Below are 227,042 nucleotides of genomic sequence, written 5' to 3'. Positions count from 1 at the left end.
TGTTGGTGGGAACGCAAGCTGGTGCAGCCACTCTAGAAAACAGTATGGAGGTTCCTTAAAAGTTGAAAATAGAGCTACCCTATGACCCAGCAACTGCACTGCTGGGTATTTACCCTAAAGATACAAATGTAGGGATCCAAAGGGGCACGTGCACTCCAATGTTTATAGCAGCAATGTCCACAATAGCCAAACTATGGAAGGAGCCCAAATGTCCATCAACAGATGAGTGGATAAAGAAGCTGTCATGTACAATGGAATACTATGTAGCCATCAAAACCTGAAATCTTGCCATTTCCAGCCATGTGGATAGAACTAGAGGGTACAATGCTAAGCAAAATAAGTCAATCAGAGAAAGACAATTATCATATGATCTCACTGATATGAGGAATTTGAGAAACAAGACAGAGGATCATAGAGCATGGGAAGGAAAAATGAAACAGATGAAATAAGAGAGGGGGACAGATAATAAGAAGGTTAATCTCAAGAAACAAACTGAGGGTTACTGGAGAGGTGCTGGAGAGGTTGCTGGCTGGGTGATGATGGACATTGGGAAGGGTGTGTGCTATGGTTAGCGCTGTGAATTGTGTAATACTGATGATTCACAGACCTGTACCCCTGAAACAAATAATATATTATATGTTAATAAAAAGAAAACTTTTTTCCTTAATTATAGAAAGAAAAAGTGACTAAAATGACTGTCTTCTTATCACAAATGTGATGGACCAACATTGTGGAAATTTTAGGAAATGTAGATAAGAAGAAAAAAAAAAAACAAAGTAAAAATCACTTACAATTATATTCTAAGAGTTAGGACTGCAAAAGTATATCCTTCCAATCCTATATCTTTTATTTTTAATTAAACAAGAGATACATAAATCCATGCACCTTTTAAAGAAAATCAGCACATCATATATAAAACCAAACTATCCATTGACCACTTCCCATAATCCCATGCCTTTCTCTCTACCCAAGTGACCAACCGCTCTTGGGAGTTTGGTGTGTTCCCTTTCAGAGTTTTATAATTATATATGACATATTTTGCGGTTTGTGTTTTACATAAGAGACATACTACAGATGTGGTTTTGCAATTAGCAATGTTTTAGAAATCTAATCACATTAATATATAGACCAACTAATTTCTTTCAACTGCTGAATAGTATTCCATTGTATGAATATACCACATTGTTTTTGTCCTCTCCACTTTTACAGGACACTTAGGATCGTTAACAATCATTCTACCTCAAACAATGTTGTAGTAAATAGCTTACATAATTTTTTCCATGTCTCTCTATTTTAAATTCCTCCAAGAAGAAACTGTGGGTGCCAGGCTCTGTCCCAGGTTCCCCTCAAGTTGCTATGCAGAGTCTGAACATTCTTGTTTCCCTGCAGTCTCCATGACCCTTTAACTTCCAGACCTTTCACTGTGGCCAGTGTAATAGGTATAAGCTGCTATCCCCTCATTCTTTTAATTAGTATTTGCCTAATAAAAACTATTTGAGTGTCTTCTTACAGGTTTGTGGCCATTCGTATTTTTCCTTCTATAAATTGTGTATTCATATCCTTTGCTCATTTTTGTAAAGGGTGGCCTTTTTTTCCCCTTGTATATCTGTTACACTCATTCTTTGTTACATGTGTTGCAAAATTTGCTCAGTCTCTGGTTTACCTTTAATATTGTTTGGGATATCTTTCACCATGTAGTTGACCTTTGAATGATTCAGGGCTTAGGAGTGTGACCTTCTCCCATCCTCAGTAGGAAATCTGCATATAATCTGAATTCCCCAAAACCTAACTACTAATAGCCTGTGGTTGACCAGAAGTCTTACTGATGACATAAACAGTAGATCAACATGCATTTTATATGCTTTTTATATTTTTATATTGTTACATACTATATTCTTAAACTACAGAAAAGAAAAGTTTAAGAAAATCAGAAGAAAAAGAAAATACACTTACAGCTGTACCATAAGACATCCACATATAAGCAGAACCATGCAGTTCACAGGACCAACTGTACAGCTCTTTTTCTTATTTACAGTTAAGATAACATTCATTCATGAACTTAATTTAAATAAACTTAAATTTAATTGGACTTTTACTATTTGAGTTTTGCATTCCTGACTTACTCACGGTCTCCTTTTCTCTTTGATCATACTGATATTTTTCCATACTTGTTCCCCTAATACTTTGAAATTTTTGTTTTGAGGGTTTAGGTTTTTAATTCATTTAGAGTATAATTTTGTGTATCGTGTAGGATAGAGACTTGCTTTCATTTATTTTGTCTGCATATAAATACTGATTCTCTCCAGGTGCCTACGTGGATCAGTTAGTTAAGCATCCTACTTGATTTTGGCTTAGGTCATGATCTTGGGTCATGAGAACAAGCCCCCCGAGGGGCTCCATGCTCAGCACGGAGCCTACTTGTCCCTCTCCCTCTGCTCAGGCTTGATCTCTCTTTTTCCATCTCAAATAAATAAATAAAATCTGAAAAAAAAAGATAAAATATTGGTATTCTCTTAATACCATTAATTAAATAACCCTTTTCCCCCTACTGATTTGAAATGTGCATATATTAGTTTCCTTAGTATTGTTTCTGGATTCTTCTTGAAATCATGTTTTATTGACCTCATTCTATTCTAGTCTTACAAAAAAAAAAAAAATGACACCAATTTACGTACTCTGCAGTGTGTGTTTATTTTGTTTTACGCCCTGCTTTTTTCCCCCCACAACCTACTTTTGTTTTACAACCTACTATTTTGCTGAAAAAATTGCAACAGGAGAATGGATAAGTTCTGATAATCACTGTAGAACAATTAATAGAAACTAAAGCCATATATGTCAACATGGATACATTTCCCCAATATGATGTTGAATTAAAAAAATAAAATAAGCAAAACAAATTTCCATACAGGGACGCCGGGGTGGCTCAGTCAGTTAAGCATCTGCCTTCAGCTCAGGTTGTGATCCCAGGTCCTGGGATTAAGTCTGGCATGGGGCTCCTGGCTAAGCAAGGAGCCTGCTTCTCCCTCTGCCTATCGATCCCCCTGCTTGTGCTCTCTCTCTCTCTCTCTCTCTTTCTCTGACAAAGAAATTTTTTTTTTTTAAGTTTCCAGGGGCGCCTGGGTGGCTCAGTGGGTTAAAGCCTCTGCCTTCAGCTCAGGTCATGATCCCAGGGTCCTGAGATCGAGCCCCACATCGGGCTCCCTGTTCAGCGGGAAGCCTGCTTCTCTTCCTCTCTCTCTCTCTGCCTGCCTCTCTGCCTACTTAGGATCTCTGTCTGTCAAATAATTAAAAAAAAAAAAAAATCTTAAAAAAAAATTTCCATACAAATATCACAGAGAATCTCATTTACAGAAAGCTTAAAAATACATAAAACAACACAATATCATTTAGGAATACATATATAAAAAAAGAAAAAGGAAATTCATGAGGACAATGGCAACCAAAATGTAGATTAAAGGTGGATCTACCATGAAGCTTATGGAACTTTATGGAACTTACGCTTCTCACTCACATGAACCCTTTATGAGGTCCTATACTGAAATTTTATTTCCTTATTTTGTACTTTTTTTTTTTTTCCTTAAAGAGGCTGTTTTTTCCCAGATTGTATTAGCTTTAAGCTTATCCATGGAGTAGGGTAGGGAAGAAAGAGGGGGAGAAAAGGGGAGGGGAGGGAAGAGGAAACCAAGGGTCTCTCCCAAAATACTGCTGGCCCCTCAGGGCCTGCCCTGCCACCACTAGGCTGACTTTGGGGCACTCGGGCCTGGCTAGGCAGCATCTGCATAGGATGCTGCGGTTCAACCCCTTGCAGGACTCCGGGCAGGGAGGAGACCTCGCAGAAGCCGACACGGCGAGGAGTTCCTGGGAGCACTGCCCACAGCTCACAGAGGGGATCAGTTCATTTTTCCAGGGACAAGTTCTCCAGGCCAGTGGCTGAGTGCCTTGGGGTTGTGTCCAGGAGGACGGTTTGAGACACCAAAGCCCTCTAGAGTGGCAATTTTGCTCTAATTCTTTAAGCTTCTTTTGGCAAGACTAAATCTGGCTTCCTTCACTCCAAGTCTATACCATTTTAGAAAACAAACCAACTGGAACAGAATAAATGGCAGTTCTTACACCAACGGAAATCCACCCTATGAACAACTTTCCATGTGGTGAAATATCCTTCTGTAACATCTTTCGTGGCTATGGAGGAAATGTCAAAATTGACTTAACCAATCACCTATTGTTAGATGTTTAGATTGCTTCCAGGCTCTGCTCCATGCCAGAACAAACATTCCTACTGCTCACCCCCGGCCTATGGCCTTATTATGTAATTATGTCTTTAGAAAAAAAATTCCCAGAAGTCAACTCCCTGGACCAAAGAGTCTGATTATTTTCAAGGCTTTTGAGATGGATTGCCAAATAGACCTCCAAAAAGCTTGTATCGATTCACCCAAACATCAGTATAGGAGAGATTCCCACTGGCAACTGAAATAAACACTAAATATTTATGTTAAAAAATCGTTGTTCAGGGGCACCTGGGTGGCTCAGTGGGTTAAGCCTCTGCCTTCAGCTCAGGTCATGGTCTCAGGGTCCTGGGGTCGAGCCCCGCATCGGGCTCTCTGCTCTGCAGGGAGTCTTCTTCCCCCTCTCCCTCTGCCTGCCTCTCTGCCTACTTGTGATCTCTGTCTCTCTCTCTCTCTCTCTCTGTGTCAAATAAATAAATAAATAATCTTTTTAAAAAAATCATTGTTCATTGGACTGACAAAAAATGAAATCTCATAGCTTTAATTTGCCATCAGTCACAAGACTCAACTGCCTTATGGCTACCACTGTTTCTTCTGAGTCGATTTAGTATTCATGTGCCTTGTTCTGTCCTCTGTTAAGATGTTCCCCTTTTCCTTACTGATGACTCAGAACTTCTTATTTATTATGACATTAACTTCTTTTCATGTATGTTATTAACACTTTTCTTTTTGTTCTCTCACTTGCCTTTACGTTTTATTTTTTGTGTCTTTTGACAGATATTTGTTAAATATATTAATGTTTTACTTCTGATTCTTTGCTTTTTTTTTTTAAATATACCCCCCCGTTATGTAAATATTCACCTATATTTCCCCCAATCCTTCCCTGACTTTATTTTTGGAATTATTTTTCTAGGCTGAGATGGAACTCCCTTTTTACCCCAAAGAGTTAATCATTTCATTAATAAGTCATCTTTCTCTTCCCGATTTTAAATGAGATTTTAATTATATAGTGAATTGAGTCTGTTTCTGGACCTTCTTCTGTTTCCATGGATGTGTATGCTTTTGCCAGCATTATTTTAATTATTGTAATTATGGTATATGTCATTTCTAGTATTATGGAAACTCCTCATTTCTTTCTTTGTTTCAACATGAGTTTCTTTATACTTGCATGTATATTCTTCTAGAATCATTCTGGCAATTCTGCTTTTTTCCCCTTTACTTGTAATACAAAGAGTGTTAATGATTTTTCTTAAACTCAGTCAAGGTCACAACTAGATGTAGTTGGAAAAGAGAAGGAACATTGAAAGAGACACTTACAAATCTACGTGAGACATGAAAGACTTTTTTTGCTCTGATCATTTCACAAAGAACCAGACCTTAAACTCCTCCAGCATGTCCCAGAGCCCTACCACTCATGGCATAAATGAAAACCTTCTGTTGTAAAAGGGAACGAAAGAGAACCTATGATGACATAGGGGTAGAAGTAAAAGAAAGGAAAAAAGATCTGAAATTAAGATGAACTCAAAGGCCCATGAAACCAAAATGCTGAAAGTAACCTTAAAGAAATGATGCATGGTTTCTTTGTTCCCCTTCGTTCATTTTCCGTTTTGGGAAAAGAATAAAATAAAATAAAGTAAAAGTCTAGATGTTTCTAGGAAGCTACAGAAAGTGTTTCCTATATCCCCTCATTGAATTTATGAAGTACAGAACTTGCATTTTAAACAGCTAAGCAATAGCAGCATCTTTGAGTGAAAGTCCTGCCCAAGCCAGCATTCCCCTCCAGTGCCTGCCAGGCATGGCCGTCCAGCCTCCACTTGGCTACCGCCTGACTAGGCCCTGACTCACTGCCTCCATGAGCTCCTTCCATGTTTAAAAAACCTATTATTAGAAGGTTCTTGCTGCTATGAAGTCAAAGCCTGCCTTCCAGTATTCCCTCCCCCTTGGCCCCTGGTTCTGCCTTTTCGAGTCAACAGAGGCCTTGCTTCTTTGAAGGTGATTCTCATGTCTCCTTCTGTTTTCTCTTTCCTGCTCTGGTCATTCCTGATTCCTCAAACTAGTGCTTTTAGGACATGGTTCTAGATCTCTCAACATCTCTGTCTCTCCTCTGGCCATGTTGTAAAACAGCCAGCATTTCTTTTAAAGATGAAGCGTAGAACTTAACTTCATCCTGTAGATTCCATCTGACCATGCAGTAAACTGGGAGAAACTCATTCCTTACTTAGCTTTTAATTTTAAAAGGAATGCACCTGTGCTTACATTCATGCCTAAGCTAAGAGACACAGGCTTTAGCCCTTTGATTGTGTCATCAAGAAAATAGCTTAGGCCCTTTTCACATCAGCAAGTGAGCCAATTTCACAGGGCAAGATGACCAAGAATTTAGACTTTGGTAAAATGTGGGAAAACCAAGAAGAAGCCAAGGAAAGGCCTTGCCATGGAAAAACCGGAAAGTCCAGGTGGTGGAATTAGGGGTGCTGTGAACGCTTCTGAGCCCAGGAAGAGATGGAAGCCTGGCGACCAATGAAGACACCCCAGGAGGAGTCCGGTAGAGTGCCTTGTTCAGGCGCCAGCCTCTGCACCAGCAGATAGAGGATTAAAGGAGCAAGGCTTTGCCACATCTCAGTCTTGCTCCCTGTTTCTTGGGATCCCTTGGGAGCAGGGTGGGCTTACATTTACATCTTGTCCTTACCAGGGTGTGTGCCCAACCATGCGATATGGAAATGAATACTCAGGACCCCAGTTACTGTATCTAGTCCCCTTGGGGAACTTCTGCCGAGTCTCCTGGCAGCTTCTCACTAATCTACCTCGGGCTGGCCCTTCGGGGCCATGCCATCAGCCCTCCCTCCCTGAGGGTGAGCTTGAGGGCCTAGGCAGGCAGGCAGGCAGGCGGCAGCAGCGGGTGACTCTGCCACGAGCCTGTGCCCTGGAACTGGGGGAGGGGGGTGGTAACACACCACACGGCAGAGGCAGATCAAGAAACCCGGGGACCGCTCTCTGCTGTTGCCACCAGATGGGAAAATCAAATATTCACAAACGGGCCCTGCCTGAAATCCAGGAGGAGGTCTAATTACAGAGCTACGGATCTATGTTTTCTGTTACCCTAAATCCTGGCACAGACCATAGTGAGTAAGTCAGGAACTGAACACTGGCTTTCAAGGGGGGGAGGAGGCCGGACGGGGAGGGTGGGGGAGGGAGAAGTTCACTGCGCTTCCATTGGTAGGAGAGGAGCACGTGATCCCAGGAGCACTAGGCTCTTGCCGAGCACCAGCCCCGGAGATTTCTTCAGCTAGTTCATGGTCAGTGGGCCTGGCCTACCTCACCTTTTTGGGGCTTTGTTTGCTTATTAATCTGTCTCTTATAATGTAAAATCCATTCTGGAGTCCCTTAGGATTACATATATCCTCTTACACTGCTATTCTTCCCGGCAAATTAAGTCATTGAGGAAATACAAAGCAGCCTGGTGAGTCTTAGCTTTTGCCACCATATAAGGCAGAGAGAAGGTGTTGAAGGAGAGGTGTTTCCTCTCTCTTGGGTTCAGCCAGCTGGAAAGCAGGTCTCTCCTTGCAAAGTGTCCAGCGGAGCCCGGGGCCAGCGGTTATAAAATAGAGGGGGAAGAGAAAAGGTGGCAGTATCGTGCGTGTCCCCTCTGTCCCAGACTCCACCCTGAGCCCCGGTCATCTTAGATGTGAAGAGAGTGACCAGGGGACCAGGAACAAAGAGCCCCCTCCACGGTCCCCACTCCCTGCACCCCCTCCCTTCCTCCCTGGGGAACTCTAAGCCCTAGGCAGAGGGATCCCACTCATGTCCTCCCGTACCCACTGAGCTTCCTATAAAGTTTTTGGGGGGTATTTGCTGAACCGTTCGTTTGTGTTGTTAACTTTCATTTGTACATCATGTCTCCCAAACTCAACCGTGCCCCTCACAGCTCATCGCTGGGCGCAAGATGAAAAATAACACCTCTTGAATGAATGAAGAGACCTGTACAGCTTGCTGCCCTGGCCCACAAGAGGGAGGGGGGACCCTTCCGGAATGTTTCCACATACTGGGCAACACTGGGGAAGCTTTTCAGAAAGCTACAATACAGAGCTGAGTTTATCTTTATGTACTACTCTGAATCTTTACACTCTGGATTGGAATATCCCTGCAGATGTCATTTGTGAATGGTCCAATGATTGGAGATTTAAAAAAAAAAAAAAAATGTTATCTCATGGCAAACTCCCAGCAAATACAGGAGAGTTCCCCTAGCCTACCGGTCGACCTTAATGAACTCAACTCATGACTGATTTCATATCACTTCTATTCTGTCCATTCTTCCCGCACCCTCCCCAATCAGGATTATAAACAAAAGACATCAAACAAACAACACACATCATGCCTTTTTGTTTCTAAGTATACAGTGCATATCTCTGAAAGATAACTTTCATTTTAAATAATCACTTCTGTGCTATCATCAAAGCACTCTGGTCTTTGAGGCAGAGACTGAAGGCTGATGAACCCCTTATGATAAGCCTCTGTTCGGGCCTCTATTATTATCACATGTCATGGGCATTATTATCGGGACGCCATGGGCGCACTAAAGTCTTCCTTTATGTCCACCCTGCCACTCCCCCTCCTTCTCTAGTCACCTGCCCTCAGGACTGGCTTCTTAAGGTTTACGCGTATATCCTTGGAAGCAACTATGGCTTAGAATCCCAGCTCCACCATTTCCCAGCTCCGTGACCTTTGACAAAATACTTAACCTTTCTGTGCCTCAACTTCCTCATCTAAAAGCTGAGTCAATTCATAGTACCTACCTCATAGAACTGTAAAAGTTAAATATATTAAAAATACTATGAAGCTGGGGTGCCTGGGTGGCTCAGTCGGTTAAGCATCTGCCTTCAGCTCAGGGCATGATCTCAGGGTCCTGGGATCCAATCCTCCATCAGGCTACCTGCTCAGTGGGGAGTCTGCTTCTCCCTCTGCCTTTGCTCCTCCCCCACTCATGCTCACATACACGCGAGTGCACTCTCTTTCTCTCTTTCTCAAACAAATAAAATCTTTAAGAAATTAAAAAAAAAAATTCAGGGTGCCTGGGTGGCTCAGTGGATTAAGCCTCAGCCATCAGCTCAGGTCATGATCTCGGGGTCTTGGGATCAAGTCCCGCATCAGGGTCTCTGCTCAGCATGGACCCTGCTTTCTCCTACCCCACTCTGCCTGCCTCTCTGCCTACCTGTGATCTCTGCTTGTCAAATAAATAAATAAAATCTTAAAAAAAAAAAAAGAAATAAAAAAATTCCAAGAAGCTCTTGGAACAGTACCTGGCACATAGAAAGTATCATGTGTTTGCTCTTACCATTTATTCTTTGCTTGGGACACACACCATTTCCACCAGCGCCACCGCCTCCCTGAATTCACCGACGACAGCAATAACCCCATCACATCTGCGCAGCGACACGCGTATTTCTTTTTTTTTTTTTTTAAGATTTTATTTATTTAAAAAAAAAGATTTTATTTATTTATTTGACAGGCAGAGATCACAAGTAGGCAGAGAGGCAGGCAGAGAGAGAGGAGGAAGTAGGATCCCTGCTGAGCAGAGAGCCCAATGTGGGGCTCAATCCCAGGACATTGAGCTGAAGGCAGAGGCTTAATCCACTGAGCCACCCAGGTGCCTCACAACACGCGTATTTCTCAAAGCATTTTCGTACCATTTATCAGGTACAATCTTGCCATAATCTGTGATGGCGCTGGGAATTTGGAGGTGTTAACACAGAACAGGGGAGTGCAAAAATTCAGCTACAAATAGTCCCATTCATGATGAGGAGAAATTAGAACCAAAACAAAGGGCTAACAGTAGAAAATTGGTTAAATAAAATTTGGCATACTTGTTATGTTCTATCATCATAAATGAAAAAGAGAATTTAATGACATAAAAATGATTCATGCTGAATGAAGTGGAAAAAGAAAGTTACAAAAAAGCATGTAAAGTATGAATCTACTATGCTTTTTTTTTTTTTCTTAACCTTTTGGTATGTTAGGCTTGTTAAAGAATGAAAAGACTGGGTGTTATACGTAACTAATTGAATACTATGTCAAAAACTAACAATGTACTATACAGTGGCTAACTGAACACAAAGGAAAGAGTGAAAAGATACACATCAACATATTAACATTATTTCTCAATGGAACAACAAAAAGCCACTTTTCTTGTGATTTGAATTGCCTTTTTTTTAAATAAGCAGATTTTTAAAAAAATTATTTATTATTTGGGGGAAGAGAGAGAGAGGATGAGCAGGGGAGAGGAGCAGAGGCAGAGGGAGCCTGACACGGGGCTCGAACCCAGGACCACCGGATCTTGACCTGAGCCACCCAGGCACCCCTAATAAACAAATTAACATTGTTTTATTATATTGGTAGTACTCACATGGCTTCATGGCATAGATTAATAATAATAGGTTGTGTCTGAAATTTCTGAGCGCAACATAATGAACACCTATTACATTTACAATAAGGAAAGGTTACTGTTTAAAAACAAGATGCAAAATTGTATTTGGTTACATAAAAGATAAATGAAAACAGCAAGATGTTAATGGGAAACTTGTAGCTGATTTTGTCTTTATATTTTTCAGACCTTTCCAAAGCTTTTATTCTGAGAGCACAATGTTGTTTTTAGGTAGATGATTCAGATAGGGAAACTGAGGCACATAGGTGGGCAGGAAGGCTCTCTGGCTCCAAACCAGAGCAGGTGTGTTCATTCCTTCCCACAGATGCCCCCTTTTGGGTCCATTTCTGACATGTGACTTAAAGTCCAGGCTATGATGGTCACAGACGGCTGACTTTAAGCCTCTCATCTCAGCAGAAATGGGCTGCAGGGCCGTGTGTATTTGGGGTGAGGCTGGGGATGCTCGGCACCCCAGAGGCAACAGCAAGCCAGCCCTTGGCTGTGCCACCCCACAGCTGTGCGTGTCCAGATTCTGAAGCAGCAGCCATCTCCCCGCTCCAGACGCCAGGTGTGAGGGAGGAGTAAGCTCAGCCTGCAGATGTGTTCGTCCGTGATAGCAGTCCACCCAGGCCAACCACTGTGGGTGTATTTCTAGGACAAAATAAAATAGGAGTAAAAGCCAGTTGAGGTGGGGAAAGAAGAAGAAATGGGAGAAGAGAAAAGCAGTTAGATCTGTTAGCAACCCGGGAAGCAGGGAGAAGGAGGGTCGGGTGGCCCAGTGGACAAAGCCGTGGGTTAGAAGTCAAGGACCAAGGGGCTCTCTTGCACCCACTGCCCACAACTGTGTGATCCAAAGCATGTCTCCTTCCTGGGCCAGGGCCTCTTCTGCAAGACGCAAATGTCACTAAAGGGGAAGACGGGTTCCTGGCTTCTAGAAGAGAAGATGAAAATGCACATGTGCCCCGATACTCACAGGAAGAGTGCTTGGTTCACAGCCTTCCCGCACACACCTGTTTGGATCGGATAGGCAGGACAGCTTGCTGACATTGTCAGACTTAGGCTTCTTGATCTGTGGGTGAGGAAATGGCTCCATCTTGGCAATACCACACTGAGAGGCTCGGGCTTGGGCTGGCCACCCCCTGCCTGGCCCAGACTGGTGTAGGAGAGAGTGGCAGGCCTGGACTATCTTCAGGGCTGTCAGCTCTCAGTGGCTCGGTAGCTTACGGTGACCCTCCAGCAGGCCCATGCTGCCCAGGAGGACCTTCACCCCTCTGTCCATTGGCCCCAGAGTAAAGTAGTTTTGCGGGATCCCCCACCCCCGCCAGGTGGAATAGAAGCAAAAAAAAAGTAGCAGTGGTCTATCACCATTAAAATGTCATGTATGGCCCTGGAAATTCTAGAGATGCTCCCCAGTTACCTGTCTTTGGACAAGGGGAGACTCCAGCAGTGATCTCAAGGCAAGAATATATGGGAAGGAGCAACACTGGAAATTGGCACAATGGGAAAGAATCATTCTTCCTTACTCCCTCGCTTCCTAAACTTTTATTTAAAATCCCACCAAACCATCCCACTGGCATCTGTCTGGCTTTGCAGCTTGGTTCAAGTTCTGGCCCTGGATAAGAAGTGGAGGGGGCTACAACAGAAGAACGAGACTTGGTCCTGGTGACTTCATTCCAGAGGGGGTGACAGAAGCCACACCAGAAGCTCTTGACTAGCACGGGTCAGACAGCAGGTTCTGAACCAAATTACACAGATACGGTCCCTGATCACACACTCATTCTGAACTAACACCAACCCCAAACAAAACCTACAGACAGAATCATGAAATTCACCCCTGTTGGTACCAGCCTGTGCTGTCAGTGAAGATGCTATGTGGGTGGTCCTCTGCCTTAGGAGGCAGGGGCTATAGGATGGTGACTCAGTATCATGGCTGGATATTCTGAGTGTACATGAACGTCCATCTCCAAGCCACGGCAGCTAGGCTGTTAAGAAATTTATCTGGCGGCTAAAATTAACAAGTCAGGAAATGACAGATGCTGGCGAGGATGCGGAGAAAGGGGAACCCTCCTACACTGTTGGTGGGAATGCAAGCTGGTGCAACCACTCCGGAAAACAGCATGGAGGTTCCTCAAAATGTTGAAAATAGAACTACCCTATGACCCAGCAATAGCACTACTGGGTATTTACCCTAAAGACACAAACATAGTGATCCGAAGGGGCACGTGCACCCGAATGTTTATAGCAGCAATGTCCACAATAGCCAAACTATAGAAAGAACCTAGATGTCCATCAACAGATGAATGGATCAAGAAGATGTGGTATATATACACAATGGAATACTATGCAGCCATCAAAAGAAATGAAATCTTGCCATTTGCAACAACATGGATGGAACTAGAGCGTATCATGCTTAGCGAAATAAATCATTCGGAGAAAGACAACTATCATATGATCTCCCTGATATGAGGAAGTGGTGATGCAGCATGGGGGCTTAAGGGGGTAGGAGAAGAATAAATGAAACAAGATGGGATTGGGAGGGAGACAAACCATAAGAGACTCTTAACCTCACAAAACAAACTGAGGGTTGCTGGGGGGAGGGGGGTTGGGATAAGGGGGGTGGGGTTATGGACATTGGGGAGGGTATGTGCTTTGGTGACTGTTGTGAAGTGTGTAAACCGGGCGATTCACAGACCTGTACCCCTGGGGATAAAAATATATTATATGTTTATAAAAAATAAAAAAATTAAAAAAAAAAAAAGAAATTTATCTGGCAGTGCTTATGCACGTCCTACCCCAAGGATAACACAGAGGAGAGAAGATCTTTACTGGGACACAAAATTCACTTCCATAGCAAGCAAGCCACTGACGTGCACTTGCAGGTTTCAGATAAACCCCACTGTCCACTTCTCCCTGGCTGGGTGTATCCTTTCAATTGACTACTATTTCTCTTGTGCACTTAAAGGTACAGTTTGAGCCTCACATCCTCTCAGCCTCAGTGACCTCTCCTGCTGCCCGTGCAATTCCAAGTCAGTATTATTAAAATAAAACTAGTTCATGAGTGATTCCTATTCTGTGTTTCATATTCATGTTTCTGTTGAACTTCCAGAGTGGGTAGCAGATGAGCCCCACCCTGGTTTATCCAAAGCCGGCAATTCTGTCACCAGGAAAATCATGGCAGACACCATGCCAAATACCTAGTGTTTGTCCCTGTTCTGCTGCTTAACCCGCCAGAAGTGAACCCCAGCATACATCTGCCTAGCTGCTCCAGAAAGCAGGTGGGTTAATACCTACGGATAACCATGACTCACACCGTAGCCATGCCAAATAGATTGTTGAATTATATTGTTCAGACCCAAGCTCATCAGCCAAAGGGTTACAATTAAAACGGTCATTATTACAAATAGTCATCTGTCTCGTCGGTGGTAATTCCACAAGATATGTGTGATTAACATCATCTTTGTGAATAACAATTACACAAAAATACAAGCACATCCACAAATGTAAGGCTGAGATCCACAGGCTAGCTCCTTCTAGGAGGAGAGTAAAAAGCAAACTGTGCATTTTCTTTATATTTACACACTGGTTCTAAAGCTAATGGTTAATACATTTACCTTGTTAAAAGGTTTAGAATTATAAGCTCTTCATATCATGCAGACGATGTTGATAAATTACATCGTCCAGCAAGACGATGCATCTTTCTATGTAGATACCTCTCTTTCAGACAGAAATTTATAACTGAACAAAAACTTCTTCACCAGCATGGAAGTGAGCACAAAGGCAAGGGCAATTAAGTTGCTAATTCTTTCCTCCTGGCGAAGTGTATTAGTCTCTGTGTCCTGTGTACTTAGTATATTTCCTTCCTGGATACAGAGGGGAGGTCTGTCCGAATTGGAAGTCTGATACAAAGATTTTAAAACTTACTTTCAAATACATAAACGGAAGTTCCATACCACCACTATAAAACTAGGCCTTGTCAAGTCTGGCCCAGCACAGTTTTGGCTTTAACCACTGATTTAGAATGATGCTTGATTCAAATATCCAAGAGCCAACCAAGAGACCAATCAGGGCTTCTGCTTACAATGAACTGCTGTAGATCATTTACATATAAAAGGACACTTTTTAAAGGCTTTAGTTTATTTCTCTAACTAGGTAAATAGTACTTGTGTCCGTTTCCTCTGGCAGCTCTAACAAATGACCACAAATTGGCAGCTTAAAATAACAAATACATATTGTCTTCCTGGAATTCTGGAGACCAGAAGTCTGAAATCGATTTCACTGGACAAGATGTCACCCTGGAGGGGTCCTTCTGGAAGTTTTTTGGTGGGGGGGGAGGGCATCCTTGTTTCTTCTAGCTTCTGCAGCTGACCCGCGTTCCTTGGTCTCCTGACCCCTTCCTCCCACTCCACTCCCTTGCCTCCATCCTCCCCTCGCCTCCTTCCTCCCCTACCTTCTTGCCTCCTCCTTTAAAGTCCTTGTGATTACAAGGGCCCATCTGGAGAACCCAGGCGAATCTCCCCACCCCAGGGTCCTTCATTCAATACACCTACCAGTCCTTGTCACCCTATCAAATCCCAGAGATTAGGACCTCGATAGCTTTGGCGGTGGGGGGGGGGGGGGTTGGGAACGACTTGTTTACACCTCATTTTCAGTGAGAAGGACCAAGGATAAAGTTCAGATGGTGGAGTCATAATGACATCTGAGTCCCATGCCCTGGGATGGAAGTTGGAGCTGGATGGTCAGTGAGGAGACCTGAGTTTCTGTGGCCCTCTGCCGCCTCCACGGAAGGACGGCTGGAGCAGACAGTCCGCTCTGAAATCCAGAATCTGACTTATTAACCGAGCGACCCTGGGTAAGTTGTGTAACCATCTGGGGAGGAACCATGACTCCCAGGCAGGGCTGTCTCCGAGAAGAAATGAGAAATTTATGTAAGGTACCTGGCAGAGCAGGTGTTTAGGAAATAGTTTCAAACCCATTTGCCCTTCCTACCCGCACCACTGCTGGCATGAAATGATGCCTGTGATTTCTTTTTTAGTTTCTAAAAATTAAAGCATCTCACATATACAGATGCATATGGCTATAATGGACAAAGGGAGTTCGGCTTACCCTCTGGTCATTTTTCTCCTAAACTGAGAGCACAGATGAGGGTATAGAAAGTGGTGGCTCTCCGCGGCATTCATCAGAGGGTTACATGAAGTCCAGGTATATAAGAGCTTTGGGTAGAAAGGGAGCAAAGATGGGGTGCTAGGGTGGCCGAGTCAGTTAAGCGTCTGACTCTTGATTTCAGTTCAGGTCATGATCTCAGGGTTGTAGAATCGAGCCCCACATCAGGGTTCAACACTCAACACAGAGTCAACTGCAGATTTTCTCTCCCTCTCTAGTTTGTACTCTCTCTCTCTCTCTCGTGTGCACAAGCGCTCAGAGAAATAAATAAAATCTTTAAAAAATAATAAAAATAAGTAAAAGGATGAACAAGAAGGTAAGAAAAGAAATATGAGAGAATGTGGGCTTTTAGAAGATCAGATGGAGCATTTGAGCTCACCTCACCTTGGCTATCATGCTAGATGATTTAAACTAATCAGCTCCTTGAATTTCTGTGACCCTACTTGTAAAATGGACTTTATGAAGACTACCCACCTCACTCTAATTATATACAAGTGATAATTTACATACAAATCAAGAGAATGTGTGTGCAGTGTAGTGTAAATGGTATTTTGCTCCACAAATCTAAGGCGACATCATAACCCATGGTTACAAGACAGCGTCTGGAGGGGTAATGACTGTCACCCAACTTCAAAACATGCCTTCTGTGTCCGCATGGGTAAAACAGGCACACCATTAAGAAAAAATTTGCAAAAAAATACATTAACAAGACACTCATTTCCTTCCTCCAGAACCAATGCCAACACTTCCTTCTTTTTTTTTTTTTTTAATTATGTTCAGTTAGCCACCAAATAGTGCATCATTAGTTTCTGATGTTGTGTTCAACAATTCATTAGTTGCATATAACACCCAGTGCTCATCACAACACATGCCCTCCTTAAGGCCCGTCACCCGGCTACCCCATCTTCCCACCCCTTCCCTTCTGTAATCCTCAGTCTTCTCTAGGACATGCCGTGAGCTGTGAGCATTTGTACCCAGATGCCTTGCAGGGAAGGCAGCCTGGCGGCTGGGACCGTCCTCATCTCTAGACCTCCAGGTACCTCACTGTACTCACTCCTCCAAACTCAAACCCCATGTCTTGTTTCTAAGGAAAACAGCTTCCAAATGACACCTCTGGGTGCTTACTGCTCTCGGGGCACCCTGCTTTACTGCGGAAGGGAAAAGATCAGAAGCAAGCAGCTGACTTTTCCCTTGAGAGCACCCAAGAACTCGGGGAAGCCCACACCCAGATGCTCTCTGGGCTTTGTGGGCTACAGGATTGGGAGGCAGTGAGCCTTCTCCCCACTCAACTGGGGGCCTCCATGGCATTCATTCTTGGGAGTTAGTCCTCTTCTTGGTAACAAGCTTTCTTCCAAGGGTCCGAATCTCATGGTTTTCTTTTCTGATTTGGCTCCAGCTATGCCCTAGGACAGTCCTAATCCCCGGGCCCCAGGATCCCCAACTTCTCGTTAGGTGGGTCGTGCTCAGTTGATCACAGATAAGCAGGAGTCTGTACTAGCCATCTCCCAGTATGGCCTGCTCACTCGGCAGATCAGGAAACTGAGGCCCAGAGAGGGGAAATGACTAGGCAGAGGTGGGAAAGAATTTGGGTGTCAATTTCTGTCTTTGCCTTGTCTCCTTAGCCAACTCCTCAGTAACTCAGGGGCAGCGGCTATGACTTCCTGCCTTTTGAGTCCTGCCCATGGGTGTTGGGGTGGGAGGGCGTGTAGACGTGTATCGACTGGAGGGACCTTGTTAATGGAACACAGGATTGGTGGATTCGGGTTGTCAAGAGTGATCCAGATTGTAGCAGGCCCACAGGGGCAAGTGCAGGGTGGGGGCAGCCCCTTACTGTCTGGGTGACCTTGGTCAAGTTTCTTGACTTCTCTAAGTCTGCATTTCTTCAACTGTAAAATGGGGGTTTGCAAGTATCTACTCCACATCGTTTGAAGATTTACTCAGATTCACTAAGCCGAATAGGCTCTGTAGTTACCGGCTTATTTTTGTCGTAGTTCCCATTATGATGTAATTCCACAGAAGCGAGTGCTGGGTCCCTAGGGGAGGTGGAGAAACAGTGAAAATATCAGGGAAAGATGTACCTCACTGCACTCACTCCTCCAAACTCAAACCCCTCCTTGCACGGAGGCGGGGCTGCAGGAAGTTCTGCCGAGTCTGCTGGAGGTGAGGGGAGTGGGAGGAAATGAAGCTATTCTCCTTCCTTGAGCAGAAGACCGGGGGCTCCTGTGGGCAGCCCAGAGCCAGCAGCACCAGGTCCCCACAATGGGTGGGGCCGCCCCTCCCTGTTTGCGCTCACAGCCTCGAGGGTAGGGGACCCTTTGAGACAATTCAAATACAGTGCTCCATGTTGTTGAGGACCTGGCTTCCCCTGGGAACAGAGGAGCCTAATCCAGGGCAGAACCCCCCCTTGGTGTGACCTCCTCCTGGACGTGCATTCTCCCCCAGAGAGCTTGGGACCCGCAGCCACCTCCTGCAAAGTGCTCGGGACAATGCCAGGCCCTGGAGACAAAATGGGCCAAGCTCCAGCTGGGTGGGCCACTCAGCTAAAGGATGCAGACACAGCTGTGAGGGCAGAATTGCCCTGTTGCCCTGGAAGAAATGGTGGCAGAGAGACAGACGGCTTGCTAAGGAACTGGAGCGATCTCACTTGGTGGGGTGGTGGGGGGAGGCCAAACATAGATATTCATGCCCAGGTTGGCTCATTTCTGGAAGTGGGCCCTGGCCGACAGGTGGGGCTTGGCGTGGGTTCAGGGGGGTTCTTCCAACTCCTCAGGCACAGCTGTCTCCCATTTGTCACAATGTGATCATGTCCTCAATGAACACCTGCTTATCACTGCAAAAGTGTCAGCTAATAATTCAGCAGTGAGATAATTGCCAAACCAGAGGAAGGGATCTGACATCTTAAAGAGGGCAGAGTGAAAGGGAAACCCAATTAAGACCAAAGAGATTGGCTCTGGAATCTGAAGACGGGTTTGAGTTCCAGCTGTACCATCGCCTTGTACAAGCCGCACTTCTTGGTTAGACCTCGGTTTTCTCATCTGTGAAACGGGAATGACTATCTTTCTTGGCCCCGATGGTCATGGTGAGGCTCAAGTGGGATATCTGTCTGCAAAGGTTCTTGGGAAAGTCTAAATGCTTGGTACTTGTAGTGGAATGCGATAGCCAACTGTCCCTCTCACACTTCGTTCCAAGGAGCTTTAAAGTTGGGAAGGGAATTCTCAGCTGTACCTCAGATGGCAGAGCTTGGGACACCCCCATACCCGCCATACTGCTTTTGGAGAGGAGCTGTGTCCTCCAGTCTCCAGACAGAGCCGCCCTTCTTAACCTAGCAGTCCTATGCTTGGTTGAATCCTTTCCTCCAACCTGATGGGAATGAAGCTTTTCCACTGAGGCAGAGCAGGCCTGCTAAAAATGGCCCCTTTAAGAAGGCAGGGATGGGGATGCCTGGGTGGCTCAGTAGGTTAAGCAGCTGCCTTCGGCTTAGGTCGTGGTCCAGCGTCCTAGGATCGAGTCCCACGTCGGGCTCCTTGCTCAGCAGGGAGCCTGCTTCTCCCTCTGCCTCTGCCTGCCATTCTGTCTGCCTGTGCTCGTTCTCTCCCCCGCACTCTCTCTGATAAATAAATAAAATCTTAAAAAAAAAAAAAAAAAAAAAGAAGGCAGGGATGGTTGGGTCCTGTGCTGGCCACCAGGTGACTGAGTCTTTCCCAGGATTTGGAGGGCTTTGCCCACCTGGGTGATCCTGAGCCTTCAAGATTCCCTGAGTGTGGGAGCAAAATAAGATAAAGACTCTACTAGCTCTCCAGGCGGGCTGTGTTGGCAGTGAGCATGGCTGAAGCGGAATGTGTGTGTGTGTGTGTGTGTGTGTGTGTGCGTGTGTGTGTGCACGCGCGTGTGCGCACAGGGGACATGAGAGAGGGGAAGCAAGCGAAGGGGAGGGGGTGGATGAGTCTCATTCACTCTTCCACACCAAAATGCTGTTTGAGAGTTGACTGTATGTAGGTCCTGGTGCATAAGGAAGATGGGAAAAGAGTCAGGAACATGAGAAGTGGGGAAAGGCAAATGAACGCAAAGGAGACTGTTTGCTAGAATATATTCCCGGGCAGGTGGTTGGACAGGAGAGACTTCCCCCAGAGAAAACCTGTCAGGGGCTGCATGGGAAACCTCTTCTGCAGGGTCATCTTAACCTCCTGGGTTTCCTTAACTCCTGACATGCATTCAAAGCAATGAAAAGGGCTCTTGCCTGAAAAGCAGCTGCAGCCCTGACCCTCAGCAAACAGTGATGGAAGGCCAGCGTGGTTCCAGGCCTCAGTTCTCCAAAGGAAGCTGCAAGTTTTAAAATCTTAAAGCCTGATGCAGAGCCCTGGGGCCAGCTCTCAGTGGGAACCTCTCTTGGAGATTCAGGAATACATTTTGTATGTGGCCTCGGCATGAAGGAGGCCGACAGCACAATCCACTTCAGGAGCTTAACAGCAGAATGTCCTTCCCTGAGACCTGAGCAGGGCATACACCGGGACCTACTTCGCCCATTCTCAGACCCCTACCAGGAGGCCGGGGGAATTCACTCAAGCCTGCTGATGGTTATTGACAGTACATCCTGTCTATGGACAACGCAGTGAGGGCTTGAGACACACCATGAATGCAGTCCGTTCCCTGCCCTCCAGCAGCTCCCAACTCAAAAGAGAGAGAGAACATCAGATCTATTTTACAGATGAAGAAACTGAAACCATATGTGATAGCATTGAGACACTCATGCGTTCTTCCTCTCATTCATTCATTCAGAAAACTTTCCTTGAATCTACATGGGGTGTCGGCCCCGTGCTAAGTGCCGACAGTACTTTCTATCAGTAGGCTGATAGAAAAGTCAGGCTGATAGAAAAGACCCAGCGATGGGACACCAACACAGACGGAGACAAATAAATGGAACACTCTGGAATTTATATTTTGGTTGCACATTGGGGCCTTGTGATTTTATCTGTGTAGATTCAGTTTGATTATATAAACGCCATTTAGAGGGGTAAATGAGAAAATGCCATGGGGGCTGTAAGTGTGTGTGTGTTTGTCTGGGGACACAAAAAGGCCACTGAAATTGCTGCCTCACATCTCAGGGAGTTGAAGAGAGAGGGATGACTGGAGAATGATGTGGGAAAAGATAGCCCTAGCCAGTTTAAGTGGTGTGGTGGTACCTGCGAGAGGAGGGGGAGACAGTATAGCTCAGAGCCTGGCCTGGGGGTTCAACATGCACCAAGATGGTCTAGAGCACAGACCAGGGATGGTCAAGTAGATCTGCCACTTACTAGCCATGGGATCTTGAGGAAATGGTCTAATCTCTCTAAATCTCAGCTTCCTGATCTGCAAAATGAGGAGAAATCTGCGTATCTTTCAAGGGTGTATAGGCTTCACTGTGACGATTCACGTAAATATAGTTGGCATGTTCTAGGAGCTCAGTTAGCTACTGTCATTCATCAGCATCAGCATCAATATCAAAAGTGTCCCATGGGGAAGGAGTTAGGAGAAAGTGACAATGGATGAACAAGGGGATTTTTCTGGTCAGGGCAGGCCTGAGCGGACAGAAGTCCCCTCCCTATCTCCCTGGGGGTTTCCAACACCTAGGGGAGAGACCCGCATCATGGACCGAACCTTGGGGGCCCAGGCTGCATGGGGCTGGGACGGAGAAGGCTGCATCTGACAATGAGTGAGTGGCAGGGGCCCCAGAGGCCCCCCATCTGGGGTGGGGTCCTGGGGCCCTTGAATAGTCAAGGACAGCAGTTATCAGTCCTGTCTCCCCACAACCCCACAAGGAGGCTCCTCAGAAGGAGATAAGCTCAACCCACCCATCTCCCTCCCAAAGAGCAGGTACTTTTTAGTTTTAAATAATTGTATGTTTCTTTTCTATTTACACAAATGGTTGTCTTTGGAAAGTGTAGAAAAGTAAAAGTAACATTTTACAACAATCCTGAGTCTAACTACTGACACAGTCCCTCTTCTGCAGTCCAGATTACTTTCAGTGCTTTATTTTTTGCCTTTAAAAAAAAAACAATAGAGTTGCAATCAGCATGCAATGCTATTCTGTTTTCCCACTTAACATTACTTTGGAAGCTTTTGTTACTACAGACTTTATACACATAATTTCAAAAGTCTGCCTTTGGTTTTAAGTAGATGATGTGTTTTTATCTAATCATGCCTGCATTGTTAGACTGTTTCCAATGTCATACTTTTATAAATAACATTCACATCTTTGCAATTATCATATGATCTCCCTGATATGAGGAAGTTGAGATGCAACGTGGGGGGTTTGAGGGGTAGGAAAAGAATAAATAAAACAAGATGGGATCGGGAGGGAGACAAACCATGAGAGACTCTTAATCTCACAAAACAAAGTGAGGGTTGTGGGGGTGGGGGCTGGCAGGTAAGGAGAGGGTGGTTGGGTTATGGACATTGGGGAAGGTATGTGCTATGGTGAGTGCTGTGAAGTGTGTAAACCTGGCGATTCACAGACCTATACCCCTGGAGCTAATAATACATTATTAATAAAATTAATTAATTAATAACCATTAATAATTGTTATTAATAATTAATAACATTGTTAATTAAAATTTTAAAAATCACATCTTTGTACACAGCATATTCTGTAACTTGAATTACTTTCTCAGATTAAGTCCTCCAAGTACCACTCATTTAGTTAAAGGGCATAAACATTTCAAAAGCCTTTAATGTTTTAGGTATCTCCCAATGTTTTCCATTTTTTAAAAACAGTATAAGTAATACATACTTGCATAAAGTATGTTAAAACCTAGAGCTAAATAAAATGAGTGGAAAAAATCATAAATAATCTTACCGCCCCAAAATAACCACTTCTGACACTTTTGTATACTTCCTTCCACGTTGCTCAGGGATCATTTTTTAAAATAAAATCATTATTTTCATGTATTTCTCCACATCATTAGGAATCTGTCTACCACATGAATTGTAATTACTGCAAAATGGCCCTTTAGGTAACTATATCATAGTTTCTTTTTTTTTTTTAAGATTTTATTTATTTATTTGACAGAGAGATCACAAGTAGGCAGAGAGGCAGGCAGAGAGAGAAAGGGAAGCAGGCTCCCCACTGAGCATAGAGCCCGACGTGGGGCTCAATCCCAGGACCCTGAGATCATGACCTGAGCCAAAGGCAGAGGCTTAACCCACTGAGCCACCCAGCCGCCCCACTATGTCATAATTTCTATCTTATTGGTGGTTAACAGGATTTCCCCCTGATGTCTATTATAAATAACACTCAAGTGGATGATAAAAGACCACTGCCTTCCTGAGGACACTACCCTGTGGGAGCTCAAGCACTTTTGTATTTCAAGAGATTCACTCATCCAACGCCCTGCATCTAGACTCAAGACCATGATACCCTTGCCTTACAGATCAAAGATACTGCACACAGAGCACTGGAGTGGCCTTTCGCAAGTTCATAGATCTAGGAAGCAGCAGAGATGAGAATGGAAACCTAATGTGTTGTGTCCAATGCTCCTTCTGCACATGGATCTATTTGCTTATTTTCATTATTCTGAAACCTTCTTGTTTTTTGAGCAACTTGAGAGCAAGGTGTGCGTCAGATGATCATGTGCTAAGGGAAGTCTAATGAGGATTGACTTTTGTTCCTGGGAGCCTGAGGGACGGTCTCTACTGGTGTGTCACAGATGTCTATCCTTGACTTTATCCTATTCAGCACTTTCTAACAATTTTATTTATTACTAGAGAGAAAGAGAGTACAAGCAGGCAGAGGGGCAGAGGAAGAGGGAGAAGCAGACTCCCCGCTGAACAGGGAGACCAACGTGGGGCTTGATCCCAGGACTTTGGGATCATGACCTGAGCCGAAGGCAGACGTCCAATCGACTGAGCCACCCTGGTGCCCTATCCTATTCAGCATTTTAACAAAAATGGAGAAAGCAGGCTTATCCAAATTTCAGGTAACCTATAACTAAGATGCTGAGTGACAAGAGCAAGATTCTAAACTCAGTGGACCTGAAGGATGGACCCAAACTCTTCCTATGAGGAAGAAGTATAAAGATTCTTTTTCTCTATCAAGAAAGGGAGGGGCAGGTTGGAGAAGAGGAAACTACACAGAGAAAGGAGGAAAACTGCCTTAATAGCATGTCTATTGAGAATGTTTGAAAATGCATTTAACTCCCCCAGCTTAGCGCTGACCAACGAGCAACTGTGGGAGCTGCCATGTTACACAACTCCAGGGGGCCCCATTTTCATATCCAAGGTGGCCTTGGATATGATTCCCAAAAAGGAGCAATGGATTTAGCCTGTCCTAACAGAACTATAGGGTCATTAAAGAAATTTTCATGATACTTGTTAAAGACTAGGTCAGACTTTCTTTAGCGGGGACTTCTACAATGGAGTGTTGTAGTAACGTTGAGAGCTTGGGCTCAACTCCAAATACAACAAGGACAAGTGAAGATTTATAGCCAAGGAGCAGAGGCAGTGGATGGAAAGTTACTAAGATGAAGTATGAGGGGTAGAGGGTATTCAGGCTAAACCAACTTGACAGGATTATCACAGAAGCCAGGCCAGAATGGTAAGATATTGGGGTGAGAGGGGGCCAAGGGGGTAAGGAATTTGCCCAGAAATCAAGGGTGGGAGTTTTTGCTCAACTGACCCAGAATTCTTGCTAAAACTTGACTAAGCACAAACAAACACAGGAGCCCAAGATTCACGGCCTCGTTGAGAAGGGAGTTCAGAGTTGGTGATAAAAGGTCTGAGAAACATGTCATGCTTATCTTTCAAAAGACGTTGATTGAGTACCTACTATGTGCCAGTTGAACAGTACAGACCACAAACTAAATTGCTGTCCCAAAGAATTTTACATTCTGGTGTGAAAATAGGGAGAGACTAAAAATAAGCTAGTATATGAAAACAAGAAGCAAGATAATTATAGTATGACAAATACTGTGAAAGAAATAAAGAAGGGGAAATGGTAGAGTTGGATATCATTTCTAGAGCAATTAGTGAGGCAGAAGACAATGGAGTATGGGGTGTCAGAGAGACAGAGGAATCTCAGAAAATGGGGGAAGGGTTGATTGTGTTAAGTGCTGTGGGGATCACATAAGAGAAGAACAGAGAAGTAGCCACAGAATTTGGCAACGTGGAAGTCATTTGTGGCCGTAATCCCAGAGCAGCTCTGGCTGGGATATTGAGAGTGGAAGCCCAATGGGAGTGAGCTGGTGAGAGAATGGGAAGTGAGAAAGCAGACACAACCTTTCGTAGACGTTTTGCTGTGATGGGGAGCAGAGAATGGGATGTAGCCAGTGGAGGATGTAGAGTGAAGGAAGGATGTATTTGAGAAGATGGAAGGTATGAGAACATAACTGTGTGCAGATGGGAAGGATCCAGTAGAGGAAGGGCAAGTGACAGTCAGGAGAGAGGGAGGACATCCACATAATCTTTGAGATGGCAAGTGGAGATGGGTCCAGGATGCGGGCAGAGGAGTCTGCCTTTGATAGGAGCAGGGAGACAGAATGCTTACAAGGCAAGCACTGTAACTGGAAATAAAATTTCCATATTTTCCATATTTTGGAAAATGGAAAATATGAGGTCAGCTGCCAGTAGGTTTGTAGGCTTTGTGGTAGGAAGATGTTCAGCACTTCCATTTTCTTAATGAAGAATGAGCCTGAAGTTGGGTGGAGCAGAACGCAGGTATAAGTAGGGAAAATTATGAAATAAGTGCCTTGCAACTGATGGGTAGGCACAGCAGGGTGCTGGACAGAACAGAGTGCCCATGTGAGGTTCGTGCAAGTCTCAGATACTGACTCTGGCTAAATTAGGCAACAAATCTATTGGAAGAATGGAGAGAATTCACGTGATCATAGGAAAAGTCGAAGGACCAGAGTACCAGGGACTCCATAGCAAAAACTCATGGACAGCAGCTGTTGGGATGAGTGGGTTCCATCCCCCCACATTCAGATTCCAAGGAGAGAGCATGTAATTGGCCAGACTGAGGCAAAGGACAATGACTTTATCACAAGTATCACCAAGACTGTGCTCGGTGGGAGAGGAATACTTCATCCAGCAAAACTGTGGTGTTATTACCTGAAGAAGAGGGAATTCTGGACAGACAAAATGAGATGACTGCTATGCAGTCATGAATCAAAGGAAAACTAGTTAGTAGGATTGTGTGCTTTCTTCAGCAATATTTTTCTCTGGGGCAATCTCAAAGAAAGTGTGTCATTGGGACTGAACTAAGTAAGCTTTCTGGAATAAGGAACTTATTATAGTAATTAGAGCTTACACAACCGTGGGAAGAGCTGGGGAAGTAAAAATCCAAATTTGGAGCTGAAGAATCAGAGAAAAGCCATGAACCAGGTCTGGCATTGGGATATGAGTGGGCCTCTGTGGAAATTCTGGAAGCTAGCCACCTCTAGCTGCTGTAGTGGGACCACAAAGGGGGCTGGGGTAGAAGACCAAGGATGATTGTTGGTTCTCCTCAGCTACTGTGTCTGTGAGTTCACACCAAAGTTCCTGGAGTCGGACTGGTGTTCCCTGGTCAACAACTCCAGTAGGTGGGAAAAGAGAGCCAGACAGAGGAAGAGTAAGTACAAACTGGAAACCATGGTCCTTCTGTGTCTGCCTCTTACCAACAACAAGCTTCAGTGCATGGTGGCTGCTGTCTGACTTTGCCTCCCAAATCTTGTACAACCTCACTTTTGACCAACTCTAACCCTGAACCATTCAACAAAAGGGATTCTGGGAAACATCTCCCAGAAGCAAGTTCTTAATTAAAAAATACAACATACAACATGGTGAGTGTGCTCGAAGGAAAGACAGACAAGGAATTTGGGATTTTTTCAGGGGAGTGATTATCATGACGGACAGTAGGATCCAGAATGTGGGGGTCTTGGGAACTGGCAGCCTTAAGGTCAAAGAATTTTGTACTGGGGTCTGCTGGTTGGGTGAGTTGTAAGGATGAAAGATGATAGGAAGTGGGATGGAATTTGAGATTTTGAACGAGATTTTGGACGTGTTGTGATTATGGTGATAAGAAGGCCTAAGGTGGGCCAAGGTGATGAAGGCCCACATATTGGAGGACTCATTCCTGTGGCTGATGAAGTTGCTGGGAATGGCTGGGAGAGGGCCAGAGGGAAGGCCACTGAGACAAGAGGTGAAGTCATCACTGAGCAGTAAGGACAGGTGGACCCTGGGCTTGAACGAAGCTGGAGAGTATGGAGTAGAAGGAAAAGAAGTGGTTTTTAAACAGCGCCATAGAGAGAGCAAGAAGAGCTCCTACCCACTCCCTGGCCCTGAGGTACCTACCTGAAGGCGTAGGGAACAAAATCCATCCAACTTCTGAGAGTGCTGCAGGGGAAGGAGTGTCCTGAAGGGGGGGGGGGGGCAGATCTCACCTACTGAAGGGAGGTGACTGGGGCATTCAGCAAAGAAGTGAGAATATACAGGGGAACCAGGCAAGCTCTCCACCCGTCTTCAAGAGGGCACAGTGAAATGGCCTCCCAGAGCAGAGGGGTGGGAGGGTAGGTCAGGTTAGGAATTATATTAAGGCTTTGCAGTTTCAAGTGTCAGAGAACCAACTCAAATATAATTAAGCAGAAGAAAAGAGAAGTTAATTGCTCACCTACCCAAAGTCTTGCGGGACTGCTGGCTTTAGTCGCCAATGCCTCAGGGACCCCAAACGTGCGCTCAGGGTGCTTCCTCTGCGTTGGCTACATTCTCAGGCAGCTTCTCCCCACAGAGCAGTGAATGGCTGCCCTACAGGTAGACATGGTCTTTAGCCACTGCCTCTCCCCTTAGCGCACCAGTGAAATCCCAACCGCAGCCATCCGCTAGGGTTAGAGGGGAGGCGTCTCTGATTGGCCAGGCCCACATCCCCTGCCGGCTTAATGGTGCACAGCACTCACCAGAACCACATGTTGGCAAGTAAGGAAATGGTTCTTCAAAGGCCAGCTGCAATGTTGTCACCAAGAAGAGGAGGGCCCCGCACCGGACTGGCAGAACAGGTGATGTCCATGTCGGGTGCACGTGGAGCAGGATGGGGATGAGAGGGTGATACTGATCGGTGCAGAGGCTGGGATTTGGACGTCTGGTTCACTGAGGAAAGCGGGTGTGATGCAAGATGGCCTTGGCAGTGACGACTTGTTAGGGGCAGAGGGCCATCTTCAGAGCAGTCCGAGAGCACCAGAGTGGGGCGTTGGCCATCGCGCCATCTAGCGGCGCGCCGTGGCATAACCGGGAGGCCCAAGAGCAAGATGGCCGTCCGGCGGTGGTTCCCTCGCTCTGCGCCAGGTAGTGCGTGGTGTAGGAGAGCCCGCAGCCCTCTGAAAAAGTCGGAAAGCAGAGCGGAAGCTGGGGGAGAAAAAGCTGAGAAAGATGTGACTGACAGCACCTCTTTTCAATCTGAAGAACTGCGCTCTGGAAGAGGGAGGAGACTTAATTTAAGGGGTCCCAGAGCCGAATCAGCACCAAGGTGTACTGATGAGGGAGAAGTTTTGATCTAATAATCACAATTAGAACTGTCGAATGAAGACAGGGCTTTCTTCTGAGGGGGTGAATTCCCTGCCCCTAGACGTGTTTAAGCAATGATTTGAATGCCTCTAGCCAGATATTATGTAAAGGCTTCTATTTTGGGTATGAGATGAAACCAGAACACTTTAAAAGTAGTTTCCAGATTTAAATTCTGTGACTTGATTCACACGAAGGAAAAGGAAGAAATCATCAACCAAATGGTGTGTTGGCTAAATGTTGTCTTCAATATCCTCTCACTTCCTTTTTTCTTTTTTTTTTTTTAATTCCTTTTTTCTGTCTACGGCACCTCCATCCCATCAGTAGAAGCTTGATGCTCTCCTGCTGTTTGTTGGATTCCCATCCAGCCTGGCCTTGTAGACACAATGTCCCTGCTGTAAAATTAGGCCTAACACTGTAAAGGTCAGACTATGAAAAGCTGAGCCTGTTGGGGGAACTATAAACTTAATTATAAAGTCTGCACCATGAATTGTTAATCATTTTTTATATATTGGCTTCTGTGCTCACTCTTTTTTTTTTTTTTTTTAAGGTAGGCTCCATGCCCAGTGAGGAGCCCAACACAGGGCTTGAACTCCCAACCCTGACATCAAGACCTGAGCTGAGATCAAGAGTCAGATGCTTCACCAACTGAGCCACCCAGGTGCCCCTGTGCTTACTCTCAGCTGTGCCATGATTAATCTTGTCTGGTCCAATCAGTTTGCTAGAAACTTCAGGCAGGAGATACAATCTTCTGAATCCTCCACAAAACTTGGCATTTCAGTAATAGCAGATTAGTCTATTAAGATGAGTGAGTTCTGGGGAGCCTGGGTGACTCAGTTGGTTAAGTGACTGCCTTTGGCTCAGATCATGATCCTAGAGTGCTGGGATGTAGCCTTGCATTGGGCTCCCTGCTCCTCCGGGAGCCTGCTACTCCTTCTCCCTCTGCCTGCCACTCGTCCTGCTTGTGCTCTTTCCCTATGATTGGATCCAGAGAATGAAGCAAAAACTGCTTCATGTGGACAGGAGTGGCTTTGTCTTACTAAATAGAACTCGGTGAGCGATCCTGTCCAGTCCTGTGATGAGCCCGGCTCTACCGAGGTGCCTCCGAACACAAGTTTCTGAAAGGCCTCCTTGCTGCACAGGGCGAGCAGTGGCGCGGCTGCCATCTAGTGGTAAGTCTGCAACCTCGTTGCAGGGCTTTGAGAAAGGATCTGGCGCCGATATTGCTTTCACAAGGCAAGGAGCTAAGGCGCAGTCTGTTGTTTTGGCTGAGTCTTGAATCTCAGGCCTAGAGCCCATCATAGCATCGCCAAAGAAATTCACCGGCTGCCCACGTTGTCATCAGATCTATATCCTTGAACTCAGTGGAGTCTCACAGCCCACACCTTCACCCTCTTGGCTTTCCAGAAAGAAATTTGAATGCCCTTCTATACTCTCCTTTGTACTTCCATTGATGTGACAGGTGAAAACAACAGGACTGTTAATCTCTCCTTGCCGCTCCAAACCAACCCCCCCCCACCCCACCCCCGGCCACACACACACACTCTGGGTCATTCACCAGGAAGCCTCTCTAAGGGAATTTTCCTAAACACGAGATTCAGGTGGAAAAAAATCAAAAGCACGAGAAAGCTAAGCGATGAAGACCACCAAGGAGGAAAATTCTATTCTTGCAAAAGGAACCCCCCTAAACAGGACCTAACAAACAGGAGACTCCTCAGCTCTCTGTCGAGGTCCGGGCTACCTTTGGGTTCTCCCTCCAATTCTCCCGTCCTCTCTCTTTGCCTGGATGGCGCATTCCAGCTCTGTCCCCACCTTCCATAGGACAGACAGTTGCGCGGAGCCCGGACCTGGACCGGTGGTGAGACTGGCGGTTTCAATGATCCAGAGCTGTGGATTTGGCCTTGGTGTAAGAGATGCTGGAAGAATCTACACGGCCTCCTAGAGGATTTTCTTGACTACACCTGGGTGAGGAAGAGTTCTCAGCGTTCATTCTGACTTTTGTCCTGATTCACCCAATGTAATCATTCATGAGTAATGTGATATGTTCTGTGAATACATATACTTTAATTTAAAAATATATTTCTATTTGAAGTCTTCTGGTAGGCAGAATAACCCTCCCTCCAAAAATGTTCATCATCTTCATTCCCAGGACATATGAATACATTACTTTGCATGGCTAAGGAGACTTTGCATATGTAATTAAGGTTAAGGATGTTGAGATGGGGAGATTATCTTGGATTACCGAGGTGGGCCCAATCTAATCACATCAGCCCTTTAAAAGCGGAAAACCTTTCTAGGCTACGGTCAGAGAGAGAAAGAGAGAGAGAACAACATGAGGTAAGTTTGAGAGATTTGACACACAAGCTTTGAAGGCAGATAAAAAGGGCCACTATGAACCAAAGAGTGTGGGTGGCCTCTAGAACCTGGAGAAGGCAAGGAAATGGATCCTTCCCTAGAGCCTCCTCCAGAAAAGAATGCAGCCCTGTAGACATCTCGCTCTTAGCGCTGAGAGACCATGTCAGACAGCCTTCCAGACTTCTGCGAAGCTGGAAGGTAGTTTGCATTGTTGTCAGGCGCTACATTTGTGGTAACTTGTTAGAGGAGACGTACAAGCTAACACAGGTCTCCTTGGGATTTGAGATCTCACAGTCTCATTCAGCATCAAAGCAAGAGCCTCCTGGAGCCAGCTGCCTCTCAGAGACTGTGCTCTGATACAGGCCAGGGTTTTGGGATTTTTCAGGACCTGGGGAAAGGCTTCATTTCTGTTAATAACCGATTCTGCTATTCAGAAACCAAAAGATCTACTCAGCTGCACCTAGTGGGCCTCCAACAAACATTTTCAGACTCTTCAAAGAGTTTTGGATCAGGGAGTTCTTGCGGATAGCTTCTGTGCCCCTCATCATTGACTTGGACACACTCAAGAAATAGATACGTGAATATATACTGGAGAGCAGGCATAAATGGATTGTCTCTCCCAGAAGCACTGGCTGCTTAAGAAGTCTTTATTGAGGGATGCCTATGTGGCTCAGTCGGTTAAGCATCTGCCTTCAGCTCAGGTCATGATCCCAGGGTCCCGGGATAGAGCCTCACTTCAGGCTCCTTGCTCAGCAGGAAGCCCGTTCTCCTTCTCCTACTGCCCCTGGTTGTGTTCCTGCTCTCGTTGTCTGTCTGTCAAATAAATAAATAAATTCTTTTAAAAAAGGATACCTTTATTGAACCATAAAGTTGTCCAAAGCTCCTAAACACACAGTAATTCCATTCTTGGGAATTTTTTTTATTTGAAACTGATTCCAAAAAAGCTAAATAAAATGTGCATTAAAAATTTTACGATAAGGGGCGCCTGGGTGGCTCAGTGGGTTAAGCCTCTGCCTTTGGCTCAAGTCATGATCTCAAGGTCCTGGAATCGAGGCCTCTGCTCAGCAGGGAGCCTGCTTCTCCCCTCTCTCTCTCTCTGCCCGCCTCTCTGCCTACTTGTGATCTCTCTCTGTCAAATAAATAAATAAAATCTTTTTAAAAAATTTATGATAAGATTATCTATAAGAGTAAAAACATTGACAAGTGAGGAAACATCAAAATTCCAACATAAGGAAAGCTTTTATGAATTACTATCCCATGCTATTGTGGAAGCATTAAAGATTGCCATTAGTCATGCTATGGAAATACAGGAGAACGTTCTTATGACACTAAATGGAAGGAGCATATTATGAAATAGTATTCATTCAGTAACCTCTTATTGGCCCCAGGCTATATATCAGGGATTGTGCTAAGCAATTAAGTGGATCCAAAGTAGATAATACTCATGGCCCTTGTGGACTGAGGTATGCCAATATTGCAAAAATGTAAAATGATCGATACACATGGAAGGAGATATGTCAAAAAAATGAAGCAAGGTGTTACGCTAGGGCATGGTAAATATATATGTTTATTAACCTTCTCAAATTATCTTTCCAGCTATAATCATTATATTAAAGGATAGGACAGGACGAAATGTATGCCACTGGACCTAAGTCCCAATGCAGAACAAGAATGACAGCAGGCTCCTCAAGGAGAAAGTAAGGTCTGGATCTACTGTTTAAAAATACAATGAACGGGGGCACCTGAGTGGCTCAGTGGGTTAAGCATCTGCCTTCAGCTCAGTTCACGATCCCAGGGTCCTAGGATCGAGCCCCACATTGGGCTCCCAGCTAAGCTGAGTCTGCTTCTCCCTCTGCCTCGTCCCCTCCCCCTGTTGGTACTCTCTTCATTTCTCTCTCAAATAAATAAATAAAAATCTTAAAAGAAAAAAAATACAGCAAACAACAAACTGGCAGTTCAGGAGGACAGGCTTTTTCCCACCAGGGGAGCAGGAATCCAGCTGTACACACATGTCCCTCCCAAAGGGGTCATCTGAGCCTGACCTGACCCCTCAGTTCTGTGTATTTGGGAAACTTTCACTATACCAGGCGCAGCTCCGAGGGACACCACCTGTCTCTACCTGTCTCCCCGGTGGCTGAGATATTAACTGTGAAAGCAGATGCTGCATTACCCATCATTTTATGCCATTGTCTGTATCTGGCAGGGCACCTACACTGGGCTGAACGAGGAAAGTCAGGGCTGTTCATTTCTAAAGTGCCTTCTAAAGGCTGGGGCGTTGGGAGCTGTTCTGGGCTCTGGCCAAGCGAGATGGATCCTACGTAAGCACGGCTCTGACCATGACTATAATCTAAAGATGCTTTTCTGATGGCACAGGTCAGAAGCCCACTTAGATGACTGAACAAGCGCAGAGCTCATGACAAAAGTGAAAGAGAGACTTGTTAGCAATGAACGTTAATTGCACAACGTGGATATGTAGGGTAGGGTGTGGTTAGGAAAGGCATTTATAGAGGTCTCTTCTTCTCTTTGGACTTACCTTCTCCTAGCAAGCCCGAAGTTGCTTTTAAGTCAGATGAAAATGACAAGTGTTGGTAAGGATGTGGAGAAAATAGGACACTTGTGCACTGTTGGTGGGAATGTAAGCTGGTGCAGCCCTTATGGAAAACAGTAGGGAGGGTCCTCAAAAAATTAACAATAGAATTACTGTATGATCTAGCAATCCCACTTCTGAGTATCTATCTAAAAGAACTGAAAGCAGTCTCAAAGCGGTGTCTGTACACTTGTTTTCGTAGCAGAATTATTCACAATAGCTAAAACGTGGTACCATCCCAAGTGTCCATCAGCAGGTGAGTGGGTAAACAAAATATGGTCCATCCATACAAAGGATATTACTCAGCCTGAAAAAGGAAGGACATTCTGACACAGGCTACAAAGTGGATAAACTCTGAGGACCTTATGCTAAGTGAAATAGACGACCCGCCAAAGTGACTCCTCTTATGTGAAGTATCTAGTGTAGTCAGATTCACAGAAACAGGAAGTAAGGTGGTGGTTGCCAAGGGTTGGGGGAGGTGGGACTAGGCAGTTGTTACTTAATGGGTATAGAGTTTCAGTTTTGCAAACCAAAAATGTTCTGGCTATTGGTTACACAACAATGTGAAGATGTTTAACACCACTGAACTGTACACTAAAAAATGGTTAAGGTGGTAAATCTTACGTTGTATGTATTTTACCACAATTTTAAAAAAGGGGGAATGAAAGTCTTTCCTGTTCCTCACTTTGATTGCTCCCTTTGTATCCTCCATCCTGTTTCATGCCACTTTTTTTTAGGAAACGATTCCTTCTGTGTTTGCCCTTCCAGAATGGACACAAGCATCTGTAGGCCGGGCAGTCAGAGTTCACGTACCTATTCAGAGATGCGGAAGATTACAAATCCAGATACCACAGGAGTAAACAGCATGCTTGATCGCCCTAACTTGAAAGATAGATCTTTGTAACAACAAAATGGGAAAGTACATAAAGCTATGGTTTCTAGAACACTGGAAGTGGGCCAACTATCGAGACTCTGGCTCTGTCAGGCTCTCCCCCACTCCTCCAGCAATTTCCTTGCAGTGGGGCAGCCCAGGCCAGCACACAGCAGGGCCAGACGGCACCTTCTGGCAGTTTCTTTGCCACCAACAGGCTATGGGTTCCTGCAAGTGGCCACAGAGCTACACAGACTTAATGGAGTCAGGCCCATGGGCCCACATCGGAAAACCCTTGTACTTGCTTTCATACTCTGCCCTCACTGACATAAAATTCTTGATAATTCATGAATTTTGAAATTCCTGCACTTTCACTTTGTCCTGAATGACAAACCCTCCTGGGAGAGCGCTAAGCCTCAGCCTTGGGGTGGGGACACAAGGGGGTTAGGGACACTCCCCCGGTCCTCATTTCCTTCCTGTCCACTCTTCCACTGCCCAAAGCCTAGAGGTAGTAGATGTTTTGCTGCATTTGCTTCTTCTGGACCATTCTATGAAATCTCTCTCTCTCTCTTTTTAACTGTCTTTTAGTAGTTAAGCATGTTCTATTAAGTAGCAGTTCTTTATATTAAAATTTTCCTTTGGCATAGCATGTATGGTTTCTGCCTTATGTCTGATATAGGGAGACAAACCATAAACTGACAAAATAAGAAAATGGATGGTATTTCAGATAGTGATACGGGCGACAGAGAGAGGAAATTGGGGATGAGCAAAAAGTGCAGGGTCGAAGGGTGACCCTGCTAGAGGGCGGAAAAGGCTTCACAGAGAAAGATGCTGTAAATTTGGCCCCAATTCCAGCTGAAATGATGAGACAGTGTAAAAATAGGGTTCAATCTGCATCAATCAGGTGGAAAATTTTCTACCAAGTCCAAAAACTCTAATGAATTCTCTGCTAGGCACACAGGCGAGTAGGAATCAAATGTTGTGAGAAAAGATATCCACCTTATCTCTAGGTCACCCAATGCTTTCTCTCCCTTTTCTGTCCCCTCACTTCAGGGACTTTGAAGGGTGGTAAGCAGAGAAGTGACCTGTTTTGCCAAACTCTGCATATAAGGAAAGTAATATCATTCATTCATTCTTCCATTCATTCATTCATTCATTCATTCATCACTTAGCAAACATGTTTTGAGCACCTTCTATCTGCCTAGCACTCTGGAGGGCATAAAGTAGAAGATGTGGTACTGTCTTCAAAGGGATTACAGTCTACTGGGAGAGGATATGAGTACTAAGACATGTATGCAAATAAGAATGATTCCACGCCAAGAAGGATAAGGAGCAAGTTGGATAACAAAATATGAATTCCAGAGACTCTGACAGATAGAACTGTTGGTTTGACTTGAATAAGATGAAATATCCACTTCAGTTCAAGTAGACACTATTGGGCAACTACCCTAAAAAATAACGTGTGGATCTGAGGCAGGGATGAACTTGGAGATCAGGCAAAAGCAGGACCATGGTAACAGGAGATGGGTGGAATCTATTTCTTCTGTGGAAGGCAAGGTAGCTAGAACCTTAGTTCTGCAGGGCATGGGAGGAATGCATCACAGACAACAAAATGTATTTGTTGAATTGATCTCATATTTGCTCCAGGCTAGAAATACACAGAGGGGTAAGATAGTAGCAAAGACCAAAACAGTTATACCAAATGATGGTGCTGAACAATAAAGGAGAGAGACTTTCTTGCCTGCAAGGTTAAGAACAACTTGGTAATAACACAGCTGCAGAGGGGCAAGCTGAAGGATGAACAGAATTCTTCTCTAGGCAATCAAGAAAGAGGAAATTATTCCAGTCTTGGAAATGTGTGTAAGACACAGAGGCATGAAAATAAGGAAGACTGGGAGCAATCAAGCAGTTAAGCATGTTAGAACCAGGGGTTATGGAGAGAAGTTTTCAGACTTGAGGCTTAAAAGCTGGAGAGAACTCAGTCATGACCTTGGGGAGTCATGCTCAGGAGGTAGGCATAAGGCCAACCTGCCAATAACATCCAATCACCCACTGATTCCCAGAGCGGATGGGCTCCGAATTTCAACTCTAACCTCAAGGTGATAAGGAATGAATGAAGGATGCTAAGAAAAGTGGTAGGTTAGCTGGAATAAGGAAGGAACACAGAAGTGGCAAGATTCAAGGGGCCCAATGAAAAACCTGCTACTTCCTGGCCAAGTCTGAATGGTTTGTGAAATGGAACAAAAACCCTATTAAAACCCAAATCTCATCCTTTCAGCAGATGAAGCTGACATCGAAGAAGGTGGCTTACATTGATCAGAGTAGAATGATGCATGTGCCAGTCACTGTGATCAGGGGATGAAATTACTCTACTCCACCAGGCCAGGGGCAGTCTTTGAACCCAAATGGACCAAGTGTGAGACAGGTATATTCTTTCAGAAATTTGAGGTACTCCTACCAGAAACAGAAGGGTGGGTCCTGAGCAGCAACCAAGTCCATTCCCCACGTGCATGTATGTGTGTGTGTGTGTGTAATGACCCACATCCCACAAGATCCCTTTACATACAGTTGATCATGTTGTTGTGATGAGACAAAGTAAAAGCAAACCCCGAATTATGATGTTGCTTTAAACAAGTCCCTTGCTCCTTCTGGATCACAAACACTTTCTCTCCAGAACAAAACACCATAAAAATAAGAATTTTCTTGGCCCATTCCGTGCCTTAGGATTGCTGAGCTTATAAATGAGGTCATGTCTGTCAAGTGCTATGATCTCCTCGAAGACAAATTCTGTGCAAGTATATAGGATTATTAGCCAAGTTGCTCAAAACTAGTCTGTGCATGAACGCAGTAGAAGACAAACAGGACCAGAGGAGAACAATATGACTCAGCATTTCCAAGGCCACTTGATTCTTTTGTTTCTGTGACATCCAAAGCCACATATCCACACAACCAGGAGGGACAGCTCAGCCAACTTAGGCTCCCTGGGATGGTGGGTTAAACCATTTGAAGAACAAAACCAGCAGGATGCCAAATAGTTGTCGTGTTAGAGGGTTTTTTTTTTTTTTCAAGAAGATAATTTAAAGGAAATCCTGTTTGCATTTGAAAGATTGATGGTTAAATACTGAGCCATTCATCAAGGTTCCCATAGGCATAAACTGAGAGCAATCCAGAGTTCAATGAAAAAAGGAAAGAGCTCTTTTATGTTTGATTACATAAGGAGGAGGAAGAAGAGGACCTTTTCCAGTCTTCCCTAGTGCCTCTTAGAAATTACGGGTTTGAGAACTGAAAAGGACCTTAGAGGTCAGCCTAGCCACCTCCCCTCTCCCTTTTTAAAATACCATATTGATGGTGAGGTAAACTAAATTTTCTGAGCTTACACAATAGATGGGCAACACAGCAGGGACTAGGACTCAAGTGTCCACCTTCCAGTTTGATATTCTTCATGTTCAATTATCCTGTCTCCCACTCTTAGAAACTTGCACAAGCCGATCTGCCTCTGAGAGCCGACCTGTATCATCTATAAAATGTAAATAAATCCTACACTAACAAAACAAAACAAAACAAAAAGGCAGCTAGGAAATAAGACCCTTGAGGAAACTTCTAGTTTTCAATCAACCAGTCCAAAGACCTGACAGCAATTAATGGAATATCCAGCGAAACTAATTTATACAAACAAAGGCTTTATTTTTCCTCCCATTATGGGAAGTAAAGAAGTAGACCCAGTAACTGGCAGTGTTCAGTGGTGTCTTGATGCCACGATGGATCCAAGCAACTCTTTGTTTCTATTTCATCATATTTAGTATTGCCTTCTTATTCACATTACTATTGCCTCATGGTTGCAAGATGGCTTCTGCAGATCAGATGTCACGTTCTTTTTCAAACTATCATTTAATACTTTTAAAATACCAAACAGGTATTGAGATATTTTGTTCTTGCAGCCACATTAGCTATAGTTCTGTAGATGTATAATTCTATAGATCTTGTATCAAACTGAGGAAGATAATTCCCTTTATAGTAGATAAGACCTTTTTGGCTTAAATCATGAATGACTGTTGAGTGTTGTCAAATGTTTTTTCTACATTGACTGAGATCATGTGAATCATATGAATTTTCTCCTTTACACGGTTTATGTAATGAATGACATTGACTGATTTTAAAGGGTTGAACCAGCCTTGCATTTCTTGAGGAAATTCCACTTGGTTAAGCTATCTTACTCTTTCTAGATATTGCTGAATTTGATTGGCCAATATTTTATTAGAATTTTCGCATCTATGTTGCTAAAGGAACACAATATCCTAAAGGATATTGAGGTGTAATTTTCTTTCCTTTTTCTTCTTGGTATCAGGATCATTTTGACCTTATATTATGAGTTAGGAATTGTCCCCTCCTCTTCTATTTCTCTGAGTTTATATAAGATTGGCATAACTCCTTTCTTAAAAGGTTGATAAAATTTACTTTTCTTATTCTAACTTCTCTCTTTTTTGAAGATTTTATTTATTTACTTGAGAGAGAAAGCACATGAGCTGGGGGAGAAGCAGACAGGATTGGGGGGAAGAATCTTAAGCAGACTCCTCACTGAGCATGGAGCCCTTTACAGGGACTGATTCCATGGCCCTGAGATCATGATCTGAGCTGAAACTAGGCGTCGGACACTTAACTGACTGAGCCACCCCAGCACTCCTCTTATCTTAACTTCTTAAGATGGAAACTTAGATAATTGATTTCAAAATTTATTTTCATTGCCAAAATAAGCTTTTCAAACTATACATTTCTCCCAGGCTCCTACTCCAGCTGCATTCCATAAACGTTGATGTATTTTCATTGTCATTCGATCTGAAATGTTTTGTAATGCTCTAGAACTGTGCCTAAAAAAAAGTACTCAGTAAACGTTATCTCCAGCTAGCTTAGTTTTTTATTTCTTTTGTTAACAAGTGAGAATAAATTGTTGAATCATTCTGACCATTGTGTTCCTTCCCCCTTCAAAGCATCTTCATTGTTTCTATTGCACTGCACTGCTTCCTCATATGTAGGCCCAGAATTCATCCTTCTTCTAGTTAATTCTAGCTCACCTGGCAGGTGTAACCTCAAACACCACTTCCTCAGAGAGGTCCTCTCTGACAGCTTAGACTGGGATGGTCCTCTCATGTACTGGTTGAACAGTGTCCCCCAAAAGTTTACATCCACCTGTGAACCTGTGAATTTGACCTTATTTCAGAATAGAGTCTCTGTAGACATAATTACATGAAGAAGACATCAAATTGCATTATGTTGGGCCCTAAATCCATTATGACTGGTGTCCTCATAAGAAGAGGGAAATCTGAACATGGAGAGACACACAGGAGAACAGCACACAAAAACAGAGACGAAGACTGGAGAGACGCATTTACTAACTGAGAAATGCCAAAGAGAGCTGGGAACTACTAGGAACTAAGAAGAGGCAAGGAAAGATCCTCCCCTAGAGTCTTCAGAGAGAGCATGGCCCTGCCAATACCTTGATTTCAGACCTCCAGCCTCTTGAATGTGAAAGGAGAAATTGCTGTCATTTTAAGCACGTTTGGAGTAATTTGTTAGGGCAGTTCTAGGAAATGAGTATACCATATTACATGTTTTCATACTTCCTTTATACTTTTCTTTCCTAGCTTTGGTCAGATAATTACTATATATGTATTATAAGAAATGCTGATGGACTAATAACACTAGTCTGTCATTTTAGTGGGGGCCTCCTTAAGAGAGACCACCATAATCCAAACCAATATCTCAAATGGTAAGGGCTTTGAAGGGCACATCATTTTGAGGGAGAATGACCCTTAAATCACAACATGTTGGTAGCTAACTACTTCAGCTTCTAAAAACTAGACTTAAGTATCATAGAGGTGCTTAATGTGTAAGCTATCCAAACTGGGCATTTAAAAAAAATAGAATCAGATTGCCACCAAAGGGCACTGACACAGGAATCAGAACCATTGGTACAGCTTCTCCCCACTGTGTCCAGGGATCCTGGGCAAGTCACTCTATGCCTCTGGGTCCATGTTCCTCAACAGCAAAGGGGGGTTAAAAAAAAAAAAAAACCAGACCAGAAAGTCTATTCATTCCCTCTGGCTTGAACATTCTGTGGCTTTATGATTTTAATGTGAAGCAGTAGTAAAAAGATAGTATATGTTTTCTTTTTTTAAAAGATTTACTTATTGGGGCGCCTGGGTGGCTCAGTGGGTTAAGCTGCTGCCTTCAGCTCGGGTCATGATCGCAGGGTCCTGGGATCGAGCCCCGCATCGGGCTCTCTGCTCAGCCGGGAGCCTGCTTCCTTCTCTCTCTCTGCCTGCCTCTCTGCCTGCTTCTGATCTCTCTTCTGTCAAATAAATAAATAAAATCTTAAAAAAAAAAGAAAAGAAAAGAAAAGAAAAGAAAAGATTTACTTATTTATTTGAAAGAGAGAAAGCAGGAGAAGGGGCAGAAGTAGAGGAAGAGAGAATCCCAAGCAGACTCCCTGTTGAGCACAGAGCCCTGTTGAGCACAGGGCTCAATCCCAAGACCTTAGATCATGACCTAAGCTGAAATAAAGAGTCAGATGCTCAACTGACTGAGCCACCCAGGTGCCCCAAGACAGTATTTACCAGGCTTCTTGGTCACTACTAATTTGCTTCCATGAACAGTATCAGAGTCTGGGGATGAGTAGATGACTCAGGCTGGTGCTGGACCAAGAAGGATTCTGCTTGAAATATGTAACTATTAGTTCTGTCCAAGTTTATTTAACTTGATGGAAGTAATGATGTAAAAATTTTCAGAGCTCTCATTTAGAAAAAAAATTAAGTGGCTAAGCTAGCGGGTCACTTCCTATATTTGGACACCAACGTATTCACCTGTAGAAAAAGGGAAAGGGGATGAAAGCTGTGGTTCTCAATGTCTCTTCCAGCGCTGTAATTTCAAGGCAGGTTTTTGTCAAGCTAGAGAGAGAGTGTGTCCTTGAACCAAGTACCAGGTCATCAGGTCAATCTCAGAAACTGGTGTTCACCCTACTATTTCTTCTCAGAACCATTATGTGTATGTTGGGGGTTGGGGGGAGGCAGTCTGTCTCCTCCAGAGGATGCTTTTGGCAAGGATGAAATCCTAGCTCTTACTAATTATGTGGACCTGACAGAGTCACTGGATGGTTTGAGCCTAAGCCTCCCCACATGTAAAACAGGAATAGCTACTTATTTTGCTTACCATAATACTCTACTCTCTAGTTCCATCCAACTCATTGCAAGGGGCAAGATTTTATTCTTTTTTATGGTTGAGTAATATTCCATTATATATATATATTATACACACACACACACACACACACACACACACCCCCCACATCTTCTTTATCCATTTATTTGGGCTGTTTCCATAGTTCAGCTATTGTAAACATTGTTCCTATAAACATCGGGGTAGGTGTATCCCCTGGAATTCAATTTTTTTATTCTTTGAGTAAATACCTTCTAGTGTGATTGCTGGATCAGGACAGTTCTATTTTTAAGGTTTTAAGAAACCTCCACACTGTTTTCCAGAGTGGCTGCCCCACTTTTCATTCCCACCAACAGTGCATGAAGGTTTCCCCACATCCTTGCCAACACCTGTTGTTTCTTGTGCTGTTGATTTTAGTCATCCTGACAGGTGTGAGGTGGTATCTCATTGTAGTTTTGACTTCTATTTCCCAGATGATGAGTGAAATGTTGAGCATCTTTTCATGTGTCTGTTAGCTAGACGTATGTCTTCTTCTTCAAAAAAAAAATGTCTATTCATTTCTTCTGCCTTTTAAAAACTGGATTATTCGTTTTTTGGGTGTCGAGCTTTATAAGTTCTTCATATATTTCGGATACTGACCCTTTATCAGATACGTCATTTGCAAATATCTTCTCTCATTCTGTAGGTTGCCTTTTAGTTTTGTTGATTGTTTCCATCACTGTGCACTGCATGTTAACTAGAACTTAAATAAAAACTTTAAAAAACCAACACGGATAGCTAGTGGTCAAGTTGTAAACACGCCCATAGTTTAGCAAAAATGCGTAGGTTTTCAAGCATTATTTTCCATAATCCTTGAGGGCACAAGGAAAGATAACCGCGGTATCGCAATACATTGCGACAGACCAGCGGCGACTGGCGGTAACCTAGCCACACAACCCGTTACTTTTGTAATACCACTGTCACTTTCCGCGCTCACCCACCGCTCCGCACTACACGCCACTCAGCCCGGCTCAGGCCCCGCCCCCAGCGCCGCTCTCCACCCGCCCCCTCCGGGCGTGCGCGCTCCCTGCGCCGGCGGTGACGCGCACGGGCCGGCGCAGGGGCGGCGGGGCGGCAGCGCGGCTCCCGGAAAGGAGCGCAGCCTCCAGGAAGCCGGTACCGTGTCGCCGCTGCCACCACCGCGCTGCGGTGGCCGGGATGCCCTCCGCTCACAGTTTCCCTCTGCCGGGAGCGCCAGACGCCGAAGGGGTGCTGCCGAGCAGGTGAGGCAGCCTTACAGGCACGGACGAGAGGAGGGCGGGGAAGCGGCCGGCAGAGCTGGGACGGTTGAAGTGTGGGGCCCGGCGGGGCGGCGAGGGCCGCGGACGAACCCCTGTGTCCCGGGGAGCCCTCCCCGCGCCTGCTGGCGGTCACCCCGGTGTCCGCGCCGTCCCTCGCCGCCCGAGCTGCGCGGCCACATCCGGGCGCCCGGGCGGTCAGCCTCCGTGACCCCGGGTGGCAGGTGCTCTCCCCCAGCCCCTGGCAAGAGAAACTGGCCTGGTGCTGTCGCGCGTGCTCCAGTGACCACGCTGGATTTTCCCTCTCTCACACGCAGTGTGGGCGGATCTGGCCCCCACTGGGGAGGACCTGGCCTCGGAGAGGGGATGCTGCACCGACTGCTTCTTGACTGCCGCCTTGTCCCTGACATTGGTACTTTCAGCCTTGGTTTTGCTTTGCTTTGCTTTTACTAAGTTTTATGCTTTAGACTGCTCCTTGGAAGAACGGGCAATAAAGTGATAGAGCAGTTTCTCAAACTTGAATAATGCGTGGAGACCCTAGTTAGATGAACACTGGTGCAGAGCATTTTCAGAGAGCATTTATCACGATTAGGGAAGAAAAGAGGTGATTTACAGTTCTGGAACTTCAATGCTAGAAGATAAACTAAGATAATTTAGAATTACTAAAGAATTCTAAGTTAGAGATCCCTAGTTTGATTTCACAGGACAGCATTTCACAGGACAGCATACACAAACCTGTCAAGCTTTGTGTAATGAAATTTTTCCAACCTTGGAGGCTTAAAAGAATTACATTCTTTGTGTTATTTTGTAGTTGATGTTATCTTGTCTTTGTGTTAGGTTTATTCCGTTTGACACATTAGCACAATTTTAGAATGGAGTACATAAGTGGTTTACTGTTTACCTTAACATTGATCACTTGTGTCTGTTACATATTGTAATCTGTGATTTACATTCTTTCAGGAATAGGAAGGCCTGACCTCAAGTCCTGTGTCTATAATCTAGAAAGAAGGGGGGAAAAGGTGATCTAAGGATTTATATTCTGTACATATTTATTCAGCATGTTTATTTAAAATAAACTACACTTGGGGCACCTGGCTGACTCAGTCAGTAGAGCATGTGACTCTTGATCTCGGGGTCAGCAGTTTAAGCCCCATGCTGGGCACAAAACCTACTAAAATAAATAAAATAAAACAAACTACACTTGAATAAAGAGAAGATTCAGAATGTGGGAAAACATTAGAAAGTAAAACAGGTTAAATCTTGTCAAAGAAAAATATTGGACCAGTTCTTTGAAAGAAGTGTAATATTGAGAGTAGGACATGCTGGGAGAAGTAAGATTAGTAAAGGCCAGAGGCAAGAATTAGAAGAGTATATGTGGGCAAAAAGAGACCCACCTCACTACAGCAGAGAGATGTTATTTGGGGCTAAGGAGAGAAGTTGATAAAATTAGATGGGACCAGTAGTTGGATGTTAAGATTTCAGATGCCACACAGGAAAGTTAGTGTTGACCCATGGGCTCCAGAAGTTTCTTAAGCTGATGATATTTTGAAGGCAGCATTTTACGCAGGTGTTTCTGAAGTGTGGCCTTCAGAGTAAAGGCAAAAGCTAGATGATCTGCCTAGAGTCTGTCTTGAGGTAGTGATGTCTGCTGTGGTGATTTTAGATGTGTGAACTAACTGATACAGATGTGTGTTTGAAAAAGACTTGACAGGACCTAATGAATGATATAATATGTAGACACACAGATAATTAGGATTCAAGGTTAAGAACCAGGTGACCCTGGTCAGTAGTAATATCCCTCTTAGGCCTAGAAAATTTGGAAGGTGGTCTTAGTTTCTGCCAAAAGATTGTGACCCCAGATTTGGACTAAAGAAGTTGTAGTAACAGGATGTCAGTAAGCTAGGATGTGGAATAGGAACTTGAGGAAATTCCAGATATCAGAAATTGCAGAGGTGATTTAAAATAGGGACCAGAATTTTGCAAATGAGTAGTGAGAGGTAGGAAAAGGATAATTAGGACTTGTTATTGAAAAATAGAATTTTTTAAAATAAATATTGGAGAAAATGTAGATCATAAATGCAACTATGTGCATTCTTCTCGAAACAAAGAATGAATTAGTTATTTTGATGTCTTTCCCCACAACCTAGTGAGACACGACATCCTGGACTCACTCTTCCAAGGCATTTTTTTCTTTTTCTTTTTCTTTTTAAGATTTATTTATGAGTGAGAGAGAGGGAGAGAAACACATGTGCTCGTGAATAGGGGAGGGGCAGAGTGAGAGAATCTCCAGCAGACCCCACCAAACATGAAGCCCGCTGCAGGGCTCCATCCCGCCACTCATGAGATCATGACCTTAGCCCGAACCAAGACTTGGATACTCAAACTACTGAGCCACCCAGGTACCCTGACAGGGTTCAGAAAAATAACCCTGTTCTTTTTCTTGTTTTTTAAGATTTTGTTTTATTTATTTGACAGAGAACAGAAGCAGGGGGAGCAGCAGGGAGAGGGAGAAGCAGGCTCCCCGCTGAGCAGGGATCCTGGGATCATAACTTAAACCAAAGGTAGACGCTTAACCAACTGAACCATCTGGGTTCCCCCCACCCCACAGTTGTTTCTTTATAAAGTTCTGCCTAAGTATTTGTGGGCTCCTTTGATTGTTCAAGGTCCTCTTGTAATCCTGTGGTATTTATATCATTCTTTTCTTCGTGTCATCTTACCTTTTCTTACTCAGAGGTCTAGCTCTCCCAGAGTCTGGTTTGTCTTTGATTGTGTTTTCTTGTGATTTGAGAATATGCTAATGTCTGTCTCATTGTATGCTGCATTTTTCACCAGAAGAGCCCTTTCACTTTGCAATTGATTGATACTGTTTTCACTGTTTTCTGTAGGACTAACAGTGAGAAACTGACACATTTAACCATGACCCTATGGACTTCCCTCTACTAGAGAATGTTCAGCGAAGGAGGGCCTCCCCACTAGCAGAAATCATGAGTCTGTCCATCTCGCTGGTGGTAGGTCTAACACAGTTTAGGCCTTTTAAAAAGATGGCAGTTTTATGTAATATTATAGTTTGCCTTCCTAAACTCTGGTGCCAAGATTCTTAGCCACAAATACAATTGGAGTTTACATTTTGAGATCAAATTACCATATTGCTGACTGCTGGGTAATACTCAGTCATACTTTTTGTCCTAAATAAAAGTAATTACTTCAGCAGTTTATAAGCTGTCCTATTTTCTTCTCTCTTTAAACACAGATTGTGTCACAAAAATATCTATTTATCCTTTTTGTTAAAATCCTCACGTATCTCAAAAAAAGTTCTAAGACAAACACTAGATTAAATAACGTTTACCAAGTTTGCTATGATCATTCTAAACAGTGCAACTTGCCTGAAATGTGTTCTCTTTTCCCTTCTCCCACTGAAAGTGGAGCTTGCACCCCCAAGAATCTTTTCCTGTTCCTCAGCCTTCATTGTGCTCTTCTCTGAACTGTTACAATAGGAGTCCGGATAATTTAACATTGCCTTCTGTTATCTTCTTGATTATTTTATGGATATTACAATTTTCTCTGTAACCAGTCTGCACAGTCCTTGAAATCTGGAGTCAGGTTTGTTAATCCTCTGTGCCCTCCGTATTCCCTCCAAGTTCGCATCATTGAATCATTAAAGGTCTTTCCCCCTCTAGTAACTTGACTTTAAGCTGTTAACTAAAACGTTCTTTTCTTTTGTTCTTAGTTCAGCTATCACATAATTATCAATTTTTTAAAATGTTCAGATTCGAATTCCCATGTCATGGTTTTTAAGATAGACTTTCTTGATACATCCAGAAGAGGATTTGATGTTGGAAACTGGAGCGATCGGTTGAAGGTTATTTGCTTATTTGGTTAATTTCCAATTATCCTTGTGCATTTTTCTATTTCAGTGTTTCTCTTATTTATTTACAAGAACATTTTATATGTCAGGGATGTTTACCTTTTGTTATGTATTTCAAGTAATTTTCCCAAGCCTTTGGGAAGGGATTTGCTTAAAAACATGCAGAAGTCTTAAACTCATATGGTCTGTTTTCTTGCATTTATGGATTGAGACATTGATGTCAATTGTAGAAAAAACTTACTCATTCTGAGTTGGGTACATTTTCATCTTACATTTTTATGTGTATTTTTAACATTTAAAATTTTGAACCATTGGAATTCTCACAAAAATTGTGATGTAGTAATCTCACCAAATTCAAATGCTAAAAGATAGCTGCTTTATAAAAACACATTAAAATTCATTTAAACAGCTCAGGAATTGACATTTTTTTTTTCTTTTTTGTGTAAACTTTTAAATCACAAATATTGTTTGTCCCAAGTTTTGGGTACATGGTATGATATGGTTACCATATTGAAACCTGAATGAATTAAAGTGATTTTTCCTGTTTTGTCAAGTGCGCATTATTAATACTTTTTACTCTAATATCTATGTGTGTGTATGTGTGTGTGTTTTATCCCCTCTACTGCGTTATAAATTATTTCAGGGCTGGGTCCATACCTGGTTCATCTTTACTTATCCCATTCCCAGCCATCCAGGAAGCAGACAACACTTGTGTGACAGGTACTGGTCCCTGGGAAAACAGAAGAATAAGAGGCTGCCGCTGCCAATGAGAGGCTTGCCATGTAATGAGAAAGTCAACCTCAAGTATATTACAATAACAAATGCTCTGGGGATATGAGGACTGGGGATGCCTTCACAGAGGACTCAGGCCTGACTTGTGTCGCGAATTGTACATGGGAACACCAACAGACGGACCTGAGAGAGGCATTCTAAAAAGGCGGAGGAATGTGGGGCATTTCAGTAACTCGCTGCTTGTGTTTAGTATGGCTAAAGCAGAGGGTACATACCTGTCTAGTCTGTCAGGATAGGACTAGAAAGACAGGGGCAAGATCAGTGCTATCTAATGCAGAAGCTGCATGTGCCTCTTGAGCACTTGAAATGTGGCAGTTGCAGCTCAGTAACCGCATTTTTTGTCTTAATTACTGTAAATAGCCACACATGGCAATGGCTACCCTATTGAAAGGCACAAGACTAGACTGGGAGAGCTCTCCTTTACCATCCTAAGGAGTTAGGACTTCTTCCTGAGGGGGAGAGAAAAGAACTGGGGAAGAAAATGGAGCACTTGGGTGGCTCAGTTAAGCATCTGACTTGATTACAGCCCAAGTTATGATCTCAGAGTTGTGAGATTGAGCCCCACGTCAGTGCAGTCTGCTAGTCCCTCTCCCTCTGCACCTCCCCTTGTTCATGCATGCTTTCTCTTTCTCTCTCTCCCTTCCAAATAAATAAATAAAGTCTTTTTAAAAAAAGGAAGGAAGGATGGGAGAAAAAAAGTTTGGGAGGTGTCAGGATTCCCAGTTGTTTTGGAAAGATCACTCTAGTGTGTAAGTTCTTAACCTTCTTTGGGTCCCAGCCAACTTTTTGACAGGCACTTTCCTGGGGTTTTTTGGTACTGGGAATGCAGCAGTCAGTCAAGCCAACAAAAATCTGGCCCGTTGTGGAAGTTGACCCATGAGCAAGAGAAATGCAAACAAACGTGCACACGCTATGTTAGAGACAAGGATGAGAGTGGGGTTCTCATGCTGGAATCTCAGCTTTTTAGTATATAATCATCTTCTGTTAGCTGCATGACCTTGGGCAAGTTACTTAGCCTCTCTGCCTCTCCTATAAAGTGTTATACAAATAGTGCCTACCTTGTGGGTCATTAAGAGGAATAAATTAAGATTTGTAAGTAAGCAGGGCCCGGCATTTAATAAACTCTATATAACTATTTAATAAGTAAAAGCTTAGGGAAAAAATAAAAGAGGTGGGTGGAGAAGACAACTTGATAGATGGGTTGGGTGATCAGGAAAGGCCTCACTGAGAAAGTGACACTGAGTGAAGACCTGGGGGCAGTGAGAAAGTGAGTCAGATGATTTCTAAGCAGAGGAAGCAGCATGTTCAGAGGCCAGGACACCAGAATGGCTGGTGTGGAATGAAAAGGGAGAGCAGACGATGAGATCAGAGGAGTGACAGGTGGCGAAGTCATGTGGAGTCAGAGTAGAACCTTCAGCACCTACTCTAAGAGCAGTGAGAGCCACTAGAGGTTCAAGCATGAGAGTAACGGGATCATAGGCCTGAGCAGGGACGCGGTGAGTGTCAACTTCTGCTGAAGAATCTGTGCCTAGAGGTCTTGGATGAAGGATTAGAGAGCCACTGGGTTGACACTACAGGGAGGAGACCACCTTGTTAGTCTGGGCAAGAGGTGAGAAAAGGAACAGATTTTAGATGAAGTGAGGTTTAAAAAAATGGAAGGAGGATAAATAAATAAATAAAATAAAATAAAATAAAAGGTGGAATCTGCTAGAAACTGGCTGTGGAAGGTGAAGGAGAACAAGGGGTCAGGCCTGACTCCCTTGTTTCTGGTTTAAGCAGCTTGGAGGAATTGAGACCGACTGCAGGGCGGGGCAGGTTAAGGGAGAAGGGAGTGAGGATTGCGGCACGAGCGTGGGTTTTAGAACTGTTTTTCATGGGCAGTTGCCATGTGCAGCTGGAGGTATCAGTAAGTGCTTGAAGATCTCTGTAGCTGTAGCTTGGAAGAGAAGCCGGGGATGGTAAAAGAAGTTTTTGAGCGATCTGCAGACTGAAGCCGTCAATGAGGTTGAGCAGGAGCAGAGCTCAGAGTTGGGGGAGAAGGGAGCCAAGCCAGGAAGAAATCCAGGACACAGCGAAGCAGACAGGCCTTTAGGAAGGAGACCTGGGAAGTGTCCTGAGAAGTTGCTGCTCAAGGGCTAGGAAGTGGGAAAGGGGAGATGGCTGTCTTGAGAGGCCTGGAAGAGATAAAGCCACAAAACCAAGGAATGGATCCAGTAGGTCAGAAGGAGGACCTGGCTGCCAGCCCCTGCTAGCCCTTGTTTTCTCTGCGAGCTGGAGCCTGGGGGCTGGAGGAGTATAAGGCGGGGGGGAAGCACCAGAGCGGATTAGGAGCATGGGACCTTGTGTGGTACCTTGTGCGTAAGCTGATCTCTCTTCTAGGAGTCCCTATTTCAGATTCCCTTTCAGTGAAGCATTCTACCTACCACCTACTGCCTGGCGCCACCCTGAGTCTTCCTTAATTCAGTACCTATTTGATGAGCTGGTATTTTGGGGTCACTGATTGGCTTTTAGGTAGAGAGCACTAACTAGTGCCAGACTGTTGCCATCTCTTGATTTAGGCCTACATCCCTGACAGCATGAAATTGACTTACAAGTAGGGTGCTCAGAATAGGCCCTTCCAACAGCTTCAGTGCAAGATTCGTGTACCAGATTATGTGTGGTTGGATTTAAACCCATACTTGGTAAAAGAACATAGATGTCTTCTTGGATAGTGCCATCTTTGTGACTTTTCTCACTTTCTGGAACAGGAGGTCTCTAAGTCCGGGAGGACCCCATTATTTCTGTAATGGTGTATGAGGACTGACTCCTAGAACATCACCTGGCCTCGGACCCATCAGCATGGGGAGGTAAGTGATGGCATCTCATCACTAGTACTTGTAAAACCCGAGCCTCTGGTGTCACAGAGACAGATCTTGAAAGGAAAAAAAAAAAAAAAAACCAAAAACAAAAAACTAAATTGCAAGTGAGAAGTGTTCAAAGTTATGCTACACTTCTGTTTCACAGCTCTGATCTTCCAGGCTGCCCTGGGGCACCTGTTATATAGAGAGTGGTCATGCCAGGTGGATTCTGCAGGGGTTGGGGTAGCTTACTGTGAAGGGCAGGTGTGTTGGAATCTGTGAGGGGTTGTACTAAGCACGGGTTAACTGTCCAGAAGCCTCGGAGGAGTGGGCAGGGGATGGCGCACTCTGTGGAATTGCCCAAGGACCCACATGGAGACTGGACACTGCAGGTGGAGTACCATTGGGTTAGCAGGATGGCTTCCCCTTCTGCGACTTATTTTAGTCTAGGAAGCACTCTTTAAAGGAAAGAGTATAGAAATTAACCACAAAACATTTATCCTAAAAGTAGCAAGCTTTTCTTCAGCCTAATAATCATCACTTATTCCTGACATACACAGAGAAGAAAAGTGTTTATTTGCAAAAATGGCTCAGAAATAATTTAAAAACACAGGACATACAAAACTCATTTATTGACTGTATTATGCAGATATTGTTAAAGATATTGTTTTTTCTCCCATTTTGTCACTCAGTCATCAGGGAGAAATTTGCCTTGGGATTCAGTGTTAAGAAAATCTTCCTCTTCCTGATCTATTTATATGTTTCTAATCTAATGCACAAGGTTTTGGCCCCTAGGCCACCTTTATAGGTCTGTCTTATTACATGCATTTCCTTGTTCTGAGTTGTTTTTTGGTTTCATTATCCTTAAACCTGCGTTCATTGTAGATTTATATATTTATGGTATTGAACTTCTACTTGTCTCTGATTTTTATGTTTGTTTGTTTTTGAAACAAAGCAGGGAACAAATAATCTACACAATATTGTCAAGAAAGGTGGAAAAACACAGAAATGTGATTACCATCAGGGTGTAATTTTCATTCATATAGTTTTATAATAATGAGTAAAATAGCAAAATAGCAACAGGGAAGGTGCTGGTGTACAGATACCTCCCAGCGGGAAAACGGGTGGCTTGACCCAAATGTTAACCTTGAGATAAGTTTCGGTAAGGTGAGACCTCTTTGGAGCAGATTGCTTTAAAATCTGGTTGTTGGTTGTTATTTTTGTTTGTTTTTTGTTTTTTTTGAATTTTAGGATCGGCATCTCCTGTCTTTTTCCTGCCTCCTGGCATTTTAGCATCTCTCCAGTGGGGTGCCCTCGAATTCTGAATACCAATTTACGCCAGATTATTGTTATTAGCGTCCTAGCTGCCGCTGTTTCACTTTTATACTTTTCTGTTGTTATAATCCGAAATAAGTATGGGCGACTATCCAGAGACAAGAAGTTTCACAGGTAAGAGAAGAAAACATTTCTAGATGGGATGCTTCATGTTACAGCTTCAGGACTTTGGGGATTAGGTTGGAATTGAAGGAGCATGTGGCTGCAGGAAACAGAATCTGTAGAGAATACAGTGTGGCAGGAAAAATTAAACTGTCGGAAGCTGTTTAATCATTAACCACCAAATCCACATAGTAAGAGGATTTAAACATAAGCTTCTCCTGTGATATCTTCTAAGCTGATTTTTCAGTTAATGTCAATAGTTTGGGAATAGTTTTGGTTCTCAGAACTTGTTTGAACTTCCTAAAAGGAGTAATGACTGTGTATCTGGTTTAGATTATCTTTATCACTATCACTGGGTTCTGTTTTGACTCTTTAATCGTTTGGCCCCGTTGTAAAAATGTGATGATGGATCAGCTCAGAATTCATGGACTTGGTGTTTGTTTATTGCATTTGTTGCGTTCGGATTCAGGATGATAGTCTCTGTTTCAGTAAAAGCATATGTTCATTTTTCTGAACAAGGTACTTGGCACGAGTTACTGACATTGAAGCTACAGACACCAATAACCCCAATGTGAACTACGGTATCGTGGTGGACTGTGGTAGCAGTGGGTCTCGAATATTCGTCTATTGCTGGCCAAGGCACAATGGCAATCCTCATGATCTTTTGGATATCAGACAAATGAGGGATAAAAACCGAAAGCCAGTGGTTATGAAAATAAAACCCGGTATGTAAAAGATAAATATCTGATTGGTAACCAGGTTCTGTCCTTTATTCTCTGTGAGGTCTTTCATGTCCTTCTCTCCTCTCCCCATAAGTCATCACTCTGGTTCAGAACTCACGCCAGGACCTGATTGTTTCACTTTCTTTCCCCTCTTCTGTCTATCCCACATGAGGTGACTACTCCTTGATAAAATATACAAAACCATGTCTTTCTTGTGTCTCCCACAGCATTTATCACAGTGCCTTACTCATGTGTCTACTCAGGTGTTTGCTAGTTGACATTAATTATGGAGGGATTTTTTTTTTCTATTTGGTGGCCATCGGTTGCTATCCCTGAAAACAGGGTAATTTCAGATAACTCATGGATATCTGTAGTCTAATACATTGGTACATATTTCTCTTTTTTCCCCCTCATTTTTAAAAAGTGCCCCAATGTGGGGGCACCTGGGTGGCTCAGTGGGTTAAAGCCTCTGCCTTCAGCTCAGGTCATGATCCCAGGGTGCTGGGATCTGAGCCCCGCCTCAGACTCTCTGCTCAGCGGGGAGCCTGCTTCCTCCTCTCTCTCTGCCTGCCTCTCTGTCTACCTGTGATCTCTGTCAAATAAATAAATAAAAATCTTTAAAAAAAAAAAAAGTGCCCCAAGGTATTTCCTTTTTTTTTTTTTTAAAGATTTTATTTATTTATTTGACAGAGAGAGATCACAAGTAGGCAGAGAGGCAAGCAGAGAGAGAGAGAGGAGGAAGTAGGCTCCCTGCTGAGCAGAGAGCCCGATGCCGGACTTGATCCCAGGACCCTGAGATTATGACCTGAGCTGAAGGCAGCGGCTTAACCCACTGAGCCACCCAGGCGCCCTTTTTTTTTTTTTTTTTTTAAGGTTATATTTTACTTATTTATTTATTAGAAAGAGGAGAGCTCGTGCTAGTGCAGGTGGGGGTAGGGGCAAAGGGCGAGAGAGAATCTCAAGCAGACTGTGCTGAGTGCAGAGGAGCCCTGAGAGCATGACCTGAGCCCAAACCAAGAGTCATACACTTAACCAACTGACCCATGTGCCCCAGTGCCCCCCCAATGTATTTCTGATCATCTAGATTATTTAGTAAGAGTGACTGTAGAACTTAGAAGAGCCAATGTTGTTATGTCCAGTTTTTAAAGATATCACAGTTTCTAAGTCAGTGTGTTGTGTAAAAATTGGGATTTGCCTTTTCCATTAAATAATTAAAATCTGTCATTCTCAACTTCTTTCTGTATGTATAGTTTCTGTATGTATAGTTTCCATTGCCCTTCTATCAGAAGTATTAGGAATGAAAGGTGTCCAGGAGTACCTTGCAATAGGCATTTTATGTCTTGATAGTTGATAATCACTGATTTAAACAGTGCACCACAGGGGTTTTTGGCTGGCTTATTTGGAAGAGCATGTGACTCTTGATCTCAGTTTACCCCACGTTGGATGTGGAGATTACTGAAACAATAAAATAAACTTAAAAAAGTAAAACACTGGACCACAGATCTTAATAGAGATTCAGCACTTTTATTTCATCTTGCTAGTGTGTTAAATAGTAAAATATTAAACCCAAACAATCCCAGGAATTTGTCTTATAAAATATTAGAGAATGTTGATAAAAAATAATCATCTTAGCTTATTCTCTCCTATTTCAAATACGTAAATGTAAAGGAAGTTCAGTTTTAACGATAAAATACCCTTCCTCATAAATGACATTGACTCATAAGTTGACTCAAATGACATTCCTCGTAATGGCATTGACCGTGGGTTCTTTGAGAGCCCCCCCCCCATTCTTCACTGAATAATTTAGGCCCCACTTCCTTCTTCAGGCAACCCTTAATAAGGTGATTGTTCTTTGATATTTTGGCATCTGGGCACCAGCATATTGTCCCAAAATCCAAAACCTCTACCTTGTTTCTTAGGTTAAAGGGAGAGGATTTAATCAGAGTCTCTCATGTAAGCATTATTTTAATATCAAAGTAAATTTCCATGAACAATGATCATTTTTTTCTCTACCTCTTAATGAGTGATTGTGAATTTTAACTTTTCTGTTATTCCATTCCTTGAATTTTGATGTATTCCTAATCTGAAACATTTTCAGGGTTAAAGTAATGTTGATCAAATAAAAAATTCACCAGAAGATTGAAAAATAAAGCTCTATAAAGAACATTGCATTTCATCTAGTTTCACATATCAGGTTCCATCAGCGGCCAAACTGCTCACCTGAAATAAGATAAAACCTGTCATGCCTTGCAGTTGTCCTTTGGGACATCATAGGCTTAACATGGTTCTTTCTGATGCTACAGAAAGTATTTGAAGTAGAAATTCAAGTACCTTTTTATAGCTCTTCTTGGTCCTGAAGCAGGGACTCTCATGTATAGCATTTCAGCAGAGCTCTAGAAGTTTCCTTACTGAATAGATTCTGAATCAGTTGGGGCTTGGTGTCTGTTGAAACAGCATTGTAGGTGGAGTTAAAAAAAAAATCTGTCTTTTAGTCTGTTTTCTGCTGACTGCTCTGACAAATCACTTAAACCTTTTTCTGGATCCAGAGTTTCCTAATCTGTGAGATGAGAAATTTGGGGACTTTTGAAATTTGAAGTCAGGAAGATACTCTTTGCATAGGGAATGATCAAGAGATCATGAAGACTGGAGCAGAGCCTGTGTTGCATCAGGCTGCCAGAAGAGATGAGGAGAAATGAAATAATGTGAGAGGAACCAGGGAGATGTGATCAGGGACACCCAGAACACATATTGGGAGAGGGAGAGGGATTTATCCAGAATCCTGGCTTGGGCTGCTGGCTGGCTAGTGATGGTGGTCACTGGGGTAGGTAACAAGCAATAAGAGCAGATTTGTAGTGGAAGTTCGATTCAGGTTTGTATATGTGTGTGTGTTGAGTTTGGGGTCTGTAAGGGCCAGCGTTTGGCCATGTCTAGGGTACAGTTCCCACATGCTGATCTGGAGGTTGGGAACATGATCTGGTGGTTACTGGTGAGATTTGGAGAACTGAGACACAAAGGGGATGGTGGCAGCCAAAGGAGTGAGTGAGCTTGCCTGAACAATGTGGAAACATGTTCTGGAGGGCAGGCTCGTGAGCTCATGTGCTGTCGATCCCAGTGTCTGGCACATAGTAGTTGCGCAATCAGGTCTCAGTTTCTTGGAGACTGAGAAGAGAGGGTAAGACTGAACATTTAGTACCACCACCACATAAGGAAGAGAGGCTGTGAAGGTTGTTGCTAGAGGGATAGGGAAAAACTAGGGGAGTGTGGTGTAGAGCCAGAATTTCTCTCAAATATGCCCTGTTGAAGAAACACAACATATTAATTATCTGCTTGTTAACAGAAGTGCTCTCTTTTCTGTAGGCATTTCAGAATTTGCTACCTCTCCAGAGAAAGTCAGTGATTACATTTCTCCACTCTTGAACTTTGCTGCAGAGCATGTACCACGGGCAAAACACAAAGAGACGCCTCTCTACATCCTCTGCACAGCTGGAATGAGAATTCTTCCTGAAAGGTGATCCTCCACATGGGGCCAGGGCAGGCCAGGCCCTGAGGGTGGGGGAGGTGGGGGATGGGGGAGAGAGTGGGGTGGGCCATGGTGGTGGTGTATTCCCCACCTCCCCTCCTGTCCCTTTTCCTTCCCTTCCTCCTCGTTCATTATCATCACCAAAAGGAAGACAGTAAAAATTCTTTGTTCAAATTTGGAATAGAGCCTGAACTATTCCCTTAGCCAGAATGCACCAAAAAGCTTCTCATGTATTTGATTATAAATAGTGAGCTATAAAGTAAACAGTAAACCATAACCTATAAAGTGGTCATATAAAAAAACCCTGATTTTCTATGTTATTAGTTGTAGTTTCATATCTGGGAATCACAGAATTCACACAACTCATGAGATTTCTTCCTAAAATAGTTTTAGCCAGTGAATTACTTTGGCTTTAAAATTTACTGTTTTTGTACAGGACATACCAGAGCCATAGTTTTTGTTTTGTTGTGTTTTTTTTTTTTTTCTCTTTTTAAAACAGAGAAATGTAGGCTCCATTTGATGTGTCAATTTTGGGGTTGTCTTCCAGCCAGCAGAAAGCCATCCTGGAGGACCTCCTGACTGATATCCCCGTGCACTTTGACTTCTTGTTTTCTGACTCTCACGCAGAAGTGATTTCAGGGAAACAAGAAGGTTGGTATATTGGTTTTCAACTTGAAATTTGGGAAGTTATTCCTTTAAATCCTCCCCTTTGTTTTTTCCAGTGTACGCATTATTAAATTACTTTTACTATCTTAAAATTTAGGAAATCATAGCTTGAAATATTATTTTTAAATGGCAAAGTTAGTTTGTTATATGAGTGACCTTTATTCTCCAAACCTTAAGCCATTAAAAAAATAACTTAGCTTGTCTTTACCACATTTAGGAAACATACATTGGATTCATTTGGATAGGGAAGGTTTGTGTTCCTTGCCTAAGGTATACACCTTTTAGTAATTATGATAATTACTGAGTTATTGGTGCCTTCCGTCAACTTATTTGCTACAAAGGGGAAATTCTTGACTTTGATACACTGAGAAAATATTAGTTCTGCTTTCAAGTAAATGATTCTACTTGAGAATGAAGTGAAAAATCAGTGAGATATTATTTGGGGACTAGTTTGCTAGAAATGAAGACCAAAAGCACCTATTTCAAAATCATGGTTCATTTGGGCAAATGCCTCCTCTGGGAAGGACATTGTAGAAAATAAAACTGGGTGAAACTCAAATACTGCCATTGAGCTGTTCACAGACGAGTGAGGTATGCAGTTAGCTGCCACATGAGATAGTGTTAGGTGCCGTAAGGAAGATAAGAAGTATGTGGGAGTTTGCAAAAGGGAGTTTTGCTTCGTTTTTTCCTTGCTAGGGACATCGTAGAGCAAGTGACAGTTTAAACTGTGGGATAACTAGCAATAAGTGTGCCAGAGCCTGGTAAGGGTTGGGCTCTGAGAGAAGGATAGGAAGTACATTCCAAGCAGAAGAAATGATCTGAGTCTGCATAGGTTAGAAAAGTTGCACTGTGGACAGAGGAACAAAAATAGTTTGAGTGGCATATGGCCCTTTTGAAAAGTGGTAGTAAGAAGAAAAGTTGGACAGGTCTTGGTGATGTCCGTGTTGTGGCAGCATGAGTTGTTCCTTTTTTCCCTTCCTTTTGATTTAAAACTAATCAGACATCTATAACCCAGAGAAAGCAGCTCTGCATAGGACACTCAGCACATACACCCATCTGAAAATGGGTGGCTTGAACCTCAGAGTAGGCCATGGAGCCAGGCAAGTGGTGGCAGGGGCAGCAGGGGACCCACACGATTTTTCTAGCAGAGGAGGCAGAGGGTGAAGGTGGTGAGTTAGGGGTTTACCCGACAGTTCGTGCCAGCTGATCTCTCTGAGCAGAGATTGCACTGACTGAGAGAAGGGAAAGGAAAAGGGAAGAAGGCTCAGAGAACTGAAGGAATGTGTGTCCTGCTCTCTGCCCCAGGGTTCTGGCAAGAGGATCACCCATGGACCCCTGGATCCCCCACCCCCACTTAAGGATCACCTATCAGGCTGTGGTTGCCCCAAGTACTAAACACAGTTCCACAAACTCTGTGGTCATCCTTTTTTTTTTTTATTTAAATCACCGACCTTGTTAGAACCAAAGTAAAAAAAAGCCTTCCCTAATAAGAAAGCCTTCCCTTTGTCCATGATTTGAAATGCAGCAGAAAGAGCACTTTTTATCATACACTGAAAAATCATGTTAATATGGTATCACAAAAAGAACATGGCAGTTTTCCAGTAATTGAGCCTAAAGACATGGAATATTTAAATCTAACTGATAAAGAATTTAAAATACTATTATAAAGAAATTCAGTGAGCTAATACACTGATCTCCAGAATAAAATTAATGAAAAGAAGGAGTACTTTACCAAAGAGATTAAACTTCTAAAAAACCAAACATTCTGGCGCTGAGGAAGTCAATACATGAGATGAGGAATCACTAGAATGCATTGGAAATAGAGCAGATGGAGGAGAGAATAAGCAGGCTTGAGGATAGGAATATAAAAATGGTTCCTGTAAAAGAGGAGCAAAAACTAAGGTTTTTAAAAAGTGAAGAAACCCTGTGAAAACTATCAGACTCCTTTAGCAGAACCAACATAAGATTAGAGGGTATCCCAAAAGGAGAAGAGAGCATATTTAAAGAGGTAATAGAGAACTTCCCAAACCCAGGGAAGGAACTGGGTTCTTTGTGGTCTATGAAGCTAACAGACCACTTTATTTATCTCAGTGCAAAAAGACCTTCTCTGAGATACATTACATTAAAACTGTCAAAAGACAATAATAAATTATTTTGAAGGAAACTAGGGGGAAAAAAACAGTAACCTACAAAAGAAGTTCTGTCAATATCAGCATATTTTTCAGTGGAAGCTCTACAGGCCAGGAGAGAGTGGAATGACACTTTAAAGTATTGAAAAATACAGGCATGCGCCGACTTCCTCTTTTTCCGGCTGGAACCATGGAGGGTGCAGAGGAGAAGAAAAAGAAGGTTCCTGCCATGCCAGAAACCCTTAAAAAGAAGCGAAGGAATTTCGCAGAGCTGAAGATCAAGCGTCTGAGGAAGAAGTTTGCTCAAAAGATGCTTCGAAAGGCAAGGAGGAAGCTTATCTATGAGAAAGCCAAGCATTACCACAAGGAGTACAGACAGATGTACCGGACCAAGATTCGGATGGCGAGGATGGCGAGAAAAGCTGGCAACTTCTACGTACCTGCAGAACCCAAGTTGGCGTTTGTCATCAGGATCAGAGGCATCAATGGTGTGAGCCCGAAGGTTCAAAAGGTGTTGCAGCTCCTTCGCCTTCGTCAAATCTTTAATGGCACCTTTAAGCTCAACAAGGCTTCAGTTAACATGTTAAGGATTGTGGAACCATATATAGCATGGGGGTACCCTAACCTGAAGTCAGTGAATGAATTAATCTACAAGCGTGGTTATGGCAAAATCAACAAGAAGCGAATTGCCCTGACAGATAACACATTGATTGCCCGATCTCTTGGTAAATATGGCATCATCTGCATGGAGGATCTGATTCACGAGATCTATACTGTTGGAAAATGTTTCAAAGAGGCAAACAACTTTTCATGGCCCTTCAGATTATCCTCTCCACGAGGGGGATGAAGAAAAAGACCACCCATTTTGTGGAAGGTGGAGATGCTGGCAACAGGGAAGACCAGATCAATAGGCTTATTCGAAGAATGAACTAAGGTATCTACCATGATTATTTTTGTAATCAGGCCAGTTAATAAAGGACTACTCTCAAGTGGGGAAAAAAAATAAATAAATAAAGTATTGAAAAATACAAATTGCCAGCTGAGAATACTCTGTTTGACAAAGTTATCCTTTGGATATAAAGGTGAAATAAAGGCTTTCCCAGACAAACAGAAGCTAAGGGAGTTTACCACCCCCAAACAACTTACAAGAAATGTTGAAAGGAGCTTTTCAAGCTGGAATGAAAAGAGGAAGGCACACAAAATCTGAGTAAGGTCATAAGTAGAAAAACTAACGTTTCTGGAATAGTATATTAAACAAGTACAAAGGTTAAAGGAAAAAGAGCATTACAAGTAAACGTAGCTGCTATAACTTGGTCACAACATCACAACATAAAAAAGATAGCTTGTGACATCAAAAATATAAAAAGGGAAGAGTAAAAGGGATAGAAACTTTATAGGTGAACAAAGATAAATTGCTATCAGTAGAAAAACGACTTCTACCTATGAGATGTTTTTTGTAAACCACAAAGCAGAGAGACACAAAACATTAAAAAAAGGGGGGACACTAAGCAAACTGTGGAAACCTTGGAGGACCACAAACTTACAAGGGTAAAGGAAGGAAGGGTAAAGAAGGAAGAAGACAAGGGAGAGACAAAATAACCAGAAGGCAAAACATAAAATGGCAGTAGTAAATCCTTACAGATCAGTAATCACTCTAAATGTAAACAGATCGAATTTACCAATCAAAAGTCACAGAATGGCTGGATAGATTTAAAAAAACAAGATCCAACTATATGCCACCTATAGGAGACTCGTTTCTGCTCTAAGACACAGATAGACTTTTCCAAGCAAATGGAAACCAAAAGAAGGCAGGCATAGCCATATATATATATATATATCAGACAAAATAGACTGGAAAGCTAGAAGGGTGATGAGATAAAGCAGGTCATTTTATGATGATAAACAGGCCAGTACTTCAAGAAGAACATAAGTATATATGCTCCCAATACCGAAACATTGAGATATATTAAGCAAATACTAACAGGTCTTAAAGGAAAAATAGAGAACAATACAATAATAGCTGGGAACTTTGGAATCCCGCTATCACCAATGGATGAATCACCCAAACAGAAAATCAGCAAGGCAAAATATTGGAATTGAACCACATGTTAGCGCAAATGGACTTAACAGGTATATACAGAACATCCCATCCAATAGCAGCAGAATATACATCTTTTCAAGTCTACATGGAACATTTTCCAGGTTAGATCATATGACAGTTACAGAGGAAGTCTTAACAAGTTTAGGAAGATTGAAGTCATGGCAGCCATCATCTCTGAACACAATGGTACGAAACTAGAAATCAACAAGAGGAAGGTGAGAAAATCTACAAATATGTGGAAATGAAACAGCATACTTCTAAACCAGTAGGTCAAAGAAGAATTCAAAAGGAAATAAAAAATGATCTCAAAACATGGGGCGTCTGGGTGGCTCAGTGGGTTAAGCCGCTGCCTTCGGCTCAGGTCATGATCTCAGGGTCCTGGGATCGAGTCCCGCATCGGGCTCTCTGCTCAGCAGGGAGCCTGTTTCCCTCTCTCTCTCTCTATCTGCCTCTCCATCTACTTGTGATTCCTCTCTGTCAAATAAAAAAAAACAAAGCAAAACAAAAAAAAACCTTTAAAAAAATTATCTCAAAACAAATGAAAATGGAAATAGAACATAGCAAATATTACAGAATGTAGCAAGAGCAGTTCTGAGAAAAAAATTTACAGCAATAGAAGCATATATTGAGAAATTAGTTCTCAAATAAACAGTACAACATTACACCTCACGTAACTAGAAGAACAAATGAAGCCCAAAGTTAGCAGAAGGAAGGAAATAATAAAGAACAGCGTGGAAATAAAATAATCATGTGATCATCTCAAAAAAGTATTGTAAAAAATGCACTTGACAAAATATAACATCTTTTCATGATAAAAATTCTTAATAGTGGGTAAAGAAGAAACAACATAATAAAAACCACATTTAACAAACTCACAGCTAACATTAGACTCAATGGAGAGAAATTGAAAGCATTTCCTTTAAGATTGGGGATAAGACAAGGATACCTGCTCTCATCACTCCTGTTCAGTATGGTACTGGAAGTCTTAGCTAGAGTAACTAGGCAAGACAAAGAAAAGACATCCAGATCAGAAAGGAAAAAATAAAACTCTCATTATCTACTGATAATATGATCTTAATTATAGAAAATCCTAAAGAGTCCATCAAAAAGCTGTCAGTCATTGAATTAATCAACAGTTTCTGTAAAGAGGCAAGATTGAAAACCAACATACAGAAATCAGTTGCATTCCTTTACCCTAAGGATGAAGAATCTGAAAAAGAAATAAAACTATCTCATTCACAATGGTATCAAGTTTTAGATAAGAATAAAATAAGAATAAACTTAAGCGAGGAGGTGGAAGATCTTTACAATAAAAACTGTTTAAGACTTGACTGAAAGAAATGGAAGAAGACAAATTGAAAGACAACCTATGTTCCTGGACCGGAAGAATTAATTTTGATAAAATTGCCATACTAGTCAAGGCCATCTACATATTTTTTTAAAAGACTTTATTCATTTATTTGACAGAGATCACAAGCAGGCAGAGAGGCAGGCAGAGAGAGAGGAGGAAACAGGCTCCCTGCTGAGCAGAGAGCCCGACTCGGGGCTTGATCCCAGGACCCTGGGATCATGACCCGAGCCAAACGCAGAGGCTTTAACCCACTGAGCCACCCAGGTGCCCCGCCATCTATAGATTTAATGCAGCCCCCATCGAAATACCAAAAGCATTTTTCACAGAAACACAAGAAACAATCCTAAAATTTGTGTGGATCACAAAAGACCCCTAATAGCCAAAACAATCCTGAGAAAAAAGAGCAAAGCTGGAGGTATCATGCTTCAATTTCAAACCATTCTACAAAGCAATGTTAATAGAAACAATATGGTACTAGCATAAAAAAAATAGGACACATCAATCAGTGGAACAGAATAGAAAACCCAGGATTAGGGGCGCCCAGGTGGCTCAGTTGGTTAAGCAGCTGCCTTCAGCTTGGGTCATGATTCTAGGGTCCTGGGATCGAGCCCCACATCAGGCTCCCTGCTCAGCAGAGAGCCTGCTTCTCTCTCTCCCCCTCTCCCTGACACTCTGCTTACTTGTGCTCTCTCTCTAACTCTCTGTCAAATAAATAAAATTTAAAAAAAAAAAAAAAAGAAAGAAAGAAAACCCAGGATTAAATCCCAGCATATATTGCCAACTAATACCCAGTAAGGGAGCCAAGAATACCCAGTGGGGGAAGGATAGTCTCTTCAACAAATGGTGCTGGGAAAACTGAGGAAACACTTGCTAAACAATGAAATTAGACCCTGTCTCATACCACTTGCAAAACCTAATTCAAAAAGGATCAGAGTTAAACCTGAAACCTGATATCATAAGCTCTTAGAAGAAAATGTAGGGAGGAAGCTCATCAGTATTAGTCATGGCAATGATTTTTTGGACACAACACCCAAATAACAAATAACAAAATAACAAAATAACAAAATAACAAAAGCAAAAACCAACAAATAGGACTATATCAAACTCAGAAGCATCTACACAGTAAAACAAACAATTAACAAAATGAAAAAACAACTTACAGAATAGGAGAAAATTTTTGTAAGCCGTATATTGGCCAAGGGGTTAGTATCCAAAATATATAAAGATCTCATATGACTTATTAAATTAAGACACAATTTGATTAAAAACTAAACACACATGGGGCACCTGGGTAGCTCAGTCAGTTGAGCATCAGACTCTTGGTTTCAGCTCAGGTCATGATCTCAGGTCGTGATCTCGGAATGTGAGATGGAGCCCCACATTGGGCTCTGTGCTCAGCAGGGAGTCTGCTTGAGATTCTCCCTCTCCTCTGCTCCTCCCCCCATCCTTGCTCACTCGCTCTCAAATAAATAAATCTTTAAGACAAACAAAAAAACCCGAAATAGACATTTTCCAAAAAGGACAGCAAAATGGCCAACGGCACACAAAAAGATGCTCAGCATCACTAATGTCAAGGAAATGCAAAGCAAAACCATAGTGAGATTTTATCTCATACCTGTTAGAATGGCTGTCATTGAGAAGACAAGGTAGCAGGCAAGAATGTGGTGAAAAGGCCTTATACGTTGTAAGTGGGAGTGTAAATTGGCCCAGGCACTACAGAGAACAATGTGGAGGTTCCTCAAAAAATTGGTTAGGTGTACCATACAATCCAGTAATTACATTTCCAGGTATATACCCAAAGAAAATGAAAACTGGATTTCAATAGGATGTCTGCATTCCCATGTTTATCACAGTGTTAGTTACAAGAACCAAGTTAGAGAAACAACCCAAGGGTCCATCAATGCATGAATGGTTAAAAACGATGTAGTACATATACACAATGTAATATTCAGCCATGAGAAAGGAGGATATCCTGCCATTGGTGACAGGATGGATGGACCTTGAGCACATGATCCTAAGTGAGATAAGTCCAACGGAGAAAGACAGTACTGTTTGATGTCGCTTACTTGTAGAATCTGAAAAAGTCAAACCTATGAGAAAAATGGAATAAAATGGTGGTTAACAGGGAATGGGGGTTGATAAGATCCATGGTGTTTAAAGGTGCAAACTTGGAATGAGTAACAAGCCATAGAGTTCTAGTGGACAGTATAATGAGTATAGGCAGTAATACTGTATGTAACTTGGCAAGGGCAATCGTACCACAGTGTATAGACCTATCAAAGTAATACAATGTACACCTTAAAGTGACACAATGTTACATGTCTGATTTATTCAAGAAAAACAAAAAGGTTTTATCCAAGAGGTCTTGGATTGTCAGGCTGTGGGGCGTTTGCCCTTTGTTCTAGAGGTCAGGCCAATAGCAGAGAATAGCATGGGTTGGAGGGGGGGAGGACGGACAGGGAGATTGACTAGGTCTCTGTAACAGCTTAAATCAAGGTGGAAATGAAGTGGGTAAAGACTGGATAGAGGGAATGTAGAAGGGGAACGAGGCTTGGCAACTGAGTGAAAGCAAGGGATGAAGGAACTGGAAGAGACAGAGTTAATGTGTTTTTTTCAAGCTTGCTGTTGATAGGCTTAACTTCATGAAGTAAAAACTCCATTATTTCAAAAAAGTTCCAAATGAAAGCTGGCATTGAGGGAATTCTATTTTTACCCATGTAAATGATAAGAATTATACATTTTAAAGTTGAGAGTTCTTGGAAAGCCACTAGGAGAATACAAAATACATTATCAGGGATGCTTTATTTCAGATAATGTGTTCGTAGGTTGTCAGGGAGTAAAGTAGATGAGTTGTTTGTGCTAACTGCATGGATAAAAGTTATAAAAAGTATCTTAGAACTTTATCCTTCTTATCTTCCCCCTGTGAAATGTCTGTAGGTGTGTATGCTTGGATTGGCATTAATTTTGTCCTTGGACGATTCGAGCATATTGAGGATGGTAAGTATCATGTTTCCAACCAACTTGTCTGACTGGAAATGAGGCTGTTCTGTCTAATCCCAAAGGATAAAAAGGGGGCTAAGTTTTGTTTTTTAAAGATTTTATTTACTTGAGGGCGCCTGGGTGGCTCAGTGGGTTAAAGCCTCTGCCTTTGGCTCAGGTCATGATCCCAGGGTCCTGGGATCGAGTCCTGCATCGGGCTCTCTGCTCAGTGGGGAGTCTAGGGCTTCCTCCTCTCTCTCTCTCTCTCTCTGCCTGCCTCTCTGCCTACTTGTGATCTCTCTCTCTCTCTCTGTCAAATAAATAAATAATCTTTAAAAAAAAAAAAGATTTTATTTATTTGAGACAGCATGAGTCGGGAACAGAGGGAGTGGAAGGAGCAGACTTCCCACTGAGCAGATAGCCTGATGTGGGACTTGATCCCAGGACCCTGGGATCATGACTTGATCTGAAGGCAGACACACTTAACTGACTGAGCCACCCAGGCACCCCCAGGAGCCAAGTTTTGTGACACAGCTAAGTGGGTAGGAGTAGAGAGAGGGCTGCTCTTTCCCACTATGAATTTGACTATAGGTGGGAGGAGTAGGCTGAGTTTGCCCAGATGGGCTTAAGATAAGCACCATGGAAACAAGGGGACTCACAAGAAGATCCCCATTTTCCAGGTTGGTTCTGTTCCAACAGATATTTCTTGTTATTTGCAGATGAGGAGGCAGTTGTGGAGGTTAACATTCCTGGTAGTGAAAGCAGGGAAGCTATTCTCCGTAAAAGGACAGCCGGTATTCTGGACATGGGCGGCGTGTCGACTCAGATAGCGTACGAAGTTCCCAAAACTGTAAGCTTTGCCTCCTCACAGCAGGTTACTATCCGTACAAATTTTCTTCTGTTTGGTTTGGTTTTCCTTTAACATGTCTCCATCCATTTTTGTCTTGTTTTCTGAGTCTGAACACATCTTTACTATGCTTGCTGAGGCCCTACCTTCCCAACCCAGGAGAACGGAGTCAGGAGAAAGCCACGCAAACCTCTGCTAAGCCGTTTATGTTTGTTCATTGAAGTCAGCTGGTTTGTTTTCTGAACTGGGCGTTTTTGTTTGGTATAAATTTTAGTCACATGCTTGAATTTTTTTTTTGTATTTTCTCTTCAGTCACTTCTTTTCTCAACAGATACTGTAAAACATAATGTAATAGCATCACATTTCTTAAGTTAATGTTGGGGAATGTACTGGGGTTTCTTTCAAGGCTCAGACAGCTTTTGACTTTTCTAGAAAAAATTGAGGTTTGTATGCACTGTTTGCACATTTCTGAACTTAGGGTTTCCACTGTTTTCTCCCGTGCCCTCAGGGCCCGTAGTCACTACCAATAGTTTCCCAATAGGCTGGGCAGCCTTGTCTAGAGAGCACCAGGAAAGTTTCCAGATGTGTTCCTGAACTGCTACACATCTTTAAGACTCTCTTTCCACTCAGATGTAAATTCCTACTAAAACCTGGTTTCCTGCACTTCCCCCTAGTGTGGTGTAGTGGTTAAAAAAGCCTGGCCTCCATCGTCACGTGAGCCTCGCTAAACGCGACCTTAAGCACATCGTTTAACTCCTGGGAGGCAGGTTCTTCATCTGTAGAGGTCCATGCAGGCAGCTCTCACACGGGGCTTTTATAAGGCTGAGATGAGATAGTGCATATAACATAGCTGATGTACTGCCAGCTGCCTAGTGTTCACTGTTACTGGCGTATTTATTAAGCTCTTTACAGAAATGCTTTGTAAATTCAAATACAACGATATCTGTGTCCTGCTTCTCATCCCCGCATGCCTCTAGAAACTATTATACCTTTTGTTAAAAGTCGTGTTTTCCCCCTCAAGACAAAGTAAAAAATACACAGAAAGCAAGTTTCGAAAAAAATACTGAAAAGTCAGGGTTAAAACTTTTCTATGGGTGTGTCATCCAAAAACAATCATTGTTAGCATTTTGGTGTATTTCTTTTCATTCATTTTTCTGTATTTATAGTTTTTTTTTCAAATATGGTTGTTGTAATCTTACTGTTTATATAATTTTGTGTCCCTCGTTTAATAGTGCATAAGCATGTTCCTCCACATACTATTGATTACCATAATTAACTAAGCCCTCCTTGGAGTTGTAGATTTTTTTTATCTTAAAAATAATTTTTTTTTTAAAGATTTTATTATTTATTTGAGAAAGAGAGCAAGAGAGAGAGCGCAGGAGCAGGGGCATAGGGGCGGAGGGACAGGGAGAAGCAGACCCCGCGCTGAACAGGGAGCCTGATGCAGGCTCGATCCCAAGATCCCAAAGTCAGGATCTGAGTCAAAGGTAGACACTTAACCGAGCCACCCAGGTGCCCCAGAGTTGTAGATTTAGATGACACTTGTTTTTTTCTCTCACAGAACACAGAGGTCATCTTTGTATGTAGAGACTTTAAAATGTTTAGAATTATTTCTAAAACATAGGCTTCCATAAGTACATATACTACATTGGAGGGTATGAACTATGTCTTTCCATCGGAGGGTATGAACTTCCCTTTCCAAAAAGCAACAGTATCACAGATGTGCAGCACATCTGGAATTTCTTAAGTCAGAATTGTCATATTGAATTCAGAAGGATGCTTGGAAGGGTCCTTGGGAAAGGTAGAAGCAGACATTTTTGCTGCTTTTAGATGGGAATCTTTTTAGATCCTTTTTCACAGGAGGTTATTGTTTTTGTATTGCTTTAAATAGTGAAGTCTTTTATCCTTGCACCTGCAGGAAGAAGTAGCTAAGAACTTGTTAGCTGAATTTAACTTGGGATGTGATGTTCACCAAACTGAGCATGTATACCGAGTCTATGTGGCCACATTTCTTGGGTTTGGTGGCAATGCTGCTCGACAGAGGTACGAAGACCGAATATTTGCCAGCACAGTTCAAAAGAACAGGTAAAGCACCTTCCACTTCGTAGCATTAACTTTCAAACCTTGGTATCTCCTCATAGAAAACATACCCAGGCAAAGCAGGGAGACCTCAAGCAACAGAAGTATATCAGCACTGTCAGCTTTGGACTCCCCTGGCTGCTGAGAAATGAAGGGACAGCATATGTCTTTGGCTCTGAACCCTTCCAGCTTCCGAAAGAAGATCTCTCCCTCAGACCCACACCTCCGTAGATTAGAGATTTCACTGTTAATGTATTGAGGCAGTTTTGAGCCCTGGGTAGTGTATTTCACATTGCAGAGCCCTTGGGAAACTCAGCACCTGGGCCTCTGCAGATGTCCCAGAGGCCTCCAGTAAGTGATGATCAGATTGTCATTGAGGATGGAAGGGGATTACCTGATGTTCTGGTGGTGTTCTGGAAAACCAGCCTGTGCAGTCAGTTAGTGGATAAGACCAGAGAGAAAGAAGTGATCTACAAGTCCAAGTTAGTGATTTTAAACATTTTTAGCAGTGAAACTTTTAAAAAATGTGTTTATGAGGGGCCCAAAATTGTGACCAGCTGCTATGAGCATTTCCCTAAGCTCTGTGAGGATTGGCCAGTGGATGAGAGCAAATAGGGCTGGGACTTGGGCACTTAACTGCGGCACAGGGTAAGACAGGCCTTTAAGGATGGAGAGCACACCCATATTCCAGAACCTAAGGCCTGTGGTCAGATGTATGAGAGCTTAGCAGAACTCCATTTGAACTATTACAAACACAAGTACCCTCGTCCCAGAGACACAAGCTTCAGCAGCCTGTTCATGGAGGAGTACAAGCTGATCCTGTCCACAGACAACTTGAGAGAGTTTAAGGAAATGAATAAAGACATATGGAAGACACTGCAAGAGAAGTTTGCCCCCAGGAATCCCAAGGAGAAGCAGAAGGCCTGGGCTCGGTCCTTATCTCACCCATGCATCCAAACGTGGAGTCTTGGGTATTTATGTCACCCTAAATTTACATCATCATAAATAAAATTGCCCTGATTTTCACCGAAAAAAAACCAAAAAACTGAGTTTATAAAAAATTCTGCTATAGAAAATATATAAAACAAATAAAAGCAGCACTATTGTATTGTATTGTATTTATTTGTCAGAGAGAGAGTAAAGGCAGGGGGAGCAGCAGGCAGAGGGAGAAGGAGAAGCAGCCTCCCCACCAAGCAAGGAGCCCGAGGCAGGACTCAATCCCAGCATCCTGGGATCATGACCTGAGCTGAAGGCAGACGCTTCACTGACTGAGCCACTCAGGTGTCCCTAAATCAGCACTTTAATTAGTTTAAATTTATAAGTTTAAGTATATAGCAATTATTTATTTGAAATTGGGGCATAAGAAAAGCAAAGCTGTTTGGATGAATAAAAATACCTGAAATGTGGAGTTATATAAGATATCCTGTTAATTACTGTGTTTAGTTTTCCTTGTTTTGATGATTGGTTTTGAAGGGGAAAAAAATCCCAATTTGTAGAGATAAATGGTAGTATATAGTTCCTTGATCAGTTTAATCTTAACAAAATTGTGGAGGCCTGAACTTTAAGAAAGACCAAGACACAGCCATTCAGTACCACATCTTCCAGAAATTCACATATGTGAATAGGAAGAGCCGTAAAAACTTGTTCTTCTTCTGCTCCAGACATTAATTGAATGGTGTTAGTTAAGAGATTGGTAGTCCCATAGTTTCTTTTAAATGTAGTATATAATATACTACATTTTGGTATAATTATTTTTTATAATAGTCTTATATAGGAATACTTCTTTAGTGATGTTTGAGTTAGAACTTCAGAGAAACACCTGCAATGCTAATTTTTAGTAATTGGCTTTAATGTCAAACTTGTATGACAGTGCAGTGGCCCTTCTTAATGTAGTTGTAGGGCAGCTAAAAACAGTAATGTTGAAGTACATTTGACTAGTCTCAGACTTATTTTTTTAAGATTTTATTTATGTATTTAGAGCGAGTGTGTGTGAGCAGGGGGAGGGACAGAGGGAGAGAGAATCTCAAGCAGACTCTGGACAGAGTGTGCAGGCTGATGAGGGGCTCGATCACACAACCCCAAGATCATGACCTGAGCTGAAATCAGGAGTTGGACACTTTGCTGACTAAGCGATCTTGGACTTTTATAATGATTATAAACATTAGTCATCATTTTTTATATATGTGAGGAATTGAGCCTTGAAATACATAGTTATCTCTTCGCCATCAATAGCAACTGAGTTTTTAAAATAAGACATTTTTAATTAATGGCAAAGACCTTAATTTATTACATTCAAGTGCATTTTGAGTTGCCTTGATCTTAGGAATAAAAAACTTGTCATTCGAGTGACGGATAATAAAATTTAAACACCTTTTTAGGCCCATGTGATGTCACAGTATCAAACACTAAAGTAAACCCAGTAGTTGTGAGCTCTTTCCGGTTCCTCAGTGGCTTAGCAGTGAGTATGTACAGGGGACGACAGATCTTAGTGCAGGGAAATCACATCGGGAAGTGATTTCAGAGGACAGTTAAGATATCTTGTCCATGGAATGTCTCAGAACCTTGAATTAACAGTAGAAACTCTTATCTGTAGCAATTGGGACCAATAGTTGATTAATTTTTAAAAATCAGTTAAAGTAGAATCCAAAATGGAATGTAACTGTAAGCACTTTGTTTTAGCTTAGGTATTCATGGGCCAGTCTTTGTTCCAGACTGAGGTCTTTTCTTAGGCTACCGCCGTCATAGCTCTTTTTTCTTAGGCTACCACCATCATAGCTCTGGCCTGCCCTGCATCTGCTCATCTCAGTGTCATTTGGCTTCTTTAAAGACTACCAAGGGCTTAGCAAACATTTGTGAAGCAACTTGATACCAGTTCTTCTAGATTTTCCCAGTTTTTTTCAACTTTGCTAGTACTGAGTTTGACAGTAGTTTTTAAGTAAGCACCTTGCCTCCAAGGCATGGAGCCTGGGGCCAATGACCTTTTTCCACAGTCACATTTCATCTCTATACACTGAAACCCACAGGCTCTAGTGGCAGAACAGGATTGGGAATGACACAGTTGGTAGGCATTCAGCTGCAGTGAACTTGAAACCAAGAGGAGCATAGGCACCCAAACAGGCCACATTCCTGGGTACTGAAAGCACTGGTCATCTCACCAGGTAGCTGTTTCACTGGACCCTGTTACAGTGTCTGCCCTACACGCATGTGCATGGATGGTGAATCTCCAAGAGGGGTTCAAGAACCTGTTTCCCTAACCTTATGACCCCAGAATCCATTTTCATTCCCACAGAACACCTTGCTGAGCTCACGGTCCATAGAATGTCTTGAGAAACACTGACCTGCAGCTGCTTCTTCAAAAAATGGTTTTCTGTCAGTCTCAAATCAAGTTTCTCTTTGTCCTGTAGGCTCCTGGGGAAACAGACGGGTCTGGCTCCTGATACTCCATACCTGGACCCCTGCTTACCCCTAGACATTAAAGATGAAATCCAGCAAAATGGACAGACCATGTACCTCCGGGGAACAGGAGACTTTGACCTATGTCGAGAGACCATCCAGCCTTTCATGAATAAAACGAATGAGACACAGACTTCCCTCAACGGTGTCTACCAGCCCCCAATTCACTTCCAAAACAGTGAATTCTATGGCTTTTCGGAGTTCTACTATTGCACTGAAGATGTGTTACGAATGGGGGGGGATTACAATGCTGCTACGTTTACTAAAGCTGCAAAGGTAACCTTCAAAGACATCCTCTTCCTCCGCATGCTTTTGAGAGACTCATGTGGACAGTGGCAGCTTATGTCCCTCCTGCACTTTGAGAGGCCTGAGTCAAGAGAAGGGGAGGGTGGGATGGAAGGATGTAAGGCAGCCTGCTGGGGACCCTGTTCCCTTGGTTGAACAAGAGATGCAGTCCCAGTAGGAGTGAGAAGTCCACTGACTTCTGCCCACCACTCCATGAGCCGCTCTGAGCATCAGTGGCTTCCAGGTGACAGACTTGTGTACTTCGAGGAGATAATGTAGCCATGATCTGGCCACTCCCAGCAGCCTTTCTGTCGCTTAGCTGTCAGGACCCCTGTTCTCTTGCTGGCTCCTCCCTTTCTGATGGTGGCTTAGGCTCTTTCAAGGGTTCCCCACCTTTATACCCCTTAACCCTGGGTGATCCCTAACAGCCACCTTTGGCCCTTGGACCTTCAGGCTCTTTGATGGTCTCATCCATGCTCATGAGTTGCTGCCACTGCCTGTCAAGAAGAGGCTCCAGGCCTGACCCCTGCCTAGATTTCATGACCCAAAACAGACCCACCATTTTCTCTCTGTTCCCTCATTCTGTGATGCTGTCTGGGTTAATGGCATCCCTGACCATCTAGTCCACCTCCCAGAACTCGAGTTCTAGGCTTCTCCCTGCCATCCATTCCAGCCTCGCCACACACGCCCCACAATCAGTCAACAAGCACATTACTTCATGCATATCCTTCCCTGCTTTGCATCCTGCTCTCACTGCCCTAGTGAGGCCTGTGGCTGTCACCTGCAGGAACCTCCCAGTCGATCTTCTTGCCTCTGGTGTCCCTCCACCGTTCATGCCTCATGCCGCTCCCAGAGAGTTCTGTCCAAGACGCAAGTGCTGGCTCCTCTCCTTTTTACAGTCTTTAGTAGCTTCCTTCATACCAGGATAAATTGCAGATGCTTTTGGATGTCTGCCCCTCTCGGGGGCCTCCTCTCTCCACCCGGCATGCCCTTACTCTCATCACTGCAGACAGCTCTTAGTTTCCCGGGCAGCTAAGCTACTTGCCCTCTTGTCTTCATTCACGGTGTTTGCTCTGCCCTAAATGCCTGTCCTTGCCTCTCACCCCAGACCGAGTGTTGTTCTGTGTCCCCTTTCGCACGCTTCACCATGTCTCAGAGCCTCCGTTTCTTCATCCTTGAAATAGAGGTTGGAGTCCTAGCCATGCCAAGGAATGGCTTTAAGTATTGTGTTCAGAAAAGGCACTTAGTGCTCCATAACTGTTAGCTATCAATATTATTACAAATAACCTCAGGAAAAGATGGCATGTCTTTCCCTTCTAAATGCGGGCCTTTTGGAATCCTGTTGGTGTTCCCAGAGCCTTGCACTGTGGTGCCACAGAAACAGGTACCCACTCTGCCCTAGCTAAAGTACCACTTCACTGTTCCAAAAGTTTGCCTGGCACAGGCAATCACACAGGGGGAAATGTAAGCAGTGTTGAAGAGGTTGGTTATGGGCAGTGAAATTCTCTGTCACAAAAACTTCAGCGGCATTTTAAGACGGAACATGCACTCATCAGTGTCTGCTGGAAGCTTGTGCATCTTGTCTTCCCGTTATATATAGAAATTAAGTTTGTATTGCCTGATTGGAAGTATCTGTTGGTTAGAAATATGAATCTGGTAAACCCTTTTGAAAATGAAGAAACTGTTTCACCTTACCGATGATTTATTTGGGGTGAAATTTCTTCCAGGATTATTGTGCAACAAAGTGGTCGATCTTGCGGGAACGCTTTGACCGCGGACTCTACGCTTCCCATGCCGACCTCCACCGGCTGAAGTAAGCAGTGGGTGGCTGAACCACACGCTTTCCAGAAACCATGCTTCAGTGTTGGCCCCTGTCTTGCCACACCCTGACTCCAACCTACTTTTGCATCCTCATTGATCCCGGTTTCTCCTCTTGTACCCTGGGCTCCTTTCAAATGGGACAGCAGATACTTGTGTGCAAACGTATCTGACAGTTTTATTCAGTTTTGCTATTCCTTCCATCTAGAGTTCCCCTGTTCACCCCCTGCTTTGTTGAAGTCCTGGCCAGACCTGAGAGTCAGGTCAGATGCTGACCTTGTCGAGTCTCCCTCTGCCCATTCAAGCAGACTCCATCCCTCTCTCAGTGTCCAGAGGACACAATATGTCTCCCTAGTGGCATTTATCAGGTTCTGCCTTATTTCATAATTATTTGTTGCTTTTTAAGATCCTGTCCTCATAAGTCATTAAAGTGATATGTGGTATCTTATTACTTGCTATTATATCTCATTACTGACTTAGCCCAGCACTTTGCAATAAGTAAGCCTCTGATATTTAGAATCCTACACTATCAGAGCTGAAAAGGACCCTTCTGCCTTCTCATTTTATAATAAAGAAACTGAGGTCCAAAGAAGTTGGAACTTGCTCAGTATTTATCAGAAAGTAAATGAGGGAATGCCTGAGGAGAAAAAATCTGTCATGGCAAGGTGTGAAATCCTACTGAGACCAAGTTCCATGCACTTAGTGATTCTGGTAGGTGAACTCTTTGGGTTGTGGGACAAGGGGTACAAACCAAGTCCGTCAACTAGAAGTGCACACAGTTGGTTTGTCTGCTCGGAGCGCCAGCCTAGTGAGGCCTCAGCACCCACCGTGGTGGCGGGGGAAGGCCGTCCCAGCGAACGGGTTGTGGTGACAAGTAAGTGAATCCCACTTAGGTTTGTGCTTGGTGTTTCTAGGTATCAGTGCTTCAAGTCGGCTTGGATGTTTGAAGTGTTTCACAGGGGCTTTTCGTTTCCTGTCAACTATAAAAATTTAAAGACAGCCTTACAAGTTTATGACAAGGAGGTTCAGTGGACGCTCGGAGCAATCCTTTACAGGACCCGTTTTTTACCATTAAGGTATGGCTGCGAATCTGGTAACAAGAATCAAACAAAACAGGCTTTTCTGCATTATGATAGCGCATGGCAGCTGGGGCTGGCGGGTGTTTGGGGAGCATGCTGGCTGCGGGCAGGACCGCAGACTGGAGTTTGACTTTGGTCTGCCACACCTGTGCTTCCTTCCCACCCACCGTCCCATCACATGCAGCACAGAAGTGTTTGGTTATATCAAGCATCTTTCCCCAACCCCTGCACAGAAGGGATAATGCTGGGGCTCTTCATCTTTATGGTTTCAGACTCCTCAAAATACTGCTCCTAAGATATGTAAATAAATAACAGGGTATAGAGGAAACTGCCGTATTGAAATATATTTATCAAAATATTACAGAAGACATATCTGTGGTACAGTAATATGTGTTCTGGCAGCAGAGCTAGTACTTCCCGTAATTCCCGTACAGTGACGTGTATCGACATTTTGAGGTGTTTGCAAACTACCACAGTGTGGTCTAAGAGCTCTCCGAGTGTCGCCACGATCCAAGTTCAAGTTCTACAGACACTGCCGTAGTTTGTTATCTGCATTCATGGCCAATGGAAATGCCAGTCAGAGACCGGCAAGTGAAGACAGACATTTTCCCGCTCCCCTTCACAGATCTGGTGCCCGCTGACCCCGGGGCACTGATAAACAAGAAATGCACTTCTTGGGGGATCCCCCTGCTTCTTCCAGTGGAGCATGTGCCAGCAGTCCGTTCTCTGGGCTGCCTGCAGACATTGTGGGTGGTGGGTATTACTGCTCACAGACGGGGGCCCTCATTCCACAGTGGCTCCTGTATGTCAGGGAAACTGTCACCGTTTAAAATTCTGGGTTTTATTTCCCAAATGACAGTGACGGTAACTGCTGCGGATGTACAAATGCGCTCTCACGCGTTCTCTTGTTACTGCTTACAATCACCCTCTTTTAGGCCACGTTGGCCTACCTTTCGGAGGTGAGGAAACCGAGTCCCAGAGACCCCGCACCTGTTCCATCACGTGGCTTGGCCTGGTCAGTCCCAGTCTCGCTTACGTGTGGTGTTTGCTTTTGTTTCCACGCGGGCAGGGACATCCAGCAGGAGACCTTCCGGGCCAGTCACGCTCACTGGCGGGGCTTCTCCTTCGTCTACAATCACTACCTGTTCTCAGGCTGCTTCCTGGTGGTCGTGCTCTCCATCCTCCTGTACCTGCTGCGGCTGCGGCGCATTCACCGGCGGACGCCCCGCAGCGCCTCGACCGCTGCCCTCTGGCTGGAGGAAGGCCTCCCGTCCCAGAAGATTGCTGGCGCCCTGTGAAGGTGGTTCGAGAGCCCTGGAAGACTTTCTGAAGGAAAAGCCATTTTTGCCTCAGGGTTTCTCCTCTTTATTCTCACTTGGTTTTGTTTCTCCTTTGCCCTTTTGTTCCTTGAAACAGAAACTGAAATCCATTGTTTGTAAGCTCCACTGTTTTGTCTACAGCTTTAAATTGAGGAGCAGGGAAAAGGGAAAATCACTTCATTCTTGCTGCACAGGATAGCAACCTGAGATTTTCTGTTTTTCTTTGAGGTGTGTTACATTTGAAACATGCACTTGGATAGTGAAGGGAATGGCAAAGCTGTTCTCCATCAGAGAAGGTAGTGCTGACGGTTGATGCTTTCTCCAAACAGAACCCAATGGGCTGAATCATAGTCCTCTTTTTGTCTATCTCAAAAGCTCTGACCTACACAGGGTGATGCATTGTATTTATTGTTCAGGTCTGTCCCTGTATAGTTTCTTCATAGTCTTAAAAAATCAAAACCATTTACATCCAAGATATAGGCACCAGGAGGTACTATTTTTAAAACCAATAGTCCTGGAAGATGTGAAATAATGCCTAGAGCAGTGTGTTTGTGTGTGTGTGTGTGTGTGTGTGTGCGTGCGTGTGTGTGTGTGTAAGAGAGAAAGAATGTGTGTGAGAGAATATGTGTGAATGTGTGTGAGAGAAACCATGTGAGATAATATGTGTGTGAGACAATGTGTGCGAGTGTGTGAGAGAGAAATGATAGAGGATGAGAGAATGCAGTAGTCTTTCTTTTAAAAAACACACACTTTAGAATTTATTGTTTCAATTATTTTTATGTAGAAAAATCCCCATTACCATGGTCTTTCCTGACACAGATAATGACTTTCTTAGTCCCACCTTTCAGCAGCCCTAGAATAGTATGTCTTTGAGTGAGTTGGAAAATCCATCAAGTTTCACCAGTGTTGAGGTCATTAGAACTGGAGCTAGTGTCTACCCACAGGCAGACACATCACTGTTTCTTAGTGGTACACTTTTGCTGATTTAATGGCACTCCAGTTTCTTCCGATTCAAGTTGGTGTCCCCCCTCCTTCATGAAAAATGATCTCAGCGGTTTTATCTTGGAGACCCCATACTTAGCTTGACCGGTTGTCTTTATTACTGTCATAGTTGACGCTATGGCGGTAGTTCCACTGTAAATCCAGACTAAGAGAAGGCTCTGGCTTTAATACAAGAAATAAACTCCCAATTTGAGAAAACAGGTTCAATATCTTAAACAAAAACTGAAAGAGAGCAACTAGATTGGCTTACGTGAGATTAGTTGTTTTTCACCTGTTCGTTTAGTTTAGAGGCTTTGGGAATTCTCATACCTAGATTTTTCAGACAAAGTTCTTTTTGTGAGTGTGTATGTATATACGTATGCTATTTCTTAATCCCAGAACAGTTAAACTGGCCTGGTTGGTAGCAAATGTGTATTTTGAGAACCAAGAGCTTCTTCTCCTGACATCATTTGTTAGAGAAAGGTTTCAGATCCTGAAGACTTTATTTAACTTAAAAAACAAAAAAAATTGGACTTTTATTTTGTTTATTAACTATTTAAAATGGCATATATCATAAGTATATTGATGACTTGAAAAGATCACAAATACAGAAAAGAGAGCAAATTCTCTTACTGTGCTCTTCAAAATGAATATTCTAACAGTGAGAAAGTTATTGTTAGACTCTTTGTCTCACGGATACCCAGAAGGTTGGAGGAGCTCCGTGGTGGCACAGCCTGTCGTGTCAGAGAGGAGGGAGGTCAATGTCCCTGTGGGAGATCTGGCTTCCGAAACCTGCAGCTCTTGAAGTGCTTGGTCCCTGGTAAATACTGTTCCTTATCAAGACCCAGCCTCAGACAAGCTGTTTTAGGTATCCCTAGAAGTAGAGTGAGCTGGTGTGTTTCCTCTTGACTTGCCAGATGGGGTTTGTTCTGTAGACTCTGGGTGGCATCAGTGGTGAAGAGGAAGTGTGTTCACACTTGAGCTTTTCTACCACCAACCATTGGCGGTAGTAAGTAACCTGGAAATGAAACTCCTCAGACACCTGGAGTATGTGATCTTGCCTTTAAAACAAGGCAAGGATTAGCCAGCCCAGGCCCAGATTTAAATGGACCTTAATTAAGGCTTCCCACCATAAGTTGCCACCTTGTAAATAAAGGGTGCCATTTGGGCCCTGTCAGTACCATTCGGGGAGCAGAATCAAGACAAATGGGAGTTTTGCTTTATGCATGCTCTAAGGATCCCTCAGCAAGGACCTACCTACCTCACTGTCTAAAAGAAATCCCCAAATCAGGGTTCTGAGGCCCAAACAGCCTTATGCTTTACACAGTGAAGTGCCCGTGTTCCCCTGCCAAAGAACTCCCTGGAGCCAGGACTTGGCAAACTTATGGGCCACAGGGAAAATCTAGAAGAGCCTTGAGCTGCAAATGGTTTTTCAGTTTTGAAAGGGTGGTTAAAGGAAAAAAGTGGGGGTAGAGGGGGATAGAATAATGCAGCAGAGACTGTATGTGACCTGTAGAGCCTAAATATTTACTAAATGTCCCTTTATGGACAGATGTCCCTTTAAAATGTTCACTGACCCCTGCACGAACAACCCCATTCAAGAAAGGATGTGCATTGGCATTCTCTCTTAATTCAGGAGGCTAGTTGCCATTTGTGGAAATGGAAAGATGGACAAGAGAAGAGAACAGACTTAAATGTTAAGATATTTGAGTGTGCACCAGAATTCCACTTCTTCATCTTTCCCTCTAGATTGTTTTCAAGATCCGTTTTCTCATAAGCCAGCAAACAGGCCCTTCCCCCACAGACTGAAAAAGTGCTATTCCAGCGGGCTCACTGCACGGTGCTGAGAAGCCTGCGGTCTCGAGAGGACTGCACAGGGGTCTTTCTGATGCCAGGCAGGGCCAGGCTGCGAGGCAGGCCCGGGAGGAGCTTAATTCAGGAGAGTAATTCACATCAGTTAAGGGCTGGCCAAGAAGGCAGGGAACTCGGAATACTTGGAATAGGAAGCAAAAGAAGTTGGACTGGTAGAAACTTGCTAAGAGCCTTGTGGAAGAAAACTACTCTGTGTTGAGCTTTGTTGGAAGCACTATGGGAAATGCCGTTGTCCCCTCCTCATACCGTGCAATGCTTCTTTCTAAACCTTCCGAGGATGCTAGTAAAGATTTTATAGTCCATTGAAGGACATCACAGCAAAAGTACAAGCATACCCATTTATACCAATGCTTTTTGCATATTTTCACCCTAAACTGCTGGCCATAGGCCTGGGGGTAAGCTGGAGAGGCTGCAGGCTGCTAGGCCTGGGCCCCCAGGAGGCTGGGAAGGCCGCTTGTTCACCACTCATTGTCCACACCTGCGTGTCCAGGTAGGCAAATTCTAGACTGACAGGTATTTAAATTTTAAATATCAGGCCTGCATAGTTTTCCTTAGAAGACGCATGTATCACTTACAACTTGGAAAGGCAAATGTGTTTTCTGAGCTTTAAAAAAAAAAAAATCAGCTTTAGGATTTTGTGTGGTTATGTGCAATGCAGCAAAACTACCTACATGTAAATTATTTTATTTATTTCTACTTCCGTGTTTCATTTTTTATGATACTGATTTTCCTGTTCAGTAATGAATGATGTGACCAACCCAGGAGAATTCTTTGTTTGGTTACTGAGATGATACTTTACAGTTAGGAATTACAAACACTGAGGGAGAACTTTTAAACATTTTGTTTGTTTGTTTTTTAATTTAAGTGATGTTTTCTGTTCAAGGTAAGAATACATCTTTGGGGTGTTGTGGTGTCGTATCATTTTCCGTGTTCGGCCACCTCACGTTGCCACACTTAACACACAGATGGGTGTTGAGAACCAATGAGATGAAAGCTCAGCCACTGGCCCATAGGGTCTTGGTTTCTTATGACTGACATGGATTTTTCTCCAATGTTCGAATCTTGTTACCTGTTAGAAAGCTTAGTTGAACTTGAATCTAAATTCAGTAAAATAAATCGCCCGAGTCTGACTGAACACTTCGCATTTGCCGTATTTATGTGCGTGTAACAAAGCCCTGCTGTCTGGATTCTGGAGGGAGGGTTCTGTGCGTCCTGCAGCCCCAAAGCCCAGCAGTTCCCAAGGACAAGCATTTCCTGCCATGTCATATCCACCCAGGCGTCAACAATAAAAGCCATTCTGAGGCAACTCTTCACAGGATTATCATTTTAAGATACCTGTGAACGATGAACATAGCCCAAAAAACTGGAATTAACCAATTTTTTGTGCATGTTTTCTCACAAATAGTTTAAATTAAAATACTAACTTGATATTACATGATTCTGCAGTTAGATCTAGGCTTAAAGTCATCGGCTCATTTCCAGAGAAATGTGAATCTCACTATTGTTACTAGTAGCTATTAAAAACTACAGCTTTTTTTCAGCAACTTGAGAATATATAAAATAGAGATTTCCCCTGGGATGGGGGCGAGGTGGGCCTGAGACATAAGCCAAAAAACGGATGATAGAGACAGATGGAGAAGGAAGGCACCCGCTGTTAGCAACAAAAAGAAGAGCCTAGGAAAGACGTCCCGGGAGGGCTGAAGGACTAACAGAGCAAAACGGGAGTGCGGGGTGAGCACAGAGGCCCGGGGCTTGGAGGGCAGGAGGAATGGGATGACCGTGTTGAGAGAGAACTGACTTCAGTGATTTCTGAGGTAATATGGTGAATGCAGGTCTTTGAGCCTGAGGGTAAATACACGAAATACTGAAGGCATCTAACCATGTCCAAATTTTACTCCACTTGATTGAAGAGAAGTAAATACATTTCCGACGGCTGCCCATGTTACCGGGGCCGAAAGGCAGTGGCTTGGGATTTTTGTTCCTTATCTGTTTTGCATTTGTCCCACGAGTCTGGAATGCACTGGTGGCTCTTCTTCTTCTTTTTTTTCAAGATCCTGAAATGCTAATGGTTTGCACAGGTTTTGGCGCTCACACTGGTCTGGAAGCAGAGACACAAACGTCATCTCTATCAGAGTCAGGCTGAGGGTCACCAGAGGACAAAGGAGTGTCCTTTTCTCCCAGAGGCCTACATGGCAGATGGGGCTGTTTGCCTGCAGCACCAGTGCCTGCATGAAACCAAATACCTTGAGGTGTCCCCCCAGCCCCACCTTGTCTGGGAGCCCGATGGCTCCGGTAACAAAAGGAGAGTTGACCTGTCAAGGCATTTTCCTTTGTTCTTAACAAGCCATTCGTTCCTCCTGCCTGGTGCAGGGTTGCCTCTATCTCTGAATGCGTCCATTAAGCGGGACTAAGCCATGCCACAGCCCAGACGGGGCCCGCTTCGGCCTCCTACCTTTGCCCTTCGAGCTTGATCCTGGTTGGCAGGTGAATTACCTCTGGGCTCCAGACTTCACGGCCACTTGACTGTTTCTGTCAACAGCCTGCTGCATGTGAGAGACCCAAAGAAGCAGCCTAAACAAGAAAACCCAGCCTTCAGAGGGATCTCTGCCCTGAGAAAAATACCAAAGTCTCCTCACAGAACATAATGGTGACGGCCACAAAAGACAGGCATCTTGTCTAAATACGTATAAACAACTAAATGGAGGAGAAAGGGGGCTTTTTTTTTTTTCCTCCTGAAAAAAAAGGGAAGGGGGAAGAGTTGGTCTGTGGCCAGGTCATCGGAAGACAAAGAGCGCCCTCCTCCTTCCAGGTGTGGAACTAACTCTTTCCCCGTATTTTTTCTGGAAAGTACCCAGGCCAGCCCTTCTCACCGTTCTCACAGGCTTTTAATTGGTAGTTTTGATTCCACCTCTCACCTTTTTTTGGCCTCCATGGTAATCAGGGTTTGGCGTGGGCAATTTCGGAAAGAGGAATCATGCCTTTTTTTGCCAGTGATTTCACAGCTTCCAATCCAGGAACTACGCCCGCACTTTGTCCTAAAATTCCAGCTTTTCCACCCGGCACAAGCTTTATTACCTAGATCTGAGATTCAAAAAGACAGACACGTAAATATTTAATGGGCTCTACTTAGCCTTGTGAAGTTTTTTATTCTGGTCATGGCAGCATAAGAGGACTTTCTGGAATTTCCTGGCCTTTCTCCATTCTGTTCCAATTACATGCTTAAATCACTTTCAGCCTTCGGGGACCCTGTGTCTGTCCACCCTGAAGCCCCTTGCACGTGGGTTATGATGTGCTCACTTCCTGAGTTTGTATATTTATAACTAAGCTGGTGAAGGAATACTTTGTAGCATATAGTTCTTCCTAAATATTTGTCCTAATCAAAATCTGGTTTCTTTGTCACACCACCACTTTAGGTTCCTAGGGTTTCCGAAGCGGATCTTTTTACACATCTCTCATTCTCCATCATCGGCTTTCTTCTTTTGGGATTGCCAAGCTTTGTGCCCTTTTAGCGTGATGAGCGGGGGACACAGCCTCCAGGCCCCTCAGCAGCAGCCCCCCAGCCCCGCTTCCTCCTCTCACTGAGTGAAGTTCACTCAGGCAGGGAGCAGTGCATTTTAGAGCTCTGTTTAGAAAAACTTGGGAAAATCAAGTGGCTTCCTTTCTTCTTAACGCACTCAGTCCTGAGAAAAGGAGAAGGAAACCCGGAATAAGGTAGAAACGAGAGCGGCAAAGTAAGATGGATGTTTCCCAAAGGCAGCTTAGAGGAAATGATTTCTGTGTATTGGTTTTATTCTAAACATAACTTCAGAATTTTTTTTTACTCTAAATTATCCTTAAAAGCCAGTCACTTTTTAACAGCCTCCCCGCCCACACACACACATCCTATAGCACCAAATGTAAGGGAGAAAGGATGAATAAGGCAATACCAGAAGAGGGTGCCTGGGTGGTTCAGCCGGTTAAGCTATAAGTCATGATCTCAGGATCCTGGGGTTGAGCTTGCTCAGCGGGGAGTCTGCTGCTCCCTCTGCCTGCTGCTCCCCTGCCCATGGTCTCCCTCTCAGGCTCTCCCTCTCAGGCTCTTGCTCTCTCTCAAATAAAAATCTTTAAAGAAAAGAAAGAAAGAAACAGCAGAAGTAAGGATTTCTGTTCAACAGCTACCATAGTCAAAGTGAATAGACAGACCGAGCAGGTATTTGCAGTGACTACAATGGACAAGGGACTAATACATATTTACAAGGTTTCTTGCAAATCAACAAGGAAAAAGAAGTCAGAAGAAAAATGGGCTATGCTCCAGCCCCCCTGACCTTAGGACCATCAGTAACTTGCTGCCCCAAGAAAGCCCACCAGCTACCTACTTAAAACTGACCTTTCTTCCTCTCCCCAGCACTTTCCAGCCTCCTTACCCTGCTTTCCCCGCCCCCCACTGCCCCTAGTACCACCTTCCAGCATATTCTACATCATGTTCATTGTGAAGCTCTCTACTAGAATGTAATCCATGGGGACAGAGGGCTTCTGTGTTCATCTCTGTGTTCTATCCTAGCGCCTGGCCCAGGATCTGATACACCGTAAAGGCTCAATAAATATTTGTGGAAAGAAAGAAAAAAAGATCCTTGTGGGAGGGGGGAACTGTGGGCTGAGAACTGAGGAATATACTTACCTCCACCTTCTGCCACTGGGACGTGAGGCAGGAAGCAGGGCTCAGTCTCCTTCCTTTATTAGGAAGAAACTCCTTGCTGTACAGAATCATTCCAATGGCATAAGAGTGGTCTACGATGTGCCCAACAGGATGTTTAGACACTTTATTAATTTACGTGATCCTGAAGACAACATCATGAGAAGGGGCATTTACGATGCTCATTGTACGGCGGAGAAACTCACGTGGGGAAGTTAGGTAACTTGACTGTAGCTACACAGCTAGTAACACGGGATTGGCCACCAGGCAGCCTGGCTACCCCAGAGCTACACTGGCCAGTATGGCACATGAAATGTGGCCAGTCCTAGTTGAGTCCTAATTGAGATGGGCTATACATGCAAAATATACACCAGATTTCAAAGACTTAGCACACAGAATTCCATAAAATATCTCAATTTTTTTTTATTGGTTACCTAAGACATGATAGTATTTTTGCTGTATCAAGTTAAATAAGAGATTACTGCCACCTATTTTTACTTTTTCATGGGGACAACTAGAAACTTAAGTGACTTGTGTACTTGTGTTTCTATTGGACCGCACTGGTCTAGGCACTTCTCAAAGCACGGTCCCAGGACCAGTGGCATCAAAATCACAGAAGCCTGATAGATGGGCTGGTCTCAGATCTCCTGAACCAGTTTCTCTATTTGCAAGGTCCCCAGGTCGTTCGTAATGCACAGTGAAGGTGGAGAAATGCTGTTCTAGACAAGGAGTCAGCAAAAATTTTCACCAAAGGGCCAGGTAGTAAATACTTTAGCTTTGCAGACCACCTGATTTCGGGCCAAAAATTACTTCACTGCTTTTGTAGTGTGAAATGTTTCATAGACCATACCTAAATGAGTGGGTGTGACTTTCTGCCAATAAAATTTTTTTCCTTCACAAAAAGCAGGAGTGGGCCAATTCTTCCCACCGGCTGTAGATTTCCAGCTCCTACTCTAGACCCTACACTATGGTGGGGCTAATTTTAAGAAAACATATCCTGCCTCCAAGATCCCATTCTCTGCCTTTCATTTCCTTCCAGACTTCTCTCGGAAGTTAGAGACCCTGATTTCTGTTTCCTACTGGACGTTACTTAGGTGTCTCAAGGGATCTTGAAACTCACGTTCAGATAGGCACCCCTCCTCCCGTCACACCTCCTCTCTATGCACCAGCTGGTAACTCAGACCAGAAACCTGGAAACATTCTAGATGATTTCTTACCATGTTCTCTCCATCAAATCAGTAACAAGTATCAAGTATCTCTACCAATCAAGTATCAGATCCACCATTTTCCTTGGATATGTTTCAAGGTGCAGCTTCAGCCAGCCTATCTGGAGAGTTTTCCCTGAGAACCGGACCAGGACCCTGAGTGGTGGGGCAGCACTTGGTCAGGGACCGACTCTGGCCACAGACCAACTACGGAAAGAAATGTCGCCACCTAGTGGCTGCTCTAACTCCCATGCTCTCTTGCTCCGTGCGAGAACCTGAACCGCCCTACTGATGAAACAATGTGTCCTTTGCAAAATAATCCCAACCTAGGAGTTACTCACGTTATCCGTGGAAACCCAGAAATGCTGTGTAAATTGTACGAGGTGATAGAGACAGTGAATATGACAGTGTCCAGGCCCCCATCTTCACATGGCCTTCTTTTCTGGATTTCTTCTGTGTCTTTCTATCTCTTTTTACAAGGACAATCATCATTTAGGACCTGTCCTAATCCAGTACAATCTCATTTTTAGTCCGTTCCATCAGCCGATCCTGATTTCCCAACAAGATCAGATTCACAGGTCCTGGTGTTAGGACGTCATCCAATCTTTTTGGGGAACAGAACTTAACCCACAACAACGGTGGTGGGGGGTCATTTACTAAGCATCTTCTAGAAAGAAATGGTTCTTGAGATGACATGGTTAATAGGACAAATGTAGGGAATCCAGTGAGAGAAATGAGCAAATTCACTATGGCAGAAGGTTTTAACATTTTTCCTTGTTATTAATAGATCAAGCAGCAAAAATCAGTTTACCGCCCTTGAATAACATGCCAAGCAAACCTAAAACATGAACGTTTATAGAACACACACTTTTCAAGCCTATATGGAACACTTATAGAATTTAAGCTTAGCAAATTTTGTGCAATTCATTTCACACTGGCCATGTTTTCTGACCACGATATCTTTGTGTCAGAAATTACTAACAAAAGATAATTTTTAAACTCTTAATAGTTGAAAAATTAAAACATTTCTAGGCAATCTGTATACCAAAGAAGAAACCATATCCAGAATTAGAGAATAATTAGAACTGACCATTAATGAAATACATCTGAAAACTTGCTGGGTGTGGCTAATGTTCTCTTAGTAAGAACATTTGTAGCCTTAAAATGTATACAATTAGAAAGACACACATAATAAAATTTAAGAAAATTAAGTAGAAAAAGGGATAACAATGAGAAAATAAGGTAAAACAAACAATAAGCGTGCAAATAGATCAGGAAAGCCAGAAGTTCATGCTTTGAAAAGACTGATACAATGAACAAATTTATGGCAAAATTGTTCAAGAAAAAAAGAGAAGGCACAAATAAACAGTTTTATGATAAACGAGAGCTATAACTACAAATAAAACATTAAAACGAAAAGAGAAGATTATGACTATATTAATGCCACTATGTTTAAAACTTGGATGAAACGAACAAAATCCCATAAAATTATGACTTTTCCAAAACTGATTTAAGAAGAAATAAAGAATCTAGATAGACCTACATTCATAAAAGAATGGATTAGTAATTTGAAATCTTCTCACTGGGTCCAGTACTTTCATAGGAAAATTCTACCAATATTCAAAGAACAGATAATTCCTGTCTTTTGCAAACTTTTCCAGATAATATGAAATAGAGGAAACACTCCCCAGTTCCTTCCGTGAAGCTAGCCTAATGCTAAAACTAGAAGAGGACAGGAGGAAAAGGAAAAACCAAGAAACGTGGTTCTGTAATTCCAATACCTTAATTAAAGTCAAAGATCATATCAATATGTGATAAAATTCAATGTATCTGTAATAAAAAAAAATCTTCAGACAAACAGGAAACAGAAGGGAGCTCCCTGACCCTGTTAAAAGTTATGCGCCCCAGCCTGCAGGCAGCCTGATTTGTAATGGTAAAAAGTTACACTGTTCTCTCTACAATCAGAAACAAAACTGTGATTCCCACTATAGCCACCTCTATTCAGCCTCTTACTGAATGACCAGGTCTGTTCATGAGGCCAAAGAAAACAAACAAAATTTTAAGAACAGAAAAGGAAGAAACAAAAGCATCGTTTTTCACAAATAATATGCTTGCCTACATGGATCCTAATAAAAGAGTATTTATTGGAATTAGTAAGAGAGCTAGCAAGGTTTTAATATCCAAAGAGCAATTGTATTTCTATACATTGGCGACAGAATTGGGAAATATAATTTAGAGGCGCCTGGGTGGCTCAGTTGGGTAAGTGTCTGCCTTTGGCTCAGGTCATGATCTTGGGGTCCCGGGACTGAGTCCCACATGGGGCTCCTTGGTCCATGGGGAGCCTACTTCTCCCTCTGCACTCTCCCTCTCCCTCCTTCAAATAAATAAATAAAATACTTTTTAAAAAAGACTGTCCCTTTGCTCCTCCCCTCTGTGCGCTCACATGTGTGTAAGAATGCGTTCCCTCTCACTTGCTCGCTCTCTCTCTCTTAAATAAATAAACCTTTTAAAAACTGGGTGTACATTGCAGGATATATAGCTGACATTCCTGAGCTTTTGTGATGTAACCAGACATAGTTCTATACTCCTCTTTATGTGCATAACCTCGTTTAATCCCTACAACAATCCCACAAAGCGAGAGTTCTTACTCTCTCCCCTTATTTCACATAAGGAATGAAAGTCAAGTCCAGCAGTTTGGTAAAGCACACAGCTCAGGTGAAACTAGGATTCCAGCCTACGCAATGTCTCCCTAGCAAACAACCCTAAACACAGAATTGCTTGTGATCACAAAAATGGAGTCATCTGAATGTCCTTCCCCAGTGCAATGAGTGGTCGAAAAAATCACGAAACCTCCGTGCTACAAAATATTACAGTTCTTAAAAGGAGTGAGTGGGGTCTAAATGTATTATTTAGACCTTAGAAGGTTGCCTTTGATACACCTTTTAAGTAGATGAGCAATTTTCTGGTAATTCATATGTTATTAAATGATTTCAAAAATATATTTTCTATTTTTATGTATTTGAATAACAGATTAAACAGTGAAGTTATTAATATCAATATTTGGAGCTATATTTGTTACAAGTATCTTCTGGTTTGTGACTTATATTCTCACTTTCTTAAAGTTGTGTTTTGATGGACAGGAGTTCTTAATTTTAACACAATGAAATGTATCAATTATTTTTATGGTTTCTGCTTGCGGTTTCCAGTTTAAGAAATTCTTTCTCACCCCAAGGTTAGAAGGGTACTCCCCTTTACTGTCTTCTAAATTTTTTAACCTTTGACTTTGACATTTATGTTATTAATACCCTAGGATTGCTCTTGTGCATGGTGATAACTGGGAATCTGATTCCGTTCCTTTCCTGTATCTTAGATAACTACATTTTCCAGCCACACTCGTTCAATAGTTCCCTTTCCCTCAGTCATCTGCCTTGACTCTTGTCGCAAATCAAAAACCTATACATGCGTGGGATTGTTTGCAGCCTCTCCATTCTGTTTCCTTGCCAACTGGCCTACTCCATGCCAATACCGCCAATTCCTTAATAAATGTCCTTTACATTACGGTACATTTTTAAACCTGGTGGGTCATTCTTCCCACTTCATTTGTTTTGTTTAACGGTATCTGCGCTATGCTTGATCTGTTGCTTTTCCATATCATCTTGTAAAATTCCTGGCAGAATTTTTTACTCAAGTTGAAATAAACTTCCAGAGCAACTTGGGGGGAGAATTGGCATCTTTATGAGATTATCCTCTTAATTCATGAACATGGATGTCTCAGAAATGACATACAGCTCAGAGAAAATATGGGCCCAGCAGCCCGAAGGGAAAAATGAATAGGCACAGGAGAAAAACCCGTTCGGCCAATAAGCACACGGAGAAACACTCAGCCTCACTAGCAGTCAGGGAAATGCAAATCAAGGTCACAATGAGATACCATTCTACTCTCGTTCAAATGACATTTAAGACGCCTGATAGATTTTGGTCAAGAAGTGATTATGTCTAACTTGCTGGTAGGAGGGAAGTTGGTAAACATCCTGATATTATTATAGAAAGTTGTTATTCTCACAATCTAGAATCCAGAAAGGGCAGTCTAGGTCTCCACACACACTAGAGATAGGCACAAGAATGTTCCCGATAGCACTGTTTTTTCATTGTATTAAACTAGAAATAATGCAGACCCATTGAAAGTCTAGAAAAACAAATTGTGATGTAGTCACATAATTGAATATTATACTACAGTGAGAATAAATATACTTCAACTACGCTCAACAGGATGAATGTCAGTAACATAAAACCGAATGAATAAAGAAAGTTCCAGAAGATTGCATACAGTAGTGTACACTATGGAGAAACACAAAAATCAACCAAAACGAAAGAGAGACGGATAGATATTGAACAAGCAGAACAAAAGTTAGAAGCTGACAAATACAGACTTCAGGAGAGAGGTTGCTTCTGTGGAGTTCTAGAGCATGACATATGAGAGGGGTGTGTACGTAAATGTAAGTTATCAATAATGCTCCAGTTTTTTGGACAGATGTTGTACTCATGAGTGTTCCTTTTATTAATAAATAAGCAAATGAAACAAAATCCATCTGGCCATGCACAATGGATCAAGGATGTATGTCATAGTATGACATGGGATGTATGTCATAGTATGTCATGAACCAGGGCTGAGGAAGAGTTTGACTCCAGGCCCCTGGATTCCAAATTAAAGTACACACATGGAAGGATGCACACCTTTTACACTGTGTACTTCAGGGAAGGATTTTGGGGGAAGAGGACTAATCTCGTTATCCACCTTCATAAAGTTCAGACTGTTAAAATGAGCTCCATGTGCCAATAAAATGCAGCACAAGGGTCCATTTGGGTTCCTCCTGTCCCTTTGGGGGAAACTCAGCCACTGTGGTGAGGATGTCTCACATCTGTCCTTTCTGGAGTGCCTTCCTATGGTCTTTTGCAGAGCTTCCAATCCATCCCACACCGTATCCAGACGCCAAGGCATGACCTGTGAACTTTTTATCAAGAAATCCGCATCCCCTAGCATTTTCATGGATCAGAGCTTCTCCCAGAAACATTGGGTTACCCCCAGGGAGAGAGCCTACAGCTCTGTGCCCTCGCCACAAAACCACCCTCTCACACTGTACGGGCTCCAGATCCTGCACCGGAAGCACGCCCCTCCCCCCTCAGAGAGCCTCTGGGGAACTGCCATCCCAGCGCCTCCCCCCCCCAACCCCCGCCGCTCCTCTGATATGGGGGAGCCCACCAAGCAGTTTGGGTATTTCCAAACTACTCCTCCCTCCACCTGAAACTTGGTTGAAGAGAAATTTCTCCATCTTATTACATTTTATTTGTAAGACGGGAATAACGAGACCTGTTCTATGAACCTCATGGGCTTATTATGAGGATCTAATGGACCTCATGAGTTAATTGCCTGTATGTCTCCAAGAAGAAGCAAGAATAGATCTGAGATTCCCTCCTTTCCAGTCAAGATCTGAGTGAGTTTATGTCTTCAGTTAACAGCCGCCAATTAAGAAATAAATAAATAAATAGAGGCACCTGGGTGGCTTGGTCGGATAGGTCTTGGGATTGAACTCCTGCATTGGGCTTCCTGCTCGGTGGGAAGTCTGCCTCTCCCTCTCCATCTGCCTTTCCCCCAGCTTGTGTTCTGTCTTGCTCTCTCTCTCTCTCTCAAATAAATAAGTAAAATCTGTAAAAATAAATAAGTAAATTAAAGGGCACCTAGGTGGCTCAATCAGTTAAGTGTCTGCCTTCAGCTCAGGTCACGATCCCAGGATTCTGGGATTGAGCCCCACATTCAGGCTCCTTGCTCAGCGGGGAGCCTGCTTCTCCCTCTGCCTGCCGCTCTGCCTGCTTGTGCCCTCTCTCTGTCAAATAAATAAATAAAAGCCTTAAAATTAAAAAAATAAATAAATAAAATACAGTGTATTCCTGAGCAAAACTGGGAAGTGACCCTATGGGCCTAGGGAAAGGGCCCACTCAGAACCTGAGAAGACCTTCAGTTTATACCTCAGGAGGATCAGTGCCACAGAGGCAGCCTACAACAATAAAAAAACCAGTAAACAATAACAATAATAAAAATCCCCAGCAAACACAAGGGAAAGGTGAAGACCTGGTTCCCAGAGTTTCCTGAGTTCCAGACTGATAGGATTGAACTGTCTAGTTTTCAACAAAAAATCAGAAGGAATACAAAGAAACAGGAAAGTATGACCCATTCAAAGGGAAATTTTTCCTAAAAAGGATCTGATGTCAGACCTACTAGACAAATACTTTAAAACAACTGTCTTAAAGATGTTCAAAGAACTAAAGGAAGCTATGGAAAAGGTCTTGAAAACAATGTATGAACAAAGTAGAAATATTAAGAAAGAGAAAAACTAAAAACAAACACAAAAGAAAAGAAAATTCTAGAGCCAAAAATTACAGTAACAGAAATAAAAAATTCACTGTCTTCCCTAGACTGACAAAGAATTTTTTGCCATGGAAGAAATGAAACCAACACAGGGGGAGAAGGGCTGTTCGAGAGTAAGCCTTTGGGATTTCCTCCAGGTGCCACGGATCCAGGGGTGCTCCAAAGTTGTTGGAGCCTTACTCCCCAGAACCAAGGACAAAGACCAGACAAATTCTTTCTTATACAACAACTCCCAACCCAACACACACACACATATACACACACACATGTGCGCGCGCACGCACACTCTGAAGAAACCTGCAGCTACTGTAACACAGCCAAACGCTGAACAGCATGCTCACTCTCTTGTACCTCAGTTTTCCCTCAGCCAAATGGACATAACTTTCTCCAGCTTTGTAGGGAGTTGTGAATATGTCTGTAAAATCATCATGAAAACCTAGAGAGGTGCGAACTTCTGATTTTCTGAGAGATATCAGGAGGTGATTGTGACTGAGCACGCTGAGATGAGGTGCTAAGCAGGAAACATGACGCGCTTGGCATCTGCTCCTCCGGCTCCCCTGGTCTCAGAGAAACCCGTTCATTCATTCCACAAGTACTGTTTTAGGTACTCGAAATAGCAGTGAGAAGAGAAAACCAATAAAAAAAAAAAAAGCAAGGTCTGCCCCTGTGGAGCTCACACACTAGTGGAAAAGGAAATGAATGAATAATGTATATGGTATGCCTAGAAATTTTGAGGGCTACATGGAAAAAATACAAAGCTGAGATGGTAACCAGGAAATGCCAAAGTTGGGAGGAGGGGTTGGAAGTTAAACTATTACGTCAAGAATGTTCTTCCAGGGGGGCCTGGGTGGCTCAGTGGGTTAAAGCCTCTGCCTTCGGCTCAGGTCATGATCCCAGGGTCCTGGGCAGGGAGCCTGCTTCCTCCTCTCTCTCTCTGCCTGCCTCTCTGCCTACTTGTGATCTCTGTCTGTCAAATAGGTAAATAAAAATCTTTAAAAAGAACATTCTTCCAGAGAACATGGCACAAGAGCAAAATCTTGAAGGAGGCAAGAGAAGAAGTCCAAGGAGACCCTGGGAAAGAGAGTTTCAGTGTGACAGGAACCTGTGCAAATGCCCTGGAGCAGGAACAGATGTGGGGCATTTGAAGAACAGCAAAGAGGGCAGCTGGAGCAGAGATAGCAAAAGGAAGATAAGGTCGGAGAGGCATGCAGTTGGGGGCAGAGCATCTAGGAGTTCATGGACTAGTTGTAAGAACTTTGGCTTTCACTCTCGGTGTGATGGGAGATTATCACAAGGTGACGTCAGAGCAGAGACAGAATTTGACTGATGGGTTTGAAACCAGCTCTTGAGGCAAAGATAGAAGTGAAGGGATCAGTTGAGCTGTGTTAGTTATCTAAATGAGAGATGATGAGTACCGGAAGTGAGGAGTCGGGATTCTGGGGATCCAGTGATTTGGAGTGAATCTGGGGGGTTAGAAGTGAATGAGTCAGCAGGAAGGATGGCTTTACCTTTTCTGATATGGGCAGATGTGGGGGAGAGGACCAGAAGTGGAGTTTGAGGTATCACTCAGATACCCAGGGGAGACATGAAGCACAGAGTCGGACACCAGGAATCTGAAGGGCTTTGGAGAGGAGCAGGCTAGAGGTCCGTGTCTGGGAATTGGACGCTTCTAGAAGCAGTTAAACCCAGGGGCCTAGAGGGTAAAACCCGCCCTGGTCCCGGGAGCCTCCAACAATAAGACACCTGGGAGAGACTACAGGAAAGTCATCACCATTAAAAAAGAGAGAGCCTTGGGGGAAGGGGCTTGTGTTGTGGGGATGTTTCTGGGACGCCAGTAATATTCTAATTACCCAGCTGGACCATAATTAGATGTTTATTTATATTAGCTCATTAAGCTCATATTTATATATTATACGTTTGTGCGTGTGTAGGTTATATTCCATCATTTTAAAAGTTTTGAGGTGATCAACAGACAGATAATGAGACTGAGGGCCAGAAGTGATATACACCGAACCGCGGAGAACGGGGTTTTGTTTTGTTTTGTTTCTTACTACAGCTCCACAGCTCCAGGGATCCTTTAAGGAAAAATGATTCCAATTCCTAAAGTAGAAGCTGTTGGAGAGACGGCTGCTTTGGCTTGAGTCTCCTGGATGCGGTCTCCTAGCAACCAAGGAGGCTGGTAGTTGGGGACCCGCCTCGGACTTCCCTGATGTTTATTGGGTTGTCCCACTCACCATAATCACACTTGATAACTGGGGAGCTACTTTCCCCATCTAAACCACATGCATGTTTAATCTATTTTGTCTTCTCAAGAGCTCTACCACGTAGGTGGGGGAAGACACAATTAGATCCTAATCTACAGGAAAAACACCAAGATTCCCCCCCTCCCAAAAATAGAGTGATGTCACTTTTATAGATAGAAGGATCCTTCATTATCTAATTCAACCTATTGTTTCCTGAAGAGAAAACCTGAAACCAAAATCCAAGTTGCCTGACATTCCTGGAACGTTCCAGAACACCTGTTTATCAGTCTGGAGGAAGGGGTGCCCATGGCTCCTGGCCTATGGCCAGCTCCAGAAAAATGAGAATAAAAAGGAAAATAAGGTCTTAGTTTTATAAAAATCGTTTGACCTCATGGACTCCTTGCAAGGGTCTTAGTAACCCCCAGGAGTCCCCAGAGCACACTTTGAGAAGCCCTGCTGGCCTAGAGCATCAGGGGCCAAGTCAGCGACTAGCAGTCACCTGGAGGAGAGTTAGGGCAGTAGCCGGGGGAAGGGGCAGATAGGCTCACATATTTGGGGCATCTTAATTTATGCTGCGCTTGAGCATTGGAGGGGAGGCGATGGGGGTCAGGGAGTGATCCTGTGCACAGGAGGGGAGTAACTGTGAAGTCAGAGGACAAAGAAGCCAAAGCCACAGGCTGACCATGCTGCCAGCTGTCCGCGGTGGCAGAGGTCTGGGAAGAAGAGCAACAGGCGTGTTTGTGCAAGTCGGCTCGGGCTACTGCAACAAAAACCACACCTGGGCGGCTACAACAGCAGGCATTTACCTCGCACATTTCTGGAGCCTGCAAGCCAAGATCAAGGTGCCCACCTTTCCTGGCAGGAGCCTGCTTCCTGCCCACCTGCAGCCAGCTGAGTCCTTACCTGATGGGAGGAGAGAGAGAGCGCACATGCTTTGATCTCTCTCCCTCTTTTTACAAAGCCACAAACCCCATCATGAGGGCCCCACCCTCATGACCTCATCTAACCTCATGACCTCCCAAAGCCCTGTCCAAATGCCATCACACTGGGGTGGGGGTTGGGAGGGCTTCAGCATGTGAATTCAAGGGGACACAGTTCGATCCACAGCCCTGTTCCTGCCATTTTGGTCACTGGCCCTGTTGGAGCTTGGAGACCTTCTCCTGAACTGTGCCTTCCTCGGAACCTCCCAGCCTCTCGAGATATTTAAGACAGCTGCCAGGAAAGGCTGGTCCTGGGGCCTCTCCCCCGGGAGCAAGGGGCTGGTGGGCAGAGTAGAATTCATACCTCTTCTCCCTACCCTAGGGTGCCGAGCTGGGTCTGGGCACGCAGGAGCCTTGTAAATGCCAGCGGCTAGAATGGAATGGAGTCAGGCTGTGTCCTCAGCCAACCCCGAGTGACCTGGCCGGACTGCTCAAATGCTTTCTGGGAGGTGGCAAGGCTTTGCTGGGCTGCGGGCGCGAGCGAGGGCCCTGCCAGGTGCCAACCCATCGCTCTGCAGAAAAGCTCCCATTTTTCTCTGGTGCTCCCCCTCCCTGTTTTAGCAGCAACTTTGAGACAAGGTGGTCAGACTAGCAGAAGCCAGGTGTCTGGGAATAAGATTTGGAATTTTTTTCTTTTTTTCCCTCCAAATGACTGTGCTAGGGAAGAGTCTCCCTCTTCTCCCAGCTGGAGACTTTCCTGGAGAAGGGGTCAAGTGGGAAGTGAGGAGAGCAGAAATATCATAATGGGGGTGAAGCCTGTCTTCAGAACCCATCACCCCATGTTCTGGGCCTTTGCCAAATCTCCGGGGTCCACTCTGTGCCCAGCCACATCCAACCTGCTCCAAGATGTCCCAGAGCTCTTCCTGAGCAAGGATTAAGCTGCTTTCCCAGGGGTGTGTCTTCCTCCTGCCACCCCCACCCGGCCCAGCCTGGCAGGCATTGCCTCTTCTTCCTGAATGTCTAGTCCCTACCCTCGTCTTATCCCCCACTCCCACCTATCACGCTCCCCAGACACCACGAAGCCCCTGGGACTCTCTGGTCCCTCTGATTCTTGTTATTTAATTTCTATGTGATCTTCTCTCCTAAATCACAATATAAGCCTCCTGAAGACTGCATCAAGTTTTGTTTAATCCTAGTCCCCACCCCCTTCCAATCCTATCTGCTATACACAACCCCCACCCCCACCTCCAACACACAGAGGAAGTATGATGAAACTCCAGGTGCTTGGTGAAAACTCCCAACCACAGACTGGGAGAGAATCTTTGCAAAACACATGAAGGACTATATAAAATATACAAAGAATTCAAAATTCAACAATAAGGAAATGAATAACCCCATCAAAACATGGAGAAAGTATCTGAAAAGACAGCTCACCAAAAAAAACGTGAGCAGATGCAAATAAGCCTAAGAAAAGATCCTCCACATCACATGTCATCAGGCAAATGCAAATTAAAACAACAGTGAGACACCACTACAGACCTACTGGAGCAGACAAGGTCAAGTGCTGGTGAGGATGCAAGCCCTGGGGACTCATTCATCACTGGCGGAAATGCACTGTGGAACAGCCACTTCAAAAGACAGTTTGACAGTTTCTTAGAAAACAAAGTATACTCTCCCCCCCCCCCCAATTTCTCTGCTTTATATGGCCTTTTTTCCCTATAGTTTTTATTATGGTAAAATACACATAAAATTTTCCATCTTAACCATTTTTAAGTGTAAAACCGATGGGTGGTATTAAATACATTCATAATGTTGTGCAACCATAAGCACCAACCATCTCCAGAACTCTCTATACCATCTCATAACTCCGTCTCCTTCATCCTGTGGAACTGAAACTCTGTCTCCATCGAACAACACCTTCCCACTCCCCTTCTCCCCAGTTCCTGGCAACCAGCCTTCTACATTCTGTCTCTAGGATTTCGACTACTCTAAATCACCTCATATAAGTGGAATCACGCAGTATTTGTCCTTTTGTGTCTGGCTTATTTCAGTTAGTGTCATGTCCTCAGGGTTCACCTACATTTTAGCACGTGTCAGAATTTCCTTCTTTTTAGACAACTATCATATGATCTCCCTGATATGAGGAAGTGGTGATGCAACATGGGGGCTTAAGTGGGTAGGAGAAGAATCAATGAAACAAGATGGGATTGGGAGGGAGACAAACCATAAGTGACTCTTAATCTCACAAAACAAACTGAGGGTTGCTGGGGGGAGGGGGCTTGGGAGAAGGGGGGTGGGGTTATGGACATTGGGGAGAGTATGTGCTTTGGTGAGTGCTGTGAAGTGTGTAAACCTGGCGATTCACAGACCTGTACCCCTGGGGATAAAAATATATGTTTATAAAAAATAAAAAATAAAAATAAAAAAGAATTTCCTTCTTTTTAAAGCTGCATAATATTCCATTGTAGGGCTCTACCATTTAAACTAAACAGAGTCTCACCATATGACCCAGCAGTGGTGCCCCTTGGCACTTGCCCAGATGAGCTGAAAACTTATGACCGTACACAAATGTTTATAGCAGCTTTATGCATAACTGCCGAAACTTGGCAGCAACCAAGATGTTCTTCAGGAGGTGAATGGATTAGAAAAACTGTGCTACAGCCAGACAACGGAATACGATTCAGCAATAAAAAGAATTGGGCTATCAAGCCATGAAAAGACACGGGAGAAACATAAACACAGATCACCACGTGAAAGAGACCAATCTGAAAAGTTGACACTCTATAGGATTCCAACTATATGACATTCTGAAGAAGACAAAACTATGTGGGGAGAGTGTAAGGATCAGCGGTTGCTGGGGGTTGAGCAGCGGGGAGGAAGAACGGGCAGAGCAGGGAGGATTTTTAGGGCAATGAAACTTGTCTGTATATTATAATGGTTAATACATGTCATTACAATTTGTCAGAATCCACAGGATGTACAACCAAAGACCCTAATGTAAACTATGGACCTTAGTTAATAATATGGTGTCATATGGTTCATCAATTGTAACAAATGTGCCACCCTAATCAAGATGTTGGTAAGAGGGGAAATTCGCTGTGTGAAGGCTGGATATGTGGGCGCTCTCGTATTGGCTGCTCAATTCTTCTGTAAACCTCACACTACACTCAAAAACACAGTAATTAGAAAAAAGAAGACAACTTGAAGTGACATTTACACCTCCGTGTGAATTGCTTTAAAACTGGCTGGTGGTGCCCATGCACCAGACACTTTATTCCAGGTACTTCACGCTCATGAACTCATTCCGGCCGGACGAGGATTCTGCGCAGGAAAATGCGGAGGCATTTGACATGTGAAGAAACCGAGGCCCAGAGAGGTTAAATGACATGCTCAGCTCACAGGACTCCGCAAGCAGGGGAGATAGGATTCAAACCCCTTCTGGAGAAGGGGTTTGCTGCTTGCATTTTAAAAGAGAACATCAGAATGGGGAGGAGCCCCAGAAGAGAGGTCAAGGTTTCAAACAACACTCGTTCTGGAATAATTTCTCTAAAATAAAATTCAACCATTTTAACTGTTTAGTTTCACGACTTAGGGAAGAAGACGTATACCCATGTAAACACCACCACAATCGAGAAGTAGATAATTTCTATCACCCCAAAAAGTTTGTCCTCTCTTGCTCCTTTCCAGGCAAATGCCATGCCCACCTCCATGCCTCAGGCCACCACCGATCTGCTTTCTGTCACAGCAGTTAAGTGCTGACTGTCCCAGAGTTTTCTATGAATGGGATCATATGGTATCCTACTCTTTGGTGGCTGGCTTGTTTAGGAAGGGGCTCGACAGGAAAAAAAAAGATTTTTTTTAAGATTTTATTTATTCGACAGAGACACAGTGTTGAGAGGGAACACAAGCAGGGGGAAGTGGGAAAGGGAGAAGAAGGTTTCCCGCCAAGCAGGGAGTCTGATGCAGGGCTTGATCCCAGGATCTTGGGATCACGACCTGAGCCGAAGGCAGATGCCCAACGACTGAGCCTCCCAGGTACCCCTCAATGGGAAAATTTTGAGAATCAACCATACTGTTGCATGTATCAGGACTTTATTCATAAGAGACTAATTTCTAATGACAGAATTTCAGACACAGCAACCCCCAGAAGAGGAATGCATGACCAGCTACCCTGGTCAGTCTGCAAGGGAGGGGAGGACTGGGCCACATCAGGCCAAACAGGACCCCAAATGGGCTACAAGCACCAGAGGTTATCCAAGGAACCAAGCAGCTGCCCACTCAAATTCTGGACAGAAATGGCCAGGTAGTCGTGGAAAAATGGAACTTCCCTTTTCTAGACTTAATTTTCCTCTTTGAAGAATGTAAAGAATTGCCTTGCTCTGTTTTCGTCATTGGAGAAGGCTCCGAAAAACTTTGGGGTCCCAAATAAATTGTTTTGCACCTTCAAACATGTTGTTATAATGATTAATAATAAAGAAAAGGAAAAGGGGAGAGAGGGAGGAGGCTTGGCTCTAGGTGTGTGACAAAGAATGATTACACATCCTAGAAAATAGGTTATACAGGTGAAATTATACTTTTACCATATGAAAACACGCGTTCTCTGGAAAAAAGGCGGAGGCAGCCTAAGGGCTCTTAACTTTCACACAGTTTGTGCCGAGGAGATTTGTGGTTCTCCTCGGGCGTAGAAGACCTCGATCTGGATCAGCTCGCGGCTCTGCGGCTAAGCTGCTCCCGCACTGCGGTCGGATGCAGGTTTCAGACAGCGCAGCTATAACAGAGATAGACGTCAGGTCCTCTCCAAATCCCCCCCGCTTCGCAACTCGGCCTGAAGAGTGCCGGCGCTCAACGCCGTGCGAGACACGGACACGAGGGGGCGCTGCCGGCCAGGAGGAAGAGAATTTCCCCAAGCTCGTCCTACGAAGCACCCACACCAGTTCAAGGTGATTGTGGTAACACTACAGATCGCGGAATCTGAGAAAGCCAGCCAGTGGGGTCTGATATCTGGCCAACATGGTCAGATAGATGAACTATCTGACCAGCCTGACTTCTTTAAACTGCAATCCCTGTGCGAGCACAAGAGCAGACCACCACCCTGGCCGTGAGCGTGCATTTCCAAATCACTTTCCCAAAGGAACCAATGTTTGTTTGGTTGCTAGGTTCCCCTTTTAACTTAACAAGCAGGCGAGCTGGAGCCTCTTCTTGGATGGCATAGATTGAAACTACTAGTTTTTTTTTTTTTTCATTCTTCTTACTGCAATCATGAACAATGTGGACTACAATGATGTGTCAGACATACAGGCTTTCATATGTTTCAGTTCAGTCTATTCACTTCAACAAACACGGATGCTGGTGACATGTGAAGGGTCCACTGCTAGCTCCCCAGGTGGCTACAGAGGCAAAGTCGCTCTAGACCCATGGTTTCTGCACAAGGGAGCCTGTGATAGTCCTATAAGAAAGAGAAATTGGATACATAACCACCATGAGGGGGGCGCGGTGGAACCCAAAGGAAGGGGAGTCTTTCCAGCCCAAAATGCCACCTTGCCAGACAAGGTCTTCCCAGCCACGCTGGTGAAATAATACCCTATACCTCCCTCCGCTTTGGTCTTCTCCGTAGTACTTGTCACCGGCTTCTCCCCCATTGCGTTGTTCTTCCGTGTCCGTTTGGGTCTTGTCTGTCTCCCCACACAGGTGTGTCCACCCCCTGAGGGCAAAGATTGGTAAGGAGATCAGCTGGGCCTCCACTGAGAGCCCAGTTGTCCTTCCTGGGACATACCCAGACTTAGGAAGGTATTTGACCACCGAGCTCAAGAGCCAAGGAAAAAGAGAGAGAATAGTCCATACCTTTGGACTCAGCCATCACATCGCAGGGGTGTGTCCTGGGGATGCCATCGCCGTGGCTCCTGCAAGGTGGCAGGCAGCTACCGGCTTCCTTCCCTCTCACTGCTGGGGGTCTGCAGGTCCAGCTCCCACAGAGTCCACGGCAGCACCCTGCCCTCCTCCCTGCAGCCCTCCTCCCCGCAGCCCTGCAGGATCAGAGGCCAAACAGCAACTTGGGTGCCATCCCACGTGGTAAGGACTGTTCTACGCCCCCACGGGTATGGCCCCTTTCACTCCTCTAGAAGTGGTTTGAGTGAGATGCTTTTTACAGAAGAGGTCAGCCAGGCAAAGAGTTCAGGCAGAAAGTGATGGAGTCGGCATGTAATCCCAGGTACTCTGACTGCAGATGTGGACTCTGAATCCATTGCGTGGCTCTGCCTCTGCCTGGGAGATGGGGAGGGGGTCGTCACAAGTGGACTGTATGAATGACATATGGACATAAAGCATTTTGTTTCATCTAGAACACAGGTCTACTGCCTTCCTGAAAGTGCATTCATGCTCTCTGCATCCACTCCATGCAAGCTTCAAATACTCGTTTTCTCCTGGAAGTCGGGGCATGGCGAGGCACAGGTAGGCTTGTAGAGACCTTGCGTGTGAGGCTGCTGAGTATTTGTAGAAGGAGCTAAGTATGCTTCAATGGTCACAGGTTGGCCACTTATCAATACTTCAAGTCTGCAGAAATTACACAGTCTCTCCGAGCCTCCACTTTCTCATCTGTAGCAATTAGCAAGAACCACATAGTAGCTGCCCAATAAATATTCCTTTCCCAAGGATGACTGTCCTGGTATAATTTAATCTAGTAAAAAGTTATAAATAACTTGGTGTCTAACAATGGAGAAATAATGCCACCAAACATGGTAGTTTTAGATGCTGGCAGAGCCTGAAACCATTAAAAAGTATATTGAGAAGTGCACACACACACACACACACACACACACAGTAAAAAAAAAAAAAAATGCTGAGTACAGAAACTTTATCTAGGTTTGATTTTTAAAGTATCCTGAAGGAAATACTCCCCAGTGTTAGGTGTTTATCTATGGGTAATAGCACATGAGGGTGACAAGTTTCTTTTTTATACTTTTTCATATTTTTTTCTACTTTTTCATATTTTCTAATGGTCCACAAGGAGTTTGCCTTTTTTCACAACCAGACAACACATTGTTTACAAAGCTAGCTTCCTTTCATTTTATACCATATGGGCTAATGCTTTAGCACGAAGAGTATGATCAGAAGTGGAGGGATCAGAGAAGGAGCTGAGGGGAGAGGAGAGACCTCCGTTTCACTGGCATTTACTGAACATCCACTATGTGCAGGCACTGTGTAGGGTGTCAACTCTGCAGACTGAGTGAGATCTCAAAGAACTAGTCATTGCTGGGCAGACAAGGCCAGGGAACGGCATGTGCAAAGGCCCAGGGGCGTGAAACAGCAGGCACGCTGAACAGCAAATAGGGCCCCTGGGGGAGAGGAAAGAATGTGGCTGAGAGATGGGCAGGCCGGAAATGCCTTTGAGGGGGGCTCCTCAGCAGCTGTAAAGGGGATCAGAGTGGATCCCTGTGGGTGGATTTTTTTTTGTTTTTGTCAATTAAAAATTTTATTGAGATAACTGTAGATTCACATGCAGTTGTAAGAAATAATACAGAGAGATGCCTGGTACACTTTGCCAGTTTTCCCCAACAGTGACTTTTTGTAAAACCATAGGGCAATATCCCAACCAGGATATTGACCTTTATAAAATCCACTGATCTTATTCAGATTCTCCCGGTTTTGCTTGTACCTGCTTATTACATTCTACGCAATTTTTATTCCCAGTGTAAGTTCTTGTATCCACCACCACAGTCCAGATACTGAACAATTCTGGCCCAGCAGGCTCCAGCTGCTGTTTGATAGCCACACCCATCTCCCTCCTGCCCCTCTCCCTCCTGCCTACCAGACCAGAGGACTGATTCAAGGGGAGGGTAAGGAGGAGGAGCGGGAGGAGCCCCTTTTTCTGCCTGGCAGAGCTCACAGGGGTTGGGATGGGCTGTGAGTTAGGGACCAAGTTTGGTGTAGCATGCTAAGCCAGCTATGGCCACAGGAGACATCAGGGCCGAGGGAAGATGTGCCGGAGGCCAGTGGGTTTACGAATCCACAATGAAGAGAGAGGTCTGAGCTGAAGGTGAGTCTGGGAGTCACCACCTGTCGCTGCTGGTGCTGTGGGTTTGCTAGGGAAGGAGTGGTTGGGTGGAGGGGACTAAGGAAGGAGCGGGAGGAGGGTCGCCCCCTTTCGTGTAGCAGACATCTGTTGACAGTCTGCTTCTGGATACTGCCCACCCAGAGGCTCTCAGACTGGGGCCTTGTTTTCCAGCTGGCTGCCTCCTGCCTTGCTCTTGCGTAAGGAACCCTGGGAAACGGCACAGAGGGCTCCTCCAACTCCAAAGGCGCCCTTTACTTTGCCCCCTGTGTGAGCTTCTGAGCCGGTAATGAAGTGTCCCTCTTCCCAAATGCACCCGTTAGCTGCATCTTGTTCTGTTCCCTGAGCACAAGGCGTGTGAATCCTGGCCCTGCCAAGCAGGGAAGGACCATAGAGGTCACTGAATTACAAAGAAGAAAACGAATCCTTGGAGAGGGAGGCTTGTCAAAGGCGGTAGACCTGACCTGCTGGAAGAAAAGGGGGCTATTTGTTTTCAAGTTCAGAATCTGCTTTCCTCATAGAGGAGAAAGCCAGGCGAGATGGATGAAAGTTTCTGATCTCCTTCACTGATCAGTTTTTACTGAGCATCTATTATGCGCGGGGCAGCATCGAGTTCTCTGGAGACCAAGACCCATCGGGCGTGGACCCTAATGCTGGTGTATAAGAGCATCCAAGAGTTAAATTCCGGGAGCTATTGAGAGTAGGGGTGGGTAGAGGAATCTCCCCAGAGGAAAGGTCCCCTCCCTAGCATCTCGGGCTCCGGAAACCTGGGCGAGAGGAGCCTGGGAAGGGCTGCCCCTCCCGCGCGCAGCCTCCCCCGCGCCGCCCTCTCCGGCCCGGAGAAGGGCCGCTCTCGAATTACAACAAAAGGGGCTGGAGGCCGGGCCTGCAGTGGCGGCCGCCCCCCGGGAAGGGGGTGGGCCCGGGGAGGGGTTTGCCTTCCGACTCGCGTTAAAAGTACCGGGAAAAGCGTAAAGGAGCGACTCCAGTCCGCGGCGTCCGCAGCTTGCAGCCCGCTTTCTCCAGCGGCCTGAGAAGTCGGCTCGCCCCCTCTGCTCGGGAAAGGGGGTCGGCGGCGAACTGCACGGAGAGGGGCTACCGTGGGAAGTGTCGGCCCCGGCTGCCAAGTAAGAGCGCTCGTCGCCCCTGCCCTCCCCAACGCGGTAGGCAAGGAAGCGGGAGCGTCCGGGTGGAATCTCTGGGCTCCACTCGCTGCGGAGCTGCCCCTTGGCGGTGGTCCGGATTCCCCGGAACCTGCGCGGCGGGCTCTCCGAGCGAAGGCTCTTGCTCGAAGAGATGCTAGGACCTGCAGGCTAACGCGGTGCCCTTTCGGACCCGGGCGGACCCGGGCGGACCCGCCCAGCCCCACCTCTCCTGAGCCGGACAGGGCGATGCAGCGGGCGCGCCCGGGCTCGGTTCCTTGCTTGCTGCGGGACGCCTGTAACCTGGCAGGACGGAGCTAGTCGAGGCTCTTGCGCTCTAGGTGCCCAGGAGTGTGCGGCGTGTGGACAGGGATACTCGGAGTTAATGACTTTTGAGGAGGTGGAGCGCGCGCGCTGGGAGCAGGGGGCGCCCTTGGGGTGTCCCCGGTGCAGCGGCTTTGGAGATACGGAGCGCACTGGGCTGGCTAGGGCAGAGTGGGTGAGGGCCATTGGGACTGCGCCTGGGTGCTCTGGTGCCCACTGCCTAGGAATTGGGCTTTCTCCCCAGCCTGCTGGAGAGGCTGGGCTGAGCGCCCGAGCGTCCTGAGTCCTGTGCGAGAACAGGCGCGATCGCACGCAAGGGATGCCCTCCCACGTCGCCTTGGCTTGGCCGGGGACCGGAGAACCTTTCCCGCCGTTATCACAGAAAGGTCCTGGAGTAGGAAAGAACCGACACAGGCTACCCGGCGAATCGTGCAAGCAGGGTCGTCCCAGGGGGTAGAGCAAATCTTAGTCTAGTACGTAGACTAGGCTAGTACGCAGACCTCCGTATCCGGCGGTCTTCAGTGCCTGCAGATTTTACGCAGGCGCTTTGGCCACTACGCTCTGCACACCCTCCCCCCAAGCCCAAATTTGGGAGCCTTCTAACGTAGCAGCCCGCTGGAGGTGTCGCCATAAATCAGCGCCGGAATAGAAATGATTGGAGGAAGAAGCAAAGACCACCCAAAAAACAGCACGGGTGGGGTGAGAGGACGCGGCGGAACTGGCCGGGTGGGGGCGGAGGGGGCACTGAACTATTCAGTTTGCTTGGAAACCTCAGCTCCAGGTGAGAAGAACGATGTGCATAAAGTCAGAAACGTGCTCCCAATCAATTTCGCCCCCTAAAATCTTTGAACTGCGGGGTTCTTAAAATCAGTCTAATTGCTCATTTTCGAAGAGGAGGAAAAGCACGAAGCCCCAACTCAGGGCCCCTGAGTTGGTCAGTGTGGGGCCTCCAGCCCCCTTCCCTTAACCCAGATCCTCCCTTATGCCACCGCGAGCTTGTCTGTCCAGGAATCCCCAAAGCCCATTTGTTACCCTTCCTGGAATTATTTAGTTATTTATGGTGTATTCTCTACTTAAAATGGTCAGGGATGGGGCTTAAGAGGAGGGCGAAGCCTTCATTTCCCTGGTCACTGCCCAGATGAATGAGGGACTCATTGGACCCTGCCTCACCTAAATCATTCATTTCCCTCTCCCTTTTGTCCTGTTCTCCTTCCTGTCCCTAGTATCTGCCTGGGGAAGGACCATCAAATCCATGGCGAAGTGCATGCCCTCATGGACCCCTGGGGCTTTGGGGGCCCCAAAAGCTTCAGTCTCAATGGTGTGCATATGCACAAATCTGTTTGTCTCCCTGTGACTTTGTGTTAAAAAGTGACTTGGTCTAAAGAGAGTATGAAACTTAGGTCTGAAGACAAAGTATGCACTTGACATTACAGGTTGGCTGACATTTTGATGCATGGCAGACAGGAAAATTCTGCAAAGAGGCTTCTGTCTGTCTCCTCTCCAGCTGGGTTCCTGGCCTGGCTTCTCCCGGCCTATTGCCATGTCCTTGTTCTCTCTGACCTCTGGATGACCAGTGTGGAAGGGCCTTTCTTGGGCGGGAAACAGATTTTCTGTGCTCTGGGGGTGACCATCGGTGAAGCTTTGTGATGTCCCCCCCGCCAGGTTCTGCAATGTGTATTTTAACATTATATTATGAAAAATTTCAAATATGCACACAAATAGAGAGAAGGCCCCCATAGCTTCTCACCCAGCTTCATGTTCTCAATATTTTTGCCACAGTTGCTTCTAACTATTCCTTTGCTTTTTCTTTTCTCGTTGAAGTATTTTAAAGCAAGTGCCAGATTTCAGATTTGATAGTCATTCCATTCCTATGTATTTATTTCAGCATGATCTTGAAAAATATTAAATAACCATGATGCCGTTATTACACCTAAGAAAATTAGCCATGATTCCTTACTCTCATCTCATACCCAATCCATATGCAGAAATTTCCCAGTTTTCCCCCAAATGTCTTTGTAAAGTTGATCTGAGTTCTGTTGGTTTTTATAGTCTATGTTCATGTCATATTTTATTCCTTCTAAACTGCACTTCTATCCGCTATGTCATTTGATTATGATGATGCCCCACTAAAGAGTGAGATGTGTCCTGAATCCATTTTAAGGCTGAGTAAACTGGCAAAGAGATAAGCTGTCCAGATGGCACAGCCCGTGACTGGCGGAACCAGGACCTGACCCAGCCTCCTCCTTCCTGGGCCACGGTGGCTCTGTTTCTCAGTGCTGCTCCTGGACTATCAACTGTTCTCCTAAGCGTTCATCTTGGCTCTGGCTTCATCCCGCGCTTATCACTTTTATACACCTGCTATCAGAAATCTCTGTGTAAATATTTAGTAATTAGCCATTTGGCGCTTGAGGTAAATCAGCTACAAAGTCAGGAAGCCTGGGTTTATTTCCCAGCTTATTATGAAATTGTAGGAAAGCAGTGTCCCTCTTGAGGGCTGGGGTGGCCCTCTCTGAACTAGGAAGCAGCATTTCCCCCCCATTCTAAGGCTCCTGGGCCTGGGAGTGGGATGAGTAAAACCAGTGGGACAAGACCAAGGCCCCAGAAAGAAATCTCACTGAGAACAGTTGCCCCATCGGCTGAGCATTCTGGCAGCTGGTATCTTTCGTGGGAGATTCCTAAATCCGATGACAGAGAAGAGGCTTCCCTCTGAAGTCCTTCATTCACGAACAACTTTGTTTATTCTGCTGCTGTCCGATGAGGTTGCAGAACACCAGAATTTTGTACTTGTAGCCCTTTCATTACTTGTGTTTATTTGCTTTGAAGTGGGGTGATACATCATTTTTACTTCTTATTAGTGAGACTCGTGAATTGGAAATCTCCTTCCTTGGCTGGCTGTGTGGGAAAATGGAATCTCTTATGTCTTTGTTCCTAAATTTTCTGCTGCTGTGTCCATTGCCCTGAAATAGACATTGGGTGAGCAGACCTTCTGTAGGACAGCCAATCAGGGACAGAGCTTCATAGCCAGTATTCAACTGTAGGGACTCCTCAGGGCACAGGGCACTCCACAGAACATCAGTTCTCTTCCCCCATAGCTGATAGACGGGCTCCGTGGGTATAGAATTTCTCGGTGATCTTATGTCAGCGGTGGCAAGTGGCTAACTTCCTTTCACAGTTGCGGGAGCATTGGGAGGTGTAGTTGTCTGCTCCCAGGGCTGCCTGGATGCCGAACAGCTTGTGATGACTATTGTTCATTTCCCTCTGGGGAGGGGTCTTCTCGGTCAGTCTGCGTGGCCTCGTCACACAGACATCCACCTGCGTTGCTTCTCCTGGCTGGGCCAGGAGGTCTCAGATGAAGTGGCCGCAGCCTGCCCTGCTCCAGGCCCACAAAAGCAGCGGAACTAGCCTCTGTGGGCCAGAGAAGGAAGGGCCAAGCGGATTCCACAGATGCACAACCGCAGCGATGCGCTGGTTTCTGTCCTACGGCTGAGTCCAGATCTGAAGTGAGCCTTCAGACCTTCTTCTGTTAGTCATGCCAGCTGTGCTCCTGCCGTCAGGCATGGCACGTGCTTGGTGGGGAGCACAAACTGACCAGGTGTGCTGGTCTTCCCCTTGCCGCCTGTGTCTGAGACCAGGAACATCCTTTCGAGGGGCATAAAGCACGAGGGTGACCGTTTTGATAAGATTTCCGTCCAGAGTTCAGAAACTTTCGCACTTCTCTTGGCAAAAACAGCATACCCAGGCAAGTTTCGCGTGGCAAGTGTGGGTGTAGAGCGAGAATGAACTTAGCAGAGAATGAAGATGTAATTAGGGTCATGGTTAATTTCTTCTTGACCAGGGCTTTTGGTCCCTTTATTTGGAATTTCTTGAACTTCGTACTGTAGTATCATGGGCGAATTTTGACACATTTTTTTAGTTTTTTAATTGTCAGACTCTATTACACAAGCAGACACAACTGGCCCCATGGAGGTTTTGTGCAAACTACCATATGTCCTCCTCAATGTGTCCCCAACACAGGCTTTAACTATCCTATGGGAAAGTAATGCTGCTTGCCTATAAAGAACACGATTTATGAGAACAGAACTTAACGTCGATGACTTCTGAACAACGTACTTTGCTCAGTTTTTTTTTACAGTCCTTGAACTTGGATCCATGAACTCCTCCACCCCCAGCCTTTGTCCTGGGGTACTACCCTGCCGCGGTGGGATAGATATCTTCCCAGAGTGCCAGCATGTAGTAAAAGATGTAGTAAAATCTTTGCCTAAATATCTTTCTAAATCAAATACAAATATAAAATGGAGTATATTTTCAAAGTCAACTCTCCCTTCCCCGAGAATAGCATATATAGGTAGAATGGCACCCATCCTAAGCATACACATGTGTAAACTTTTGTTTTTGTCTTCATTGTGGTAAAACAGACATAACTAAAAACTCACCATTTTAACCATTTTTAAGTGGACAATTCAGTGGCAGTAAGTACATTCGACTTTTTCATCTTCCCAAACTGAAACTCTGTCCCTATTGAACACTCACTCCCTATTCCCACACCTCCCAGCCTCTGAAAACCATCATTCTACTTTCTGTCTTTCTAAATTTGGCATATAGGTACCTCATATAAGTGGAATCATATGGTACTTTGTCTTCTGGTGACTAGCTTATTTCACTTAACAAGTGTATCCTCAAGATTCATCCACGTTGTAACACGGGTCAGAATTTCTTTCCTTTATTAGAGAATAGTATTCCATTGTGTGGACAGACCACATTTTCTTTCTCCGTTCATCCATCAATGGACACTTGAGTTGCTTCTACCTTTTGATTATTGGGAATAAGGCTGCTCTGAACCTGGGTATGCAAATACCTGTTCTGGATGAATTTTTACAAAATGAACACGCCCTTGTAACTACCTCCTAGATCAAGAGTAGACGGTTACCCAGAGTGCAGGGATTCCCAGGGAGGCAGGAGATGTCAGTGACATGTCAATAACAAGTCAGTTCTGTGTCCCTGGTGCTGGCTTCATCCACACCCCGGGGGCTGGGGACCGGATGCTCATTTACTCTACCATGAAGCAGTTTGGAAGAGATGTTTGAAAAATGCAGTTTATAATGTGAAAGGCCCCAAGATGAGTTGTGAGATTTAAGCAACTTCTTTCCTTAGGGGAAGACAGTACCGCATACTTGGGGTTTGCAGCTACAGCTGTGTGAACACATGACCACGAAGGATAGCCCGCCCAGGCTCTCCCTGGAAGAAGGGGCTCACCCACTTGGAGAATGGCCCTTTTATTGGCTGCGGCTGGAGCCTGCGTTTTAAGCCTCGAGGGAAAATTGTGCGGCTAGCCTAGCCGTGTTCTGCCTTCCTTTCTTCCTTTCCTTCCTCCTTCCCTCCCCGCCCGGTGCTCTGTCTCTTCTTAACTAAAGTGATTTATTAGTGGCCTTCTGCGTACCAGACACTCTGCCAGTCACTGTAGGAGACACCAAGATGAATAAGGCATGACAGTTGACATGTGTGTTTAAAATGAACTCGCCGGTCAGGAAGAATATTCTGATGGCCGGCAGCCAACCGCTTGGTGCCCACCAAGTGCCAATGGCAGCCTTAGAGCACAGCCAAAGAATTTGTGGAGTTTGGGCTTGGTGCAATACATGAAAAGAGGAAGACTATCCATCCAGTTACCTAGAATTGCTCTGGCATATTTATAACCAAACGGTAAGAATAGTTTTTAAAAGACTTTTAAGCTGGGGGTACCCGGCTGGCTCAGTTAATAGAGCATTGACTCTTGATAGCGGGGTCATGAGTTTGAGCCCCACATTGGGTGTAGAGATTACTTTTTTAAAAATTAAATAAAATACTTTTAAGCTGTGTTGAAGTCAGGTGCTCTGTTCGAGAGCATTCTGCTAAAAATGATGTTTAGAGACCATCTTAATGATGAAGAAGAAAAAAACCCTAAAATTTGCACATTGGTCTCTAATCCTTTTCAGAAAATCAGGCACTCTTGGTTTTCTTGAATTGATAATCTCCAGGTGTTTTTCCTTCCCCACAAAGCCATGGCCATCTCTCTACCCCGCACCCAACCCCCTGTGCCATCTGTTACACTGTCATAACGTTACCCAGACCAGGGGCTGGTCTCCTCACTGGCCTCCTTTCCCTTGGTCTTAACCCATGCAAAACTACCTTGCATGCAATAGCCCCAGGAACCTTTCCAGAGCAGGGGGTGGTAAACTTTCTCTCTAGGGATGGATAGCAAATATTTTAGACTTTACAGTCCTTATGTGCTATGTTGCTGTTGGTCAACCCTACTGTTTTAGTGGGAAAGCAGCCACAGATAACAAGTAAAGAAATCATTATGGCTGTGTGCCAATAACATTTTATTTCCAAAAGCTGTATTTATAGATTTGGCCCATGGGCTACAATTTGCTCACTCCTGCTCTAGGTCACAAATCTGCCCCCATCACCCTCCCGCTTACCGCTCATTGGCTCCTCATCCCCAAAAGGAAAACTCAGCATTCCTTAGTGTGACATTCAAGTTCCCTCTCCTCTGGCCCACAGCCTCCTTCTCCTCCCTTACCTCTTCCACTTCTCACCACACCCAGCGCTTCTACTTTTCATCTGGCAATTGGAACCACACGCGGCGCCCAAAATACCTTGCATTATTTCAGACCTGCCCTGCCTGCTGCCTAGAATGATCTCTCCGGCCCCAGTCCTGTCAAACAAACTTTCCTCCAAAACCTGCTCAGTGTCAGCTGTCTGCGGCTTTCCCTGCTCCTCGTCCCAGTGTGTGATCGCCGCCCCCCTGTTTCATTTCTGCACTATTATTGCTTCTCTAAGTATAGTGTGAACTCCTTGAGAGCAAAATCCACGGCAGATAACATCTTTGAATTCCCAGCACCTAACAGTGTTTGTCATGTAACAGATGCTTCATAAATATATACCACTAACATGAAGTGCCATTTAAGTTGATTTTTTTAACGACGTAATTGAGTTGTAATTCACATACCATACCCTGCACCCATTTGAAGTATTCAAGTCAGCAGATGTTAGTGTTTTTCACAGATACGCGTACCCATCACCATGGTCAATTTGAGAGCATCTCATTGCCAGAAAGAAGACCTGTGCCTTTCACCTGTCACCTGCTTCTCCTCCCACTCCCCTTCTCTACTCCCCTCCCCCACTCCTGCTAGTCTACTTCCTGCCTGTATGTGCCAATCCTGGATATTTCATGTAAATGGAATCATATATATGGCTTCTTTTACTTCGCCCAATGTTTTCAAGCCTTGTTTATGTTGTGGCACGTGTGCATACTTCATACCTTTTTACTGACCCTTGTATGGATAGACCCCATCCTGTTTCTCTGTTCACTGATGTTGGACATTTGGGTTGTTTCCACCTTTTGGCTCTTCTGAATAGCGCTGCTATGAACATTTGCATGCAGGTTTTTGTTTGCACATCTGTTTCCAGTTCTCTTGGCTGTATAAATAGGAGCGGAATTGCTGGGTCTTGTGGCAATTCTATGTTTATCTTTTTGAGGAATTGCCAAACTGTTTTCCGTAACAGCTGCACCATTTTATGTTCCCACCAGCAACATATGGAGGTTCCCGTTTCTCCACATTTTCACCAACACCTACCTTTTCCCCCATTTAAAAAAAAAATCCTAGCCATCCTAATGTGTGCCAAGTGGTATTTGGTTAAAGTTTTGATTTATGTTTTTCCTGGTGACTAATGATGCTGAACATCTTTTCAGGTGCCATTGGACATTTGCGTATCTTCTTTAGGGAAATGTCTGTTCAAGTCCTGTGCCCATTTTTAAATTGAGCTGCTTATCTTATTCTTACTGAATTACAGGAATTTTTACATGTTCTGAATATTAGAGCCCTTTCAGATACATGATTTACAAATGTTTTCTCCCAACTGTGCATTGTCTTTTCACCTTCTTGATAGTGTCTCTGTGTTTCTCAGTTCACATCACATTTACTCAGCATCTATTCTAGAATGGACCCAGGAGATCGAGATTATGTGCCCTCTAGGGGGTTCACAATCTTGAAAGGAAGACAGACAAGCAAACAGTACAACACATGCTTAATCAATATGCCTTTCTCTACCCCTACCACTACTGCCCTGGTTCATGAAACATCTTAATAGTGCTTTCTGATGCACAAAAGTTTTACATTTTGATGAAGTACAATATATATATATATATATTTTAATTTGTTGCCTGTGCTTTTGAGGTCATTTTTTTTTTAAGATTTTATTTATTTATTTGACAGAGAGAAAGATCACAAATAGGCAGAGAGACAGACAGAGAGAGATGAGGAGAAGCAGGCTCCCTGCTGAGCAGAGATCCCAATGCGGGACTCGATCCCAGGCCCCTGGGATCATGACCTGAGCCGAAGGCAGAGGCTTAACCCACTGAGCCACCCAGGCGCCCCTTGAGGTCATATTTAAGAAACCATTGCCAAGTCCAAAGTCATGAAGATTTGGTCCTATGTTTTCTTCTACTAGGTTTATAGTTCAGCTTATACATACAGGTGTTTGACCCATTTTAAATTAATTTGTGAATAGTGTGAAGAAGGACTCCAACTTCTTTCTCTCTTTCTTTTTTTTTAAGATTTTATTTTTTATTTAGTTGACAGAAAGAGGGAGAGAGAGAGTGTGTATGTGTGTGTGCACGAGCAGGGGGAGGTGCAGAGGGAGAAGCAGGCTCCCTGATGAGCAGGGAGCCTGATGCTGGACCCAATCCCAGGATCTTGGGATCATGACCTGAGCCTGAGGCACATGCTTAATGACTGAGCCACCCAGGCACTCCCCAACTTCTTTCTCTTACATATGGCTATCCAGTTATTCCAGCATCATTTTTTTTTATAAAGACTATTCTTTTCACATTGAATGGTCTTTGTACCCTTTTCCAAATGAAGTAATCATAAATATATGAGTTTATTACTAGACTCTCAGTTCTATTCCATCGATCTATAGGTCTGTCCTTGTGCTAGAACCACACTGCCTTGATAACTTTTACTTTGTGTTACCTTTTGAAATTGGGAAGTGTGAGACTTCTTGCTTTGTTCTCCTTTCTCAGAATTGTCTTGGTTATTCCGGATCCCTTAAAAACCCACATAAATTTTATTTTTTTAAAAGATTTTATTTATTTATTTGACAGAGAGAGGCAAGAGCAAGAGAGGGATTACAAACAGGGGAAGTGGGAGAGGGAGAAGCAGGTTTCCCGCCTAGTGGGGAACCTGATGAGGGGCTCCATCCCAGGACTCTGGGATCATGACCTGAGCCCAAGGCAGATGCTTAATGACTAAGCCGAACAGGTGCCCCTGAAATTCCACGTAAGTTTTAGAATCACCTTTTCAATTTCCATGAAAAAGTCATTTGGGATACTAATAGGGATTTTGATGAATCTGTAGATCAATTTGTATTCTCATCTTAATGACTGACATTAAGTTTTCCAGTCCATGAACATGGGATATTTTTCCATTTATTTAGATCTTTAATTTCTTTCAACAATGTTTGGTAGTCTTCCAAGGATATTGCATGTCTTTTGTTAAGTTTATTTCTAGATATTTTATTCTTTTTGATGCTAGTGTAAATGGGATTAGTTTTATGATTACATGTTTGGATTGTTCTTTGAATGCGAATAGAAACAGTTAACTTTTGTAAATTGATCTTGTATCCTGTAACCTTGTTGAACTCTAAGCAGTTCCAATAGTCTTTTAGTAGGTTCCTTTATATATATATATATATATATATATATATGTGTGTGTGTGTGTGTATATATATATATATGTGTGTGTATATATATATATATACACATAAACATATGTATATACACATATATACATACACATGTGGATAGATTCCTAAACAAAGAGGAATAGGTGTTCAGGAGGTAGATATGTGGAATTCTAGAACAGGGAATAGCAAGTGGCAGGGAAGTGTGGAACCAAGTGTCTTCTGGGAACCCCGTGCCCTCAGTCGGTGTGGCTAGAGCTCAGGGTTGTGGGTGCACGTCCTGCTAAAGAGAGTGGAGGCATCCTGTCACTGCCAGTGGGAGCCATGCCAAGCTTGGAAATGCAGTGAGAATATTAGAATCATTTCAGACGGAGGCCCAGAAAAGACTTACGATCAGCACCACTGACACTGTTCCAGTCCAAAGGTAGCAGAGAAAGTCTGCCTTCGTCAGTAAGGGCAAGAACCTGTAGGCCTGTGTGGTTATGCCACGACTCTGCGAATGCCATTCTCTCCAGGAATGATCATCAGTGACACAGGACCAGCTGGCAGGGTGCAGCTGGGCCCCGCCAGCTTTGATGATGTGGCGGCCGGTGCCTGCTGCTCTTATTCCCTGGGCTTCTGGAAGGGAGCCAGTGCTTCTGTGGACGCAGAATCCCAAATCACAGGCCCTTAACAGACTTGAGAACAGTGCTCCTATCCCCTCCTCGGTGTAGCCAGACATTTCCAGACATGCCAAAGATGTGGCCGTGGTCTCTGTGCCAGTTGCTCCTTCCTTTGCCAGCCCCTCGGGGTCTAAGTCTCATCTGAGGGGCACAGGCCTGAACAGTTGACTGTTGGCTGAGGGTGTATCACATGGATGAGAGCTTGGTCTGGCAGCCAGGGGAGACCACAGAAAGTGGACAGAGCCAAGAATGAATTCTGCTGCGACTTGCCCTACCTGAGGCATGAGGGAAGCTAAGTAGGGGTGCCTCCTTGGCCACTTTCAAGGGGCCATCTCTTTGAAAAACTGGTTTGTATATGGCCGCTAGCCCACAACTCCCTCCACCTCCAGCCCGGTAGACTCTTCTCACGGGCCCTGCAGAGCCCCTCCCTGCCAATCTGGGCCTGGACCAACCCTCCAGGAATTTGCCTGTAGTGGGTCGTATCCCCAGTGACACTTTCTGCCCTAAACACACAATGATTAAATTTTCAAGTTTGCTGGAAAAAAAAAAAAAAAGAAGAAGAAGAAGAATTAAAACTATCTTGGTTTGCAAACATGATCTTATATGTAGAAAATTCTGAAGTGTCTACAAAAATATGTTAGAACTAATAAATTTAGTAAAACAAAACAACGCAAAAGCACAATGTGTTTGTAGTGATGGGATTGCTGACCAAGTCTGCACACCATTCCGGCCCTGGTGTCTGTTCTCCCCTTCTAGAGGGTGCAGACACTCAGACCAGTTTGGCTACTGATCGTTAGCTCTGGGAAACAGTGTGTGTGTAGAGTGGGGGAGGGGGAAGGATGGTTAAAAGCTGTTCTCCAAGTGGTGTGTTAAGAGTGGTTGATGGGTGACGTGACCTCCCTCCTGGGATTTTTTTCCAGGTTCTTGGTGATTTTATGTGATTATAATAGTTACCACATACGGAGCATTGCCATGAGCCTGTCACTGTACTGGGCCCTCATTACCTCCTGGGCCCTTTCCTATTCGCAGAAGCCAGATCTGAATCTGAGACCACACTCAGAGGCCAACACCCTGTTCTTTCAACTATTGTATGTTCTCCCATATCGAACTAGGTCTTCCCTTTTTTAGGGGCTAGGGATGGGTTCCTTTGGACCTGAGGGGCCTCTTGGCCTCACACGGTTCCCGCCGCCATTGTAACAATACTGCCTTCAAGTTTGGATGGTTTTGGCCTCTCACTATGGGCTATGTGCTGTAAAGATAGAATGACGTCTCTTACAGACGCTATGTATACTTGGCTTTCCATTTCTGGTCCGGTCCGAGAGCCTCCATTAGGAACTAGAAATTGAAGCTTCAGCCTCCCCAGGAAAGAACCTGGTTAAAATGAGAGTCCACCCAGAGCCAGAGGTGGGCTGTGGGGAACCCCAGTTGATCACAACACATCCTGCCCGACAGAGGCCTCTTTCTGGGGGATGAAAAGAAAAATTCAGCTTTATATGCTTCCCTTCTCACCATTTCCCTGTGCCCTGAACATTCCAGCTCCGTGGCCAGAAATAGACAGGACGGAGGTGGAATCATTGGCCCAGAGCCAAACGGAGACCAGCCCTGGTCTAGCCTGGTGGCAAAGTCTGCATTCTTGTCTGAGGTGGTTCAGAAAGGCCCCACCGTCCCCCACCGCTTCCCTTATTCTCGGAGCACACCCCATTCACCAAAGGCAGCCTCCTTCCACAAAGGAATGTGTTCCGTGTGGGGCCAGAAGCAGCGCCGGACCACAGCTGGGGTCGCCTCCCTGCGGTGCGCCCTGGGCCGTGAATGGGGACCATTCATCACTCCTGCTGATCCAGCAGGAATCCCAAGCGGTGAGGGTCTGATGAAGGAGACAGCCCCCACCCAACCCCTTGACCCCCTATCTGAATGCGGACATCTGGCAGCGATGTTCAGCGGAGCATTCTGTCTGGGCGAAAGAATTCTGCTGAGTTCTGTGCTCCCCTGTGCCCTCTGCATCGTGGGCCACTGCTCCTGGCTGGGGACTGGTACCCTTGTTTATGGGACGCTTTCCGTATGGAGGGGGAAGGCCTCTTCCTGAGAGCTGCGGAGGACAAGATGAGAAGCCAGGTAATGATTCATTTCCTTTGCCTACTCAGGAAGGGCCTAGAAACCCCAGGCCCATCATGCGAGCCCCAGAAAGTCCTGTTGGTGGGCAGGCGGAGGGGGCACCGTTGAGAGGATCAGCTTGTGTAAGAGCGGTGCTTTCTGCTAAATGTACTCCATACACATGGTGAATGGTGTTTACAGTGTGCGCCCCTACCCCCAGTCTGTGCGTGCCTTTGTTCCTGACTGGGACTCAGTTGGTCCCATGGGGCATTTCTTCACCAGGTGCCACAAAGCGAGGCACCCTTGGTAAGCAGCCATGGTTTGTCACATTGTTTAAGGCTGCCCTGAGGAAGTCGATAGCCACTTGACTTTCTAGAAAATATTTTTTAGGCAGGCAAGTTCTGTAGCACAGAATACCCTTGTCAGGTAGGTGACGGTGTGATTCCGATGGGATTGCTCCTAGGGGAAGGAAAACACTGGAGAGGCCCCAAGGCTCGTTGAGACTCAGAGAGTTCTTTGGAGTAGGCCTTTCATCTAGTCTTTGCCAGGCAGAATGATTGAGCTGTCAAAATAGTAGCCTAAGAAATGCACCCTGGAACTTCCAGTTGTATGTTTTCTCCTTTGTCTTTTGGAGCCTTGCTTGGTTAAAATTAAGTAAAATATTTTCAAATATTTATCCATTACAAGAATAATGCCACTCTTGGAATCCTAGAAATCACTGTCTCTAGAATGTACTGGAAAGTTCCTCAGGTGACATATGCTTTGAAGCTAAAGATATCCTCAAAGAATGATGTTTATCAGACCACTGAAGAAGTTCTGTTCATGATCAGATGAGAAACTTAACAAGATCCAGTTTTAGAAACCCTTTCTCTCCCCCTGACCATGCCCTAGGCCCCAACAAGACCAAGAAGCATTGGATGACTTAGACCCCACTTAAAAGTCTTCTGTGCAGACACGGCAGACTCCCTAGAGCCCATCTTCTCATTGAACTTCACACAAGGTAGCACCTCCCTAGCTTATACAGCACGTGTGAAGACCCCTACAGATTTTTGGTAATTAAGCTTTTCTCCGGTATCATAGATTCTTTGGAGCAAATCTACATTTCTGGTTTTCAGCTGAGTTGTTCCAAGAGCTGGATCCAGGAGGAACTACCTAAGCTCATCCTTGGGAGTTACCAGGTCCCCCAAATTTGAAGATCAAAATTAAATACAACCATTTCCAAAATGCAGCTTAGCTGTGGTTGGTCCTTAACACTGCCTGGCCCGAATCTAACACGTGGCACCTGTTTGCACCAAAATACTCTACCTGGTATTTTTGTCTACCTACTGTGGATCAGGAACTTAAGAAATATGATCTTTGCATTTATAACAATCCTGAAAAGTAGGTGTTTCCTGTTTTCCCTTTAAAAAGTTGCTTTTAGGTACACGTCACTTCCGTTTTATGGATGAAATGCAGAGACTTGGAAAATCTCAGTGTGCCTGAGGTCACAGTGCTAGGAGGGGGAAGTGAGATTTGAAGCCTGTTCTGCATGCCTCTAACCTCTTACTTCATGCTGTGTCCTGACCACAGAGAGGTGGGAATTCATCCAGCCTGTTCTTCACGGGGAAAGAACGAGCAGCCTGTTTGAGTGGCCCTCTGCGTGCAGGGACTGCCCAAGGCGAGCAGAGTCTGACCATGTCCATGGCCATGGACAAATGTCCATTTGTCGGGGATGCCTGGGACCTCAATCCCAGGGATGTGAAGGAATTCTTTCCCTAACAGTCCCAGATAACCCCTGGGGGCCTAGAGTCTCTTTTTGGCCAAGTTTATGCTAGTAATACCCATTGTGTGAAAGTTGTATCCTCCAGCGGATTGAATTCAACGTAAGACTGTCCTCAACTGCTTTGCCGAGAGCCAAGTGAGAACATATTAGGAGAGATAATTTACCACTTTCTGATAAGCCATGGCCACCGCCAACTTTTTTTCTGGCATGCGCTGGCTCTCGTTCCTGTTAGTCACAGACTGCCGTCCATGGGCATCTTGCCTTGAACCCTCTGCAGATGGCCCACTCCCGAGCTAAACTGTGTGAGTAATGAAGACCATCTGCTACATTAGCTTCTGGACGTCAGTCAGATGAGGTTTTAACAGAATACTCTCCAAGGTGAGCTTTCCCCTTGTGAACTTTCCTCGGCTTGCCTGGAGAGGGTTGCTGAAACCTGCTTGAGCTCCCTTTTTGGTATGCGTGAGCAAGCTGCAGAAAAGTTCCACAGACCCAGCTGGCCTGTGTTCTGGGTCAAGGATGCTTCTGGAATTTCCATACTGGGTGATGATGCGTCCTCGCTGGTGTAGACCCTTATTGGGCCGCCGATGACCTGGGAGATCTTCAAAGGTGAATGCTGAAAATAGTTCTTCCTGTTGCCAAAAACTCCCCCAGCTGGGATAGCAGATACCACATTTGATCAGGGGTCTCCACCATTTTTTTTTTGACGTCTTTAGCAGAATAAAATTTCTGACCAGGACTGATAGAGCAGGTGTGAGGAGTAAGAACGTGTCTTCCATCCATCCAGATGTCATCAAATGTCCAGAGAGGCAGGGATGCCTGGGTGGCTCAGCGGCTTACGTGTCTGCCTTCCACTCAGGTCTTGATCCTAGGGTCCTGGGATCGATCCCTGTGTCCGGCTCCCCTTCTGCTCTGCGGGAAGTGTGCTTCTCCTTCTCCCTCTCCCTGCCACTCCCCCTGCTTGTGCGTTCTCTCTCTCTCTGTGTCAAATAAATAAGTAAAATACTTTAAAAAAAAAAAAAAAGAAGAAGAAGAAGAAGAAGTGCAGAAAGGTAAAAGAATTTACCATATTTGTTTATGATTAGGCACCAGTAAAGGTAAGACACATAGTGCTCTTCTCTTTGTTTTACTGAAATTAAAATTCAAGATTTCCTTTGCTTTTGTTTGTCATCATTTGGAGCCTACAACATTTCTGGGTGAAGCTCAAATCCTTTAGACTAAAAGCAGTCTTGTCAAGCAAATTTGTCCCTGGGCAAGGCCGGGTATGCCAGTATACCCTAGGTATACTGGGCCGCGCCTGTCTTAGCCACAGAGATAAGAACGATTAGTGACTAAACTTATCAGCTCTGGTATCTGGATGTTTGGATGCAAATACCAGCTTGATCACCTCTTAGCTTTGTGAACCTTAGGAAAATCATGTAGCCTTTCTGACTTGAAGTGGGGATACTGATCATACTCTCTCAGAGGGCTTCCTGGAGCTGAGCCATCCAATATGGCGGCCACCACCAAGTGGGGTCACCAAGCACCTGAAATGTGCTTGACCCAACTGAGATGTGCTGTGAATGTAAAGTACTCACCAGATTTCCAACACTTAGTACAGAAAAAGAATGTAAAGTATCTTACTAACAATTTACATTGGTTCCATACTGGAATGATGATATTTGGGGTATATTTGGGTTAAATAGAATATATCATTAACATTAGTTTCACCTATTTAATTGTACTTTAATGTGACTACCAAAAAATTTTTAACCGCATATGTGCCTCACATTATGTTTTTACTGGGAAGCTCTGGTCCAGAGAATTAAATTGGTCTATACCTGTAAGGCACTTTTCACACGGTAACTGATACAGAATGAGTGATCAATAAACACAGGGTTTGTTTATTATTATTATTTTTTAATCCAGCTTTTTCTGTAACAGGATCCCGCCTTCAACGCCAGCCCGTGTAGTGTCTAGGTTTCCGTATAAAAGCAGAGGTCATGCTTTTAGAAGAAGGTGGGGAGGAGGGTAAATAGGTACATAAAACAGGCAGAGAATGAGAAAATTTTACATGTCCCTGGGTGGGGGGACGAGTGTGGAATTACCACAATTTTTGCACAGCAAAATGACCAGACCCCCAAAGGTGAAGCACGTGTACCTCTTGGCATCTTCTAGTGTTATATTCTGCCGAAAGATGGAGCTTGTTAAGCTTTCCCGCAAGCTTTCGTTCTGCCTTCCTTCCTGAGGTTGCCACCTATTTGGAAATGGCCTCAGAAAGGGACTGGCATATGCTTGGCTTGAGATGATGCCCACCCCCTGCTGGCTTCCCGAGCGTAGCTCACCGTGTCGTTGGAGGTTAGCCGGGAAAGCAGACGTAGCTGGAGCTGGCTACTTCGAGGAAGTGGGTTTTGAAGAGTCACCACTGCCTGTGGGGCTGACATGGGTACCCTGTTCTCCCCTCTGAGTGTCGGCAAGGTTCACTGCCTCAGTCAGACTTTCATGGGCCCTTAGGGTGTCGAGTTCAGCAGATGCTTGGGGCTCCTGCTTTGGGGGCTAACACATGTGGACAGTGAGTCAGCACATGGCTCTGGAAATCAGCTGTGATGTGTTGGGACTGTGCCTTCCTCTGCCTCACCTAGATCCCACCTTACAGCCTGTGACTCTCCTCTAGATATCAGCACTGATGATCTGGGATGGTGAGATTTTAGGATCCCTGGGAGTCTTCGTCTCCCATAAATCACCCCAACGCCTACCTACCACCTTTGCTACATGTGAATTTCAGACGTAAGCGGGCATCTCTGGTGGCTGTTCTGAAGGGCATGAGGAAGGTCCACCCACTCGGGAAACACCCTGTTGCCCTTCCTTCCAACATTGTACAATATGTAAAATTCGACTATTGGAATTCATCTAGGAGTTCCTGTTACAAGTGCCCTGTTTTCAGAAGAGTCATTAACTTATTCTTTAACGTGTTGCATTCCTAAAGACGATAATTTCATAAGGTATGAATTTATCATCTTGCTTTCCAGTGCAATTAGATCAGAATAAAAAGGCAATGTGGGTAGGGTGTGAAGATACGAATAGGAATTTTACCTACTCACTCAATGAATATTTGCTGAGTACCCACAATCGGGGATTCTGAGTTGGCAGGAAGGAAAGAAGAAAACTAATGTGAATGAGTCTGTGTTGTATGCTGGGAATTTTTACATTGTTTCATTTACTCTACACACACACACACACACACACACACACACACACACACACAGGAAAGTTATTTTCATAATCCAAAGAGGAAATTCAGGCTCTAAAAGTAAATTGTCCCCCAATTAAGGGCGTGGTGAAGTCAGAATTCAGACATTTGTGATCTTATTCCAAGATGCCCAACAGACCTCTCCAGGGTACGAGTGCTGCCAACAGATAGCAGAGGAAGGGTTGCCGAGAGGCAAGACGACCCACACACTGCAAGATGAGGGAGTATCCACTTTACTTGAATAGCTCTTTGACCTATGATCATAGAAGAGAGCTTGTGAAACCACCGTGGAGAGGCGTATCAAGTGTCCGACAGCAATCTGATCCCACCAGTGGATGTGGATAGAGCAGCTGTGGAACAGAGTAGATGTGCACACGGAGGGGTGGTGGGGCATGTGTTTGGGGTGTGCCCAGCAGCAGAGCACTGGCTGGACCAGTGAGAAATCCAGGGAGGAAGCAACACCGAGGTCTAGCAGCGGAATCAGGACCAGGGCTCTGAGAAGGAGGGGATCAGCTCTAGAAAGACTGACCAGAGCAAGGCCGGGAACCCAATTCAACCCATAACAACAGCAGTCTCACCTAAGACATTTAGGACCTCGGGGGGTTCATAAAATCTGAGAACCAGGAAGTTCTTAAGATCGTTTGTTCCATGCCTGGGATGGCAAAGCCCAGCAGGCAGGCTGCCGCCCTCCCGCCCCGCTCTGTGTTAGTCCTCACGAACCCATGCCGGCCCTCCTGCGTCTTACTCGGTCATGATGCCAGTACAGGAAGACAGAAGTGGAAGCCAAGATACCCAAGGTCAAGAAAAGGCTTTGCCAATTACTAACCACTGGCCGTGGGCCAATCCTGTAAACCCTTGGTCCTCGTTTCTTTCATCTCCAAGTGAAGCGAGACGGACTTGCTGACCTGACGGACCGGCTCTGAATTCCCCTCCTGCTCTGAAATCCTGCCCATCCATCCTTTTTTTCCAGCACCTTCTAAACACTACGTTCCAAATGCCACCTCCTTCCGTCCCTGCAGGGATTGCTGATTTCCACACCTATTGCTTGAATTATGTAGTTTGCTCTAGTCCAGACTACCCCAGGTTTTCTTTCCCTAATTCTTCTTCCCAGCCCTGCTCAAGGCTGCCCTCCTCCCAGAACCTCTCCTGACCTCTGTACTCAAGTGGGAGGAGTCCTGGATTAAGGAAACAGGAGCTGTAAATTATTCCCTGCTCTTGCTCTCTTAGCCAAGTGACCCCGGACCAGGCCTTTCCTTTTCAAATGGCCCTGCATGGTCTCCTCTGGCAAAAACCTTCTCTGGTTTTGTTCTAACTCACACAGACTTCTTACACCCATAACTCTTAACACTCCCCTAATCTGGGCCCACTTATTTAAAACTTGAGTAAACTCTCATCTTATAGTTCTCCCATTCCAGAGAGATAGGACTGGCCCAAGAGACAATGGGAGGAAAAGGAGGGCAGATTTGACAGTCCAGATGGGGAGGTAGGACCCACCCCACAAGAATGTGAGCACCTCCCATTTCTTAGGTTTCTCCCACTGCAGCTTGCCCCACACTGAGTGCATAATAGGTGCTCAGTTAAATATTCATCAAGTGTAGTGATACTACTTTTCATTAACATAGCACAGTTTATAAAGACTCCCTGTGCTAAAAGGAGCTGAGTAAGGAGATGGAGCGCAGGACCCAGGAAGCCATCAGGCTGTCCCTCCATTCTTTTTTTTTAAAGATTATTTATTTATTTATTTATTTGACACAGAGAGAGAGAGAGAGAGATCACAAGTAGGCAGAGAGGCAGGCAGAAGGTCGGTGGGGAAGCAGGGTCCCTGCTGAGCAGAGAGCCCGATGTAGGGCTTGATCCCAGGACCCTGAGATCATGACCTGAGTTGAAGGTAGAGGCTTAACCCACTGAGCCACCCAGGCGTCCCCTGTCCCTCCGTTCTTTTCTTTTCTCTTCCATTTCATTCTTACAGGAAAAGAAGGGAGGGCTCATTTTCTGTACCTGAACTCTTATCTGTCACCTACTCTGAGAGGAAGAAGCCACAGAGGGAACCATACTGCAGACACTACCAAAATTCAGTCCCAAACCCTGCCATTGTTCAATAAGAAAATGACATTTTGCACCCTGCTCTAATGATCCGTTCTGGACAAAGTATGTGTGCCCTATGAGACATTATTTACATCAATGGCCGAAAGCAGAGGGAGCCTTTCCTGTCTGAGGTTTGACTGCCGTCTGTCACCCCGTCCTCTGATCTCTCACAACTGGGAATTCACACAAGGCACTTAGAGCAGAGGCTTTGTAGGAGAGAGCTGGGTTTGGGGAAGACAGCTCTGGCCGTGATGGGGCTCCTGCCTCCTAGAGAAAAGTGAGGATAAGATAATCAGGATTTTCCTCTGCTTTTACCATTCTTCTCATTGGCTGAATACATTTCTCTCACAGGTCCCGATGATGTACCTATTTTACAGAGAAAAAACACTCAAGAAGGGGAAATGGTGTTCTAGGCATAACAGAGCTCTGCCAACCTAACTATAATCTCAGAACTTCTGGCAGCTGCGCTGTTCCAGCCCCTCTGTGAGGTCTGCTGTTTATATAAGTAAAACTGTGACTCTCACCCACCATCTGGAAGGCCTGTGGTCGGCTGGGTTTCTGCCCTCCCCCTCCCCTCTTCCAGGAATGAGGACAGGTCTACTCTGAGCCAGCTGTACCCTGTCATTATGCAAATCTTCTAAAATAAGGATTTGTAACATGCGCCAGGCACCGTGCTAAGCCTGGGGTCCGTGTCCAGTGCCCGATCACCAACGGCGCCACCCCCCCACCCCGACACACACGTGGGCAATGCGAGCAGAGAGGGGACACCCGCTCCCACGGAGCCCAGCACTGCCCAGCCCACCCGGGCCTCACCCGGCCCTGGTGCCCGGAGAGGCCCTCAGGAGGCAGAGGGGCCCCAGAGAGTCCAGGCCGCAGGGTCAGCGCAAAGTGCCCACCCTTCCCTGCCCTCCAGGGACTCTGGTCACCAGAACGCCGCGCCCCGCACCCCCACGGGCTCACGTGTGCGCCCCTAGCCGGGACTTAGGTGGCCCCCAAGGACTTAGGTGGCCCAGGCCCCTGATGGGCCGGGAGGGTGGCCAGACCGAGTGCCCCGCCAGCACCGGGCAAGAGCGCTGAGTGACCCGGAGACAGAGCCCGCAGGCCCTGCCCTCTGTCCCCAGCTGGGACCCGAACTTCCCGGAGGTGTCCGGCCCCTCGGTGCCCTCCCTGCACGCTGCTTCTTTCCACCCAGGGCATCAGGGGCACGGGGCGCCGCAGGCTGACGGTGGTGGCCAGAAACAGGGGGACCGCCCTGGACGGATTCCCCGCCGCCTTGCGCCAGGCTGCTGGGTTCTCAGGCCGAGGAGGGGCTGAACCCAAGCTCAAGTGCAGGGCGCTTGGGAGGAGCAGGCCAGGGGCCTCAAAGAGGGACAGCGTGAGGGAAGACCGCAGGGCATTTTGCTCTGCGCCCACCCAGGCTTTGCTTTGGGGCTGTTCAGATGCCAATGAGAAAAAGGGATTTTACAAAGCTGTAAGGGAAGGATGAGCATTCAGAGAAAAGGGGATAAAAAGCATGGAGTGATAATTTAAAAAAAAAAAAAGGAAAGAAAGGAGGGAGGAAAGAAGAAAGGAAGAGAAAAGAAAAAGAAAAAAAGAAAGAAAAGCAGGTGGCCAAAAAGAATAGGGACAGGGGAACTCAACCTCCCCAGTAACAAAAGAAAATGCTAGTTAAAAGGAGATACCCAGGGTGCCTGGCTGGCTCAGTGGGTTAAAGCCTCTGCCTTCAGCTCAGGTGGTGATCCCAGGTCCTGGGATTGAGCCCTACATCGGGATCAGGCTCTCTGCTCAGCAGGGAGCCTGCTTCCCGCCCCCCCCCTCTGCCTACTTGTGATCTCTCTCTCTCTCTCTCTCTGTCAATAAATAAAGAAATAAAATCTTAAAAAAAAAAAGAGATACCCTTTTTCTGCTTATCAGATGCTTATCAGAAGGTTTGAAAACATGGTTATAGCTAGAATTTTGAATTTGTGAGGAAATCTCCATACCACTGGCTGATATCAGCTGACAGGCAGGGAGGGCGGTTAGTAGAGTTTTGCTAAAGTGTTGACTTTTTGCCAGCTCTTTGACGCAGCAATTTTATTCTTGGAATTTATCTCGAGACTCTGCAAAGTTTTAGCTATAAGGATATTCATTTCATCAATGTTTATAGCAGTAAAAAAATTTGTGATAAGATTAGCTAATTTTATGGTATATGGATAAAAATCTTGTAAAAGAATACTCGAAGTGGCGTAGTATTTGGAATATACTGATAAACGTGAAAGTCAGTTTTACACAGCAAGTATGTAGAAAATTATTCCAGTGTTTTAAAGGATATACATATGTCCAAAAAAAGGCCAGAGGGGTACATAACACAGTGTTAGTAATCATTCCCTCCAGTAGTGATACTGCGAATTATTTTCTTCCTTTTACTTGCTTGCATTATCCAGATTTTTATCACCAGTTTGCATAAGTTTTGCAGAGGAAAAAAAGCATAAAAGTTATTTTTGAAAGCAGAGGGAAGCATCTGGGTCTAATACTTTACAATCCCCCAGAGTAGGAAGCAGGAGGCCCCACAATAGAAGCAAAAAATTCAGGAGCATTTTTCTAGGAAAGATTTAGGAGTTGAACTCTGGCCATTCCCACAGATGGGAGAATCCAAGAAGATGGGTAGAACAGTGCGGAGATAGGCACATCCAGAGTAAGATTTCTTTTAAAGAATAAACCGTTCAGGGGCGCCTGAGTGGCTCAGAGGTTTAAGCCTCTGCCTTTGGCTCAGATCATGATCTCAGGGTCCTGGGATCGAGCCCCGCATCCGTATTGGGCTCTCTGCTTGGCAGGGAGCCTCCTTCCCCTCTCTCTCTGCCTGCCTCTCTGCCTACTTGTGATCTCTCTCTCTCTCTCTGTGTCAAATAAATAAATAAAATATTTTTTTAGAAAAGAATAAACTGTTCAGAAGGAAAAAGTTTATACTCACTGATTCCTAGAAATGGGAGGCAAGGCACACGGTGAGGGGAAGCGCCAGTGTTGGTCACAGGTAGAGGGAGCAAGGGGAAATCCGTGAGCAGGATCTTTCTTGTGACTGTCACAGGAAAGAATGGGTGAAGCCTAAGAAGCAGGCTAAGCAGGTTTAAGATACCCTGCTCGAATAATTTTGGCTCACTGTGGGTCTGAGGGGCTGTCTCCAGTTGTCTGGTCCTTGGCCCTAAGGTGATCAGGGCAGAGGGCTAGTGGCCCAGAGTATGAGATTTTGGTCAGGAGGTAGTTAAGAGGACAGGGTTCTGGGTTGGTTAGTTCCCATATGAAAAGTACAATTGTGAGTTCTTTATCATCTCCAGGAATTAGCTAGGCCTGGGAAGGCTCATTGTGTACAGCACAGACAAAATTCTATTTTAAAGGAAATCAGAGAAGACACTCATTCTGATTTAAGAAGAATTTCCTCTGCCCTACAGGGCCCTTCTAGCTGGGCTAAGAGTCCTCTTGACACAAGACAGATTAACAGGAGGAAAATGAAATTTCATTTCATACACACAGGGACATGGAAATTCCAAAGACGGGCAAAATGCGGTACCAGCAAGTCTTCCTGAACTAAAGAAAGGGGGTGGGTGTCTGGGACTTCAGAAGAAGGAATGCAATTCACAGGGAGATGAGAAAGAGTAAATGTTTGATAAACAAATGCTAGGGGGCCACTCAGACCCCTTAGAAACAATGGGACACACAGGACTTTGCTCAGACAGGCCTTGCTAGGGTTCTTCTCTGACCGCACAACCGGTTCATGGCCTAGTGTCGTTCTCTACGGTGACAGCTCTCTTCCTGGAGCAGGTCTCTCGATCTGAATTCTTTCGGGGCAGTTGAGGGGGAAGCGAAGAGCTTTTCCGAATTCTACGGGGTTTTGATTGCTTTTCATTCAAAATTCTTCATGCTAAAGCGGCCCATCTTGGAGTGTCCCATCTATTTAGCCCCTCCAGGTCCATCGGCGAATGAGAATTTCCAAAGAATGGGAGGGCTTGTGACATAATACTATTTGGAGGGAAGCTGGGCTTGGTGGAGGTGGGGAGGGTTGGCATAGGGACACGTTGATCTAGGTGTAAAGCTTCAGCCGAGTAGAGGCTCGCATGACTAGAGAGGTGACATGTGAAGGTCTAGAGTGAGAGTGGGGAGAGAAGGGTGGCTGGAACTGAAGCCAAGAGAGTAGGTATGGGCTGAAGTGTAGAGGCTTCTATGCTCCGGGCAGAATTTGGGCCTTTCTTACATGTGCTGGTGGATTGTTGATGCCCTGGTAGCTTGGGATTTCTAGTTCTGGCTTTGCCTGCACAAATGAGCAATTTCAGTGGAGTCCTTAGTCCTCTCGGGTTCTTGAGTTTCTCCCTTGTGGAAGAATCATGATCCCTGCCTTCTTCACCATACCTCGAGGTTTTAGTGAGCATAGTTGAGCCTGTGGGTGCCAAGGGGCTCTGATGGGAGAGACGTGAGGGCCGGGGAGACGAGCCACCCTGCTCATTCGCCAGGCTGTGTCTGATGGGGGCTATTGCAGGAACCCCCGTGACTTTCTGACCTCGCTTGTGAGTCACAGGATGACGATGTGTGGATCTCCAGTGGAACTGGGGGGCCTTCCACAGTCCTCGGGCCTCTTCACCCAGCACCCACGAGGGGGAACTGGGCACTGTCCGGCCATCCTGACAGCTTGGGGCAGTTTTCTGGTCCTTCCTCAGTGGAGAGGTGCCTTGAACTGAATATGCTTAGCCTAACCCTTTATACATGGTTCAGATAGAAAGTAGTATACTTTTAGCTTCCCCCTGCTGGTCCCGGTTTTGCTTCTGGGGCCTCACATCCCAAGGCTGCTTCCTCTGCTGGGGAACACCTGCAATCCTTTGAAACTAGTAGTCCCTCTCTCTGGACTGTGGAAGGACCGGGACCATGACCTAAGTATTTATCTCTTGCTATAATCCTCACTGTGGAATTCTTAGAGGTAGTCTCCACCTGGGAAAGGAGACTACGATCTTGAGAATTTAAATTTTTCATTAGCAAATGTTCCTATAGTGCTTGCGATGTGCCTTTCATTCGATCTTCATGACACTTCTGTGAGCTCGGTAGTATTATCCCCATGTTACAGATGGGAAACACGGAGAGAGAGACACAGAGAAGCTAGGTATTTGCCCGAGGTTGCACAGTGAATAAGTATCTGAACGCGGATTCGAACTCACGCTGTCTGGCTCTAGAGTCTAGAGTAGCCCCCCCTGCTCTGCTGACCGGTCCTCCCTTCCCCGATGATGGGCCACTCAGACTCTCTCTTGTTTGCCACCAAGAGCTTTATGCCTCCCCTCTGTGCTAAGAGCATGCTGGTCTCGGCCCCCTGCATCCTTCAGGGACAGAAGCTGTGAAAAGGGACAGAACCGTCCCTGGGACATCACTGGCATCAGAACCATCCGAGGCAGCTGCTTGCAGAAACCACCACTCAGCTAAGGACAGGCCCTGCACGAGGGCTGTTTAAGGAGACTTTGCTGCTGACCTTCATTCAGCAGTCTCGCCGGGCTGGTGGTCCCAAGTGCACGGTGTAATGAGATCAGGGGTGTGGGCTGGCAGCCTGCTGGTGTGTCTGAGAGCCTGGAGCCTGAGAGCAGAGCCTGGGGAGGGTTCACAGGTGTGTGCAGCAGGCCATGTTTTTCTGGTGTTTTTCCTGGTGTTCTTCTCTGAATCCGGAAGAGACCATTTCTGTCTGGGTCAGCTAATGTCCTAAAGGAAGGAGGCCATCTCACAGAGGAAAGCCCAGACAGTGCACACGGGACTCCTTCCATGTATTATCACGTTAAGCTCCATTCCTCACCAGTGGCTCAGTCCCTGGAGCCAGACCGCCTTCTCGTTCAGTACATATGTCCATGAACCTGCAGGGTTTACTCAGGGAAGCCAAAGAAGAATGAGCTACAAGCCCTACCCTTGAGAAGTTTGTAACCTACATGGGGACAAAGAAGTGTCTGGAAAGGTTGAGAAGTGGGTCTAGATGATGAGCCCAGCTCAGAAGGAGAGAATCCTGGAGGCTGCTTCAATAGGGATCTGGCATGAAGGAGACGGGAAGCCCTGGGGAACCAGCTGTACAGAGCTGGGGAAGAAGGGAATGTGCTGGTGCCCTCTGCTTGCCCTTTCTACCTGCTGCCCTCCTTCCCCACCAGCCCCTGTGGTGGGGGGGGGGGGGAGTACAGACTGCACCAATGCACTTGACTTCGGGTAGGACGGTGGGCTTGCCCAGTAGGAGACCCCAGAAAGAGAGCAGGAGACCAGAAGAGAGAGAGGTCCGGTGTTTATCCCTCCTGCTCCTGTGGCTGTGGTTTGGCTTTAAGACCCTTCCCTTGAGCCACAGTTCGGAACACGTGACCCTCTCAGCTTGGCCATTCTCTCTGGTGCTGGCAAGCACTCCCTCCCGGACCTCTCAGGCTGGAGTGGGAACAGCTCACCTCTCTTGCCAGCCCGGGGTATCATGCTCTTTGCTTCATTCCCCTGAACCTTGCTCACATCGCTATAGATCATCTTTTTAAAAATTCTGCTCAAGGGGAACCTGGGTGGTCCAGTCGGTTGGGCATCTGCCTTCGGCTCAGGTCATGATCCCAGGGTCCTGGGATCAAGCCCTGCATCAAGCTCCCCGCTCAGCTGGGAGCCTGCTTCTCCCTCTCCCACTCCCCCTGCTTGTGCTCACTGTCTCTCTCTATGTGTCAAATCAGTAAATAAAATCTTAAAAAAGAAAAAAAAAAAAGAACTCTGCTCAAATGAAGTGTGGATGGGCAGCTGTGCCTGCCAGGAGCCCCAGTGAAAAAGACATTTCAGAGACAGGGAAAGGTGCATAGAATGAAGAGGTAGAAATCCACACATCTGTCGGCTGGAGTCTTAGGCGGGAGAAGGGAGGAAGTTGGGGTCCAGAAGGTGAAGAGCTTTCAGCACCAAGCGGGACGTTTTGCAGACCCCTGTAATGTGCTTCCGTCCCTGTCTTCCAGGACGCGCCTGCCTGTCGCCCCTCACCGCCCAGCACCCCCTCGGGCAGGTCCTCTGTTCAGAAGACGGGGATGGAGAGGCGTGGAGGCTGGGGCCTCGGCGGGTGTCTGGCCTTGCTGTCGCTGCTCCCGTCCCTGAGCCTGGCGCAGTACGAGGGCTGGCCCTACCCTGAGTACTTCCAGCAGCCGGCCCCCGAGTACCACCGGCCCCAGGCGCCCTCGGACACAGTGAAGATCCAGCTGCGCCTGGCCGGCCAGAAGAGGAAGCACAGCGAGGGCCGGGTGGAGGTGTACTACAACGGTCAGTGGGGCACCGTGTGCGACGACGACTTCTCCATCCACGCGGCCCACGTCGTCTGCCGGGAGCTGGGATACGTGGAGGCCAAGGCCTGGACCGCCAGCTCCTCCTACGGCAAGGGGGAAGGTAAAGGAATTGGAGTTGAGTGCTCGTGTTGCTGGAAACCCCAGGAACAGTGCTGTGTGAGATTGTGAGCCTGGTAAAGGAAGGTGCAGTTGCTGTCCAGTGTGAATTCCCCAGAATCCTGCATCTGGCCAGCCTCCTGGGTCTGGGCTAGAGGTGGGAACAGATGGGTGCCCGGTGAGGGCACGGGATCCAACCGTCCCGCTTCACCTGGGACTTTCCGTGTGTTAGGGCAGGAAGTCCTGCGTCCTGGAAATGCCTCCTGGCTCGAGCGGACCGGTTGGTGACCCTCACTAAAGGCTGAAGTTCGTCTGTACCCGTGGCCCCCTGTGCCTTACCTGGGGGCCAAGTGAGCCAAGGGACGGGGTGCCCTTCTTCCAGTCCCCCCTTCCTTGAAGGGGTGCCTTTAACTCTTTCTCACAAAGGCTCCCCATAGGCCAATGTTCCCTGACTCTCCCGACCGCGCTGTTCATGTAACCTTCACACTGTTAACAGCAAGACGCTCTTCTAGGCTCTTCCGTGACAGGAACAGAATTGATCTGGGTTTTTCACTTTGGTTGGGCTACTCTTTCTTCCCTTGTCAAGTTCAAGTCAATATATTTGCGAGGGGGAAGGTGTTTTGGTAAAAGCTTTGAGGGAGGGCTGGTGTTGGTGCTCTGAACCAGTTCTTGTCAGGGGGTATGGGGGGGCTAACCCATAGTATTTTGGGTTAAGGTCTGGGCTAGAGTCTAGGACTCTAACCTTTGGAAGCCTCCCAAGTGATCGTGTATGTAGCCAGGTTTGGGAGTCATTGAAATAGATTGTTATTAAAGTCCTTTCTAACTCTTGCTTTCTGTTATTCTAGAAATTATAGGAAAAAATCTGTATGTAGATTTCTATATGTAGATTTCTATATGTAGATTTTTATATGTAGAAGTCTATTTCTATATGTAGAAATCTACATCGCCTATATGTCTTACCTCCGTGCAGTTGAATGTGCTCTGGGGAGTAACCAAACCAAGAGACCACACTTACAGTGAAATGTTCTCTGAAGCTGACTTGAGGTTCCCTAGCAGTGGCGAGATTAAAGCAGCAAAAATGAGTTAGCAAATGCTGGGCTTTTTTTTTTTTTAGAGAGAGAGGGGGACGCAGGAAGAGGGAGAAGCCCAAGCAGGTTCTACACCCAAGGTGGAGCCCAACACCAGACTCTATCCCACAACCCCGAGATCACGACCTGAACTGAAATCAAGAGTCAGACCTCAGCTGATGGAGCCACCCAGGCACCCTGCCAATGATGGGCTTTTAAAGCCCACTTCCTGTGTTCTTTACAAAACTCTGGGCATGCCGAAGGCCTGGGTGGCTTAATCCATTGAGCATCTGACTGAACTCAGCTCAGGTCTTGATCGCAGGTCATGAGTTCAAACCCTGCATTGAGCTCCACGCCCAGCATGGAGCCTACTTTAAAATGAAATGAAATGAAAATGAAAAACAAAAACCTCCAGACATGTCTCCACATTTCTACATCTTCATGTATTCTGCTAGCTGAGTGACCCAAGGGTAATGTCAGGTTTGTGTTTTCAATCCCAGGCTCTCAAGCCTCGGTATCTTATAATACTTGCAAATGACTATGAGGTTTTTCCAGGGACCACTTTATTTTATTTCTACTATTTTATGTATTTTATTTCTACTCAGACTTAAAGTTTACCTGTCATTAGATTAGATGGGTGTGGTTTTTTCCCCATTCCAGTTCAACTGCCCAAGCGTGGGCGTGGGGTGGCCAGGGAAGTGGGTTAACCTGGCTCAGACTTTGCCCCCCGGGGAGGATGGCGGGAGAAGAGCTCAAGGGAGTAGAGGGAGTGTGTGAGGGAGCAACTGAAACCCTGGACCCTGCAGTCTGGGCTGGATTGAGTAGGACAGCACTACATGGGGAACTTGTGGGGAAGGCTGTTGGGGTCACGGGTCAGGGTGGAAATTGCAGTACAAGAAGGAGTGTGCTAGAAACATTTTGGGGGGTTGGGTGGAGATGCAGATACACAGCAGAAGGGTTGAAATGGACACTGGGGAGGGGTGCCATTGTTGGTAATGATAAGGTCTAAGCTACGACCGTGGGATAGTGGCTGATGTAGGGCCAGGGAAAGACACTGCAGAGAGAAGCTAACAAGAGGCCAGAGAATCCTAGAATGGTCATCTCGGTGGATACTGAAACCAGCAGGACTTAGGAAGGAGAAATATCAAAGATGAAGGGAGAAACAGAGGTAAAAAAAAAAATGTGAACTGTCCTGTCTCCTGAACTTTGAGGATTATGTTGTCCGTAAAAAGTGATACTTGGTTTTTGCATCAGGAGAGGTCTGTTAGATACAAAGGTATTTGAATTCTTTAGCATCAGGTTAGGATTCTTAGCACTGGGTACATGTTGCGCACTTGGTAAATATTAGCTGATTAATTCATTCCGATTGAGGACAGTACTGAAAACAGTCAGCAAGCAGTTGTTGGCATAGGGAGCAGAGAATGTGACCGGTGCCCTGGGCTGTGCTCCTGGGAAAGGAGTTTAACCTGCAGGCTGGCTCCATGCATGCACTGGGACCACCGGAGCCAAGCTCTTACTATCTCTTTCTCCTCTGACATACAGGGAGTAATAAGGAAGCCCCAGGAGATCACCCAGGCCCTCCCAGGCTTTCCAGCCTGGACTGTCAAGAGTTCTTCTCCCATAAAGTGCCTCTAAGCTCAGGGAACTCATGGACCCTTCCAGAGGGTTCTAGAAGGGACAGCTGTTCTGTTTCTCACCCTGGGTCTCCCAGCAGCCAGAACTAGAGATGATTGCTCTCCTTGACTTGTCTTCAGACCTAAACTCAGATCTGATCTCTCCCCAGCCCCACCACCCCGTGCTGCCCCTCACTCCCCATTGTTCAGATCAGAGTGGCCAAGCCAACAGATGACCACAGTGGGGCCCCAGAGCTTCCAACTTGAACAACTGTTTTGACAACACAGGGAACACTTGGGCTTTCAGAGTTCCCTTTGTGATCTCTGTCTTCCAAATGGTTTGTGGATTGGTTGATACATCTCTTCTCTTGTCAGGGGAAGCATTTCTTAGAGTGAATGAATGGACAGTATAGAATGAGGTTTGGTTTCTGATTGGGTGGCTCTTTGTGTCCAAAGTTAGAGTCGCGCCTACAATCCAAGTGCCACTTTCCTAGCAGCTCTGAAATGACGTCTCCTGAGCTGTGCCTGGCCCACTGTGCATCCCAGCAGGAGAGAGCCAGAGCAAAGTCAGGACAGTGTCCGTGATAGGCAGGAAGCATACACGGAAATATACTGTCATGGAATCAAGCCAAATTAGTGTATCATGCCTGGTGATGCCCTCTCGGGCTGTATCGAAATTTACACTTCCACCATCTACAAAAAATTACCTGGTGAGGGACATCTGAGTGACTCGGTCAGTTAAGCATCTGCCTTCAGCTCGGGTCATGATTCCAGGGTCCTGGGTTCAAGTCCCACTTCGGGCTCCCTGCGCAGGAAGGGCGTCTGCTTCTCCCTCTCCCTCTTCCACTGCTTGTGTGCGACCTCACTCACTGTCTCCCTCAAATAAATAAATACAATCTTTAAAAAAAAAAAAAAAAAACACCTAGTGAGAATACGTCCCGAGTGGGATCATTGGCAGTGAGTTAACGCTACTTAAGAAAGCAGGTCTCTGGGGGAAGTTCATTCCCTTAGGACCCCAGGGAGCTCCTTTCAAATGTTCCTGTCAAAGAATAAAGCAGGCCGGAGAGCGTCTGCTTTGCTGCTCGTGGTTCCTTCAGCTGCACGCTGTCCCGCTTCCCCTCCCCTCAGCCAGGGTGGTTTCTCTCATTGCAGATGGAATAAGGGCCCTGCTTCTTTTCACCATCTCTGTCCCTTCAGCAGCTTTGCCACAGAATGTTCCAAAGAGGCCTCCCTGCAAATGTGGAGGGTCTTTTCCGTTGCTAGTACTTAGTAAGACAAACATTTTGTTGTCCAAGCAGCAACTGATGAGGGAACATATGTTTCCGAGGAGCTTGATGGCTGGGAAGCGAGGCCAAATTGAGAAACCGGTTGGAAACCCTTAGCCCAGATGTTTTCAATCAGCTTGTTGTTCCCCATAACGTGTCTGAGGCACTCCGGTTGGAGCCCTAACTGGCCATCAGTGACAGCAGACGCGTCTCAGCAGGGCCCCAGAGTCAGGGACTAGCCCCACGTCCACCCTGACCTCGAAGAACCTCAGATCCTCCTCGGTTTTCTCATCTCTGTGATGGGAGTGTTGGTATCTGCTTTCCTGTATCTGTTTTCCTTGCATTTGGAAACAACGGGATTCCCTGTTTTTCTGATTAGTGGAAAGGAGGAAGGGAAAGGGGCTTGAACATGTACTAAGCACATACATTATCTCATCCAATCTCCATGGTGACCTGTTTGTTGGGGATCCTTGTTTTCACTTCAGAAATGGGAAACACGCTTGGGTAAGTAGCTGGCCAAGTTGGTGGTGCCCAGGCCCGAGGCAGAGAGTCTGAGCCCTGAGTATCCGGCTCCATCATCCTGTTGAGGCCTGCCTGGAGCTTTGAGAAAAAGGAGACATTTGAGTTTGTTTCTCATTTTGTAGGGGCACTTACAAAAATCACCCTTTGGAAACCCTTTAGCACATTAAAAAATTGTGGTGAAATACACCTAAACGTAAAATACTCTGTCTTCACCATTTTTTCAATGCGCAATTCAGTAGTGTTCGTACATTCCTGTTTACACAACCAGTCTCCAGAACACCTCTTGTCTTGAGGAACTGGAGCTCAATCCCCGTTAAACAACCACTCCTCGTGCTCCCCTCTCCCGGCCCCTGACCACCTCCATTTGACTTTCCGTCTTTATGAACTCAACTATTCCAAGTACCTCATCTACGTAGAATTATACGGTTTTGTCATTTTGTGACTGGCTTATTTCACTGAGCGTGATGCCCTGAAGGTCCCCTGATGTTGCAGCCTGTGTTAGAATTTCCTTCCTTAGTGGAGATGCAACATGGGGGGGTTAAGGGGGTAGGAGAGGAATCAATGAAACAAGATGGGATTGGGAGGGAGACAAACCATAAGTGACTCTTGATCTCACAAAACAAACTGAGGGTTGCTGGGGGGAGGGGGGTTGGGAGAAGGGGGGTGGGTTTACGGACATTGGGAGGGTATGTGCTATGGTGAGTGCTGTGAAGTGTGTAAACCTGGTGAGGCACAAACCTGTACCCCTGGGGATAAAAGTATATGTTTATAAAAAATTAAAAATTAAAAATTAAAAAAAAAGAATTTCCTTCCTTTTTAAGGCTGAGCACTAGGCTCAGGGTATGCATATGCCAGAGTTTGTCCAACTTTTATCTATCGTGAAGAATGCCGTAGCGCCCGTGGGTGTGCCGATAGCTCTCAGACACCCTGCTTTCAGATCTTCTGGGTAAATACACAGAAGCAGGGATCACTGCATGGTATGGGAATCCCATTTTTGTTTTTTAAATATTTATTTATTTATTGACATACAGCCATCACACGTCACATTAGTTTCTATTCGAAACGAATGTGATTCAAAAAGTCCGTGCGTTATGCTGCGCTCAGCACGAGCAGGGCTACCATCTGTCTCCACACAACACTGTTACAAGGCCACTGACTGTGTTCCCTGTGCTGTGCCTCTCATGCCAGTGACTTCTTCACTCTATAACCGGAAGCCTATGTCCACAGTTTTTGTTTCTTGAGGAACCGCCATACTGTTTTCTGGAGTGGCTGCACAGTCTTGCATTCCTGCTGTCAGCGCACAAGGGTTCCAGTTTCTTTCAACTTTGTCAACACTTGGTATTTTCTGCCCTTTTGAAGGTAACATTCTAATGGTATGAGGCACTTGGCATGCTGAATTTTCTACAGAGTGCAAATCAGATGGACACACAGGAGGCAAGCAGAGTTGCACAGGGCCTCCCAGCCCTGCCTTCACCAGACTTTTAGAACGTGAGGGGGTGACTCTGTGTGTTAGTGTAGCAGAGCCAAATCAGTGGCTGGGAAGCATCAGGCAGAGAGAAGAGCACTGAATGGCCCAACCTCTAGGCTCAGGCTGTGATCTTGAGGATGAACCGTCCCCCTGAGCCAGAGTTCTGTGTCTGGAAGGTGGGAATGACCATCCCTGAGGCGCAGGGAAGGTACCTATGATACCTATGAAAATGCCTGAAAAACTCCAAACCCTCAGTTGCAGGTGGTTTACATTTTCGCTGAGGGGTCAGAGTTCAGCCTCTGCTGCAGATGGAAGGTGAGTCTAACCTGCATCATGGTCAGTCTAATGACAATTGCCATCGTCATCCTTGTCACCTTATTTGAGCAACGTTGGGCCAATAACAAACTAGATACAGGCCACATATTCTCTCTAACCTCTACGTACCCTGCAGTTGACGTGTCTGATGAGAAAGAAGGGTTTTGACCAAGGTGCCAAGGCTAAGTGGCTCTCTCAGAATGAATCCCAGCTTGGCATCCAAAATCTCTGCCCGTTCTACTAACCACACGACATCTGGGCTCAAGTCTGGTTTCTGTCCAAATCACATTCAGTCTAGCACATCCCCAAATCACGTCAGCTGCCTACTCTGGAAAGGGGACCCAGATACCCTGGAATGATATCCAGTATCTCAAACATACCAACAATCAATTCATGACCACAATAACTGCCAAAATTAGAGAAAAATTCTCTCTGGATGATGTTGGTGCCCCCAAAGATGCAAACCAACTTTGATGCAGCCCTTGGTCTCTCTCTTCTCTGCTTCCTTCAGGGCCCATCTGGTTGGACAATGTCTACTGCACGGGGAGGGAGGCCACCCTCGCGGCCTGCTCCTCCAACGGCTGGGGTGTCACCGACTGCAAGCACACAGAAGATGTGGGTGTGGTGTGCAGTGACAAAAGGATTCCTGGTTTCAAATTCGACAATTCGTTGGTCAACCACATAGAGGCAAGTCTTGTGTTCTTGATGACGCCCACACGTCAGTATTTTCTTTCTTCCATGTAACTTGATTCACATCTAGTGATTCCAAGGAGAGTGCGTGAGTGCTAAGGAGGGAACCCAAGCCAACATGATTTGGTGTTCGGGGCTGCTGCAGGAGAAGGGGAGACCACCAGTGGGTGGAGAAAGGGTACTCATTCCAGACACAAAGAATGGCTTGCGTGAGGCACAGAGGCCCCGAGGCATGAATGGGGGTAAATGGGTCAAACAGGCCAAGAGACAAGGTGAATGTAGGAGTGGTGTGAGAGGAAGCTACAGAGGGTACACAGGAAAGCCCCTCTGGGCTCTGTCCAGAGCTTGCCTTTTCAGCTGGGAAAATGTACTAGCTATCAAATGCCGTGTAACAAATTAGCAAAAAAACAAATTTTGCAGCTTCAAACAGTAGCCTTTATGATCTCACTTAGTTTCCAAGGGAATCCGGGAGCGGCTTAGCTGGTTGACTTTGATCACATTCAGGCAGGGGGCCCTGTCCCAAAGTGACTCATGTGGCTGTTGGCCAGCATTCCTTGCTGGCCATCAGCTGGATCTTTCTGGTTCTCTGCCTCTCTATAGCCTGCCTGGGTATTCTTACGACATGACCATTGTCCTTCTCCAGAGTGAGTGATTCAAAAGAGAGAGAACGGGAGCAAAACACGGAGGCCACAGCCTTTCATAACTCAATCTTGGAAGCGATAGACCATCATTTCTGCTATATTCTGTTGGTCACACAGACCAACTGTATAAGTGTGGGAAGAGATTGCCCAAGGGTGTGAATGCAGAAGGAGGAGACCATTGGGGGCCATCTCGGAGGCTACCTACCAAAGGACCATTGTTTCCAAATCTAGCTGGGGATCAGAATCACTTTTTTTTTTTTTTAAGATTTTATTTATTTATTTGACAGAGACACACAGAGGAGAAGGAACACAAGCAGGGGGAGTGGGAGAGGGAGAACCAGGCTTCCCGCCGAGCAGGGAGCCCAAAGCGGGGCTCGATCCCAGGACCCTGGGATCATGACCTGAGCCGAAGGCAGATGCTTAACGACCAAGCTACCCAGGCGCCCCCAGAATCACTTTTAAAAAGCACATACTGAGGCCTCACCCCAGAACCCCTGAAGCAGAATTCCCACTAGGGAACCAGACTAGTTTTGAAAGTTCTCTCAGATGATTCTGATGTTGCCAGCCTGCCCCAAGTCAGCATTTGGAAATGGCCACAGGGCTTGTGACTCTTCTACATTAATGGCTACGTTTCAGAGTTAGCTCGTCAATGAGTTCTCCATGCAAACAACAAAACCAACAAACATTTATGGCACTGCTCTTATGGACAAGGTACCTGAGGCTTAGGACAGCCTCCTCAAGGACGGTTGGATGTCACCCCCGAGGCGCTGTGGGATCTGCCATGAAGCCAAGCCAAAGGGCCTTCACTGTGCTTTATCCCCCAGCTGACCTTAGAACCAACTTGAAATTGCCCTATTTGGGCTTCAGAGGAAGTTCTCCCCAGTCTGTGGTCTTTACATTTTCCTCCCATGACTCACACTGTCCCACTCTTTTCTCATATGTTCCTAGAGCACACTGAGTACGCTGGGAACGGGTCCAAGCCTGCCTTAAAGCAGGGAAGAGGATTTCTAGCTTTCTCTCCACTGCCAGGATCAGACAGCTTCTAGCTGACACTCTTCACATGCTGCTGTTTAATCTGGGAGGAGTAGAAGGGATTCACAAAGATCTGATGTGCGTTGGTGCTCAGATATCAACGACAACTTGGCTTTACCATAAAGTCTGTGATTTGGAGGATGGGCATGTCCAGTCCAGTTTCACATGTTCTATCTCTGCTCCTTATCACCTCATATGGGATCGTTAGCACCCAATTTCCAAAGAGATTGGAAGCTTCTTGTGGGGAGGGGTCTGTCTAATTCACTATTGTATCCAGTACAAATAGCATTGGGTACCTGATAGGAACAGTGTCTCCAACCCCTAAATTTTCTTCTTAGGAATGCGTATTCGAGATCGTCTTCCCCACAGGTGAACAATCTCCCTGGGTCAAATATCAAATTAAACAGTGGTAAGAAGCACATAGGAGCAAGTCACTCTTTCGTAGCATCACCCTGCTTACTCAAAAAATGAGCTTATTTATAACATCTTTAATGGGCCTCTCTTTAGCCTAGAACCTCGGGATAATATAGTTGCATTGTCATGTGAAGATCCAGGCTTCCAGGCACAAGAAAGTCACTGATGGTTGAATAGAAAGAAGAGGGGCCAACATGTCCGTGGGTTTGGGGGCCGGGGGAGAATGAAAGGACTCATCCGCCGTTAGAAAAAAATGATTCTGGTAAAAGGACTCTGGGCATGGCACATCAACAGAGAAGTGTCTGTTGAATCTGGTCCTAGAAAAAGCAGACCCTAGACTGGGTAGAATAGGCAGAGAAATGGCCCCCCCAAATATAGGAAAAAGTACTTCTTTTTATTCTGGAAATGCTAAGAGTCCACCACAAAAGCTTAGTACCTGTCTTTATTTTTTTTTTTTTAAGATTTTATTTATTTATTTGACAGAGAGAGAGAGAGAGAGAGACCACAAGTAGGGGGAGCAGCAGGCAGAGGGAGAAGAAGAAGCAGGCTCCCCACGGAGCAGGGAGCCCGATGCAGGGCTCCATCCTAGGACCCCGGGATCGCGACCTGAGCCAAAGGGCAGATGCGTAACTGATGGAGCCCCCCAGGCACTCCAGTACCTGTCTTTTTTCTGGACATTTGTTGGGTGCATGCTGTACACACAGCATGGTCGGGGGCCCCATTGGGGAAAAAAAAAGACATGACCCTGTGACCTGACATGCCTTTGGAAAGCTGGGGGATCATTCCAAGGCGAGGAGCCTAGACCCTAAATGAACTTACGGTAACCCAGAGAGTACTACCAGGGTGGGATGGGGATGACTGGTTGGAAGGGTGGCATGACTCCCACCGCCCTCCACCCTTTGCAGGCTCCTGGAAGTCCTCCCTCTTCTTCATACAGTTACTGTGAGCCACACTAGGAGCTTTCTTGCCCAGCCACAGACTCTGAGGAAACTTTCAGCTGATAAGCCGTCCTCTGGAATCTTCTTCCCTTTGGTGTCAGCTGAATGGAGGTCATGAAAGGGCCCACATCTCCAGATGTCTGAGGAGAAACTTAGAGAGTTGCCAGTCCATCTAGGACTTTGTGGCTAAAGCCCCCGCTTCCTGTCAGAGCCAGCCTGATGGGTAGGGAGCCGCCCAGACCACTTACAGGGATATTTGTGGGATGTTGAGAAGTTTCTCCAAAATACCTCATGTAATAGCCTGTGTCATGGAATCTTTCCTCTTGGCTACAGAAACGTTCCCTTTTAGACGTTTGTGGGTGAGAGCAAGAGATGTACGCCGGTGGACATGCAGTTCAATGGGTGACTGTGGGATAACAAACGGTGCCGGGAAAGGCTGCAGGTGAATCCGTGAACACAGCGGATGATCTCGAACCATCGTTCCTGGGGCCCGGCTGCTGCCTCTCTAACAACAGACGTTTATGTGGAGATTAAAATGTGCCCCGGAAACAGTTACAGGGGACACAAAACTAGAAGGGATTGCTGGAATATAACATTATTAAATGAGATTCAGAAAAACCTCAGGATGTTGGGAGAATAGGCCCAAACTATAATAAAGTGAGATGAATAGAAGGTCCTATATCAAGGTCCTATATTGGAAGAAAAAAATCAGCCATAGAGTGAAAGCCCAGGACAGTGACTGACAATGAAGAGCACTGACTGTATCTTTAAAATCCCTGCAAGGGATTGGCCGACTAAAAGCTCTGTATAAGCCAAAGCTATGATATGATGGTAAAAACAAAACAAACAAACAAACAAAATCCCAAAATGTGAACATGCACTGACGCACTGATGGAAAGATTCTTCCCCTAAACTGTTTGTTTTTTAGATCGAGGGCAGGATTCAGATCTGGGGCCATCTCTTAGCTAGGTCCCCCCGAGAATGGACCAGCAGGATGGAGACAGGTCTGGAAAGCATATCAAAGGAGGAGAGGAAGATTTGGTGACGAGAAGAGAGAGAGGAGGGGCGTCGTGTGGGTTCTCTAAGTTTCAGCAGTGCTGTCATGGAGAAGATGGGTGATTGATTCTAACCCAGAACCAAGATGGGTAAGAAGGTAATGGGACGTAGATTTCGGTTCCGCCTGGAAACTGTTAATACTTAGAGCCGCCCCACAGCGTATGCGGCTACCCTGTAAGTAGCAAGCTCCCGTCACAAGAGTCCTTCCAGCAGGAGCGGGATGACCTCCTGCCAGGAACGTGCAGCCAGATTCCTACACTGGGAAGGAAGCCGGGTGAGGTGATTGCCAAATTCTAAGATCCCTCATTACTCTGTATTTACAAAAGTACACCAAGCCCGCGCAGAAGGTGCCCATAGCTGGCAGTCGGCAGTGCACACCATTGTGGGAATCGGCATCTTTCTGTCTCTCTCATGCACACGGAAGGGCTGCCGGCTGGTGTGTGTGCTGTGTGCTCTGGCTCTCTCCCTGCCTCTTCTCTGGTCCCGCCCAACCTTGGCCTTGAAAGCAGGAGCAGACTTTTGGCCCTTATTCTTCCACATCAAAGTGTGAGCACCAAGGCCCTCCCACGACTTCCCCAGTTTGGGGTCCATAAATTCAAAAGTGGCCAAGAGTGGAGTGTGGTCAAAAAGAGATGTCAGTTAATGCTTTCTCTGTGGCTTATGCCTCCAGGTGCAAATGACTGGCCCAATGAACGAGATGAGGGCACTTCCCCCAACCCGCCCCCGCCCCATCTCTTCCCACTCTGAAGGGTACAGCCAGGATTTCTAACTCTTCTCTAACGTCCATCCTCATTGACTCCTAGAGATTGGGGGCAGATCACAGACCATTAGAGGTGACCCTCACAGGCTTGTGCCTTCTCCGGAGTGCACTGGAATTCCCCCAGCAGAGAGTGGAAGAAAACTGAGCATCAGTCTAGACCAAGTTCATCCCACTTTGGAATGCCAGAGACGTGAGTCACTAAGCCCTGGGGCCCAGCTGATGAATCTCACTCAATGAGCTAACTGTGTTTCCAGTGGACTCCTCCGTCTGCTTGGGGCATCCCCGGGGGCTCTTTGACACTTCATGGATTCAGTTCCAAAGAAGGGAGGAAGCCCATCTCCTTCATAGGAATGACCCCACCAAGGGAGAGTTCACAGGTTTGGCCCCGAGCTACCTGTTGGCGGGCAGCCAGAGCCCTGGGCAGGTCCATTCTCTTTACAAAAATGAGCTGCTTGAATTCCGTCCCTTCCGGCTATGACCTTCCGTAATCCGGAGTGGCGATGGTTTCTCCATCAAAACGACACAGCATGCACTCATCATTTACAAGGGAGTTTTAAGTATTCTGGAGAGGAAGAAACTCAGATGATTTCTGTCAAAGTGCTTAGCAGGCTATAAAGTGCTTCGTTAGGTTAGCGACCACCCCCGCCCCCCCCCCGCCTCCTCCCCCTCCCCGGTCCACCACCTCGGGTCACAGCATCCAGAAAATTCGCCAGGGGGAGTTGCAGTTCTCTGGTCTTCAGACACAGACTGTATGCAGTCACATCTTGCTAGGGAGCCTGTCTTAGACTCCAGAGTGGAAGGCAGGACGCCTGAGTTCTGGTCTGGTGGAGCCTGAGATTTGCAGCTCTGCGTCTGGAGTGCCTGACCCTTCATGGGTCTCTGGGCTGCAAAAGCGGTGTTTTCATAAGGCAAACGAGTCGGAGGCCAGCCCTCAAAACCTTCTCAAAAAGAGGCAAGCAGGACCAAGGTCTGCCATGCAGAATACTATTGCTTCTGAGCAAACGGATCCTTTTTAAACCTAGGAAACAGAGCCCCAGCTAAACCTCCCAGGGTTTCAGAGGCTCTTAACTCGAGAGGCTTTGTTTCCTGTCTGTGGCAGTGGATAAGCTGGAAAAAGCATTAGATAAGAAGAGATTGCAAATCCAGATGCCCTCCTGAGTCAACCTCTCCACACTGGCTATTGTGCACATTGCTAACTCATGTGTCCTAGAAGGGCTCAGGGCTGAAGCCATGTGTTGTGAGATCAGGGAACATACAGATCTTTTCCTTTTCTTCACCCCCTCATGCCGCCTTCTTCTGTACCCATTTTTTAAAGGCTCTCTTGCAAAGGCAGTTAGGTTACCGGGACTGATTGGAAACCCCCGGGCTGTGAGATTTAGGGGGGCCCATCCCTCGAGTGGCCCCCAAGCCTCAGTTTCTCCTTGTGACAGCAGGGATCCCCGAGGTCTGGAGAGGCCCCTGGAGGGACATGGAGGCCAGAGCTGGGAGAATCTGGTACCCCTACCCTCCACCCTCTCACATTCTTCTGGAAGGGCAAGGAGACCTGAAAAAGCTCTTTCTTCTCTTAACCACGGGAACTGAGGCTGGTGTGAATTCTTAAAATTCCAGGAGCCCAGGTTTGTTATTAGTCACCCTCAGCTGCCGGAATGCTTCCAGGTCTCCCTGCAGCAGCAGCAGCCTTATCTCACCAGCATCTGGGGCCTCTAGGAAGGTCTGAGAACTTCCCAGCTGAAAGTTGCCCCCTGTCCCCGCTTCCCCCCCTTCCACCAGAGCGTGGGTGCAATGGGTTACACTGGGTGGTTTAGGAAAGAAAGGGGGTCTGTCCTCATCTCTGTCCAATTTCGAGGGCAGGAGCCCCTCCAAGCTTCAGTATAGTCCTGTTTCCCCTGATGGCTGCAGGATAGCTGGATGGCCTCCCTCTGCGGCGGGAGGAGAAGTGGGAGCAAGCGGGCAGTTTGTGTCAGACACTCCCAACGAGGGACTGAAAAGCTACGGTGGAAGCCCATGGCCTCTGAATCCCTAGTCTCGCTGCCCCATTGAGCAGGACCGTTCAGATATAGCTGGGTTGGGTTTTGTAGGGCAAAAGGATGTACATATAAGATCCTGTCTGGTGCCAACTTCCATGATTCTATTTACTGCGTCTCTATGTGATCGTGGCTTGCCAGCCACCACAAGGAACACAAGAGAAGTAGTTCCAGGGTGACCTATTTTCCCAACTGAAAAATAGGTCAGAGCCTCTGAAAAGCAAAAGGGCATGTGTGCGGATAACAAAACAAAATACTTGAAATTGCTCCCATCCCGACAGACGTGGAACCTGATCCCTGGCGAGGGCGTTGTCCGCACAACTCTTCGAAGAGGATAAATATGATTATAATTTGTGTGTGAAGCAAAATACGCGACATTGTGGTTACCTGTTAGATGAAAGAAACAAGCCGTGTGATAACTTATCTGAGATGAAATCAATGAGTGGACAGCAGGGACTCGAAGTTCGAACGTGTGACTGGGATGGGGAGTTTGTGGCCGTTTGGAAAGGGAGACAAGAGAGGATATGGAAGGGTACATACAGAAGGGATGCAAAATAGGAGAGGTGGGCAGGAGACTCTCACCCCCCAGGCGGAAGATCCATTGTGTGGGGCGATCCCACTCATGTGGCTCGGATGGGGCTGCCCTGGACCAGAGCCATTCAAATTAGTCACTTCAACCATGCCAGAGGGGTCAGTGCCAAGGAATCCCGCCCCTCGCCCCGCTCCACCCCCCTGAGGCTGGTGCTAAGTTAGCTGGATGCTGGATCTGGTCCTGCATTCATTTGATATGTTTTAACCAAGCACCAGACAGATACCAGGCACTGGGAATAAAGAGATTGATGAAGTGGACAGCCTTGCCTTCCTGGAGATTACTGTCTAATCATGAAGGACAGTTCCACAGATCGTGACTTAGTTACCATGGTGATAATTACACACACACACCCCCCCCCCCCGCCCGAGAGGCAGTAGTACCCCCAGCTGGAAGTCTGGTCCAGGACCTGGCTGGGCTGTGGCCTCAGCCCCCCTGCTGGCTCAGAGAGACTGGCTGCTGGAGCAGGTGTCCCGCCAGCTTCCTGCAGACTGGAGGGCTTGCTTGTTCCCCGAAGAAGCAGTCTCTGTTACCTACCCCAGTGCTTTCTGGTTGGAAAATGAAATACAGAGCATTCGGTTTTCCAGCAACCCTGTAAGGCTCTTGATTTATAGGAGGAGGGCCTGGACAGAGTGCTGGTTTTTTCCTCTGGTGGCTCAGAATGACCTCAGCTCTCCACACCACCCCTACCCGACTGGTGGCCATCCCGCAGAGCTGAGCCATCACTGCAATGCCTTCTCTCTTCCCCTTCATCATCTGACCCGGTGGAAGTCCCTGGATAGAGAATGTGTCTTCTTACTTGGCTCCTTACTCTGTGAATTCCTGATTCGATCATCAAAAGGAGATAATTACAGGGGCGCCTGGGTGGCTCAGTCCATTAAGCGTCTGCCTTCGGCTGAGGTCATGACCTCGGGGTTCTGGGATTAAGCCCCGCATCGGGCTCCCTGCCCATCGGGAAGCCTGCTTCTCGCTCTTCCTCTGCCTGCTACTCCCCCTGCTTTGTGCTCTTTCTCTCTGTCAAATAAATAGTAAGATCTTTAAGGAAAAAAAAAAAGGTATCTACAGTGTGGCCAGATTCTTCAACTACAGCATGCCTCATGCTGTTTACGGAGAATACCCACTTAGCTAAATCATCTAGATATGTACTGAGGGTCAGATCAGCTTTTAATGCAGCCCAGAAACTTCCTTAGTATCAGGTTTTGAGAGGTGAGGGAGGGTGTTCATAGCCAGGATGACAAGGGTGCGCATGGAGAGAGTGTAGACGTCCTACTTGTCCATCCATAGGTCACACACGTAGTGTTTATGCTCTGAAGAGAAACAAGTGCTGCCTGGTGGTTTATTTTGCATTAAACAAAGAATAAACAGGGTCTTTATTACACTTTTAGCTTGGGAGCTCAATGTTCGGCTAAGATGAATTCCTGTGATCGGAGTTTTAAAAACCATTATTGGTTCCTTCCAAAAATGTTTGAGGACCCACTATGTGTCGTGTCTGGGATTAGGGGCCATGGGTGAGACAGAAATGAATAAGGCACCGTCCTGCCCTCAGGAACTCACAGTTCTGAGCTGGCAAAAACACATTGGAAAGATAAATAATCAGAGTGCAAGATGGTCAGGCTAAGTCAAAGACTAACTGAGCGACTCAGAAAGCAAATGTGCAGGGCACCTGGGTGGCTCAGTGAGTTAAGCCTTTGGCTCGGGTCATGGTCTCAGTGTCCTGGGATCGAGCCCCGCATCGGACTCTCTGCTTAGCGGGGAACCTGCTTCCCCCTTTCTCTCTGCCTGCCTCTCTGCTTGCTTGTGATCTCTCTCTCTGTCAAATAAATAAACAAAATCTTAAAAAAAGAAAAAAAAGCAAATGTGCGGGGAATAAAGAAATCCAATCTCTGTGGACCAGATAGTGGGGGAGGGGAGCTTCGTCGGGGAGATGGTGCTGTCTGTATCCTGTCAGGAGTGCAGCAAGAGACTGGTGTGTCGGGTTGGCCCGTGTGGCCCAGGGCCCCACACAGTGCCAGGAGCATTTAATAGACACGTTCAAATGCATGAATGAGATTGTCCCTGCAGTCAGTAGGACTCAGAGAGAAGGAAGAGAGAATTCCTGTGAGTTTCAATGCTGGGCTTTAAGGAGTGATGTCTGTGGCAGTGAGAGAAGGTCGCTGGCTGGACAAAGGGAAGGGAGGGTGTGGTATGGATCAGACGTGGGAGCCTAAGGCCTGGGGAGCCATGGGAAGGTTTGGAGCAAGACATGACTACACGCAGTGGGCAAGCTGGTGTGAGAGGTGGACTGGGTCTGCAAATCCTCCACACCAGGGAGACACTCAGCCTGTGTGAAGTGAGAGTTCCAGTCATTTCATTCCCGAGGTTCCCCCGTTGCCACCTGTCTGGCAGATGGAGATGGGATTGGGGCAGCGATGGGAGACTTGAGGAGGGGAAGGTGGAAACAGCTGAATAAAGGCAGCTGAGGGCTTAGAGAGCAGGATTCAGAGAGCTGTTAGCAGTAGGGGGCTGGGGTTGGTAAGCCAGCAGAGGGTGAACCAGCCGTGCACTCTCGTCGGAATGACCGCGTGCTCGAGTAGCTCACCACTGCCATCCTCCCTCCTCCACACCTCTCCCGGGATGCCTTCTCAGGTGGGCAGGCCTGGGCTGATGTTCAAGGACAGCTTCTAAAGCAGAGGGAAGGAAGATAATTGGGCTAAGATGGGGCCCTTACCAACATGCCTCCCAGGACGGGGGTGCTTCGTACTCAAATTACGATGTCCTCATAGGCTGTCTTTCTTGCTGGCCTTGCCTTTCCTCCCCTGGTATCTCTACCTGATGCAATCTTCAACGAGGCTTTCAAAATTGGTGATTTTTCCTCCTTGGCGACAGCCCCAGACTGTCACATTGTGGAATTTTTGCAAGTCATTCACAGACACTGCAAATGTGGAATGTCGTGCAGACACAAGCCTGGGAGTCCAGGCGTGGTGCTCTTGTGTCCGCCTTTCTTTCCACCAGCCCCTCTGGCTGAAGCAAGGCAGGGCCTCACCTCCCTGCACCTTGATTTGCCCTTTTGGGTTTTAGTTCCTTTTGGAACTAGCTGGTCCTCACTCCCAGGGCTGGAGCCGTGCCGGGGACAAGATGAGTTCTGAGTAGGACAAGTCTAGAAGGTTCTGTGAATTCCTTGGAGGAAGGCCTTGTTGGAGATCTGGGTGAACTCTTATATCTGGCAAGAGAGACAGCATTCAGACTTTAATTTTAATCTGAAAAATGTGCCAGATGCTCTTCGAGCTTCTGGGCTATTGGTCTTAATGTATAAGCAGCACGTCTAGAGAGCCCTTTGTTAGAAAAGAAAGAAAAATGTGTCTGTGTTTCAGTGTTTCACATCTTCTCTTCTCTTTTGGAGTTGAACTTATGAGAAAAAAAAAATATCTAACCCTTGTGGTTATGGAAGAGATTCCACGGCGGTGAAGTAAGGAGGGAAGTTCTGTGTGTCTGTGTGTGTTTTCCTGTACATAGCGGCCTAAGGGAGCTCATTGGCTAGCAGGGAGCTCTGAATGTGCACCAGGATGGGTTTCCCTGCTGCCCCCTGGCCCAAGTCCAAGAGCAGCTGGGAGGCAGGTCTCCCCTCACGTACACTCTGGTCTGACTCAGGGCTTCTCCCACCAGAGCCCCAAGAGGACCATCCAGAAGGCCGAACCCCTGACCCTGCCCTGTGTGGGTCAACTCAGTACCTCACACTGGACAGGGTGTGAGTGGGAGGGTAGAGACCAGCAGTCCAAGGCTGGAGCACAGGCTTGGAGTTTGAACTCAGTGTTCACCCTTGTTTACCTACTTACTGGCTGTGTGCATTTGGAGAAGTTGTGAAACCTCACCAAATTTTCTCATTTTCCATCTGGAACATGGGCGTACCATCGGCCTGCTCGTGGGCTGTCATGGGAATGGAGCGAGCCCAGAACCCGCCCTGTAATGAATCTGTTGGTGTTTGATAAGTGCGGTTTTGTTATTCAGAGAAGAGACAGGGCCCAGTGTTTGGGGCCAGAGGGAGGAAGCCTTCAAAGTCCATCAAGTGGGGAGAGAGTGTATTTTCTTGAATGAGTGAACGAATAAATGAATAAATGAATGACTGAGGTGAATTTGAGCCTGACGGAATGAGAAAGCAATGCTTCCATGGGAAGAGAGAAGACATTCCGTTTTGAAGGAACGATCCTGACCACTTTTCTAAGGCTTTGGAGAGAACAAGTCCCTCCGGACCTCTCCTGCACTGCACAGGTGCACAGACAGACTCACGCTCCCACGTACAGACACACAGACCCACACAGACACCATATCACACACACACAGTGAGTCGGTGGAAGAGCAAGTTCAAGGACACCTTGCTCTAGCAACATTCTCTCTCTAAACCTCATTTTCCACATCCTTGAGCCCACCTGGCTCCCCCACGTCACTGTCATATTTCTGCGGAACAGATGCCACCTTGCACCGAGACAAAGGAACGTGGGTGGGTCTGCTGCGTCCCCCGTCCCACGCTGGTAGCTGGGGTGCCGAGGGTCACTTTCATATCTCTGCTCAGTGAGCCTACACTGCTGCCCCATGGCGGCTGGCAGGGGGTGGGGGGTGGGGAGTTGCGTAGTGGGAGGAGGATCGGAATTTAATAAAGGGGAGAAGGATCGGAATTTAATTAAGGTGGCCCCAGCCGCCTGCCCCGTGTAGTCCCAGGGCGGGTGCCTCAGCAGGAACTTTCCTTCTGGCCATTCTAGCCCCGCCTCCTGGGGTGGGAAGAGACAGGAGGGGGCTGGTGCACAGGCCGGTCTGGAGCTCAGACCCTTTCTTGACTCACCCCTGTCCCACGTGTCTTGGTGGCACAGGTCCCGTGGCCTGAATGGAGGCTGTAAATGATCCAGGATCTAAGTTGGCAAACACTGCCCTGCCCCTGGCGCTTTCCTTCTCTGCGTGGAAGGGAACCAGTGCCAAATGCCATCACTCCCAGCCCACAGACTTTCCACTGCCTTGCGGGGCTGCTGAAGCGGGGCCTGGCTTTACACCCTGAAGCTGGAGTGAGGAGACGTGAATCCCCGGGCACCCAAATAATGGTTCTGTTCAAGCTCGTGGTTCATTTGCATTCTGGCTGGACAGGGGCTCAGGCACTTGGGTTGCCAGGATCCTGTGCTGGGCGGCCCCCTGCCTCTCTCCCGGCTCCGAGGGCTCCTCACCCTGCGCTCCCTGCCTCCAGGTGGTTCTCGGGAGTAATCAGAGTCAGGCAGTTCTCTTACCCGGAAGACAGGATGGCAAGAGCTCCGAACCACCCTATTCTGTTCGTTGAGGATTACGTAAGAGAATGCACATAGAACTCTCCTTGTGGGTCTCACAGGTGGACACAGATGTTATTATATTGCAGTTAACCAGACCTGAGTATAGTTTTGGGGCTGGGGACCGTGAAGGGACTGGAGGCACAGGGCGCGTCAGTCATGACCGGCTGTGGCCACCTCCCTAAGTAATCTGGGCTTTATTATACAGTCAAGGGACAAGATCACTCTTTTAGAAAGACCTCTGGTGACTGGCCCTGTAGCCAATGGGAGGAAGAGGGAGAGGGAGGCAGGGACCCAGGGAGCCTTGCAAGAGCTGGTAGTGGTCCCACAGGACAGGGGCAGAAACTGGAGCGGCTGGAACGGAGACATTCAGGAGGGAGCTCCTATAGTGTCTGGGGACAGATTGGGTGAGCATAGGAACTACTAACTCCGGGTAGCACCCCATTCCTCTCATCCAGCTTGCCCTCAAATCCTTGGGCCTCTGGGGTAGGCAGGAGGCAGGGACCTTGTAGCTCAGCGCCAATTTTACTGAAAGCTTAGTGGGGAGACCTACACATACAAGCCACACATGCGCGCACAGACATGCTTTGGAGTAAAATACAAAATACAAAATCCCAATTGTTTTTAATATAGAAGTTGAGAATTCAAAGAGAACACGTTTTCTGTTCCGCATTTATTTTGAGAACCCACGGATGGAGGCTGCCGCGTTGTGCTGTCTGGCCTTTTGGGAGGCTGTAGGAGAAGCTGCTGGGGTCCTGGGGGCCTCTTCTCTGACTGCTCCTGGGCCCCGCCTGCCACCCCTCCACCCCGCCCCCACCCCCACCGCCCTGCAGGACCTGAGGCCAGAGGGCCCTGCCGGCCGCCACCTCTCCGTGGCCAGACCAGGCAAGTAACTCCTCTGCTTCTGTGCCTTGTCCCTTCCAGAACCTGAACATCCAGGTGGAGGCCATCCGGATCCGAGCCATCCTGTCGGCCTACCGCAGGCGCGTGCCTGTGACAGAGGGCTATGTGGAGGTGAAGGACGGAAGGACCTGGAAGCAGATCTGCGACAAGCACTGGACAGCCAAGAATTCCCGAGTGGTCTGTGGCATGTTCGGCTTCCCCGGGGAGAAGACGTACAACACCAAAGTGTACAAGTAAGGGCACCCCCCCACACACACACACAAAGGAGAGTCCTTCCTGCCGCACGTCGTGGCAGGCCCACCCGTGACCCTCCGCCAAGCCTGCCCTTGAGAAACTCCTGTCCTGTGGGAGACACATACCCCCCCAAAGTGTGAGGGAGGTCGGTGAGAGCAGAGATGAAGTTCAAGGTGCTCGAGCCTGGAGAAATCCCGCCAGTCGGGATAGACGGTCCTCACAGTGACAACAGGGGTTGAACGAGGACAGTACTAGCCAGGCCAGGAGCGGGGCAATGCCAGCTTCAGGGGACATGTCCACTTTTCCTCAGCAAGTGATTATTGAGAGGATAATCTGGGCCTTTCAGCAACTGTCAGGAAATTAAAAAATGGTTGATTTGACCCAGTTACACCCATCCTGGTTAAACCTTACAGAGCTGGTATGGTTTCCAAAGTTAGCATCTCCCTGGGGGGCAGAGGGGTGAGATACCAAGGAGACTCAGAGTAACCTGCCCCAAGGGGTGTCCCGTGAAGGGATTCGGCCCCCTGACAGGCTGGCCACTTGAGTACCTTGGTTGACAGTGGGGTCTTCCTCATTATTAATGAGGTCTGTTTATTACTAATGGTAATGACGGTCTGTTTCTGACCGTCTGTGGGATGGGCTCTGCTCCTAGCCCCGAACCCTCACAGCACCAGGAAGTAGGGGGCTGTTTCCGGGTCAAAGAAAGTAGGAACTAGGGTCCGAACACAGGTCTCCAGCTTCCGGGTCTGCCCTCCTAGAGAGTGTGGACTCACAACACTGCCTCTCTCCTTTCAAACCAAGGGCAGAGAATTTCGAAGTCACAAGATGTGGGTTCCAAGCCAGGCTCTACTTCCAGATCCCTGGGGTCAGGGCGGGCTGCATCCCTCCGTGGGCTTGGCCCCGCGCCTTTGGTTAGAGCCCCAGTCGGCCGCTGGGGTGAGCGTGGGCAGCCAGGAAGGCTCACAACACCCCTGTGGATGATTGCAGTGTCGATTCCCACCCTCCGCCCCCCACAAGCCAAGATAAGGCCCAGAGCTTCCTGGTAGCCCAGGGCAGCTGGGAGGCGGAGTGGTCTCAGGCCTCTGAGTCTCTGGTCAGCTCTCGCCAGCTGGTCAGCTCCTTCCCTGGGGACACCTTCTCAGCTTTTCCGACCCACTGGAGCCAAGAAAAGCAAACCCCTCCCCTGGCTGGCCCCACCACAGCCCCCAGCCCAGTCCTAGGAGTGGGAAGGCTGCCATCAGACCAAGGCCAGGCTGCACATGCCTTGTACAGAGAGCATTTGAAAGCCGTCTCCCCAGCTGAGGATGGTCCTCAGCTTTCGAGGTCCTGCTTTCGAGGAGGGGTCTCAGATCTGCGTTTGGTGGCTGTGCCCCGGGCGATCCTCTCAAGGGCCTAGTTGGAAGCTGTCTCCTTGCTCCTCCCACCCCTGTGTCTGGCTTCCCTGTTCAAACTGGGACAGGAAGAGGCCCCAAGGGCTGGGCGGCATCCAAGGCCACAGCGGAGGGTGGTGTTCTCAGCCAAGCTGGGAGATGATTAAGAACGCTGCTGATTCCCGACCCTAGCCGGAGAGGGCAGGAGGGCGGGCACTAAAGCTTGTAGCTGTGTTTCCTGTTAGCCTCTGAGACTTAGCTGACAGCTGGGTCCCCAGACAGAAAGGCACACTGGGAAGTTTCTGCCTCAGTGGTGCTGTTGGGACCGTGATGGCAGCTGGCTGGAGGAAGCTGTTAGTGATGAACGGGGACTCCCAGGGCATGCAGCAGCCTCAGACATCACCTGGTCCGAGTCCTCAGTCCACAGAGAAGGAGATGCAGGCCTGCAGGTCAGGGCACTGGGCGTCACAGAGTCCAGGACACTGGGGAGTCCAGGTGTGTTCTCCACACTGCTGCTGCCCCCTCCAGCCCCAGGCTCCTGCTCTGCTCAACCCCAAAGGCAGGGCCTGGCTACAGGGCCCAGGCCCCCACCACGGGGGCGGGGGGTGGCTGTTAAGTCTAGGAGCTGGGCAGGGCTGGCCTGGGGACAGGGGTCTGGGAGCTGTGCTGAGAGGCTATGGACAACAGAGGCCTAGGAGCCGAGTGAGGACCACCCTGCATGGTCCCCGAGTCTGCGCCTTCCAGCAGCCTCCTTCCCCAGACCTTGCCGCAGCCTGTCCCTGTCCCTGCTGTTGCTGACGTGCATCAGTCCCAGGGACGCCCTTCACCCTGGGAAGAAGATTGTTCTCAAAGTGATTCTGTCTAGAGTGGGGTTAGCCATCTCCACTCGGTCCGAAGAAGCTTTGCAGCCTTAGACATTTACCTGGGCAGTGCCTGAGGCCTCGCCCCCTTTGCTCTGTCTGCCAGCTGGTGTGTTTGGTGGCCACTGAGGGGCCTCGGTCATCCCCAGGGCCAGGGCCACAGCTCTTCATCAGAGCCTCCCAGCTCGCCATCCTCTGCCCTCCAGGTGGTTCCTGCATGTCCCTCAGAGTCCTTGTGCCCTCTGGGTCGCCGGGAGTGGAGTCAGCTGCTTTGCCATTAGCGGACTTCAGCTCTGGCCCCAGGGAACCATGAATACTCCTTGAAGCTAATCAGACTGAAGCTTCAGGGCCCTTTCTTGGAGCCAGGAGCATTTTGTGGTCTTTTTTTTTTTTTTTTTTTTTCTTAGAGCAGGACCCCAGTGTTGATACTAATTTATTGATATGAGCTCACGAAGCTGAGATTCTGCCTCTAATGTTGCCTCTCAGGAGTTAGGAAAAACTTTAACAATATGGTTAGTTGGCTGAGACTAGGGCCAAAATGTGCCCACGGTGAGCGAAATGGACATGCCAGCTCTTCTTGAGTTCACGCAAAGGAAGGGATTCAAAGACTTACAGAGACTGAAACATTGGAGTGCACTTGTCATCTGAGCCCTCACCCACCCTGGGAGGGTCCAGAAGACACACTTGCCCTAGGACTGAGGAATAAATCTGTGTGGGAAACCCTGGCGTTCTTAAGAACTCCTGGAGAGCTCTTCTCTACAGGCCATACCTCCCCATAACTGCAGAGTGGGGCTGCGTGTGACTGGATCCCAGGGCGGAAGGGCTGGGGGACAGCACTCAGCCTCCCAAGGCCAGGTGAGCGTGGTTCCCGAATGACAGCATCTTGACCCCTACAGAACCATGGTGTGGGCTGGTTGGTCATGGTGTTCCTAGAAGCAATGGATAGGAAGCCTACCGAATTCTTACTCGTTCTAGATGACAGAAACTCTAGGAGAGAGAAGAAAAATCGAACATGAGTCATAAAAACAGAGAGTTGCACCCCTCCCCCAAGTCCCAGACCTGAGCCAGCTTACAGACGCAGGACCCCTTGAGTGAAGGGGAGGCCAGGTCCCCTTGAAGAAGGACCCCAGCTAATCAATTACCCAGCCTTCCCCAAAGGGACCAATGGCCTCTTACCAAAGGGTGCACCGGGGAAGGGGAAATAACCAGAACTTTAGCAGGACTAGACACAGGCTCTGAACGACACTGCTTCCAGTAGACCCACTGGTCACTTTGGCTCTCCAGTCAGAGGAGGGGCTCCTGAAGGTCAGGTGATTAATGGGGTTTTAACTCAGGCCCATCTCACAGTGGGCCCAGTGGGTCCCCAAGCCCATCTTGTGGTTATTTCCCAAATTCTGGAATTCATCCTTGGAACAGGCATATACAGTAGCTGGCAGGATCCCTAACAAAATCTGGCTTTTCCCTTGGCTGGGGAAGAGCCAGGAGGACTTTTCATTTTTGGGCGCAACAACCTCACCGAGGGTTCATAGGCCTAGACACCACTTAATCCAGCAGGCTGCCCCCCTGGGCCCAAAGCTGCCCCTCACTCCAGTCACCCTCCAAACAGGAGACCTGGCGCGGGCTGTCTTCCCCAGGACTTGCCTCATGTCTGCACCCCACCCCCAACCCGGGGCCTGGCCCTGGTGCTGGTGACTCACTGAGTGACTGAGTGGGGGAGGGGGAACCGCTGCCGGGCGTAGTGGAGGCCTGTGCATTCCTGTGAGCTGATGTGAGAGGGAAGTAGGGCCTGCCTGGGAAAGGCCAGAGCAGATCTGTGTTTGCTGTAGGCCCTGCAGTCTACACTGAGCTCAGTACATCTCTTGCTGGGTGAGGGCGCTGTTCACTGAACCCTGGAAGCAAGAGGATGTTTTAGGCCTTGCGCAGCTGGTCTCCCCCTAGTGGGTTTGCTCACCTAACATGGAGGTGGCCAGAGGAACAAGCGGGAGACAGCCCTCAAGCGTGGTCTCCAGTCCGAGGTAGGGATGTCATGGGGAACAAGCTGGAGGTTGTGATTCCAAAGGCAGCAGCCTCGTGTGCACAAAGTGGGGAGGGGCCACAGTGCTTGGAAATTTCCCAGGAGAGTCCTTTTTTCAAAGATTCTCTGTCATTGGGCACACAGGTACACTAGAACTATTACCCGTCGAAATTTCGGGTTAAGAAAAAATATTGGCATTGTCTGTAGGGTTTCACCTTCCTCCGTGTTCACATCCCTTCACTCCTTAACAAAGTGGAAACTCCCAGGCCTCCCCTACCAGCAGAAACAGGACCCCCTCTTCTGCCCCGCCCTGGGCCAGCCTGCCCTGGGAGGCCCCTCCCCTGGGCAGCTGGCAGCAATGCTGTGGGTCTGTCTGGCTGTGTGTGGTTCTGCCAAGCAGGGACAAGCACACAGACCCCCAGAGAGCTGGGGCAGCATTGAGAGGACAGAGGACACCCTGTGACACCCTCCTTTGCAAATCCCACCGTCATTCAGAGCCTAGCTCAAATCCTGCTCCTCCCTGAGAACGTGTCTCAGGACGGCAACCCTGGGGAGCCCTACCGTCTCGTATCCCCGTTGTTTCTCCTTTAACAAGATAGTTGCCGGTGCTTTTACAGACACAGACAAAGCCCTTCCTGTGTGTGGTTTTAAATGCTTCACAGGTGGTATAAGCAGTCTTATCAAGGAGATCCCATTCCCTTCTCAAGTGGAGAGGGGGAACCTGAGGCCCGGTTACCTTTCTGTTGACCAGTTCCTTATTTATCGGTTGGTTATTGTTTTAGAAAACACTTTGGCTCACCTTGACCTTTATTCTGCCTTCCAGAAACACATAAAAAGGAATACTTTACGCATAATACAGGCTAAGACCTTCCCTTAGGCAATGCTCCATGGACACCATCAGCCTCACTGGCTCCCATGTGAATATTTGATAAGGTCCATGGCTGACTTTCATGACCGTTTTCATTTCCAACAAGTTATGCTTTGATTCAGCCCATGGGGTGATTTAAGACTGTTCTCGTTTGTTGCTTCTTATCGGAGCCACACCTTTGATCTTGTGTGTCACTGGGAGAGAGTTTAACATTCAGCTCGTTCTGCTGGTTGACACAAGCAAGAAACCCCAACCAACTGTGTGGAAATTTTCTGAAGTGTTTAGGTGAGCAACCATTCTGGTTTGCCTGGGACTGAGGATTTCCTGGGGCCGGGGATCTTACCTCATTTAAATCCCTGCATTTTGTGTTTATAGGCTTTAGTGTTATCTCGTTCCTGAGTCTCTCCTCTCCTAGCACCTAGGCTACCTGGGGGAAGGAGGCCACGTCTGCCCTTCCAGGTCCTGCTCCCCAGCGCCCAGCATGGTTCCCCGCACGGCTGAGGTGCTCAGCGAGTGCTCGATCACTCATCGAGGCTGAGGTCCAGGTGCATGGACTGTGGCCTGTTTCATTCCCCACCAGATCCCCAGAAGCCAGCACAGCAGCTGGCCCTGTGTCCCCATTCCCCGGTCGTGGAAGGAACGAGGCGGGGGTGGGTGCCATGATGCCCTGGTCAGCCTGCCCGTCTCGCCCCCCGCAGGATGTTTGCCGCCCGGAAGAAACAGCGCTACTGGCCGTTCTCCATGGACTGCACGGGCACGGAGGCCCACATCTCCAGCTGCAAGCTCGGCCCGCAGGTGTTGCTGGACCCGGTGAAGAATGTCACCTGTGAGAATGGGCTGCCGGCTGTGGTGAGCTGTGTGCCTGGCCAGGTCTTCAGCCCTGACGGGCCCTCGAGATTCCGGAAAGCCTACAAGCCAGAGGTGAGGACACGGCCAGAGGTCTGGCTCCTTGAGGGGGGGGCGGGATGTAGGCCAGGGAGCGGAGGACCCCCCCACCCCAGGAAAGAATGAGGAATGCTGGCCCCAGCTCAGACCACTTGCCTACAGGGTAGGAATGTAGTGGGACCCCTGTCCAGGCCGGCCTCGCCCATAGATGCCACCTCTAGAGTGTGATGTGCCACAAGGCCCCAAATGCTCAGCACCCCTACCTGGCCTTCTACCATTGCTCCTCCACTCTGAGACCAGAATCCTCTACGTGCAGGACAGATACCAAGGAGAGGAAAGCACTTCCTACCCACTGTCACGGGCTCAGTGCGCTGCCTTCTGGCCAGGCTCAAAAGGCAGGGGCTGGGGAGTCCTGCTCAGTTCCCAGAGGACAGGAGTGTTGGGGGTGGTGGAAAAGTCAGCATAATTCTCAAAAGCACCTGAACTCCGCTACAAGTGTTTCCGAGCGTGTTTTGTTCTGCAACAGAAAGGATAAAGATTTTTAAAAGTGTTCACCAAGACAGACAAGGAAAATCTGCCATTCATGTCTGTGTCACTCGTAGCCCCAGTCACCTTCTGAGTGCGCAAGCAGCACCTGTGTGTGCACATATGTGTTCACATATGTGTGTTCATGTGTACGTGTGTTCTCACATGTGCATGTGCACACATGTTCACTGTGTGCGTATGAGTGTGTTCAAGATATGTCGGAGTACATCTGCTCACATGAGTGACAGCCCTGTTTCGAGTGTCTGGTTTCTTAGGACAGGTGAACTGTCCCCACCATGGCAGTCTAGACACAGCCTCTCAAACAGGGGACGTGCGCTCCTCTATCTTCCCTTGAAAATCATACCCTACCTTTTTTTCTACGTCCACCAAAGGTTCTCTGGGTTGTGCATGTTCTGGAAACTGCTCACAGGGGACTGGGGGGTGGCAATAGCATGGGAGGAGGAGAAGGAGGGTAGGAAGGGTGGCCGCTCATTTATTAAGGAGCAATTCCCCGTGCCAGATAAAACCTTCACACTCACACGGGCAGGTGAGCTCTGACCACGTCACGGGTAATAGGAAGGGGAAAGGCCATGATGGGGATAGACGGTGTGTCAGCTGGATCCAGGCCATGGGACGGGAGGAGCAGCCCCTTCCCAGTCTCAAATAGCCTCACTCTGAGTCTCTTTCCCTCTCCCATCTTTCCCCTCTGCCACCTCCTCTCCCCGTCAACATCTAAGGACCTGCTCTTGGGAAGGGGGTGGTAACACTCATCCAAAGGAAAACGGAAGCCTGGGCGGGAGGCAGATAAACCAGTTGGGTGCCCCTTCCCAGGTGGGGGACAGTGTGTTCGCACAAAAGAAAAAGTCTTCAATGAAAAGAGTGAAATGAATACCGTGAGCCCAACCATCAACCATTTGGAGTGCCTTCCTGACGCTTCCAGCAGCCGGCCGTCCCCACCGCCTCAGTCTCCCGGGGGCCTCCAAAATACACAGCCCCCCCCCCCACAGCACACGCATGCAGCCAGGCAACATAGACAGTCCCCCTGACAGTGCCACACCCCTGCCCGCATCCCCCGCACACCCTCGCTTGCCCCCCTGCCCCTGCCACACGATGTGATGGCCACATCCTTCCTACAGCCTCAGCCTGAGCCTCCAAGCTTTTCTCATGGGTCATCCAGAATTCCAGATCCTACTGTTTTGGAATTCCTTTTGCTGTGTGGTTTAAAGCAAAGGAATCAAGTTCATGCCAAAGGAATTTAGAAAAAAAAAGGGGGGAGTGAGTCTTACATCACATTTTCCCTTGGTTTCTTTCTTTCCTCCGGGCCCAGCTGACTCTGCATGGTCACTGCCAGGCTGGGGCGAGGTTCTTGGGCAGTCTGCCTCCATCAGGCTAGAGGAATACAGGGTCTGCCCCCTCATAAATGAGCAGCCACCTCCTGTCCTCCCCCTCCTCTTCCCATGTGTGGCTCCCACCCACAAGCCCATATGATCAGTTTCCAGAACATGGGAGCTACAGCTGCCCAAGCTAGACAGCTTGGGCCGGCTGGTGGGGGAAGGGAGAGGGCACTGCTCCACGGCAAACAGGCTGCAGCCGTCCGAATCTGGTTTGTTCTCTAAAGCTTGTAGGTTCCGGGTGTTTGCACACACCCCTGTGCCTCTTCTCTGGCTAGTGCCTGGCTCAGAGCAGTCCCCAGGGTCTGTAAGCCTGGGGGCTATCACTGTGCCCTGCCCTGCCACGGCAGCCACAAGGCACCGCTAGTGGGAGAGAGCCATGTGGCTGAGTGGGAACCTCGGCTAGAGAATGGACATGCGAGTTCTGGTCTGAGCACTGGTGGAGATTGGCTCTTATGCCCATGTGATTAAATAAACCCCGTGTTCCACCCGGTTTCCAAGCTGTCAGTGAGCACTTAGGGGCGTTTAAACCATAAGCACCCAGGAAAAATGTCTAATGGAAAAAAGACAGTCTCTTCAACAAATAGTGTTGGGAAAATTGGACAGCCACATGCAGAAGAATGAAACTGGACCATTTCCTTACACCACAAACAAAAATAGACTCAAAATGGATGAAAGACCTGATGTGAGGCAGGAGTCCATCAAAATCCTTGAGGAGAACACAGGCAGCAACCTCTTCGACCTCTGCCACAGCAACTTCTTCCTAGGAACATCGCCAAAGGCAAGGGAAGCAAGGGCAAAAATGAACTACTGGGATTTCATCAAGATCAAAAGCTTTTGCACAGCAAAGGAAACAGTCAACAAAACCAAAAGACAACTGACAGAATGGGAGAAGATATTTGCAAATGACATATCAGATAAAGAACTAGTATCCAAAATCTATAAAGAACTGATCAAACTCAACACCCAAAGAACAAATAATCCAATCAAGAAATGGGCAGAGGACATGAACAGACATTTCTGCAAAGAAGACATCCAGATGGCCAACAGACACATGAAAAAGTGCTCCACATCACTCGGCATCAGGGAGATACAAATCAAAACCACAGTGAGATATCACCTCACACCAGTCAGAATAGCTAAAATTAACAAGACAGGAAATGACAGGTGCTGGCGAGGACGCGGAGAAAGGGGAACCCTCCTACACTGTTGGTGGGAATGCAAGCTGGTGCAGCCACTCTGGAAAACAGTATGAAGATTCCTCAAAAAGTTGAAAATAGAGCTACCCTACGACCCAGTAATCACACTACTGGGTATTTTTTTTTTTTAGATTTTTATTTATTTATTTGACAGAGAGAGATCACAAGTAGATGGAGAGGCAGGCAGAGAGAAAGAGAGAGAGAGAAGCAGGTTCCCTGCCAAGCAGAGAACCCGATGCGGGACTCGATCCCAGGACCCTGAGATCATGACCTGAGCCGAAGGCAGTGGCTTAACCCACTGAGCCACCCAGGCGCCCACACACTACTGGGTATTTACCCTAAAGATTCAAATGTAGGGATCTGAAGGGGCACGGGCACCCCAATGTTTATAGCAGCAATGTCCACAATAGCCAAACTATGGCAAGAACCTAGATGTCCATCAACAGATGAATGGATAAAGAAGATGTGTGTGTGTGTATACGTATACAATACACACACAATATACAATACACACACGCACACACACACACACACACACACACACACACACTGGAATACTATGCAGCCATCAAAAGAAAGGAAATCTTGCCATTTGCATGAACATGGATGGAAGTAGAGGGTATTATGCTGAGCGAAATAAGTCAATCAGAGAAAGACAGCTATCGTATGATCTTTCTGGTATGAGGAATTTGAGAGGCAGGGTGGGGGGTCATGGGGTGTAGGGAGGGAAAAAATAAAACAAGATAGGACTGGGGAGGGAGTCAAGCCATAAAGACTCTTAATCTCAGGAAACAAACTGAGGGTTGCTGGAGGCGGGTGGTAGGGATGGGGTGGCTGGGGGGGATGGACATTGGGGAGTTTATGTGCTATGGTGAGTGCTGTGAATTGTGTAAGCCTGACGATTCATGGACCTGTACCCCTGGGGCAAATAATATATTCTATGTTAATAAAAAAAATAATAAGCTGTAAGCACCCACCCTCTCTGCACACCTAGTGGGGCTGCCTCTTGAAGAGCCAGGCTGATTTGGACCTGGGGTAGAATCAGAGGTAGCGGTAGCAGGAAGTGCAGCGCGAGGACACGCGGCAGGCTCCCCATCCCTGCGCGGTGTCCACTGCCTCAGTCCCCCACCTTCTTGGTTAGGTGCCCGCACAGGCTCAGCTCCTAGCCCAGGCACCTTGCTGCGGAGGGGGGCGGCGGAGAAGGGAGGGGGGATGGGCAGTGCCTGCCTGCAGAACGTGCTTCGGCTTTTGCACTCAGCAGGACCGTGTGTCTCTCCAGCAACCCCTGGTGCGGTTGAGAGGTGGTGCCAACATCGGGGAGGGCCGAGTGGAGGTGCTCAAGAACGGAGAATGGGGCACTGTCTGTGATGACAAGTGGGACCTGGTGTCTGCCAGCGTCGTCTGCAGAGAACTGGGCTTCGGGAGTGCCAAAGAGGCCATCACTGGCTCCCAGCTGGGGCAAGGTAAGGACTGGGGAAACGTTCTGGGGTCTCTCTATGGGGAGCATGGCACAGGGAGCCCAGCCCCAGCAGGCTGGCTTCAGGCTTTTCAGGGTCTTCCTGTTCGGCCTCCTCCCTCCTGCAGCTGCTGCCCTGTTGGAGAAGGCCAGGCCTCTCCCAGTAGTCAGAGCTGGAAGGGAACTTAGAACCCCGAACCTCCATTTTATGAATTTGGAAGCTGAGACCCAGAGAAAGAAGTGAGTAACCAAGATCAGACAACATTATTAGCAGCCCATGAAGACTTTAATGGAGGTCTCCCAGCTCGCAACCCAGTGCTCCCCACTGCCCCACTGAGAAAGCTGGAATTCTCAGGCCCTTCCTCTAGGACAGGATCTCAGAATTCCTCTGGCCGTGGCCCACTCCAGGCACACAAGAATCTCAAAAGTCATCTCACTTTCCCACTCTAGCATAGCCCCACAAACATTCTCTCCCTGCCACCAGAGACTGGGAACGGGATGCCCCGCTCTGGATGTCACGTGATGCTAAGGAGAAGGGGCCTGGTTCTTATTAAGTGTCCCGAACAAATCTTTCATCTAAGCAGAGAACAAAAGTATAATAGGCTTTCAAGCAGGTCATTTCGTTGAGAACAGTGATGCAAACGTGACATGAGGACATGACAGACAGCTTCCCTTTCTGACAAGGGTGGGACATCCTGTCCTGTGGGGAGATGTTTCCATACTGCCGGACAAGGGCCATTGCCCCGCAGAGAGGAATGTGGTGAGGTCATTGATCACAGGCTGGAGAAAGGAACAGCCCAGTGGACTGGAGAGAGAGTCCTGGAATCAGAGATGCCCTGCTGGGGAGGACCTCGGTTCATCTGATCCAACAGCCGAGGCCTGGAGGCATGAGAGGACAAGCCTTCATAATGAATGGTGGAGAAAATCTGAAACCCGAGTCATTAGCTCTCAGATTTGGGCTTCTCCTGGAATGTCCACCATGGCCCAGTCCTGTGCACATTCAGAATCCCCATTCTGCAATCCCACAAGCTTCCTGGGCATGCACAGAAGGTTAGGGATCTAGGCTGGCCTCTGACGTTGCGTTGTGCCAACTAGAAGCCTCAGTTATACCGCAGGCCAGTCCTCTTCTCCCTACTCATGGTGAGCTCTTTGGAGCTCCCCTGGATGGCAAATACCCCCACAGTCCGGGCCCCCCATTGGCTGATGTGTTGGTCTGTGCTTTCCCAAGGCCTGCGGGACAAAGCCCACTCATTCTGAGAAACAAATAAGCACTGGATGACATAAGCATTCCATCTATTGTGGGCGTGTGCTATTTGACCTAGTTACTTCACTGCCCAGAGCGGCCGCAGGTTTCCAGGGACCTACCAAACTCTGGAAGAGACCGCTGGCATTTTTGATGCTGTCGTGAAAGAACCACTGGGTGATTTATGATCTGCCACCACTCTGGGCAGGTCAACTCTGGTAAGCAGGAAGGGAAAAGTCCACAGTCAATGTCAAGTCACAGAGCAGATGGGGTCAGTTCAGTCCCAGCTCTGGTCGATGGACTGAGCAACCACACCCATAGTTTGGGTGTGAAAGGCAAGGACTAAGAGGCCAGCAGTCTGAGCCCCAGTCCCAGCCTTGCTACCTCCCTGCTCGGTGACCTCGAGCAAAACCTGGGGTTTCAGATTCTACACTGGAGTCATGGCTCCAGCCTCCTATGATTCTCTGAGACCCGCTCTTATCATCAGGTTGGAGGTCAGGTCGGAGTCAGACACTGTGCTTTTGCTCCTTGGGACCCCCTGCACACATCTGGACTCCAGCTGGCTGTTTCCACGACCACCTCCTCCCAAGACCCAGCGCTGCACGAGGAGAGGGGCTGTGTCCTTCACCTCTGTATCCCTAATGCTGAGTCTGTACCTGACTCATAGTGCTCTAGGCTGTTCATTTTATGAAGAACACATGAATGAATGAATGAATGAATGAATGAATGAATGAATTCCAGTTGCATAAGTAGGATCAGCCGGGGCCAAGGCTTGATATTTGGGGGAAGAATAGGGCCAAAGTGCAGGTGGGGAAGGCATCGTGAGGAGGAATAATGCAGGGGTCAGTCCAGAACCAGGAGCAGGCGAATGCTGGGAGTCAGGATGCCCACAGGCACTACCAGCCTCGGTAGACCCAGGCCAGCAGCCTTCAGGGACGCCTTCCACCCTGCAGAACTGGGAGTTGCAGGAAAACAGTGAGAAACACTGGCGTTCCCATCTCTGTGCCGTGAGTGTGTCTACCTCAGGAACGTGGGGCTCGCCCTCCGGATCCCCATCCCCATGTGTCTGAGAACCCTGTGGGCATTTATACAAGTGAGGCTGGAAGGAGACAACCAGTTGTTAGTTGGAGTCTAGAGCACATTAGGCTCTTGTACAAACCTTTCCTCCCCGGGCCAGTCCCGTAGGCCAGTGATTCATAAGCGTTCACTGAGGACTGTTTGGGCTGGGCCCTGAAATGGAGAATTCATTTATTCCACAAACATTTACAGTAATGGTTTCTGCTTCCCTGGGGCTCGGGTCAAAGGGGGGAAACTAGAAATAGCCTCCCTCAAAGAGAACCTGCATTCAGAGGGGCCACGGGATATGAGATGGGATCCGGATACTCTACCGCTTCCTGAGCCGCTGGTAACTGACCATCCTTGGTGTCTGTCATTCCTTCTCAACCCCACCCTGCCAGAGAGATGTCATTATGGCCTTTGACAGACGAGGGAGGTAGGGCTCCGAAAGCGCCTGTCGCTCCCTAAGGAGACGCAGGCTCCCTCCTATAGTCTCTCCTCGCCTCCCAGGGAGAGGTGTGGACAGAAGAAGCTGCAGGTGGGAGTGAGCTGGTGTCTGGCAGAGTGGGGCCCGAGGAAGGCTTTGAGATCCTTGGAGGCGGACCTCTAGCTAGGTCAGCAAAAAGAGGTGTTGGAGGGGCCAAGAGAGCATCCCCAGATGAAGAACACAGGCACTCCCAAATGCTCCGTGCTTTTGCACAGCAACCTTCTGCTTTCGTCCAGCACACGGGGCTTTTCTCATCAGGAGAGAATCCCATTGTGGAGCCAGACTGCCTGGTTTGCCTCCCGGTCCCTCCATCAGGCTCGTTACTTCATCGTCAGCCTCTCGTTTCCTCCTTGTACTGACTGGCGATGACTTGATGAGTTCATGTATGCGATGTGTGTAGTACAGGAACCAGCACGTACGTAGTAAGTGCTCAAGAAATACACGCCATCCTTCTGACAGTCGTCAAGCAAGCCCCACATCGGACACTCAGGTCCAAGGGTGCTGCCCGTCTCTGTGTCCACCTGATTCCTGGAGCTGGGGCCCCTGCTTGCCTTGAGGACCCTGTTCGGGGTCTGTACTGTCACAGCCTCTGTGCTCTGAGACCTCGGATGCTTCCAGCTATAGTCACTGTGTTTTAATCGATTGAATTGGAAGCCTTATTGTTTGTGAATTGAATTTGTGAATTTGTGAATTTCCAAGGGAAGGGAAACTTGGCTCTCTCTTGCTAACATAGGTTGCTCCTGGATGTTAATTTTGGCCTTGGTGAGCCTAGATACCGAGTGTCTCTGGAAACCTCTGCAACGGAGATCACAGAAGGAACACAGACATGACCTCTGCCCTTATGGGGCCTCCAGCCCAGTAGGGAAGCAGACACGGAACAGAGGGGCTCAGCTCAGACAGGAGTCAGAAAGGCTTTTCGAAGAAAGTGGTCAAAGCCGAGCCCTGAAGGCTGAGAGTTAGCTGGTGAGGGGGCGAAGAAGATGGGCTGGACAGAGGGTACATGCAGAGGAAAAGCTCAGCTCAGTTAAGCAGCCAAAGGAGGTGGTGGGACAGCGGAGATGGGAGGAGCAGGCCGAGTCAGAAGGCTAAGTGAGAGGCCACATTGTGCTGAACGGGCCCCCTGGAGACTGTGGATTTTACCCTTCGATGCAGTGAGAAGCCATTCCAGAGACTTTAGATGGGGAGTGACTTGATTCAACAGGCATTAACAGCACTCTTGGGCTACCCTGCAGCAAATACTTTGGAATGAACAGGTAGGACAGAGCCTAGAGGCTGTTGCATTTGTCCAAATGGGAGAAGACAGGGTGTGATGAGCGTTGTGACGACAGAAACGCAGAGCACCCAGATTTAGGGGAGGACACAGGTGTGGTGACAGATTCCTTGTCAACCACAGAGGGAGATGGGGTACGGAGATGAGCTCTGGGCTCTGGTGAGAACATCGAGCCGGACTTCCCAGGATGGAGAGGGCTGGCAGAGAAGCAGGTGGGAGGTGGTCCTTCTGCTGGCCGGGGAAGTAGAGGGGATAAATCAGACAACATTTCCAAGAAGTTCACTCTGATGGGGATGAAAGTGACAGGCCGGGGGGCGCGGTGCTTAGGGGAGGGCAGCTGTCAGATGAGGGGTGAGTCTCTGAGTGTTGAGGGGCAGGATCCGAGCAAGAGGAGGATGGTGGGTGAGGGTCAGGAGAGAGAGGTGATCCCAGGCAGGGTGGGGACCAAAGAGGGGGTCAGTGCAGCCCAGAGCTCCCAGAGATAACTGGGCTTCCATCCACGTTGATGGGCTAGACAGAGGGGAGGTAACCCTGTGAGCTGAGCTAAGTCGAGGTTGGTCAAGTTAGGAATTCTCTCTCCCCAGCAGTGGGGGGCTCCCCGTGGTTATGTGGGTGCATAAGAGAGCAGCTTCCCTGCATGTTCACCATTGGTCATTTGTCAGATGATTTGCTGTCTCTGCCCCAGCAGCTCCCCTGTCCACACTGCCAGTGCCCGGGCGGCACACTCAGGTGCGTGCAGCAGGGAGCACTGGCAGGAGACAGGCAGGGGAGAGGAGGGAGGCCAGGTGTCTCTTCTCCTTGCAGGGTCCCTGCAAGCCGCTGTGTCCCTCTTGGACCAGGGGTAATGGCTCTTAACAGGTGGCCTTTCCATACAACTTCTTTGCTCTCCTGGGTCGGATACGTATCTTCCCCCTCACTCCTGCAGGCCTAGGAGCTATTTCTGTGTCCCATTGTTATTAGCATCTGAGTGTTGGACTACCCGTTGTGATTTTGTGATTTCCCTACACTCTGTCCATACCTTTATTATCTTCTTTTTTTTTTTTTAAAGATTTATTTATTTAGTTTAGAGAGCACGAGAGTATGCGTGCACATGAGTGGGGTAGGGGCAAAGAGAGAGAGAGGGAGAGAATCCTCAAGCAGGCTCCCTGCTGAGCATGGCTCCTGGTGCAGGGCTCGATTCCGGGACCCTGAGATCTTGAGCTGAAATCAAGAGTCAGACATACTTACAAAAAAAAAAGAAAGAAAGAAAAAGTCAGACAGAACTGAATGAACCACCCAGGCACCCCTTACCTTTATTTTCAAAATCCCTTTTTCTAACTCTGTTCAAATTATCCAATTTGATTGTGCTGTCACTTTCCTGCAGGGACTCTAATTCTGTAGGGCTAGTCACCCCTTCAGGTTCAAAACACACAGGGTATTAAAGTTGAAGAGGGACCTTAGGTGTCTTCTCATCCAACGCTTTATCCCAGAAGAAAACCAATATTCAGAGAGGCTGAGTGCGTTGGCCAGGGTCGCGCAGGAAGTTAGTGGCACATTTGATTTGCTTTCAGGGGAGAAGTGAATCCCAAGACAAGAAGCAGTTCTCTCCGTGGAGAGGAGGCCTGGAGCCTGAGCTGATTATGGGACGCAGCTGGAAGAGTTTGAGGATGGGACAAACACGTCCTTCCTGTCTAGGACTTTCTTGCACATTCCAGAAACTTTCCTTTGGAAGCTGTCAGTAGCATATGCTTGTTTTCCTCCCTCAGGAATAGGACCCATCCACCTCAACGAAATCGAGTGCACCGGGAATGAGAAGTCCATCATAGACTGCAAATTCAATGCCGAGTCTCAGGGCTGCAACCACGAGGAAGATGCCGGCGTGAGATGTAATATCCCTGCCATGGGCTTCCAGAAGAAGGTGAGGGGCTGTGCTCTGTTTTGGTCACTGAGCCCTAGAAAGTCTGAGCCAGGTGGCCTCACACTCAAGGGTTCTCACAGGTGGAATTTGAGTCCTCTGAGGATGAGCTCAGAAAGGGTCAGGCTCTGCTGCTGTCACTATTAACGACTTTGTCGCCTTGCACTCCATAAGTGTGCCGAGGGAGAAAATGTATGGATAAGCACGCTGTTCCTCAGGGGAAGATATCAGGCCCCTGCTGCATGCCACCCCCCTGCATGGGGACTGGACATGTGGCGTGATCTCTAGTCCTTTCTGTAAGGGTCTCAAGGTCCGTAGCACCTGTGACACCTTTGGCATGATCCCTGTACAAGGACCCAGGGCAACCACGTTGACAGCAGATCTATAAGTTACACAATGGTAAGCACAGTATAGACATTATTTTGGGACAGAAAAGTGTAGTTTGGTAACCAGAGGGAAAGACAGGGAAACCTTAACAACATTATACCAAAGACACACCTTTCCTCTCCTGAGGTAAGTCTCTAATATCCTACATCAGCGTGTCTCCAGGCTTGGGTGGTTTTTCCCACAGGGCTAGCCAACAAGATGAATTCCTCTCAGTCTCCCCCATCTTCAGGAAAGGTGTAGTACATTCTATTCATTGCTCTTCACTGTCCCACGTATTTGGTTGAGTCCCAGGCGTCACCTGCTACCCGACTGGCCCGTTGGAAGAGTTTCTTAAGTGCTTATTTTAAAAACGAGCAAATGCAGACACATCAGGGCGCAAGATGGCTCTCCTGTTGGGTTCTTGCTTCGACTGTGATTCTTGACCTTGGCACCGGCATGCCAAACCAGTCAGCCATGACATGCGTTTGGATCCAAACTGGGACTCCCACAGCCCCCAGCCAAGCTGTGCGTTTGCCTGTGGGTGAGTGGGAGCATGGGCCACAAGTCCATGGCTATGGGAGACGCTCGCCATCTCCAGTCGTCTGGCAACCGTGCAAGATAGCCGAACAGAGATGTAGAAGGTGATGTGCCCCGGTCCTGGTATGCAGCACCAGCCTGACCTTTAGGCTGATTGGAGGTGGGTGGGTGGAGTGGGGTTTTCAACCCAAATGAAAGACCTAGGCCAAAGAAAGTGATGTTTTGCAGATGCACTTTGTGGTTGGGATGGCTGAACCAGGCTGTGCACTCGGCGATGCCAGCTGGGACACTGCGCTCCCAGCACCAACGGCCTCACCCTTGCATGGGCCCTCCAGGGTCCAGCAGGTGCTCCCTGAGCTCAAGCAGGAGGCCTGGGAGATTTTACCCCAGCCTCCCATCCCCCGAGGGAAGGAAATGAGCAAGGTCCCCTGTGAAAGAAAGTCTCACAGGCCATACGGGTTGCCTCGGCCCTGCAGCAGGCCAGCCCGTCATGTGGTGTGGCTCGGGGCTGCCAAGGGCACCGGCAGGTATGCCAGACAGAAACGCCAAGACTCTCAGCTGTTATCACGGGTTGGTTTGCTGGGGCCGCCATAACAAAACACCACGGACTGGGAGGCTTCGACGCTAAAAATGTTGGTCCTCACAACTGGAGGGGCTAGAAATCCAAGATCAAAGTGCTGGCTGGGCTGGTTTCTGCCGAGGCCTCTCTCCCTGGCTTGCGGATGGCCGCCTCCTCCTGTGTCCTCATGCAGCCTCAGTGTATGCATCCCCCGTGTCTCTTCCTCGTCTTATAAGTGTGCCCACCGTATTGCACTAGGGCCCATCCTTATGACCTCATTTAATGTAATTACCTCTTGAAACACCCTTTCTCCCAATACGGCCATATTAACGGGTTGGGCTGCGGCGCAGGAATTCCATGGGCACACGAGTCAGTTTGCCGTCACTCACTGGCTGATTCCTTCCATAACTTCTTTGAGGCTTGAGTTTACTCCTCTGGAAAGAAGGACATTGAGAGAGATGATTTCCCTGGCTTCTCTGCCACCCCCGTTTGGTAGGAAATTGACTTTTCTCTTGAATGGCTACTAGAGACCGCACACTTGGAAGCCGGCAGCTTTGGTCATCCGGCCCCAGCAAAGCCTCATTCCTCTTGCTGCTGGGAGGGGGTAGCCAAGCCCAGGAGGCTCTAGGAAGGGCAGGTGGGCTTCCCGGGCGACCACCCCTGCTGACCTCCGGTTCACCTCTGAGCTGTGGGCCTCCCCTGGCCTGGCCTGGTTAGCAAGGCCAAGCCTGTGTGAGGAATGTTGAGTTGGCAAGTGCCTGTGCTTCCTTTCAGGCTGACATCCGGGTCGTGTTCCCTTGCCTCCTACCCCCTCACGTCCCAAAATAGGTGTGGGACTGGTTAACCACAACCTTATCAAAACACGAGGCAGCCTTGCTGGACGCCACTGGCGGGAAGTGTTTTGCTTTCCCTGTTGGTGTTCAGGAGAACGTAGCTGCCCGTGCTCCACGCCCTTCTTTCAGACCCCAGACTACTGCCATCGAGAATCAAAGGAATAAGGAAAGGGGAGTGCCAGGGTTATTTTCAGAAACTCTAAGGACGCTGGACCTTCCCTGGCATCCTCGCTGGCTGACCCGAGGCCTCTCGGTGTTCCTCCCATGCTGGTGAGGGCAGAACACCTCTAGCTGGCACATCTGGCTGTTTCCAGAATGCTGGGGCCTCAGAGTGGGGCCCGGGGCATGGAGAACGGTGTCCTGGGCTGTGTTAGAGCTTCATGGCTGGCCTCTTGCTCCCTCTGGTCTTCTCTAGAAAATGAGAAAAGGCCCACAGTGCATCTTGAAACTCCCAGAGCTGTGGAACCCTGGTCCCTGTCACTGACTGTTACAATAGTCCATGAGGCAAGGCACTGTCCACAAGGAACTCTAAAACAGTAACAAACCCGATTAAAAGTCATTCTGCTCTTAGCCTCACTGCCCACTGGCATTAGCCTCAGTGCTCACCTGGCCTACCGGATGGTTCACTCCCATAGCCTCCACCTCCCCAGGGTGCACGGGCTTGGTGGGGGCAAGGGGAGGGGGATGGCCCGTGGTGACCTAGAGATGCCCCCGATAGGTTTAAACACACACCCTGCCCAAGGTGCTGCCTTTTCCTTGGCATGTTGAAGCCCGGTAGCCTGCCTTCTGCCGTTCTGGGATTTTCTCAGTGGCTCTGCTCTTCTTATTTGTCTGTGTTTTTACATAGACCCAAAGATATGTTAGTCGTGGGTGAAGTATGATCCATGTCCAGTGCCTACCTTCACCCCGGCTCTTAGCCCAGAAACGCTCAGAAGACAAATGTTGGCCTCCCAAAGGCCAGCCTTCTTGCCTGCTCTGACCCCTTCTAGTTCTTCTGAAGAGAGTTTTGGTTTCTGAAGGGACTCCACCCTAATAAAGATCATTACTAGGATGCTGACTAATATTTCTTGAGCACTTAACGATGTGAGGATTTTCCATGAATTATCTCATTTAAATCTTCCTCTCCACAAGCCTGGGAGGTAGACCCGGCATCATGGCTGCCCTTGGCTTGTCTTTTTGCCAGCTGACCTCACTGACCTTTGAAACTCCTAAATCCATAATAAGATTTGAGATGTATGTCCCAGGAGTTACACTGTTTCTAAGAACTGGCAAGGCAACAGCCCAGTATGTGAGGGTTCCTGGAGGCGTCATGCCTTGTCCCAAAGGAATGAATTGCTAGGCGTATAAAGGAAGCAGTGTAAGGTGTTTGGATGAAGGCGAGCATTTTTAGAGCCCTTCCCCAATCTCTAGATCTCTCTGCTTGAGCTCGCCTAAGCTGGTCCATGCTTTCAGTCCATAAGACTGATCATTCATTCATTCTTTCCAAATGTATTGTTGGAGAGCCTGATATTTGTGAGGTACCGTCTTAATTCTCGATCACACAGGAAACCGCACAAACACAGCTCTGTTCTTAGGAGCTTACACTCACGCAGAGGAGACAGATGTTAAACAAATGGCGAGTTAGCTTAATTATAACTGTTGGAAGTGCTCAGAGGGAGACGTGTAGGGAGCGATGGAGTGTGTCCATGGCCAAGGACCCCAATGAGAGGGAAGTGGCTCAGGGTGCGGAATCAGAAGGGTGAACAAAAATCAGCCGGGCAGAAGGGCACCTATACGTAGTGGGCTTACACGGGGCTTACTGCGTGACTTGGGCAAGAGAGGTAGCCGTGGAAACCGGAGGAAGGCCTGCGTGCCTGGAGGTCACAGAACAGGATGGAAGCATGAGTGGCGGAGCAAGGGGAAGCCGCTGCCATGCTCCGAGCCAGGAAGCGATACGAGCAGGGGCCTTTCAGAGCTTACGCTGGCTTCTGACCAGACAAGCAGGTGATGAAGTCCAGAGCGGAGGCCGGGAGAGAAGGAGGGGGTCTGGCTCGGGCAGGGGATGATGGCGCTGAGACAGGAGGGTCCACGCAGAGCGAAGGGAAGCGAGGAACTGGAAAGAGACTTTGGAGATAAAATCCACCGAGGAAGATTCTGACTGGTTGTTGCGGGAGAGAGAGAGAGGACGGTGTGGAGGACGGCTCCGGGATGGCTGGCTTGTATAACAGAGTCAACTGGGATCAGCAAAGGACAGCTTGCAGGCCAGACCGATCCCTCTGCCTGTTTTTGTCATTATACTTTTACTGGGAACACAGCCACGCTTGGCCATTGACCCATTAGCCCGGGCCGCTCTTAAGCTGTGCAGCAGAGCTGAGTACTTGTGACACGGAGCACACGACCCACGAACCCTAAAACATCTCCCAGCCCTTTGCAGAAAGTGTGCTGCCCCTGGAGTACACGGGAGTGTCTTTTGCTACAATAGGGGAACAAGGAGATAGAACACAGGTTTAGATGGAGATGGAGAAGATGCACGTTCAGATTTGGGGTCTCCCTGAAACTGACACGTGGAACTATGACAGTATTTGAACTGTCAAATAGGCGGCTGGTTACGGGGTCTCAGAAGGGAGTTCTGGTGGAGAGGACAGTGGGGACGGGGGCAGATGAGATTGGGAGCTGGAACCAGCCAAGCAGAAGGTGTGCTGATGACCAAAGGGCCCAAGAAGAAGTCTCAGGGAGTTCTAACATTTTTAATAATTTTAAGTTCTAACATTTAAGTTCTAACATTGGTGCATCCTCCTGGGTGTCTGCTTCTAAGGGCAGCCCTCCCCAGGCGTCTCAGGGATGGCAGCAGGGAGCAGGGGCTGGTGCAGCAGTGGGGGTCAGTGCCCAGGCCTCTAAGGCCTTGGGCTGCCTGCAGGTCGGGACCTAATACACAAGCCTGCACTGGGCACTCGCAGCAGGCTCTCAGTGATGCTGCTGACGCTGACTGTGTCCCAGGCAGGAATCCCCGGCTTGGGGGAAGTTGAGACTGATGGCAATACGGTGGGGCAGCTTCCCTCCATTCCTATCTGGTGACTTTGCCTTTCTTTCTGTCCACAGCTGCGCCTGAATGGGGGCCGGAACCCCTACGAGGGCCGTGTGGAGGTGCTAGTGGAGAGGAACGGGTCCCTTGTATGGGGGACGGTGTGTGGCGAGAACTGGGGCATTGTGGAGGCCATGGTGGTCTGCCGGCAGCTGGGCCTGGGGTTTGCCAGCAACGCCTTCCAGGTGAGAAGCCCCCACCTCGGCCCCTTCCATCCAGTGTGACCCTGACCCTCGCAGTCAGAACCTGCTTTCCATGTACCTTCCCCAGCTGCCCGGTAGGTGGACAGCAAAGTGCCCTGAGCTGCGGGGAGAGGGACCAGGAACCTCATCCTGGCCTCGGCTCTGGGTCTTGTTCCGCTCTGGACTTCTTTTCTCCGCTACAGAATATGGGGCTGGACTCTGGTTTCCAGGGTCTACTCTGCTTAGAGCACTGAGATTCACCCTGGGCTGGGGGCTGATTCTGGGGTGTTCTGATGTGCCTATGCAGAGGGAAGCAACTCAGTCCTATGGGGTAGTGAAAACCACCCAGCCCAAAGCCCTGGCACCCCAGAGGCCTTAGCTCTCACTCCCTTGGAAGCCCCTCTGTCCAGACCGTGTTTCCCATCCGGCGTCTGTACTCAGGCCTTCTCCCCTTGATTGGCTAGTAAACATCTAAGCCTTTCCCACCATCCAGCCAGCCCCTTCCTGAAAGAGAGGGACTCAGCTGAAGGCAGCTAAGCCTCTGCCCCTATTGAAAGGCAGCAGAGGAGAGGCAAGAAGCACTTTGGCCTCAAAAATCATTGACTTCTTCAAGCTGTATTGTGAGGACACATTGTGAGAAGGAGGCTGTTGCGGGAGGAGCCAGAGATGGAAGACTTGAGGTCTGTTCCCCTCTCTGCCCCCACCAGCCTTCTGTGTAATAGTCTGGGCCGACGCAGCTGCCCTCCCAGACCTCCCTTCTCCTCCCTGTGACATGGAAGGAACCCCTCAGGTCCTCAGTGTCCTGGCTCTAGACACTTTCTCAGTGTTGAGAAAAGGAAAATGTCTGGAGGCCCCACGTTGCTTTGCTAACCCTGCCCCTAGCTCTTGTGCAGGAAGGCGGGGTGGGGGATGGGGGTCCTGCCTCCGGAACAGGATTTCTTAGGGAGGGACTTGGGTCCGCTCCGAAGCCTTGCAGAGCCTGACTGCCTGCCACGGGCTGGCTGGGTCCAGGGTAGGAGCTGAGTCCTGAGCTGTCCTGTGGTTCCTCATTCTACCATTCAGAAGGGCCCAGCCTCTGAGAGCCCTGCCCATTCCCTCCGGGGTCCTGGATTCCCACAGTGTCTACACTAATGCTGCTTTGACAAGCCAGGGCCCTCCCTGGGGCTCCAAAGCAAGAGGAGAAAACAGTGCATTTTCCCAGAGCACCCATCCCGTTATTTTCGTTCCCGGTCAGCTCATTCTTAACACACCTGGGCCTCAGCAGGGTCATGACGTGGGCCCGGATCTCTGCCACCGATTACGCACCCCGTCCCTTCTCGAGGTCCCAGTCCTCTCTCCAGAGGACGACCGTAAGGAGAACCAGTAGGATGTACGCATGATGAGCTATCACGTGTGAACAGGTTTCTTCTCTCCTGCCCGTTCTGATTGATGGGCAGTGTCTCCAGGAGCACTGTGCCAAGGACTCCAAGATCACGTGCAGGTTTAGAGGAGACAGGACCCTGACAGGCAAGTCCTGTCTGCCCCTGGGCTCAGGGCTGGGGAGCAAGCAGCCTGAGTTACCGGCGCCTGCCATTCCTGACACACAACACTGGACAGCCGTTTGACCAAAACCTTAGCCACACTTTCCCCACGGGGACCCGAGGCAGAGCCAGAGCACGGGGCTCTCCCCAACTCCACCACCAGAAAACTGCATAACTCGGGGCCGTGGCTGTGTGTGCCGCCGCTGTCCCCATTAGAAAAAGTGGGCTTACATTTAGCTTCAGCCTTGGGATTTTCCTGAGGCTGAAAGTTGACCGAATACGAGAAAGTGACAGCTCACGGTGACACGCTTCCCATGTCTTTTGATTCCTCCAGGAGACCTGGTATTGGCACGGAAATATCTACGCCAACAAGGTGGTCATGAGCGGGGTGAAGTGCTCGGGAACCGAGCTGTCCCTGGCACACTGCCGCCAGGACGAGGATGTGGCCTGCCCCCAGGGCGCGGTGCAGTATGGGGCCGGAGTCGCCTGCTCAGAAAGTGAGAGTCCCTGGGGGTCACATGCTCCCTCCCCCGCACAGACACCCCAACACTTGCCTGCTGACAGTGGAAAGAGAAGCAGGAGGGAGGGACTGGGAAGTCTGGGAGCCTTGGGTTCAAATGGCAGGGCCACCAGAGACCAGGGAACCTTCCATGAGTTCTGTGCCTGAGAACTCCCAGCTCTTACCAGTTAACGAGGAAGATAGCACCTTCCTCAGGGCCGCTTCTGAGGCCAGGGAAGCAGATGGAGCACATACCCGGGGCTCCGTGTGTGTTGGCTTCCTTATCCTCGACCCGCTCCAAAAAGCATTGCTTGTTTTCACACCTTGGAGACAACTTAGCTTCCTGGTGAGTCCCTGGGAATCCTAGAGAGACTGAAAACAGAAGGGGAACCCCTACGGGGACTCAGAATGGCCCAGCTCATGAAGGCTCCCTTCTCTGCTGAGAGAGAGAGAGAGGACTAGCCCTGCAGCCTTGTGGGCACGCTGCTCTCGGGGGCCTTGCAACAGTGCTGCCCTCTCGCCTTCGCCTTCCAAAACCACACTTAGCCTTTCCCTTCGTGAATCTGGGAGGTGCAAGAGGTCCCGGATCTGGCCAGAGAACCTGAGAGCAGACCCCAGCTGCCCTTTATTAGCTAATCTTGGCAGAGTTAACCACTCTGATCTCTAGTTACAGTTTTTCCTAGACGATGGGAATTAAATATGACAGGAAACACGCATGCGTGCCCAGAAGACAGTAGTGTGCCATCTCTTACCGTCATGGAAAGCCAGGGGGGCCAGACCTGAGCTAGTGAGCTTCCTGCACCATTGACCCCTTCAGACTCACCCAGCATTTTCTAAGCCTTCCTCGTTAAGTCAGGACTGCCCTCCTCCCACCCCCCAGGCGTGAGCTTCTCCGGGCAAACCACCCTGTCCGAGGAAGAGCTCGTCATTCTTAACCGCCTCCCCGGAGGAACATCCAAACAGAGAGAAGCAGTCAAGGGCCTTTTCTTGACTTCTTAATTTACTTATATTTGTAATATACCATCATTTCCAAGAGGAAAATAACATAAACCTAAATAAAATTCAAGGTAGCCTAGGAGAAAATCAGATGTGAAAAGTAGGGATTGGCAGAAAAGTACTGGCTCAAAATGGAACTGAGAGAGAGATTAAAAAAAAATACGTGCTATAGAGTCCTATTCGTGTACTGTCGGGAGGTCATAAAATTCACCAGGAGCTTCCTAACAGCCAAAGGAAGGAGGGAAACCTGGTCATTAATGTCATCCACAGTGTCCATGAAGTAGAAATATACCCGTGAGATGAGAGATGCCCACTGTTCTAGATTCTGAGATGGAAAGGAATTTCTCATGCAGACAGACAGTTATGAGATCAACAGTGCCCTTGACATTCTCATGGCAGGTGAAAAATGAGTTTTATGGGGCTCTGAGAACTCAAGTTAGGCCAAAGGCATCACTCAGAGTGACTCCTGGGGTAGACGGGGGAACAGTGGCCATTTGGGCCAGGAACACAGCTCTTAGTGGATCTGACTTAATGCATGTTACAGTATTGGCAGATGAGGAATATTCTGCATAATTACTATTTCTCATCTGACCAGTTCCACCCTGTATCTGCAAGTCTTCCTTTTCTCTCCCTCTTCCCGCTGACCCCCCCCCCCACCCCGCCATATACACTCCGTCTTCTCTGTTCCCTCTCGTGTCTTCTCTACTCCCTCTAGTCTCGGCCCGTGTCCAGGCACCATTCCTCCAGCCTGTATCAGTGCAGAGGCTCCTCGGCGGCACCCCCACAGTGACGGGTGCCCCTCCGATGGCTCCCCCACCCCAGGGCCGGAATCCATGCTGGTCTCCCACGCATGCTTCTGTCCTGTTCAAGCCCCTCCAGGCTTCCCCACAGCACTTAGGTGAATTTGGGAACTTGCACAAGGCATGTGTTGTCCAGCCTCATTTGGAGCCACCTCCCACCTCCCACCCCTCCTTGGTGGCCCAGCCACAGAGGTGCCCCTTTATGCTTCAGGGACCTGACACGTGCTACTTAGCATTGTAGGGCTACTCCTTGTAATCCCTGCTCACCCTCCAGGGAGCAACTAAACCCTAATTGCCTCCAAGGAAATCCTTCCCAACCTCCTCCCACCACTGGGTCCCCTGGTTATAATTTCCAACACCCTCCATATGTCTCCTTCTGGCTCTGGTCACAACTGTAATTAAGCAGCTAATATGGGCTTCTGTCTGTCTCTCCTGCAACAACATAAGGTCAGCCTTGTGCAGCACTCTCCAGAGAGCCTAGCACAGGGTTCACTGGAATGCTTGGTGGAAAGACGGAGAGAATGAAAGAGCAAGGGAGACCCGTTTGCTCAGCTCAGATGGAAGCAGAAGTGCTGTCCACGGAGTACTGACTGTGGTACAGACAGTGCATAAGACTCATTACAGCCTCCAATAAAAGTGTGACCAGGACACTCGGCACCAGCCATGCTGCCTCCTGGTGTGTGTCCTCCAAGAGGAAGTATTTCTCAACAAAGGAGAGCCCTCCACTTGCTGTCTTCCACTCCTTACCCCCATCTCATCTGTGTGGCCCCCTCCAGACCCTTCAGCTCCACATCCATCCCCTGCAGGTGGATTTGCTCTCGAGAGGCTGCCGGCCCCAGGGGGTCCCAGTGTGTCTCGAGAGCTCCATGCGCAGCCTGGGGGTCACGGGGAGCGCTCCAGGCTCTGGTGAACTTGAGAGAAACAAAGCTCAGACGCACACCTGCTCCAGTTACAAGCAACTTGTCAGAAAATGAAGGATGGATCCCGTTACAAGTAATTCACAGGCAATACTTTTGTGAATTCAGATGTACTAGAAATAGTCAGTAGAATCTGACTTTTAATGGGAAACCTACAGTTAACCCTTTTGTAAAAAAGATAAACCTTCTAATAGGCTTGTTTAGGAAATATAGAGTGTGGCCATCGGTAATTTTTTTTAAAACACCTGTAGTGTACAGTGTGCTCACTGATTCAATCAAGCTTTGTTTTAAAAAATGCACCTGAGGGCACCTGGGTAGCGCAGTCAACCCGTTAAGTGTCAGACTCAGTTGGCTCAGGTCACGATCTCAGGGCTATGGGATCGAGGCCCGAGGTGTGAGGAGCCTCGCTCAGCCGGGTATTTGCTTCTCTCTCTGCCTCTCCCCCTTTGCCCCTCCCTGAGCTTGCACTTTCTCTCTCTAAAATAAATACATAAATCTTTTTTTTAAAAAAATGCACCTGGTGGAAACTCTCATGCAGAGAAACGGTATGCGTGGAAACTGGAAGAATCCATTATTGAGCAACATGCATCAGAGCCTTGAAAACACGCAGCCCTTCTGTCCAACAATGTCCCTTCTAAAAACACCCTCTAAAGAAATAACTTATATACACAGACTTACTCCTGGATGTTTATCACAGCTTTATCTTTAACGGTGAGAAAAGGCAAGCACCCGGTGTATCGAGAAATAGGAGGTAGGGCTATGAATTCAATACTATGCAGCCATAAAATGCATGTGTAATGGGTATTTATTAACAAGGAAATAAGTCAAGATCTGTTTTAAGGGAGATGGTATTAGCAGACTGTAAATCTACATACACTATCACACGTGTAGTAAACTGTGCTTCTCTCCCAGAAGGATCAGACCAAGGTGTTCACGGGGCTCTCTCTCCGGGAAGCATAGTATCATTGCTATTGTTTGTATTTTATGATGGAAAATCTCCAGCCACCCAAAACGAGAGATAACAATGTAATGGACGCTCGTGTCTTGCCCATCATGTTGCACTGGTCGCTGCAGAGATGTCCGAGAGGAATCTCCGAGGAGGGGAAGAGGAATTTGGGGTAACATTCCTCAAGGAGGGGACCTGGAGAGACCGTGAGCCCGTCCCAGATGGTGATGCTAGGCAGGGATGGGGTTGGTCCCAGCTCAGGAGTCCAAAGCAGAAGACTTGGAGGGGTGAGGGGGGTCGCTCATCTTGCTTGAACACCGTGTCTGTGCTCCCCAGCTGCCCCCGACCTGGTCCTCAATGCGGAGATCGTCCAGCAGAGCACCTACCTAGAGGACCGCCCCATGTTCATGCTCCAGTGTGCCATGGAGGAGAACTGCCTCTCAGCCTCGGCCGCCCAAACCAACCCCACCACAGGCTACCGCCGCCTTCTGCGCTTCTCTTCCCAGATCCACAACAACGGGCAGTCTGACTTCCGACCCAAGAATGGCCGCCATGCGTGGATCTGGCATGATTGCCACAGGTGAGCCCTCCTGCATCACTAGCAGCGTAACACGGTGCAGGGCCCGCATAGGAATCAGAATCGCAGGGTCCTTCTAGAGCGAGCCGAGAGGCCACACATCCAGGAGGTCTGCCCACATTAGAGGGGGTCCAGGTCGCCACAGTGGCCTTCCACATTTACTGAGCCATTCTCCACCGCCAGCTGCCCCGGCCCCCCTCACCTTCCCCTAGCCTGGTCTCTTTCTTGCCTCCAGTACCTAATGTTAGGGAACAAACATCTTGTTTGTTTAATCTCCACTGACACTTCGGTTGATGGTTTTCACGTCCAGTTCACGCTCTGCATGGTGCTTGGGGGTTCCGCAATTTTTGGATTTTTATAAATATATGTGAGGGGCGCCTGGGTGGCTCAGTCAGTTAAGCATCTGCCTTCAGCTCAGATCATGATCTTGGAGTCCTGGGATCGGGCCCCATGTCAGGTCCCTGCTCAGCGAGGAGTCTGTTCTCCCTCTGCCTGCCGCTCCCCGTGTTTGTGCTGTCTCTCTGTCAAATAAATAAATAAAATATTTTTTAAAATATACTCAAAAAATATATACATATATATTTGAAATATCTCCAGGAAGGTAGTGGGTGTGGAGGCAAGGCTTCTGGGCCCAGCAGTCATGAGACCCAGTCTCTCAACCCAGCCTTGCTTCCAACCAGCTGCGTGATGTCAGACCATCTGGGCCACATCAGCCGGGACCTCCAGTGTCCCTGCCAGCCCTCAGCCTGTGGACTTGGCCCCAGTGCTATGAATCCTGCACCAGAACAGAAATCCTAGAGCTGGCCCTAGCTGGAGCCAACAGAAACCACCCATTCATCTCCTTGCCTTTTCTTTGTCTTTGCCTTTGATGCTCATTCTAATCCAGAGCCCACTGCCCTAGCTTGTTCAGATTTTCCTGCAGGGACCTGACTTGGGCAGGAAGAGGGAACAGAAGAGAACACACTTTTGAAGATGAAGGGAGGGAGCCCTGCCGTGCAATAGGGCAGCAAGCCCCTGAGGGGTCCCCAGTGAGCACCCCCTCTCCCTGGATGCCCTCCATCTCTGAGGCAGAGCTCCCTCCTTCTCACAGGAGGGCCTGCGGGCAGGCAGAGTCACTCGGTGGCAGACCTTCGCCCCAGAATCTGCATTTTGTCAGGATCACCAGGCAATGGTGTGTATGTCATGTCTTAAGTCTGAGGAGCCCCAGCCCAGCCAGGACTAGGCATCCTTCCAACTGGAAAACATAGCGACCCCCATGAGGGGTATGAGAACTGACTTTTATTGACCCCCTTCTCAGTGCCAGGCACATTTTCAGGGGTAAGGAAGTGGAGGCTCTGTGTTTATAGGGCTGGTCCAGGAAGTCCAACGGGAAGTTGCCGGGCGCAGATCCCCGGCTTGCGTCTGTCTGACTCCAGCTCTTTCCGTTACCTCTGCTGCATGTTCATCAGAAACCTGTCCTCGCCTGATTCTCCATGTCCCAATGGATGCTCCTGTCACAGTCAAACTGGATTAGGGATTGACTGTTCAATCTGGTTCAAAAGAAAAAGCCTAGGGATAGAACTTAAGAACTTGTTGATTTTCCTTCATAATTATTAGCCGTATGTTTTGAATGTCCTAATTAGCCAGGGAATTTTCGGTCTCCATACAGAGGTATGTCCTTCAGCAGGGTGGACGTCAGAGAGTAAAACTGAAGTCGCGAGCAGACTGGTGCCTGATGGCCTCTAGAAAGCATATGGGTGGGAGCCCTGGGCCGGCGGGGGCTGACGCTGCCCACTGTAAGTTGGACATGATTGCATCTCTGTCCCACACGTGGCGGTCCGCCCAGACATTACATGGGGGGAGTCTCCGTGGGACGTCTGCTAGCTCTCCAAGCAGTGGTTTGTCCTCTAAGAATACACATGGTGACACTACGGACGTGTTCCTTCTGATCTGGAGCTCCAGCGTCCTGGTCTCTACCCCACCCCACCCCATGCTTTTCCTGTCATCCTGTTTCATTTCTGTCTTACAGATGTTCTAATCAGTGGTTTGGGAGGGATGGGTGGAAAAAAACATGCTGGCCAAGCATATGTCCCTTCAAGCCACCCCTTCCTCATCCGTAACTGAGATCTCAGGGAGCATAAGAGTGTTGCCCTCCCCCAGCACCCAGCCTCCAAAGCTCCAGGGGACATGTCCAGGCTCTGTAGGAGGACCTTTCAATAGGACTTCTGGCCCCAAACCTCGGTTGGGTCCCTTTGGGAGTATGATGAAAGCAGGCCCTTCTTCACCCAAAAACAAAAAATTATTTCTAGTAGATTTAACATCCTCTTTCAGCAGATTTACTGACTGTGGAGCCAAAGTTGAGAACCCTGGCTCAAATCAGTGTGCATGGGGAAAATTATCACTCCCAATGTGATTAATGCTACAGTGAGGAACAGAACTGTTCTTTGAAAGCTTTCAAGTGAAACCTAAAGACTGACCCCCTTAGCACCTTCCTTGCCCACTAGAGGTAGAAGAAAATGCCCTGAGATGTCCTCTCTTATATGCACCGTGCCATGGGTCAATGACCCTGCCTGTGCCCCAGGGAGCGGGGCCACACCTACTTCACTGGCATATCGTGTCCCAGGTCCAGCAGGGTCCAGGCAGAGCTGGACATAGAGCCGCTCTGCTCCTGCTTTGGCCCGGAGATGAGTCCTCATTCTGCAGGCAGCCCCACGAGAGGCAAGCAGGGCAGTGGAGGCACAGCCCAGGGCCCAGCCCAGCGACCCGGGAACAGCCCTGCTCCAAAGAGGGGACTTTCCTTTACCCTCCCAGCTCCCACCATGTGCAGGGCAGGCCCCATCTTGGATCAAAGCCCCACAAATGCGATGTGGCCTCTGGGAGCCAATGTTAGGCCCTTGTCCCATCTGTAGGGCTTTGTTCTGGCCAGAGGGCTCCCAGCACATGGGGAGGGTGGGTGGAGTGAGCAGAAGGCCCTCACCCTTCATGACAGCACCTCGTGAGCCTGGAACACCCGCCACCATCCTCCCCTCCTCATATTCTCTGCAGTGGGGACAGGATCACTGTCGCAGCTGCAGCTGAGCCCCAGCTAGGACTGTCCATTCTGGAGGCACCAGGGGACATGTGGCAAGGGTTGGACAGGGTGAAGGGCGACAGCATTTCTGCAGTGCACACCGACTTTCTGATTCAGAGTTTTGTGTGGGTCCCCAGGGACCTAGGAAAACAGAGCTGCCATCTTCCTCCGGACGGGCGTGGCCCATCTTCCACATCTCCATCATCTCCTTCTTCCACTGACATCATGTCTTAGCATACTGAGCTCCGGAGTCTTAAGGTAGAAGGCCATCCTTCCTTTTCTCTGGGTCACAACGACCTCCGCCAAATGTCAGGTTATTCTCTCTCTCCTGAGGTTCTGGAATTTCTTTCCAAGTTGTCATTTCCCTAGCCCACCCCCCCAACCACCATATGGATCTCCAGTCCCCTCTTAAACTTTCAAGGGTCAGGACACCTCAGTGTGGAAAGTGGAGATATACCCATAACCAATATGTGCCCTCCTGCCCTCCAGGGGGCTCCGTCTGCATTTCCTGGGTGGGGGTGGGGGGGGAGGCAGGGGGTGCCCAGGTCTCTACAGCCAGCCGGCAGGGAGGGAGACGAGGCCGCAGGGAGTGATGTCCACACCTGCCCCAGAGGTGAAACACAGAAGCCCCAGGACTACAGCTAGCTGGAATCAAGAGGCTCCAGACCAGCTGTTTCCATCCTCGTGTTGGCAGAGGAAAAACTGAAGAGCTAGGGAAGACTCTTAAATCAAGTCTGCAGGAAGCAGGAGGAGCGGGAGAAGGTCAGCCTTACAAGAGTCCATCTGTGGACTGCGTCTGAATTTTGTTTAGACAACGGAACATAAACCCATTTCTCTTCAGTCTTTCCAGCCGGTAAACATGGTAACATAAACCCCTCTCTGAAAGATGCAGACATGTTTTAGGCAGTGAGTCAGACCTCATGTCTCATCCTGCTCCTTCGAGAAGCCAAAATAGACTCGTTCAGAGTCATGGCTTCGACTTGCCACAAAATGTGTCCTTGTGAGTGTTCTCAGGGGGCCCCTGGCTCAGCATCGCTTTACTCAGAAATGAGCAACCTGAGAAGAGCCCAAGTTAGGAACTCCTGGCATTATTTTTAGCACAAGCAAACATAGGAGAAAGGGGGAAAGAACCTCTAATTTCCTCTCTGAAAACCTATCGTTTTAATTCCCCTCTTGCCGCTGTCCTGACTGCCGCTGCTCCCATGGAGGGAGCCTGAGGCCAGCCCCGTGGGCCTTGGGGGGGTGAGGAAGGCTGGGAAGGGTAGCAGGAATGGTAGTGACGGCAGTGGTTACACGAACACTACTCGTGGTACTTCTGTGAGCGGGAGTGACGACGAGAGAGTTGACAGGTGCTGAGAACCCCTCTGTTACAAGCCCCCTGGGAGGTCTTTCTGTGGTTTCTCTGATTCAGTCCTTCTGGGACCCCTAAGAATGGGTCCTGTGATCATCCCCTTACCTGAGGAAGAAGCTTGGGTAGTTTTGCTGCCCGTGCCTTGGGTGCCTTGTATCTCTGTTTCCCCATTTGCCCGTGTCCCTGTGATGCCAGAGACAAGCGTGTTCGCATAGTTGCACATGCCTGTGAGACACACGTGGTGCAGCTCGGGCTGGGCCTCCGGGAGGCCCTTGGCCACACGCGGCAGCCATCTTCCCCTTATTTTTTCTGCACCAAAGGCACTACTTTCCAAGAATCTGCATCTGTTCTCAATTCCTCCGGAGCCAAGAGATGGGACACTGTTATGTAAACAACTCGCAGGAACAAGAGACACGGGGACACACGAGCTCTCCCTCCTCTGCTCTCATCCTGAGCCCGTGGGCATGTGCCTGCCACGCTCTGCTCCTTCCCAAGGGCCTGTGAGCCCCCCTCGGCCCCTTTTTACATGTCCCAGGCGAGGGGCACAGACTCCTGCCGCCCACTTCGAGCTGGTGCGGTGACCAGAAGGGGGCCCTTCTGCCTTGAGTCCGGATACCCCCCGACTCGCCAATGTCTGCTCTTCCTGCCTTTCCCTCCCGCACATGCCCTCCCCCTTCTGTCCTTTCCCTCCCCGCCATATCCCCACTTCAGAAAGTTTCCCGGAGATCTCAGAAAGTCACTTTTATCGGTCTGCAGTAAGTGTGCAATACGGAAACGGGCTGGGACAAAGAGAGTCGTGCCCAGGAGGGTTATAAACAGCACGGAGTAAAGAGCTCTTCACGTATGGAGCGGACAGCATGACAGGTCCCCTGCCTCCCCGGGCACCTTGCTAATCCCCACGAGGCCGCCTGCGTCCAGGCAGTGTTGTTCCTGTTCAGCTGGTGAGAGAGCCGAGGCCCGGATGGGCAAGCCTCCCCTCGTGGGGGAGCACCACGGATACCAGCTTCTGCTTCTGTTCTCCCTTTCCTCGGGCCCTGTCACCCACTCCTCTTCCACAGGCCACCACGCAGGACCCCACTGCTTGCAGGCGGCAGCTCCAGCCACTGACCTGTAACCCGCCCCCCTGCCTTTCTCACTCACTCTCTCTCTGCAGGCACTACCACAGCATGGAAGTGTTCACCCACTATGACCTCTTGAACCTCAACGGTACCAAAGTGGCAGAGGGCCACAAAGCCAGCTTCTGCTTGGAGGACACAGAATGTGAAGGAGGTATCTTTGTGTGGTGGCTCCAGAGGGACTCCAGTGCTCCCACCTGTCCTGGAGCCCAGGCCTGACACCACACTGCCACCCGGGCCACTGCTAACTCTCCCCATGACCCCTTCTCCCCTCAGGCCTTCCTGTGGCTATAGCTCGGGGCTGGAGCTTGTAGGCAGGGCCCAGCTGTGAAGGTGCTGGATCCCCCCAGAGTTCTGCCAGTGGGCACTGGTGGGTCCACATGGTCCCCTGGTGAGGCCCAAACCCGGCACATAGTTCCCCTCCACCTCTGGCTGCCACAGCCTCTCTCCCTGGGTCCCAGTGCCAAACCCCCACCCCACAGGCTCATGGCCTCCCAAGTCCAAACCCAAAAGACCCGCTCTGAGGTTCCCAGGTCTCTCGACTCCCCCGGAGGCGGCACTCAGCTCCCACCTCTGATCACGGGTAGGCACATCTGCCACCTGACCTGACTGGAACTCAGGGGAGACACAGTGCTGTTTCTGCATATGCCCGGGGCTTCGAGCAGTGTCGGGACAGGTTAGCCTCTTGGCAAATGCATGTTCATTACTCAGCCGTGGACTTGCCATGCCATGAAATCACCCAAACGAATGAGTTTTGAGCATGTCCTATGTGCCACACAACCAGCCGACCCAGTGAAGGGTCAGATGCACAGACCAGACCTGAGCCCACATCCAAGTGCCGACTCTCCAGAGGGCGGCAAGATGACCCCCACATTAAGCTAAATAACCACCACCAGAGCTTTCCCAAATCAGCACTCACTTCATTCCCAAGCTAATGCGAATGCCAGAGGGGCCAGGGAGGGCTTTGTGGAAGAGGGGCCCTTGGCTGGCCCTAAAAGGACAAGACAGGATGTGGGTAGAGAATCAGGCAAGGGGTCCAGGGAGGGGAGACCGGCTGGGAGACCCACACAGTTGGGATAGGATGCCAAGCCCTGAGGAAGCAAAGGTTTGAGGGCTTGGGGTAAGGAAGAGATTTGTCAAGCGTGGGCTCTGGGAACAGTACCCAGTCAGCAGGGCTTCTTGGGGCGCACTGGGGGAAGGGGAGCACAGAGGGCGAGCACTAGAGGCAATAGGGCCCAGGTGCAAGGGACCGGGCTTCTCTCTGCCCCTGCCTGCAGACATCCAGAAGAATTATGAGTGTGCCAACTTCGGTGAGCAGGGCATCACCATGGGCTGCTGGGACGTGTATCGCCATGACATCGACTGCCAGTGGGTCGACATCACCGATGTCCCCCCAGGAGACTACCTATTCCAGGTAGGAGGGGGTCCAGCCCCAGCGGAAGGGAGGAGGGCCCTTTCTCCCGGTGATGGGGAAGGCAGCCCCCTTCCTGCTGGTGTCCGAACAGGAAATGAGGGCAGCGAGGCCAGTCTGAAGGGCAGGAGTCCTATGCCCAGGGGCCGGCACATCAGGGCCAACCAGGTGACCTAAGCATCGGAGGCATGCACGCCTCCTGGGACACCCGCACTCAGCTGACACCTGGAACTTGCAAATCAAAATACACGGGCAGCCAGATCTGGTCCTCCCGCCGAGGGGCTGTTCCACAAACTCTAAGGTGCCCACACCTGCGATGTCCTTTGACACAGGCTCTGTCCTCCACGCATCCTCTCCCAGTGCCCTCACCCTGCCTCGTCTGTGCTGTCAGAGCTGAAAGTAATCTCATGAAGAGCAGTTCACTCGCCAGTGTTTGTGACCTGGGTCTCCCAGAATAGCTGGCCTCGGGCAAGGGTCTGCAGGGGGGACGGTTCTCCTGCCTCCCTGCAGACACAGCGGCCTGCTCCAGCCTGCTCCAGCCAGGGCCCTGGCCGGCGTGGGAGTGGGGCTGCCCCCCCCAACCTCCCCCTGTCTGGGGCACAGTTGTGCTCCAGCCCGCGGGGGCTCCGTGGCATCCTGTCACATTCCTGTACAGCCATCCGGCTTGCTTTGGGGCTGGCCCCACCGGGTGGCAAAGTAGGTGACCAGAAATGTGTCATCCTGCCTTGAAAACTTGCCCAAGGGGGCACTCTGCCAGCCCAGAGCCTGGCCCAGGGTCCCCACCCTGCAGACGGCCCTGGGAAGAAGCAACACCTGCAGAGAAGTGACCACAGAGCGGCTTTGAGAGTCTTCCTGGGCAGTTTGAGAGGCTGGAAATCAGACAGCCAAACACTTTTCCACCCACAAACCCCAAACTGCAGACTTGGGAGAGGCCCAGCCAAAGTGCTCTTTATTCTAAAAACTGACTATCCATGTCTCTGTGCACGTACACGGTGCATGGGGGCTTCTGTGTGGGGTCTGCTATCGCTCTGCTGGGGGAAGGGATGGCATCACATGTCCTGACCAATGCCATCTATTTAATAACGATGGCTCGTTGGAAGCCTGATGCCAGGCCTGGCCTGGCTGGGCCTGAGCCCTGTGAATGCATGGAGCCCTCCAAGGAAGGGCTCCACTAGCACGCCCATTTCACAGCCCGGCAAACCCAGATCATGTCTGCGTTCCTGACGCCTGAACTTTACAATTAGCTAATTAACTCAACAGGAGCATGTTAGTGCCTCTGTTTCAAGGAAAAGAATTTTTTCCCTTAGGACAGACACGGAGCTTCCCCTGGCCTGGGATTCACTGACCCTCTCCATTACCTCCTGGCCCTGCGTGCAGACAGCGGTAATGCTGCCAAGGCGGGGAGAGAGCCAGCCAGGGTAGACTGGGGGGTGGGGAGCGGAGAGGAAGTGGCCTTCCAGGCAGACGGGCCTGCGGGCGAGGGCTCAGAGGCAGGGGCTTGTGTGAAGAAGGCACACCTCCAGGAGCACACAGCCTGGTCCTCATCTGCACCCCATCTCAGCGTGTCCTGCTCCCCAGCTTCCTCCTCGGTCCTATCAGCAGCCTCTTCTTTGGCTACCCTGGGCCCCAGTTCCTGCCTCTACTATCCTCAAGCCTCCCAGGGCCCCCAGGACAGGGTAACCCCTTTATGAAGGCCTCTCTGTGGTAGGGTATGTGTATGAATTGCACAGAGGCAGGCAGCCAGGGGCGCATACCCTCACTCCTCTGGACCTCGCCCCCTCATCCCCCGGGCCCATCCTGCCCCCAGCACCGGCCATGCTCCTTCCCTTGAGGTCGCCCCGGCTCTGAATGCAGGGCTGGTGTGGGTGGGCTCCAGGCCTGTGGTGGGCGCTGGGGGGTGGCCAGGGCGGGTCTCAGCAGCTCACTCCGGTCTGCCCCGCTCCCAGGTTGTCATCAACCCCAACTATGAGGTCGCTGAGTCTGATTACAGCAACAACATCATGAAGTGCAGGACCCGCTACGACGGCCACCGCATCTGGATGTATAACTGCCACATAGGTAAGGGCCCCGGGCGCTCGGCGGGGTGCCCCTCACCCCAGGGGACCCAGGGTCCCCCCTTCAGCCTAGCCTCCGGGAGATGGAGGCAAGAACTGCCCTGCTTTGTCGAGGAATCCGAGCGGCTTCCCAATCTGGGTAACGAGCGTGGGGAACGGAGCCAGCCTCCTACTTCCACGCACAGGAAGGAAGCTGTAGACACATGAGGCCTGGACAGAGCCTGGGTTTTCGCAGCCAGCTCCAGCCAAGGAGGAGGGCGGCACCGAACCGGGCTGGAGCGGAGGCCATCTCCTCGTTCCTCATGTGACCTCAAACATGTGGGCGTCAGCATTTTGTGGGTTCTGTGTATCGTCTTCCTCTGCCGAGAGCTAGAAGCTTAGTGAACCACTGTGGCTTCGGGTCGCCAATAAAGCAACTTTTCCTTGCACTCCACACTCTGGTGAATAAAAGGGGAAGCAGAGCTTCCTCGCCTGCAGGAGGAGTGATGGCCCCCCACTCCCCTGATGGCAAAAACTAAACTCGCTAGGGTTGGCCATGCCTTTGCTCAGCTTTGACAGAGCATCTGACCTGTGCCTGGCCCTGGGGACGACCCACACCTGGTGGCCGCCCTGGGGCTGTTACACTGAGGTGGCCCCAGCGCGGCCACCTGGTGGAGGGCAGTGGCTCCAGGCCCCTGAGGCCGACAGCTTTGGTGTGGGAGGAGGCTGAGCGTCTGGTTTGCCAAACTCTGTCTCCCCAATTCTCATCCTTCAGGTGGTTCCTTCAGTGAGGAGACGGAAAAAAAGTTTGAACACTTCAGTGGACTCATAAATAACCAGCTCTCCACACGGTAAAGCGCTGGGGCACCTCCTATCTACAGGCCGCCACGCATCTTCCCAAGAACTGCAGTCTGACTGATGGCCACACTCCCCCCACGTCGTGCAGCCCAGCCCCTGCCCTGTCCCGACCCCCTGCGGCCACATCCAAGGCTCGGGGGGGGCGGGGAGACAGGGTGTGCTTGGCACCCGCTGGGGGCTGCTTACTGACTTCTGGAGCCTGGGATGACCTCTGGGGTGGGGCCTGACGAGAGGGTTGTGGGCACCAAGAGCCAGCTCGGCTGGGACCCTGGGAGCACAGGTTAGCAGCAGCAGCTTGTCCCACCCCAAGTATGACGCCACCCCACTCAACTCATGACAGACGATTTCGCCACGCTGCTGGTGTGAGCGGTCAACCACAGGCGGTCAGGCTGAATTCTATTTTTCCCCTCTCTTGGGTCATTTCCGGCCAACCTCAGTACCTAGACCTCTCTTCCCATTAAACAGGCTGCCTCTACTCTATGATATTCACATATACAAATAATGCTGCCATGTGTTTTCTAACGAGCTCAGAGTTGGTGCTTCTCCCCCCTCCGCTCCTAAATCCCCTTACGAGATACCATTATTATACTTTCACAGACTTTGAAACACAAACTAATTTCGCAGCATATACTATTGGGCATCTGGGCCTCTGAAAGTATAGCTCAAAAGGAAAACCAGCCCACCTGTGTAAGTGATTCGTCTTTCTGTTGTTCCAATTCTGTGGGTAACTGATTTAACGGTGCTATAACCAGGGTCCTGGGTGGTAAGGACACCCACCGAGCGCCAGGTGTCATCACAGACACTTACACATACTTGAAACTTTGAATAAAAGGTTTATGATATGTATTTGTGTCTCATTTGGGCCCCTGCCCCCCCCCCCCAGCAGCAGAGCTCCCACACAGACAGCAGGGCGGGAGCCTTGCATGTGCTCTCAAGTTCACGTAGAGATGGGTCCCTAGGGCTGCCTTCAGCACCCACCACACAGACCAGCTCCAGCTTTCTGACAGCAGAGGTTAAGGATCACAAAAATCACAAAAATGCCAAGTCCTGACCTTTCCTGAACTCGTGTTTTTAGTGAGTTTGTCGGGGCACGGCAGCTGTGAGGATGGGATAGGACATCCAGATTTAAACCATCGTAGGTGTCACAAGGCCGGGGCCCTGGCCAGGCTCTGGGGGTGGGGGTGGGGAGGCCAGCCCTGCCCCCTCAGGTGATGGGGATGCGGACCACGCCCACCAGCATCAGCACCAGCAGGGGGCGGGCTCTTCCCGCGACCCCAGAGCACCAAGTAGGGCTGCCTTGGCACCCATCCACCCAAACCAGAAACAGGAGTGACCTGAGACCTCGTCCCCCAAAGATGTCCTTGTCCTGGGAGAGAGCCAAATTCAGCGACCATTTCAGGTGCTGCCTCTTGTCTTTGTTCATGGCTACAGAAGTGCGGCAAGCCCTTCTGTGACCCACACCAGAAGGAGACACTAGGACCAGGTCCAAGGGCTAGTGCCCTGCAGTCCAGGGCAGCAGCTTAGGATGCTGGAAGTGTTGGGAGACTGGGCAGATGTCACACAACAGGTGGAACCGCCCCCCCGTGCCACCCCAAAAACTGGGTAAACACTGGACAAAAATGCCTTTGAAGCCCTGTTGGGATCCTCCCAGCCTACTAAAGAACCCATTTCTTCAGCAGCCCCAGGTCTAAAATGGGAGAGAAACAGCACCCCCTAGTGTTCCCTGGCAGGCCATTTCATTTTGAAGCAATGTTCAAGCTTTTATTTTTTTCTCAACTTCTGGAACTAGACCAAACGAAAGCCCACCCCACCCCACAGGGACACCCTAACAAACTGCACAGGGCTATTCTGGTGTCTGTAAAGGCTTGTGGTGTTGGGGCACCAGCCCAGTCCTGCGGGCGCCAATCCAGGCTTGCTGGGCCTCTCAGGGCCTCAGGGAGGTAGGAGACTCAATGGCAGGCCGCTCTTTCTTCCTGTGTTGGAGCCCCAGTGCCCGGGCCACCAGCCTCCTGGCCACCGTTGTATTTGTCTGTGGTCTCGCCTTCGCCAGACGTAGGAGCTCTAAAAGGAAAGCCCCATGGCATGAGGACCTGAGTTCGAGGCTACAGCCACCACTCCTCCCAGTGACACAGCAGCCTCTAAAGCCCAGCTGTCCCCACAGCATGGCCAGATGCCCATGGGGTCCTAGCCTAAACCAGCCACCTCTGCCTCTTCCCTGATTGGGCCACCGGGAAGGGAAGTCAAGTCAAGATGGGACACCTGGAGCTCTTGGACTGACAGGATATTTACTGTCCCCAAGTCTGGGGCAAAGGTTACACGGGACACAAGAGCATCAGGTGGCCTCAAGAGACCTATTCCGGGCCAGTCTTGCCAGCCACTTTGCAGCCACAGAAAACTGGCCTCCAACATCCTCCATCATGCATTTGGGAAGGATAAGAGGAAAAAGGAGGAGTGATCATTTCTCTGGTACCTTCTGTGTACCCCTCAATGCCCCAGGCAGGTCTGTCAGGCTGTTCTTTTTTTTTTTAATATTTTATTTACTTATTTGACAAAGAGAGATCACAAGTGGGCAGAGAGGCAGGCAGAGAGAGGAGGAAGCAGGCTCCCCACTGAGCAGGGAGCCTGATGCGGGGCTCGATCCCAGGACCCCAAGACCATGACCTGAGCTGAAGGCAGAGGCTTAACCCATTGAGCCACCCAGGTGTCCCCTGTCAGGCTGTTCTATTCACTCCTCCAGTCCACCCAGTATAATCTGCTTACTCTAGAGAGAAAGGAATCAGCTCACAGATAATAGGTGACTTGCTCAAGGTCAATTTCAAGAGGTGCCAGAAGCAGGATCACACACAGGGCTGACCCCAAAATCCAAGCTCTTCTTAACCCACTGTAAAATATGGTTTCCAGGGCCCCATAGGAAAGACCAAGCTTTTCCCTGAGCAACACCTAGAAGGGCAAGCCCAGAACAGAGCAGCTGGCAAAGAGCTCTTCGTAATGGGACCCTTTTTCCCTAGGTACCCCTGGGCCCCGGGGTGCGGGAGGAGCACCCCTTTGGCCACTGTAGCCCAGCGGTCCTAAAGCAGAGAGCTCAAGAACAGGAATGAATCCAAAGGAAGGCCCCACCCTGCCCAACCACTCGTACGCTCACGTGGCTTTCCCATCAAGACACAACCAGCTTCCTTACTTGGCCTCTGCAAGGCTTTCAGCTTTGACTGCTTGGTTCCCTGAGTGAGGGGCCGGATCTTGAGTACAGAAAAATCCTTGGTCAGGGCTTCAGCGGCTATGGAAAGAAAACAGATCTGGAGCCATCCCTGTTCCTCCTGGTGAGGCCCCATCAGGGCCAGGGAGCACATGTACCACCAAACTGATGGAGCCTCTCTGTGCACCCCCTTGAAGCTCGGGGACTGGGCTGCCCTAACACCACTCCGAACGGGCAAGAGACGGCCACCATCTGTTCACCTCATCCCCCTAGAGCTCCACAGGCCCGCAGAGGCTACTTGTGCTCTCAGATGGGGAGCCGGTGCAGAGCCCAGCCTCCACGCTCTCCCCTGGACCAGTCTGGAGCCACACCAGCAAGGCTGCAATTGCTGACATCAGGGAAGGGGGGCTCCCACCTCCCACCTACCAAAGCCCAGGAGCTTCGAATAAACCCTCCCCCTTCCCCACTCAAGACCCTCCCGATGCATGCCCTCACTGCCCAGAGCTATGCTGGAGCCACAGGGTACCTGGGCTATGGCACATCATACACAGCACGAGAGAGCTGTGCAAGCTGTGTAAGCCAAGGCCAGGACGGGACCTGCTCCTCACACACAGCTTGGCAGAGCTCAGGTGGCAGCCACGGCCACGCCACATCCAGCACTCTTTCTTTCCACGGCACCCCGTGGCCACCCACCCTGCCTGCCCTCAGTCAGCTCCTTCCCTGGTGCTGCAGCAGCCATCACACCCCAGCTCTCCTGAGAACTTGGTCCGAGTCAACTATGGCCTCTCCCAGCTCTGCTGCTGTTCAGAAGCTCATGGTTATGAAAAGCCCAGCCAACGGGATCATGGGTCTCGATAAATACACCCAAAGTGAGCCATGGTGTGGCAGGGGTGGCTGGGGGTGTGGCCGAGCAGGGGAAGGAGCACTGGGGTCCCAGCCAGGGGACTGGCTGACGTCCCCAGGTTTGACACTGGGAGGCCTTGTAACCTGGGACAGACCACTGACATTCTGGGAACCTCGGTCTCCCCATCTGTAAAATAGAAGTAACCTGACCTACTTCTTGAGGCTGCAATGAAAGCTGAGGAAAAACGCATCTGCTTGAACCATATGAAATCCCCAGTATTTAAAGGCTTTTCACTTATAAAAAGAGCGTGTTCCTACGATTTCATTTCCCATGCGGAAGCAGCCAGAGCTCAGCCTGTGACACAGGCTCGGTAAACATCACCGGACTCTGAAACCTCTGACCTGAAGGCACCACCACGAGCTGCCCGGCCCAGCTCCTCCTCCACTGCCTCTGAACTCCCGGACTGGGAGGGCTGGGTGCGGGCTGTGGGGCCACTTGCCCAGGTGAGCTTGCACCCGCCACAGGTCATCCTTCCCTTGAAGACAGCAGTCAGAGACACCACGAAGCTGCATTACCTGAGGCCAGGCAGGGAAAGACACCGAGCGCGTGCGTGTCATCTACCCACTGAATCTTGAGCCCCTTCTCTCTGTGCCAGGGAAGAGGAGACAGAGTCAAGACAAAAGCAAGGGGTGACACCCTTTCTGCAGGAGTCCCCTCCCAGCTCTGATCCTCTAACACTACGAGCCCAGGACAAGTTCCTATCTCCCCTGCGAGGAGACAATGCTTTGCAGCCAACTTTCTCGAAGGCCACACAGTTAGCCTCAGAAGGACAAGTATCAGCCCTGTGGATTGGTGGGTCCCAGATTCCTACGGCTGAGGAAGACAGGACTCAAAGAGCTTGAAGAGCACGGCGCCAAGGGTGAAGAAGGCTCCACGCAGGCACTGCCAAGGTGAGGCCAAGGGCATGGGAGACAAAAGGGTTTACATGCCGGGGACCGGGGGCAGAACCTAAAATAAGCATGTCTGTGTTATTGCTCCTGGTCAGCTTTCTTCCTACTGCCCAAGAAAGCCACACTGAGTCTGAGGCTGATGAGAGGCCAAAAGCAGTTTGAGGCCCGTTTCTCTGTGGGCACTGCCCACACTGGCTGAAGGAGTCACAGGAGGCCCCTGTTTCGCCACACCTTTAGGAAGCGAGAGCAGATGAGCCCCTCCTGCCCTACCAAGCTGCCCCTTTGGCATTCCTCAGGCTCAGGCTCAGGGAGGCAAGGGAGGGCAGTCTGGGAAGCACTCTTAAAAGGGGGCCATGAAAAAAGGTATCTTTATTCATTTATTTTTTTTCAAAGATTTTCATTTTATTTGAGAGAGAGGGCAAGCAGGAGGGGCAGAGGAGAGGGAAAAAGAGTCCTAAGCACACCCAGTGCTGAGTGCGGAGCCTAACACGGGTCTCGATCTCAACACCCTGAGATCATGACCTATACTAAAACCAAGAGTCAGGCATTTAACCGACTTTGCCACTCAGGAGCCCCAAGAAAGGGATTTTTAAAAAACTAAGCTGGAGGAGCATTTGGCTGGCAGTCAGTGGAGCATGCGACTCTTGATCTCAGGGACTGTGGATTCAAGCCCCATGTTGGATGTAGAGATTACTTAAAAATTAAAATCTTTGAAAAAAAAAAAAAAAGACTAAGCAGAAAAAGAGAAAGGAGACTGAAAAAGGAAAATGAACATTAAAAAAAGAAAGGGGGAGGGAAGGAGAGGAGGAAGAAGGGAGGGAAGGAGGAAGGAAGGAAAAAAAGGAGGAAAGACTGGAGTTAGATCAAGAAATCTGAGGCAACAGAAATCTCTGCTTGCAGTACACCCCCTTGGCGCCCATCTCCACCCTGACTCTGCCCCAGGGCATTCAGACCCAGTTCACCCCAGAAACCGTTCTGGCACAGAAATGGCCCTCAGTCTGTAGACTGACTGACGGGGTGGCCGGGATATGGAGCAAGGGGAGGCAGTGGGCTGCCAGCATCCTGCACCCCGACAGGGAACCTGACTCCCAGCAGGCGTGCGGGTGCACCGGAGGCGGGGGGAGGGGGCAGGATGGATGCCAGCAGGACCAGCTCTAGAGCCGCTGAATATGCCCCCCACTAAAAAACCAGCTCTGCCCCTTCTGTACTGTCATGGTCAGCAGGGGTACAGAGCCCAGAACAACCACATTCACTTTCTGCCCTTCTTTCCAGACAGCTAGACTCTGGGGGAGGGGCAGCAAGGGTCCCCAACAACACAGTGACGTCCCAGCGCCCACCTCCCCTGCTTCCCTGAAGTCTTGTGAGCACTCACTGGAACTCAGAAAAGGCGGCCAGCAGGTCCTCAGTCTTGAGTGTTGGCTCAAAGTCGTAGATCTCCACCACATGGGCAAAATCCTTCTCTCCAGGCAGTTCCTCCACGAAGGAGGACGTGTCCACATGGATCTTCTCTACCTGAATGTCCTTCTCCGTCAGGTTGTCTGTTATCTGGGAGAGGTCACACCCTTCAGCAAGGGGAGCTCTGACACACAGGGCTATACACATGTGCTTTCAAAACCACACAACGAGTCCTGCAGACAGAAGCAGGACTCACCCGGCAGGGAGCAGACCGCTGCAAGCGGCTTCCCACGGGAGCCACACCTGGCAGGGGTCTGAGAAAGGCAGCATGATGGCAGAATAGGCTAGAAGGTGGGGAGGCAGGAGTTTTCGGGAAGGTACCTCACTTTTATGGAGTCCCCATTGGGGAACAGGCATTTACGTGCATTATGTTTCACAGTATCCCCTCTTTACAGACTAGAGCACTATAAATCAAAGAGTTAAGGAATTCTGCCCAGGAGTGCCCTGGGTGACTCAGTCCTTAAGCGTCTGCCTTTGGCTCAAGTCAGGATCCCGGGGTCCTGGGATCGAGTCCCGCATTGAGCTCCCTGCTGGGGGTAGGGGAAGCCTGCTTCTCCCTCTCCCACTCACCCTGCTTGTGTCTCCTCTCTTGCTGTCTATCAAATATAAATTTTTTTAAAAATCTTTAAAAAGAAGTAATTTTCCCCAAAGAAACATAGTAAGAGACAGAACTGGGCAAGTCCAGGATCCTTCCTCCCCTTATTAACAATGTGATATTAAGCAAGTCTATCTGGTCTCTGGCCTTCACGCGTAACACAGTAGTAAAAGATGCCCACCCTCCCAAACGAACAGCCAGTCTCAGGGGCAGACACCCAGTTCCAAGGAAAGGAGATTTGTAACACAAAGCCTCAGGCAGAAGAACCATTCTCATGACCAAGGCCTGTAGTCCCTTACAAAGCAATTCCTCATATCCTGTTACCTCAAGAGGCAAAATATTATTATCTGCCTGTCAGACAAGGCAGATAATATATAATATATATAAAATAATATATAAACAAAATAACTTGCCCGTGGTTGCACGGGACTGCACAGGAACCCAAATCCACACCCCTGACCCCATATCCTGAACCCCATCCTCCCAACTGTGTCAGTCCCAACTCCTCCGGGCAAGTCCCAGCGCTCCACCCCTACGTCTCCTAAGGGACCCCTATCACCCAACACCCAGCCCCTCCTCGCCAGGACCCTTGGTTGCCATCCGCCCATGACCACACCCACCTCACTTCCGCCCTCCCTTTTCCGGGCTTAAGAGCCTCATCACCTCCTGTAGCAGCTCACTGTAATCGTCCCAGGAGCAGCTGCCAGGCCCCTCCTCTTCTGCTTCTTCCTCTTCCTCCTCTGTCGCCAGGCTCTTCTCCACCTCATTCCCGTTCCCCTCTTCCAAGTCCAGCCGCAGACTGGACCCCAGCCGTGTGGCCATCTCCAACCCATCTCCCATCCCTGAGTGGCTCTCGGGCATTGGGGACTCAACGCCAAGTGGGTCCGGTAGCTGCTCATTGTCACAGTGTTGGTCTGGGCCCTCTGGGTCCTCAGGTGCCTGAGTCATCAACACAGGGAGGTCCTGTTCAGAGCTGAGGTCCCCAGCACCAACATTTCCAGGTTCTTCTGGGAGCCCGCCAGCTGGAGGGTCTCCCTTGAGCCCTAGGGTAGAGGGTGGTACCCCTTTTCCTTGCCTGCGCAGCACTCGGGGCACATACAAAGCCTGGTCCGGTTTGCGTCCACGATGCCACCGGCCAGCCCGTGCCCCCTGAGGACCCACAGGTGCTCCTTGGTTTGAGGTGGGCCGGGCACCTCGGAACTTGCTAAGCTGGGAGGCAGGAGGGTGGCCGGGGCCAGAGAGTCCATCTGAACTGGGTAACCTGGAGCAGGAACAGGAAGTGTGATCAGAGCAGTGTATTGGACAACGGTTTACTGGTGCTACCTGCCATTTAGGCGTGAGGCTCTCGAGTCACTGTTAGGGCAAAACCAACGCCACAATGACCCCTGAAAATACCACAGGGAAGGCACTAGAGAGGAAGCTGAATGCTGTGTTTGAAGAAGAAACACCAGCTCTCCCCTCCAGTGTCATAAACTATGCTGGAGATAACGGAATCTTCAGGTATACACTAGATAAAAGTAAGTACTTGCATTTAAGAACTTGGTTATTAGAATAATATATAATGTTGGGGGCATCTAGGTGGCTCCGTCGGTTAACTGTCCAACTCCGGACTTCTGCTCAGTGATCTCAGGGTCATGATCTCAGGGCTGTGGGATCAACTCGGGGGCCTCTTCGGCAGGTGCAGCCGGCCGTCCCCAGTCCCCGAGCGGGAGGTCTAGGGGGCTCGGGGCTGGCGACCCACCCCCAGGCCCGCATGCCGAACATCGCCGCTGACACTGGGCTCTGTGCTGAGCACGGAACCTGCTTAAGATTCTCTCTCCCTCTCTCACTACCCCTCCTCTCTCTAATAAAAAATAATAATAATAATAACTTTAAACACTAGGATCATAGTGGTTATAATAAGATCCTGTGAGATGCACACATAATAGAAATGCGTGAGGCTCGAGTGTGCTTATCACACTCCACGGCCTCTCAGAGCAGAGGCTCTCACTGCTTCAACTGCTCTATTTTTCTCTCTTTCGGCCCAAGCATATAGCTGAATTTGCTGAATGAATCCCACAAACAATGCACACCTACCCCCCTGCTGAAACAGAAGGCGGGCACTGACCTGAAGCCAATGAGGTGGGGGCAGAAGCAGCAGCCTGGAGGCTGCGGGCCCTGGTTCCTGACCAGCTTACCCACCAACCCACAGGAAGCTGCCGAGGGCCCCCCACAGCACTAAGATACACACCTGATATCCAAGTGACAGATGACTGTCCTCCTCCTCCAGCCCTCCCCAACAGAGAAGCTGCTCAGAAGATCAAAATTCTCTGCTGTCCTGTGGATCAGGTACCGCAGGCGACTGGAGAGTGGGGGGAAAAGAAGCACCCTGGGAAGGGACAGGAATGAATGCTGAGCTGGGGCTGAGGGCCTGACCCCCACCAGGTCCACGCCCACCAGGTCCACACCCAGCTCACAGGAGGCTTGACACTAGGCCCCTCTGCCCCCCTTCATCCCTGGCCAGCTGCAAAGGGGTTATCACAGCGAGTTACCGGTACCATTCCATTCTTGTGCTGACACCCTTCCGTCTCTGGGTGATGCTCAGAATTACACAGGAAAGATGTGGCTGGGAGAGGCTAGCGAGGAGGTTATTAAACCCAAAGGCCAAGGCCACACGCAGGGAGGAACGAGCTATTTGGGAAGGGGGCACAGGCGGCTCCCGGTGAACCCACCCTTCCCAAACAGGCAGCCGTCCCCCGCCGCCCCCCCCCGCCCCGCTCCCCGCCCCAGCTTACTTTGACAGTTGCTTCTGCAGCAGAAAGCGGTCCAGCTCCTCCTGGATGCGGTGCACAAACTCATTTTCGGCGGAGGAGAGGAAGACGCCGTCCAAGCAGAGAAGGGCCAGGGTGACAGGTGGGAGAGCCTGCGGGGCAGACGGGACCCGGCGGGATCAGAACACAGACCTCGGGCCCACCCACAACCCCGAGTGGCGGTGCCGACGGGTCTTAGAGGCACCGCGGCCAAGGTCTCTCCTCTGACAAAAAAGCAGCCAGGCTCCGAGGTGGGGGAAGGAAGTGCCGAGGGTCCCGGGGCAAATCGGTAGCGGGGCCAGGGCAGCGACTCCTGGTCCTGCGGGTGGCGCACCCCTGCACGGCGAGCCCCACGCTGCCTCTCCCTCCCCCGGCCAGGCCAGCGAAACCGCGCGGCGCCTCGGGGGCCTGTTCGGCGGGCGCCGCCGGCCCTCCCCAGGCCCCGAGCGGAGGCCTAGGGAGCTCGGGGCTGGCGACCCACCCCCAGGCCCGCAAGCCGCACTCACCGCCGCTGCCCCGCGCGTCGCCGCCGCCGCTCTGAGGGTCCCCGGAAGCCCGTGCGCCCCGGCGCGCCCCGCATCACCCGGCCTCTGCGGAACCACAGCGCCACCGCGCGGCCCGGGGGAGGCATCGCAGAAATGGCAGAGGGGCGTGTTCGGGATTTTTTTTTTTTTCCCCATGAGAGCACACTGTCTCCTAGTATTAAGTTCAGCAAACACTTTTGAGTGGCTCCTACGTGCAAGGTCGTGGAGTACCAGATTTCCCGGTTCAATGCTCCCCTTCCGAGGCACCTAACAGAGGAATAAGGAGGAAGGAAGTTTCTGGGCACCAAATATTTCACCACCTCTTGCCCATCCCTTCCCTTCTTTTGCCCTCATTGAGGGAATCTTCACAGAAGTCCAGCTGGACGCCAAGGGGTCACTGACAAGGTGTACCAGCCTTGTGGGTAACTGGGCGAAGTAAGCACTAGCATGGTGACTTGACGGCCACCAAATAATACCACCCTTCTACATCCACATCTACAGCCAGCACCCACCTTAACTGGGGCTTGAAATTCTAGCCATCAGACAGCTCCTCCTGGCTATTATCATCTAGAAGACCCGAGCTGAAATCCTCCTGTGTCCTGAGAGGTGCTGAAATGTAAGCCCATGATCATCCTGAATCCAGAAGCTCAGAGCAAAGCAAGGCCCTAAGCTAAAAACACTTAAGACCCGGGTTTCCTACAGAGATGGGACGGTCTGAACATGCCCTGCAGTCAGATATGGGCAAGGTTATGGGGACAGCATAGCTCAAAGGTGGGTTGGAAGGAGAGGCCTGGAACAGAAAAATGGAGAAAAATTAAGATGCATTTTGCTTTCTCACAGTTTTTCTCAGAGAATTTCTTAAGAAGATGGTGGCATTATATCACATTTACAAAAACAATGCTTCTAGGGGGTGCCTGCGTGGCTCAGTGGGTTAAGCCAATGCCTTCAGCTCGAGTCATGATCCCAGAATCATTGGATCGAACCCCACATCAGGCTCTCTGCTCCGCGGGGAGCCTGCTTCCCCTCTCTCTCTGCCTGCCTCTCTGCCTACTTGTGATCTCTCTCTCTCTGTCAAGTAAACAAATAAAATCTTTTTTAAAAAATGATGTTTCTAGATAGTTGGGAGAATAAAAAGGGCCTAGAATAAAGACAAAACACAGTGCAGGGAGAACTCAAGGGAGCCAGGTCATGAGTCTCTTTTCTGGGTATGGTCGTGAGGAGCTTCTGAAGACCTGACAGATCCTTGCGCCCAGCCTGGAGGGGCTTGCAGTCCCCAGAGGATGGGAGGCTGGCAGGAAGAATGAGAGACACCCTTTGGGTTTCTGACCCCACCAGGCGCACCCACACTCCACACGGGCTTGAATGAAGCCGGAGCAGGCCCGGAGAGAACGCTGAGTGGCCACACGATGGCACTGTTTCTCTGACCAGGCTCCCTCGACTGGGCGGCGTGAGGCTGGGAGGCAAGCCCATTTTGCCCCAGCTAGGGACCAGAACTTACCTGGGAGGAATATGCCTGGGGACTCAGAAAACAAAGGCCCAACTTTCTCAACAAAGTCGCCATCTCTCTCCAAAACAGAGGGACAAATCAGAAACCCCGGAAACAAGCCATGCCCCCACCTCTTTAAAGCTGGTCCGCAGTACAGATGTTCGACACATTCAGAGACGGAAAAACAAAGCTCCTAGAGGAAGGTTGCCCCCAACCGCTTCTACCACACCGTCTTCAGGTGGCTCAGAAGCTAAACAGGAAAAAGGGTGTCAGAACGCGGGCCTCCACCATGGGTGGACCTCCTGAAGGGACGCTTCCAGAAATGCAGAAGGGAGTCAAAGTGCTTCTACCCACACTATTTTGGGACAGTATCAGGTGAGGATAAAATGGGCCCTATTACTCAGAGGGGAGTGAACAGAACAAAAAGCACAAAGGATAGACGGAATTTCTACAGAAAAAAAAAAAAGGATGAGCACACAGCAGGAAAAAGAGCAGAGCAGAGCATAGGCGGTAAGAGGATACTGGATGATTCCCTTGAGAAAAGAGAATACAATTTCAGTTAATAACTGCTTCACATTCCCAAGGAAATCGAAGAAAGGCTGATTTCCACGCCACGGTGGATAAACCAACAGATTGAGATGAAAGAGAACTGTCAGAGCCTTGGAAAGATGTAAAAGAGGCAATCACGTTCATCGCAGAAGCAGCGAAAACTAGAGGCAACCCGGCAGCGCCGCCCGAGTAAACGCTGGTGGGAAAGAAGATGACTATTTACAGAAAGCTTGCCGTTAAGTCCTCACAGCAGCTCTCTCAGATGGAGATTGGGAGCCTATTGTACAGGAGGAAACTCAGGTTTAGCCAAGGACGCAACTACTAAGTGTGGAGTTGGAACCCACTCAAGTCTAGTTCTAGCCTGACTGCCACACCCATGCTCCCAGACACCACGGGATTAAGATTCTCCATTTTGAGAATGTCATCAGACTCATCTTGGTGGCCTGGAGCCAGATGCAGAAATCAGGAATGAAATAAGTTCGATGAATCCATCAGTGGAAGAAGCATGCTCGTGTGTGCTATAGAATGTTTCCCATAACAGGAGGTGTGATTGGAAGATTATGAAAGATTATGAATGCGGGGGATGCGGGGTCCCAAACAGTCCTATATGGAGAGATGGACCCAGAGTTCCCTGCTGCAATAGTGTGCTCTTTGTGTTTAAGGTGATTTAAGAATATTCAGTTTATGGGCACCTGGGTGACTCAGTTGGTTAAGCCACTGCCTTAGGCTCAGGTCGTGATCCCAGAGTCCCGGGATCAAGTCCCACATCCGGCTCCCAGCTCCACGGGGAGTCTGCTTCTCCCTCTGACCTACTCCCTTCTTGCGCTCTCTCTCTCTCTCTCTCAAATAAATAAAATCTTAAAAAAAAAAAAGAATATCAATCAAAAGTCCTTGTAATGTTGGCATACATAGTTCGGCATATTGGAGAATCTCACATATGACGTGGTGATTCCAATTTAAAAAGTGAAATGGATCTCAGACTTACAATTTTAAAATGGGCAAATGTAATGATGTGGAGAACAAAGACCAAAGAAATGTAGATAAATTTAAATTTCCAAGCAACTTGCAGCCCATTGACAAATACTTGAGACAGGCAGAGTAAGACATTCCTCCAGGAGCTCCATAACTGTCTTAATGCTTTACTAGAGGCTTGACGGTAGCTCAGGCCTCCAGGATCCTAGAAGTCTTCTTTAGCATATGAAAATCCTTTCAGAAATTTTTCTGTCTTCTTCTCATCCTTAACTTAGAAGTATAATCAGGGCACCTGGGCAGTTTAGTCAGTTAAGGGGCTGCCTTCAAGTTAGGTCATGATCCTAGGGTACTGGGATCAAGCCTGGCATCAGGCTCCCTGCTCAATGGGGAGCCTGTTTCTCCCTCTGCCTCTGCTTGCTCCTTCCCCTGCTTGTGCTCTTGCTGTCAAATAAATAAATAAAATCTTTTTTTTTTTTTTTTTTTTTTTTAGTATATAATCAACAGCTCCTCATAATCCCAGTATAGCTCTCCCTGCCCACAGGTCCTGCCCTGGTGCTTTAATAAAAACACCTTTTTGCACCAAAAACATCTCAAAAATTGTTTCTTGACCATTTGCTCCAGGCCCACATCACATCAGTTAAGAGTATTTGACTAAGTTGGTAAACAGTATTATAATATTAAAGAGAGCTAGATTTATAATATTTTAAGATCAACAAGAGTTGTTTAAGTACAACACAGAGAAATGCTTTGCTTTATAGCCCACAAGGTCATCAATTTTATATGCATAAAAAAGTGAGGACTTCTGGAATATAGAGTGAACATACTTTTCCCTATTCCTCCTACTAAATATAACTAAAACCCTGGACATTATATATAAAACAAACATAAGGAGACTGAAAGGCAAAGAGAAGAAGTCAGACCAGCTAGGGATCTCAGGTCAAGGGAAAAACAAAATGGTCTATTTCCTGGGTTTTCTTTATGCCTCAAATTCCCAGACTTCAACCTTGAAGCCAGCAATCCAGAAACATCAAAAGACACAGACAAACAAAGCAAAAACCTAACAAAAGCCTTTTTTCACTCAGCCAAAGGGGCAAGCTAGCCAGAAAGAAACCTTTAGGATAATAATTGTTCTACCACAGCCAAACATTGTTCTCACTCAAAACAGCAAAACATAATAGGAGCCTAGACTGCCAGCTTCATCAGCTTGTAATAAAGCGCCACAACCTTCCCACCAAGACAGTGTCAGAGAAAGTCCAGTTGGGATTGGGACTTTCATGCTCTCCAGGCAGTAATGAGCCCTGGCCCCTGCCTACAGTGTCAGTAGACACCACTAGAGAACCTAACTTCCATTCCCACCCAGCAGTAATGAGAAGCCTCCACCTTGGGTGTCAATGGCAGATATATGGGAAGCCTGGATTTTAGAACCGTCTGGCAGTAAAAAGATGCCCCCCCATGCCCTTATAGAATGGTGTCAGAAAGAGACAGCTAAAACAGAGATATCACTAAGATCCAGAATCTCATAATATAACGTAACACCCAAGATGTCCAGAATTCAATCAGAAAAACTCGTGATGCCAAATACTAAGGAAGACCTCAGATTCCATGGGAAAAAGGCAATGGATACAAATACTAAGATGCCAGAAATGTTACATTATCTGACAAAGATTTTAAAGTAGCCAAGATAGACAAGATAGACAACCTCAACAGGGGCACCTGGGTAGCTCAGTCAGTTAAGTATCTGCCTGTGGCTTAGGTCGTGATCCCAGAGACCTGGGATTGACTCCCATATCAGGCTCCCTGCTCAGAAGGGAGTCTGCTTCTCCCTCTCTCTCCACCCCTCCTCACTCCCCACTTGTGTTCTCTTTCTCTCTCTCAAAAATAAATAAATAAATAAAATCTTAAAAAAAAATTAAAAAAGAAAGAAAGAAATGATTCAACAAGCAATTGTGAATGCACTTGAACAAATGAAAAAAGAAGTCTCAGCTAAGTCATAAAACATGTAGTGAAGCACCAAAAGGAAATTTTAGAATTGAAAAATACAATAATGAAAATAAAAAACTCAGTGCAGAATGGAAAAGGAAAAGGAAATAACCTATGAACTAGAAGATAAAACAATAGAAATGACCCAATCTGAACAGCAGCGAGTAAAAAGACCTGGGATTGAGCCCCATATCAGGCTCCCTGCTTGGCAGGGAGCTTGCTTCTTCCTCTCCAGCTTTCCCATGTTTATGTTCCCTCTCTCACTATCTCTCACTGTAATAAATAAATAAATAAAATCTTAAAAAAAAAAAAAAAGACTGAAACAAAATGAAGAGAGACTAGAGATCTGTGATATGTTAACAAAACAATTTTACATTCATTTTATCAGAGTCCCAGGGAGGAGAGAGAGTGAGGTGGAAAAAGTGGTCAAAACAATTGCTGACAACTTTTGAAATTTGGGAAAAAATCCACTTGGAAATTCATGAAGGGTCAATTTACCAAGAAAACATAACAATCAAATTTGAAGAAGAAATCAAGACAATCTCAGATAAAGGAAGAGTAAGAGAATTTGTTGCCAGGAGATCTAGTCTAAAAGAATAACTAAAAGAAGTTCTCTAAATAGAAAAGAAACAATAAAAGAAAGAATCTTAGAATATTAAGATGGAGAAAAGAACACAGTAAGCATAAATGTAAGTAATACAATAGATTTGGTTTCTCTTCTTAAATCTTCTAAATTGTGCTTGATGGCTAAAGCAAAAATTATAACTATCTAGTGCAAATATTTAAGATAATTTATTGTAATTTATTATAATTTATTATAAGTGGAAGAGGTTAAAAGGACATAAAGGGAAGTAAGATTTCTATACTTTACTCTAGTTGGTAAACTGAGAACACCAGAAGACTGTGATACCTAAAGCAGCCATTTAAAAAAGCTATATAAAGAGACATTTAAAAAATACTATGGGTAAATCAAAGGCAATTCTAAAATATGTTCAAGTAATCCATAGAAAGGCAGGAAAAGAAAACAGAAATGAAAAACAAAGAAAGCAGGATGCCTGGGGGGCTCAGTCTGTTAAGTATCTAATCTTGATTTTTGGTTCAGGTCATAATCTCAGGGTTGTGAGATTGAGCCCCACATTGGGCTCCACACTGGGCATGGAACCTGCTTAAGATTCTTTCTCCCCATTTCTTCCCTCTGTCCCCCACCCCCTACACACACACACACACACACACACACACACACACACACACACAGAAAGCATAGTAAAATAGCAGACTTAGACTCTAAAATATTACTAATTACACTAAATATAATTGTTCTAAATACACCAATTGAAAAGACAGATTGTCAAAGTCAATTTAGAACCATAGGTATATGCTATTTGCAAGAAGCTTACTTCAAATAGAAAAAATATAGGCAGGTTGAAAGTAAAAGGATGGAAAAAGATCTTTCATGCAAACAGTAATCGAAGGAAGGCAGGTGTGGCTATATTAATTTCAGATAAGGTAGAATTCAGAGCAAAGAAATTAGCTGAGAGAGAGATGGACATCACATAATGACAAAAGCATTAATTTACCAAGAAGACATAGCAATCCTAATGTGTAAGTGCAAAAGAAAAGAAATGCAAAATATGTAAAGCAAAAACTCATAGAACTGAAAGGAGAAATAACAAGGCCCACAATTATAATTAGAGATTTTGACATCTCTCTTTCAACAACTGATAGAATAACTAAGCAGAAAAGCAGCAAAAATATAGATTAATTCAACAATACCATTAATCAACAGGATCTAATCAACATGTGTGGCACCTGGCTGGCTCAGTTGATAGAACATGTGATTCTTGATCTCAGGGTTGTGGTTTCAAGCCCCACATTGGGTACAGAGTCTACTTAAAAAACAAATAAATGAGGGGCGCCTGGGTGGCTCAGTGGTTAAGCCGCTGCCTTCGACTCAGGTCATGATCCCAGGGTCCTGGGATCAAGTCCCGCATCAGGCTCTCTGCTCAGCGGGGAGCCTGCTTCCTCCTCTCTCTCTCTCTGCCTGCCTCTCTGCCTACTTGTGATTTCTCTCTGTCAAATAAATAAATAAAATCTTTAAAAAAAAAAAAACAAATAAATGAAATAAAATAAAGTAAATAAAACAGGATCTAATCAACATGGGTAGAATACTCTACCCAACAACAGCAGAATACACCTTCATTTTAAGTACCCATGGAACATAGTCAAAGATAGACAATTTCCTAGACCACAAAACAAACCAACAAATTTAAAAGAATTTAAGTCATATGTTATCTGTTTTCTGACCACAATGAACTCAAACTAGAAATAAGTAACAGAAAGATAGCAGGAAAATCTCCAACCATTTGGAAACTAAAAAAATACGCTGGGTCAAAAAGGAAATTAAAAAACACATGGGTCAAAAAGGAAATCCTGGGGAAATTTAAAAATACATTGAATGGAATGAAAATGAATAGAACATATCAATATTTGTGGAAAACAAAAAATTAAATGCAACCGTTAATTTAAAAAAATTAAAATGTAAACATATTTTGTTAAAACAAAGGAAAACATGAAGCTAGAAAGTGACTTGCCATTTTATAGATAGACAGACAGACAGACGGATACAGATCATGGCAAGATTCTTTCCTCTGGGCATTAAAAAAAGACAAATAGGGGCACCTGGGTGGCTCAGTGGGTTGGGCCTCTGCCTTTGGCTCAGGTCATGATCCCAGAGCCCTGGGATCGAGCCCCGCATTGGGCTCTCTGCTCCACGGGGAGCCTGCTTCCTCCTCTCTCTCTGTCCACTGCTCTGCCTGCTTGTGATCTCTGTCTGTCAAATAAATAAAATCTTAAAAAAAAAAAAAAAGACAAATAGAAGATTGAGGTGGAATACAAAGGGAATAATCAAGTGGCTGCAGATTCCCTAGCAACTCATATGCCACAGGAAAAGGGAACACATCTGTGGATGTTTAAAGGGGAAGTGTTAAGAGCACAAAAATCTATAAATCGAGATGGCAACTGGAAGATGTTTCCAAACTTGCAATAACTTTGTAAGTCTTTCTCACAGAAATTCCGCTGGGGGAAATGGAGTGGTCCTGGCCTATCTATGGTGGAGATTCCAGGACATTGGCAGACACTGTTGATAGACACCCTGTCTGTGTCCTGCATAGCTTGTCTCAAGACTTCTGGAAAATCCACAAATAACTGAAGTTGTTTTCTCTAATGACCTAGTCAATCTATTCCAGAATAGATGGCCTGACCAATCTCTTTGATAGCTGTGAGCTAAATAACCCTAATTAGAAAAACAAAATTCACTCTTTGTAGACTAGCACCTTGCCCCTGCTCCTTGCCTTCTTCCTTGCCTTTTCCTTATGTAAGTCCTTTTTTGGTTTTCTTTTCTTTTCTTTCTTTCTTTTTTTTTTTTTTGTCTTTGTTTACCGGTAGGAATCTAATGCCTGTCCTTGGTGTTCTTGTGAGTTAGTTACACACATGCTTTAGCTCACTAAAGGATGTTTCTTTTTTTTTCCTTTTTTAATTTACTAATTATTTTTATTAACATTTAATGTATTATTTGCCCTAGGGGTACAGGTCTGTGAATCGTCAGGCTTACACACTTCACAGCACTCACCATTTCACACACCCTCCCCAATGTCCATAACTAAATGATGTTTCTAAGCTTTGCCTTGACATTCATTACCCTTCCTAGGAAGCAACTATAAGACATAATGCAGGAATGCAGGGGGCACCTGGATGGCTCAGTGGGTTAAGCCTCTGCCTTCAGCTCAGGTCATGATCTCAGGGTCCTGGGATTGAGCCCCACATCGGGCTCTCTGCTCGGCAGGGAGCCTGCTTTCCCCATTCTCTCTGCCCGCTGCTCTGCCTACTTGTGATCCCTCTCTCTCTGTCAAATAAATAAATAAAATCTTAAAAAAAAAAAAAGATATAATACAGACAACCAAGGGATGAATAAAAATAAATGACTTACAACTGGGATGTCATGAGAGAGAATGCTTCACGATGAACATTTAATCTGCTTAAACGTTTTAGTTAAGTAAAATAATCACAGCAAGAAAATGGTACACAAATATCATAATTCTTGAAAGAAGAGTTACAGAATGTAAAAAACAAACCGTTTTTTATCACAACAGATTAGGACGGGAACCCCCAAATGCATTCTACAGTGTGGAGGAAGGAGGAAGGGCATATAACTGTGGCATTCAATAAGTAATATTTTTTCCAAGTAACTGGCAGAGACTGGGGACATTAGTTAACAAAGAAGACTGAACTTATAGCAAAATATGGCCCAAAATATAATACAAGGGGAGGGGGTAAGAAAGCTTAAAGAATGGACAAAAAAGAGGTGATGGAAGTAATATTAAATAAAGCCTTGGCAAAACAAAAACAAAAACAAAAACAAAACATATATGGTGAGCTCCCTGAGATGAGGAAGTTGAGAGGCAACATAGGGGGTTTGGGGGGTAGAAAAGGAATAAATGAAACGAGATGGGATCGGGAGGGAGACAAACTAGAAGAGACTCTTAATCTCACAAAACAAACTGAGGGTTGGGGGGAAGTGGGGGTGGTGGTGGTGGTAGGGAAAGGGTGGTGGGGTTATGGACATTGGGGAGGGTATGTGCTATGGTGATTGTAAAATCTGTAAACCTGGCAATTCACAGACCTGTACCCCTGGGGCTAATAATACATTATATGCCAATTAAAAAAATAAAAAAAATTTAAAAAACCATATATGGGATAGATTCCATTATATTATGCACATTAAAACTGATTCAAAGAGCAAAATATCATTCTATGTTCTTTACCAAACTCACACCTAGGACAACTCTATGCAAATTTATTTAAGGATCTCAATAAAAGAGCCAAACCACCACACCACACGGAACTTAATGGGAAACACTAGGAATACCACATTAATTTCAGAGCAAGCCAGGGATATTCACCAATGCCTTTTGTTGTTGTTCCTGCTGTTGTTGTTAAGATTTTATTTATTATTGGGGTGCCTGGGTGGCTCAGTGGGTCAAAGCCTCTGCCTTCGGCTCAGATCATGATCCCAGGGTCCTGGGATGGAGCCCCACATCGGGCTCTCTGCTCAGCGAGGAGCCTGCTTCCCCCTCTCTCTCTGCCTGCCTCTCCGCCTACTTGTGATCTCTGTTTGTCAAATAAATAAATCTTAAAACAAACAAACAAAAAAGATTTTATTTATTTTTAAAGTAATCTCCACACCCAACATGGGGTTTGAACTCACAACCCTGAAAGATCAAGCGTTCCATGCTCTACAGATTAAGCCAGCCAGGCCCCCTTCACCAACGCCTTTTTTAGCATTTTTTTCTAGGGGTCCTAGTAAAAGCAATTTGGACATAAGAAAGAAAACTGGAAAGGTTGGAAATCTGATGAGATCCAACAAAAATCATCATTTGCAGAATATTTTTTTCCCACAGAAAATTTCAAGATCCACTAAGTTTTTTTTTTTTTTTTTTAAATTTATTTGACAGACAGAGATCACAAGTAGGCAGAGAGGCAGGCAGAGAGAGAGGAGGAAACAGGCTCCCTGCTGAACAGAGAGCCTGATTCAGGGCTCCATCCCAGGACCCTGGGATCATGACCTCAGCCAAAGGCAGAGGCTTTAACCCACTGAGCCACCCAGGTGCCCCAAGATCCACTAAGAGTCTTAATAATCAGGAACTGTGGACGAGTGGGTGGCTCAGTTGGTTAAGCAGCTGCCTTCAGCTCAGGTCATGATCCCAGCGTCCTGGGATCGAGTCCCACATCGGGCTTCTTGCTCAGCAGGGAGCCTGCTTCTCCCTCTGCCTGCCATTCTGTTTGCCTGTGCTCGCTCTCTCCCCACCCCCTCTGATAAATAAATACAATCTTAAAAAAAAAAAAAATCAGGAACTGTCTCCAGAAATGGAGATCATTTGGAGCAGAGAAGTGGGAATGCTAACAGAAGGGCAGAGATAGGCAGGGGTGGGAGGTTGGAGAGAAAGGACAGAGAGACCCACCCTTTGACCCTGCTCTACCTGATAGGCCTCCATGGAGCCATCCCCTGCTGTGGAGGGTCCCCACCCCAGCCCCAAACTCTGAAACTGTTTGTTGTCCTTCCGTTGCTAGGAGACCACTTGTCTGGCTAGCCCAAGTTCTAGCTCCCTTCTTAAAGGGCCAGGGTAACAGGAACCTCAATAGGGAATGGGGGGAAGGGTGTGTCTCACTGGTGGGCTGCGGGGCTCAGGCCTGTCTCCAAGCTCCTGCCAGGGACTCCTTAAACTGCTAGTGTTTGCACAGCACCCCAAACCCAGATCTGTTTTCCCCAGTTCAAATGCTACTTCACAACAGCCCCTATAGCAGCCATGAGCCTTAAAGGACGGGAGGAAAGAATGGATGTTAAGACCTTGCAATGGCAGGGGTGCCTGGGTGGCTCATTGGGTTAAAGACTCTGCCTTCAGCTCAGGATCGAGCCCTGCATCGGGCTCTGCTCAGCAGGGAGCCAGCTTCCTCCTCTCTCTCTCTGCCTACTTGTAATCTCTGTCTGTCAAATAAATAAATAAAATCTTAAAAAAAAAAAAAGACTTTATAATGGCATAGGAAGTGCCCAGGCTTAAAAGTTCAGTGAAAGAACATGGCACAAAATTGATGTCTGCAATTTAGAAAAGACAACAGAAAAAAAAAAAAAAAAGGAAAGAAAACATACTAAAATGTGGGCAGTGGTTGTCCCTGAGCGGTTTTATTATGAGTTGTTTTCTTCTCTAGACTCCTAAACCTTTCATGCAAATTTTCTAAAATATATCTGTAGAATATGTGTATTTCCACAGTATATGTATAAACATATGCTATTTTTATAAGCAGAGAAAAGACACTTACTTTTCGATCTTCCCAACCATTCAAAGTAACACTAAGCAAAATTTCTTAAAGCTTAACTGAGCAAACATTTTTAAAACGACCTTCCCTTAATTGCAAAATCCACAAACTTCCAGCTCTCCCCAATGTAGTCAGCTTGGGCAGGATCTCCCTTACGTGAGCTAAGGCAGCCGGAAAGCCTTTGGCTCAGCAGCCTCATTTACTGGGCTCCCACAGTGGGTTTCGCACTTTCCATACGTTACTCGGTATCATCCCCACTGAAATACCGAGTAGTGGTTATCACTCCCACTTTACAGACATAAAACTGGGCCCCCAGCATTCAGTCCATGGCCCATCGCATTGCTTTGCTACAAGAAAGCAAAGCCAGGATTCAAACCCAGAGGAATTGTCTGAGTCTATGATCTGTCCCCTATTCTAGTAATTTCCCAAAACTTTCTAGCTGTGGAGCCCTCAGTTCAAACAAATGCCTGATGTGTTAGTTTGCTACGGCACAAAATACTTCAGACTGTGTGGCTTTACACACTTTGGGTTTTTTCCCCCTGCAGTTCCAGGAGCTGGAAGTCCAAAATCAACCAACTAGCCGGGTTGGTTTCCTCTGAGACCTCTCTCTTTCGCTTGCAATGTGGCTGGTCTCTGGCTTCTTCACCTGGTTGTCCCTCTGTGCACATGGGCCCCTGGTGTCTCTTTGTATTTCCAGATCTCAACTTAGAAGGACATCAGCCACACCAGATTAGGCCTCCCCTAAAAGCCTCATTTTCATTTACTCACCACTTTAAAGGCCCTGTATCCAAATACAGTCACATTCTGGGGTCCTGCTGGTTAGGCTTTCAACACGGGAATTTTGAGGGAACACAATTCAGCCCATAATGTCTGGACTCTAAGGTGTGGGTGTGACCTGTCTGGGCTCAAGCTGGGCTGGGAGGCCTGGAGCCCAACTCTGCCATTCACTCCCTAATACCCTTTTATGGGCTCAAGAAAGAATAGTTAGGAAGTCACTCCTTTCTATGAATTTGGAAAAAGAAAATATTCAAAGAAACTCAGTAAAATGAAACTCTGCATGTGAGCCATTTCTGTGAAAATACAGACAGAGCCATCAGCTGACTGACTGTGAAGACCACCATATTTCATCTAGTATGTTCCACATCGTCTCTCTGTACTGGCCAGAAAAAATGGATTTTTTTCCTTACCCAGTTTACAAACTGCAAGGATAGAAAGCACCCCAGGAGGTACTAAACTTTGTCCTTATATATGTATATTCAAAGATGAAATATTGAGCATTTTGATTTCATAATCAGCATATTGGATACCTGGGGAGTGGCTCATTTATAAGTACCTTCCTCCTCTAGACAACAAAATTATTTTTGTTAACACTCACATACTAATTGGTAATAATCATTATTGTCTTGATTCGTTTGTTAGCTTAGCAACAATTCCCATTTAAAAAAGGATAAACTTCAATTTAAGGATATTCAAATCTGGCAAAATATATCGTGCATGAACTAAAGTTTGCAATTACCAAACAAAAATACACCAAACACTTTGTATTCTTTCAGTGTTTTAAATTCTAGACACAAGTAAAACTCCAAGTGGTCATAATTAAAATGACATAATTACTGTAACTCATGCTCTTTTGTATTTACAACTGCTATGCTATCCTGGTTGAATTTTGAATCTACTGTTTAAATACAGGAATTTGTATTATGATAATGATTGAAGACATGAACTGTACCTAAAATGAGTTTTAAAGATTCTAAGATTTTAAAAAAAGATTTATTTATTGTAGAAAGTACTTGTGTGCATGTGCCCACGGGGGCCTGAGGGTGGGGGGCAGAGGCGGGGGGCGGGGGAGGCGTGTAGGAGCCTGGGGCTGAGGGAGAGGGAGAGAGAGAATCCTTGCTGAGCACTGAGGTCACTTTCAAGATCCTGAGATCATGACCTGAGTGGAAGAGTCAGTCGCTCACCTGACTGGGCCACCCAGACACCCCAAGAACTTACTTTCAAAACAAATGTGTAGCAGCTTACTATATCACTGTGAACTCCCTGAATTAGCTTCCAAGTATAAGGTTTACTGAAGATAATAATAAATAGGTTCCCTTTGAAGCTTACATAACCACAGTCATTATTCCGAACTTAGATCAATAAATTATTTTTTCAGAAAAGTATTTATTACCCACTAGAACTGCCAGCACATGGTGATAATAACAGACTGGGTTTTATTGTTTTGATCCTATCCATTGAAAATGCATCCCCTTGGGTTGGGCCCACACCTGGAGTCGAAGGCTCCCTCTGCTGGTGGAATCAGGGTAGAGGTCAAGTTGGAGTAGAAGTCAGGAGTTCACCAGAAGGCAAAGGGTAGGGGCACGGTGGGTGGCTCAGGCGGTTAGGCCTCTGCCTTCTGCTCAGGTCGTGATCCCAGGGTCCTGGAATGGAGCCCCACATCGGGCCCCCTTCTCAGCGGGAAGCCTGCTTCTCCCCCTCTTTCTCTGCCTCAAATAAGAAAGACACGAAAGGGCAGAATCAATAGAACTTGCTTGCTCTCTTTCCGTTTCCAAGACAGTACAGGTTTCTGGCTTCCTCCCTGTTCCTCTTCCGGGCTCCACTTCTCCTAGTTTCTGGAAGCTAGAATGCCTTAGGGTTCTGTCTCGGACGAAGCCTCAAGTTTATTCCTCCCCTGGCTTCCACGTCTCAGCACGTGGAGCAGCAGCTACCCTCTTATTCAAGGCCAGTCATCTCTTACCCTCCCTTTCCTTCCCGCCTCACCTCAAGCCCTTGGGAACCCGCAGGGACTATCTCCCATGTACCTCTGCAAACTGGCCTCTTCTGACACCCACCTTCTATCCCTATTGTGTCCCTCCAAATTCCATGTCGAAGCCCTAGCCCTTGAAACCTCAGTATGTGACTGTATTTGGAGCTGGGGCTTTTTTTTCTAAGATTTTATTTATTTGACACAGAGAGAGAGAGAGACAGTAAGAGAGGGAACAGAAGCAGGGAGAGTAGGAGAGGGAGAAGCAGGCTTCTCGCTGAGCAGGGAGCCCGATGTGATGTGGGGCTCGATCCCAGGACCCCGGGATCATGACCCAAGCCGAAGGCAGATGCCTAACCGCCTGAGCCACCCAGGTGCCCCATGGGCTTTTAAAGATGTGCTTCATTTAAAATCTGTAGGGTCGGCCCTAATTGAACACGCTGGTGCCCTTAGAAGAGGACATTTGGACACAGACACTTCACTAGGTTAAGGAAATTTCCTGCTAGTCTCTAGTTTTTCACTTTATTAAATCATAGATGAGTGTGAAATTTTATCACATGCCTCTTCTGTGGCTATTGAAGACGTGGTGAGATCTACTTTAATCTGTTGATGTGGCTGTCAGGAGCCCATATGGTAGCTTCGCGTGTCTTCCTTCAGGTAGACACAGCCCCATGCCAGGGCCCACAGCTTGGCAGTGAAGCTGGAACTGAATTTCAGCCCCCTTCAGGCCACACAGAGGCTATACCCTATGAGGAGTCTGGCTCCAGACCAAAGCCTGTGTGATGCTTCAGGCCTGACGACTGGCACGTGTGAAGGCTTTGCCTGGCAGCCCTCAGGGGGTGCAGGTGGGAGTGGGGAAGCTGCCTTCTTAAGAGACTTTGATGCCCAGCCTGTACATTGCCACCTGGAGGCAGCCACCATTGAGGACTCAGCGCCCTAGGCCTAGCCCAGCCATGCTCTCACATACACCGGCAGGACCTACATTCCTCGCCCAGGAGTTTTCGCTGGCTGGCGGAGCAGCGGGGTCAGCTCAGACACTGGCAGATGCCTCTGCCTCTAGCCCTTCCCCTACCCCCCTCCCCCCAACCCCGGGTTTCCAGCTCCATCAAACAGTGAGGGCTTTTTGTTGGTGGCTCCCTGAGCCGTGAGACAATTCCCTTCCCCACTTCACTGATTCAGCTAACCTTCACTCGCTGCTGTTTCGTGGAGGGAAACCAGGGCTCCGGGGAAGCCAACATCCGTTCCTGTCGCCTCCTGCTTCCACTACGTGAATCAAGGCCTGCCCGTCCGTGACTTCTGGTTTGGCTCCGAGTCTTACTGGATGCTTGGACCGCTGGCAGCTCTGGGACAACGTACCGGACCGTATCTGGTGGCTCGGTGGTAAATGATGTTAGATTTTCTGATATTCAATTACTCTTGGAAAATGACAATAAAGCAAAGTTGGTAACACGGAAAATTTTTAAAAGCTATTTTGCTAGTAGGTTGGCTGAGATTTGTAGTGGCTCATTGATTTTCAGTCTTTTTCTCTTCATTTTTCAATACTAACACGTACAAATATAAATTGTCCCCTAAGCATCTCTTTAGCCCCATTACATGCATCTTAATATGTCGAGAGGAGAGCATGGACAAAGACACTGATGTGGGAGCATTTCTGGCAGGTTCAGGGTCAGTGAGGGAGGCCGATGTGGCTACCCATTTTTTTTTTTAAAGATTATTTATTTATATATTTGACAGAGGTCACAAGTAGGCAGAGAGAGAGGAAGGGAAGCAGGCTCCCCGCTGAGCAGAGAGCCTGAGCGGGCCTCAATCCCAAGACCCTGGGATCATGACCTGAGCCGAAGGCAGAGGCTTTAACCCACTAAGCCACCCAGGCACCCGTGGCTACCCATTTTCTACTTTCTTTTTTATTTTTATTAAGATTTTATTTATTAATTTGACAGAGAGACAGCGAGAGCAGGAACACAAGCAGGGGAGTGGGAGAGGGAGAAGCAGGCTTCCTGCAGAGCAGGGCGCAGATGCGAGGTGCAATTTTAGGACCCTGGCCTGAGCCAAAGGCAGAGGCTTAATGACTGAGCCACCCAGGTGCCCTCATTTCCTACTTTCTAATATAATTTATTATATATTAGATAATTATATATATTATAGAATTATAATTATATAATTTATAATTTTTATTTCATAATGGCCAAATATATGTCTTCTTTAAATTAACCCATTTCTTTTGCCTTGTTGCAGCAGACAGAGCATTTTAGATTTTATTTATTTATTTAATATTTTATTTATTTGACAGAGAGAAATCACAAGTAGGCAGAGAGAGAGAGGAGGAAGCAGGCTCCCTGCCAAGCAGAGAACCTGATGTGGGACTCGATCCCAGGACCCTGAGATCATGACCCGAGCCAAAGGCAGAGGCTTAACCCACTGAGCCACCCAGGCTCCCGGCTTCTTGTTTTTTGCCATGTCTGCTCAAACTAGCATGGTCTGATTCAGAGTTATGGCCTCAGTATGTGCCGCCAGTATTTCCGTTAGTACGCAGAAGACAGAGGCTTCATTACGTTGGATTAAGTGAACCTCCTTGAGTGCATCATCCAAGACACCTACCTTAATGCCAACCCATAGCACATAAAATAAAAATAGCCTCACTAACAAAAGAATTAACCCATTTCTGTACCCATCTAACTTAATTGTATTGTGATCAGAGAATATGAATATGATTCTGATCTTTTGGTCTTTTTTGTGACTTGTTTTGTGTCCTAGTAGACAGCCAGCTTCTGTAAATATTCTGTGTATACGTAAAAAAGGAACTGCCTCAGAGTTCCTGGCTGGCTCTGTCAGAGGCGTGCAGGACTCTTGATCTCGAGGTCATGAGTTCAAGCCCTACCACTGCGTGTAGAGATTACTTAAATAAATAAAGCTTTAAAAAAAAAAAAGAAGTTTCTTTTTTTAAAATTTTATTTATTTCTTTGAGAGACTATGAGCAAGGAGGAGGGGCAGAGGGAAAGGAAGCTGGCTCCCCGCTGAGCAGGAGCCAGACACAGGGCTGGGATCCCAGGACCGTGGGATCATGACCTGAGCTGAAGGCAGCAGCTTAACTGACTGAGTCAAGCAGGCGCCCCAAAAATGCATAGTTTCTGATCATTGTATACAGAGTTGAAGATATTGCCATTGGATCAAGCATGCTGTGTGCTTCAAATCTTACAGAGCCTCTTAATTTTTGGTCTACTTGATATCTGAGTTGATCTCACTCTGTTAGAATACATGTGTTAAAATGTACTACCATAGTTGTAATTTGGCAATTTTTCTTTTTAGTTTCAGCTTTAATTTACATGCTCTGAAACTATATTATTGGGTTCATAAAAATGTAGAAAAGATAGATCTTCCTGGTAAATTGTTCTTATTATTTAACTATGACCATCTTTAACCCTAATAGATTTTTGCCCTAAAGTGTATTTGGTTTGGTATTAAAACAGATGCACCACTTCTCTATCTTTTAATATAAAAATTTGTGTGTCATTTTTTAAGTCTATCTCTTGCAAACAGTTCAGAAGTAGCTTTTATTATTGTAAAAAATCGGACAGTTTCTTTTACCTGGCAGGTTCAATTCATTTACATCTATGATTACTATGTCTTTTTTTTACCATCTAATTTTGTACCTTTTTAAAAATATTTTATTTATTATTTATATATTTATTTATTTGTCAGAGAGAGAGAGCGAGAGAGAGAGCGTGCACAAGCAGGGGAACAGCAGGCAGAGGGAGAAGCAGACTCCCTGATCCCAGAACGCTGGGATCATGACCTGAGCCAAAGGCAGACACTTAATGGACTGAGCGACCCTGGTATCCCTGTACTTTCTATTAACCAGGACTTCTGTGCTTCTGTTTTTTATCTTTTCCTATCTTCCACCGGGTTTTCCCTAATACCCTTTTTATATTCTAATGGCTTAAAACTTATTCATTCAGGGCACCAGGCTGACTCAATGACTTGTCACTCTTGATCTCAGTGCTGTGAGTTCAAGTCCCACATTGGGTATAGAGATTATAAAATTGTTAAAAAAAAAAAAGTTACTCATTCAATAACTGTTCTTTTAGTAGTTTTAAAAAATGGAGTTGCAACGGGCACATAGAAACATGTATTCTCCAAATTTATTCATCTTCAGGATTACCTTGGCTACTCTTGAAACTTTACATTTCTGTATCATTTGGTTTTTAATTTTCACATGCATGCACATTTGTACACACACACACAGACACACACACACACCCCATTGAGATTTTGATTGAGTTTTCACTGAATTTAGAAGAATGGACAGGCATTTTTATACTATTAAATCTTCTAATCAAAGAACGTGCATATTTTTTCATTTACTTAAGAGCTTTAAATTTTTTCTCTACTTTATAGTTTTCAGTGTAAAACAGTGGTTCTTAACTAGAAATAATTTTGCGCCTTTTTTTAAAATAGCAGCCCAAGCTGACTAATTTACCTCCACAACAAATACTTATCCATTCCAAAGTGTCAACTGTGCCAACGCTGAGAAACTCTGGTGAAGTGGTATTCAACTTATTTGATTTATTATTTATTTATTAGTTTGTTGCTAATACATAAAAATATAATCAACTTTTCAAATATTGAGCTTGTGTCCGCTAAAATTAACCCTTCTTTCAGGTAGTTTATCTATAGATTCTTTGGATTTGCTATATACACAACTGTGTATCACCTGTGAATAAAGACAGCTTTATTTCATTTTTTTTCCAGTCCTTATACTTTTTCTTTTCCTTGCCCTAATAAACTGGCTAGAACTTCCAGTACTATGTTGAATAAGTATAATATCCACAGGAGAGCTTTCAATATTTCACCACTACATATGATATTCTTGGTAGGTCTATAGTTGACAATTATCAGATTTTTATTTTATTTTTAAAATTTTTTTATTTTTTTAAAGATTTTATTTATTTATTTGACAGAGATCACAAGTAGGCAGAGAGGCAGGCAGAGAGAGAAAGGGAAGCAGGCTCCCTGCTGAATGGAGAGCCCGACCGGGGCTTGATCCCAGGACCCTGAGATCATGACCTGAGCTGAAGGCAGATGCTCAACCAATTGAGCCACCCAGGGATCCTTGACTGATTTTCAACTATTAAACTTCCCTTGTATTCTTGGAATAAACCTGCCCTTAATGTTGATGCATTACTTTTCTTTTTTGTAATATACTTTGTCAGACTTGTGTGACTAGAAGGTGTTGACCTCATAAATGAGTTGGCAGGTCTTCCCTAAGTTTCTATTGCTTAATAAGAGTTTGTGCAAAACTATTATTTCTTCTTTAAATGCTTGGGGAAAAATGAAGCTGTTTTGGCCTGGAGTTTTCTTTGTGAGCTTTTTAACAATGGATTCAGTCTCTAGCTATCAAATTGTTCAGCTTTTTTTTTTATCTCTTGTTCTGTCAGTTTGGTAAGCTGTGTTTTAATAGTGTGGTTACTCTTAACATCTGTAACATAACTGTATGATCTGTACTGATGCTCTTTAACAGCACTCCTACCAGTCTTAAAGGTTGACTTGATTTAAGCTAGCACATTCCTTACTTGCTGATCTAAGGCCCTCGATAGGTAACAGAACTAATTTACTTTCTTTGAGATCTGCAGACCACTAGCCATGAGGAATGAAGGACCAAATTTTCCCAGGCCACAGGGGCCAGGAAGTCTGAAAATGTCTCGGCTTTCTGACTAGCCCCGCAATTTCTTAGCAACATATTTTTCTTTTTTTTAGGACACACAAATGATTTTACTGACCTGGCTTTGTGCATCTGTAGAACTTGCCTCCTCTTCAGAAAAAAACAGAGCATTCCTGCACATCATGAACCAAGAACCAGACCCCCTCACTGTACAACCTTGAAGCACTGAGATAAGATTTGTAGCTGACATCAGCGAGCCTGCACGAAATGAAGAAATGTTGCAGGCCACTGCACTCCTTTTGCTGATTAACTACCCAAAACCCCTTAAAAAAAAATGAGCCATGAGCCAGGCGGAAACCTCAGAGTTGGCTTTTGATCAAGAGTCTGTCTTCTCCCTGGGCTACTGGCCTTCTGAATAAAGCTCAGATTTTTTTCCAATCAAAAACTCATCAGGGTTCAGCCAGTTAAATGTCTGCCTTTAGCTCAGGTCATGATCCCAGGGTCCTGGGGTCAAGCCCCACATCAAGTCCCACATTGGGCTCAAAAACTCATCAGGGTACCTGGATGGTTCAGCCAGTTAAATGTCTGCCTTTAGCTCAGGTCAGGATCCCAGGGTCCTGGGGTCAAGCCCCACATCAAGTCCCACATTGGGCTCCTTGAGCAGAGAACCTGCTTCTCCCTCTCCCTCTGCCTACTTGTGCTCTCTCTGTCAAATAAATAAAATCTTTAAAACAAAAAAACAAAAACAATTCATCTCTCAAGTAATGGCCTTTCAAGTGATAGGCAGCCAAATCTGGATTCAGTAACATATTGTCTTTTTTTCTTCATCAGTCTTGTTAAAGATTTCTCAATATTATTCATCTCGTCAAAGAACTAGATTTGGGGTTTGATAAATTTCTTTGTCATACATTTGTTTTCTATTTCACTAATATCTACTATGTCCATTTTCTCCCTCTAGATTTTTAGGTTTGATTTTTTTTTTAAGATTTTATTTATTTATTTGACAGAGATCACAAGTAGGCAGAGAGGCAGGCAGAGAGAGGGGGAAAAGCAGGCTCCCCACCGAGCAAAGAGCCTGATGCAGGGCTCTATCCCAGGACCCTGAGATCATGACCTGAGTAGAAGGTGGAGGTTTAACCCACTGAGCCACCCAGGTGCCCAGTGATTTGTTATTTTTATATTGATTTGTTGATTGTTATTGTTATTTGTTATTTTTGTCTAGATTCTTGAGATGGAAGCTCAGACCACTGACTTTCCATTTTTCCTTTGTTTCTTAAATATGGATTTAAGGCTAAGCACTCATGTGCTGGTACCCCACAATTGTTAATATATTGTATTGTTCATAATACTTGTACCAACTCTGTGAGGTCTACAGGATCTAGATCTAGGTATGAACTATTTTTTTACTTAACCTGGAATCTATTTCCTGAATTCTTATCTCTCATCAGTTCTGGAAAACACTCACTGATTTTTAAGATGTATTTATTTATTTGAGAGAGAGAGAGAGAGAGAGAGATCACAAGTAGGAAGAGAGGCAGGTGGGTGGGGGGAGCAGGCTCCTTGCTGATGCAGACCTGGATCCCAGGACGGTGAGATCATGACCTGAGCTGAAGGCAGGGACTTAACCCACTGAGCCACTCAGGAGCCCAACACTCACTGATTTCTCTTTGAATGTTGTTGCTCTTCCACCTGTAAACTCTCCTTCTGGACATTGAGTTAGATACATGATAGACCTTTTCACTGTGGTCTCTAGACCACCTAGCAGAAGGTCTAGAGAACACTGGAAACCTAGGATTTCCCTCATCTTTTCCTCACTCAATTCTGCATTTGGATAATTTTCTCAGTTCTTGTACAGTTCACTTATTCTTTTCTAAGGTATATCAGATGTGCTCTTTTAACCTATGCATTGAGATTTGGTGAATAAACCAACATATACTTTTGTTTTTAGAAACTCAGTTTCCTTTGCCTAGTCATTTTCACAATGTATTATTTTCTTTTGTTTTGATTCCTTCTTATGCTTTTAAATTATTTAGTGTATTTTCACTTTTATAGTTGTAAGCTATGAATCACTTTAGCTGAAGTTCTGTGGTCTAACCCAGAAGCTACTCTCTGGGTTAGCTTTCTCTCATAGTGGGTTGTTTCCTTGTATATTTTACAATTTGGAACCATGAGCCCATCTTCAGCAGTTCTATCTGTGCAGATTTTATACAGCTTTAAGAGTTTGTCTTGCCTTTGTCCCTTCCAGAGAGTCATGGTGGCAATAGTCTTGGACCGTATTTTTTAATTGTGCTATACACACAGAGGACCACTTTTTTCTCATCTTGGCAGTTGTAGTATCACATGAAAAATGAAAAAATTAAACCCCAAACAGGTGAGAGTAGACCTGTGGGTCTAATTTCTCAGACACTACTTTTTTTTTTTTCCATCCAAGTCCAAGCTGAGATGGACAGGCTTCCTTGTCATCTCCTTGTGGCAGAGGACAGCTTTTCTTTCTACCTCCCCCCTTTGAGGGAGGGTGCTGTAAAGGATCACAGTTTAATAGAGGACTCTTGTTCCCAGCCCCCTGCTTGCACAGACTTTTGGGCTCATCTTTATCTCTGGGGGACTGTGACACTCTGTGCCCTATGTTTTCAACACACCCCATCTGAATGCAGCCACAGTGAGAGCTCACCTAGTTTTAAGTTCTCTTTCTGTTCTTATCCCTATTTTTTTCTTGAGACCTCAGTTATGCACCATTTCCCCTCCTCTATTTATCTTGAAGTATTTCTAAACCACAGAAAAATCTCATGAAGAACTAGACACCCACACATTTACTTTTTAAATTTTTGTTAATCCATTAGAGAGTTAGTCACGGATTCATGACACTTCACCTCTAAATACTGCTGCATACATCTATGTAATCAGGATACAATCATCATATTCAGAAAACTTAACAATGGTAAAGTACTTTAATATATGGTCCAATTTCCCCATTTGTCCCAATAATGTCTTTTAAGACAGTCTTTTTTCTAATCCAGTTAAAGGCCACCCATGTCATTTACATGTCTTATGTCTTTCATGTCTTTTAATCTAAGATAGTGTACCTGCCTGCTGTCTTTTATGACATCGACATTTTTAAAGTCTAGACCACTTGTTTTGCAGAGTAACTCTGAATTTGGATTTGTCTTGAGTATTTTACTTTTAGTTTCAGAGTAAGTTTGTTTTGGTCAAGAATTGTACATAGCTAATCTTTCTCTGTCCATCTTATCAGGAGGAACATGGTGCCTTTTTCTACATTTGTAGTAACGCTCAGTTTGATTATTTGATTGGTATCTACCTGGTTTATCCATTAAAAAGATACTTTCCCTCATTCGTTATTAATAAGCTAAGGAGTGGTACTTTCAGACTGTGTGAATGTCCTATTTTGCTCAACAGTGTCTAAATTAGCTATTACTCCTTGAATTAGTTTTGGTGTGATGGTTGCAAAATGGTAATTGTTTTAATTCTACTATTCTTTTGTTATTAGTTCTTCTCTAAGGACAGCTTTCCTTTCTCCCTCCCCCAGCACCCCTCCACCCCAACTCAGTCATTATTATGGAAGTTAGTATAAAGATAAACTCATTAATTTTAAAATATGGTGTATTAGGGATGCCTGGGTAGCTCAGTCAGCTGACTACCTTCGGCTTGGTCATGTTCCTGGGGACCTGGGACTGAGTCCTGCACCCGCCTCCTGCTCAGCGGGGAGCCTGCTTCTCCCTCTGCCTACCTCTCCTCTTGCTTGTGCTCTCTGTCCCTCTGACAAATAAATAAATAAAATCTTTAAAAAAAAAATATGGTGTGTTAAAAACCACTTCTCTCATTATTCATTTTGATTCTGATTATTCTTGCATTCCTTCAAGCTGCCTCCTGTGTCCTTTTGACACGTTTCCACTGGTGTTTGAACACTTCCTAACTAGCAAGACATTCTAGGTTCACTTTAAATTTTCCCTGACCCAGACCTCAGACTCATTTATTCAAGGAACCCTCATTCCTTTCACTGGGAAATGATATTTTAAAATTAAGATCAGAATTTTTATGTGCTCATTGCTCCTGGGATCCCACTGTGCCTAGGCCCCTGATGATTAATTTTATGTATCAACTTGACTGGGTCACAGGATCCCCCGATACCTGATTACACTTTATTTCTGGCTGTGTCTGTGAAAGTGTTTCTTAATGCTTCATTAATTGAATATTTGAATCAGTGGACTAAGTTAAGCAGGTTGCCCTTTCCAATGTGGATGGGTATCATCCAGTCCATTGAGAGCCTGCACAGAACAAAAGTGGAATAGAGGGGTGCCTGGGTGGCTCAGTGGGTTAAAGCCTCTGCCTTCGGCTCGGGCCATGGTCCCAGGGTCCTGGGATGGAGCCCCACATCGGGCTCTCTGCTCAGTAGGGAGCCTGCTTCCCTTCTTCTCTGCCTGCCTCTCTGCCTACTTGTGAGCTCTGTCAAATGAATACATAAAATCTTAAAAAAAAAAAAAAAGGTGGAATAAAACAAAAAAGTGGAATTTGCTCTCAGCTTGCTGACTCCTGGCACATCAATCTTTTGACTTCGGTGCTCCTGTTCTCAGGCTTTCAGATCCAGACTGACAACTACATCACCGGCTCTCTGAGCCTCACAGCTTCCAGCATCTCTGGCTTACACATGGCACTCTTGGGACATTATGTGAGCCAGTACTTTACAGTAATTCGAGGGAGAGAGAGATAGGTATCTCCTACTGATTCTGTTTCTCTGGAGAACAATGACTAATACAAGGTCCTTACAATGGACAGAGCTAAGAGTTTCTTGATTTTGTCAAAATGGGTCTATACTGATTTCTTAATTCCAGGCCAGCACGAGCAAACCGACAAATTCTTACCCTTTTCCTCCCATCCCTTATTTATATGCACTTTCTTTTATAGTGAGAATCCTGGTTTGTTGTTTTTTGTTCTTTTTTTTTGACAGAGAGACACAGCGAGAGAGGGAACACAAGCAGGAGGAGCTGCAGAGGGAGAAACAGGCTTCCCGCCAAGCAGGGAGCCCGATGTAGGGCTCGATCCCAGGACCCTGAGATCATGACCTGAGCCGAAGGCAGATGCTTAATGACTGAGCCACCCAGGCGCCCCCAGAATCCTGTTTTCCAGCAATATCTAAATATTTTCTATTCGCCCAATCCTATAACCAGATATACAGTTAAATTTGTACTTATTTACAGAGTACTTCTAAGCATTTTTGTGGTAAGAAACATGTAGGGCCAATTCTACCTACCTGATTGCTGGCAACATTGAGACCCTTTGTGTGGGTGAATAACGCTGCGGCGCAGATCTGACACTATTCACTCACTCACTGGGGGGGAGAGCATCTTCACTGCAGTCTCCAGCCAAGCGTCTGTAGGGATTATTTAGCTATGATCCATCAACAGACTGGGAGGTTTTGCCTTTTTAAATTTTTTATTCCTCAGGCATCATGAGGGAGGAAAAAATGGTACCATGGGCCTCAGGCTTGTTTTAAAGATCTCCCGTAACAAGTTACGACAGCAGTCTTTTAAAATGTCAGTCAAATCCTATCATCCTCTCCCCTATATGAAATCCTTTAGAGGCATCCCAGTGCATTTTAATAACTTACTGCCAGGCTCTAAGTATTCTGGCTTTGTGCACTGGGGCCTGGACTAGGGTGTAACAAGCCAGGCACGACCAGACGTGGGAGGGAGTCTACCTTCGTAAGTCTTGTGCCCTGGGTGCTTGAATTGCATCCCCATAGTCAAGGCTCTAGCATCCAGACCACCCTCCTTCCTGTCCATTACCTCCCAGCCACACCAACCTTCTATTTCTCCATGACAAGTTCTTTCTTGATGCAAGAGCTTTGCAATGGCTATTTCCTTCTGCCTGTGATGCTCTTCCCTTGGGCTGCTCTGTCTTGTCTGTGTTTAAGAACTATAGTCACACAAAAGCTTACACTGTGGTGATTTTTATATGGACCCCATTGGAAGTGGCTGCCTCTAAGTGCCTAAGACCACAGAGGTCCTACGGATTCTGGGTAGCTCTCCGTGTCTGTGCCACAGATGGGCTGTGTGACTCTACCCTGGGACTGAAACCCTGGGGCCCTGCATCCAGTCTCCCAGTGAAACATGCAAACCACTTCCTCTAAAGGCTTCCCAGTAACCTGGGGTGTGTACCCTCACCAATGCTAGGACTCCTCTCTTTGTATTTCCCTACATTTCCTCTATTCTTCCCGCACCCCCCCCAATATGATTCCCTCTCTTCTCCAGAACGCCTAGTAGTGTCTCCTAAATGGACTCACACTTTATGAGAACAAAAGTCAAGATGGTTGGTGATCACTGGGTATCTTCTGCTCAGGCTTTTTAAGACAAACGTCTCAGAGGCAAAGGAGCACAAAAAGGCCTTGTTCACTGCACTGTATGAAAAAGATCGAAAACATGGTCGGTGTCTCTGGCAAACACTGGAAGTGAGGGTGGCTGAAGCCGCAAGCCAGCTGGGCTGCAAGTCTGAACACCAGCAGAGCCACGGGGATCTCAGTCCCTGTCGCTAAAAGGGAAGAAAAGGGCCCGAGAAAAGGAGATCGAAGCCACCTAATCACACAACACCTGGGATGGAGGAAGAGCCTTCCATTTATGCATTCATACAGAATAAAACTACATTTGACCACTTCTTCTAGGAGTATGGTTTACTTTGGAAGGTCAAAGACCAAAGACATTGTCTTGTGAGGGGATCTTGGGCCAAGCTAACCACCAGCCAACCGGGCCAGCAGCATCCCCACATCCACAGGGCCCTCCGCTGCCAAGAAGAAACCTGGTTCTTAACCCAATGCCCTGCGGCAGGGGTGGAAGCAAAAACAAAGTCACCATCCA

The 227,042-nt window shown here is 47.2% G+C and overlaps 4 protein-coding genes and 1 long non-coding RNA gene across 11 annotated transcripts; 3 read left to right on the top strand and 2 right to left on the bottom strand.

The window, feature by feature from the left end:
* Positions 1 to 10,720: 10,720 nt before the first annotated feature.
* Positions 10,721 to 28,094, bottom strand: LOC116584188. The gene is made up of 2 exons (XR_004283088.1): positions 27,699 to 28,094; positions 10,721 to 11,289 (listed from the first exon to the last, which is right to left on the bottom strand). It is a non-coding gene; the product is annotated as an uncharacterized LOC116584188 (long non-coding RNA).
* A 14,299-nt stretch (positions 28,095 to 42,393) lies between these two features.
* ENTPD4 (ectonucleoside triphosphate diphosphohydrolase 4) lies at positions 42,394 to 79,865 on the top strand. 2 transcript variants are annotated; one of them, XM_032332176.1, is made up of 13 exons: positions 42,394 to 42,583; positions 50,003 to 50,101; positions 51,344 to 51,541; positions 52,049 to 52,254; positions 55,609 to 55,759; positions 56,319 to 56,422; positions 64,956 to 65,015; positions 65,717 to 65,847; positions 67,763 to 67,929; positions 71,328 to 71,652; positions 73,389 to 73,474; positions 74,394 to 74,555; positions 75,628 to 79,865. In XM_032332176.1, the coding sequence occupies exons 2-13, from the start codon at positions 50,094 to 50,096 to the stop codon at positions 75,854 to 75,856; spliced, it is 1,827 nt and encodes a 608-aa protein (XP_032188067.1). In that variant the 5' UTR covers positions 42,394 to 42,583; positions 50,003 to 50,093; the 3' UTR covers positions 75,857 to 79,865. The 2 variants fall into 2 exon arrangements, with proteins under 2 accessions (XP_032188067.1, XP_032188066.1); XM_032332175.1 differs by having other exon boundaries at positions 65,717 to 65,871.
* LOC116584187 (60S ribosomal protein L7-like) lies at positions 58,709 to 59,488 on the top strand. The gene has a single exon (XM_032332178.1). The coding sequence runs from the start codon at positions 58,724 to 58,726 to the stop codon at positions 59,411 to 59,413; it is 690 nt and encodes a 229-aa protein (XP_032188069.1). The 5' UTR covers positions 58,709 to 58,723; the 3' UTR covers positions 59,414 to 59,488.
* Positions 79,866 to 103,053: 23,188 nt separating the features above from the next.
* LOXL2 (lysyl oxidase like 2) lies at positions 103,054 to 190,409 on the top strand. Of its 3 annotated transcripts, none has more exons than XM_032332169.1 (14): positions 103,054 to 103,368; positions 130,210 to 130,630; positions 137,388 to 137,563; positions 151,227 to 151,438; positions 157,250 to 157,472; positions 161,813 to 162,014; positions 167,809 to 167,960; positions 173,331 to 173,498; positions 175,350 to 175,512; positions 179,510 to 179,753; positions 185,304 to 185,419; positions 186,543 to 186,679; positions 188,623 to 188,734; positions 189,485 to 190,409. In XM_032332169.1, the coding sequence occupies exons 2-14, from the start codon at positions 130,279 to 130,281 to the stop codon at positions 189,562 to 189,564; spliced, it is 2,337 nt and encodes a 778-aa protein (XP_032188060.1). In that variant the 5' UTR covers positions 103,054 to 103,368; positions 130,210 to 130,278; the 3' UTR covers positions 189,565 to 190,409. The 3 variants fall into 3 exon arrangements, with proteins under 3 accessions (XP_032188060.1, XP_032188058.1, XP_032188061.1); XM_032332167.1 differs by having other exon boundaries at positions 161,810 to 162,014; XM_032332170.1 differs by having other exon boundaries at positions 103,056 to 103,368; positions 161,831 to 162,014.
* Positions 190,410 to 191,306: 897 nt separating this feature from the next.
* Positions 191,307 to 211,021, bottom strand: R3HCC1 (R3H domain and coiled-coil containing 1). 4 transcript variants are annotated; one of them, XM_032332171.1, is made up of 10 exons: positions 210,940 to 211,018; positions 200,430 to 200,707; positions 199,900 to 200,184; positions 199,379 to 199,506; positions 198,835 to 198,972; positions 197,268 to 197,865; positions 195,927 to 196,099; positions 194,180 to 194,250; positions 192,746 to 192,841; positions 191,307 to 191,628 (listed from the first exon to the last, which is right to left on the bottom strand). In XM_032332171.1, the coding sequence occupies exons 3-10, from the start codon at positions 200,071 to 200,073 to the stop codon at positions 191,492 to 191,494; spliced, it is 1,515 nt and encodes a 504-aa protein (XP_032188062.1). In that variant the 5' UTR covers positions 200,074 to 200,184; positions 200,430 to 200,707; positions 210,940 to 211,018; the 3' UTR covers positions 191,307 to 191,491. The 4 variants fall into 4 exon arrangements, with proteins under 4 accessions (XP_032188062.1, XP_032188063.1, XP_032188064.1 ...); XM_032332172.1 differs by having other exon boundaries at positions 200,430 to 200,526; positions 210,940 to 211,016; XM_032332173.1 differs by lacking the exon at positions 191,307 to 191,628 and adding an exon at positions 192,201 to 192,507 and having other exon boundaries at positions 210,940 to 211,021.
* Positions 211,022 to 227,042: the final 16,021 nt, after the last annotated feature.

The sequence above is a fragment of the Mustela erminea genome, chromosome 2 (assembly GCF_009829155.1).
Source record: "Mustela erminea isolate mMusErm1 chromosome 2, mMusErm1.Pri, whole genome shotgun sequence".
NCBI lineage: Eukaryota > Metazoa > Chordata > Mammalia > Carnivora > Mustelidae > Mustela > Mustela erminea.
The sequence above is the reverse complement of the archived record's forward strand: the minus strand, read 5'-3'. Positions and strand labels throughout refer to the sequence as shown.

Coding starts and splice junctions, on each gene's coding strand:
- ENTPD4 (XM_032332175.1), top strand. Junction 56,423..64,955: donor GATTTCAGGGAAACAAGAAG/GTTGGTATATTG, acceptor AAATGTCTGTAG/GTGTGTATGCTTGGATTGGC. Junction 74,556..75,627: donor ACCCGTTTTTTACCATTAAG/GTATGGCTGCGA, acceptor CCACGCGGGCAG/GGACATCCAGCAGGAGACCT.
- LOC116584187 (XM_032332178.1), top strand. CDS start 58,724: ATGCGCCGACTTCCTCTTTTTCCGGCTGGAACCATGGAGGGTGCAGAG.
- LOXL2 (XM_032332167.1), top strand. CDS start 130,279: ATGGAGAGGCGTGGAGGCTGGGGCCTCGGCGGGTGTCTGGCCTTGCTG. Junction 137,564..151,226: donor CGTTGGTCAACCACATAGAG/GCAAGTCTTGTG, acceptor TGTCCCTTCCAG/AACCTGAACATCCAGGTGGA. Junction 179,754..185,303: donor ATCTGGCATGATTGCCACAG/GTGAGCCCTCCT, acceptor CTCTCTCTGCAG/GCACTACCACAGCATGGAAG.
- R3HCC1 (XM_032332171.1), bottom strand. CDS start 200,073: ATGGGGAAAAAAAAAAAAATCCCGAACACGCCCCTCTGCCATTTCTGC. Junction 197,866..198,834: donor ATCTGTCACTTGGATATCAG/GTGTGTATCTTA, acceptor TTCCTGCTCCAG/GTTACCCAGTTCAGATGGAC. Junction 191,629..192,745: donor GAAAGCCTTGCAGAGGCCAA/GTAAGGAAGCTG, acceptor CTTTCCTTTTAG/AGCTCCTACGTCTGGCGAAG.